Below are 288,358 nucleotides of genomic sequence, written 5' to 3' on the forward strand. Positions count from 1 at the left end.
ATGTATCTGGGGGTGTTTCCTTTTTGTTCCTGAGTATTTGGTGTTCTGTAAGCTTCCTGCACCTGGTTGACTCTCTCTTTCACAAGATTGGGGAAGTTTTCAGCTATTATTTTATTGAATAAGTTATCTATGCCTTTAGTTTGTATCACTTCTCCTTCTTCTACACCCATGATTCATATGTTTGGTCTTTTCATAGTGTCCCAGATGTCTTGCATATAACCATTCATATTTTCTTAGCATTTTTTACAATCTTTTACTGTTTTATCTAATTCCTCTACTTTGTCTTCTGTTGCTGATACTCTATTTTCAACTTGCTCCACATGTTCACCAAGCTTTCAATTGAAATTTTTCGTTGGGATATTGAGCTGTTTATTTCAGATTGATTATTTTTCAGGATTTCTATATCTTTATTGATTTCCCCTTTCACATTCTGCATTGTCTTCTTAATTTCATTCATCTGCTTGTTTCTATTCTCTTTGAGCTTAATTGTTTAATCACATCCTCTTTCAGATCTGACACTAGCTTTGTTCTTCTTCTTTGAACTCATTAATCATTCTTACTATTATTTTTTGGAATTAATTATTTTATATTTCTTCCTTTTCACAGTTGTTTAGCTCCTTAGTGGTGGAGTTGGCTTTTGAGGGGGAGCTGTTGCCTTGCTGCTTCATGTTTCTGTGTTGAGATTTATGCATCCAGGTTGTTTTTGGGATAGAGTTCCAATCACTTGTGCCCATGTAGTTGGGGTTTGATGAAGTGTTGTACAAGGACTGGACAGTGGTTGACCTCTGATGTGTTTTCTTATCTCTAGATGGTGGATAGAGGATTGATAGTATTCTCTTCTGCTTCTTATTCTCAGATTGCTGGATTGTACCCCCTGTTCCACTTAGCATAGGGAAACAATCTCTACTGTTGTTAAACTGCAGCCTTGAAATTATAGCAATCCCACATGTAGATCAGTTATTGATACTGTTCCAGTGTCTTGATTGTCTATTAGAGAAAGAATGTCTCTTCCTGGTCCCAAAAGGCTAAAGGTAGTGGGGTTATGATGGGAGAGAGACAGAGTAAGAGGTCTTGTGAGTTATTTGAGCTGAGAAGTTTATGTAGCAGGAAGGGATGGCAGCTTGGGTATTAGAAGCTGATGATTAAGAAGACTGGGATGTGATGAAGGGAATCAGTGAATGTTAAAGTGGGTGAGAATGGGGGGAGGAGTAACAATAGAGAAAGTTAGACAGATAGACAGATTATAGACAAAAAAATTGCAAAATTTTTCTGGAATTCAGTTTAACCACTAATACTATAAATAGTGAAGGAGGATTATGGGTAGGTGAACAGTGTAAGGGGAAATGAAGAGTAAGGGAGAGGTTGTGGTTGCTGTTACTTGGAAAGTGTTAATTGGTGAATGTAATAGAAAGGGGGATAGGAAGAAGTGGTTTATGGATAAAGACTTAAATGCTCTCCTGTAGTGATGGCTCCAAGTGGGAATGGTGGAGTGCAGGGCTTGAGAGAAAATAGGGGCCGAGAATGCATAGAATCCTTCAAGGCAAAAATCAACAGAAAAACTCTTAGAAGTTTTTAAGGTCTTGTTAATCTAACTATTGAATCCTTTCATATAAAAAGTGACAGTTTGGAGATGGGCCAAGATGGCAGATTGCTGACATCCCCAAATGCTTGTGGTAACTAAGTACCCCAAAGAAGGAAGACACTGTGGACCCCAAAGGACACCCACAGGTCCCATTACCAGTGAGAAGTAGAGCATTCTTTGAGCCCACAAAGAGAAAAGCAACTAATTACGTGGGGGGAAAAATCAAACAAAAAATATCCAGCTAACATGTTAGCACTCCTAATTTCCAGACTCTGAAGGCTCAAGGTTCTACTCCTTGCTGCTCTGTGCTAAGTCTGACTTCCCAGCACATAGAGAGGCTCTGACCACCCTCCTCCCTGCTCTGAGACCCACCACCCCATACCCAGAAATGATGGGGGAAACCAGTGACCTTGCCCAAGCAGGTTCCAGGGCATTGCTCTTCCACTGGTGCCAAAAGGCACACACTCAGGGCCATTATTTCTCTTATCTCACAGTGCCCTGCCCTGCAACTGTGCTCTGCTCCACACCAGGAAGCCCGCTCCCCTGCACAAACAGGCAGCCCACAAGCTTTGATACCAGAAGGACACACACCAATGCTTCTCAGCACCAGGAAACCCACTGCCACAAGCAGGTATACCCCGTGCTCCACATATCACTACTCTATGGGCACCAGAAAGCCTGCTTCCCACTGAACACAGAGGCCCAGTGTGCTCCACCATGCCCACTCCCTCCTCACAGAGTGGGAGCCACAGCTCCTGCACCCAGAGTAAGGAAGCAGTGATCTGACCAGAAGAACCTTGGATAGTGCATTGTGTAAGGTTTCTGGCTTGCCTAAATCTGAGAAAAGTTGCTGGAACCCCAGGAAAAAGCTAAGGTGTTCCACGTGGCTGTCTTTGAACAAGGACCAACCTGGGTGGTGTGAACACAGGACCCTCAGCAGTGAAGCCCTCTAAGGAACCGCTGGCACCAAAGTCTTCTGTCACTGAGGACATGCACTAAAAGCAAGCCTCTGAGCATAGCTATACACTGTAAATACTGGGGAGCCAGAAGAGGTGAAAGCTGCAACAGGTGGTGGCAGGAGACTGGCAAATTGACAAAAGACCAACCCTAGATCTCCAAACACCCCTTTTCCCCAACATCAGTCCCCACTCCAGAGTAAGGTATTCAATTCGATTGCCACCTAATGGACTGAAAGACTAAGTCAGGAAGGGGTGGAGGGGTGGGATCTAAGTGGTTCTCAAGAAAACTGAAAAATCTGTAATCTTTTATGATAAACTTGGATTTTTCACTGTTAAGACTGTGATGTAGATTTTATATTTGTCTACCTATATCTTCAACAGATGAAATAAGAAGATCTTGAAGATTACTAAGAATTTTTCTGTTGCCTTTTGCCTTGGAGGATGCCGTGAGGAAAAAACCCCTGTCTTTTTGTAACTATTTTCTTAGAATCAATTCCTACATATGAAATTGATGATGTGCACTTATTTTGACATTTTTGATTACCACTCCCTAGTTCATTTTCTCCAAGGCTCCCCTAACCGACTTGGGCTCAGGTGTGTGTAAGAGGCAGGACAGTCTCCTAAGACCTTGTCCAGTAATTCCCACAAAAGTCTGTGCTTCCTCTGAAGGCTGAAGCTTGCTCTGGGGCCAGGGCTGCTCTGTAGGGTCTCCTCAGGGGTGCACCTGTCTAAGACTCTTGGAGGAAGAAATAATCAGCTAAGAGTCGACACACGATTGGTTTGCTATATTTTCCTCTCTAAACTTCCCTTACTCTTCCCCTTTCTTTCTCTCACCAGACAGAGTTCTCTAGTTGTAGCTCTGAAGGTCAGGGCACTGGGGTGCCAGATTCCTTCCAAACTCCCAACCTGAGTCTGACTTCCGTAGGCAACTAAGGGGGTCTGGCTGAAAATCCCTGGTTGGTGATAATCAGGAGCTGCTACCAGAACACCTTCCCCACGTGCATTCCTGCAGGGGCTCCTACAGGTCAGACTGTGCAGGGCTGAGCTCTCCTGCTAATTAGGAGTATTAAGCATTCTGGGAAGAATTATGGGAGCCCACTCAGGATGACTATGTCCAGCCAGAGAGACATAAGGACAAAGAAACTTTCTTGAAAAGATAAACCATGTGAACAGAGTGGTAGTTGAATACAGGACTGAGGAAGAAAGAATTGTCTGGGGTCATGCAGATTCCAAGACACTTCTCATGGTGCCCAGAAGTTGTAGGAGATCTCCTTTGAGTCTCGAAACAGTTCTGAGGCCTGGAGAATTAAAGAAGCCCACCAAGATCACATTGCAGTCACAGGACAGCAGAGAAGACAGACGGACTGAGCACTGCAGCCCCCAGAGCTCCTATTCCCTTGGCCTGTTCTTTGTTCTACCCTGTGTCCCTTCCTGTGGAACTAGTTCCTCTCCTGTGTTTGGGAACCTGCCACCTAAAGCAGGTTTTAAAAAAGCCAGCGAACCTTTCTTTTCTTTTGAGAACAAGCTGCTGGTTGAACTTTTGGTTTATTGTCTCATTCCTTAGATCTTCACTAGGATTTGGTCGGAGTAGCAAAAGGGTTGCTTCCCTTGTAAAACTGAAGGGACTGAGAGCAGGTTAGGAATTCAACTCGTGATACCAGTTCTGATTTGGCGGCTTACCGCTGATATCACAAAGACTATACAGCACAAGGAGTTACCTGTCTGCCCTGCCTTAGGGCACTTTGGGAATGGAGTCCAGACCCAGCAGGAAGAGTCTGCCTAGCAAGAAGCCCTCCGCCATTCACTCTGCACAAACCCAAACCCCTCTGCTTATCAAGGCCAAAGGTGCTGAGTGCAAAAAGCAGGTCTTTATAAACATTTTTAAATAAACAATTCTATTAAATTGACAAGTAGTAATCATAAACTTAGGGATACAATGTGATGTTATATGTACACACTGTAGAATGATTAAATCAAGCTAAGTTACATGTCATATCTGCATGTAGTTATGTCTTTGTGGTGTTGAGAAAATTTAAAATTACTCTTAGCAGTTTGGAAGCATGTATTTTATTACTATCATCACCATGCTATACAACAATCTCGGGAACTTATTCTTCTGAGACTCTCTGCTTCTTGACCATCATCTTCCCCACTTTCCTCCACTCCGTCCTGCCTCCTCCACCAGCCTCAGGTAACCGCCATTCTACTCTATTGTATAGATCCCATTTCTTTTAGATCTCACATCATTATGCTTAGTGGAATAATGTAGTTTTTTATTCCTTAAAACCTGTGCTGTTTCCATTCATGTTTTCTGGTTGCATGCTGTGAGACATATGGAGCCTTTGGACCAAGGAGAGATTATTTAGAGTTGCTCACAAGTCACTGCCTCAGCTCACTAATGCCAAAAGTGCCCTGACTGGCTGTGTGCCTTCCCTCACTTTACAATTCTGGGGCCTGTCATGAAGTTATTAACTCTCCACTCCACACTCCCATTTGCCTTCCAGGAGTTTTGCCTTTTGGAAGCTTTGGAACTCCTTCCAGCACTTCTCCCTAGAATACCAGGGGTCCCCATAGTCAGCACAGAATTCTCCAGGCAGGCACTTGGAGCGAGTTTTTTTCTTGCTCCCTCCGGAGGTTATTACCAAACTTAACTAGGGCTAATGGAAGGAGGAGGGGGACTGGAGATGCAGAAAAGTCAGGGTAGATAGACAGACAAAGAGTGGGATCAGGTGTGTTGGGCGCTGTGTTGGTGCTGCACAACCCTCATTGCTTCTTTTCTCTATTATTCTCTTCATTTACTCTGCTTTTTTTCTCTATTCTTTAAGGCCTTAGTCCTTTACAATTCTTTAAAACCTTGCTTCACTATTCTTTAAACCCTCTTTCCTTAGACTCACTCTGCTCCATGTTTTCTCTTAGCTTTTCTTTTGCATATTCTCTGTTAAAGTCTTAGCCCTCAGACTTGCACTGTCCCATGTTCTCTTTAGCTTAGCTTTTCTAAAGCCTATATATAAAGTTCTCAGTGCAGACTTTCACTGTCCCAAATTCTCTCTTCAGCTTTCTTAAAGCCTCAGTGCTCAGACTTGCAAAAAGCACAGCCAAGCCTAAAAACTGCATTTGCATAACTCTTAAGTCCTGTCCTGAGACTTGCACTGTCCCATGTTCTCTTTAGCTTAGCTTTTCTAAAGCCTATATATAAAGTTCTCAGTGCAGACTTTCACTGTCCCAAATTCTCTCTTTAGCTTTCTTAAAGTCTCGGCCCTCAGACTTGCTAGCAATTCCCCTTTAGCAATTCTCCTTCAGCAATTCTTTTTCCCTGTTCAGCAATCTCCTTCCAGCACTTTCCCTTTAGCAATTCATTTTCCCTTCAGCATTCCTTTCCCCTTCAGCAATCGTTTTTCCTTCCAGAAGCCTCCCACTTCAAACAGCCAAAAGCCCAAAATAAAAGCCTCAAAGCAAAATCCCCAAAACAGAAGCCCAAGGCAAAAAGCCTCCCATCCTCCTTCAGTGAGTCTCTTATATCCAGCAGTAAACATGGTGGAGCAGCAATTCTTGGGGAGGAGTGTGACATTGTAACAGAAGAAACCTGCGTTCCTGCTTCTCTGAACTTAAAAGACTTAGCAGCTGTTCTGCATTTTCCTCTTTTGTGGCCAGCAGCTGTGCGATCCACGCATGCAGATAAACATCTTCGAAAAACAGTTGAGCTACATCTCGCCTTGCTTATGTCTAGTGCTCATAATCTGCTCAGCACAGGCACTGACTGCTTCAGGCTCCTACTGCAAAACATGGGGGTTTGTGGCTGCAATTGGTAATTCTGGTGCTGGTGGAGTTGGGGGTGTCACCTTGGGTGAGCTCCGTAAGCAGGCTGAGAAGATTCTCCATGTCTCCAGCTGCTTTGTAAAATTACCCTCAACTCTTGCCTCATGGACCCTGTCAGCTTATTCCTCCAGGAGAGGAAACCTGTTTTGCCACCCAGGAGCTCATTTTCTCTGAGTGCTGCTCACATTATTCCTTACTGATATAGGACTTGCTTCTTCAGGAGTTCAGGTCAACAGCACAGTTGCTATGTTCCTGTCTGTCTCTTGATTCAGACATGATGGCAGTGGAGGTGATCATTCTTAGAGGGCTCCACATCTGTTAAAATGTTGCTGAGACAACATTGGACTGCAGGGAAAGTACAGTGGCTTCATTGTGCGTTAAGATTCCATTTCTGAACCTCCTTATTGAGTGTGGAAACAGATAATCCTTATATCCTACTAAAACTCAGGGTAAGGGGATGAAGAGTGACCTTCCAAAATCCATTCCACCTGGACTGAGAATTTGAACTTACTTGGAAATAAGGTCTTTACAGATGTAATTAATTAGGTTAAGATGAGGTAAAAGTGGTGGGCCCTAAACCTAATGGCTGGTGTCCTTAGAAGGAGAGGGAAAAGAAACACAGATGGCCACATGAAGATGGAGGCAGAGCTAGGAGTGGTGTGTCCAAAGGTAATGGATTGCCAAGAGTCACTGAAACTAGGAAGAGGCAAAGAAGGATTCTTCCCTGGAGTTTTCCTAGAGAGCTGACTTGCTGACACCTTAATGTTGGGCTTCTAGCTCAGGAATTTTGAAAGAAAAAACTTTTGAGGTAACTTGTTACAGCAGCAAAATAGGGATAATACCACCTGAGAAAGGGTTTAGCTTTTTGACAGACACATCATAACCCCTTGAAAATGGTACCTGATCATTTCATTATTTGTGCTGATTCCTTGCTTTTGAGAGTCCTCATGGCATCAGCCTCCAGATTCTTGAGAAGCCCTATCCCACTTCATCTCAGCCTTCCCTGGACCATTTTCATTCTTTACCGAGGGAACAAGATGTCAGGCCAGCATCCGCAGTGGCAGTGCTGGTGTGCCTTGGTGAGCCTTTTGTGCATTTCCCAAGCCCCCTGCTGTCCTGAGGAAGGTATCCTCCCGTCAGTCTATCATAGCTGATGCCACGCCTGTCACTTCCCCTGGACCTCCTGTCACCTGTTCTGCCTTCCTGTCTTCCTGAATGTCACCGACTCACTTACCTCTAGTCTGGTGAGGCTCATGGAGATCCATTACCGAATTTTGATGCTGAATGGCCCTAGGCATGGCACCCTGTACCATGGTGCCATGTCACTGGGTGACATCCCATCACAGAGCCACACCACAGCAACTTCAGGGTTCCTTTTCCCCCACATCCTTGCTAACATTTGCTGTTGTTTGTGTTCTTGAAAATAGCCACTCAAATAGGAGTGAAGTGAAATCTTAATGTGGTTTTGATTTGCCTTTCCTTTATGGCCAGGGATATTGAACATTTCCTCTTGTGTTTTTTGGCTGTTTGGACTTCTTCCTTAGCAAAAAAAAACTTTTCAGTTCATTTGCCCATTTCTTCATTGGGTCACTGATTTTGAGGGTGTTTAGTATTTTGAGTTCCCTGTGTATATGGTTCTTAATCCTTTGTCAGATGTGTAGCTGGCAAAGATTTCTTCCATTCTGTGAGCAGCCCATTTAATGTGGTGACCATTTCTTTTGTTGTTTAGAAGCTTTTTAGTTTCCCATAGTTTATAGAACTGCCATATGATCTAACAATGCCACGTCTAGGGATATACCCTAAGGAATGGAAGTAGGATTACACCTGCACATCATGTTTATTGCAGCATTTTTCACAACAGCTAAGCCATAGAAATGGCCAAGATGTGCCACAACTGGTGAATGGATTAAAAAAATGTGGTATTTATATACAGTGGAATTTTATTCTCCCACAAAGAATGAAGGTTTGTCATTTTAAGGTAAATGGATGAATTGGAAAACATCATCCCAAATGAAGTTAGCCAGGTTCAGAAAGCCAAAGGCCACATGTTTTCTCTCAAATTTGAAATACAGATCTAATAAAAATACAAGTAATTTTGTGAAAAATCGGTCACACTAAGGGGAGTTCACTAACAGGAGAGGCAGGATAAAAGAAGGAAGTTAAGAAGGTGAATATGGTTGATGTGCTTTTTATTAAGAATGAATACAGAATTTTTAAGCCTGTTAAAACCACCATAAGAGCCAGAGTACAGTAGAAAGTAGAAAAATAGAGTGGATGAGTCAATTCAGCGTATAATCCCTATATACATGGAAATGTCACAAGGAAACTTCCTCTATGGCTTTCTTAAGCCAACAAAGATGTCATATTTCAAAAAACAGAGAACGAAGGTATAAAACAGGTCCTGTGTGGGGGATTAGTACCAGTGGGAGGAGGGAGGGTATAAGGTAAGGATGTAGACGGGTGAATATGGTGGAAATATTACGTACTCATGTATGAAAATGGAAAAATGAGACCTGATGAAACTATTCCAGGATGGAGAGAGGGAGAATAAAGGAGAGTGATGGAAGGCCTGAATTCAACTACAATATATTGTAAGCACTTCTGTAAATGTCACAATGTACGTTCAGTAAAACAACAATAAAAAATAAATTAAAAAATAAGTGAGATTTCTTTCTGTTGCATTGCTAGTAAAACTGACAAGTTGATCTCTACTTTTCTGTTTCTGCATGAAAAGGCCTGGGAACTACAATTACAAACGAAATCTACCAGTTCATCCATAAAATGCCTGAAATAATTCTTAGCTTCAGTTCTACTCGCATGAGTGTTATTGTCTTCAGGAGTCTGAAGAGGTTTTTAAACTTATCTGTAAGTTCTTTGACACTCCTATCAAGAGGCAAAGTCTGCATCTTCTCACCTGTTCTTAGTCAGCTTGGGCTTCCATATTGAAGTGTCAGAGACTGGGCAGAGTATGCAGGAGATATTTGTTTATCAGGTTCTGGAGTGTGAAAGTGAGAGGTTTGCATGATCAGGTTCTGATGAGGGCTTTCTTCCTGGCTTTCAGATAGCCTCTTCCTGCTGTGTCCTCATACAGTGGCGACGGTAACTGCACAATGAGCACTAGACACTTATGACCTCATTTAAACCTAACTACCCAAATCCCAAAGTCTTCCTCTCCAAATACCATCCTACTGAGGTTACGCCTTCAGCATGTGACTTTGAGGAGTTGTAATGAGTCCGTAACACCTCAAGCCTGGGCCTTTGTGAATGCATGATGAACCAAATGATGATGCTGTGTGACTTCCAAGGCTGGCCTAGAAATGGACCCACTAATCCTGGTGGTTTCTCTGAGAAACTTACTTTTAGAACCCAGCCTCCATGCTTTGAGGAAGCCCAGGCCACAGGGAAAGTCTGCAGGTAGATGTTCCACAAGGAGTCGCAGCAAAAGAGCCAGCTGACAGCCAGCGTCATCCACCAGAGATGCTTTGAAGAAGACTTAGAGAGGACTCCAGCCCAAACCCCCTCATTAAGAACCAGAAGGCTGCGTTCATTCAGCAACCAGAACCAAGAGTAGTTATTACAATAATTATTTGTTATTGTGGCTACGCAATTACAGATGACCAAACAGCAATATTCATTGGTTATTTGTTAAATTATTGCCTAGATAAGATTTAATGACTGCATGGTCAGAGTCTCTGTACAGCTGGAATATATTAAAACAAAGGGCCACAGCTTTCTGTACCTCACGACATGTACACAGTCAGATACTAAAGTTATTTATTGATAGCAGTGGTTAGCCTCATAGTAATATCTCATGGAGCAATTTTTTAAAATGGCTTCAACTCATATACGTCATAATCTTTGTGGGTGTTCAGTGAGATTTGTAATGGCAAAATGTCCTGTTCAAGCTGCTTCCTGGGACAGTACCTTCAGAAGCAGGAGCTGTGCTTCAGTATGTGACCTCATCAACATGTCTGTGAGGTGTTCAAAGCTGCTGGGACTTGCATGAGAGCATCAGTATTTTGTAAAGCTCCTCAGTTGAACATAATGTGCTTTCCATCTTGAAAGCAATGGACAGAGTGAGTGAGAATCAAGTCTACCTTGCGGCAGGAGTTCCAGCCTTCCTTTCACTGGGCATATTGATGCCAGTCTTGTCATCCCTAGAGGAACACTATTACTCTCATGGGAAAAGAGGAAAATTTGAGCTCTGATAAACTTGCCCTCCTTCATTTCACTTGCAGTGAAATATACACTTTCTGATCTGGATTAGTCTTTTGCCTAGTACCCCTTCACTTATCTCTAATTATCAGGGCCCAGATGCCAATATCCTTCATGTGGGCCTTCTGATAACTATAAGTATATTAGTTATCTCTTGCTGCATAACAAATTGTTCCCAAACTTGTCAGGTTTGAAAAATAAACATTATTTCATCCCATTTAATAGGTCAAGAATTCAGGAATAGCTTAGCTGGGCAGTTCTGGTTTGGAATCTCACGCAGTAGCATGCAATGTACAGGGGGAGGAGTGCTGCCCTGACTGTGGTGCATCAAAGCATGTAATGCAGAGAGAGGAGAAAGCTGTGATGGCCCTTTGTGACAGGGCCTCATCAATCACTCATCAGCATTTTTTCAGGATATGGCAGGTTATGTGAGTCAGGCCTACTTTTATGAAATAATTGCTGGTGGTAGGAATTATGGAGGTCATCCTGGAGGTTGGCTCTCACACTGCTTCAATTACCTGTTCCTCCTTCATGCACCCTAAGATCCACTCTGCACAACAATAGTTCCCAAATACAGATAATCTACAGAATGTCCTGACAAGTTTCTAAAAGTCAAGATGCCACCTCAGATATTCTCATTCAATCATTCAGGCCTCAACATTTGTATTTTTAGTCTCCCAACTATCTTGAATCCAGACATTTAATTTAGAATCCCATGTCTGCAGGACAGTTCTTTTTGTACAATGTGTGACCTTCGTCACATGGGGATGTGTGGGTGTGGATGTGGAGAGGATTTTAAGTACTCATATCTTTTCATCATGTGACTCCAGGTTTTCGGGTTAGCTGATGAACTCATTAGGTGTTCTGGATGAAGTCCTTGTCCAGCCTCTGAGCACCAGCAGAGAGCACAGACTGCACAGACTTCTTGGATTCAAGTTCCGCCTTTTGTGCTTACCCTCGTGTGATTAGGATAAGTTGTCTGTTAATTGTGGCCCCACATACTGAGCAGAGCTGTTGTGTGGGTCTGATTTTTCTTCCTGCTTAGCCTTCACTATCTGTCTGCTTTGGGATTTACGGTGTTCTCAGGTCATCCAGCAAGCAGTCCATGCAAGAGCAGTCCGTGCAAGCCTGTGCCTGTTGGGCTGTCAGGACAGGGTAAGAAGGAGTTGCATTCAGGATTTATGAATGCAAAGGGATCATGATTTGCTGATAGGTTCTATCAAGAAGTGTAGGGTATATGTTAAAGAGAGAATTTAATAAGGATTCTTAAGGTTCTGGAATGAGAAAACCATTCACTGACATAGGGATAATTGGGTGATTAACACGATCAAGAAGTTTTGGTTTTGTTAAATTTGAAACACCCACTACTAGACATCTAGTAGGCAATGAGATGTCTGACTTCGCATCTCCCGGGCAAAGTTGGGACTGGAAAGAGACATGTAGAAATCATGAGCATGTTGAACCCAATAAAGTCATGGGACTGGCCAAAATGCCAAAGGGACAACTATAAATAGAAGAGAGAAGAGGGCTGAGAACTGTGCCCTGTAGCTCTGTGCAGACAGTGAGGAGCCAAGAAAGAGCTCCCACAGAGGAGCTGCCATTGAGGATGGAACACCATGAGAGGAATCATGAGATCAAATAACATACTTTTTAAAGGTGATGGTTTGGATCTTGACTATTCCCCAAAGCCCATGTGTTGAATGCTTGGTCACCAATGGAGGTCATCTGCTTGGGAGCTGCTGTAACCTTTAAAAGCTGGGACCTAATAGGAAATCTTAGGTCATTCAGCCTGTTCCTGAAAGGTGATTGTGGGACCTCATCACTTTCTGATGATGAGGAGAGCAGTTTTGTTCTGCCATGTGCTCCCAACAAGTTGCCTTGCCACAGGCCCAGAGCACCAAATCATGGACTTGAATCTCCAAAAGGGAGTCAAATTAAACATGTTTTCTTTATAAATTGATCATCTTGGGTATTTTGTTATATTGCTCAAATCAGAGACTACCCAGCAAAAAATATTAGAACATGTGCATTTATGGCAATAATTCAGATGAGATGATGCCAGAGGGAGTGGAAATAATTATAGGAGTAAAGTCCTTTACTTGACAAGAAGTGGTGAGGGCCAGGGCATTAAGGGAGGAATTGATTGAGGAAGAAGCAAGGGCAGTTCACCAACTGCCATGAAGAGAGCAGGCAGCTGAGAGTTCCAGGTGCAGGAAGTTCAGCACATGTAGTGAAAAATTATTGCTTCTGTATATTCAGTGAAGAAGGAGGTGATGGAGACTAAGGAGAAGAGTGGATTCATAGGAAGTTTGGGCAGTGAGAAGTTGCGAAATAATCTTCAGGGGAAGTAAGAGTGAAAATTGATTGTAGAAATGGAAAGGATCACTGGGGACAGGTAGCAGTGTCCTTGGGAGTTATGGTTATAAAGCTAGAGAGAGGGCAGTCAGTACTAACAACATGTTCAAATAACATACCTGGCAAAAGGATGAATTCCACTTGGTGCTCAGCACCTCTTCCTGTGGCATGGCTCTACTGTAAAGCAATGTTTGAGATGAGGCAGAGAATTTGCTCCACTGTATGACCCTAAGAAGGAAACTACAGGACTGGAGAATCATGTTGAGGACAGATGACCTCATAGTTTATGAATAAATGGGACACTCTGTCACTGTTGCTTGGAACCTGGAAGCAGTGTTTATGATGTATTAGTTCCTTTTCAATGCTAATATACTTTATAAAGAGGTTGTTTTGGCTAACCATTTTGAAGACTAAGAATCCAAGATCGGACAGCTCCGAAGACAGGGCCTCCGGTGAGGGCCCTCTTGGTTGTGTCACATTGGGCATATGGCATCATAAGGGGAGTATGTTTGAGAAAGATCACATGGTGAAACTGGAAGCCAGAGATAAGGGAATGGCCGGTGTTGCTCTTCTATAAACACCTGTCTCTCAGGAACTAAGTGAGATTCTATGAGAGCTACACTAATCCTTTCCAAGGACAATAACCCAAATGACCTAATTGCCTTGCAGTAAGTCCCATCTCTTAAAGGTTCCACCACCTCCCAACATTGCCACACTGGGGACCAAGCTTCCAACACATGTTCCCTTAGGAACGCACCAAATCCTGTCCCAACTACAGCAAGTAACAATAAGAATACAGCCAAGAATTGCTCAAGGCCCAGCATTTCCTCTCATCAGCCCAGGTAGCTTTTTTGCAAGTGCCATGCCCACTTTCAGCAGTAGGAAGAAAATAGGGAACAAAGATAGATACAGTCCCTACCCTCCTGAAGCTCAGAGGCCAATGAGACCACTTTCCATGTTCTTCTCCAGTGTGGCTAGTGTGCAGACTGATCACCTGAAGAAAATTCTGGACTGTAACCCAGTCTCTGACACTACTGACACATTTGGAACGGCAAGGCCCTCTTCCCAAAGTGTTCATGAAATCATGACATAAATTGACAAGGTGGGGTCTGAGCCAAACCTTGCCTGACATAATGATCTTCAAGACCTATGCCAACAGATCTGAATTCCTCAGAGAGGTACCATGTACTCTCCACATTGCCAGCCTGCAGACATCACAGAGCAGGGACCAAACCCCTCATGCCAATGCAGCAGTGGTAGTAGGCCCTATTCTTTTTCATGTGGAGTTTAGTTTACTGATTATCTCAGATCCTGTCCAGAACTCCCAGAGTCACTGGAGGGTGTCACTGTAGGACATATCTACCTGGAGATCTTCACACTCCTTGCCTTAGCCTTCTCGAGCCGTCATAACAAAATACTATAGACTATGTGGCTTAAAGAACAGGAAGCTGTAGGCTTCTTTGAGACTTTTTCATTTTCCACTCTTTTTGTTGCCCTGTCTAGGCAAACTCAGTGATGCTTCTGCTTGATGTAGTCTGCTGTTGAAGCTTTCCATGGCATTTTTAACATTCAGATCATTATGTCTTTAGCTCCAGAAATTCTGTTTTGATTTTAAAATTTTTTTTCTGTCACCTTCTTAAAAATATTATTGTTCATGTATGATTGTTCTTATTTCATTTAATTGTCAATATGTCCTTTCTTCAGCTCACTCAGTTTTTCTTTGACCAATATTTTGGGGTCAGTAAATACATGAAGAAGCGATCAACAACCATAGCCATAAAGGAAATGCAAATCAAAAGGACACTGACATGCCATCTTACCCTAGCAGAATGGCTATCGTCCAGAAAACAAACATCAACTATTGGTGAGACATGGGGAGTGACATGAGGGGCTGCAAACACTTATACATTCTTGGTGGGGTTGTAAATTAGTGCAGTGACTATGGAAATCAGTATGCAGTGCCTCAAAAAAATCAAACTACAACTACCATACAATCCTGCTATACCATTCCTCACACATATCCAAAGGAATGTAAGTCAACATGCAATAGAGATACAAGCACACCCATGTTTACCACAATGCTAGTCACAATATTCAAACTATGGAATCAGCCTAGGTGTCCATTAACTGATTTTTGGATAAAGAAAATGTGATATGTATACACAATGACGTATTATTCAGCCATAAAGAAGAGTAGAATTATGTTGCTTGAGGAGAATGGATGGATCTGGAGTTCACCATGTTAAGTGAACTAATTCAGACTATGAAAGACAAACATTGCATACTCTCTCTCATTGTGGAATCTAGAGCTACAAAAAGCATGACAAGAGTGTAAAATAGGGGACTGGTTGTGGATGGGAAGAGGAGGAGGGGAAAGAATGTAAATGCAGGATGAAAGGGGTGAGTATGATCAATGTACGCATGTGTGAATATTGAATAACAAATCTCATTTAATTACCTAAAAAAGGGAGTGAGGATGGAGAAGAAAGAGTAATAGAGGGGGAGTACTTGATCAAAGTACATTATATGTGTGTATAGAAATATTACAATGAAAGGACTTTGCACCATTAATATACGCTAATAAAAAGAAGAAAAGTAAATAAAAAAATACATATTAGGAATTGAAAAAAAGGTAACCATTTTGAATTCCTTGTCTAGTGTTCACAATTTCCCCTTTCTATGGGTCAGATTCTGGTCCCTTCTGGTCCTTTGGTGATACAGAGTTTCTATGATTATTTGTGGTAGTCATGTCCTTGAACTTGTGTCTTCACATTTGAGAAGTAGGCACCTCATCCATTCTTTACAGACTAGCTTTAACAGCAACACCTTTCATCATGCAGCCCATCCAGATTCAGGGTAGACCAGCAGGCAGGGTCTGTAGGTAGCCTTGGTGTGCGAGTCCTCGGGCAGACTGGTCTGCTTCCTACGTTAGCAAGAGGGAAAGCTTAGCACATGGGCCCAGGGAATTACCTGTCTTCAGCATGCACTGGGGTGAGTCTGTTTACTGGGTCAGCATGAGCAGGCCTAGAGGTTGTGTCTGCAGGGGCAAACCTGAAGCCTGGGGTCATGGGGGATGACCTGGTGCTGAGGAGTGTGAGTAGAGGCTGGCCTTGCCCTGGGAGGCCAGGTATCTGGGTCCATAAGGGCTATCCTGGGATCCACTCTGCCACTCCTGGCATTTGGGCCCATGGTAGGTCCCTGATGGGACCGTGGGGTTGGATCTGCAGCTTGAGAACGTGGGGCCACCCCAGTGATGAGGCAGATTTGAGCCTAGTTCATGGTGGCGGGCTTGGGTCTTTGGTCCATAGGGCCTTCATAATAGGATTCACCTTCCTTGTGTTATTATTCTCATTCTTGTTGGCAACATAAACATAAAGTTTTACCATATTAAAGAGGCAGCTTAAATTTTCTTTTCCTTCATTTCTCCGGGCTTAACAGATTATACAGACACTTAACATTTGTGAGTACGGCTTGACTTGATTCAAGGTCTTTATAATCATGACTCATCATTGTTTACACAGAAGAAGTCTAAGGAGTGCATAAAGCAACTACTAAATATTGCAGGCTTTATAGTTAATATGTAAAATCGATAATATTGCTAGCAGCATCAATTGGAAAATGCAACTTAGAAATTCCATTTACTCTAGCAATAGAAAGACACAACATTGTGCAAAAAATGAACACAAATGCAAAAAACTTGTGCACAGAAAAGTCCAAAATAGTGCTAAGGGTAATTAGAGAGACTTAAGTGGAAAGATTTACTCTGTTTATGGATTGGAAGTATCAGAATTATTAAAATATCAATTATTCCTAAGTAGGCATAGACGTTCAATGTGACATTCCAGCTGTAATCCCAGCAAGAGTTTGTGTATAAACTGACAGAATGATTCTAAAAAAATTTACGTGGAAATGCAAAGAACCTAAAATATTCAAAGCTATTTTGAAAAAAAAAAAAGAACTTTCTAAACTTTGCTGAAATTAATACATCTACAGTGATCAAGATAGTGTGGTATAGGTATGAGAATCAAAAACAGACCAATGGAATAAAACAGAAAGCCCAGAATTAGTTGCACTCTTACATGCTTTTGAATTCACTTGGGAACAGTGGTCTTTTGATACTATATTCAGTGGATGCTATATAATGGAAGTGACTTCCATAAAAACCAAGGAATTCCTTTTGCCATTTCATTTTAAAAGTTGTTTTGAGAAGTCTTCATTATCCTTGCTAGGTACTCTGCACTTAGAACAAGGAGGTGTGCACTGGTTGAGAGGACCCATCAACAGGTGAGGGTCTTTGTTAGTTTGGCTGGAGTGGAGACAAGGTCCAGTGCCTCCCGCACACAGCCTAGGGGATATTCCAGGAGTCATCTGATCCTTGTCTTGAGTAAGGGTGAAGGCAGAGACAGTCGCCATGAATACCAGCCAACTGCATGAGCTCAGTGGTCAGAGACCTGCCTCACCCTACCCCAGGTTGTACATGGACTTGGGCATAGCACATGTCTGATTCTCCAGGACAGATGGAGAGGAATTTAAATAGTGAGCACATTCTCGTCACATCTGGAACTGGAAGAGCTGAGCCGGCTGGTTTCCTCACCAACCAAACCCAGGTGTCCTGATGACAAGTGATATATTAGGAATTATCTAACGAGGCACCTGCCCCAGTGTGGGGTCTCCTAAAAATTAAGTTCCTTCCTTTCTTTCTTCCATCCCCTAACTTCCACCTTTCTGCTCATCCTTTTCTTTCTCCTTCTCTTCCCCTGTTCTCTTCCCTTCCAATTCCTTTCATTCCTCCATGGGTCAGAAAGATAACATGTCAATAGAGAGAGAAGTGAAGTAACAAAGATAGAATGAACTAGACTTTGTAGGTAGATATGAATAAAGAATGGCATTTAAAGGATGCAAGGTGATCATGGCAATTGCAGATTTGGTGAGGTACAGGGCCGTGTCTTGCATTCTTCTGTTTCGGCAGGAAGCCAGGGTAGAAGGGAGTCATGTTCAGTTTATATATTCAGTAGATATGTATTAGAAAGTTAGGAGGATGAACAGGACTTGAGATGCAGATTAGGCTGGTTTCCACATGAAAATTATAAACAAAGTCATAAGATGGATAAAGTCTCTGAGGTATGAAGGGATAAGTAGAAAGGAGCATGAATTGAAAATGGAGAAAAGATCACCTCTAGGATCCAACCGTGGAGAGGACAGCAAAGGGACTATGAGAAGACATAGAAATCAGGGAGATGCAGTGAGGTGAAGAAGGAAGAAGGATGAGGACCTGAAGAAAAGATGTGCACAGACCTGCTGGATGGCCTGTTTGTAGACTTTGGGCACCGTGAGCTGATTGGTTTCATTATTGGCAGTAACAGAGGTTTTTAGTTGAAACCACCTGACACTGTGGACACCTGAGGCAGAAGGCAGGCTCGCCTCTGGGAAAATTAGCAGTAAAAGTCAAGACAGGATGGATGGCATTGTGAATAAGTGAGATAAGATATAACATCAGGCAGCTGTAATTGAAGGAACAAGACTCCAGGTTGTGAGGTAAAGCCCCTCTCCGTGATCCTGGAACAATGCTGAAAGTCCTCTCATGCTCGCCTGCATGTCCCCTAGTCTCTTCCTGCGCCAGCCCCCTGCTTGGTATGGCTGTTCCTCTGGCAAAGGCAATCTTGGTTATTTCTCCCCCACCACTTACTTCTCTGTACAGGGAAAGTCCAGAGGAGGGTCAGAGCACAGGAGAGTCTCTGTTTCATTTTGAGACAAGCAGCCTGGCCGAGAATCACTAAGTGCTTTAAAGGAGTTCCCTTTACACCTACTCATACTTCTGCTGAGAGCCAAGGTTCCCCACTTGTGTCCACGGTGCCCATGAACTCCAGTTCATCCTCCAAACAGACCCAACTCCATAGCACAGTAAACAGGCACAGTGTTTTGTAGGTAGTCAGTATAGAGAGTTTGCACTGCAAGCCCTGTGATGAATCTTTATTAAAAACTCTCTAATTTTTTTTTCACCTGAATTGTCTCCCAGAGTCAGCCCTCTCATCTCTCTCCCTGACAGTCTGTGTGTCTGGGCCTCTCCAGTGAGGTTGCTTCAGCCCTTGGCTTTCCCACACGCTTTCTTCTCCCCAGGCACACTTGATTGACTACCAAAGTTTCCTTTTCTCCAGTCTGAGACTCACTCTAGGCGCTAGTCCCAAACCACAGCTGTTACCTGAGATGACATGTGCTCATCAGCTGAGCCATAGATCTTTCCAACTTTGCCTCTGACCATCCTTATCCTTGCAGATCATCTACTCTTGAATCCTGATTTTGGCCTTCCACCCTAATTCTGTACCTTTGCTTATGTTTTATTTCTGCCTAAAATGCTCTCTCCATCCCCAACAATTAATTCCTCAAGTCAAGACTCCAAGTTCTCAAACCTCAGCTTGCTGTGATGCAAAGGAGCCTCTAAAACTCATGCTTCACTTAGTTCCAATAGAAAACCGTGGAGGATCCATAAGAGCCAGAAATGGACTTTAGCATTGTAGGGTGACAACAAAGGAAGTCCACGACAAACTGTAATGGCAATCAATTGCAAAGTGCCCTTTGGAATTGTGGGTCCTTCCTTTTAATCAGTACAGGAGAACCATTAACAATGCGGCAACCTGGGTAGTCACACTGCCCCCTGCCTGTAGCTCTGGGAACTCCATTTCCACCATCAAACCTGTGTGTAGTGTGTGCTGGAAATAATTTACATACATTCTGACCAGGACTAGAGCCTGTGTCCATCAGAGGATGACTGAATCCTTCTCTGCAAATGTCCATGACGCCCTGCAATAAAACATGCTCTCTGAAATGTTTGGACACATGTGTCTCAGTACCTTCCACGTGCCCTCAGAAAAGCAGGAGACAGCAACTCCAGTTCATCCTCCAAACAGACCCTACTCCATAGCACAGTAACTAGGCACAGCATTTTGTAGGTGTTCTCTGTCAGTAGGAGCTGGCTGTGCACTGGGAGGCCAGGTCTCTGTGTCCATGAGGGCGATCCTGGTGCTGGGTTCCATTATGGCACTCCTAGCATGTGGACTCATGGTAGTTGTCCTGATGGGAACTTGGGGTTGGATCTGGAGCCTGAGAACATGGGGGCCAGTTATTTATAATCATGACTTGTGATTGTTTATATAGAAGAAGCCTAAGGAATACATAAACAACTAATAAAACTAATAAAATAGTACAGGCTTCATAGTTAATATGTAAAATAGATGTGGAGTTAATATTAGCAGCACACAACTGGAAAATGCAATTTAAAAATTCTATTTCCTCTAGCAATGCAAACATACAATATTTTGCAAAATTGTGTAAGACTTCTATTCAGAAAACTCCAAAATAGTGTTGAGGGAAAATAAAGAAGACTTAAGTGGAAAGATATGCTATGTTTATGGATTAGAAGTATCAGAATTATCAAATCATTTTTTGTTTCTAAATAGGTACATACATTCAATGTGAAGTTTCAGTAGTAATCCAGCAGGAGTTTTTGTAGAAACTGACAGAATGATTCTAAAATTTACATGAAATGCAGAGACCCTAGAATGCTCAAAGTCATTTTGAGGAAAAAAGACTTGCTGAAATTTGCTAAAATTCATACAGCTGCAATGATCAAGATAATGTGGTATAGAAATCAATTCAGACATTAAAAAATCAATAAATCAACCAAAGGAATAAAATGAAGGCTGGATACACTCCTACATGATTATGACTTCGCTTGTGCACAGTGGTTCTTTCAATATTGTATTCAGTGCTCTTAGAACAAGAACGTGTGCACTGGTTGAGAAAAGATTCTCACAAATGTTGATATTTTAAGGAGTTAAAACTTAGGGTCATCAACTATATTCACTGGACAGAATAATTCCTTCTTCAACCTATATAGTAAGTAATAATTATATGATAAATAAAAATCTGACATCCAGGGATAGATCAATTGTTAACATTGCCTTTCTACATGCTTCACATCATCCAGCACCCTATATACTCTAGCTCAGTTCTGAGTTCAAGTAACCAGTCCTATGATTTGCATTGTTACTTACACTTTTCATATCACCAGTTAGAATTTAGGGTTTAGAATATTGGTGTGTGCTGGTGGCAAAGGGTTACTTTCTTAGGCAATTCTGGTAAGGGATCTTTCCTGGTAACCTGGACCCACAAGTAACCCTTCCATCACAGGGGATAATGTAGTCACATTTAACAAACCCTAATGCACCTAGTTAGTCACATGATAAGCACTTTCTGCACATTAGACATTTCAACCTTGAATTAACCTTAAGTTCATAAGGCAGGATTATTTTGTCTTCGTCTACTAAATTTCCAACAGCTATGTAAACCAAAATTGAATTAAAAGATCAATTCTTCTGACGAGACCAAAGACATAGGAGGAACAGAGACTGGAAATTTTTTAATATTTTAAAAATTGGGTACATAATTTCTTACCTGTAATTCTGAAATTCAAAACAGTTTTGAAAATTGAACATTTATGAAAACAAAATCGTGGCAAAGTCTGAACTCTTTGTGGCCATATCTGTAGACAGGCATTGTGAAACTCCTAAAGGGGAACAAAGTATTTTCCCATGCAACCCCTTTCTTCTTGGGAGCATCTCAACAGAGCTGTATTTTTGGAAATGATGCCTGAGCTAAAATTGCTATTGGTATTTAAGGCTTAATTTCTTTTTGCATAAACTTGTATTTTCCTCTTTTGTTGACTGTGATACACTCTTATTCCCTGTGCATGCCAGGTGGTAATTTGATGGCTTCATAACCTTAATAATCAACTCTAGGTGTAAATTCTTTCAGGTTTATAGAATTCTGCATTCATTTGATCCTCAGGAAAACTCCTCTTTTTTCAGCAATAAAGACTCAGGCTGAGGACATGGCTCAAGTGGCAAGCTTAAGACCCTAAATTCAAACCCCAATACCAGCAAGAGGGGTTGGGGGAGAGAGGAGAGAGAGATAGAGAGAGAGAGAGAAAGAGAAAGAGAGACAGAGAGAGAGAGAGAGAGAGAGAAGGAGGGAGGGTTGTGGAAGGGAGGAGGAAGGAAGGAAGAAAGGAAGGAAGCAAGGAAGGATGGATGACCCAAGGCCCAGCTGGTATGTGACAGAACCTCAATGGAACCTAATGCCCATCATTGACACCAGCAGTTAAGAACCTAACATTTTATATATTGCACAACCTGTATATACCAATAAATGAAAATATTAAAAACAGCAGCAAATGGAATGCCCACAGCACAAGGGGACAGGAGGGAAGAAGAGTGAGAACTGCTATGTGTGAGGCTACAAAGTCCAACAAAAGAGGAAAAGAAGGTAAGCATATTGTCCATACTTGTATGTGGAAATTTCAGTCAGCTGTCTCCTTCATACTAGGTTTCTCATATGAGTTTGAAAATTCAAGATTAAGTACTGGTATTTTGTTGATCTGAAGGACGTGGTGGCTCCAGGATTTTTATTGTTTCCACACCAAGTTTTCAAAGGATCCGCTTTCCAAACTTTGCCTGGAGCTTGGGACTGAACACCATGTGATGAAGTTATGTTATGTAGAAACCTGGAAGCACACTGTGGACCTAATTCAAACTCTTCATTCCAGAGCCAACCACTAAGGCCCAACTGGGAAAAATCCCTTTTATGTTGTGAGAAAGCCAGTCAGCAGTGTTAGGACTGGAATTTCTTTCTTTGTGAATTGATGCTCCTCTAATAAATCATTCTGCTGTTTTTAAAATCTTGACCTTGATTAAACATTGTGTTGTACATGCCACATTATTTCAGCAGAGGGCACCATTAATCTGTTGATGTTTTTAAAGAACTTTGGTTTCTAGTTCAGACAGTATTAGGAGTGCGTAAAAATTTGATACTATTTAATGTGGGGTTATTGCATTCTCAGTTTGTAAGACTGAACACTGAGTACTTGAGGGCACCAACTTTAAAAAGCATATGAAAACATCATGGGATACTCTTGATTTATCTGTGACATGTAGAAGATCATTTAAAAACTGAATCTAGAGAAACATCAGCATTGGTTGGGCCTTAGAAGCCTCTGAACATTCCTGTCCCTATGTTTTTAGCATGGAAACGCATTGCCATCCATACTGAGATTAAGCATGTGAAATTGGACATATTCCCTCTCTTAGAGCTCTCCCATATCAACCCACTAGAACAAATGTCCCCTTTCCCTGTGCATCTGTCTCTCGGCAGCACAGGCAGTCTGAATGCAGTGACCTCGCTGGTCACTTCTCAGGACTACTGTGAGGATGAGGTGTGAATGAAAGTCATCTGGCACACCGCTGGATATGCAACAAACAGAAGCTGAGAGTACCTGTCCAGAGGTGAGGGTCTTTGATAGTTAGGCTGGGCTAGAGGCAGGGTCCAGTCCCTCCACCCACACCCCAGAATGTATCAGGGGTCATCTGAACCTTGGCTTCTAGTGGAGGTGAAAACAGAGACTGGTACCATAAACATGGGCCAGCTACAGGAGGTCAGTGGTCAGAGACCTGCTCCACAGCCCGTGATGTCCTGCCCTACTCAACCCCGGGTTGTGCCCCGGCATGGGCACTGTGTGTGTGTGTCTGATTCTCCAGGACAGATGGAGGGAAATTTAAATAGTGAGCACATTCTAGTCACATTTGGAACTGGAAGAGCTGAGCTGGTTGGTAGCCTCACCAACCAAACCCAGGTGTTCTGATGACAAATGATATATTAGGAACTATCTAATGAGGCACCTGCCCCAGTGTGGGGTCTCCTAAAAATTAGGTTCCTTTCTTTCTTTTCTCCATCCCCTAACTTCCACCCTTTTGCTCATCTTCTTCATTCCCCTTCTCTTCCCCTGTTCATTTCCCTATCTTCCATTTTTCCATAGGCTAGTAAAATTATATCTAAACAGAGAGAGAAGTGGAAGCAACAAAGAGAGAATGAAATGATGCAAGGTCATCATAGCATTTGCAGATTTGCTGAGGTACAGAGCCATGTCTTGCATTCTTCTGTTTAGACAGGAAGTAGGGTATAAGGGAGTCATGTTCAGTTTATATATTCAGTAGGTATGTATTAGAATTTCAGGAAGAGCAACAGGACTTGAGATGGAGATTTGGCTAGTTTCCACATGAAAGTTTTAAACAAAGCCAGGAGCTGGATAAAGTCTCTGAGGTATGAAGGGGTAAACTGAGAGGGGCATGACTGAGAATGAAGACAAGATCACCATTAAGGGCCAACAGTGGCAAGGACAGCAAAGGGACCATGAGGGGATGAGAGACATAGAAATCTGGGAGATGCGGTGAGGTGAAGTAGGAAGAAGGATGAGGACTTGAAGATAAGATATGCACAGACCTGCTGGATGGCCTGTTTGTAGACCTTGGGCACTGAGAGCTGATTGGTTTCATTATTGGCAATGACAGAGGTTTGTAGTTGAAACCACCTGACACTGTGGACACCTGAGGCAGAAGGCAGGCTCGCCTCTGGGAAAATTAGCAGTAAAAGTCACCACAGGATGGATGGCACTGTGAATAAGTGAGATAAGACATAACATCAGGCAGCTGTAATTGAAGGAACAAGATGGATAAGAGCAGACCCAACACTGAGTGCCATTTTATTCCATTCTCACAATTACCGAGCAAGGAAGCAGAAGTGTCTGTTTTATAGATGAGGACACTGAGGTTTGGAGAAGTTTTTATTTGTCCAAGACCTCAGAGTTAATAAATGGAAGAACCAGCTTCTATCATGCTTGAGTTATTCTAATTCTCAGCTTTGTTCACTATGTGCTATTGTGCTCTGGAAGCTACCTGCCTGCTAATATGATCCATTTTTCCATTGAGCCAGTTCCCCTGTGGTTGTGCCCAGCTACGTTTCTTAATAAAAATTACTCAGCAGGCATTTTTCAGTTCTATCTTCCACAACATCCCTAAGTTACTTGATCCAGACCATGCTTCTTGAAACTCTCTCCCCTGATTCTGCAAACCTCTTGTTTGCTTCTCTCACCATTAGAAACAGTATTTTCCTAGGGACTTTCAAAGGGGGTTGCTGGCGGAGGAGAAGTGACTTCCACTAAAAAGCAAGGAATTTGTTTTGTCATTTAATTAATAAACTTTAGTTTTGAGAAGTCTTCATTATCCTTGCTAGGTACTCTGCCAGTATTTCTGATTGGATTAAAATTTGATTCTGAGCGGCTAAACTTTTAAGCTACTGTTTAAGTTACTGTTAAGTCAAGACAATTTTAATATTGTCTTGACTGGATGAGGGAAATCAAAACACAAAAGCTTAAAACTGTTACATTTCTAAAGTCAAGATTAGGGGTCTCTTTTGAATATGTATTTCAGGAACTTGAAGATGACAGAGAGACCCTGGGGAAAGCCCTTTTCTTGAGCTCTTGAGTGCTTTGAGAAATAACCCAGAGGGTTGGAGGACCAATAGTCAGGGGCTCTCAGGCACTGGGAATAAGATTCAGATGCCAAGGTGGAGAAATCAAGCTTGCTCTACTTGGTGATATGTAAGGAGCAGGGGAATCTTCAAGAATTTGAAGATAACATGGGAGATGAGACCTGACAGTGACATTCGAATGACATCAGCCCAGCACTGGTGGAACTAAAATTCTTTTTAAAACATTATCATATGATTGTTGTACTTGGAATACATGGTGACATTTACAAAAGTTCTTACAATGTATCATAGATGAATTCACCCTCTCCATCATTCTCCTTTACCCTCCCTCAATTCATGGAATAGTTTCAACAGGTCTATTTTTCCACTGTCATAGATGTGTACATAGTATTTCTACTACATTCACCCTTCTACATCCTTTCCTTATGTCTTCCTCTGTCCCACAGGTACCAATCCCCAGACAGGACCTGTTAAACCTTCCTGTTCTCCATTTTTGGAAAAAAAGACATTTTTGTTTGTTTAACATAGCTATACAGGGTGTCTCATGTGACATTTCCATGTATATATGTATTATAATCTGAGTTGGTTCATCCATGTATATTTCTCCCTTTGAACTAAAATACTTTAATGGAAAAGACAATTACAAAGAGCCAAGCTTCCTTTAGCTGTCTGAGGTCACTTGGAAATTTGAAGCTGAGTTGGGATAAGCCCAGAGGTCCAGTGGAGACTGGAGGGGCAGAGGTGAGTACTAGATCCTCATTCCTTGTCTGCATGATCTTCCCCATCTACCCCCTGCCAGGTTCTGAGGGCAAGCACCTCTCTATTATCCATTAAAGAGGCCAAAAGACCTCTCATGCTAGCCTGCATGTCCCCTAGTCTCTTCCTGTTCCAGCCCTGGCTTGCACTGCTGTTCCCCTGGCAGAGGCAATCTTGGTTATTTCTCCCCCATCACCGGGGAGGGTCAGAGCACAGGAGAGTCTCTGTTTTATTTGAGACAAGCAGCCTGGCCCGGAATTATTAAGTGCTTTAAAGGAGTTCCCTTTACACCTGCTCATACTTCTACTTAGGGCCAAGGTGTCCCCACCTGTGTCCACGGTGCCCATGACTCTCCAGGTCTTCCTCCAAACAGACCCAACTCCATAGCACAGTAACCAGGTGCAGGGGTTTGGAGGTAGTCAGTATAGAGCTGTTGTGAATCTTTATTAAAAACGCTCTAAATTTTTTTGCACTTGAATTGTCTCCTGGAGTCAGCCCTCTCATCTCTCTTCCTGACAGCCTGTGTGTCTGGGCCTCTCCAGTGAGGTTGCTTCAGCCCTTGGCTTTCCCACACACTTTCTCTTCGTTTTTCCCATTTGTATCTTCATACTCATGCTCTGCTGAGCAGACAAGGATTCTGTATGGAATTCACTTCTGCAGAGGATTTGGCTGCTGGTCATATCCAATGTCTGCTCTCCATTTTTCCATAATAAACACATTGGGAATTTTAGTTGGGCACTCAGCCACCCAGAATAGGCTCCATGTTCTATAAAGGTGAGGCTATGTACGTTGGACAGATGGGCAAACATGACACCTGGGCACAGCTCTGCCATCTGTGCTTAAGAGCAGGAGACACACCCCTTTCTAACCTTTATGCTTTGTTCCTGTAACATTATGGCTGAAGACAGTTAAGAGTCTTGGATGCTGTGTACTGGCTATGTGCTCTAAGAAGAGCAACCAAAGAGAAAGAATGCAGACCCTTAGTGGATGATTCATATACTTCCAAGTTATACTTTTCCATGCACCATTATATAATCAGAAAAGAACCTGAAATCTTACCAGTTGAGGCTTATTTTGAATTCTACCTTCATAAGACTTCCATGGTTTTTCTAATATCAAAGAAAAGAAGTAAATGTAATTGATATTTTGATTTTTAACTGTTTTTACTTTTTTGGTACAAAAGAATATTGGCATGCTGGTGGCAAGGGTTCCATCTAGGTCCCTAATTTCTCTCTCGGATCTCTAATTGGGCTCACATTTAGGTAGCTCGGCTTGCCCATAAAATATTTGAATTTTGGTATTGCTCTTGACTGACACATATGAGGAGTCAAGAAGACAAAGATTCAGAGGGAGAAGGAAAATATGTGGTTTTTTTAGTAAAAGGAAAAGAAATAGTCAATTCTTTTCTGTATTCCTGATTTGGGGAAAGCTGATAAAATGCTTTTGTTTAGGGAAAAGATAATTTCTGGGCCTTCTACTCATTCCTGATAAACTTAGACAAAAACAATGAAAAGCTTAGACAAAATCATAAATTGCTCTCTCTCCTTCTTAGCCAAGGCTGTGGCCCTTGGACATGGTTCTGAGTCCAAGTCAAGGATCCTTGGTTCTAGGGGGTAAATACAAAGGATATGCCAGTCTCCAAGTTGTAAGTCCTGAACCATTTGAATACATCTAGAGGGAAATGATAGCCATGGTTCTCAGATGGCCCAGGCAGAGGCCTCTGCTTTTTCAAGGATCTACACAAACCTTTTACTTAGGGAATGTTGAGAGACCTCCTCACTTAACCTTAAACTTGTCTCATGGTATAAAAAGAGGTGGCTCTGTAATCACTCTTAATGATAAAGAGTAAAGAGGCTCTTACTGTTTCAGTTTCTCCTCTTTCAGGATTCTGAAATTCAAAGATGCAAAGTCTCAGCAAAGACCAAATGTAATTAAATATCCATCATAAAAAAATTACAAGACTCTGCTTTTCCTGCTTCTCACAAACCATTTACCCAAGGAGGTCCTATTCACAGAATATATCTCATACCACTCTCTCAAATTAAATGAAAAATGTGATTAGATATGGAAACCATTTGTCATACAAAACTGCAAACTAGAAGGAGCTACTCTCCAGAGGACTTTGAATACCACAGACAATACTCTATATGCAAAGAAATTTCTGCACAATTTTGAAAAATAAAAATGTTATGTAGGCATGTGTGTGTCAAAAGAAAGAGTCAAATGTAAACACCATTTAGGAGTGAAAACATCACATTAGTGACATGAAAGGAGAGCATAAATGAAAAAGCCATACAAAGGTATCTGCAGGGTTAAATAAGGCCTGTGGCTATTTGAGTGTGGAAGACTACAGATCTGTACTGCCTGTCCCCACCCTGCTCCACCCAACCAAGGAAACAAATGATAATATTGTAGATGGCAGCACAAAGTGCTTGAGAACTTGGTGCACTTGCTGCCTTTGTGTATGCAGAAAGAACTGCAACCTAAGACACTTTACTCAGCTGTGTTATCTATCAAATATAAGCTATTTTCAGACTTGAAAGGCCTCAGAATATGTACTTCCAATGCAGTGATGAGCAGGTTGGATACAATTTGGGAGCCCTTTCAAAGGAAATCATTAAAAATGGTTCCTACCAGATTAAGTACAAAAGTGCTATTTATTTAGAATAATAAAAGACATCATAACCAATTACAGATATTAAATGGCTAGAAAGTACTACAGAAGTCCCTCCTTCATCCAGGTTTTTTGCTTTCTGGGGTTTCTTGAAATCTTGTTCAGGACATGATTCCTCACTTGGTATACTCTACCCATGCACTAAGTAGCCCGTCAGTTATGATGGATTGTCTTAGTAACACAGTGCTTGTGTTCAAGTCACCCTTATCTCCCTTAATTATGGCCCTGAAGGGCAAAAGTAAGGATGCAAATGAGGCACCAGGGCATGAAACACAGAAGCACAGATTAACTCTGGTGCTCTGTGGCACAGTTCAGGGCACAGAGGAGAAAGTGTGGTGTGTTTAGGGTTGGGTACCATCTGCTATTACAGGCATCTATGGAACGAGCACATCCCCCATGGATGGGGGCAACTGCACAAGCATTACAAGATCTAGAAAAACTTTGATTCCCTGCTTGACTCATCACTATATTTGTTTTCCTGAATTTTCCTTCACACATTCTCTGATTACTTCTTCACAGGAATACAATTTTATATTGTTTTTGTAGGGAGAATAAAATATCCAGTCCATTCTTTTGGCTGGCCAAAATCTTGTTATACCTTATGGACAGCATAGCCAACAAGTGTGTTCATATGGGGAGAAGACCTCGGGCCCTGAACTGGGAAATCCTGACAGGGAGTGAGGAGGCACAGTGAGTGGGCGGTGGAAGCCTGTTCTTCTTTCTGGGAGGCCATTTCTCCTCTGGTCTGTCCAGCTGGAAGCCACCTCTACACAGAGATGGCAGCAGCTCATACCCAAACTCAGAGTCCCCAGCACAACCTTCCCTAGGCCACGTCCAAGGTGCCTGTGCACTACCCCACCACCACCACACAGGGTGAGAGCCATGGCAGAGGAGAGGGAGGAGAGATATTTCCTGACCAATTGCTGCTAAACTATATTGTTTTTGAAGATTTTACAAAAACACACAATCACATAAACTTAAGGCAAGGGCCTTGGAAACTGCACATGGTCTTGAAGTTTCCATCTTTACTCCTTTGTGTATTTTGAGGGGAATACTGCTGTCAAGCTGTACTCTAGCAAAAACAAGAAAAAAAGAAAAACAAAGAGGCTGTGGATGCAGGGAAATTAACAGAGCTCCAAAGAGAAGTTTCTGGAAGACAGTAACTCACCTGTCTGAAAGCAGGAAGTTTTCTTTGATGTAGAAGAGAAGGGTGAGTGGCTGGCCCCAATAAATATCACCAAACACAAATCCAAGATATTTTGAAGATACCTGAAGGATATAGTAAAGGAGTTCAGCCGTAGATGGCCAGTCTACACTTTGGACACACAGAAATGATTTACAAATGCCAAGATGGAAAGCAAACCTGGTATCTGGCCTATGACCTCTCTCAGGTAGGAGTCTTGAATTTTAAATCAGAGTAGAAAAGGAACTAGTACAGTAATTTGGTGAATATTTAATTCCCCATTTGCACTTTGACTAAAAATAAAATTCAGCGAGTGCATTTATATATGTATGTAATTTTTTAGTGTATATTAATTATACAAAGGGGGTCTGCTATGGTGTTTCACACATGCAGATATTGCATACAGATCAGATTAACCCCCCATTGCTCTCTCTTTTCCTCCTCCCCTCTACCTCCCTATTTTTCATCAGCTTTCAATGAGTTGCCTTGTGCCATCTTCTTTCATAGATGCTGTGTATTTTGGCATTGTCCTCTTCCATCTTTCTCTTTCCCTCTCCCCCTTTCCATCCCCCTCCAGACAGTCTTTCCATTACAGTTACATTTTTGTATATATGCATGTTTGTGTATATATGTGTGTGTGTATTTCTGTATATACTTTATGTCTAGATTCCACATTTAAGAGAGAACATGTGACCTTTGTCCTTCTGAACCTGGCTTACTTCATGTAACATGATCTTCAGTTTCTATTATTTTCCTGCAAGCACCATAATTTCATTCTTCTCTATGGCTGGATGATAATCCATTGGGTATATATACCACATTTTCTTTATCCATTCATCTGTTGAAGGGCATCTTGGCTGTTTCCATAGCTTGGCTATTGTGAACAGTGCTATAACAAACATGGGGTGTACAGGTGTTTTTATTGTATCCTGACTTATGCTCCTTTGGATATATGCTCAAGAGTGGTATCAGCAGTTCACACAGTAGTTCTACTTTTAGTTTTTTGAGGAACATCCGTACTTCATTCCATAGTGGCTGTAATAATTTTCATTCCCACCAACAGCTCATGAGGGTTTCTCCCCTCCCACAACATCCCCACAAGCATTTGTTGTTGATGGATTCTGGATGATCGCCATTTTGACTCGAGTGAGAGGAAATCTCCATGTCATTTGACTTGCATTACTTTGATGGCCAGGGATGTTGAAGATTTCTTCATGTGTTTTTTGGCCATTTGTACTTCTGAAAATTGTTTAAAAAAATAAATTATCTATAGCTAATGGAAAAAAGAAAAAAAAGACCTATAAGAATATAATTTAAAATTACAGAGGAAACCAAAAGGAACTTTGACAAGCTCTTATGAAGACATACTACCATGCACAGATATGTGCATTATTAGCTCATGAGTGTGTTATGAAGAGATATTGGGTGTGAGCAAATCTTCCTTCAGCAGAGTAGAAAGTTAATGAATAATATGTAATACCAATAAATCCAGAAATAGTTCTTTGATTTTGTTAATGAGAACTTCAGAGGAAGCTACCAGAAAGATTAAATCAGCAATGATTACACGTGGTTTCCTCTGGAGAGCAGAGCTAAGGGAAGTAGGTGCGAGGTAATCAAGCTGCCCTATGTGTCTCCATGTACTATAGTTTGGATCTGGAATGTCTTATAAAGACCCAAGCTGGCTTGATCCCAACCTGCTGCCATTGTGAGGGGATGGAACCTTTATGAAGTAGGAACTAGTAGGAGACCTTGGGTAATTAGAGGTGCGCCTTCAGGCATGGGTGGGCCCTCAGTTTCTTACTCTCCTTTTTCGCTTTCTGGCCATGAGGTAAGCAGACTTTCTTCACCATATGTTGTCTTGACACCCAAAAGCAACAGGGTCAATTGATCATTGCCTGGAATCTCTGAAACCATGAGTCAAAATAAATCATTTTTCTTTATAAGTTGATTATCTCAGGTATTTGTTATAGTAATGGAAGCCTGCCTAGCACACTGTATTATGTGATCTTTAAAGTCACATATGTGTTACATTGATCAAAAGAAATTTCACAACACTTCAAAAAACAGTTTAGGTCACATGTTTTATTCAGATTTGGAATCATGGGACGTGGATATCATAACTCATCATGGCTAGGTTTCGTTAGATGATTTTTGCTACCTTGTGATTGGCATGCATGCAAGTGACCACAACGCTGTACTACTCTCACCAGATGTTAGATTTAGGAAGCACTGAGACTTGACTGAGGTCATATGACAAACACATGGCAGAGCCAAGGTTCTTGCTTCCAAGGCTCTCTTGTGTGTGGAGTGATACACATTCTGTACCACTCGGTGTTGTCCATGTGGTCAGACAAGTCTGAGCAATGCCAGATACCACATAGCTCCCTCCAAACCCTCCACAGGATCCCAGTTCATTAGCTAATTACTGCTTTTGAGCAATCCTTAGGATAGAAAAAAATCCTTCTTTCTCATCTAATGCAGGAATTCTTAAGTGTGTCAAGACTCCTGCACATGAGGTTTTTCAAAATAAAAATTCTTGTGGTGCTGGGATTTGAACTCAGGACTTTGCATTTGTTTGGCAAGTGCACATTAGTAACACCTCCAGCCCTCCTTTTCATTCTTAAAAATCATTAAGGACTCCTAAGAACTTTTATGGGTTTATATCTGTCAACATTTAATGAAGTAGAAATTAATTAAAATTAAGAAAAATTTCAACTATTACTGAATTAAAAATAACAATAAGAACCAATTACATTAAAAATCATGACAAATATTGCACTTTCAAAAGGAATTTAGTTTTATATTTTTACAAATCTTTTAAATATGGTACAGTATGCTATCATGGCTGAAATATTTGCAGAAAATCCAGGAACAGGAGGAATTCTTGAATATCTCTTTTGAATAATTGTGGGTATTCTTTTTCAATACTATATCAAGAGCCAGCAATAGTAGTTTGTTGAAGGTTAGTTGCATTGTGGAATTTGAAGTCACGTCTATTAAATTTTCACACTCTGTGAAATTGTTATGAATTGTTCTGTCTTGCGGTTTAAATAGGTCTTTTACCCATACGTGACTTTGTAATGAAATGTACTGCTCATTTGGAAAACACTGGATTATTGAGTTACAATTTTCAAATGTTGACTATGTCACATCAAAAAGTCACGTATCACTGCTGACCTCATTAGAGAAGTTATTAGCTATTGGGAAACTATGAGCTCACAATGGAAGATACAAGTTCTCAGAAACTTTTGTTTTTACTCAAAAGCTTGAATTTTCAAATTGACACCTAGAACTATTGTTAATGACAATGAGGCAGTCTCTGATCAGAAGATTCCCAAATTCTTTGTGTCCCACATGGAAGAATCCATGGCAGTACATGTGGGTATAATGGAGTTCATTAAAAATTAAGGAGGGGAATATCAAAAGGGGCGTGGTGGGACCAGGTGGAAGCTAGTAGCAGAGAAAGTGTCTTTCTCTTTTCCAGATGCTTTTAAAACTAACCTATGGGAAGAGAAGAACCTGGTTGGTTCCTGACCACCAATAATCGATGAGTAGGGAGGGTTATGGGTAGTCCCTGGGCTGAGGTGGAGGTGGTTTGAGTCCTGAGCCAGGGTGTGAATAATATACACAGATTTGCAATGGAAAAGAAGGCAGAGAGAAAGAGAAGAACAAGTCATACATGTTCTAAGAGTCCTGAACTTTCCCTAATTCTAGCCTGCCTCAACTATCAGTTCTTTCCCTTAAAGTGTCAGGTTCAGTTTGCTCATTTTTGAGAGGATGTCTGTCGAATGCTCAAGTATGAATAACACATTTGTCTGTAAGTTAGTAATTTTCAAGTAAAATCAAAGCTCCATAGCTCAGCTTGTAAACCAAATTTAGCAGAAGCACTTTTTCTTGAGATGACCAGCAGTTTAGCATGCAGAAGTTCTTTATGCACACTTCAAGTTTCATCAAATGGAATGTTAAAAGGACATATATTAATGAGTCAAGATTTAGTGAAGCAAAAAAGCAAATGACCAGATTTTTTAAATGGGCAAAGGATCTGAACAGACATTTCTCCAAAGACACAAATGGCTACCTGGTATATGAAAATGTACTCAACATAATATTCACTAGGAAATGCAAATTAAAACCACAATGAGCTATCACCTTACACCTGTTAGATTTAAAAAATCAAAAGTAGCAAGTATTGTCTAGGATGTGGAGAAAAGAGAATTCTTGTATACTGTAGGTGGAATGTAAATTGGTACAGCCACTATGGAAAACATTATGGGTCTTTCTAAAAATTTAAAAGTGAAACTACCATATAATCCAGAAAATTTATATATATTTATAAATATAAAATATATATAAATATATAAATATTATATATATATACACAGAAGTATAACATTGAATACATACAGGAAGTAGTATATTGAATACATATATTCATAAAATGAAGTCAAGATCTCAAGGAGACACCTTGAGACACCTGCATTCCAATGTTTGTTGTAACATTATTCATAATAGCCAAGCTATGGAAAAAAAAACTCTAAGTCTCCATCCATGGATAAATGAATAAAGGAAATTATTCATTTCTTAAAAAAGGAAGGAAGTCCTATTATTTGTGATAGCATGAATGGAACTGGAGATTATCATGCTAAGTGAATCTGACTTACATATGGAGTCAAAAATAGTCAAATTCATAGAAGCAGAGAATAAAATTGTGGATGTCAGGGGTTGAGTGAAGAGGGAAATAATATTGATTGAGACCTGTTTTCTTGGAGTCTAAGTTATAAAGTGGACACCGCAGGTACAGAAAAATAAAGAAAAAATTTGGTTAATATATTTTATTCTTATTTTGACTTGTTTTGTTATTTTCATCACTGACTTTTCATTGACATCTGTATGGACAAAGATGAAAAAGTCAAAACAGAATAGGAAAAGGAAAGTAACCTTTACCTACAGTTATTAGAACTAGGTCTTGGGCTGGGCTCTTCACGTGTACTATTTCATTTAACGTTCACTACAAAGCTGAGAGGCAGGTACCAGTGACCACTTCCTTACAATAGGTTGGAGTCTAACCTCTGGTTTTACAATTTTCCTCATCACAAATAAGAGCCCACACAGTAATGACTAAAATTTGTATTTACTACTGCTACCTGGCCTAACAGTAGCTATTGGTGTGATGCCTTGTGCAGTGTTGGCTTGAGGATAGTTCTGTCTACAATGACAGAAAACATGATTGGGTGGGCCATGAAATGGAAAACACATGTGTCCATAGGTGCATGTACCAAGTATGATGAGACCTAGGAGCTTCATATGCTTATAAACAATGCAGCATTTCAGCCAAGGGCTTTGTCTCTTAACTATGTGCTTAAGAGCAGGTGTGAGGGGCATCAAGGGATGATCAGAACAGAGAAGAGCGAGGTGCTTCAGGAAGGGGATCTGGGGAAGGTATAAGTTGCATACCTGTGACAACAAAGCCTGAATATTTCTTGTAGAATTTTTCTACACTCCTGTCATGTTGTCATCAGTGCATTAGTATCTTTGCTTTATATACGAGAGAATTGGTGAATTAATTGTCCTAGTCACAAGACTACCAGGGTGTCAAACTTGGATTCCGACCTCTATGTGTTCAAGGGCAGTGTTCTTCTCATTGTACCACACCAATGAAGGCATTTTTTAAATGACAGAAAAACTGAAAAGAGTGATAGAAGGACAGAGCCATGCTCAGATGTGACAGGAAGAACTAAGAGAAGAAAATGGGGAAAGATTAAAACCAAGGTATCCAGTGAAGTGCAGTAATATGGCAAGAATATGTATCTCTTCTGCATGCAGCAGATTTTCTCTACCCCAATGCAGGTGTACTGCTGCAAAGCACTTTGGTGTGAGTGTCTAGCATGACATTTTGTTATGTGCATGTTGCAGGCTCGCAGCTGGAGAACAGAGCAGATTGATATGTTGACTGTGGGCTTCTCAGTTCTTAACAGCACAGCAAGCTCATCCTTGGCATCAGTTCAGCGACTCAAGCATCTGCTGCCCTGGCATTTCTGGCTCCCTTGTCTCTATGGACAGAGCCTCCTGTCTCTCTGTCACCTTGCCGAGACACTTCTGACCATAGAGATCTGCTAATAATGAAGCTCAGTGTTGTTCCAGAATCCCAGCTGGGATCCAGAGAGCTGGTCTAGCACCACCCAGGCACCTGATGGCTTAGCATTGTTCTGGCAGGTATTTGGCCCAGCGATGCCTTCTGGGTCCACCTCATTCCCCCTCTGCTCCACCTTGACTTGTCTACTAAGAGCCAAAGTGGAATGGGGTAGAAGGAAGAGAAGGAGGAGGCAGCCAAGGCATTTGATTTTTCTCAGTCTGACTCATTGTTCTGCTGTCACAAACTTGGTTGTCACTTTCTACAGGATTTCAATTGTCTTATGAGACTGGCTCTTTTACTTTCCTAAACTAAAATTCAAATAGCTGTGTGTCTTGTCAACGACTTCGTCTCACTTATAAGATGAGAATCTTGTTTTGCATAATACTGTATATGACGTTAGAGCCCTTATGGTTTAAGTTTTCTAATGTTTGGTTGATAGACCAGAGTGTAGTAAGCATTCTACAAAATATTTACCTGGAATTAATGAGAAAACAGCCATGTCTATAAACTACAAGTCCAGTGTTGGAGGTATGGCTCAGTGGTTGATGTGTGAGTTCCTGGCACCAAAAAAAGGAAAGAAGGAGTGGGAAGAGGGATGAAGACCCAATATTCCCCAAAATCAGTTCTTGAAAAATGATAAAGCTCATTTCCATAGACTCATTGCATATTTTTAGATAAGACTAGAAGAAACACAAACTGTCTGTTATTTATTTCATAGAGTCTTGTAAAAATCACTCCACTGGATAACTGGAAACTCTCAAAGCAAAGGACTGCTTCAAGTTCAATCGAGCTGACTTCCTTCTGTTTTTAGAGAACACGAAAAAGTAAGCAAAACAGCTCTTCCCACCCTCTGTGTGAAGCTCATCCCAGAAGCATAGCACATAACTGAGTCACTCTCTTCAGTCTCCTCTTCTTCCCATTTATGTGTTTTACATGGGGATAATGGGAGAAAGTTGGCCTGCTGTGAAATGCAGTCTGTAAGTCCTGTTCTTAGACAAGCAGACCCCCCACCCCCATGAGCACTGTGCTTAAATAGCTTTCCCATGATAAGCACAGTAGTTTCTTCACCTTGTTTCCCACCAAGCAAAGTCCTCAGGTGCTATTGTTTAAGTAGTATACACTTTGGACCAGGTCTCAGTTTAAACCTTAGCACTGGCATTTCATGTATGTGAAAAATATGTTTTATCAAGAAAGTAACGTACTGTCTTTGAGTTGCGTTTCCTTTTCTGTGAAATGGGACATTACTGACATTTTGACTTGGCATGGTGTTGTAAGGATACAATGCTTGTGTCCAGCACACAGCAGATGCTTGATAAATACCCTAGACAAGGATGAAGTAATAGCTGGGTCCAGATGTCTCTTTTAATACATTTAAATTGTTCCAAATAGGTATCTGCATATGTCTGTCCTATTATAGGCAGATGGTCTTATCTTGGTAATCAGTCCCTTTAGAGGTGGGTTGGTTATCTCATGGACCTCACAGGACAGGAGGAAGTAGGATTTGCCCAAGGTCCTACTCAGTAGTGAATGGTAGAATCCATGTAAGTTCCTTGGATGAGGAAGAAAAGTGTGTTTCTTCTCCATCAGTGAGATGAAACTATGGGTAGTTATGCAATCGGTGCAGCATATTTCTTATACTTTCTCATTGAGTCAGCAGAAGCTTGTGCTTCTGAAGCTGCCTCGAAGTGTCTTTGTTACTGGAAAATGCTATGGGCTGGGCACAGGCAGTGAATTTTGGTGTTTTGTTGGGAAGAAAGGAAAACCAAAGTTCCCATCACCTGCCAATTAGTCTTGGTCTACCTCCAATCTAAACTTGGGCTCAGTGAAGCAGACTAACACAACCATGGGGCATCTCTGGCTGCTGAGCACACCATGAATATGTATACAGAACAGGCAGTGTGGATTAAACCCTTTCTTGGCCTGGAGTTTGACGGTGATGTTTATACTTTCTTGACTTTTTTCTAAGTGAAAGGATGCTAGAATTGTGGAGCTGGGAGGGACTTCAGTGAAGACCATTTGGTTCCATCTCCTTATTTTACAGATGGGTAAACTGAGGTCAAAGGGGTGATGTCCTCTCAAGGGCACACAGTGAGTGGTTCACAAATCTGGGACCAGACCAGATTATGTAGTCTCCAGAGGATGCCTAGTACGTTGAGCACCAACATTTTCTTGTTGGATTTTGTTTATTGAGGCCAGATGGAAAGCAATTTGAGGTTGAAGTTATATGCATTCCAGAGTAAGGGAAATGGGATTGATCACAAGATCAGCCTATGCTGAGGCCACTGAGCAAATCTTAGGGTGACACTCTCTCTTAGTAGCACAGACTATCATGCTATCTTCTTAAAACTAATCTAAATGCATTCTTGAGAAATAACACAATCCATTTCTGTTTTCCACAGAGCTCTTCCAAGCCAGAGAAGAAATAATATTTTTATGACCTATTAAATTTGCTCCCCTCTCACATAGCAACCCTCATACATATAGTCCCTATTTCCCGGACAAAGGGAATACCATGATGTGAGAGGACCTTCCTCCAGGGAGGGCTGATACCTTGCATGGAAAAGGTGAGCTCCTGTAAAGTCCTGCAAAATTCACCATGAAGAAAAGAAGGCTGCTTGGGCTAAAATCAGGCTCATCATCTCTTGCCTGACTGTAAAACAAACTACAGAGTTCAAAAGGAATTCATTAGCGCTCAACAAAACACTTGAAATCTTACATTTGTAACATGGATGGGCAAAGAAATCCCAGGAGACTGACTGTGTAAACTAATACTTCATTTTTTAGAACAATAAAAATCAAGTAAAATAGAATAATATGCTGTTTAAAGTGCATTCATTTGAGACAAAACTATATTTTTAAAAAGCATGAGAATGATAAACACACATATTTAGGATCGTGGGCATCAGCAAGGTATTTATTTCATCCCAATAATTTCATATAACTTTCTAACAAAAGGATACATTAATTCCATAATGTTTAGGCAGAAAAATCCCTGAATGAATGAGGCTATGTACTATTGTGCCTCATTTTTTCTCATGTGTAGTAAATGATCATTATACTATTTATCTTTATATTGTATTAGGTGGAGTAAGTTGGGGGAGACTAAAAGGTAGAGAGTGAAAGCTGAGCTGCAATATGTAATGGATAGAAAATCATAAAATAAAGTCTTAACAAGATAAACACATTAAGGTGCTTGACAAACCTCCTCGTGGCAAGATGACTGCTGTGCCTCCAGGAAAAGATTTAGAATTCTAAGTGGAAAGAAAGGAGTGCAAGACGTCAAGAGGTTTAGACCCTAGTGGTTATGTGGGTCTTGAAGCCTGAACAACATTCAGGACTCTAACATCTATCCACTTCCTAGGTTATCCCAGCAGTTGAAGTACTCCTATTTGGAATGGAGGCAGTGATACAAAAATAAACCAGAGTGTCCACATCTGGCACCACTGAGGAGGATCAAAGCCTAAATCAAGAGGATGGGAAGGAGGTTATGGTGAGAAAAAGAAAGAAATGTTCTTCTTTACCTTTCCTTACAGCTACCAGCTCAGATGAAGCCCCTGGAGCAGAGAGGTGGCAGGCATGGGATTGTCTGCCCTGCTGCAGTGATAGATAGAAAAAGGCTGACAACCCAAACAGAGCTGAGTAGGAATTCTAAGGACTATGTGAACTTGGGTTCCCTAAGCCTTCCTCTTCTAGTCATTGTTGCCATGGCACACAGTCAGCTTCAACAGGAGCCTGGTCATTTCCAGGAAGGTCAGAGGTAGGAAGACTATGAGGATCCCTAATCCTACCAGTGAGTGGAGTCTAGCCTTACCCTTCCTGCTCCGAACCTTGTTCCCAAGACTCCTGAGATATACCAAGGGGTAATTCTGCTCCAGTGTATGACTACAAAGTCCCAGCTTTCCTCTACTGCTGCAGATAGGTGGGCTATCTAAAGAGCTATACCTTGATTTCCCAGGGGACTTCTTGTTTGCCCCACGAACTACTGTCTAGTCCGGCACCTCAACCCATTCAGCTAGGCCCAGACACCCCTGATCAGGTTTCCAAGTCCCTTTCACTTGTGTTAGACTCTACTTTTTTGTGTTCCACTAATTCTCTAAGGTTCTATTCTACACTGGGTAAAGAATTAGTAAAATTAGAATTCCAATGTCCCTGGCACTCCCAACAGTTCAGAGACATACTCTAGTCCACCTGGGTGCTCCCTTATGTCAAGACTCCATTTGCCATCCTGCTTGACAGGTGCTGTGATGGGACCATTGGTCACTACCTTGGTGAGTTTCTCCCCTTAGATTCTCCCTGTCTGTGCACTGACTATTATTTACCTAGTAGCATTTTTCTCTTTTATGTTATGCTAACATTTAATTCCAGTTGCTTGGCTGGCAGAGGTCCCTTGAGCCTGGGACAGTGAGTGACTACCCAAGCCCAGGTGGATGAAACACAACTGCCCTACAAGGATGCTGTCAATGCCTGAGGCCAGCATTATGGCAGGATATAACACAGTCAATCTTCTTGGTAATCTGATATGAAGGAACTTGACTGATTTGCCATTCTTCTTTACCTCTTTATCCTTCCCTCATCTTCTTTCTGGAGTTACAAGTTGTTACCTGGAGAGGTGCAACAGCCATCTTACAAACCGGTTTGATGGTAGAAGATAGCATACAGATTGTTCTGTAGAAAGTCTGGTGCCTCCAGGCAATCTGAGCAGCCGCAGATCATCACTGGGCTGCCCATCTCTGGGCTTATGGTAAGCAGGAAAATGAACTCCTTTTTGTTTAAGGCTTAGAAGTCTTTGAAACCAAACTGTTGTCTGTTATTTACATCTGGAGTCGTTCCTATGTGATCTACCCCCTTCCTTGTTGAGCTGGCACTGAGCTTGCAGTATTCCTCCAAGTAGAGCCTAGATCAGATTGTACAGCAGAGGGTGAGATAAGGATAGTGGAAAATGTTTCTCCCCCACTGAAAAAAGTGCAATAGGAAAAGCCTGAAAGAGAATCCAGAGAAGTGGGGAGTCATATTGGATTTCCAGGCATCCAAGGGAATGAAGAAGTCATTTTTGGACTTGGGAGAATCTGGGGCATAGCCATGTGGTTTGATTCTCCATTGTGGAGTGGCTGAGTCTCATTCTGGCAGCCAATGGATCATGAGAATTCTTTTTGTTTGTTTTTTTGGTGGTCCTGGTGTTTGAACACAGGACCTCACACTTGCTAGGCAACTGTTCTGCTACTTGAGCAATGCCTCCAGCCCTTTTTGCTTTAGTTATTTTGTAGCTAGTTATGGTGCCTTTCTCCCAAATGGGCCTCAAATCCCAATGCTCCTAGCTCTCAACTAGCTAGGATTACAGGTGTGAGCCACTGTACCCAGCCCAAGAATTCTTCTTAAAAAGTTTGTTCAAGACAGGTGTGGTAACCCATGCCTGTAATCTCAGTTATTCAGGTGATGGAGGTAGGATGGTGAGTTCCAGGCCAGCCTGAACAAAGAGAGTGAGACCCTATCTCAAAAACAAAATAATTAAAAAAAAAAAAACAAAGGCCTCAGTGGCACGACTCAAGTAGTAGAGCACTTGCATCTGGTTCTGGGTTCAATAGCCAGTACCACAAAAAATAAAAATTGTCTAGACTGAAACAGAGCCTGCCAAGATTTTTGAGACCCTCCCCTTGCCCCCTCCCACTCACAACTACTAATTTATGTTAGGACACCCTATTCTGCCAGGAAACACCAGAGAAGCATCTTCAAGGCTGTCCAGGAATCACATGGACCTCCAGCTAATTAGGTCCCAGGCAACCATCTCAGATTTCAGCCTCTGTGGGTGGTGTGGGAGAGGTTCTTTGCCAGAGCTCTGAAGTCAGCACAGGAAAACTGAACTCACTCAGAATGCGGAATGCTTCCTTGGACTTTCTCACTGAGAGCTGGGACTTTGGGAGCCAAAGGAGATTGTGAAGGAGGATGTGAACAGATGGCAGTGAGGACAGCTGCCCGGGTGGGCTGGGACTTAGGCTGGGAAGTGTTGCCCAAGGATTGTGCCTGGGGTTTGAGAATCAGCCTCATCCGGAGGATGTGTGAGCTAGCACAGAGGGGCATGTTTTGTTGAAAGCCATAAAAGCTGAAAATGAAAACACCCTGGAGAGAGCCACAAATACAGGAGAACAGTTTTACATCTTTAGGGGGAAAGGAGGACTTTCTAAAACAAGATGCACACAGCAAATACCTCAAAAAATTAATTTGATGTGAAAATTTTGAAACTATTTTTCACCATAGACTCCAGAGATATTTACAATGTACATAATGCATGTGATTATAAAATTTAAAATGGAAACCTTGGCTACATTGTGAACTTTTGTAAGTCAATGAAAAGGAGACAGACATCCCAGCAGAAAAAAGAAAAGCCACAGAATAAACTTGACTGGACAATAAAAGTATATGTTTTTTTATTTTTACATTATGTTTTATATAAAAAAGCATATTTTTATAGAAATAGGGAAGGTGCTCATTTCACTAGGCAATTGTAAAACCCAAAACAAAGAAAATAGAAACCTTTATTGAATCAACACTGATTTAAAAATTTGGCAATATTAAGACTTGACAAGTGTGGGAAGAAATAGATCTCCTCCTACTCTGGCAATTTGACAGTACTTATGTAAATTACAACATCCCATACTGTTTGTCAAAGCAAGCCCTCATTGTTGTACCCCTGAGGAAGCCTTAGAGAGGTACACAGGAGACATATAAAACAATATTCATTGCAAAGTTATTTCTAATAGTGAAAGAATGGAAACAAGCTCTCAACGGTCTATCAACAGGGAAATAGCTGTATTAAGATGAGCTATGTTCACACTATGGAATATTATGCGATAGTTAGAATAAGCTAGAGATTTATGTCATAATAGAGGTTTCCAAGACATACTGAGGGAATATATAATTATAGAATTATAAGAAGAATAACTCTCTCTCATCACCAAAAAAAAAAAAAAAAGAGTGTAATACCTTCTGTAACACTTTGTTTTTTAGAAAGGATACATGGATATAAACATTAAGACTTATATTAAGCAATGTAAGTATTGTAGCATTTATAAAAAGCTAGAATTAGAGAGAAACAGGAGTCATCCCGCTGTGGAAAGGTGCAGGGGATGAATGAGTGAGGTATTCTGGTACAGATTACAGAACAAAGAAGTGATGCAGGACCTCTCCTGGTGACTGGTTCCAAGCAGGGTGTTGTCAGTCATGCTTTTCTGTTGAAAGTCCTCCCTTTGGTCACTGAGAAATTAGTGGCACAGTGAAAGAGAAAGTCACTGTGGGTGCTACCTCATTCTGGAGCTAGGGGAAGCATTGGTTTTAAGTGAAAAAGAGGGGTACTGTATAAGCAGGGATGTCCTCCAAGTCTTTATTGACACTTACCTGTGCCAGTTACTGGTGTAGGCACTAGGGAAGTAATGCCCAATATGGTGCAAGCTGTGATTTCAAGGAGCCTTTTTCTAGTATGGGAAAAATCTGTACAATGAAATGTTCAATATTAACTTCATGTGGGAGGAGGTTCAGAGTGTGTTTTGAGAGCTCTGGAGAGGGACAATTTAGCTCTAAATTGTGGGTTCAGAAGTGGCTTCCTGGAGGAGATGATGCTAGGTCTAAGTGGACAAGAGAGTTGGATCAGCTAGGACGATGGTAAGAGTGGTACAGACAGAGGACAAAGCCTTGTGAAGCCTCTCAGCAGTGAATGAAGAGAAGCCATGCTGAGGAATGTGGGCAGTGTCTCCACGGGTGATGAAGAGGCTAAAGGAGGTGACAGCTATTGTCAGGTCTGGATTTCAGGAAATTCATTTGGCTGGAGTGATGTAGAGGATGCATCGGCGGACACACTTTGGAGTTAGGAACTAATTCAAGCATGGTGGGTTAATTCAGTGGTCCACGTGAGAGATGGCCTACAGTCTGTATATCTGTAGAGTCTCTGATAAAGGGCAGTAAGAAGGCTGGACTTAGATAACACCACACCAGGTGAGGTGGAGAGGCATGAGCTTCTAAAAAAAAAGTTCACTGAAGAGGTTATGAAAGTCCTTAAAAATGAATAAATTCATCCCTGAGAAACAGGGAACCACCTAAAGCAACCCAATATGGCTTTCCTGGGATCACCTTGATGACTTCAGAGTCATATTTTGTGAAGCCATATATGTCATCAAAGGAAAGAGAGCATAAAAGATAAACTGGCTCCTGGAGGTGGGTAGGCTTTTTAGCTTTGTTCCAGTGAAACTCAGAGCCTAGCAACAGTTCCCAGCACTTGACAGGTATTCAGAAATGTTTGTTGAGAGAATGAATGGATGGATGGGTGGATGAACAAAATCCTTCCCAGTGGCAATATAGTAATCTGGCTAACATCTTGAGTATTGTAGAAAATGCAAAATTTTTTTAAAAAGGAACACAGTGGATATTTAAAGTTATTTTTGGAAAACGAATTTCCATTTGTGGATGGGTACTGCTAGATAACCAGGTACTACAAGATAACCTCTTGATTCAACAGCTCCCGTTGGTTTTGGACTGGATTGTGCAGAAGTAAGATGGAATACAGTGGTCAGAGTGAAAGGACTGAAAACAATTGTGTCATGGGTGTTAGAAGTGCAACCTTCAAGGTGCGTGCTTAAAATCATATCTCTGAGTCAGGGCAGAGGCGTGGAAAGGGCCTCTCTGAGCCCATCCATTCCCCCAAGTTGAGTAGAATTCTATACTCCAATTGATTGTTATGTCCTGGGAGTCTCATAAGTCATGTCTCCAACTGCCCATTGGCAAATCATGGCCCTACTCAACACAAAAATTAGGAAGTAAAATCTTCTCATGTGGCAAGAAGGAAGGGGTGCCAAGGTAATGTTCTAGAAATCTCTAATAGAAGGACAAAAGAGGTTTGTTTAAAATGTACTTTTCCTTTAAGGTTTTTAAATGGTATTTTTAAAGGGCAGACTTAGAGTCACTCAAAATTTAAAGTAAAGGGATTTCCCACATACTCTTCCCCACTAACATACAACTTTCCGTTATGAGCATCCCCCACCAGATGGTACATTTGTTACAATTGATGGAGCACTGTTGACAATCGCCATCACTCAGAGTGCACAGTTTGTACTAGTACTCACTCTTGGTGCTTTGCATTCTATAGGTTTGGGCAGATGTATGTTCGTCAGTCAGCATTACAGTGTGATACAGAACCGCCTCACTGCTCTTAAAATCCTCTGTGCTCTATCTCCCCTCCTTCCTGCTAACCCCAGGCCACAACTCATCTTTTCATTGTCTCTATTGTTTTGCTTTTTCCAGAATGTCATCAAGGAGATTTTTTCAAATTTTCCAAGTATGCTTTGTTTCTATACTTTTTTTTTTTTTTTTTTTAACGACAAGCCTTGGACTTGCTAGACAGGCACTCTACCACTAGAGTCATACCCTCTACCCTTTTTTGCTTTAGTTATTTTTCAGGTAGGGTCTCCCGTTTTTACCTGGGCTGACATCAGACTACAGTCTTCCTAAGTACAGCCTCACATGTAGCTGGGACCACAGGTTTGACCCAACACTGACAGCTTATTTATTGAGATGGAATCTTGCTAACTTTTTGCCCACCCTGACCTCGAACCGTGATCCTCCCAATCTTTGCCTCCTGAGTAACCGAGAGTACAGGTATGAGCCACTTGCACGTGCCCTTGTTCTATGCTTTTTATACTGGAGCATAATGTCTTAGATGTCATGTAGATTTTAAAAGTTTATTTTTGAATGTGGTAAAAGCCACTCTTTCTGCTTGCCCATTACCAGGTTGTATGAGTTCAGCCTGGCTCTCCTCAGTTATCAGAATCATCCTCTGGCAACTGAGGTGACAGTTCCATGCACAGGGTTCCCTGCTAGCTTTCTGGTTCTGGGGTGTGTGCGTGTGTGTGTGTGAAGATTTGCTTATTTGGAACACTGACCTTAGTACTTTCAGTGCTAAACACCTGGCTTAGTACTTTCAGAGTGGTCAATAAACGCCTGTTGTAGTGAGCTGAGATTCTTTACTGCATGCTGGTTTAATACTTCATGGGTCTGGACGGGTATGGTGGTATATGCCTCTAATCCCAGGACTTGGGAGGTTGAGGCTGCAGGCTTTTGAGGAGTTCAAGGCCAGCCTGGGCTACATAGTAAGACCCTGTCTCAAAAAAAGTACCTTGTGGGTCTGTATACACTTATGGAGGCCAGGAAACTATCCTATCCCAGGGTTTCCTGGCTTTAATTTTGGAGCCCAGGCAACATGGGAGGTTATCTCCAGGGAATATCCCAGTGCTGGAGCAAGGTTGACATGACTTTTCCTCAGTGTCATACTTAGGAAGATAAAATATCATTGCAGTAGATCTGTAACACTGTGTGTAAAACAGCAGTGCGGTATGGCACTTTAACTGATTCTACATCTGTCAAATAGGACTAATCATTTCTCTTAGATGTGCACTCATTACATTGTTCTAAAGGAAAAAAATCAATGACTTAACAATTATTGTTATTTCTTTGCTTTATTCTTTCATTGTTCCAAGTATCAATTAGAGCTTTACTGAATGATTGGTGCATTCCTTTTGGCAAATGTAATGGATGAGGTTGCATTCTTCTTGGATGCCAGGTAGACTGTCTCAGCTAGGGGACCTGGAGAGAATTAAGCCCTGTAGAAAATAATGAAGTGATGATTTGTCTTTATCTTCCAGGGAATGGAACATAACTAACACAATTCTAGAAGCTGGTAGAGAAATTATAACTATATACTACATTTCTGCATGGCACTAATGCTGGGTTCCCTGATAAACCTGGATTGAGAATGATTTGGGGATGCACTGCTTGAAGTGGATGCACTTAAGGAGACCCTACCGGAACACTCTCCTGCTCCAACTCACTTAGAAAATATTCCAAATATCAGCAGCTGGTGCCTGTAGCTAATACACTTAATTTTTTTTGGTTTTGTTTCTTAGGCTTTAAAATATGATATACTGAATCTTTGACTCATAATGGCTAAGATTTGGATGGGTATTTTATTTAAGGAAACATGATCCAACAGAAATTCCATGGCATACTTAGATCTCATTTAAAGGATAGAGTACATACAATCTTATTAAAGTTCTCTACTTCTCCCTGTCATAAAGACAAGACACCTCCATGTTATGGAATGAATATCTTTGTCTTCCCCATATTCATATGAATATGAAATGGTATTTGGTTATGAGACCAAGGTAAGGCAGATGAGGTCAGGAGGATGGGGCCCTCAAGATAGGATTAGTGTCTTTATAAGAAGAGATAAACTTGCACACAAAGAAAAGGTCATATGGGAAACAATAAGAAGGTAGCCATCTACAAGCCAGGTTGTGAACTCTCACCAGTAAGTAAATCAGATGCCACCTGATGACTTTCAGCCCTCAGAACTGTGAGAAAAAATGTCTGCTGTGTAAACTACCCAGCTTATGGCATTTTGTTATGGCAGCCTAAGCTAACCATTGCACTCTCACTGTAGAGGGACTGTGTCATTCTATGCATATTTGTGCCATCTATGGGCATCACAAGAACTTTTGCACTTGTCCCAAAGTGCTCCCAGTTTCCTATATCTTGCCTGCCCTCCCGGTCCCCTGAGACTGTGTTCTCTTTCCACATTTGGCCACCCCAAGAGACACTACCTAAGGATTTTGTTCTGTGAAGAGAGAGAAGGAAAGGAAAGTTAAACACAAAATTGTTGAGTGTTTGGTTGTGAGGAAAGAAAGAAAAATGTCTATTAATTGGCATGTTCTAAAAATTTTGTTCCATCACAATTGCAAAAGCAGTTAATAAAATAAAATTCGTTCCTTGACACGTTTATTCATATTTCATTCCCTTTTCACCAGATGTCTCAACTATTAATGGGTTGATAATATTTCCTGATGGTTTATATGCACACATATACACACACGGGTATATTCATAGTATAAGCTTTTATAAATGTCAAAAATGTTGTCTCAACAAAGGATATGCGCATTTAAAATTTAGTGGTCTTCCAAACACTTACAACTTAGATTCTCACCAAAATGTGTGGCAAAGGGATTACCATTTTGATTTGAGTGGCTTGTTCTTGATTGCTTGCAAAGTTCACCATGTATCCGTAAATGCTATTTAGTTTTTTGTAATTTTTCCATGAATTGCCAATTTATACACTTTGAAAAGTTTTAATGAAGATGTTAAACTTTTATTAGAGAATCATTGGAATTCTTCACCTTTAAGATAATAATTGTTGATATATCTGAAAGCTTTTCTCCCCATACATATTTTGACTTTTCTACTGTGTTCAGTTTTTTTCTTTGAAAACTTAGATAACCTTTTGCCACCAATCTTTTTCTTCATGCCCTTGGGATTCTTGTTATCCATTTGGATTACCTTCCCATCCAAAGATTTAAAAAAATTTCACATGCCTTCTGCCTGTTTGTTTTTGTTTTCATGTTCAGATCTTCAGTCCATCTGAATTTGAATGAGGCATGAAATAGACTTCTAATTTTCAAATGCATGGAGGTTTTCTCCAAAATCATTTATTGGGTAGTTTTTCATTCCACCACTATCTGGAAATAATATTTTTGTCATGTGCTACATTTCCATGCACACATTATCTGTTTTCAAATTTCTATTTTTTCTGATAATTATTTCCTTTGACTACACTAGCATTACACAGCTTTAGTTATTATAGTTTTATGGTGTATTTTTATATCATTGTTATTACTACTGAATTGTTTTCCAAATGTTTCTGGATACTGTGGTACATTTTCTGTTCTACATTCCAAGTTCTAAAATTTACACTCCCCAAAATAACCATTGAAATTTTCACTGAATAGCATTGAATTTGGGCAATATTTAGGGAAAATTGGCATCTTTATGATATCCTCCTCCTCATGAACATAATATATCTTTTAAATCTTTTTTATACCCTAGCAAAGTTTTAGTTTTTGTTTCCATATTGCTATTGCATATTTAAATTTATTCCTGCCAATGTGTTAATTTTAGCCACTTGAATTCCATTTGAAATGGAATTCTCTTCCATTACATTGTCTAATTTATGACCGGTGGCTATATTTATACACAGCTGCCCTACTGATTTTCTTATTTCTTTTAATATTTTTTTTCAGCCCATTGTTTTGGGGTTTGTAAACTTTTTCTCTAAAAGGCCAGATAGGAAACATTTTTGGCTTTGTAGGTTATAGAATCTCTATTGCAATTACTCAGCTCTGCCTTGTGCAAAATCAGTCATAGATAATATATCATTTTGTGACAGTGTTCCAATAAAATTTTATTTACAAAACCAGCTGAGGCTAGGTTTACTCTTGGGTATGGGCCATGGATTATACTAACTATATTCTAATGATGCAACTATAATACATTTAAATAATATGTCTTCCTTATTTTTATAGTTTAGAACTAAAGTGTCCTCCAAAGCGCTATAGATTGAAGGCTTTGTCCCTAGGATGGTGCTCCTGGGAGGTGGTGGAACCTGTAAAAGGCAGGGACTTCAGGTCACTGGGTCATGCCCTTAAAGGTGATTGTGGGACCCTGGATGTCTCCTCATTGTCTGTTTTGCTTTCTGGCCATGAGGTGAGTGGTTTTGCTCTGTCATATACTTCCTCCATAATGTGCTATTTCATAACTGGCTCAAACAATAGGGCTAATTGGTGTTGGCCTGGAACGTTCCAAAACTGTGAATTAAAACAAGCTTTCTCTTTATGAGGTGATTTATTTCTGATAATTTTTGTTTGTTTGTTTGTTTGTTTCTTTGTTTGTTTGCATTAGTAGGGATTGAATTCAGGGCCTTGCACTTGCTAGGCAAGCACTTTATCTACCACATGAGCCATGGCCTCTGTCCCTTTGCTTTTTAATTTGTTTTTCAGATAGGGTTTTGTGCTTTCACCCAGGTCAGCCTTGGACTGTGATCCTCTTATCTTCCTTTACCTCTTGAATAGCTGGGATTATGGGTGTGAACTATCATGCCTGGCCCCCTGTGGAATTTTTAATAGTGGCAGAAAGCTAGGTAACAAACTTGTCTCCAAAACACCAGATGTCAGAAAACTGTTAAATACTAGCAGTGATAATAATATCCCTTGTTTTGTTCTTATTTAAGGTATTGGTATTGGTTTCTCACCATTATATTTCATGTTTCTTATTAATTTTTTGGTAGATACATTTATTGCATAACAGGTGTTGTCATCTGTTCCCAAGTTTCTAAGAGATTTTAACAGCAGTGTGATTGCATTTTATCAAATGTTTTGTAAACATCTGACAACACTAACATTTCCCCTATAATTTTCCTCAAATACATAAAACAAAATGCCTTATATTAAACTACCCTAAAATTTCTGTGGTAAGTGATTCTCTTTCCTGTATTTCACTTAGGGTCTCTACATCTATACTTATAAGTGAAGCTTTAAGGATTTTTTTTGGAGTTATTTCTTTATTTTTTGTACTATTCTAAATTTATAGACTGAACTGGGAAGTCTCCCTTGTTTATTTTCTGAAATACTTTAAATAATGTAAAATTGAGGTATTCTTTGAAGGTTTGTCAGAACACTAAAAACCACTTGGATCTAGTGAAGATTTTCAATGATGAACCTTTGACCTTTACATTTCTTCTGTTATGGATCTATATGAAAAACACTTTTCCACATGTCACATCGCTTTGTCTTTGATGACTATAGCCTGTGTTAGGTCACATTCTACTTAGGCTTGCCATGATAGAGAATGGGTCAGTCAAGCGAGAGTGTTAAGAGGAGAGGAAGCTCTGTCACAGTTTAAAATATCATTATTGGTCTCTCAGTCCACTTCTGCTTGGGTTCAGGAAAGATTATACAATGGAGAAAGATTAAAGGAGTGGGTCCTGGAGAAGTGGAAAACTGGGAGAAACAACCTCTGTAGAAATAAAAACAGCAGGTAAGGAGAGGCCTCAAACTCTACTCTGAGCAGAGAGGAGGGCAGCTGTCCCTTCTCCAGCCTCCACTTCTACTTGGGTAGAGCATCACTACATTTCTTTAATGGAGCAGCTACTTCAACAAAAGAAGGGATTATGCAATATTCTAATCCTGACTGAGCCTTTAGCCTCCTACTTTCTATTGAGTAGCCAGGCCCCTTTTGCCAGGGCAGTACCACCTTTGGTCTTAAAAGTTGGGGATCCTGGGTTGTAGAGCCGTCTTCTCTCCTTAGGGCTGCCCCCATCCATGGACTTTACTCTTCCCTGGAGGAAGGGCATCTGGAACACAGAGCCAGCCATGTGGGCATTGCCCCTCCCTCTGAGAACCATGCTCAGGTTCTGGGAACCTGGGAACTGCTTGCCTGAATGGCCCAGGGCTCTGAGCATGCTTTCAGGTTGCAGACTTCTATGACCAGGAATAGACCCATGGTGGCCTATCATGGCACAGGACTGAAGATAGCCAAGAGCAGAGGAGTGAGAACTACAGGCCCCATTTGCACTTCCTCTGCAGATCAACACAGAATGCTCCTCACACAGGCTCAGAAAGGGCAACTTTCAGGAATGAGATCTGAGGGAAGCTTCTATTTCCTTTAGAACCTAGCATTTGGATTTTCCAGCCAATGAACAGGTGTGAAGAAAGGGAACCAAGGTAGAAGCTGCAGCAGGATCTCACATTGGCTATGTACTCCAGGACTTTTGGTTTTGGGATGCTTGATGTCACTGATGGGGAGCAGAAGAGTGGAAATTCCTCAGAATACACACTTAAAAATTACGGTTGTCTGCTCACAGTCCCCTTATGACGTTAAGTTCTCTTTGTTACTTTATCTTTCCTTTCCTCCTTCTCCTTCCTTCCTTGCCTCCTCCCTTCCTTCCCTCCTTCCCTCTCTCTTCCCCTCTCTCTTCCCCCTTTTCCTCCTTCCTCCCCTCCTTCCTTCCTTCCATTTTTGACAGGATCTTCCTACCTGGCTCAGGCTAACCTTGAACTCCAGATCATCCTTCATTTACCTCCCAAGTACTGGGATTACAGGCAGGTGTGTACCACCATGTCTTGCTACCATCCAAGTATTTTTTGGGGGGGTACTAGGGTTTGAACTCAGGGCCTTACACTTGTTAAGAAGGCACTTCACCACTTGAGCCACTCCACCAGCCCTTTTTGTGTGTGTATGTTGCGTATTTTCAAGATAGGGTCTTGTGAACTATTTGCGTAGACTGGCTTTGAACAGTGAACCTCCTGATCTCTGCCTCCTAAATAGCTAGGATTATAGACATGAGCCACTGGTGCCTGGCTTCATCCAAGTTTTTATATGTCCTTTTTGGAAGGAATGGAAGGGCGTTCATGGCTAGAAGTGGAGCGAGGACATCACAAAGCTAGAGAACATGCCTACAAGGAAGAAGGTGGAGGAGCAGGAAGAGTAATTCAGTTCTCTTTCCTAGACTCCTATTCGTGCAAATTTTTTTCTCATCCCAGATAGATACAATAACTATTGTAGAATTATTGGTCCAAAAGCAAAATCTTCCTGCAGGTCAAATCAGCTAGAATTATTGGGGGAGAGACAGTGGTGTCAGTGAGTTTACTCTGAGGCTAAGGTGTTCAACTGGGATTGTAAACCATGACCTTCACACATGGTTAGGGTCACATTTAGGCTCAAGAAGACCAGGGCTCCAGAATACTTCCCATTGGGTGCAACTTGCCTTCCTATGGAGCTAAGCTCCCTAATTGAAGGCTTCCATTCTAGTAAACCCAAATGTGCTTGAGAGGCTTCCAGAGCCTTCCCAGCAGCCAGGGTGGAGAGGCTCAGGAGGCAGAAGAGCAGTGAACAGAAAGGAAACAGGGAGGCCTGTGGGCTCTGTGCTTGGTGCTAGCCCCAGAAGAAAGGCCAGGGAGTTCCTGGTTTGCTTATTGTTTATGGACCTTGTTAACCTGAAGTCCTCCCTCCACATGGAGTCACAGCTTACACTCAGCCCTACATTTGTACGTAGGCGACTAGTGTCCAGAATGAATCCCAAAGAAACACAGCTGCAATATTCCTGGAAACAATTAGAGTCCATACTGTAGGCATAGGGTGGTTGGAGCCAGCAAAGCCCAGCTTCCTGCTCTGGTTTTCCTGTGTAAAAGAAACAAGGTAGAGCATTGTATGAGGACCAGCTGGTGAATGGAAAGCTATAGCCCAGAGGCCTTGCTTTATTCTCTGGAGTCAGAACCTACTGGAAAGTCAGAGCAGCTGAAAGCCCTGAGGATAGCCCATTGGGCCAGGGAGTCTGCTGCAGGTGCTGGCTGTGTTCTGGTGCCCACTGAGCTCTCTCCAGATAGCTGGCGAGTATGCAGCCCCTTCCTGTCTTGTGCATTCCCACATTGACCGACCCTCAGCACTGCTCAATCCTCCAATCTGGATTTCTGGAAGTAGTTCTTTCTACTTTAGAGATGTCATTTGCTTCATCAGTAGGTTTTCTTTTACTCAATTTTTAGGATCACATTCTGTAACTAACTCTGTGGCCAAAACGACTGAGAAAACTTTTCTTATTCACTTATGATTTAAGTTGTTCTATAAAGAACCTGGGCTTTTGTAATGTGTCTACCTCTACGTCAAGAGTGTCAAAGTCTAGGAAAGACCAAGGTATCTGAAGAGCCATGTGACCATGATCACATGGGATATGAGGAGAATCTGAGGAATGGAGCCCAGTCACACAAAGGTGGTTTCCAAATTGTCTTGTAAGTTTTTCCATTAAAAAGTTACCTGGCCATTACGAGGTTCTTGATAGTGGGAGACTGGAGCTCTCTGTAATTTCTGCTCAGTTTTGCTGTGACCCTAAAGCTGCTCTAAAAATAAAGTTTATTAATTTTTTAATGTAGGGGGTATGATTCAGTGGTAGAGCATTTACCTAGCATGTGGAAACCCCTAAGTTTGATTCCCAGCACTGCAAAAATAAATATATTAAAATTAAATAAAAAATAAAGAGAAGGCCTGGCATAGTGATTCACGCCTGTAATCCCAGCTATTTGGGAGGTAGAGATAGGATCGTAGTCTGAGACTGTCCCAGGCAAAAGTGTGGAACCTCACCTGAAAAATAATTATAGCAAAAGGACTGGAAGAGTGGCTCAAGTGGTAGGGCACTTGCCTAGCATGAGGCCCTGAGTTAAAATCCCAAAATAACAAGTAAATAAATGGTAGGAAAATGCTTTAGGGAAAAACATTTACAGGTAGCCAGATGGGAAAAGCCACTAAAATCAACACTGCATTGTTAACAAAGGATACAATGTTATTATAAGGTACTGAGCAGTAAAGAACAATGAACAATGTATATACATGTAATTTTTTAATACTCAATATATAATCAACATGTTTTGATCAACAGTAGAAACCATATAAAAGAACTTGCTTTCCATTTTGTACATATACTGCTTATATCACTGCAAAATTTTACAGGTTAAAATGTACCACATAAAGAAGCTAGAAAGCTATTGTTTTAGTGATACTAACATGAAGTTACTTCTGTCTGACATTAGTGAATTAGATCATCACTTCCAATATCAGTCATAGAACTTGTGGGATCCTTTAATTTCCAAGTGGTTATACTGTACAGATTATTTTATAGACAAACCAAATCAGTAGGTTTGTTTTTAATAAGCAAAAGCATCTTATATGCATGTGCTTACTGTTTTCGCTGTTAGGTGATGGGATATAGAGTTCTAGTATTTCTGCTGGTAATTCAGGCAGGATAGACTTAGCCCTTACAGGACACACTGTGGTTGTGCAGATGTACATGAGAGAAACAAAACTAGTTGTGTCAGTTTTTGTCACATGTATACTTTAGGAAAAGAAGTATAAAAATGTTTCGTAATGCAAGATTCTTCTCCTTAGATTCTTCTTTCTATAAAAGCCATCCAGGTATTTATCAGTCCTCTTGCAGTCTGCCCTTTGTAGTGAAACTGATAGGTCAAGAGTTTCTTCTTAGGTAATAAAGGCTACTTGGCAATGATGTTGCCTGTGTAACTAGCAGGAATACTCACTACCTTTATTTTATTAACCGTCCACCTTTAGAGCTTAGGAAGTACAAAAAAAGATACTTCCTTTGTTTTCATCCATTAGCTAGACATTGTCCACTTGAGAGTTTGGGCCACTCTCCTGGGACTCTATCCAGTTTCTGACTCCCAGTGACAGATGCTGGCATCTTCGTGGCTTAGAGTTCTCACATCTGCAGAATTGATTTCAAGTCCAAGCCCCTACAGCTAATCCCTGAGTTGATGGTTCTGAACCTTCACTGTACATTGGAAGGACCTTAGGGCCTGCCTGGGTTTCACCTTAGAGATTTGTATGTAATTGCAAGCCCACACATAGCTGGTCTTCAAGAGTCTTTAAAGCTTTTCAGGCAATTTTATGGTGCAACCAGGGCTGAGAAACACTTCTCTAGGGTAGTCATCCTTATTATATTTGTTAAGATTATTGGTACAGCTCATGAATATATGAAGTAACCCAAGCATGCTGAACATTACTGTGGCTCTCCAGACATGTCTAGTCCGTATCATAATTGTAATACAAAAATGAGAGAATTTGTATTAATGTCAGATTAGCATATGTAAACCAACAAAGTGCTTTATTACTGCTTTTCTCACATTTACAAGGCAGATGATCAGTGTATGACTGGTATGCCTTTAATTCTTTAGGAGTGGTAACAGACAGTATTCCCTTTCCATTGACATTGCCCCTCACAGACACAGCAGAGCCTGCTTCAGACTAGTACTAACCTAATGTGCTCCTGTCTATTTTTATATATCTCCCCTACTCACTGTGGCAATGACCTAGCTTAGCTCTGCAATGCAGCTGCACCTGAACCTGAGAGAAGACGATTCTCTAGCTTCAACATAAGCTTTATGAACAAAGATTTCAATTTCAACTTTTGATTCGTTGCAGTCTTTCTAAACTTCCCTTCAGTAGAAAAATGAGTTTCCCTAAAAATATACTATACAAGTTCAGTGCTACATAAAGAGGATATCCTACAAAGTTACAAAAATAGATTTACACTTAAAAATTCTATCTGAATGTATCCTCAATAGAACTAAGATGTTTGTCTCTAATATGGCAGGTGTGGCCAGGAAGAGGCAGGGATTTCTGTTCAGTTAAGGTTTTAGAGCCCCAAGGCAAGGAATTATAAACAGATCATTGTGTTGTAATAAAAATGGGTGCTTATCAAAAGAAAAGAAATGCAAAGTGGAGATTAAGGACAATTTCAATAGCTGCCTCTGAAGAGGGAGCAGCTCATTCAGTGGGGAAGGGAGGGAAGAGGAGATTGAGATTTCCAATTAGTTCTTAGAAATTTCAGTGTCCCAGGGCTTTACCATTTCAGGATAAACTGCTGCTGAGGAAGATTTTAGAAAGCCAGTAGTGGCCAAGTCTCAGGCACATGGGTGACTACAAATTGTTCCTTCCATGGCATATGGGAATCTCCGCCATACTCGGCTCTTTAATTCAACCCTGACTTTGGACATGTATAGACTCACGACAGGCTTGTAAAAGGTCTTCAACTAGACCTTGGAGATGATGGATTCAATTCAGGTTGTCTATTAGAATCACATGGGGGACTCATTGGAATTCTGATTCAATTTGAACCTTTTTAAACCCTCCAGGTAATTGTCATTTGCAGTGAGAGTGAGAATTAGCACATGTCACCATCACAGGGCGGGCCTCATCCTACATATGTGCAACCAGAGGCCTAACGTGAGTGACCATGGGTAGAAAGCCACCAGTAAGTGTCAAGGTTCCCCTTCTTAGGCCTTTCCACCAGTGGTTATTGAAACTTTGGAACACATCAGAATGTACTGGGTGTGCCCTGAAAAGTCCTGGGCTGTACCTGAAAAAAATCAAATCAGAATCCTTTGGGTCGGGCCCCAGGAGATTCCCACAGGCAGCCCAACCTGAGAATCAGTGCCTCTTGTGCTTATGCAATCCATGGTTCTTTTATGTCTTGCAGTTTGGGGGTTGAAGTAGGATTGTAAAGCACATTAAGAACTTTGAAGGAATACCTAGGCTTTGTTATCATAAGCTAGAATATAATATGGTGACTCCATGGGACTCCTACTTAAAAAATCAGTGGTAACCTGGACTCATGGCATACTTAGAGTTTAAAAGATTCATCTTTTTCTATCATGAGGTAATAAGTAATTTCATAGGGTATAACAATAAGACTGTCTTATAGATTATGTGAGAGGATGTAGTAAGGATTGCGGCCCATTGTAAATGTTAGCTCCTGACTCATACTTTCCCCTGAATTATTTCCAGAGCCAGATCTGAAGCTGGGTTCATGGAGAAAGGTCTTCTAGAAAGTGACTGAGGAAGAACCAGCAGATAGATGCTCCAGAAGGTATTAGGTACTGGTTATCAATGAGGAACAGTAAAAGGGACAGAGTGCAGGCTTTGAGAGTGGACCCTAAATGGTGATATGGGAATACTAGGCCCTACCCAGCTCTTCTCCTGTTCTGCCCAATGTGGCTGCTGGGAACCCTGGCAAGGGCTCTGGCTTTGCAGCTCCCACATCCCCCATGACTCTCTGTATACGCACAGTGAGAACATTTCAGGGAACACAATCTTAAAATTAATAACAACTAAATTCTATGCGGGAAAACTGAATACAAAGGAGAAGAAAAGCAAGCTTGAATACTTTTTTCTATTTTATTATGTTACATGAAAGCATTTCAAAGTACAAAAATACCAGGATTTCATTGCTACAGTTTGGCTTACAACTGCTCTTCCTCATCAATTATCTACTTCTTGACAAATAAGTGATAGCAGAATGTGAGTCATTCTGTTTCTTAGTTCTGAATATGTATCTGGCTAATAGTTTTCTGTGTATTATGAGGTGAACAGATAATGAAAGTGGTTTTCTGACAATGGCAGGAAACCTCAAGTTCTAGAAATGTTGCTCAATCTTGTCATTTTCGTGGATGACAACCCAAAATTCCCAGGAGGGAGGAAACATTTAGAGAGCATGGGGGATGATGCAAGCCTAGGTCCCAGACCTAAAGGGAAAGTTAAGATGATGGAACTCATCCTGATACCCATAGTACTAATGGTAGCTGCTCTTCTGGTCATGGGTCCCTCTGTTGGGATCACACTTTTCACTTTCCTATGGCTAAAAGGCTGGCCATTTTAGAGGCCCAATAGTAATAGCATCTCCTTGATGACCTTCCAGGTCTCCCTAAGCAGAATCCAACCATTCCTGCTCTGTGCTCTGGGTGCCTGGCTGACATTTGCTATCTGATATTTGTCATATTGTTTTATGTTTAGTATTTATGAACTTATCTCCTTTTGCTAAATTGTGAGTTTCTCAAAACCAGGGATTTCTTCCTTGATAAACTAGAAGCTGTGGATGTTGCCTAAGAGTGTTTAAACCATTGTTTACTGAAGATTGCCATTTACCAAATGGGTTGCAAGGATGAACAAATTAGAGACAAAACTGAGATTCCCAACTAGCTGGGTCCTCCAATTATAGAGAAGGGGATTATTTTACGATAAATTTTGCCCCTTAGAACATCCATAGATATTGCAAAAGTATTGTCATCAATTGCAAACTCTAATTTCATTTTTGCCACTTGAATTCCATTCATAATGTTATCTGTCTGGCATCTGGACAACAGACCTCCTGTGGGCTGCCAGTTATTGCCAAGTGGATTCAGGGCCTACAAAAGTTTTCACAAAGGACAAGGAGGGGCTTGGGGGCAGCTTACTAAGGAGGAAACACACCCTTTCAGTAAAAAACTTTAAAAGTAAAATAAAAAGATTATCTTCCATGGGTGGTCTAAATTAATTTGGGGCATAGAGGGACAAAGGCATCATTTTTGTAGTCTCATGATGTATGCCCCGAAAAGAAATGATGTATTTCATCCAAGAGGCTAGGTTCTTGTGTCAATCCTTGCATTGTCATTCTGGCTTAAAGACTATTGTTCTGAACATTAATGGATCAAATATGGCATTTCAGTTACTCTTTTCTTCTTTTGCTGGTTTTATGACATCAAGACAGAGAAAGCATATTAAGTGTCAAAACAATGGAATGGAAAATAAACAAGTAAGTCTACTACCCATAATTAGAAAATACTGGTGCTCTTGTGGAAAGTAAGTACCATGGAGAGTCATACAAAAGTAACTCTGAGGGAGAGTTCTACCTCCTATTTCTTCTTCGCCCAGAAAGGAACAAAGTGGCTTACCCTATTGTACCAGCCATGATTGAATACAGTACCAATGAGGCCTGCTTACGACATGCAGGACATTTTATATAATTGGATGTCTAACAATGGAAGAATCTTGAAGCAGAGCGCCAGTGGAATCAAGCATTGGTTGGAAGACTTGTGGCCCTTGGTCATAATTGGGCTTGGAGCAAGTGCTACAAGAAAGCTTCTTCCACCTTGGAAGAGCCCAGTAAATCAAAATTGGCAGTGACAATTAAAAATCCCAAAACCTCAAGCAGTAAATCTCCCATATATATGTATACACATATACACACACATATATATACATATATACGTATATATGGTGTTTAAAAACATATCTCACCAAAAGGTAAACTTCTGCTCATTGACAACATTCTTGCTGGATGCCTTTTTGTGGAAGCTTCACAGTTTGAAGACCAAGGAATGTACCTGTAACTTCCCAAAGTGCATCCCAGGAGGTGGCACTTCCTGGCTGAAAGAGGGGTGATCAGAGCTAACTCAGTAACACCAGCCCATGGTGTCTGAGAGTTAGCACAAGCACAGCTGTTGGGAGTAGAGTAGCTGCCAAGCATTGTCCTGGGTTGCTGAAGTCTGTATTGTTATGACTGATGCTACTACTCTCCACAGTCATGCTCCAGTAAACTCACTGCTTGGTGGTGCTACCCGTAGGTATTCTACATTTTCAGCTGTGGGACCCTTAAACATGCCATTTGGCTTGGTGTCTTTAGGAAAGAAGTCCTGCTGGTAGTCAGGGTTGTCCAGGCTAATTTGGTGATTTCCCTGCTGGGTCCAGTGGGCAGGACTGTCAAATACGCTGTCAACACAGGTAGGCTGGGTAGTGTTGAGATACTCAGGGTTGCCCACTGCTTTGCTGTGGGGATTTTGGTAGTGCGGGTCTCTGCCAGGTGCTGGATGCAGGGGCTGGTTGTGATAGACAGGGTTCTGCACCGAGCCTGCCGGTCTTCTGGGAACAGCCTGATTTATGTATTCTGAAATTGAAAAGAAAGTGGAGGTGAAGTAGTCAGCAAAGCATCATCCTGTTCTCTCTCCACTCCTTCCTTGCACTTTTCTTTCCTTCCCCCTTTCATTTTGGCGCACTGGAGAGTAAACTCACTCTACCACTTGAGCCACCCACACCAGTCCTTTTCGCTTTAGTTGTTTTTCATATAGGGTTTCATTCTTCTACCCTGGCTAGACTCAGACCATAATCCTTTTACCTCTGCCTCCTGAGTAGCTGGGATTACAGATGTGTATCACCACACCTGCTTGTTCTTTGAGATGGAGTTTCTCTAACTGTTCCTGGGATGATCCTGAAATGTAATCCTCCTATCTCTGCTTCCCATGTAGCTGTGATTATAGGCACGAACCACTACACCAGTCCAAATCATGTTATTTCTGTACTTCTTGAAGCAATGGGCACACATATCTTTCGCAAATTTAAAGGTCATGAATGTGTGTGTGTGTATTGTGTACACATACATGTACCTGAACGCAGGTTGGAAATGTCTAGAGCTAAAACCTGGATTAGGAAAATACAGGTTTCATAGCATAAGAATGGAGTCAGGAGAGAGAACACATATGTATCTCTCATATACATATAGTACACACACCATTCACACGCACACACATACATATATGGATATCCTTGCTGTTTGCTTTAAACTCCAAAAATATCTATAGATTCATTTCTAAAACAGTCCTGCAGCAGAAAACCCAGATGTAATTTCAACTCAACACAAAGGCCTTCACTGAAAATTTGCCGTAGTCTCCACCTCTGGATCAGATGGAAGGAAACAGCTGGGTAGGGGGCCAGGGGATGAGAACTGGAGGCTGCTATTGGGCCAGGCAGGCTGAGGGCTGTGACTATTTCCTGAGCAAGTACTCACCAGGCACAGGGAGGAACATGTCATCCATGTTGTCCTCAGTCAAGGCACCTGTTGGGTCTGAGCTGTACCGCTGCAGGAAGCTGTCTTCCTTGATGGGACAGCTCTGCTGGAGAGGAAATTAGGCAACATTACTCTAGTCAATGTCATTTAGACTTCACTCTAGATAAACACCACTTGCAGTCTCATTAAAATTCAGATTCTAGATGGGTGTGATGGTACTCTCCTGTGATCCCAGTACTTGGGAGACTAAGATTCTATCTCCTCTTCCCTGCCTCCCAAAAAATGATCAGATTTAATGGGTCTGGGCCCAAGACTGTGGATTTCTGATAAGCCTCCATGCCATTGGGCTACAGATGGCAGAGCAAGTAGCAGTGTCTGGTCAGCAGTTCTGTGCAACGGAACTTCCTGCAGGAATGGAATGCTCTGTAACCCGCATTCTTCAGTATGGTTAACCACATGCCACTGTGGCTCCCAAACATTAATGAACTGAATTTTATATTTTATTTCATCTAATTGGTTAAAATGTGTCATGACTTCTGTGCTGCCTGGTGCAGGTCTATGCCAAGGTTTCTCCCTTAACCATGTACCATTATCACCTGGAAGGCTGGTTTCAGCACAGGTTTCTGGACTCCACCCCCAGAGATCCTCATTCAGTGGTTGGGGTGGTGGCCTTAGGCATGACTCTGATGTTACTTCTCTATGGACCACACTTTGAGTGACACTGTGATATGTGATAACCAATTTCTAGCCTTAGGGTACAGGTCAAGGAAATCATGCTGGGGAAGAACTGCAGGAAAAAAATAAAACTTCTTTGGTTTCTGTTTGGCATTTCCCATGTATAATTAAGTTGTGATACAGAACTATTACTTAATCTTGATTTATAAAGCATTCATATACATACCCCATTTCTGTTAATGCAAGCTACAGTGGAATTGTTGCTGGTTGCACTCTGAAAAATAAACAGACAAGGTGCTCACGTACACTTGTAGATTCTCACCCGTCTCCACTGAATGCAGGAGATGGGTCTCACAGAGTGAAAATATTTCAAGGTGCTTAAATTTTTCTTGAATCATTTGCTTTTGAAAACTATACTTGGTTAGACGACAAAAGGATTACAACCATGTCATTGCAATGCAATAAAAAATTAGAACACTTACTTAGTTGACTGAGTCTGATCTGGGTTTCACCGTTTGGTTAAAATTTAATTCCCTGTCTCTATGAGATCCACTAGATGAGATTTTCTCTAAAACTCCATGTGTTCAAATTAGTAGACCCAGCTTGAGAGAGAGAGAGAGAGAGAGAGAGAGAGAGAGAGAGAGAGAGAGGGAAAAGCTTTGTACCAGAGAACTTAAGAGGGGAGTCCGAGACGTGGAAGGGCTGTTGAAGAAGCCCTGCTGTGGGATGAGGTATTCGTCAGCATCTACGACATCTTCCATATCTTCTTCATCCATCAGGGCACGATAAAAGTTAGAGTCTGTAGGGCTTGGCAAATGCATTCTTTCATCCCCCTAGTGCAGAGATGTTGAGACCATTAGAAAGAATCATGGAGATACTATTCCACTTCCTAACTGTAGATAGAAGTCAGGGTCTATTGTCAGGCACTTGCATGTTTGCCAACTTGGTTTTAATACAATCCCTGAGGTTCTCTGAAGTATGGATGACCCCCAACTACTGATAGGTACCATGGAATGAAACACTAAAAATTCTCCCATGTCTGAAAGCCTCCATAGAAAATGCAAACAGCTGGGGAAGGATGGACGACAGGGAAGTGACTGCAGCATTTACTGAAGGTATACACTACTGTTAAGGTCTATGTGATACATTTTGCATTTATAGTTTTACTGAATTTTTAAAACAGCTCTGTTTGCTTGCTTTCGCTATTCCCAAGTTAGGTAAGGACAGAGATGATCAGCTGCATAAAGTTTCATGGGGCAGATGGTTCAGAGTCAGGAATTTGAAGCCAGGTTTCCTGACACCAAACTCCTGCTTCTCTATTGTATCAAGCCCTGGTGATGACACATGAGCCTGAGGGGGGGTATGTATGGGTGGATAGGAGAGTTCAGATGGAATGAGAGTACAGGATTGGGTAGGACCCACCACTGGACCTCACTTAGTTCATAAGTTGGTTTGCGTCTTTGCTGAGGATGCCCTAGTGCATAGAGAATTTCGTAACATACTGAAACAGAAGCCATGTTGCCACATGACAGAGCACAGTGACATTTGGTGCTCATGAAGGGACTCTGTCAATGAGTACAGACTGGGTCTAGTACCTGAATGACAAGGTAGCGCTGGGGGTCTCGGGCCATTTTGGAGAATTCAACGATCAACTCACGGAACTTGGGGCGACTATCTGCATCTATCATCCAGCCTGAGAAAGGAATGAGGAAAAACAGAGCAATTTGAACCATGAGAGAAATGCTAAAGATAGCATTGCTCAAAGAAAGAATTTATGACGCAATCCTACTAGACAAATAATAAAATGACGAAGAAACCTAATTTTTGTGATAGGCTTTTCAGTCTTGGCACACTGGCACTGATTACTGTTTAAGGATCTTAACACAGTATTTTTTTAAACAAAGTAACAACAATATCCTTTACTTTTTCTACGTCTGCATTGGGTTAGCATTCTTGCGTATCACCTTCCATGATGGAGCAGCGGTGTGGTGTACAGTTGCTCCTTGCGGACTACTCTGACCACAGGGTGCTTTTGTGTCCAGCTTCTCAAAGTCCCCGCCCTTGGCACTCTTTCAAGTTTGAAATGTGATTTGATTTAGAGAAATATCAAGGTTTTAAACAACTTGAAGTTGGAGCCTCCCCACCCTGGTGCCTTTATTGTAGTCCACACTCAGTCATCAATCATGCAAGTAGCAGGGCTGTCTGCCTCTGTCTTCCTATTTATTTATTTACTTATCTCCCAGTGCTAGGCATGGAACCCAGGGCCTTGCAATGCTAGTGTCTTCCTTAGGAGGATACTTTTGTCAACCATGCTGATGCTTTTGATTACACCATGATCTAAATCTAGATTCAGCAAACTAGAGGAAAACTGTCAACTGGAAACCCTTGGGTCTCTTGAGGGTTCACATTTATTTTCCATCAGCAGGATGTCAAGCTATTTTAGGCCAGACTGCTATGTGACCTTTGACAAATCATGTGACCTCTCTGGGCCCTAGCTTCCTCAGTCTAAACCAAGGCAGTGAAAATAAATTAACTCTGTGGTCTGAAGTTCAGAAAGGCATTAATATTTACATCAACTTGGCTCTGTCACAGTCTCTGTGCTGTCTTCTTATGCAAATGCTTATCACACATGTAATGTTACCTTCAGAGCCCAGTGCACTTATGATTCTGGTAGAATAACAGCACCAGCCAAATTACTCAAATGCTATAGTACAGAAGACTTCACGTGAATCTGCTGTTTGAAAGGTTTAATCCAAAGCAGAAATGTTGATTCTATCAGCCTCATGTGGTTACTCATTGTTAGGCATTTCAAAACATTCAGTCTTTCTGGTAACAGGCTTCAAAATGCAGGGCAGCTCTGTATTTCATTGAGCAACTCAGAGTATAGAATATTTTGAGGTAATGGCTTACAGAAGACTTCAATTTTATTTATTTGCTTGTAAACATGGGCAAATGTCAGGTCACACTGCTCAATGAGTCAAGCAAGTGCTTTGTAAAGAATGCTTGCAAGGGGTATTTATGGATGTGATGACATTTCTTCAGGGAACAGAAGGCCTCTGCTGTTTGGCTAAGAACAGCAATGCCCTCTAGGCACAGTAAAGCATTCTGAGTACTCAGGACCAACTAGCTACACAAGTGTGGATGGCCCCCCAGGCACTCACACTTGACCATGATCATGTAGACATCGATGGTGCAGATGGGTGGCTGTGGGAGGCGCTCTCCTTTCTCCAGGATTGATGATATCTCACTTGCAGGGATTCCATCATAAGGCTTGGACCCAAAGGTCATCAGCTCCCAAACAGTGACTCCTGAGCAGATGAAGCAAGCAAAGAAAACAGTTGCTTCTTGAGTTTATGATAACCACAACACCTGGTCTTCAGCCATCATTGTTTCTTATTGTTGCTCAGTATTTAAAATCCTGTTTCTACAGCTTTGCTTGACTGTGAGACACCTCAGTTTACCTGTCTATCCAGTGGGGTAATGGCATCTGTCTCACAGGATGACTATGAGGATTGAATAAGATAAAACAATCAAAATATTTAGCATAATGCTTGGAAAATAGCACCTGGCCAATAAATGGTAAACTTCAGTAATAACCGTAAAGATAGCAACAATAATTCTAGTAGCAAAAGAACTGAACACTCACACATCTGCCCTAAGTGTCTTGTGTCTACAGCAGTGGAAGGATGTAGATTTTGAACAAAGTTATAAGCTGCATATTCTTAAGTGCTAAAATAGGAATTAAAAAGTCTCTGTACCTTTTGACAAGCAGAAAAAAACTTGTATATTTTTGTTTCAAAGTCAATCAAATATTATGATTAAAAACAAATGGAAGTGGTGGTAATTTTGGAATCGGTGTTTTTTTTCAAAGAAGCTGTGAGTCTGATGGCCCTCTGATGAGGTTCTCTGCTCTAGAAACGCACAAATGTTTCGGGGACCTTGTGCCTTTCGTGGACCCTGCTGTCCCCAAGTTTTAGAGTTTGGAGTATCTCAGATTTTGGAGTTTTGGGGTAAGAAATGTTTAACTGATAAAGTCTTATGTAAATATTCCAATATTTGAAAAACTCCAAAATCTGGAATGCTTTTGGCTCTAAGCATTTTGGATAAAGGATACTCAAGCTGTACCACAGACCTGTTTGGATTTTCCAGAGGCCATTTTAACACTGAATTACCTGAATTAATACATATAATGTAAGACTGAAAAATGAAAGAAAGCAATGGTTCAAGGACAAGGAAACACATCCACTTCTCTACCCCCCACATAGTCAACACAGACACAGTTAAAGGATGTCTCATCCAGATGGATAAATCAACTCCTACTTAGTTAGGTTTTTTAACATGCACAATGGGTTCTTGTAGGGAGGCAGAAGTTTAGATTTTGGAACAAATGGTGAGAAAGAGGAGTAAGTGTAATGGGTGGTAGATTATAGAGGTACTAGAGGTGGAAAGAATTTCCACTAGAGGTGGAATTCTCTCTTCAAATCCTTAGTGAAACACATTATGTCCAAAATTTTTTAAATGAATTATTTTGCCCTGAATAGAAGCTAAAGAACAGAATAACAGGATGTGACTTTAGAGGTGGACTAGTCAGAGCCTGGAGGATGAGGACTGGGGTCATGTGGTATTGGAAAGGTGGAGGGCCAGTTGGTTCATTATCTTGTTGGCCATGGTTAGGAGATCACATATTATTTGGAACATATTAAAAAGCAAAGAAGGATGGTAATCAGAGATGAGAAAGTCTGGTATAGTTTAAGAGAATATAAAAGAGATGCAGAATGGAGCTACTATCATTTTATCCACAAGGAAAGCAGTGGCCAGGCTTGCATGGGAATAATGGAAATGAATTGTGACAGGAGGCAGGGGTCCTTTCTTGGAGATCAGAAGCATTTTAAAAATGACTGGAAGGAAGAAGGCATCAGCATATCTTTATTTGCTTTCTATACCATTAATGGAGGAATATCAGTTTACAGGCACACATCACAATTTACTTATTCATTTGCAGACAATGATCTCTGCCTTTATAAAGCTATATTCTAACAGAGAAGATAGATGCATGAAATTAACACACTTATGCAATCCATGTGCATATATATATACAAGAATATATATATATATTCTTGGATTATTAGAAAGTTAACACTCTAGGGAAAAGAAAAATACTAAGTGGACTATCTGAATAATTTTGCTTTTGTGATAACGAATAAATTCCTTTTGGAAATTAGTTTCAATATTGCTATACTCAAATTCATACTTCTGTGCAGGAGGTGGGCTAACTACTCCTCTTATGCTTGTTGCTGGAAATGGCTGAGGATAACTGAAAATTTACAAACAAAGGTGGAAGGTAAGGTCCACCCTTTCTGTGGGCTGCTAGGTAAAACTTGAGGACTTAACGTGGTAACACAGGTTACTATGCTTGGCACAGCAGTCAGTGACAGTTTCTTCAGATATGAAGCCCTGGTAGGATCAGAGCAAGGAAAGAATGATGAAAGGCAAGTTTGGGAGGAGGGAGAGCCTCATGGGGATGGAGCATGGGTCTGTGCATGGTTACACTAGAATTTAGGGGGAAAAAAGAGTCAGGTCCTGACACGGTGGTCCTTTTTAGAGCAAGAAGCAATAATTATTTCCCTTTTCTTATTTTTTTCCCTGCAGCCATCCTCACAGTGGATCCTTGGAAAGCCATACTCTCTGACATGCAGAGACCATCATGCACCACATGAAAAAGCAACCATGGAGTCAGTTCATCAGAAAACATGGTTTATGGGGAAATGGTTCCCAATGCAATCTGCTTTGTTGTCTCCTTTTGGTTCACTTTCACAGTAAGAGTTCACAGGCAGAGACATGTCTGAAGTTCCAGTCCTCTCTCCCTCCCATGACCTTCTCTCTCTATCACACCAAGTTCATGGATGTCTCTAGTGGCATTTATTATGGTAGTTAGGCTCAATTTTCTTTTTTTGACTTTTCTCAGTATAACAGATAGATGGCAGCTATTACCTTTTTGTCATTGTCTTGCAAGAAAATCCTTGGAACAGCAGAGCATGTAATGTAAATTAACAGATTAAATAAACGCCAGATTAGCTTCAGTACAAATTCATTAGCATCAAGATTTTGACTCACCATAGCTCCAGACATCACTTTGGTGGGTATAAATTCGGTGTAAAATTGACTCCAAAGCCATCCACTTGATAGGCACCTTGGGATCATTAGAGATAAAGCAAAAAGACAACTATTAACTTCCCTCTGTTGAAAAAAGTTAAATCCCTCTTAGGAGTAATTTCAAGTGACTACAAGTGGGGAGCATGAGACTCTTCCTGCCCTGGCTTCAGGCCTACAGCTCCCTTCCACCAGAGGACAGACTTGTGCTGGGAGTCCTCAGAGTCAGCTTCATGAATGCCTCAGCTGAGGCTTTTGGGTCATGGACTGTTCTGGTGAGCTGGGGGCCTTGGTCCTTCTCAGTGGTCCCAGCTTCCCAGTATTTAGGTGTGTTTTCAGAGGTCAAAATCATGGGGTTGACAGTTGTTTGGAACCATGTAGGCCAGTGTGAAACTTAACAGGGGTGCATCTGAGGCAGCTGAGCAGAGCCATTGGAGGCCTGATGAGGCCATGTGCCCCTCACTGCTCTGAGAGTGCCCCAAAGAAAGTCCAAGCCAGACAGAGAGAAGGCCCCATACTGCCAGTCCCAGACAGGAGTCACAGAGACTAATGGGAGCTACCAGATCAACATGCAGAGCTTTTGGTATATCTGAGCAGTGTGTCACCAGATTAGCTGTGATATTTCCAAGCTATTCTTTTGAAGGGTGCTTAAGTCCTAAGGGGGAGGTTGAGATCTAGCCTTTGTTAAAGACCACCTGGAGATAGAATTGACTCTCTTTGGCCTCTGAATGTCTCTTTATCTTTACTCCCTTCTCCCAGCAAATCCCATTCTCAAAGCAGAAGACGATCCTGGCTAGATCCAGGTGGCAGTAGGAGCTGCTACGACCTCATCCTGAATGTTTGGCAAATGCCCTCTTCATTAGTTAGAAAATATACCCAACAGGTAGGGAGCCCGGTCTCTGCTCCCTGATCTATGAGTCAGTTCCTTACTTTGCCTCCTTCTGCATGATATTCCTTCTCTTCGGCACCTAGCAGTTTGGCCAGCCCAAAATCTGTGATCTTGACATGCTGTGGTGTCTTCACCAAGACGTTCCTGGCTGCCAGGTCACGGTGTACCAAGCGCCGGTCTTCCAGGTAATTCATACCCTGAAATACAAAGGGCTCTGAAGTGAGGGAGAGAATGGCTCAGGAGACTCCCAGTGTCGTGAGATGGTGCTTACATACTTGAGTTTAATATCAAATCCATACAAGAAACTCAACATGAGTTTCTCAATGCCAGGGACCATGCTGAGTTCATCTTTGTACTTCACTTGATGGACACAATAACTTGCAGCTGGTAAATGTTAATAATGATCTACTGAATGGAAAAAGCAAGAAAAGGGAGCTGGTTGCATCTAGATACTCACTGTGCAAGTAGAAGAGGTCAGTGATAGATGTCATGCAGAGACTTGGGTTTGACACTTGTTCTGGAACTTACCACCCATGCCACCTGCCAGGCTGTAACTCCCCTGTAGTTTATTTTTACAGCAAGGAGGAGAATGCCAACCTCATCAGGCTGTGGCATGGCAGTGTTTCTTGATGGACTTAAGCCATGCTCTCATGCTTTCCTTTACTACCTATGAAGAACATTTTGCCCAGTTTTACTTTCCAGTGTTTGTTATTTTTTAGTTGAAATCACCTGCATATTGAACATGGTTTTGCAAGATGCCTTCTCCTCCACCTCCCTTGCTGCCTGTACCATCTATGGCAATCAGAATCACTGGTGTAACAATAAGGGAGAAGGGATAGTTACAGCTAGCATAGTGTCCAAACCACAGTGAATTCCTAAAAGATATTTACTCCTGAATTGCTATCCTTGCCTACAGCCTTCTGTTGTCCTTGTCACAGGCACCTTGGTTCCTGCTGGCCAACAGCGGTCACTTCTGACCTCTATTTCTTATTGCTTTATGCCTGCACAGCTGAGCCAAGTTCCCTTGGGCCTTACCCAGCTGCAGTTTGGCAGCCCCACCTTCTCCGTGCTGGGCAAGGCTGGCAAAGGCAGTAGTGAAGGGGTCACGTCCTCAGTCTTGTGTTGTTTGTTCCACATTCTCTCCAGCTTATTCAGAAATACACCTCTCCTCTTTAGGCAGGTGAGCAGGCCATATTTCTAATTTCCTTTCAGGCTGACACTCACAACCTCCCCAGCATAGAGATGGCCCCACAGAAGAACCTGCTAAAGTATACCAAGTGGAAATGAAGGGTCTAACCAACTCTGTTTTGCTCTGGTGTTTTTTGTACTTATAGAGGCATCTCCACTTTAAGGAACCTGCAGGGAATATCTATGAATACCTACCTGTAAAGGATGATTTTCCAAATGTTCTGACAAATTCTTTTCTTCTTTTTTGCATACAAAGTAAGTGAAAATTATTTGTGGCTTGCCATAGTAGAGTGAAATTTTTAAAAAGTTTTCTTTCCTAAGGCAAAACCAGGCATCCTATGAAAACAGAATCTCACAAGGATGCTATCAGAAAATTAGTCTATGTCATTTTTAAGACCTTTAATGCTTTCTTCTTCTTGGACAAAAAGTAAGTTGCTTGCCATGTCTCAAGTAAACAAGGACTATGCTTCTCTCCTTATTACCTAGGAAGGTCCTAAATGTTGAGATGAGCTGCTCAATTTAAATGTTTCTCTTCCTAAGGTTTTCCTATGTGCCAGGAAATAAAGACTAATAAGACTCATGTCTACTCAGGAGGAAATTAGCAGGTTCTTTGGAAATGTCTTTCAAGTTAAGAATTATTTTTTAGGGACGTGTGTGTGTAATAACAGGAAGGAGCATTGTTGAGAAAATGCTTCTGAACATGGGACTCATTTTTTTCCTCCCAATCTCTCTTGTTATGATTTCTCTTCAAAAGGCTGGCTCCTTCCTCAGCTTCAGTCTCCCCTTTGATTTAAGAGATGGTGAATGTGTTCTGTGATTTGGTGCCCCTGTCTCTTATAAAAGAGTACAGCCTCTATTCATTAAATGTGATGAACTCCTCCTCGATTGAAAAGGTTGATTATGCTTGGCCTTTTGCCTGGGTAGACCTAACCTCTGCATTCCAGGGTGTATTAGCTCACTGGTTCTCTCTCCCACTTCTCTCTTCATCTGTTTCCTTCTCTCTCTTGCCCTTCCTGTCTCCTTTTCTTCTCCCCTGAATTTCTTTCATTCATTCTTCTCTGCAAGAGCTATTGTGTAGGTGTTGCATGGACAAGTCACACATCAGTCCTTTAATAGAGGACCAGTCATCACTCACTTTCTTTAAAATTTCTGGGTTTTGTCCATTCAATAAACCCATAAGAAGACTTTCAGTCTCATTTAGTCACCTGTACCAACTTTCATTCGGCCTCTATAAATGATTAACAGGGGATTCTGCACTTAGGACACATTTTAACCATTTGTTGACTAATGATTGATTGATTGAATAATAGCAGTTAACAGTTTCAATCACTGATGATGTGCCAGCCATCTCAATACATCCATGCAGAAGTCTTTCTCCTTCAGTCCAGGTACCCACATGAACTCCTTGATAGAGACCCAGTGGTCAAGAGGTAGAGTGTGGTTATTTTTTCATTCAAGCCCTCAGACCCCAGACCACCAAGGTGACAACAGCCTTACATCCCCAGCTTGGCCTCTGAGTGAAACTTGCCTGCAGGGCCAAGGCTGCTAAAAAAACAAAACAAAACAAAAAACACTCTAGCACCTTGGCTCTGTGCCTGCTGAGGGAGCCTTGTCTTTGTATAAATCTAGTAAATCCAAGGGAGCTCTGCCCACCCTCCCCCTCCTTAGGCTGAGGGATTTAAAGGAGCAGCAACTTCATCACAGGGGAAGGTGTCTTAGAAGAGTGATCTTTAGAGAAGGCTTGGGAAAGACAGGGAAGAGCTGCCCACATATTCTGGAGTACACAGCTTACCAGCCAGAGGGTCTTAGGTAAGAAGTAATTTGGGACAAAGAGATTAGACACATTTGAACTCAGATAAACCTCCATTCACTTGTCTCTGTTCCACACTCGCAAGGCAGTTTGAAAGGCCATCTCAGTGCCCCACGGAGTTATATTTTAACTAGTCACCAAAGATAAGAGTTGTGAGATTACTTATTGGACTCTCAGAATCTAAACAGAGAGGCACAGGAAGTAGTATTAGCGTTCACCCAGTGGGGTCTCTTGGGAAGTTCATTTCCTGATTCTTCTCACTTTATTTTAATTTAATGTATTTATTTTTTAAATTACTACATGACAGCTAGAATGAACTTTGAAATACTGAGATTAAAGGGAAATTTGAAGCCACACTAGAACTTTAACTTACAAAAGATGGGCCTAGGTTTGTGCTTCACACGGCTATCAAAGATTTTTCTGGCACAATACGTCATGGAACAAGAAAGGTCTAGGGGTGGGGAGGACGTGACCTTTAAAGACTCTGCTTTCCCAAGGGCTGTAGCATCCTACAAGTCTTGGGTGGAGTTCAGAGACAGAGGCTGGGACAGGATCCATTTCTGTTCTGTTTTATAAACCACCATGTGGAAAATCCCGGGTAAGCATGGACTTAGGGAACCTGGAAATGGCAGGAAGTAGGATGTGGGGAGCTGGCAGAAGTTCTGGTGGAGTAAAGTCAACAGCATGCTGACCACTGAGTCCTTGCCCTCTGAAGAGGTAGGGAAGTGTCAGAATTTCTTATTCACAGAGATGGGATGGCCTGGCATAGACTACGTGAGATGGGAGGAGAGCTGGCCACAAACTGTCCCCTGAGTGGTGGCATCAAACACAGGCTAAGAATGTGGACTTGTGAGCAAGGTTCCTGGTATCAAATCCTGAATCTGCTGGTTTGAGACCCTGGCATGTTTACTTAAAGGCCTCATGCTGGTAACCCCATCTACAGAATGGGCTAATAAGCTCATCCCCGCAGGCCACCAGCAGAGTCCTCCCCAGGTGCTAGTGATTACCACCATTCCCTTCAATGCTAAATCCACCTTTTCTCCTCGATCCCTTGTACTATGACTTTGAAGAAGGCTACCAACTCATTTCACCTACTCTTGTTATACTTCCTTAAAAAGTCTGATGATGAATAAATTCTTGTGTGTGTCTGCATTTGTGATGACCTCCATCTTCTTTGTCCTATAAGGTCTTACCACCTCTACCCCAATCTCTCTCACAGCTGTCCATCACTCTCAGTAGCACCCCTCAGTTACCGAGGCTGGCTCTTTTTCTGCTCCCCTAACACCCTCACCCTCACTTGCTGTACTGGCCAACTCTCTGTCCTCACACTTGACTGACTCACCAGGATATGGTAAAGATCTCTCACTCACATCACAGTGCTATTTGGTTTGCAGGGTCCCGAACTTTTGAGGGGAGGGGACAGTCTGGCTTCTTCACCACTCTTTCCAAGGCCTAACCCAGCTCCTGACACTTGGCTAACAGGTGGAGTCCATTTGGTCACTAAGCTAGTCCTTACTTCTACTTGCACAGGGACCTTCAAGATGCTAGTTCTCCTTGCCCTCAATGCTCTTGATCTGATCTGCTTTACTCCCTGCTGTACCCTTGGCTCTGTAAGGATCTATTTCCCTCACTCCTTTCAAATTTGGATAGATAAGAAATTCTGTCTTACTTTTGTATATGTCATATGATGCTTAACACTGGAAGATAATTGCCCAAAAAATAACTCGGTAAAATATCAAAAGTCAATGAATATGTTAAGTTGTTTTATTCAACTTTTGTCTTTTTTAGTGATAAACTATAGAGTAATTTTTAGATTGACTATTTAAGTTTGGCTGTAATACTTTATGGAATAATGCAAGAATAAACTTAAAGAATAATTAAACTAACAAATGTCTGGCCTTTGGATCAACAGTCTTCCTATTTAGCCTGCATACTGTCAAGACCAGAGCCTAACTGAGACCTAAATACCAACGTGTGTATTTAATGGTAAGTAGAACAAATTAGGGTCTTTTCTTCACTATACCTATCTAAACATATGGTTGCTCCTTTTAAATTCTTCTTGCAGCATTTTCATTCTCTTATACCCCTGCTCCTCTATTGTGGAGAGTGGATTATGAGAAGCCTCTGAGAACTTGACATAAGCACAGTTGTGCTCAATGATCTACAGGCTGAGTTTGGCACGGCTCCAGCCACAGAAGAGATCAAGAAGGCAAAATGCAGCACAGCTGCTTTTTCTTAAGCTGTTTATATTCAGAGAAAGAAGTAGGAATGCAGGTTTCTCTTGTTACAATGTCACACCCCTCCCTAGAACTGTTGCTCCACCTCCTTGTTTACCACTGGATATAAAAGACTCACTGAAGGAGGACTGGGGGTTTTTTGATGGAAGGTTTTTTGATGGGGAGTTTTGATTGGCTGCCACTGCTGCTGACATTGTGGGCTGTTGTGTGTCTCCATCAGAGCAGCTTTCTGCACTGAGAAATTTATACACAGGCTTTAGAAAAACTATGCTAAAGAAAAGCTAAAGAGAACATGGGACAGTCCAAGTCTAAGGACCGAGATTTTTAAGAGTTACGCTAATGCAGTTTTTAGATGTGTTTTTTTGCAAGTTGTTTGTTTGTCTGCAAGTCTGAGCACCGAGGCTTTAAAAAAGCTAAAGAGAGAACATGGGACAGTGCAAGTCTGAGGGCCAAGACTTCAAGAGCGATTAAAGAAAACTTGGGACAGTGCAAGTTTAAGGAAAGAGACTTTAAAGAACAGAAAAGAAGTCTTTAGAAGTAAGGTTTTAAAGATAGAGAAAAGAAGCAGAGTAAAGAGAAGAGAAGTAAAAAAGCAATGAGGCTGTTGTGTGTCTCCATCCAAGTACCTAACACACCTGACCCCAACTTTCTGCATGTCTGTCTTCTATCGTTTGTCCTTTCTCCATCTCCAGTAGCCCCCAGTTAGGTCAGTAGAACAGGAGCATGAGAAAGCTCTCTACACTCTGTTATGATATGGACACATTATAGTAGCTCTATTTTTCCACAGTTTCACTTCCCATGAATTTAGTTATCCACAGTCAACTGCAGTCCAAAAATACTAATTGAAGTTCTAGAAATAAACAATTCAGAAGTTTTAAACTGTGGAGATCTGAAACTACAGAAAGCAAACTTTCATATAACAGGAGAATATATTTTGAAAGAAAGAGAACATATTCATATAACTTATAGTATATTGTTATAATTGTTGTTTTATTAATAGCTATTGTTATTAATCTCTTACTGTGCCTAATTTATAAGTTAAACTTTATCATAGGTTTGTATGTATAAGAAAAAATACATATAGGGTTTGGCATTATCTGTGGTTTCAGGCATCCTCGGGGGGGTCTTTGAATGCATCACCACAGATAAAGGAGCACTACCATGTACGTTTCCTAAAAGTAAACACAAGTAGTCTGGAATGTTCTGCCTACATTGGAGGGCAATCATCTTCCTTCTACTTGTCTGGACCTGGTAACCCAGGACTGATTTAGCTCATCCTCATGTTTTCCTCTTATCAACTCACCTGCACTGATACTTCTAATCAAAGTGTGATCAATGAAAACACATGGGAACTTTTTCAAATGAACTTGGACCATGTATTTGAAAGATGGATCCTTTGAATTGAATATTAAAATTTTATACTGTTAAAATTTATCTCATAGATTGAGCTAAGTACAGTTCGGTGCTTATATAGTTGTGGTCAGACATTGACCCCCATAAATCAGTCTTTCTGGAGCTGCTACTTCCACCAGCTGTCTCTCATGCTTCATTAGGGCCTGGTTTTAGGATCTGACTTGGTTATCATTTGCTGTACTGTAGAGTCAACAGTGTTTGTCTGCAAACTCAGTTCTATGAGATCTTAATCTGGGTCACAAGAAAAGCTCTGTTGTCCCAAAAGTTTAGGAAAATAGTTTTCAATCTAAGCCACTTTATTTATTGTAGGGCTTTGCAATATACACACTGTAAGGCTTAGGGGCAGTACATACAACAGCAGTGTGTACCAAGCTGAATGGATGATATTTCATGACCTTCTTTTGCCAAGGATGCATTCTGGGGTTTACTAGCTATCTTATGCAACTAGACAGAGTAGATGCATTTTCTTAAGCAACTCCCTCCCTCCCAGTGAGTTAAAGCTGCCTGTGAGTTCAGGAGCTTGGGAGACTCACTCCTGATTGATTGATAAGCAGGTGATTTTTCCACCAACTCCTGAGGCTGACTTTTTATGTGGAGAACAGAATCCACTTTTACCACATATGAAAAGAGGGTGTGACTCTCTGTGGTCTACCAATTCCATCCTGGCTTCTTTCCTGTTGTTGTTTTTCTTCTTTTGATATAACTTTTAAAAAAAAGATCTTCCTAGAAGTTTAGTCAGGTCAATGAACTTGCAAAACCAGTGGCCAGCTCTCTCTCCCCCCCTCCATCTAGAAAACTTTCCAAGCCTTTGTGAATCAACACAGGACATTTAAAAGTCAATAAAATTGACTCTTCGAAAATGCCAGGAGTTGTTTCTGGTCAGCCACTAAGTGTTTCTTGATAGTTTCATTTCAAACTCGTAAAAGAAAATTGTTTAATACTTAGATAAATTGTCACTAACCCAAGGGCAAATTTCTCTCTTTATAATTTGGGAAATAATTATTTTCCTTTCCTTTCAGGGACAGATACTCCATCATCTGGCCATCACTCGCCTATGGCAGGCGAGTCGTAGAGGCTAACTGTTCTCATACTAACCACCCAGAACGACAAGCGGCAGAATACCACTCCACAACCCAAGAGACCAGGTGCAAGAAAATACAATTTGTGGTACAAGTTGCCCAGCTTACCCTGACTCATGGATGCCAGAAACATGGTCTGAATTTATGATCCACTGAAATGGTAAGCCAATTTTGTAATAGGCAAAACCTATCTGACTGTCTGCCCTTCAAGGCAAAAAGATAACATCAACATTTCAAATGTGATTGAGGACATTTCTCCATCACATGAAGGGTTTTCTTTAAGTGCTATTGATAGAACCTAGGGCCTTGGACATGTTAGGTGAGTGCTCTACCACTGAGCTATACCCGCAGCCCAAAGAAGAGTCACTTTTATGGAGTTTGGAATTTGCCAGACAATTAAAGAAGAGATGCTAATTCTCTGGGCACCCTCTGATAAAGTGGGCATCAGGAATCATGCAGAACAAGTTCTGATAGCCCTACCTGGGCTAGGGGACTCAGCCAGGGCTCATGAGCAGTTGGTCACAGACTCAAAAACAAACCGGATCTTTTGGAAAGCAACATGTGCTAAAAATAAAATAAAACAAGGTAACAGAGATTGCCTGGATAGAAGGCACAACAGTTTCAATGTCTTGCCTTAGGTAATCAGGAAGGAATTCTAAGGAAAAAATCCTGAGTTGTAGGAGAGAGCCAGCCTCAGTCTGTACCCTGTACCCTGACTCCCAGCAACAGCTGGTCTTGTGGTGTCATGGGATGCTGCCAGCAAAGGAGGGCTCAGACTTTGTTCTGTAAGTCACTGTCTACATCTGCCTGGAGCTGGGTGGTACAAGTTTAGTGCACCTCATACATCAGTGTCAAGAATGACTACCACCATGATTGGGGGTATGTGAACAATGAGAACTGCAACAGAGCTGGGAGCCCACTGGTCCCTGGCAAGTCCCTCAACACCTTGCCCACTGTCTGAGGGGAATAGAGGCAATGATGTATATTCAGAGTCTGCCCACAAATTCTTTAAATTCAACAGCATGGAATACATACTCATTATCAAAAAAAAAAAAAATCAAGTTTAGCAAGTTGGGTGCCAAAAACTGATGTAGGGCTGAAATTGAGATGGGGCAGTTTAAGATGAAAACAGAAGTCCTTTGGGGGCATATGAGCAGCTGAATACCAGACTCACTATTCTGTGCTTATCCCCAGCACACAGATTGGAGCCACTGTCTACTCTCTCGCCTTCCACTCTGGAGCAAGCTTGCTGACAGGGGGACACTGAAGGAGTCCCTGACACAGAGCATAAGCATGTGTTCATCTCATTTGCCTCCTCAAGCCTGCATACTATGTGTTGTGTCACAGCACCTGCCCTGTACACATGACCACACAGTTTCCTGAGTCCTCCTTTTGGCCTCAGCTTGGTTTTCTTGCCTTGATATCAAGTCTTAACTCAGAAAAAGCACCTCTTCTCCACCACAAATCACCATAGTATCACTAGAAAGAAGTCCAGAGAAACAAGGACAAAAACATCCAACTATACTGAGCACCTAATAAGGAGAAAACTGTCTACAGGTAGTGGACTGGATTTCCAACATGCAGGTAGATAAGCATTGATACAGTGCACAGCCTATCAATTCAATTTAATCCAAAATAAAGAAAAGCATATGTCCTGCACATGCACATATATACAATATCCTCTTGGCAAAATCAGTTACCTCAGTTAGGATGGAGGACCTAATGGCTCATTTTCCAGCCCTCCTCATTTGCCACCTAGCTGCTTTCCTCCCTGCTCTTACTAATGGTAGCATCACTCCTGGAAGATGAGGGCAGGGCACAGCAAGTGGAGGTGGCTGTACTTCCTGCTGTATGGAAACATTTGTCTGGCTTTTCAAAGCCAGCTGCCTGCTCCCTGTGCGTTTACCTTTGCGATCTGCACACACCAGTTGAGTAGGTACTGGGAGCCAATATTGTCCTTGTGCTCTCGGACATAGTCCAGGAGGCAGCCGAAGGGCATGAGCTGTGTGATGAGCTGGACTGTGGATGTCAGGCAGATGCCCAGGAGGCGGCACACATGAGGATTGTCCACACTGGCCATCACATAGGCTTCCTGTGAGGGAAGGAGAGCATATACATCAGAGGCTACCCATAGTGGCTGAAGGGAGAGGTGCATGGACCCCTTTCCAGATAAGGAAGCATGAGCAATGGTTTTGAGTTTTAAAGTATGTACTCATGTCAGACAGTTGGACTGCAAAACACCTAATGTCAGGGAGATAGATTTATGCAGAGCTGTGCAATGACAGGAAACTTTGTGGGACTTGGACCCACCTAGGTGAATCCACTTGATGGAGAGACCCAGGCAGCATTTGCCATTGGCAAAAATGTTGGATGAAAGAGGGACCTCAGTTACCTTGATGTCTCTGCATTTGAGACCATCTTAAGGCTAAAAGTGCTGGCAAGGCCTGTGGAAATTTGAGTCTGAGGCCCAAAACACCCTGGACAATTATTTGCTCATGTCACCAGAAGCCCTCGAGATGGGCACTGTAGAGGTGAGATGGTGAGAGCTTCCAGGTGAGGTCATTGAGCCAGCAGGCATTTAGTTAGCCCTGACTGAGTGGTGGGCAATGGGAAGGGATTTGGGGTAAAGACCTTTTCCCCGGAACCTCTGCAAAGAAGAACTGGAGAAGTGTTTTCAGTGTACCAGTTTCAGCCTCTGAAATGGACAGAGAACTGAATCTACAGTGACTCAGGACTCCACTGGCTGCCCAGGACCCATCTCAGAGAGAAGTGAGTAGTCTGTATTGCCTCTGTCTCAGTCTCCTGATGGTAAACCCTGGTGCTCTGCATATTGCACCCAGCCTCATTTGGGCTGGCTGCTAGCAAAGTCTTCCCTTGACAGATCCATAATATAGACTATAAAACTCTTGTGCCATTCTGAGGCCAAGGAAACAGAATTTATTTACAATCAAAGTACACAAAGCAGCCCTCCTTCCATCTGAGAATTAGGGAATCCTCCATTTCCAACCTTAAATTCTCTTTCCCTTTAAAATACAAGTGGTGGTGACCTTTTATTTGGATGTGAAAGAAACCACAGGGACTGCAAGAAAATAAATTCAGAGGCTCCTTTCACATCCTAGTGTTTTCTGGGCTCGGAGTGTAGACATGAGAAGGTTACTTTTTCTTTGCAGAAGGGAATGTATCCTGTGCTAGGAGAAGGTTCTAGAAACAGGGTGAGACTGGGGATACTCAGGCACGTGGCATGAGCTTGGGCAGGGAGGCTGGGACGCAGGGCTGAAGATGGAAGACAGATATGGGTGTGGGGTAAGGTGGGGAGGGCATGTATATGCATGTATAAATATCTCTGTCTATACATACATATATGTAGATACAAACATATACATATAGAAACATTATAGAGATATTTAGATTAGATATATTTTAAGGGTGCTGTACACATGCTAGGCATGCACTCCACCGCTAAGCTCCACTCAAGCCCCAACATATATACTTAAATTCAAATATGACCACACTACTTTTCTTGCCTTGTACCCTTCCCCATGCTCTCTGCTGTCCCCTCAGGTCTCTGTTCCCAAAGCCCTCCCACCTCCTCTTTCCCTGACTGATGACTCTTCAGAGAAACCTCCCTGCCTTCCCTGGCATCCTGCATCTTAACTCTTGAGGGGCAGACTCAGCATTGCTTGAGAACTTGTTAGAGGCAAATTCTTACTCCCTCTAAGTCTAGGGGTGAGATATGGGTGGACTTTGATGGCCCAGCCAGTTATCTGGATAAACCCTAGGGGGATTTTTGGTGACACTGCCGAGCCAATGCCTTGGAGCACTATCTTCATCTGTATGTATATATTTGTGTAATTTCAAAAATACTCTTCTACACAAAGCTGAGGGATGGGCTGGGTTCTCAGTCCTTACACCCTCCAGAGCAGAGCTGGAGCTTCCCAGTGCTAGATCACACTGCAACCTGGGCTTACAAGTCTCCAATTCCACCCACAATGTGTAGAGAACACTTTCCTGAGTTCTCAGGGTCTCTGTGTTCTAGTAGAATGTGTGTGGGCGACTTTCTTTTATGTTATAATCACAGTATCACAACATTAAAGAGCAGGGTAGATGTTTTAATCCTGTGGACATACTGAAACTTTCCTTCATCTTGGAAAGATGCTTGTTCATAAAATGTTACAGCAAGTGCATTTTGTCATTACTGTTAGAAGAAGAAACTGAGGCCCAGTGAAGTGAAGGGCCAACCTGAGGCTACACTTCCCAGTGTCAGGACCAGGCCCATATCTGGGGGTCCTAACCCCTGTGCTCTTGACCCTCTTTCCATGGGCCTACCCCATGTGCAGCACCATATGCTCCCAGGGCCTCTGTGTGAAAAAAAAAAAATCATGGTGTTCACTGTGCCCTCTGGTTAATGAGCTACCTGAAAGCTTTAGCTGTGACACATGCAGAGACACATACACACACACACACAAGCTGCACATATATAAGTCTGTTTTGCATTCCCTTTCCATTGCCTGACCTAAATTTAAACTGGAAAGTGTCTGGAAAAATTAATAGGCCATGGGATTGCCAGAAAAGCATAAATCACATCTCTCCCCAAGCCTGGGAGCTGTACAACCATAACACCAAAGAATTTCTCTGGCTGTTCCTATTTTCTCAAGGTCTGCTTGAGATTTGGGTACATACTGTATTCATTTTAGAGGGGAGAAAAGTCTGCAGAGGGGAGCAGTTCCAGTAGGCCATCCTCTATGACCCAGAGAGAAGCTGATCTGGAACCAGGACTGGGGAACAGAGACACAAAACCTGGAGCCCTGCCAGGTCCCTGGTCCTACTAAAATACGACAGACCAACAGAACTGGGTCATCATTCTCTCCCCCTCCCTCACCCCAGGCACAATGGGAGCACTGTGTCGTGGTGTGTCAGTTCCACTCAGAAGTTAAAGTGAGCTTTGTTCTTCGTTGTTTATTTTGGAAGTTGTGAAGGTGCACCGTGACCTCCAGCAAGTATGCTTGGTATTCCACAACAATCTGAACCAGCGTGCAGACAGAGCTCACTTGGAGGTTCTGATGGCTGAGTTCCATCACAGGGCTGTCCCTGAGGCTTTGGTGACCTTGTACATCTATGATTGTCCTAATTGTTGACATAAGTTTTGGGTCCCTCTTTGTTACTTGTCTTCCTCATTTGTGTGTTATTTTATGTTGTGGATGGGGAAAAGGGTTCCACTAGATGTTAAACTCTTTAAGGAAAGACCTATGTCTAGCCTTGGGAATGAAGGGTAGGTACGCCAGACATTTTTAACTAAGTCACTGAAATAGGGGATATAGCATGTGGGTGGAACACAGAGAATCAGGTTATTGTAACCATTTACAAATGCATGCCAGCATTTTTTAAAAATAAAGATAATGGGCAGGGGGCTGTCCTGTGTTAGGATTAATGTGCTGTTTAGCACCATCCTGAAATTGGCATTAGGTGGCTTTTCCTTACCTTAGCAGAAACCACCTTCTTCAGTGTCCCCTGTCTGCAGGGGGCTCCCAAGCACCTGCCTGTGCCCTGTGCTAACGGGATGATTTGTAAGAGCCTGGAAGATAAGAGTCTCTGGACAAGCAAATGAGATAGCCTCAAGTTCATTATCCACTGTCTGTCACAATCATAATAGACATTTAGGAATCTGATGACAATAAGAAACACCAAGGGAGAGAAGGCGACCAGGAAGAAGCTGAGAAAGAGGCAAAATTGGGGCCTTTAGATAATAGGTGCACTTAAGTGCACTTTTTTTATTTAACCTTCAAACCTTTACTTTATCAATCTTCTACTCTATCTCCACCCACAGAAGAGCAGATTTCCTCCAATTAAAAGGTCCTGGGAGAGGGGAGAGACTTTTCAGTGAAAACTTCCTTCCTAAAGCATAGCTATTGTTTAGAATATTTCCAAACTGTTCTTACTCTACATTATAAATATTGTTGAAATTCACATATCAACATTATTTTGTGTAGCTTAGTAACATGTCTTGAATGAGTAAAAAAATGAATCAATGAAGCAATTTGGCAAAAATGATTTTCTATTTAACAAGTATGAGGGGCTGTGAGTGAAAAGACTTTACAAACTATGTCTACTTGTATTCCTTGTAGTTGTTAATAGGACTAAATATTATGCTAACAGGAGTTGACAAGGATTTGTAAACGATTAAAATGAAAGCTATTTTTGTTTGATAAGTGTATCATCAACATGCAAGATTTTCTGCCACACTGTATTAATCCATTATCTTTCGTTAGGAGTGGGCAAATGTGGGGTTTCCCTACCATAATAAAAGGGGAGAAAGCTGCCCGGAGAAAATTAAAGTGTAGAGAATTTTGCCATTGGGAAATTCATCATGTCAAATCACATTCATGTTTGCTTTGCTTACCATATACTCTGTGGGTTAGGAGGAGGGTTAGGGGATATTAGCCTCTAGCTTTTGTCCTTGGCTGTAAGATTAACTAAATTATCTAGATTTATGAGGCAGTAGGCATTAATTTTTTTTTTTTGACTCCATTTCCCTAACTCACAGCCTAAGACCCCTCTATCTGTCTTTCACTTGTTCTGTCTCAGGTTAAGAACATGAGATGTAGATAGCTCACAGCAAGGCCTGGCCAATACTGAAGTGGGTTCTGTTCAATTCCAGGATGCCCCCTTTGAGCCAGTCTCTTCCTTATAGGGTGCAGCCCTATCACTGGCTAGGGGGCGTCCAGAGAAGATGGAGAAAGCTCAACAGAATGGAAAGAAAAGGTATAGCAATAGTCCCATGGAACAATCCAAAGACTCTAGAAGTAACAATCAGTCAACATTGTATAACAACATTTAAATTATATTGGGAGAAAGTGGACAAGAGTTTATAGAGTGGGCTTCACATTGTTAATCATAGGCACCTTTTTAAAAAGCCATTTCAAAGACAAGAAAATTCAGCAGAGCAAATTGAATGCAAGTTTCAGAATCAGAAATAATGATATGCTTCACTCCTACCTCAGTCATACAAAACTGAGTAAGTTTCTTTATGTCACCGTTTCCTCTTCCAAAAACTACTTAACGTAATACTTGTGCTACAAGCTTGTCCTGAACACTCACTGTAATGGTGTGTGCAAAGGAACTGGGGTCAAGTACAGCCTCAGGAGATGCTCAGTAACTGAAAGCTTCCATCCTTGGGGAGAGATAATAGAATGGAAGAGGTGAATCTTCTCCATAAAAAGGAGACAGTTGTACATTCTATAGCTAGAAGTAAGAAAGATACAGAACAGAGAACACTTAGAATGTGATGATGAAAAAAGTCTGAAATAGAGCAACATGAAGCCAGATGCCAGAGAAGGTGTCTTCTCCAGCACAGGGCCTGTGGATAGCTATAGAACACACAAATACTCACATCCAGGATTTCCTTGTTGGCTTTTGGAGACGTTGCTTCTCTAAGTTCCTTGATAGCCACAGGAATTTTAACTTTCTCACCTTCTGGAATCCAGAGTCCCTGGGGTGAAGAGAGAGGGCAGACGTTAGCTCTGAAGGGTGAAGGACATCAGAGCAGGGCTCTGCACTGTAAGGTCAATGGTATTAGGAGTCAACATCTCAGCAGCAATTTGGAGAGCAGGCTCCATTGATGAGAGTAATTATTCAGATTTTTAAAACGCTATCTTTGTGCCAGGTGTAAAGTCAGTGTGGATCATTTAGTCCTGGGTGTAGGTTTAACTGAAATCAGACTTTAAGCAAAGAGGCTCTTTAAAAACAGATTAATGCAAAGAATGCTTAATGCAATGAAAGTCAGCCTCACTTCTGTCTTCCTCACTTCTGTCTACACCCTGGCCTATCCCCTCTCACCCAAGGTCAACAACATCTTCCATAGCTGTGAGTCTTTTCGCCTAACAGGACTACTTATTTTTTCTCAGTAATGTGGGAAAAATGTTGGAATTTCCCAAGCCCTCAGCAAAATAAAGAGTAGACAGATGATGGTGAAAATCTGTGACACACTGAGGACTCTGGTTCACCCATGCAGAACATGAGGGACATGGCAAGCCCTGGTTCCCGGAAGTCCTGGTGCTGACCTGTCTTCAGGGACACTACCTTATACACGGTGCCAAATGCTCCAGAGCCCAGCACTTTGGTTTTTCTGAACTCTGTTTCCTTTAAGATCCTCAGGAGTGCTTGGTTGGGAGCTTCTCCGCTGGGTGTAAGAGGCTCCACGAGCTGTGAAAGAGGAGGAGGTGGGTGTTAGTAGCTAACAGTTTGTGGCTCTGTTTTATTACAAAGCACTCCCCATGTTTGTTCAAAAGGCACAATGGACAACGTCTCTCAAGAATTTGATAAAACACAGTAGAAACAGAGACTCTTTGAGGCAAGTGTTGTTTCACAGAACAGCCACAGTCAATAAAGGCAATTTCCATTTCTGTTTCCATGCCAAATAACCAGATTGAAAAACCATGGTGAGAGAAATTTTATGCCATGGTCATTTTGGTCATCTGTGGGGTTACACTGTGTTTCTGAGGGACAACCATCTACCACAGTGCTGGACACACTGATAATGGCCACAGCACTGAAGAACACCACCGATCACAGGGATAGCTCAGAAAGGAATGGCCAGTTACATGGACAGTGGCATTTTCCAAAGTAACATTTAATTTCAACCACAGGGTCCTCACAGGATCTCAGCAGCTACCTCTTCAAAAGTGTTCTCCTATGCATACACACAACAACTGTCCTTGTCCCTTACACTTCCATTCAGTTTTGTAAGGTTTTGGGTGAGTGAGCCTAGAAACATGTTCATTTCATTGCATGAAGATACCAAAATGTAACTAACTGTGTATTACTGGACATTCAGAGATTTTTTTCTGGTTCTTCTGTAATAACAAATAATTCATAATAATGTAATTATATATCTACTATAATTTGAATAAGTGTCTTCCAAAGATCCATGTTTTGAGGGCTTAGTCCCTAGTTGATGGTGCCACTGGAGGATGGTGGAACCTTTATGAGGTGGGGCCTAGTGGGGTGTCTTTAGGTCATTTGGGATCATGCCATTGAAGGGGAGAATAAGACCCTCCCCCTGCCTTTTTTTTCTCTCTTTTTACATCCTGGCATGAGGTAAGTGATTTTGCTCTACCACATACTCCTGCCATGATGTTTTGGGCACAGCCCCAAAACAATGGGGCCAACTGCTCTGGACTGAAATCTCTATAACTATGAGCCAAAACAAACTTTATTTCTTTTTAAGTCAATTATCATAGGTATTTGTTATAGTGATGAAAATGACTAAAACTATCGAAAATGCAAAATGGGAGGTTCCAAGTTTTCAAAGGAAGGTCCTTTTTCCTCTTGGGAGAAGTGGGGGCTCCTGAGGATGCTGCTCGCCCCAAGGCAGTCAGGGTCCTGCCACTCACCTCTCTCTCCTGCAGCAGACGGCGCAGTGTGCGTTTCCTGACAATGTGACGTCTTCTCATGAAAAGGCCGATTCCAAGAGCCACAACCACCAGCAAGAAGAGGCCACTCACAATCCCAATGGCAATAGATGGGATCTTGGGCCTGGAATGAGGTAGAGAGCCAAGGGAGGGTAAGGTTTGCTGGTAGACCTCACTGGTATTTCATACATTTCTTGAATCTTGTTGACACATTGACATCATTTAAAATTGTATCAGAATGTGGGATACTGTGTAGCTTCTAACAAAAAGACAACTAATGGTTCTAGTGTAATGTTTCTAACATTTTAATCTTTCCTCAACACAGACCTCCTTTTTGAATTTTAAAAATTGATGTCTTAACTGGGTCTCTCTACATGATAATTACTTTTTAAGATATTGACTCAGAAAATATATTCAAAAAATGATTCAGACCTCCATACTGCTTTCTTTATGAATTTGCATCTTGTTTTGAAGAGCATGCCTTACCAATGTAGAACAGTAGTCAGGTATTTGTCTTTTGGCCAGGCTAGGTGAAGGAATCCTCCAATAATACCTTGACCCTTCAAGGGGTCCTTGGCTTTCAAAATGGGACACATGGCAGTGTGAAATGCCCTATGAAAGACCTTGATCGAGGTTATAAAGTGACAGCAATTAGACAGAAAGAGCATCATTGTTAGAGTGAATGTTATCATCATGCAGCCTCAAAATATAGGAGTGTATTCACTCCTCCATCTCACCAAGGTCGTGTCTAATTTCAGAGAGAGGGGAAAAAAATCAGAAGTCAGGCTTTCAAGCCCACAAGAGAAAGAACTATCCAAAGTAATAATATTAGTAATCTTAAATTTGAAATCATGTCATAAGCACTTTTATAAATGTCACAAGGTACTCTCAGTACAACAATACTATGATAATAAAAATTAAATTTAAAAAAAGAAAGTTCTTTTTCCTTTTTTGTTGGTGCTGGGGTGAAAGTTATTTTATTTTTTTGTTATTTTGGTGGTAATGTGAATTTGAACTCAGGGCTTTGTGCTTGCTAGGCAGGCACTCTCCCACTTAAAGTCACTCTGATAGCCCTTTTTGTGTTGGTTAGTTTTGAGATAGGGTCTTGCTTTATGCCCAGGAGGGCCTGGACTACCATCCTACTTGTGCTCCCTACATTGCTGGGGATGACAGGTGCACACCTGTGCAGCCATTGGTTGAGATTGGAAGGGGGGGGAGTCTCATAAACTTTTTGCCTGGGCTGGCCTCAAACCTTGATTATCTCAATCTCCGCTTCCCAAGTAGCTAGGATTACAGACTTGAGGCAAAATGCCTGGCTTATTATTCTTAAGTATCTTTCCCATTAGAGTTCCTGGTAAATTGAAAATAAAGTTCCTTATTTTCAGGGACAATGTTAATGAATAGCAAAAATTAATTAGCAGAATCATTTGCACATAATAAGGTGCCAAAATACTTGCATATCCCCTTAAAGTGAGCCAAATGTACTTCATGAAAACTGTTGTTTGAAACTCTTTTCTTTTTAGGGAGTACAAAAGTCATCTCCTGAGTTATATACTAAATGCCTAATGAATACAGCTTGAATTAATGAATTTTCACCATTTTAAAAGGAATACTGGAAGATAGAAGAACAATTTGTTACAGAGAATGATTCACAGTAGTAAAAGAGAGAGACTGAGAAGAGGAGGAAAAAATTAATGAGTATCTATTATAAAACTGTCTACCAAACGTGAAAGTGATGGAAAACCTTAGGTCACAGAGGCTGTAGAATGAAGATGGAAGTTCTGCTGAGCATCTGTGTAGGCTCAGTGAAGAGATAGGGTTGGAAGGAGATACTATGAATGAGAAATTGCCTTATTGTTATCTGGTGGCAGGGGGATATCCCTGGGAGTTCAGATGGTGTTTGGGGACAACAGAAATGGCAAATAGGTGGGTTTTTTTTTTTGCTGTACTGGAGCTTGAACTCAGGGCCTTCACCTTGAGCCACTCTACCAGTCCTGGTTTTTTTGTGAAGGGTTTTTCAAGTTAGGGTCTCACAAACTATTTGCCTGGGCTGGCTTCGAACCTTGATCCTCCTGATCTCTGCCTCCTGAGTACCTAGAACTACAGGCGTGAACCACTGGTGCCTGGCTGGTATTTTGTACATAATCTCCCCAATTACTTACTAGATGCTACTCTTCCCATTCATCTATTCAGATGAATCTGAATAGGAACTTACAATTTTGCTCTTCTCGGTGCAGGATTTCAGGCAATGATGGAAACTGGTCAGAATTAAAATACCAAAGGAAGCCCATTTACCTTTGCTGAGCAATGTGTTTCAAAAAGGAAGAAAAGAGAGAAAATTCTCCTAAGCTGGAGCTTTGTCATCCAACAGAAAGGACTTTTGAACACAGGTTTGTGATAGGACCAATCAAGCTAGTGGGGAAAGAGGAAGGGAAGTTAAGAGAAGCTAAGACTAAGCAAAAGTGGTATAACTAAAGAAGTGAGAGACAGGTGTGTATACAGAGACAACGTGGTACATCCTCCAACATCACCTGGGACAGAAGGGTAGAACCAGCAGGCTAGTTTCTACAGGGACCCCAGGCTGGCCCAAAATAGACTAAAAAACCAGATAAGGGTGGAGGACAATCAGAAATGCAGGCTTTTGATTGTATTAGACTAGCCTCATTAGCCGCAAAGCTATGACACTTACCCACTTGTTGCACAGCCTTCAAGACCTGGCCCAGCACACCTGTAGGAAATGGAAGAGAAACACATTTTTCTCATTCCATTCCTTTTGCATTGTTTTCCCATTTTTAAATTAACTCATAAGGCAATGTGTGGTAAGTTACTTTCAGATCATTAAAATCACACTGAATCTCAATGTTGGGAGTGGTGGTTACTAATTTATTTACTACACATTAATTCGTTTGTTAATTCGTACAGCAAATACTTTTGAGTACCTGCCTGTGACCCCATGACAGGGATTGTTTTAGCCTTGAGTTATGCAATCAGATCATCACTGAAATTTAACACAGGTATATTTGTCTCATAGCTGGCTCTACATGTCAGGATAAACAGGAGAGCCAAGGGAGCCAAGGGAAGCAACACATATGGGGGCCACACGATGAAGGAGTGGAAGTCCGTGCTTTGAACAGATATCTGGTGGTGAGGGAATGCAGCAGAGGCTGCTCCTGAGATGGGAATTGTTATGGACATGATGAAAGAGAAGAGACAAGCCCTGATAAACTAAGGAATAAACTGGACAGGGGACACAGTGGGAGTGGCTGAAAGGAAAAGGCAGGGGACAGCTGAATGAAGACATGAGTCTAGGAGGCAGCGAGATGGCCATGGTCTGTAGTCATATAGACCCAGAGAATCAGAAGCAAGCTCTAGACTCGTCCAGCACAGTCACTGGAATTTTTATCCCTATTTCTTGGGTCTCAGTAATTGGTGCTGATGTCTATATTTTACTCTTCTTGATTTTGAGAATCTGGCTCTACCACATCTCCATGGTGTTAGATAATTCAGTTTTGCTTCTGCAATGCTCTTGGGCCTTCATTCAGAAACCACACAGGCATCTGCAGGCAGTAGAATCCACATGGAAAGCCTCTTTGTTTTAGACTATTATCTCCCAAGCACACTAAGACAGTCAAAGACAGAGAGGAAACATTCTCTGTTCCTCAAAATAGTCTTCCTCATCACGTTGTACTTCAATGCCTGACGCTTTGACTGTGCCTACACTCACACTGCTGAGTGAAACACACTAGGAACACAGTGGCTAACGATGATGGATGGGAATTGCAGCTTGGACTAGATGCAGTTTCATGAAGTCCCTGAAAGGAACTTCGGGAAACTGCAGGGATTAATATGAAGCCGTGATGAGTGAGCTCAGAGGGAAAGTCAGACCAGTTCACAGTTGACGAGATGACCAACAAGGACAGTGACAGTGACAGACAGATGCTGCAGGAGGGAAGGATTTAAGTGTCACAAGATTAAGAGGATAAAAGGAAAACTGAGAGTGCCTTTTGGTTCAAAGTCAAAGAGGCCATATTAAGTTATCATTTAATTCTATCAGAAAAAAGTATTCTCTGCCCTCATTTTATTCTTTTCTTGTAAGGAATTTACACATAATTACAATTATATAGCAGCTACATTTTATTACACATGACCAAAATAGGCAAATTCTCACATTAGTTTAGCAGGATAAAAATTTCAGAGACAATTTCGCCCTTAAAATGTGGTGCCATTTAAAATGTGTTTCATCACATGCACAGGAAATTAATGTGAGTCAACTCCCTGTATAGCTATCCTTACCTCAACTAGCAAAAACCCTTGGTCCTTCCTATTATTGCTTATACTCTCTCTACAACAAAATTAGAAATAAGGGCAAAATAGTTTCTGCCCGGTATCGAGGGGGTGGGGGGGAGAGGGAGGGGGCGGAGTGGGTGGTAAGGGAGGGGGTGGGGGCAGGGGGGAGAAATGACCCAAGCATTCACATATGAATAATAAAACAATAAAAATTAAAAAACAAATTTAAAAATAAATAAATAAAATGTGTTTCAAGTGTCCCTACCCATGCCCTTGAATGGCCAAACCTGTGACTCTTGGAACTAGGCATGTTCCTAAGCTATAGTCTGGACTGGGGCACAACTGGTTCATGAGCTGTGATGATTAATGAGCCCTATTAAGTACTTCTTTCCCCACAAAAATGGGGACAGAAATACTTCTTTTCTGAGAAATCTGAGAGACAATGTATTAGATAAAGTCATATACATCATAAATGCACAATACCAGGTTTTCTTATCCTCATCAACATTTCTTCATATGTTAAAGTCAAATCTATTTTTATCATATAATTACAAGGTAGTTAATGACTTTGAGAGAAAATATAGGTAGTAATAGCAAGATTATATAAAACTATTTGGTCTTTTCCCAACATAAAGGCTCAGAATTAGGAAGAAAACAGAAAAATATTAGAACAAATGACCATTAACATGTATTATTTAAATTTTTAGTAAATTCCCTTCTGTAGTTGGAAAATTGTTTCTTATTCAAGATAAATATACTGATAATTCCCACTGCCCAAAGACTTTCTAGATCCCTTCTAAGGTCAGCAATATACATTCATAAACACAGAGACATACATATGCAGTTATTTCCAAAAGATAGAACAGGGAAAAGAGACACATTTATATAGTTCATATAATTCTGTTGTAGAAAATCTGCTCCAGAATTGCTCATAAATGTAGAATATATGAAAATGAGCACACCATAGGATATAACATGCTCTGTGGAGTTTACAAATTGGCCAATGTAACCAGCATGGGGAAAGTATGAAAATATTAAATCACTATCAAAGAGGTATTTGGTAAAAATAAAAATCCATCCCAGATTTTTAAAAATAGTTAAAAACTAGATGTAGATGACTATTAACAAGATAATTAGTATCTCCTCCAACTTGTAGCAAATACTGTTTTTAATATTTAACCATTACAACCATTACCATCACCATCAGATCTGAAAATGTGACTTCCATTATCATTGTGTCTGATATTAATTATCCTGGAAATTCTGGCCCTTACGATACAAGTTGAAACTTTTGGAAAAGAGATCCAGATACCATTTTTGGAGATGATATAGTTGTCCTCTTAGAAAATTGACTAATCATCACAACTGTCACAATTATTGCCATTGCTACCATCACCATCATCACCACCAATATTGCTATCACCACTACCATCACCAACACCATTGTAAATCTTCACCATTGTAAACAGCACCTCACCACCATTGTAATTGCCACATCATCACAACCATCACCATTGTTACTACCACCTCATTACCACCACCACCATCAGTGTTATCATTCACTGCTCAAGTGCTCACTATGTTCCCAGCACTGTTTTAAGTGCAATACACATATTAACTCATGACCACGAGTTAATCCTGTGAGCTGTGCACCGTTACTGCCCCAAACACAGATGAGCTCAGTTAGGCACAGACACACTTGTCCAAGGCCAAGACCCAGAGAAAGAAAGAGTAATTAGTTCTAAGGGTGAGGACTTAAAGGAATACAGGGAAACGTGAAATAGTATTTATGACAACTCAACTCCTTTTCTCATTGCTGGGTGTGATGCAGTTTGATTGATAAATTTATTATTCCAATAAGTAAGATAGGCATAATCAGTGTGCTTCTGCTAATTTAAGTCAAAATAACTCACAAAGTAATAGTTTAATGATCAACTAGCTAAAAAAGAGCATTGTTAATATCCCAGGCAATGTTACCTTTTACTAATTACAACACACACACACACACACACACACACACACACAGAGTCAATCTTCATCCTAACCTAGTAACCTAGAAAGAAGCCAAGATGGCAGCTTGGTGGGACCTGTGCCCTCTTTCTACCTATCACTTGCTGTCTCCTGTCTGGACAGGCAGCACTGAGGAACAGAGTCATGCTATGATAAATCACCTGAGAGGCAGAGGGCTATTCCTACCTACACTGAGACCTGCCCACAAGCATTTTTCTGTTTCCACTTGGCCATGGGGACAAAACACCTTAGAATGTAATCTGCTGTCTGGAAATTTGGGAGACATTTGCATCATATGAACATGCAAGTTAGGAATCAGTTTGTGCTTTTGTATTTTCCGTTGCAAGCACTGGAGCCTCCACTCACCCGTAGGTGCAGTTTGGATGGCAGAGGTGGCAGACATGGTTGGTGTCTGCATACTTCCAGACCAGGGTATTGTTCTCCCCCATGATTCCAGCTGGACAGGTCTTGACACAGTGAGGGCCATCAATGTAGTGGGCACACTTTATACAGTTGTCTGGTCCCTGTACCAAAGAACATAAAAATATTTATGAATGCCTCTTCCTTTTTCAAAATAGAAGCAACTTTTTATTTCATATATTTTGTGTAAGAAAAATGGCAAATAATACAAAAGTTCCTAAAGTATAAGACAAGTTCTGTGATTATTATTGCTTGATATGACCAGTGCAAATAGCTTAATATGCAGTCTTCCCGATTCAGATGCAATTTCTGTTAACTCTGTAATCAGATATAAAAAGTAAACTGATTTAAATGATATAATTCATTAATAAAGAAATGATGTGGTCATTTTCAATCTCTCTTTAAAGGTGAAGCTTTCAGTCTATTGAAAGTGAATTCCTTTCCTAATAAACTTTACAATCACTTTCACTAAAAAAAAATAGAAATGATGCATGGTTGTTATCATTTTGTTATTCTTTAGATTCTCAGAGACTCCTTTCCTCCAATTTAATTACTAAAGTTTTATAAAGGAAATGAAAATGTTAAAAGAAGGAAAATAAATGCACATAATTTACACAGACATAAAAGAAACTCTATACTTAATGCATTTTACATAATATATTAAGGGCATCTTTCCTTGTCAAAGCCATCTTGATTGGTCTATATGTATATTTATAATCTTATTTTAAAAATTCTTCAACTAACTTAAATTGAGTATTAAACACAAATTTGAGAAGGCAATGATGGAGGTGTCAGAAATGGTGGAAACCGGCTGATGGCGTCAGAAGTCCAGCACAGGTTGCTCTGTAGTGTGATGAGGGAACAGTCCCAGTGAAACGTGTTGGCAGTGCTCCACAAGAATGGCAAGGGCATAGCACAGGACCACAGGTGGTTTAAGGTAATGTCACTCAAACACAATCTGTCACAGCTGACAGAGCTTGCCCGCCCCTCTGCTGCGAGGTGGGCTGGGGGGCTGTCCTCCCCAGCTAGGGATGACTTGGGTCATTGCTGTGGCCCTGCCTCTGTGAAGGGTTTTCCCCAGGAAGTGGGGGCAGAATAACAGGCCTTACCCGGCCTGTGCAGGTGATGTTCGTGGCCTGGGGCAGACATTCTGGATCGCACTGGATGCATTCAGAGTTCTCCACAAACTCCCTTGGCTCCCTGGGAAAAGGAAGAAGGGAACTAGTCATGCCATCCCCCAAGAAGCAGTGACTGGCTCAGATAACACAAATCAAAAAATTCAAAATCATTTTAGTTGAAGGTCAAAAGGTTGGGACATTTTGTACTACTCTGTAATATTATACTGTTTTCACTAATGGAAGCCTGGCCACCTTCTCCCTGGATAGCAAACACATAAGCTCCATTCACAATCAGAACATCTTCTCTACATTTTTCTGTAGGAATAGTTTCTGTGTATTAGGTAAACAATCCAGGGAAGTAAAACATCTTTATGAGGTGTCCCATCTCTCTAACACCAGATTCGTGGTTACTTAAATTAAGCTGGAAAGAGATAAGTTACTGAGACTAAGGGATAGGAAAAGGAAGGGGGGATACTCAAACTTGCTCAATGGCTAGTACTCCAAACAGTAAGTACTGAACACAGTTATGAAAAATTTTGCTCGTAATATTTTTAAACTTCCACAAGATTTTAGATCAATATTGAGCAAGAATATGTTTTTTGATTGAAAAAACAAAATGGTTATGAAGATTGATTATCTGCCAGGTAATTAACTATAGGTCTTCACTACAAGAAGTGTTTACATTCCAAAATGAGTTCCATGTGTCCTTCCATTAGGCACGTAGTGTCATTTAAACCAAATCTGACTCAATGGTATTTTTCTGGGCTTTGTCTCTGGATCACCCTCTGCTTTAAGGGTCAGTATTGCAAAGTGTGCTGCTGGACATCAGGTTTCTCTGCAAAGACATGGGCCTCTTGATACTGTTATTCTAATTACCATGTCTCTTAAGGGACTAAAAAGTGAAAATGTGAGATGAAAGTTTATTTGCAGCAGAAAGGGTTATATCAACACTCCTTACTTGAAATAGCACTATCAACTAGCAAATTGTTCTGATCCCATCAGCTAAAGGATTCATTCCTACAGAATTGAACTTGGTCTGCTGATAGGAGGATATTTCTCCTGAATATTTCTGGATTCAAGATGGTCCATACCCTGCTATTTAAAAAGGAAGTAAGATTTCCCAGTGTCCCCTGAAATTTCTATAGCACTTCTCCATCACAAACTTTGTCTTTTTCTTTAAATTAGAAAAATACTTTGTCTCTCTCTGTCCTTCAATTTGACCTTGCAATTAACTTTTTAAATTATTATTGGTACTCAAAGCCTTACTTCAATGATGAGATTCTCAGATTATCCACAGACTGTGTTTTTTACTGAATGTAATTAAATTCAACAAACATTATATGACTTATTTCTTTCTTTGTCCCTGACTATATTTAAAGTTATTTATAGTGTTCAATGTTTGGTGCATGGTGGGAGTATATACAACAAAAATTAATCCAGAAATATATTTTCTATTAATACATTTTAAGCACCAGGAACAGTGGACTACAAAGTAAAAGCTAAATGCCCATGCTCTTGGTTTTCTCAACCATTTATGACTGTTCTGCCTTGGGAACTTTGTGTAGGTTGAAAATCTTAAGGTATTTTCAGGAAAAGAGATTTGATAAATTACTGGGCTGGATTAAGTAAAGAAAATTTTTTTCTTTACTTCCTATTGTGATATTGCCAAAAAAGAAAAACAAAATAACCCAAATTGAGGACAAATTTGAACAACCACAAAGGAAATGAAAGAAATAACTGAATAACTGAAAAGCTATAAAAACAGCCCTCTGACTTAATTTTGATCTGGACAAGGAGCTCAAAGAACAGCATCTCACCCCTCCAGGATGTTGCACTTCTCTACACACTCTCTGCCCCGGCTGACGTTTCGACAAGAGACACAATCCCTGGGCTCAGGACCCCAGCAGCCCTCCGGCGAGCATAAGGGATTACAGACGTGACCTGTGGCCTCTGAGAAAACACAGCAAGTCACAAGGTAAGTTATGGAGCAAGAACTGGAGGAAGCAGAAGAGGAAGAACCCTTCAAAGGGCTGTGTGCTCTGTACAGACTGCGCCAGGGATGTCTGAAGGGAGGAGGACACCAAGGTTCTTCTTCCCTGTGGGGTGTCCAGAGTAACCTAATCTGATCCGCGGGGCGGGGGCATTTTGATGACAAATGCCACAGCTGATAGAAACCACAGTGAAGGCTATAGTCACTAGGCACCAAGCGCAGAGCTACACATATGGAATTTTATTTGGTTTTTTAGTGGTATGAGGATCAGCATTATAGTTTTATGGATGAGAAAGGCAAAGTCTAAGAAGATTAAGTAAATTAGCCAAGTTCTCAAATCCTGCAAGGGAAACACCAGCATTTTGGAACTCAGCTCTATTCTTTCAATGAACAGGGACTCACCAGAGGGATGAGTGTGCGAGCCAGCTTCAAAAGTCTGCTTATGGCTCTAATCAGAGCAGGAATGTTAATGTGAACTGTTACCCATTCTTCTAAGCATGTGTGTGCATGTGTACCTAGCTATAGTCACAGAGGCTGCAGTGAGCAGGGAGCAATTTATAGCTAAAATGAAATATAATTCATGCTAAATTTAGGTCTCCAATTACAAATAACTGGTAGCCTAAACCTCAGGGAATATTCATTCTATCAAATGGAAATGATCTGGAAGCAATTCTGATGAGTTTCACATGCTAACTTCACAATTAAGAATATATACATTTTAATTTGCTTAAGGATTGTAAAAAAAGAAATTAAAATGCTTGGGTATGGTCTCTTCAATATTCTACCTAAAAAGTAAATGACTCCAGGAGCTATTTACACAAACAAAACGCAAATTGACTACTTACTGCAGTCTTTTTCACCACTGTTGTTTATAATCTTGGTTTTCTGACTGGAAGTCCCAAATAGTTTTTTCCAGTTTATTGTATTTGCATAGCACAAATTTCGGTTTGCTGAAACGATCACATCTCCGTCACTAATTTCCTTGAGGGAGCGCAATCCCAAGGATGTTATGTTCAGGCCAACAACCGCAAGAGAAAACTGACCACTAAATTGGGGAGAAGAAAAATAACAACATGAACAAGGATGAGAATGACATATCTCAAAAACTTTATTTTGTTTTTCTGTGCCACTTAGATTTTCTACAAGCTAGGCTCCAATGATCTCAAATAATAAGGTAAGATGTATGTATTACAACTTTTGGAATCGCAAGTGTTTTCTAACTCTTATCCAAGGAAAAGCCATCTATTATCTTTAACCTCAGGGCTGAATCAATGTCTTCATGTCATTGTTTTATTTACTTTCTTTTTCTGTACTAGGGATTGAATTCAGGCCTCGCTCCTGCTAGGCAAGCACTTTACCACTTGATCCACATGCTTAATCCTTTTGATTTTAGTTTGTTTTTCGGATAGAATCCTGTGCTATCTTTGCCCAGGATGGCTTCGAGCTGCAACCCTCCTACCTCTGTCTCCCAAGGAGCTAGGACCACAGGCATGCAGTGCCATGCCTGGACCTATTTACTACATTTTTATTTGGCCTGGAAGTGAACATGTGCTAGCATCTGAAACATCCAAATGCACTTCAAAGGCTGAAGGTTTTCTGGTCTACTTACCCACCCATCCACCCAGTCATGTAAACTGTTGTATTATGTGCCAAATTCTATGCAGGTGAAATACGTGTCTCCTACTCTCAAGAAACTTTTGTTTGGATTCTTTGAACCCAGAGACAAATGCAACCAGAGCAAGCACCACAGCAGCCAATGGCAGGGACACCTAAGCAGCTCTGTGGAAGGATGGCCAGGAAAGGCAGCTTCCTTTCAGTGATGATGCCTAAGGTGGTGAGACCTAGAGAGCAAGGCCAGCAACACTGTGCTTCTACCCAACACTGAGGTTAAGACTCTGCAAGGTGATCAATATGTGTTCGTCTGGTGACTGTGACTGGATAACAGTTATTCAAAGGAAAGAGAAGGACGTCCTGAACCACCTGGAAGAGCAGGAAGTAATGAGCTGAGGGGTGCTGACAGCCACAGCTGCTGCTGGACCATAAATGTGCAGATGAGGAGAGCTAAGGGATGGGTCTGTGGAGGATGGATGAAGCCAGAGTACAGAAGGCCTTGTGCCCCTTATGGGAGCACTTTGGATGTTGGTTGTGATTGATGAGAAACCACAGGAAAGAGATCTGCATTTGTAGGAGACGCATTTGACACCAGGATGGAGAATGAATCAGTTGAGACAGGGCTGAGTGAAGAGACAGTTAATAATTAAGGTGCTAAATGGTAAAGGTTTAAAGTATAATCCGATGGCTTCTTTTCTCCTGGCTGCTCTTCTCCTTCTGTCCTGGCTGCTCTTCCAGTCTTCCCCATACCCTGGTTCAGGAGAAGTGAGGATCTCTGTTCAGGAGACCTGCAACCACCACTGATGGGGAGTCTGCCCCCATCATATGCCCAGGTGCCAGGCTGGTGTCTTATCTTCCTTGCAGGGCAAACCTGCTGTTTTGGGGAATCACATCCTGGAACCAAGGTCTCGAGCACTTTCTCCTGCTCTTGTTTCTCACCCACACTTAGGGTGACTGGAGATGCAGAAAGGACAAAGGATAGAAGACATACATGCAGAAAGTTGGGGTCAGGTGTGTTGGGTGCTTGGATGGAGATGCACAACAGCTTCATTACTTCTTTTCTCTATTATTCTCTTCTTTTACTTTGTTTCTTTTCTCTATTCTTTAGGGCTTTACTTCTTTACTATTGTTTAAAACCTTGCTTCTTTTCTATTCTTTAAAGTCTCTTTCCTTACACTCACACTGTCCCATGTTTTCCTTACTCTCTCTTAAAGTCTTGGCCCTCAGACTTGCACTGTCCCATGTTCTCTCTTAAAGCATCAATGCTCAGACTTACAGACAAACAACAGCAGCTGCATCTAAAACCTGCATTAAAGTCTTAAAGTCTCAGTCCTTAGAATTGCACTTAGACTTAGCTTTTCTAACACCTATATATAAAGTTCTGGATGCAGAAATCTGCTTTGGTGGAGACACACAACAGCCCGCAGCAGCAGCAGCAGTGTCAGCCTCACAAGCAGCCCGCAGCCAGCCAATCAAAATTCCCCCAATCCATCAATCAATACCTCCTTCAGTGAGTGTTTTATACTCAGTGGTAAACAAGGAGGTGGAGCAACAGTTCTCCAGGAGGGGTGTGACATTGTAACAGGAGAAACCTGTGACCCTACTTCTCTGAACATAAACAACTTAGGAGAGCAGCTGTGCTGCATTTTGCCTTTGCCCCCTTCTGCAGCTGGGGCTGTGCCAAACTCAGTCTGTAGATCATAGAGCACAACTGTGCTTATGTCAAGTTCTCATAGGCTTCTCATAATCACTCCCTATACCAAGGGTCACTGTGCAACACTGGGGACTGGTATTATTGCACTTAAATGTGAAAAAATAAGTGGTCCTTATCTGTTTCAGTAACTACAGTTAGACCAAGTGCTACATACCCATCATCCAAAAACCACTGCTATAAATCTCATCTCTGTCTCAACCTTGGGCATCTTAAGACAGTATTCCTGAAACCCTCAGAGCGAAGGGACCTTTCAGGAAAGCAAGAGTAGCTGTTTGTTTAGTGTTAGATGTGTTCGGCCAACACAGTTTGTGTAAGGTACTCATATGTATGGTACACCAATTCTGAATTTTTACAGTACTATATATAGTCCTTTTAGGGATTAGTTTTGGGAAACAGTATTTTTTTTTCTTTTCTCCTTTTATTTTATTGTTTTTACATTTACTAACGTGCATACATGTTTGGGTCATGTAAGATGGGAATTTAGGGGAGGTTGGCTGAAGGATGTATGGGAACTCCGTACCATTTTGACAACTCTCCTTTAAGTCTAATTTCCAAGTAAAAAGACAAAAAACTATTCAGGCTTCAGCTGCCATCAACTTACTGTTGCTTTGTCCTGCCACGGATGATTTCTAGGTTCTCAAAAGCATGGAGGTCAGTCCTGTTTTCAGGCCAAGCCTGGATCAGCAAAAACCCTGGAAGGCAGAAGGAAAGCTCAGACACACAGCACCTAGGAACTTCTTTTTTTTGTATGAAACATTATTTAAGATTCTTATGAGATTGCCATATGGACAGGAATTGTGGATTGGATTCTTTTTATCGTCTTTTGAGGATGTATGAGTATGTGAATATTCAAGTCAAGGCAAATGGTTGAAATTGGCATCTTGCCCTTCCTGTGGTACTTCACATCATTGGCTGCACTTCCCACACAGCTCAGCTCCCATCCAAGGGCTGCCTATATGTGGTGCCCTGATAGCCTCGTGGGGCTCCAAGTCTGATCACCCTTCTGTTCTTCTGTTCTGATTAGATCTGCCAATTATTGAGCCCTTATTATAGACAAAGACTTTTAAATATTTTCCTTATTTAATTCCAATCCTAAAATAAACCTTGTTATTCAGTTTTCATTATTCCTTTCTGGAAATGAAGAAAGTGGAGCTCAGGTAATAGTCATGGACTCAAAGCCTGTCAACAGCCAAAAGATAGTTTGAAGTCTAGTTTATGAGGCCTGAGCTCTCTGCCCTCACACCCCTCATCTTCTTACCCTTCCACTCCCTCTATCCACTGGAGTTGCCAGGGCCCCAGCCTTGGCTTAAAGTGCTCACCCCTTGCACACAAGGGAAATCGCATTTTTGAAAAGTATAAAAGAATTAATCATTAATAGTGGAATTTCAAAAGTAATATTTTTATGCCAAGGGAGAAGGAAATATGTCCAAGATTCTCATTATAAAACTGATTTCCCATTTATGCTACTGGAGACCTCAGTACAAACCTGTTATTTCCTTTACGGTTTTTAGAATATCCAGTTCCTTTGGATCTAGAGGAGGAGTATGTGTGAAGGAGTCACTGAAACAAACAGCAGAATAATTATTGATCACTAGTCTCTTCTATTAAAAAAGCAGACTTCACTGCTCTCTGCACAAGCAACTGTCACTTACCCCCTAAACGCTACCGGCAGGATATGAAGGTCTCCACTGATGGCAGTGCAATTTTTGAAGTGTTTGATATTTGTAGCATTTATGGAGAGTGTATCTTTAAATTCACCAATTCCTATTCCGTTACAAACTGTTAAGAGAGATGTTTGTTCCATTCATATTTGTTGACTTAAGAATGCTGTGGCTCCAAAGGCAGAAGGAGGACCCTACCCCATGCCATCATTCATTCACCCCACAAACACCAAAGGAGAGCCCCTAGGTACCAGAACCTATGGCCTTGGTTTTTCTCATTTCCCACTCAGGCTGCTCCCAACATGCTTGCCTGTCCCCTCTCTGTCCAGGGCTGTCTGTCTACCTGTGCTACAGGTGCTACCTCTGTGCCTGGCTCTAAACAGAGAACTCCCCCAGCCAAACCTGCCCTGCCCTTCTATAGCCCAAACCTGGCTTTTCAGCTTTATCTTCAATTTTAAAGAAGCAACAAACATGTCTTTTTATTAGAAGAGTAAGATGTGTTTACTTGGAGGTGAGCATAGAGCACAGCTTCAGGGTTGGGGAAGAAGCCTGCACACACCTGCAGGTTCCCTACCTTTGCGACAGGGCCCATCACACTTTTTGCACTTGCGGACGCCATCTTCCTCCACCTCGTAGTTGTCAGGACCACAGGCCCGGACACAGGAGCCATGATCTGTCACCACATAGTTCCCTGAGGATGAGGCAATGAAAAGAAGGTGAGGAAGCTGTGGCAGGTGCTCCTGGCCTCCCACAAACATCCTCATGACCTGGTCTAAAAGACTGATGAAAAGGGTCCCTAATCCTTTGGTTGCATGAAAGGTTACAAATGGAAAATAATCAAGTTGAAGAGTTTAATGGCTTTCAAGATGGTAACATAGGGAAACAGACATATTTCATCCCAGACAGACAATAGCTGCGGGGGGCAGAAAACACCTCTCATGCCCCTAAGCTTATAGCACCTCTTTGAAGCTCAGTTTTCTCTACAGGATTTGTCTTCAGGGTTTACAGTTAAAGTTTAGTATTAATTAACCAGGTGAGAACCACTCTCCCTCTGAAGTAGCTACATTTGAGGCTCCATTTCATTCTGCAGTTGATGTCTGGCTCTGCCCCTCCATGGTCCTTTCTGATGAGGACATATGTCTATGCGCAGAACAGTTGCAGGACCAGCTGGTTCTGCAGCCCAGCCAGGCACCTCGGTCCCATCCTCAGCCTCCCCTCACACTTGGGTAATCTACTTGGGTTAATGTTTATGTCTGTCTACATTATGTTTCTGAAACTCCTTATGTTCCTCTTTCCAGTTCCCCAATGGGTCTTCCTAAGTATTCACTGGATGTTAGCAGTTCTCCTGCTGTGAATTGTATGCTTCTGTCATCTTAGGTTCTGAGTGTTTTGTGTGGAGCTGAAAGGTCTACCTATTGAGCTCTGTCACAAAGATACAGTCTGTGTCATAATTGTGGCATGTTTTTATTGTAGTTTGCCATTTACCTTACAATGGTTTATTCCATTTGTGTGTTATTTTTCTGTACAGAGTTTTAAATTTTTTATCCATACCAAATACACAGGGCAAAATCTGTCCCTCATAATTGTTCTTTTATAATTTTTTTCTTAATCTCCCTTCTGAAGTCAAGATTGGTTTCTAAGACTCTTTAGTTAGACATCACTTCACTTTCTCTGTTCAGAAACAATCCACATCGCAACTTCCCTTTACCTACCAGGAGGATTCAAATATAAATAAGTGAAACTCAACCCCAAATAATTAAAATAAAACAAAAACAAAATTTCCTCATATAAGGCACAACTTTCACCAGAATTTTCACCCATCAAGAAGGCAGATCTGAGGGCTGGTAGAGTGACTCAAGTGGTAGAGTGCTTGTCTGGCAGGTGTGAGGCCCTGAGTTCAAACCCCAGCACAGCCAAAAAAAAAAAAAAATCAAATAAAGAAGGCAGATCTGCTATCCTCTCTCATTTAAGTCTGTTAAATGCCTGCTTGGTATAAGAGTCAAACAGCAAAGAGTTGTGGTTGTGTGCCAATCAGACAATAGAACACTCTGGCCTACTGCAGTTGTTCCTGAGTTTTGTGGGTGGAGCAACAGGTGTCTTTCACGTTATGCAGCCAGTTCATGAGTGACTCTGAGGACCAAAAATGATGCTGTCCCATGAACAGAGGAGGCTGCCATGGTGGAGGTAGCAATGGCCTTACTGCCCCATGGCAGTAAACTGGCCTGTCACCTCCATGTCTGGACAGGCAACACCTGCTTGACAGCAAGGTAAGCACATTGATCTAAATACTTCCCAAGACAGGGGACTCCAGAACTTTAGAAAAGCACCAAAGAAGACATGGACATCTGACAAGTCGAAGGGTTTCCATGTGGAGAACTCACGTGGGCATTTTTTCACACAAGTGGCACCAAAGCTGTACTTCCCCTCAGGGTTGACATCCATCTGGTACGTGGTAGGGTTGTACAGCATGAGTGGTGGGCAGGTGTCCTTGCACGTGGCTTCATCTCGGAACTTGTGGCAGACCTGTTGCAGAAGAGACAACATGACTAGTCAAGGTGCAAGGACTGAAGCTTGGCAACCAAAGGAATGAAGCCATGTTGATTTCAGGATAGAAAGGCTCAGAAGCTCAGCATGCAGTTCTTAACACTCAGGTGTTCAATCAGAGTTGGACGATCTAGCAAAGTGTTTTCAGTACAGTCAGAAAGATCTGTCTCTGAAAGTGTTTGTTCTTCTGGTTTATGGTTAGAGAAAAATACATGCCTACTGATTTGCAAAAAATGAAGGGGGTCCCACCTATGGAGTGCCATTATTTTAAGACTCAATGGATATTGGGTTTCCTTTATAAAGAACACTTGAGAATAAATTTCAGAATTTATTATAAAATTGCAGGAAAACTTGACTAGGAAGGGTGTCATGCAGAAATAGTCAGGCCAAATACAGAGGTGGCTCTTCCTAAGAACCATACATACAGTCTTCCCTCGAGCTGCTCATGAGAATCAGCCCAGACCAACCAAGTCAAAATCCCTGCTGCTGGGTTCAGCCCCTGGACTTTAGAAATGTCCCTTTCTTGAAACCACAGAATGTTCCAGAGCCAGAGAGGGCCTTGGCACATTTTGTGCTGACACTAGCTGTCTATCCACCAGCTCTGGTGTCTGCAGGCTTCTGAGATGCCCCCACCTGCAACCATCATGTGGTACCCACTGCCCTTGGGGGCAACAAAGCTTCTATTAGAGTTTTCTGCAGTGACAGGGACAAAAGGGCAAGGGGTAAAGACCTTTTGGGGATAGGGAGCAGCCCAAGGCATTAGAGCTGTAGTGCAAAGAAGAGAGGGATTAGGGTCAGAGACCCAAGTGTCATACCATCAAAGATCTGTGCAGCTGTGGATGGGTTTCTTAGGGGATCTTACAGCATCAACTGTAGATATGCAACAGAATTAAGTGAAAAAAATGAACAGCGTGATGCTACTGTTGTTGGCAACAATATTCTGTGCCCAGGTCCTGGTGATGATGCCATTTGCATTAAGCCATTCAGACCACATAAGAGATAAGGAATTGGAGGCATACACAGGTCATATAATTTGTTCAAAGTATAGGCAGGATAATAACAGACACTTTGTCAGCAAGTAAAGTGGAGTATCTCCTGCCACTAATGTGAATCAACAAATGTGTCCCACAGAAAATCCCTGTATGATTGGGGGAGGCAAGTGCATGGTGGCTGCACTGTGACTCCAAATCTGGGTCTCACCAGGCAGTCGCTCTCCCGTGGCCCCGTGCAGCCAGCAGCACACTGGTTGTGGCAGCAGTCACTGGGGGACTTGCCACGGCAGCGCCGTGAACACTGCTGGGCACAGATGATTTTGGTGACTGAAAAAGAAGAAAGATCATCAGTATGGTGAATGGAGGGGAGAATGGCAGATCCTTCCAGGGATATGGAACACTTGCAAACAGTAGAGGAAAAAGTGGGAGAAATGATGGATTTTTACTGATTCTGTGGCTTAAGTTCCTAGACACTCCCATTCAGCCAAACTGAAAAGATACCTGATGGTATCTTTTTTTCCATTATTTAACTACTTAGGAGTACCAATTATGCCACGTCCAAACATCCACGTATTCTTCGTAATCAGACATTATTAGTTTTGGTGGTACAGAAAGCACACACAAATACCAAGAGCACCTGAGAGGAGGTAGTGTTTATTTAAAGAGATGCAACAGCCACATCACAATTAAACTAAGTATATTTGGTCAGTTTTGAAGCTGACATGTCTGCAGATTCCTTGACTACTGAGCATGGGAGTCAGCAACCATGCTTAGATAAATTAAACTCTGTTTCTTAAAGAAGGAGTAATACAAAAGCCCTCTGAGAGACACTGTGCAAACTTTTGTGTAAGTAGGTACCCAGACAAAAGGTGATGAAAAAGTCAACAAGGGTGAGTCTTATATTCCTGGGATAAGGTGATACACAAATTATCCTGAAGAAGTGTCTGGGTGCAGGTGGCTACCTTTTTCTTATTTATGGCAGGCTAATGTGGCCCAAACAGCCCACACTAGATTAATTGCCATTTAAAAAATAACTGATAGCTGGCACCATACTCAAGACAGCATTTGCAGTTTTCTAGGGGAGAAAATCCAACCACTAGCTGGCAGAGTGGCTCAAGTGGTAAGGCACCTACCTAGCAAGCATGAGGCCCTGAGTTCAAATCCCAGTACTATTGAAAATCCAACCACCTGTACCCAGTTCAGGAATAGTCACAGTGACCTGCATTCTGCTCACAGAAGGAGGTAGACACACATAGACTTCAACGACTTACGTGTCTGGCAGTTTTCTTCTCCTGCACCCCAGCAGCTTCCATTGGGACAGCTTGGATCACACTTCTGGCCTGAAATATAAATCTGGTAGTTAAATTCACATCTCAGCAAACTGAATGAATGACAAAAAACTGATGATACCTTTTCCCAGGTCCTGATTAATGTTCTAGTTATGGGAAAAAAAAAAAAAAACCCTAAAATTTCTTATTTTCAGTTGATTTGTAGGATGACTTAAAACATTTCTATAGCAATAATGATAACAATAATAATAATAATAAAGATGAGCCATGCATTGCTTTCATTTATATTTCAAATGTGGAAACTGAGGCAGATAGGAATTATTGACTTATCACAGGCAAGTAAATGGAGATTTAAATGAACTCGAGGTCCCAGAGTTCTAATATTCTTAAGCTTGGAGAATTTTCTGGCATCTTCCATAACAGTTTTGAGGTATCTAATCTGGTTAGGCCCTCAGGTGAAGGTACTACCTCCCAGTCTGAAGCTAAATCAAGACCTATAAATAAAAAGGCAAGGAGAAGCACAGAATGATGCACAGAGAGTGAACACGTTAATAGTGTATATCACTTTATCAATTACTTAGAACCTTATCTAAAGCCAGGAGTGGTAACACACACCTGCACTCAAGAGGCTGAAGGAGGGTGAGGCATGAGGCAGCACTCAAGGTCTGCCTGGGCTATATAGTGAGTTTTCAGACCAGCTAAGGCTACATAGTAAGCCCCTGTCTCAAATAAATAAATGAATACATACATACATACATACATGCATACATAAAATCTTAACATATAATCTGTAAGCTACAGTCTGGAAATCTGTGCAATTGGTAATTTTTGCAATTTTTATATTTGGTCAATTACAAGTTACACCTACAAAGATTTTTAATCTCCATAGTCATGTTTTGCTTTTATGTACACTGAGAGATCTGAAGATCTATAGAGAGAGAATAGGCTGACCACTAAATTTGCTAAAAGGAAATCAGATGTGCAGTTTTTTGGTTTGTTTGTTTGCTTTGGTTTTTGCAGTGCTGAGGATCTAACCTGGGGCTTCACCAGTGCTAGACCAGTGTTCACATCTGAGGTATGTCCTCAGCCCCATGCAGATATTTTACTATGAGTGTATCATACCCTAACACAGTTAGAAAGTGCCTCAAAGTCTGTGGTAGTCAGAAAAATTTTAGTCACTGAGAAATTTAGGTATCAAATGAAGAGCTGACAATTTGTCCAGTGAGTTGTGAGCCAGGACTCCCTTCTAAAATGAGTGACAATTTTTACAATAGTCACCAGAGATGAAGGGCATTAATATAATGCTGGTGCTTGCTCAACAGAGTCCTTAAAGTTGGTGAGGCCAAACGCCTGCTACTGGATGTTGTAGACTGTGTGCTGTGAAAAGGAAGGAAGAAAGGGCGGGAGGGAGGGAGGCAGAGACTGTATGTGTCCATGAGAGTGAGACTGCTCACGTCCTTGACCCATCTTTGGGAAGTGGGGAGAGATCTTTACGTGAGGATTTTAAAGATTATTTTATACAGTTATACAGCAAGGACTGAAATCTTTAAAACTGTATGCCAAAATAAACCTTTCCTTTCCTAAATTTGATTTTCTCAGCTATTTTATTACAGTAATAGAAAAGTGACTAACATAACTATTCTTAGATCAACACCATATTGATTTACAGTTGAAAGTGTTGAAATATTTTAATCTTATTAGTACATGAATATTTCTGGGTGGATTTTTCCTACAGTCATGGTGGTAGTGAGTGTAGGTGGGCCATTGTGGGCTACCTGATCTTATCCATAGCAAATATAATTAGCCCCATAAGCAGCCTTTTCACGTTAGTTTTCGTTATAAAAAATATTCACAATATAACCTAGTATTGTATGTCAGATAACTGATGAAGTGTTAAGCTCAATCTCATGAGTAATAAAAAACTTTGCATTATAAAAAAAAGCTTTCAGTTTCTTCAAAACACATTGGGTGTCACACTGGGTATCTAGTGGAATAACATTTATAAAACAGAAGAGCTCAACAGCCATGTTTATAGTAAGTATTTAGATAGTGCATCAATAGATAAATAGACAAACCGTAGCATAAGCATATGATGGAGTATCATTCAACCACACAGAGGAAAAATTTCTGACACAGGCTATGAGATGGATGAACCTTGAGAATATTATACTAAGTGAAATAAGTCAGACACAGAAGTACAAATAGTGTATGACTTCACCCATCTGAGTTACCCAGAGTACTTAAACTATTGTCAAATTCATAGAGACAGAAAGTAGAATGGGGGTTGCCAGGGTCAGGGCCTGGGAGGAATGGGGGGGTAACTGTTGTTTAATGAGTACAGAATTTCAATTTTGCAAGATGAAGAGTTCTGCCAATGGATGGCGATGACGGCTATACCACAATGTCAGTGAATTGTACACTTAAAAATGGTTAAGATGATGGATTTTATGTTATGAGTATTTCATCACATCCATTCAATGACTCAATGAGTCATTAATAATAAAAATGTAGCAAATAAACAAAACCCAAAGAGGTTCTAGTTGATGATTTTGAAAACCCATGTCAGCTCCAACGTGAGGCCAGATAGCAAAATATGCATCCAGTGCACAGATGCAGGGAAACCAAAGAAGCAGGAAATAGTGATTACTTCTTATTTTAAAGAGCTGAAAAATCAGGCAATCAGGAAGGGGAGCAAGCTTGTGGAAACTTGATAAGGGTAAGCACGTGCCTTCCAGAGTTTCTCACATAGTATTGGCAATGGACACAGAGTGCAGCCCTGACCTTAGGCCTTATCCCCTGCTATGTCTTCCTCACAGAGCTGCCTTGCTGATGAAAGAAAAATGAGGTGAAAGCATTTAGGGAAATATGGACAAACTTCCTCCTTGTGAACTGTGCCCCATTTTGCCTGTGGTTCTGTGGGAGTTTCTCCATCCATGAGCTGGAGGGCAGAGGCTAAGGGGTCAGGAGGGCCTGGGCTCCACTTTGGGACTCAGTAGCTAGTCAGAAGCACTCAAGAGTTTGGTCAATCTTCATGAGGCAGAATGGCAAAGGTCCCCAGGTCAGAACTTACAGTTAGTAGTGCAGCTATCCCACAATGGGCAGTTCTGCTCAATGGCCACACAAGGGCTCTGCTGCCTAAAGGGCAGTGAGGTGGGGCTATGTGATCTATGCTGCCTTGAGCAGTGAAAGATTGACTTTGACCTGTCTTATGCAAAGGCTCTCCTAGTGGACAGAACACTTATTACTTATTTTTATTTTAGGTTAATTAATGTAACGTAAGAATAAAGTTCTTCTCTCTTACCCACCCCAACATTGTATATAGCTCTACCCATCTCAGGAGCTGGAGGCTAAGAGAAGATTCATGCAACACTTACAGCTGCTCAGGTGGTTCTGGAAGTCCATTGACATGTTGCTCAAAAACTCATTGTTGACAATGTCCCGCCACTGGATGGTCTCCACATTGCAGAGGACTGGATTGTTGCTGAATCGAACAGCACCAAGAAGGATTTCTGCATGAACAGAACTACAGTAAGCAAACTGTCTGCCTCTTTTAAATTCACACAAAGCATATATGAATTTTTTTACAGTTTATACTCTGCTAGAAAGATGCCAGTGTGAAAAGAAGAGTCTCCATGGTCAGTCCTATAGAGTTTGCTAGGGCAGATGAAAACTCAGTTAATGATAATGCCATGGGAAGAGTTAGGATTTCTCCTGAACAATGGGCTTTGAACAATGACTAGAAATTTAGAAATACAAGAAGGAGGAAGAAAATGGATTATCAGGGGCACAGCATGAATGACAAGTGTATGTGGCTCTGGGCTGATTGGTTAGACTGGAATGACTGGATCATGGGAAGGGTCAGACAGACCTGGAATGTCAGGACAAGAAGACATTTACCAGCCTTCACCAAGCATGCCCCTAGGTACCTCTGGGAGGAATTTCATTGGAGAAAATTTTGTGAGTGTGATAAGGAGCAAGACAAATTTGTATGTATGACAAAGACACAAAGGACTCTTAGATGCAAAGGATGTACAAACTGTATAACTGCTTCAAGGAAGAACTGAGAGGACATGATAAAGTAAGGGGAAAAAAAAGTTCAAACAAGTAATATTTTATATACATAGAAATACATGCAGAGCATGTATCCAAAAAGATAGCGCATAATAATGAAGTACATCACATCTGTGTGACACAAGGAAACATGCTGAAAACTGTTAAACAACACAGAACAAGGGGAGAAGGACAAGGAAGTGCAGTGGAGGGAGGCTATAATGACTTAAGTATTGTACATGTACAACACCAAAGCAAAAATCCCAGTGAACAACAGAAAAACACCTAAAACAATGAAGGACAAGAACGAAAAACGGGTCAGAATAAGGGGAGGGCCGTAATGGGAACAAGGAGAATAAAAGAAGGTGAACGTGGGTGATGTACTTTCTATACAAGAATGAATGTAGAATGTTGAAACCTGCTGAAATTGCCATAAGGAGACTAAGGCAGAACGGCTGGTTGATGCATAGGCATTGTTTTCATTAATCCTCACAATGGTCCAATGACTAGCACTTAAACATGGGAAAAAAAACAACCTTAGATATATTAAATGACATTCAGTATCCCACAGGTAAGGAACTGATGTACCATGTGCACAGAGTATTGACATGATAAAGGAAGGACTCTCCCAGGAAGTCCTTGAGGGCCAATAGAAGAAATGAGATTTCCCACATGTTCAGGCACATATTTTAGAATAATAAAGAGATGAGAGTGCTGAAGGCATCTTGTAGACAAGACCCAGAGCAAAGGCACAGAGTGGGGAAAGGTGGACAGTTTCCTCAGTGGCTGGTGGAGAATAAAAGGATTGCAGGAAGAAGGCCCAAACTGATGTGGAAAGCCAGAGGTGACAGCAGGGCATCTGAGTGAAAACACTCATGAGTAGACAAAACTAATGAGCATTCAGGTATAGAAACACAGGATAAGGCCACCAAGGCTACAGTGACGATGAGGACAAGAGACAGAGGAACAATAAAGGAAGTAGAGATGGCAGAGTCAAAGATGGGTCATTATAGAACACTAATGGTCAGCATTTGTGAGAAGCAGAGTACAGCAAGATGAAGGGGATACCAAGAGTCACCTCCTTATAACTTAGAAAGGAAAGGCAGGCAAAAGCAGTCAATCTTTTATATTTACTTTCAACATTTAATGAGTGCTCACTTTAGGGCAGGCATCAGGTTCATTATTAATATTAAATTATCTGGATCAGTAGAACCTCAACCTTGGTTGAATAAAAATTGATCTGGGGAGTGGCCCAGTGGTAGAGTGCCTTCTCAACGTAGGTGAGGCCCTGTGTTCTATCCTAGCACTGTACACACACACACACACACACACACACACACACACACACACACACACACACACCAAGGACCACTGAAAGAGCTGCTACCTATAGTAATTCACTTAATTTTCTCAACAACATGAGTATGTGACTCACAGTTTTGAAGCAAGAATACTGAGACCCAGAGAGTCATCTAGTGCTCCAGAGTCATCTGGTTGGTGAGTGAGGGAGCAGGGCTGGAACTCAGACAGTCTGGCTCCTGGAGCCCAACTCACACCTGCTGCTGCTTGGTGTCATGACACACGTGAGGCAAGTCAGGTAGAGTGAGGCATACAGAAACTTCGTAACAGGCCATTTCACAAAATGTGTGTATAAATGAGAGGAGTGTAGCATAAACACAGCAACATGTGCGTGAGTGCTCTGACCTGTCAAAATGGTAGGTGGGAATTCTTAAGGGATAATAGAGTGGTTAACCAGAGAGCCAGAGAGGTGAGCACCAGGATGGTTCCATTCTTTGGCTTTGGAAATGTGGCTTACTCTGCATACTTGAGAAGCTTCTGGCATTCTGACCAGGCTCCCTCTATCCCGAACCCCTTCTTTTCACCTCATCCTTTTTCCTTTTCCTGTTCAGCCTAGTCTTCTCATTAGAACCACAGGGAGGAGGGGATAGCATGGTTTGTGGGGCAGATTTGGGGGCCATCCTGGCTCTCTTTTCACTAGGATAGAGCCTTGAGAAAGGAACTTTACTGCCATTTCTTTATTTGTAAAACAATAGGTTACAACATCTGCTTTAAAGGAAAGCTGTTGGCATTAAGAGAAGTTACTAATTTAACAGGCCTGCCACATCATGGGGGAACAATTGTTACCTTCAGGGTTTTTTTAAACTGATTTAACCTTTCCTTTTCTACCATCTCCCACAGTTTCCTCTCATGGGAGCTCCCAAGTATCCTACACACAAGAATTCTACAAAATCTTCCCTCTTTGTGTTTAACTCACACTGCTGTGTAAAAGCACTACTTTTCAAACCATCTCAAACGTGGACAGGATTTAAAGGGACAATAGGCCAGCCCTGATTGGTGGCTTCTACATATTTGGCTATCATAGTCAAGCATAGACCAAATTATCAGAGTGCAGTAAGATATTGTGAGAGAGGTAACATGTGACTTTTATTATAGTACACTGATATAATTATTCTACATTATTATTCCTTATTGTTGTTCATGTCTTATGTGCCCGGTTGATAAACTAAACTATCATAGGCATATATGTATAGGACAAAAACATAGTATATATGGGTTTTGGTACTACTGAGGTTTCAGATATCAGCTGGGGTTAGCACGCGTTTACAGAGGACCAGGGGATGACTGGATGCTCTTTCTGCATGAGGTCCACTCATAAGGCTGGCAGTATACTCACTCTCTACATAAATTCTCCATTCCAGTCCAGGTCAACTGATGATATTCTTTTATCCAGAGTCTATGTCATTTCTTACTACCTTTCTGGAATTTTTTTCCTCACCCATGGTAAAACCAGTGCCTGGCTGGAATCTTCCCTTTTTGTTGCACTTCTGCCATCTTCTTTCTTACTTCTACCTGCTGGATTTGCACACAGCTGGCACTCAATACATGAGTGTTTGATGAATAAAAGTCTTCTCTGAGGTGGAACCACCAAAAGTGACGGATTTGCCAAGTGCCATCAGAATTACTATCTGCATTGTTACCCTCCCTTGACATCCGCCTCTCACCCTGTAAGTTCCTCATGGGTAATTCCCTCAGCCCGGTTTTATTTGCCCCGTAGTTGGACAGGACGGCTAGGGCATAGGTGTTTTCATAGAGTGCATTTCCTCTGATGATCTGCAGGTTTTCCAGAGGAATCCTCTCCACTGTGTTGAGGGCAATGAGGACATAGCCAGCAACCTCCTGGATGGTCTAGGGAGACAAAACAAGATCATGTTATTTGTCTTTTGAGCAATTTGAGAAACCAAGGTCCAGAGGATGCAGGACACCTAACTGCACGATAACGTGAAAGGAGTGGTTCACAAATGTGAAGCATGTAGACAACTACACCAAGGGAAAGGGAGGGACAGGAGTCGGAATGATTCCTCCACTCTGCATTTGGAATATGTATTTGCAGTAAAGACCAATGTGCATCAGTTACACATTGTAACTCCTCTACTTGTGCAACACACACAATGGAAATGGAGATAGAACAACTACTTTACACAATTTCTTACAAAAAGGAAGGAAGACAAGAAGGGAGGGAGGGAAGGAAGGAGTGAGGGAGGAAGGAAGGAAGGAAAGGAGGAAATAAAAAAGAAAGATTGCCAGAAGAAGGCCACATAAAACAAATCAAAGCTCAACTACCTCCAGACCAAACTCTGAGGCCTTCAAAGCTGCTCCTACTGACTTGCTAGAGTCTCCTGTTAAATACTGAGAAATTTTGTGAATTGGTTGTAAACTCTTGATTGCTTAAAATCTGCTATGGTGTGAAAATTTGTAACAACATAGGTAATGCTACAGAGGAAGACTTATATTTTTATTATGATTATTTTTTAAAAACCTGGCATACCAATACACTCTGGCTGCAACAATAGCTAGGTTTAATGCCTGTGACATGTGATAGCGGAATGCCAGGGCACCCTGCTTCTGCTTTTTTTTTTTTAACAGCTATAACCTGACTGGAGCTGGTACAGTGGCCATCTCATAAAACTCTCACCTGTAGTTCTTTAGAACTGCTGTAAGAAAAGTAAACACTTAAGTCAAATTTTACAAAGGCCTTTATCTACTCATATTCAATTCTATTATATTTGGGTAGGACAACCACATTCATTGAACTAACCTTTAAGAAGGAAAGGTCATAGTTTCTTTGCACGTAGGTAATTTCCAAATTCCCAAGGACTACTTCACAGTTATTAAACATCCTCTGCAGGCTCAGAAAGTGGTCTTCAAAAGTGCCCAGTTGGGTGAGCCTGTTACTTGTGCCTTGGCAAACTGGAACAAAGAGGAAAAGAGGTTTCTCAGGAAACACAGAGGAAAGGAGCAAAACTACAACAAAACAGTGTTCACCAGCTTTGTGAGCGTCAGTGACTTACAACACCAACTCTGATCAAAGGACATGCAAGGCACACATGATAAGATATGTTAAAGTTTATAGGAGGTGTAATCCATAATAACAGAGGGCTCATCCCTATGATTCATGCAATCACATTATATTAAAATATACAATGAAAAGACATTAAATATTCAAGGGGAAGAGATCAAAATTCTAAGTAAGTCTTTATGGTAAGATTGTGTTAAGGGCTCCAGTATACAAAGATAAATATCAAAGTCACCTAGATGATACAGTTGTAAGGTGAGTGAATAACTATACAATGAACATTTTACTCTACATAAAACCAGCCTGTTACATTATTGTGTGTGCAAAGAATGTTTACAAACATAGCATACCCTAGGCAATATTTTCTTACTACAACATTGTATATCTAAAGTCAACGAACAAGTGTGTAATTTAAAAACCCAACTGACCAGAGATTAAAAATATTCCTCTAATGGAATGCATCAAACAGTGAATCAAAGTTCTAATTATAAAACAGTTAGAAAAATAACAAAACACTTTAAAACACTCAGTTAGTGAGAAACCAACACACCCTCTTCTCTGGCTCACTAAATGTTAATCCACTTAGCACAGGTTCAGGTATAGGGACAATGGCCTTGTATACCCAGGTGTGGGTACAACCTTGCTACTCTTCACTCTTCATGTACCAGTATACCAAACTCAATCTGAGCAAACATTTAAATCTGAGGCCAAAGTTGACTATAGAAATGCAGTTGGTAGTCTATATTTAAAAGTAAAGGAGAGCAGTATAAAAAGTGATATTTACAAACCTTGCTCTTTCAAAGACATGTTTAGGCAAGCATAACAAAACAAAGAGGCTTGGGGCTTTTGAAGCAGGAAGCCTGTTAAAGTATTACACTTTGAACCAAAATTATCCTAAGAGTGAAGAAATATGGCCTCTGGCTTTGGATGTCAAATTCAGACCTGGCCAAGTCCTTCCTTGTCTGTAAAGGTGCTACCTGAACAGTATCAGTAAACAGGTGGGAGTGCACAAAAAGTGGCCAAAGTCAATACACTGGTACTTTCTCCAGGGTCTCTTTTTCAAATATGCATTTCTGTTTTATAGGCTTCTTTGTTCTCTCCCCATGGGAATTATTCTAAGAGCATCATCTGTCTGCCCTTGCTTGATGGAACCACAGCAATGAGCACATGTTCAGACACCACATAATCAAACCCCAGGCATTTATACAAACATTAACTATGAAGCAATCCTCACAACCTCTTTAACTCTATGGGGATTTCCCTTTTCTCCCCTCTGATATTCTCATTCAAATTCAGTGGTAGACAGGATTCTTATATGGGAATTGTTAAAGTTGACAAGATAGAATCCATACCTCCAATCTGCAGAGACAGGATAATTCTATAATTCGTCCATCCATTTGGCTTGATCCAATGTCTCTGATCTGTTTTCACCCAGGAACAAATGCTCCTAGGTAATCATGTCAACTTGGAACTGTTGTTCAACTGTTCTACACAGGCAGATAGAGCCAAACTGACGTAGCAATTCTAGGTCCTTACAGATACCACAACAGATGTAGGTGCAAGGACAATAACGTGACCCTTTTAGTCAACACATCATGGAACGACAGCTGCTTTCTGATGTAATGAATAAGGGCCTCTACTTGAATTCTACTGATTAGCCATGCTCTAGGTCCCCATAAGTGTCAGCCATGCTGTTCAAGTCAGCTAGGTGAGTGGAGTCCACTGGAGCCTAGGGCTGGAGCAGGTTTAGGAAGGGTTTCTTCAGTATACAGAGGGAAGACAACAAAAGACATTGCTTTCAGCTGAACCCTAAGAGTTGTTTTCATCATTAAACCTAGAGGTAGGTAAATTTTGTCAGGAAAATATGCCATTTAAGACTAGTGCATTATAGAAAAAAATACAAAAGTCTATACTTTTCATTCATTTATTCAAAAAATGCTAAATGAACACCTGAAGTACTTATTTATGAATACTTAGCCCTTTGTTACCTACAATTAAGATGAATTGCTTTTATATTCAGAAAGATTCTGTATTGGGAGATATTAGCAACATTGCATATTATTGACGTACACTCTACAGAAGTAACTGGACAACTTGTATAAATATATAAATAAGCTTAAATTCTTTATCATGATTCCACTTTGGAAACCCTATTGTAAGGAAATAGACTAAACTATTGAAAAAGCTTCATGTAGACAGTTGTTCTTTATTTTTTAATGTGACAAAAAAAAAAAACTGCACAGAAACCTAAATTCCCAACTGCCCAATAGGTCTAATGCTTTAGAATAAGGTAAAGCAGTTGATAAACTAATTGATTGAATATTATCCTAGAGCTGATGACTCAAGTTCCAAAGAAATCATTAAGGGTGTTTCTTCTCAGGTTTTCTCCTCCTGTATATGCAACGGAGATCACAGCATATAAATAAAATCTAAGATAAAGCTCAAAGTAAACTACTGAGAAACAAGGGTGTAGCTTAACGCCCTGAGTTCAAACCCTCACACCACAACACATACACATGCACCCTTGCACACATGAAGAATTGCTCTAGGTATCCTAATTGAAACAAAGTGTAATCTTGGCTCTATCTTTATACCAAATATCTCACATTACCCATGGGAAAACTTCAATGTGAGATCACTGATGCAAATAAAATTATTTAAAAAATAATAATCATACCTTAGTTAGGCAGATTTAAGATAAAACTGTAAGGAGGGGACCAAGCACAGGGCCTTGAGCTTGTTAGGCAAACACTACCACTGAGCTAAATCCCCAACCTGTAGCAAGAGCTTTTCAATTAAGCCAGGAGAACGTTCGCTTTTGTTTAGCTGCTTCCTTATTGTGTGACCTTGAATACTTCCCTGACCTCTCTGAGCTATGCATTCTTCAAACACAAAAATGATAAAAAATAATATTGATCTCCCAGAATCATTTTGAAAGTTGAATGAGCAGATAGATCTTTCAACTCTCTTTTAGTAAAGTTAACTGGTGAGAACGTGACAATAATATAACATGTATCTGGACAGATATTAGGATAACTCAGTCAGTATACACTACCCTGTTATTCTCTAAACTGGAGATATTTGTATCTGTGGATCACTGTACTCAAATGTTATTCTACTTTGTGGAATGTTTATCAGATCAGAAAATAAAAAATGAAAGCAAAAGGAACACATTGTACTTTAAGAGTCTCTTAAAAATACGCATTTAAGATTGGATATTTAAGCGATTTATTCAAAGAGAATATTTGTATCACTTTAGGTCTATTCATTTGAAAACCCAACAATTAAAAGTGTATCAAGCTCCATAAAATGCTAGTGGTTTGCAATACCTCCTGCAAACCTGAGCACAAATGCTACTGAATCTAGAACAACAGGTCCTGTGATTCAGGGCTTCAAAGCACTTAGCTTTTTTTCCTCAAACTGTATTATAAAGATTTATAAATACATATAAAAGCTAAAAGAATTAAACCATGAACATCCTTATCTTAGCATTTTTCTATATTCACTTTATTATGTATCTATTTGAGGTATCCATTTGATTCTCTGGATGCATTTACAAATAAGATACAAATATTATTGATCTTCACATTGGCATATCCCTCACTATAATTCAACATACATAGTTGATTTTTTGTTATGAGGAATCATTCACAAACTGTGAGAAGGTAAGTTTGAAGTGCAGCATCTGATGCATTTCACCAAATGCATACACTTGTGTATCATCACCCTACACACCCCCTCCCAGGGAGCCCACTTGGAACTTCATATGAATGGAATCACACAGTACTGCATTTTTGTGTAAGATTGTTTCATTGCATGATATTTTTGAGATAAATCCTTGTTTGGTTGTACTTGGTGTTTGTGACAGATCTGGGCAAGTGTGCATTATCCTGCTAAACCTTAGGGCCAACCAGGATCTCCTTATTCCTTTTCTTAAGAAAAACTCTACTTTATCTGCTTTCTTTAAGTGTTCAGTGTCCCTGGTTTAATGGAGTAGGCTCTTGCCTTCCTATGCCATTATGGGGTATTTAGTTTCCTTGCCCATAAGCCCAGGCAAATCTGTATTACTGATTAAGATACAACCTTAAAAACAAGTTTCTCTTGAGTTGCCCAAATTCACTCAGACATTTTTGGAATTCCTAAGTAAATTTATAATTGTTTTAATTTGTTGTTTTCCTAACCACACACCAATGGCTGCCAAAGTAGTTGGGCTCTTGCAAACTTCTCATCAGGGCCTTCTAAATTGTCTTTCTTTTATTCTTGTCCAGTTTTCCATAGAGCACTCTGTTTGAGAGCAGAAATCGCATCACACAGGAACTCAGTTTGAACCATCTGAAGATTTCCTGGTATAATCAGAATCAGGACAAGATGCTCTGTGATCTACAGGCCTCGTAGGTTCAGCCTCCTCTCAGCTACTTGCTCCTGGCTTGCTAGACAAGCCACATGCCTCTATTTCTCTCAAACCAGGCCCAGCTCTTGCCCATGTCAGGCTCCCCTATATGCTTGGTGTGCTCTCCTTTCCTTGCCCCAGATCTCGGTGTCTTTGGCCTCTTTGTGTCACTGAGGCTCCAACTCAACAATCATCTTTCAGAAAGGCCTGTCCTAGAACTGTCACTAAGTTAAGTTGTGTCACATTATTCCCCTGTCTCTTCTTCCTAGCATTTATTACTATAGTCATTGTATGTTATAATAAATACATCGGAATTGATTATCCATTTCTCCCCATCATCTATATGCATAAAATGCAGATTGAAAATATTTGAAAAAAATAAAATTCTCTGCACTGAACATGTACACTTTTATCTGGGACATTATTCCTTAAGCAATAGTTTAACAACTATTAACATAGTACTTACATTGCATTGGCTATAAGCGATGGGGTGTGTGCACAGGTTATATGTAAATACTATTCTATTTTATACAGACAATTGAGCAGCCATGGATTTTGATATCTACAGAGGTCGTGGAACTAATCTCCCAAGATACTGAAGGACAAAATACATATATCTGTGCGCACGCATCAGTTGAACTGACTGTTTTGATGTGTACACGCACTATGGCACTGCACTCCTATTTTTGATGTGAAAGTAACAAGTGACCATGTGATCAAAGTGGATAACTGGCATGGATTTCTTTACATTTCTCATTTCCATTTGTGTAACAGAAGACAGGGTGGAGGGTGCACGATATATTAGAACAGTGATAAACTTCATGACTTTCCGGTTAGTCATTATAAAATATTTCTAGCCTAGGCAATATACTTAATTAAACTTCAAAAGCCAGAGAAGGATTTGTTATGCTAAGAAGCTTACAGACTTCTCAAGTAAAATGATATTTACATAATAGCTTTAAAATATACATGGAAAAGAGACTTATAATTCATCGTATCAGGAGTTATCAATTCTTTGGCTTTACTAAACTTCAAAATGCAAATGTATATACATTTCAACCATACTAACATGTAAAGAAATACGTTAGGAATAAAATATAACAAGTCATTAACAATGGTCTTTTCAGAAGAGTGGATTTTAGAAAAAATGTATTTTATTGAGGTATCTTTCTTTGGTTTTATTCAGCACCAGTTTTAGTAAATTTTCTCGTTTCTTTTTTATAGTTTTTGCATTTTTCAAATTTTCTATAGTGACTGCCTATTACTTCACCATCAAAAAATTACTAAAAAAGAAAATTTGCTAAAACTGGTGCTGAATAAAGCCAAAGAAAGATACCTCAATAAAACACATTTTTTCTAAAAAAGTAGAAAAAAGATCATGTATATCTACTAACAACCACAAAATCTTGCGTTATGAGTATTTATTGGATTTGTGAAAGTGTTTTCCACCAGAGACAATGGATGGACCACGAAGTACAGAAAAACATGATGGCTGCACACGGCAGCTGTTGGGAAACACCTGGCTTATGTGGCAATAATGTTTCTTCAAATGGTGATGGAGTTAAAGAGGGACCAAACTATATTTTTTCTGATCCATAAGTCATTTCTTAAATGTTGGCTTTGAGGAACATACAAGGAACTTATTCCATTAAAACAATGTTATAAGGGCCAGGTATAGTGGTACATATCTGTAATCCCACCTACTTGGGAGGCAGAGCTAGGAGGATCATAGTTCAAGTTCAGCTCAGCAAAACCAAGACACCCTATCTGAATAATAAATGAAAAGTAAAAGGACTGGTGGCATTGCTCAAGAGATAGAGTGCTTGACTAACAAGTACAAGGCCCTAAACTCAACTCCCAATACCAAAAAGAAAAACAAAACAAAAAACCAATGTTTTTAAGTTGGGCTTGTGACACACAGCCCAGCCTGCCATCCTAGCACTTGGAAAGCAGAGGTAGGAGGTTTGTGAGTTTGAGGCCAGCCTGGACCACATAGCAATACCCTGTGTCAAAATACTAAAACAAAAGAGCAACAGCAACAACAAAATTACAAATTGTCATTATAGTACCAGAATAGCTTATGAAATTTATTTAACTCATACAATAGTTTATAATAATATGAAAGTAAAAAATCTTTGGTTGTGAATCATAATAAAATAATTTTTAAAAAAACAAAGGTAATTACAAAGTAGCATTTAAGTACTGTTGTGGGTTGAACCAAAGATTTTGTGGGATGGGAAAAGTCTCATAATTCTGAAGAAGACTTCATTTTACAAAACTTTTCTCAATGGTTTTTTATCTTCCTGTATTTTATTTTACAACTAGTAAATAGTTCTCAGCTGCTAGTATGTGAAGATTCTTGTGAAAGTGAATTTGGATCCACACTGCAGCTTGGAAATAAATGCAAGTATAACACTCAAAACATTCTCTTAAATTTTTGATAATTTGCCACGCATGTTATGATATGCCTACTGGATTAAACATGCCAAGCTTTGGCATGCCTAACACAGCCTCGAACTAAAATAACTAATTAAATTAACAAGCCAAAGACTTTAAAATAACAACTCTTTTGGGTTGGGAAACAGAACATCGAAACTGGTTGACTTTTATCCCAAGAATTGTCCTTCTAGCTGTTAGATAATCCTAAACCTGGTTTATGATTATTAAAAAATATGCTAGTTGGTTTAGGCTATCTTAGAATATTGTGGCCCACTCCCTTGGGAATTAGCTGACGTTTCTGAATCACAGTTTCATGAGGGACTGTGTGATATGTTTCCAATGACACCTTCAAACACCTGCCTGTCAACGAGCAGTCCGTGACAGTATCATCATGCATGATCTCCAGCCACCTGCACTCTCTAGGTCTCAGTGTACTCACTGATTAAAATGGGACAGGGGTAGTTGTAAGCAGTAATGAGATGGCAGAGGTGGAAGTGCTTCCTAAATCACAAACCTCTCTAACTATAACTGTGCATGACACCTGGGTTTTCCCATAGCAGCAATCATTGCAATCACTTCTGCCTACATGGCACTAGCAGCAATCACTTTCCCTTACTGTTTTTTAAATTAGTAATCTTAGAGCACAGGACAATCCATTCCACTTTGCACAGGAAGTTGAGTAGCTAACAATTCAGAAATGAATCTGTTCTGTTATTTAACTATTAAAAATAAAATTAGACTAAAAAAGATTTCAGAAAGCAAAACTCATTGTGATTTGTTATTTATTTTATCAAGTAAATCCTTTTGTTGAGACCTACTATGTGGCTGACAACACACTGCCCTAGCAGCAGTTTCCCCAACCATCTTATATAGATGGACTTAAATATGAACAAAAAATCATGGAGGAAGGAGAGCAGATTACTTATATAGAGATAGACCAGAATGTGGCTGATATATTACTTGACTGAATATTGAACACTAATCAGGGCACCCTGCAGAAAGAACAGAATACTGGATTGAGTTTAGAATCTCTGTACATGCTTCCTAGACATATCATTAGTAAAGTGCCTTCTCTTGACCAGTGTTGTTTTTCTAATCTCTAAGCTGGGGACTACTGCTTACTCATTTTGGGGGGTTATCTCTTTACACAGAGGCATACTTTTGCAGTGACTAATACCACTTCCCTTTCAAAGGTCTGTCAGCCAAACCAACATTTATAACCACCACTTTACCTCCACTGCATTTCAGTGCATCTGGCCTACTTCTTCCTTGCCTTCTGTTCTCAGAGGAGTACTCTAGCCTGTCGGTGAAGACCAGCACAGAGTCAAGAACAACAGTACTATCTACATTGGAGCTGTAATTCACACTTTTCAAAGCTCCCCCTTTGGGTTCAGGAACAGATTTCAAAAAGCAGAGGTGCAAATGCTTGGAGCTGGCTATAGACAAGAGGTCGCAGAGCTGGTTGTACACTAGCACCACAGAAGAAATCTCAAAACAGTGCAGGTTTGCACACTGGTTCTGCAGCCTGCCACCACTGGCAGCTAGGAGATATGAATAAATGGGACAGTATGGTGCATAGGATCAAGGGGACATGAATGAGTATCACAGAGCACAAAGCCCACAAAGGGCCTGTGGGAGGGAATGGGAAATACAAAATTCTAGTGGGTACCAAAAACAACTAGCTTTGAAACCTGATGGGATTGATTTCAGGGAAGCTAGCTCTTTGTTGAAACTCATTACTGCCCTTTGTACCACCGCCTGTGACCTGTGACCTGACTTCACTCTTTGTGCAGTAGAGGACTGGTCAGCAGAAAACTATACGGAAGCATGAAAGTCTGGTGGTGGGTGTGAGTGTGATCCTCTGATTCAACACTACCATGGTCTTGCCATGCTCATTTGACAACTGGCTATTTCTTCACAGCTTCTGATAGAAGGATTGAATGCTGCCAATCAGGGTGTGGCTTTTCCCTTCCTAGAGACACCCTCACAATCCATGTCATTCCCAGCAAGGCAATGCAGAGGTAAAGTGAGGCAGCAACGACAAGATTTCATTACTCTGGGCACGGTCCCCACCCAACTCACATACCTTCTCAGGCCCATATGACTCACTACCTAATGACAAAGGCTGAGTCATATTTCCCACATCGGGCTGGTTGAGTTGTCTTTCTAGAATTCTTGTGAATGCCACACATGACTGGAAGCATCATGGCAAGGTAGGATCAGGAACCTAGGAAGATCCTATAGCCAGCCAGCAAGGGCTCAACCACTCTGTTCTGTGAGGTTCTCGGGAGGCATGAAAGGTTGCTCATTCTTATGTTCATTCATTCATTCAACTAAAACACATTTAATAAAATAGTACAAAGGTAGCTGCCAAGGATGAATCAGAGCTACTCAAAACCTTGAAAGAATATATTAATCCTTTGGCAAGATGATTTTAAACCCACAACAGTCAGAGGAAATCCCAAGCCATAACAATGTAGAGACGTGCCAAATGAACACAAGGCAAAAAGAGAAGAAATCACCATATTCAAGTTATCTGGGAAGGAGATGCCAGTATTTCTTATTAAGCAAATAAGAACACAATATCTCACTTTGAAATTAAAAGAAGTTGCCTAGAAATGCCATGTGCTGGGCACAGTGATTTTACTACACATAATCTCACAATTTACCACCCTAAAAAATTAAGTCTTACATTTCTCCTTTTTCTGCATTCACTTTCTCTGGTCATTGCCCAAATTCTAATTTAGGAGTACAAGTTATCCTTTCTGGGTTTTTAATAGTTATCTATAAGAATTACTTCATCTTATGGAGAAAAATCTCTAGGGAAAGATGTAAAATTTGCAAGGTATTTCTGATCCAAAAACTGGGATTGGAAGTTCCTATTTTGCAAATGTTCTTCTGCAGAGACTCTGAAATCCATATGGCAGTGCACAACACTGTCACTTAAGATGCTTTAAAGATTCTTTAAACGTTTCTCTTCTGGTTTTACCAGGCTTTTCAAAAATCAGACACTAATAAACACTTGTGTTTTAAGGCCATCCCTAGAAACACACACACATTTATGTTGGTTTATATACAAGCATTAAGAAAAAAAAACAAGCATACAAGTGTCCCTCATACTTCTAAAAAAGAAAAAGAAAAAGAAAAGCAAATGACAACTGAAAAATCTAAACAGAAGAACAATCACTGAGATACCAGAGAAAGACCACTATACAAGTGTGGGTTTTTTGTTTTTGTTTTAAACAAAGATGCAACTCCTTCGTCTTTACCTATGTAGCTTTCGACCATAGCAAGGCCGTGTCCACTGGTGGTTATTATCCATCCTGGGTTTTGGTGAACACTCCAGAATACCGCTCTTGCAGAACCATGAAAAGATCCAAGAAGGAATCAGTAGGAAAGCTCACAGCGGCCTTGTGAACCCATTCTATGGGGCCGCCTGTTGAAGGAAGGGCAGATCGGGCATCTCCCTCTAAGGATCAAACATGGAACTATTGATACCTAAAGGAGTGGATAATAGATGCAAAGATGTTGGGAGACAGAAGGAAGTGGAACTTTTTTGGCTGTACTTAGAGAAGAAATGGATTTGGGAAACTGGAATGGGGTACGAATAGGGGAGACAGGGTGACATGGCTGAGATTTCCAAGGGGGAGGCGTGGCCTCAAGTTTGAGCTGGCATTCTGCTTCTTCAGACTAGATTGTTCTTTGTGTGGTAGTCAAATGAGAAGCAATGAAACAAAGAAAAATAATCATGAAGGAAATTACTGGCTTAATTTCATCAAAAAGCAGAGCCTATGACTTATTTTTAATCAAGTTATAGAAATAAGTCAGGTCATTCACAGAGCTGTTTGAACCAGTGTTTCATGTCTATGACAAGGTGTAGCTTTTCCCTTTCTACAGATGCCCTTATAACCCATGTCATTCCCAGCATGGCAACGTGGAAATAAAGTGAAGCAGGAGTGCTTAGATTTCATTTAAAAAGCAAAGAGAAGATTGGGTGTGGTGGAGCATGTCTGTAATCCCACTTACTTGAGAGACAGAGGTAAGAGTATCTTGGTCCAAGGATGACCCCAGCAAAAGTGCAAGACCCTATCTGAAAAAATCAGTTTAAAAAGCAAAAGGGCTGGGGAGTGGCTCATATGGTATATTAAGGCTTGCCTAGCAAGTATGAGATCCTGAGTTCAAACCCTTGTACTACTGAAAGAGGAGAGAGAGAGAGAGAGAGAGAGAGAGAGAGAGAGAGAGAGAGAGAGAGACTAACCCCCTAGCTGTTGTGACTATAGAACAATAGCAATCAAATTTTCACTGGCATAGGTCAATGACCACTACACTTAGAACCTTAAGTCTGATTTCACCTTTAACAAAACAACTTCTTAATCCCTCTGACCCTTTTCCTTTTCATCTATAAAACCAGGACAAATGTGCCTTATGGTGCCTGGGAGGACTTACAGAGACGGGAGAGTCCCTCATCAAAGCACCTAACACTTGGAAGACCCTTGAAAATCTCTACTATGACTCAAATCTAAATTAAATCTGGATCTGGTCCCATAAAGATGAATTACTTCCTTCCTTCCATGTTCTCTCATAGACTGACCTTCCTGCTCTCTGCTCGCATGGCTGGTGTGCAGCCTGGCTAGCAGCCATCAGGACTCATCACTGATGGAGGGATAACTGACACTGACCACAGTTTACTGCCAGCGTTGGTCACTGGGTTGAGACCACAGTTCAGAAGGAAGGCATCTGGCCCGAGTCTGACCTGGAAGTCAGTGTTGGTCACTGACAGCTAAGGAAGCCACATGTACTGTGAACCTTGCAGAATCTCTCATGAGTACTCCAACTTCTGCTCAGAAAGTATTCTCCTGTTGTTATTTTTTTATTCAGAGAAGGCCTCACCTGATTTCTCTGTGGTGTATTTTGAGTGTTATTGGATTTGTGTGCTATGTGTGGAAATGCCTTTATTTAATGCTCCCTTGAAAATGAACAATCTTCTCACTCACTCCCACTTAATTCAAACATTCATTTTAAGTTTCACTTTATTTCTTTTTCTTTTTATTCTTTTGGCATACTAGGGTTTGAACACAGGACCTTGCACTTGCTGGATAGGTGCTCTGCCACTTGAGCCATGCCCTCAGCCCTTTTTGCTTAAAATTTTTCAGAAAGAGTCTTACATTTTGTCCAGCGTCAGCTTTGGACCATGTGCCTCCTACCTATTTCTCCCAATAGTTGGGATCACAGATACATACCACCTTGCCCAGCTTGTTGGTTGAGATGGGGTCTAGTTAATTTTTTTTCGCTCTCGCTGCTCTTGAACCATGATTCTCCCTATGTCTGCCTCCTCCTGCGATTATAGGCAGAAACTACTGAGCGCAGTTTAAGTTTCATTTTTAAATGGGCAAGAGGCCTCTAGCAGCCCACAGAAGACAGATCTCATCCCAGAAGCCTGAAAATTCTTTTACCGGTTAGCTCTGAAATCCAAAGTCCATCTCTTGGGCTTATGGACCAGGAAGGACTGGCTCAAAAATCACTAATAATTATTGAATTCACTCATCAGAAGCCCACACCAAATTTCTGTCATAAAACAGTCTTAATTTTGGTTCAGGAAATTCTTCTAGTAGGACTATTCTACTGCTTCTGGAACATATTCACCCCTCCAGTAGTAGTTCTTATGCATAGCCATTTGATATTAAATGGCTCATGTATCTGAAAAGATAAGCCAGGAGCCACCTTTTTATTGCTACAGGTCTAAGTCTACAAGAGGGCGTCTGAAGCATCATTTATGACGTTCCAGAGCAGAAGTCAGCAAACTTTCTGAAGAGTCAGAGAGTAACATTTTCAGCTTTGCAGATATGTGGTCTCTCTCCCACTCTTCATCTCTGCTGGGCAGTGTGAAAACAGCCTAGACAATAAGCAAACAAATGCACAATAGTCACGCTCCAATAAAACTTCATTTACAAAAGCAAGTGGTAAGCCCTATTTGATCTATGGCTATACTCTGCTAACCTCTATTTTACAGGAAGGCCAAATGGGATGTCAGAAAGAACGCAATTAGAAGTCTCTGTATCCTGTACTTTCTAGAGATAAACCAGGCTGAAATGATTCACTTTCCAAGGTCAAAGTCCCAAAAGACTTTCTTGGGACTAAGCTCTTCAATTTCATCACCACCTAAATACAGGGACTGAAAACTGGTACCATGGTAGGAAAAAGCCAGGACTGGGGATTGTTATTTCTATACGTTTGCCAACATGGGGTGCTGCAAGTCTGTGCTGGGGTCATTTCTTTTACACTTGAATACCCCACACCCTTCCACCCACCCTGGAATCCTGCCTTTCTATACTTGAACAAATGGTTGTGGACTCCTGCTGGGCCCTTCTAATTAACTAATAGTTTTAATCTTGAAAAAAAAAAGTCTGCCCAGCAGTCCCTCTTATCTTGACAATTCTCTGTCCCATACACTGATCTTAACACTAGTTTCGTGTTAAGTTCCTTTGACTTAGTACAGATACAGTTTATGTCTCTTCCACCTTCTGGTCCTGTGGGTATTTTAAGAGGATTGTTTCTCACCACTGTTCTCACCCCAGTGTCTTCCTGCAGATTCTCCCCCTGGCCAGCCCTCCCAGAATCCCACGTGTGTGGCCTCCCTGCAGGATGACCTTCCCAAGGCCTGACCCCAGAAACTCTGCAAGCCTCTGCAGTCCTGTGGCTGCCTCTCCTCTGTGAACAATTAGCTGCTCACTCTTATGAAGAAGCATTCTGTTGTTTTACAGTACAGTCTTCCTCTTCAAAGATAATGTGTCAACTGAGAACGACAGTCAACTTGTTTCTTTTGCCTTTGGTCGATTATTTTGAGAAATTCAATTAGCAATAAAAGATGAATAAATATTGTTGAATTATTGGGGTTTTTGCATTAACATCACATGTAGGTTTTCAACAGGTTTTATTCACTTTTTCCTAAGATTAATAAAAAATATGGCAGTTGAGTAACGAAAATGGGATCTATAGCCTATCAATAGTAATGCTTTGGCTGGTGTGTTGCTCAATGGCAGAGTACTTACCATGCATGCACAAGGTTCTGGGTTCCATTCCCAGCACTTAGGAAAAAAAAAAAAGTAAGGCTGATGGCAAATTCCTCTGAAGGTTGGATGAGGAAGTATTTTTCCTTGCCTTGGGTCTCTCCTAGGTTTTAGATTCATATCATATCTTAGGAGTATGTGAGAAGTAGTAGATAAGAAAACGTATCATCACTTCATTATTACTGTGTGAGAGAATACATACACACCTGAGTCATGTAGTATATATTTCAAATCCTCTCTTAAAAATTCTGTCATCAACTTTCCTGTTAAGATTTTATTTTGCATATGTAAAGTATTTATAATTTTCTTCTTCATTAAAATGTAAGTGCAATGATAGAGATAAAGCTGCTCTGTCATGATAATAATTCTAGGCTAACATCTGAGTGGATTTCCTTATCATTCAGTAGAAACTATTTGAATTTTTCCTTTTTCATGGACAATTAGAGACTAAATTGCAAGGAGACACCCAAGGTACTTTTGATCATCAGAAAAGTCTTTCAAAATGCAGGCACTGTTAAGGGAAGTTACAAGGCACTCGCTGGGAAGCAACACTAAGAAAGAAACTTCAGGCAGTTGTTGTGATGGTAAGTCCAGGAGACTCCTGGTAATTAAAGAAGTGGGAGGAAGATTGGAGCAAGGCGGCTGGAGCCAAGCCCCTGAGTCTAGAAAACCACTACTAATGAAAGCTGCTCAGAATTACCCCATGGTAATTCTGAGCACCCAATCCAGGCTCAACAATTCACTACAGAAGATGGGAAACCATTTTATTTGTTCTTGTGCCAACCCTGGCTTCTTGAGCTGTCCTACTCAATCTGACAGAACATGTTTTTGAAGATAAAGTCATTGCTGGCAACCTGGGGCTCTGCATGTTTCTGCAAGGCCAGTGCTGCGTTAGGGTGGTTTCCAGTGGCCGTTTAAGTGGTTGAGAGGCTGAGGCCTGGTAGAATGGACATATTTCAATAATCTGTAAGCAAGTTTTTGTTTTTGTTTTTAAGATGACTGCCTGGGAATTGAGACCAGTAACTGGAGAAATGAAAAATCGTAAGTGTGTACTTTATGTCTTAACTCAATCCACCCTTAAATTGTTTATTCTGGCACACTGTCAAGTCTTTACAAGCAGGAGGGTCTAGTGGTGGAAGGAGTTACTCCCAAGGGGCTCCATGAGTCCTGTCCACTGAACTAATTTCTATGCCATTGAATAACCACTCAAAGCAGATTTTTTTTCCCTTGAAGCCAAGAAAGTTTTCTACACAAGCATTTCTTTGTAAGCTCAATTAACTTTACAATAATTTGTGCTTTTAGTTTAAGATCTACAGATGTCATGTGGGTGGAGGCAAGGGGGAAGGTAGGAATGAGAGGATGAAGAAGTAAGGTTATAGGTGCTTCCCCCTTGGAAAATGTGGTAACACTCCCTTCCATGGAAAAACAGCACATTGATTTTTAGATTGCTAAAAAATTTAGATGGTTTGTGAAACCACTATGAAAGTCATGGCTGTTTGGTTTGGGGGAGGATAGACTGGATCACTTCCCAGCTTCCTCTCCCTCCTAATGAGACCCAGATCATTGTGACAGGACTATCTGTAATTGTAATTTCATATTTAGAAACAATCCAAAAGGTAGGTAGCAGAACCCAAGCTACTCATTGAATTCTAGCTCAAATGAGTTTGCAAATAAGGAATAAAGCCACATGTATTACAGAAGCATTAGGACACAAGTACTGATGTGGCAAGGAACAGAGGGGCTCTTTTAACTAGATAATAAATTAAATTTCACTGGACAACGGTTTTCACTCTTAGAAACACACTTGCACTTTCCCCCTACGTCTGAGGCAGACTAGAATTTGGGAATTTTTAAAACTAAACAGCTTGATTTACAGCAGTCTGCTTCCTTTCTCTGACTGGTCTCCTCTGAGCCCAGAGAGGTTTTTGAATGGAAATGGTTCAATTGCAAATCCTTTGTTAAAATAGAGAGGAAATTTCCTCCCTCATGAATTTGGGGCCCTAAGAATTTAGCAGGGGCACATGTATAAATCTGCCTACTTCCTCCCCCTGGCCAGAAGGCCATTAGAGACAAGAGTGGCACAGATTTTTTTCCCACCTTCAAGTAAAAGATGATATAAAAATGACTTAAGATAAATGCTTTCCTTTTTTCTCCTGCACATGGTGCCTCCATTCCACCTGGCAGAGACCCCACCTGTAATCGCTTTCCTCACTATACCCACATGTTCTGCTTCGATTCTTCCACACCACAGTGCCAGGACCAAGACCGAGATCTTCTGGTTGGTGGCACCATTGCCATCAACAAGTCCATTCACTTGTTATTTAGGGCTGATTTGAGGTTACATGGGGGTAACTGGGTTTCACTGATGCTTGTGGCTCTTTCATTGTGTGGCTCCTAAGAAAATTTTACAACTTAATTCCCATAATTTTTTTTTGTAAAATGAATGTCTCATTTCTTCTCTTACAAAAAAAAAATAACATTTGTAAAGTGCCTTATTTTCTGTATTTGCAAATAATCTAGATTTTCAAATTCGTGTCTACCTAATAGCTAAGCTATTTTTACAAATCAGCCTAATAAGGAAATTACTGAGGATTAGTTCCACCAGAATTAAAGCCCCTGGTATCTTTCTTTGCACGGTGACTTCTCTGGCAGTAACTGATCAGAGACAGCTTGAGAAGTTTTGCTCTTACTAGCCTTGGGGAGGAACCAGCAGCCCAGGGCTAGAACCTTAGGGCTACTGGTAATCAATATGGCTTCTGACATTACCCTGTTGACGGGTGGCTCCTCCTCTCTAACTAGGAGGAATAAAGTTTGACGTAATAGCTTGTTTCAAATACTGTGATTATTTTTCTTATAAAGATAGAAGTCATTTTTTTAAACCATATGATTTCAATGGTGACACATGATACATAATTAAGAATTATTTTATCCATGCCATGTTGCACCCTCAAAAAATTAATTTCCTTAATCTAACTCAACAAACAAACAAAACAAAAGACAAAAACAGTAACAAAATAGCCGCTGCCTTGCCTTGTGGAGAAGGCCCAGAATGCCCCAGAGGGAGTGTGAAAAGACCATTGTGGGTCTGCAGTAGCAGCAGCAGTCTCAAGATTCCAGTTGTCTGCAGAAGAGCAACATCAGCATCACCTGGGAACCTGTTAGAAATGAGATGCCCTGGGCTCCTCCCAGACTCCCTGAATCAAACTCACCATTTTGACAAGATCCTTAGGTGAGGCCCACGCATGACAACTTTGTGGAGCCCTACACCAGACAGAGAGATGGCAGGGAGGAAGGCAGAATTGCACAACCCCAACAGGTATGAAAAAAGGGTAAATTGGTAGCATTATGGCTGGGTTAGTTTAATAGCATAGAAGAGAAAGGTGTCAAGGATCAACGGATATTCACGGGCAAAAAAGCTGGAATGTTCAAGCTAGGCATGACAGTGGAGAACATCAGAGACCCTACAGTGTAGAGGAAGAAGCTGAGTTTAGTCTGTCACAGGGCACAGATAGTGTTTGGTCTCTGTGTGAGGGAACCCATGGAAAATCAAAAGGAACAAACCCTGGCCTTTCTCGTCTTGGCTTGAATCAGACTATTAGTATAGGGACCCCTACAATTTTCCAACTATAGGTTGCAATCAAAAGATATCATGAACACTACCTTGACCTTAGAGTATAAAATTGCAATTCTGAAAACTTAAGAACTGAGTTAAGCAAGTCTCCAGCCTTGACTCAGGCTTTGTATTCAGCTTCCACTTCAAATAATTTAGTCAATTGCTTAGAATTTATCTAATTTTATAGCTAAGCTACCATTACAAAAACCTGGTAGAGATTTGAAACATCTCATTAAAATATGCTGAAAAAAGCTTTTAACTTTGATTTAAATAGCATGAAATGATACAGAGACATTTTATGCCAGTAGCACAGAGGAAAACAATGTCAACAAATTTGAATATTTTAGAAGCATGACTGATCCATAGCAAAGTTTTTCCTTGTTATTTAAGCTACACGTTTGTTATTCATATCCTTATTTCTTTCTTCCATTTTTTCCCCATTTTTTAACACTGGGTATTAAAACTGGGTCCTTGTGCACACTAAACACATGCTCTACCACTGAGCTAATATCATCAGACCCCATTTCTTTATGTACTCTCTTTAACTAGATTCTAGAACTGCATGCATACATGCACACATGCATATATTCACACACATATGTAGGCATGTATGTATAAATGAACATGTACACACACACAGGGTTAATTCTAGGTGTGAGTTGGAAAAAAATCACTGGCTCCAGTGTTTTATTAATATTTCCCCATGTTTTGCTCCTTTTTAGTTCCTCCTTTAGGCTCTCCCTCTGAGGATCTACATCTGAAATTTTGACATTTGTATTACTGAACTATTACAGCTCCACATTACCCCTTATGAAGCTGCATGAAATGAGGCAAGTGATAGAAATCTCAGACAGCTGACCATAATTGTGGCATAATCACATTTCACCAGGAGATGCACTTAATATGAACAGACATATTTTCCTACAGATCATATACCAAAAAGGAAGTAAAGCCCAAGAAGCATATGAGAAGAACATATCATTTCCAGGACATACAGTCTGTAGCAGATGTATACAGTTATTTTTAGTTAAGTTTCTTTTATACTTGCTTACAAAAGAAATAATTCTGTCAATTCATATAAGTAAATGTTGAAAATTAATTTCTTAACTTTATTTTTAACATTTTATATTTTAATATTTATGCCTCAAAAGATGGCTTTGATCACAATGTAACCACAATTCCATGATTTAATCTGAAAATTCCTAGGTCACACAAGATAGGGCCCATAACTATATAAGCCATTTCCCCCCCAGAAATGACACTTAAGACATAGCTTGATCAAATAAAGGGAAATAGGTAGATTATTTCCAATATCTTCTATAGCAATCCTGTAGCCAAAAAAAAGAACCCATAACCTAGTCTTATTGGTTCTTGCTGATCATAGATTAGCCTGGCCATCATTTTAAAAATCCATTGTGTAGATTACTTTAATGGAAATTTGCATTGAAAGTTGTAGTACTGTAAAGTATTAATCAATCCATACACGATGAGCCATTTATTGGTTGCAAGACACTATGCACAGCCCCCTGCACTGAAGGAGTTCAAGTAAATGGCAGAGACAGAAAAATAAGCCAGCAATGTGATAGATGTCATATAGCAACATTCATGACATGCTGGAATAGCAGTTAAAGCAAAGGCTCCCACTCCTAACTTTCAGCTACAAGAGGACAGGGGGTACCAAAATCAGACTGGGGAACAGAAGGAAGCTTCAGAGAATTGGACACTAGAGATGTGCTGTAGTGCTGGGAGGAAAGCAGAGAAAGGGCAATGGGGGCAGAAAGTGAGAAAGCAGAGATGGAGAATGGGAGGGAGACCCAAGTGCATTTGCCAAGGGAAGGAAGATCCAGGTCCAGTTGGAATGGCTCCTGTCCAACTGTGCCAGCACCAGCCAGAAGGAAGGGGCTGGGTGGCTGCCTCAAGGGCCCCCATGCCAGGGCAGGAGGCTCTGCATTTGTCTGGCAGCAGATGGCTTGCTTATGTGACTCTCTGTGACTGCTGTCAGTAGCATCATGTGTGTATATTCTACATCAGGTGTGGACTTTGTGGGGCTGGGGCAGGGAGAGAGGAGCAAAAGGCACTCGTGATGTGAGATGGTGCCATGTAGGCTTGTTTAAAAAAGGAGTGAGATGAGACGGGAACTGCCAGATAACAGCTCATGTTATCCATAGAAAAGGACGGCTGAGAACCAGTGTGCCCAGAGGTGGAGCTTTCTGGGTCAGTGGGCTCTAAGGAGATTTCCTCATAAAGACTACCTACATAAAGTGCTATCATTTCCTTCCAGAAAATGGACTCTATTTGTTCAAGTCATTTCCCAAATCATTTTTGGATCGGTAAAGAACCGATAACAGACCTCTAACGTGGGTTAGAGACACTAGATTTTATTAGTATGAATTGACTCTTACCACATACAAAGTTGGAATCCTCAGTCTTGAAGAGACTCCAAGTGGATGCCCCTAGTTTTCCATCATGGTCACCATCACACAAAGATGCCAAATATATTTGTTCAGCAGAATTTATGAAGGGGCAAGGTTAAATGCATCACTTCAATACTTTTCTATTCTAGGATAAGGGACGTTCTAATATTAACCTCAATTTAGTTAAAGCTATCCAGGAAAGCTTGGTAACCCAAAACAAAAGACAAAAAACAAAGGAAAACAAAACAGAAAAATCCTGCTGTGCTGTAGCATGTTTTATTTCTAGACTGTGTTCAATGGTAATTCTCTAAACCAGGAGTGCCAGTGGAGAGAAAGAAAGCAACTGGTGCCCATGGTTGGAAAAGGAATGGAGGACAAGGCAGGGAGACGGAGATCAAGGAATCACTTACAGGGCAGGACTCCTCCTGCCATGGACAAGGTGAAGATGCCTAAGATATTCTTCTAAAGGCCAAACAGTCATCTACAAAGAATGGGAACAATGTATGATACCCATCAGAAGTATAGGAATGTCCCTTTCAGTCCTCTGTGGCCTCTCAAAGCACAGAGGCAATGGGAGAAAAAGGGAGTTGCCTTTTCTGTGAATGTCTGCTGAAAAATAGTTTACTTCCTCTTTGGTATCAGAGTTTTAACCTCAATTCTATCCATGGCTGTAAACATCAAAGCGCTCAGAGGTTTGGATTATTTGGAATTTCCAAAGAGGACGGCAGGAAGAATTTTTGTTTTTATGTTAAATTAGAGACTTCATTATTCTGCACGATCTGAGCTATTTCCCTATGTTGTAACACTTGGATTTAGTTCATGGAATCTTCCAGGCTTTCAAAACAGATGACCTCTCACTAGAAGATCCACTTATCTCTTTCCCCCTGGCCCTATAAACCAGTCCAGCAGTCTTAACTTGCAACAAACAGGCAATTCACTCTACCAGAAAACAGCGTTATCTAATCTCCTAAAAATGACACCTGGCGAGTTTCTAACCATAATACCATTTGACTCGTTCCCTCAATGAAGGCATGATAGGCAGTGAAAAAGAATTAGCAATAATAATAATATATAGCTATATGAACAAACTCTCCTACAAATGTTTTAAGACATATCAACAATGTTCTAAAGACAACCATGCCTGGAATGTTTGTATCCCCACATGCCTACAGCCCTGTGCTTACTGCTAGGGGTGAGAACACTCTTTGCCCTCAAGTGGTTGACAGTTCAGGAAGGAAGACAAGTCTGAGATACTGCAGTGAATATTTCTCACACCACCACCCATCAGCAGATTTAAAAGGAAAATGTGCAGATACCTTTGTGATGGGTCATTCCCTCATGAAGGTCCTCATTGTTGTAGTACATTCTTTTTCCCTGCCAAAGTGAATAACTTTCGAATAAAACAATGGAAGAAAGTACTTCCTTTGTCATTAATACTGTTGCCCAATATCCATGTAGTAAGCTGAGTTATTTGTACAGAATACCAGGAAGTAGAGACTAGTCACAAATAAGCCAAGTTTGGCCATCCTTGCAAGGTGGCGGCATCCTCTGAGCCTTAGAGCACAGGCATTTGTAGCTGCTATCAGAGACTGGAGGAGGTCATCCCGCCCATGTTCCTCTGCCAAGGAGGACAGCAACTGAACTCACAGAGACACAGTAAGGTGGCAGAACAACTGAGAAAGTCAACTCTTCCAGCCCAGATGAGCGGCCTTGTGTTCATCCAGCCTTACAAAAAGCAGAAACATTCTCCATTTGGTTATGGCTGCCCAAGTAGAACACTTAACTCAGTGAGGAGTCCACTAGATCTGCATCTCAAAATGTAACCAGTATCTGAATCCCTGGGGTTTGTTAAAGTGCAGATTCTGAGGTTCTGAGTAGAACTGAGTTCTGCATTCCTAACATGCTTCAGGTGATGGTTATATACAAAGCTGGAAAGGTGAGATAGAGTCAGAGTTGGCACCTTTGTCAACAGAATCCTGTGGCTGGAGGTGCACAGGGTCTTTGCCCTCAAGGAGCTGATGGTTCAGGAAGAAAACCAGGTTGTGAATATTTCTCGCATTACTACCTATTGGCTGATGAAAGGGAAACTGTGGAGGTGCTTTTGCAGGTGGGTCATCCCTCACAAACGACCTCACTGCTGTCCAAACAGGAGAGGCCTTTCAATGAAACTGGCATGGAAAGATCAAGGAGATAGGAGAACCAGGACAGAGCGGGGTTAGGAGGCCCAGGAAGACTGAAGCAGGCAATTACATCACATGCCATGAAAGGGTCAATCAAGACAGGGGTCTTGACCCCTGTTTAAATTAAGTTCTGACCAGAAAGGTGAGAGTGGTAAGTTTCCTGAAAGTTTCAGCAACTGTTAGAACATGTAACACTCTGAACAAATGCAGATATTAAGCAGCAGGATAATATTTCTGCACAAATACTGAAATTCTACTTCCTAAATAGTGAGCAGTTGTTGGTGATGGACATCTTCAGAGCCAACATTCCTTTCCACATATTTTTTAAATATCCCAAAGGTTATATTGGAACAAAACACTTATGTCATATCCTGTTGTCTCAAAAAGGGAGAGTCTGAGGTTCAATTCCACGTCTCTTTATAATCTCATCATGTCACATTTCATGGGAGAAGGATATCACCATTATACATACTGTGTATGGAAAAAAGTACTCAATATGTTATTAGGAAGACTATGTTAATTCATTACTAATTAAACATGAAATTAGGACTGGGGGTGTAACTTCCACTGGAAACAAAACAATAACAAAAACCCCCTGAGTTTATAGCATTTATATTTGTTCAGAACAGACATCAAATTAAGGTATTAGTAATGATACCTTTGTTTCCTTGTAATTATAAATATACTTGAATTCTAAAGTGAACACAAAGGAAAGGAAGCAGCAGGCTTATTTGATCCCCTTACCGACCTCAATTCTTTTCTTCTAAACTTTGAAGGAAAAAAAGGATGTGTTCAAAATAAAAATAAAAGCAAATTCTAAATTTACTTTTACAATTAGACTCTGCCTTTCTTGTCTGACTCTTAAGTACAACAACCAATCTTTTCCTTATTTGGTACTGAGAAAACATTGATGGGGATCATTTCAGGCAGTTTGTCCACCATAGAAGCCTACAGTGCACTTCGAATAAGTTCACTCCCTCTATTATATTTCTACATCCTCTTTCCATCCCCCACTTTCAGACAGTATTTGGTGGGTTTCATTACGCTGTATTCATACATATGTGTAACGAACTTCCATCCTCTTCACCCTCTCCTTTCCCCCTCCTGCTGATTACCCCCACAGTTCCCCTTTCACACTCATGTCCTATCATCATTACCATCATCATTTTAGGCCTATATTCTACATAAAAGAAAGAACATGTGACAACTGGCTTTTTGAGCTTGCACCACTATGGAGGGCTGCCCGTTTCTAGTACCCCACAGCCTCAGCATTCAGCCTATAGTCACCTGGCTTGGGAGCCTTCCCTAAGAAGGCTGTCACTGAACTCTAGAGTCACCCTGAAGCTCTGAAGGACTGATATACTTGTCATATGATGGTGACATTTCTGGAGGACATGGATTGAGTCTACTCAAGTAGCCAGCACCAGTGCCTTATCAGATGCACATGGTGGCAGCAGATGTGGGTCTCCGAATGACTCATCCAAAAGTGACAAGGTTACCATGCAGCCATGAGGGAGCACATTCAGAGACAAGCTCCCTGCTTTCCTCATTGGCCTTCATGATGGTATTTCCAGTTACTTACTGAGCCTACCTTGTTCTAGTACTGCAGCTTAAACAAGAAGGGGCAATTTCCCTTTAAGCATTTCATGAAGGCAAAGAAAGGATCAATTAACAAAACATTAATATGTGCTGAAAACTTTAAAAACCACCAATCATGTGGAAGTCTAGTAATTCCAGTAGACTCTTACTACCTGGGATTTATAGACACATAGAATCTGGTGATTTTAGTCATATCCTGGTCCAGATTCTCTTCTTTGTCCTTGTTCAAGACCTAGTTTTGCACAGGTCAACAGCTCAAACTAACCTCAGTCTTCCTGGCATCAGCACTGAGGTTCCAGTCGCACTGAGGTTTCAGTTCCACTCTTTGGAAACTTCTGCAGCCTCCAATTTCACTTGACAGTGGTTTGCCACAGCCCTGTCTGTCCTTCAGTCCCAACTGCACAGAAACCCACTTCATATAGGCTTCCTTGATGCTCTGGCAGGGGCTCTCCTCAAAGTGCCTGCAAGAGCACGAGAACTCGGTTCAGCTCTGTCACAGCTTGCCATGCTCTCTGCAAGATGCCTGCTGTGGCTGCCTCTGGGTTATTTTATAGAGTTCTGTGGATTACGGAAGAGCCACACTCCTTGGGGGAGTTCATCTATCATTCAGAGCAGTTTCCTCCAGGGTGACTGTCACTTTGTATCAAATTTCCCATAGCGACAGCAGCCAAGGCCAGGAGACATTCATTTTGACAATTTGCCTTGTTTGCTTCTTACAGCTGCATGTCATGTGCCCACTGGATGTGGGGTTACATAATGGAGGTCTTCCTAGAGGAAATGTAGCTCCCTCCTAGACTCTTCATCTTTTATGGGGTACTTCAGATCTTACCTTTCACAAATTCATTCAACAAATGTTCATACTTCACAAAGATAACAAGACAACTTTTAGCCAACTCCGTACCCAGGTTGATAAACCATGTGAAAATTAGTCTGTAAGTGGCTGGATAGTTAAGTCATTCACTTGAAATCTTTTGGGATATATTGTGAGCAATTTGTAAATTTTCTCATCACTTTATGATAACTGTATAGGCCAGAAATTATTTTCACTTTTCGTTATTGCTTTAAAAAATAGATTTATGCCTTAGTTATCGGAGGCAACAAATGCTACACAAAGACCCACAGGATTAGAAGAGAGTATGAATCTAGTCACCTATTAGCCATAAGCTACCTGTGGGCTTTTGGAAGAGTCAGCCTCTCTGGGTCTCCTTTATGGTTTCAGTGAAGTGACATGTTGGGCTGTATGACTTCCAAGCTCTCTTTAAGTGTCACTCTATGTTTTTATAAATGGTCAGGAAAACTGAAAATTCATATCATCTAGGGAAGAAGACCAATCTAAAACTGAAAAAGTCAGGCAATAACAAATGCTGGGAAAGACAGAGAGCAACTGAAACAATCAAACACTGATGGTAAAGTGTAATTTACCATAACAGCTTTGAAAGCCTTTTGGCAATATCTACTAAAACTATTCAAGTGACAAGCCCCCTGACCCAGAAATTCTATTCCTTGGTACCCAGAAGAATGTATCCAAAGTGCACCAGAGACATGTGTGACAATCTGAAGAGACTGATAACCACAAGAGAAAGGAAACGACCCAAATGTCTGTCAGTGGGGGAATGGATAAACACATTTACGAGAATGACATACAATGACATGGAACAATATGGGAAACATCTCAACATCATGTTGAATGAAAGAAACAGAGGTGCACTGGACAGTTCCATTTATACAAGATTCAAGAGCAGACAAACCTGATCATGGTGTGAACATCAGGGAAAGGGTTATGCTGTCTCAGAAGAAAGCATAAGGAACTACTGGGGCTCTGGTATCTCCTGATCTGGGGGCTGGTTCCAAAGGGCTGATTGGTTTATAGTATTTATCAAATTGCATATCTTTGGCTTGTCTACTTTCTAAATTTTGGTTATACTTGACTTGAGAGTTTACTTGAAAAAATTCTGAAAAGCTTCTCCCTATGAAAAAAGCTGCCTGGGTGGAATGGAATCCACCGCAGGAACTCAGGTTTTCAGATGGGAGATGTGCAGGGTGTGTGCATGGAAGTCCACAGAGAGGCCAGATAAGATTTAGTTCAGAATACCTCCCAGTCTCTTGAGTCAAAAGGTAAGGTACTCAGTATGACTAGATTTCTTGTAGAAAGTTGCTAGGAGTAGAGCCTGGAGATCCCAATAACCCTCCCCAGAACAGAAGCAGAGAAAGTTAGGGAGCCTGGGATCTGCCATGGCTTCAGATCAGAGGATCTAGAATCCCACAGTTATTTAAATAAAGGAAATGCAAGTCTTTCTTGAAACGATGTTGACTGTCCTTTTTTTTTCCTAGGAGAGTATTTCTTATCTTAGCACTATTAGTCTGTTTTCAGGTTTCAAATGGTTAGGGTTATAACAATAACCATGAGCCACATGTTCTACCCCTAGTCCAAATTGAGTATGCTAGTGTTTGTTACCACTGGGAACCCTTGCTCAGGAATACTTCTGTTCCAAGCTTAGGATAGTTATCAAGTGTGGTTGTGCATCTTCTTACACATAACCTGCTGCCGCTAAAAACTTAAACATTTAGCAATCCATGATTGCCTGGAGGATTATAAAGTATACCGATATATTCTCCCTTTTACTTATAAAATCAAAGGATCAGTCAGTGGAACTACCAAGCAAAGACATAGGCATGTTGCCATGGGAATGGCATTGGATGAGAGAGAGAAGCGTACATGGGAAACAGCTATGTCAAGCACAGGCTCCCTGTAAAAAAGTCACTGTGACCTAACAGCAGCTAGCTGAGCATGTGTTGGGAACCTGTGAGGGGGAATGCGAGGCCCGATCTTCCAGGTGGCCCTATACCCTCAAGAAGATTTCCGGGAAACACTTGTATTTTACACTATGAGTCACTTTTCCATTCTGTAATTGATTACAGAATCTATTTTTAAAACATAGAATAGCTCAAATATTAGGTGATGACAAATACAAGTTCTTAAATGCAATATGGGACAATAAATATTTGTTCAATGGAATCATAAAAATAGCAATCATTGATAAAATATTTATTTTGTGTTTTCACAATATTCTTGGCAGGGTCAATGAAATTTAAATGATCCCTATTCAGAAAACCAATATGAAGCTGAAAGAGATCATGCCTATAAAGTGTTTGACACATTTTTATTATTCTTTTGTTAAGTAGAGTCATTACAATATTTTAATTTCTGATTTTTAAATAAATCAAATGTTCATGTGAGCTTAAAGAACAATAATACAAATAAAAGGACTCAATGCTTTATTATTTCTATGCAACTTCCTTCTCTCAAAAGCCGATGCAAGTTAGAACAATATATTTAGGTTTTTTGTAATGGTAGAAAAATAACAAAACAGAAAACATTGATTAATACTTTCTCTATGGTTAGAATAATTTTTAAAAATTATTCTAAATATCTAATACCAATGAATTATTAAATTATTGCATGTAGATATAAAATTAATTAAGTATCTTTAAAAATATTAAATGGCACATAGGAAGTTCAGAATATATTGTCTTCTTTCATTTGTTTGTTGGAGGCAGAGTCTCACCATGTAGCCCAGGCTGGACTCCAACTGAGGATCCTCCTACCTGTGCCTCCAGAGAGATAGTGTTACTGGTGTGTGCCACCACACCTGGGGAAACACTGTTAATGGACATAAAACGTATACCAATTACCCACTAACATACTAAGAGTGACTGTGAATGACAAGATTACATGAGATTTTTATTTACTACCCATAGTTTTCTCTATTTCTCTAGTATTCCAGAATGGCTGTGTCTTACTTTGTAAATACAGGAGGGAAAGTTAAATATAGAGATAAACAGAAAGAACTCTCCATTAGTATCATTTTGGAAAGTATTTCTGGGCTGTTTACACATTAGAGTCACCTAGGGAAACTTTTAAAACAGAATGGTGGGTGGGGTGGGGAGGGCATCAGTATGTGTAAATCTCCTGAAAACCCTAATACCCAATGACCATGGCAGTAGGGAATGCAGGCTGCTCCCTAGAGGTCTGTGGCATTTGGATGGAACTTGAAGGCACACTAAAAAAATTTCCAGAAGTCCTGCTTCTTATTAAATCACCTTGAAGTCTTTGTCAAAACTAAATATCCAGGGATATTTATATTCGAGTTGAAGTTTCATGAATTTACTGAATAAGGGCATGGAATAAAAGCTGAGTTGCTGAGCTATGGTCCTGGACCAAATAGGAAACATAACTGAAAGTGCCATGAATCTTTCCTTATTGATACCGTATTAGAGGAGGTACACTGGAAAAATATTGGGAATTTGAAGAAAAGGTGATTTACTGGTTTACATGGCTAAGACATCAAGTTCATCCATATCAAAGACTGCACTTTTGGAGAAAACATTGAAACTAAAACCACCCTATTGTCAACACATGGGACTGTTTTCAACTATAGTTTTTTTTTGGGGAAAGAAGAGAAATTTGCAGGGTTTCTAGGTGATTTGACTAGGTGATTGATTTCTTATCGATCCTGGGTATTTTCATTATTTCATTTAGTCACCACCACCATGACACAACCTTGGTGCATTATCAGCATTGTATCATTATTAGTTAGAATGCTAAAGGAATCATTTTAATACATTGGATTTTCTATTTAACTGAAGGTTAACTCACAAAATCTCCTTCCATTTAACTTGACTTCTGAAAATCTTTCTAAATTTCATGAATCACTATTAGGTAACTGCCCAGGCAGTCCTCTCCACGCTTGCTGTTGCAGAGTTTGGTTCAGATACTGCTCCCTTTTCATTCTCTATAGTGTGCTACTATGGAGGGAAAATTACATGGTCACTGAGTCTATGGAGCCTAATTTTATCTTCCTTGATGACTGTCTGGAACATCCTGATAAAACTGATTCTTATTTAGAAGATAAGGGCTGTGGAATCCAAGAATTTGGGCTGTGGTTACAGTTCGACGTTAAGGCTGCATTCTATGAGAAATGCATGGCGGACAGGGATTCAATTCCAACTCTGCCATTCACTACCTGGGTGACCTTAGTCCCTTTAAAAAAGTTCTCTGGATTTCATAGTATACAAAAGGATTGGTCAAAACATCACATTTTTAATGGCATCCACATCCATTGTTTCTTCCTTTTCAGTCCCAATACCAACCCTCACAAGCAGGTAGGAAAAGCCCTCCTCACTTTCCTGGGAGGGACTCATGCAGAGCCAGCCTTGTTTACGCACAGACAGGTTTCTGATTTGCACCAGCTGCAGCCCTTATGACAGCTTCCCCGACTGCCACGAAAGCAGCCACAGAGCCCCCATGGGTCTGATTCTAAGGCCATGTCTAGACAATGGTGTAGCCCCTACTGAAAGTGACAACCTCTATCTAATCCTGTTTGTTTTGACTCCAAATTGCAGGTTGGGACCACAGACACATCCCCCAGCTCCCTCAGTCTCCTGACTGTCCTGCTTTCAGCAGTGGCTGAGACTTCTGTCTCCCCCCATGCAGGGCACTGACATCTGTCTTTGATTACTCATTCGGCCCATTGGGGACAGCCTGAAATTTGAAAAGCCTGGATGAGTAAAGAACATTGACTTGCAGCTGTTATAATATCATGACTAAACCATTCTTAAAATAGTGTTGATATCAAGGTGAATCACCAAGAGTCCTAGATGGTTTCAGAAGCTGACTGTCAAGCACTGTAATTGTTTAACCTGAGAAATGGTTTGTAAAGGAAGCTTCTAGCATTCAACTGGATGGTCACTGCTGCCCTACTGCCTGTGAATATTGTGTGTACATCAGCTGGGAGCCCAGGTGTCTGTATCCATCTCACCTTGAATTCCAGTTCTGGCTGTGTCAAGCCTTAGTCGGAGATCCTAAACCCATCATTCAACCTCTCCCAGCTCTGGTGTGCCTACCCTAACATCAGCCCTCAGGTGACACTCCATAAAATGAGGTAATGTGGACAATGCCTGGCACAGAGTAACATGTCGTCAACAACATGTGTCTTACCTCCTTCTTATTTCAAAAATGTCTCCTTTTCTTGGTATCACCTCAAGTCCTCTTAAATATGATATTTACATGTTTTTTCTTTTAATCTGGTTGGCTGCTGACATAAAAAGAGAAGTCTTTTACCAAAGAGTTCCAAAGTGTTTCTCAAGTTAACACTTGCTTGTGTTTGATCTGCTCTTATTTTAAGTCACTTACCTAAAATCACTCCTAAGGTAAAGCCAGCTCACATTTCTGAAGGAATTTGTTTCTATAGGATTTTATTCAATCTAGATAATAGTGACATTTTTATTGTCTTTAGATCATATTTTAGGTGATTTTAAACTAATATATTCATTACTACACTTTATTCAGGGAGATTGCTGGAAGCCTGTGTGAATGAAGGGCAAAAACAGGCTCAGGAAGCTGGAATTCAAGTCTAATTCAAAAAAACAGAACAAAAAAAAAAGGTGTGAGGTTACAAAAAGAAGAAAAAAGAAAGCAAGCGAGATGAAACCTGCCCACTTGGGCAGCTGCTCCGAAACCAGTTACTGTGGATTGCAAATCATGCCCTGGTTGATTGAGCCCCAAACCACAAAATGTCTAAAGAATGAAGCAAAACACTTTAGTTCTAGTGCACTTTGCTGTGAGATGTGAGTCTATTGGTGTTAGAGGACACAGCCGGACCATCGGAGAGAGCAGGCATCACTGACACCCTAACCCAGCTGGCAGGATTTCTTGGGAAGAGTGCAGTCAGCTGTCTGCTAGCATTCAGCGATTCCAAATCCAATTTCTATGGTTTCTGAATCAGTTCCTGGGATATAAATGGAAGGGGGGGAAGCAACAATGATGCTTCCAAGAATAAAAGCATTTGCGGGTCTGGAAACCCCCCAAAACCCACTCAGTGGAGGAAGCTGTTCTGAAGGCACTTGGATCTCCTTCACTTCTGCATATCACTCCCATTTTGGCTTTGAAATGCTTCTCCAGCTACTTCACACCTGGACCCAAGATCTGCCAGGGGCCAGCTGGTCTTTGTGCAGAGTCTGGTGGCTGATGGCCAGCTCTAGCAGGAGAAAGGAAAGAGGGGCTGAAATTGGTCCCAAATAAAGCATGAAAAGCAATATTTGAAATTCTACTTCCGGATAGGAACAGGAAACAGCATGGAACAGGAAACCCAGTAATTACAGATCAGAAAGCTACTTCGGTCCTTGATTTTTGGTGACAGAGGCATAGTCCCCTGTGCATTTTTTGGTTTTAGATACAAGTTAACTGAACTATAAATAATTTAGTAATCACAAGACATTTAAGATTTAAAACAAAGGCTTGTAAATCATTGAGGTTGATGCCAAGGAGAATCTTGGGCTGTACCCAACCTCCACCTGCCATTCCAGTGTGTAGGGCAGGGGAAGGCAGACCACGCTGAACAGCAGTCTTTGTAAGTCCTTGCAGTCTTGGCTGCAGGGACCCAGATGAATGCTTCTGGTTTACTGTCTGATCAGATTAGCAGTGATCAAGTCACTGAAACAGCTATATCCACAGAGATGTAATTTTGTTTTGTTTTTTCTCTTTTGGGTTATATTTTATTTGCATAAAAATATAAATAGGGAAAATGGATATTGTCTTTTCTATTATGCTGTTTTTAAATCTACTATGTCTAGAATCTTATGGGTACATTATACATAGTTATAAAATAAAATAATACATTTTCTAAATAAATGTTAAAAGTTTCTCTCTCCCTCCTTGGAAATTCCCATAAGACTTGTAAGAATCTTTCTCCTCTGCCCAACAGTATCTTATAGTATATCTCAACAATATATATTTATATTTTCCAGCTTTTTTGCATCCCTCCTCCCACAGTGAACTTTCAAATTTGGTTATGTGGATAACTCTGCTCAGTGGGAGAGGTCTTTCAGCCCATAGCAAATGCACAGCCACCCATCAGGGAAGGAGTCCCCACTTCCTTGGAAGAAAGTTCAGCTGAGAATTATTTCAGTACTCATTGCAAAGGAGAATGATTTTTATATGTTTGCTTTTTATTTGTTAAAATACCTGACATGCTTCTTTGCCATGCATATAAACACAATCCTACCAGCCCCAAAGAACACAGATTTTGTGCTATCAGATGAAAGTATTCACACCTAAGCTCTGAGGGAGTATCACTTTAAGGGTTGCAACGGAATCAAGTTTCCCTGCAAAGGTAATATTCTGACTAACAATGACTCACATGGGAAAGAGTGGAAGGCTTTGATTACTGCCTCAGAACCTGTCCTGTCTTGCATTTTTGGTCCCTGGCAGAACAACTCTCCAACCAGTCAGCAGTCAGCACTCTAACCAGCTTCTCGCTTGCAGCAGGCCCTTACTTTTTTTGAAGAGGACCATGAGGCCACACCTCCAAGGCAAAACCAGCCTGAAGTCAGTTACCTGGGATCCTAAGACTGATTGATCTTTCATTCTTCTGGATAAATTTTTCCAGTAAGAATGCATCTTAGTTTAGCTGCAGTAAGACTGGGTTCTTGGGGAAAATATGAGTACATGCAGATATGTTTCATTTGGATTACATCAATACATTTAGTGGAAAAATATTTCAAGCAAATTTGCAGATCACATAATTTAATCATGTATGCACATTAATATATTCCATTTCTAACTTCCAAGGCTCCAGAATTCATGACCTAATAAGGCAGGCTCTTCTCCTCTTGGGCCCTTGCTATTTATCTCATAAATGCTCTTTCTGTTGCCTCCTTTCCAGTCACCTCTATCACATTTTCATGTTTTATTGTCATTGAGCATTGGCCACCATCACAAATTATCTTGCTATTTATATGTTTGCATCTGCATTTCTCTTTTCTCCACCAAAATACAAGCTCCGTGTCACAGGCATCTCATCAGCTTACCTTTCTGCTGCCTTGTACATCTGAGATGCTCTGAGGAGTTCAGGTAATCCTGACCTTGAGGAAAGTGTACTGTTAATCACACATAGCTACCATCATACTTCTACATATTGACTGTCTCTTATTCTGCCACCAGATTAAGTCTGATCCTGGTTTAAAATGATAGCTCCATGAAAATCTGAAGATGGCCATCATATCTGTAACTTCCTTATTGTCATGTCAGTCATGTGTCAGTAACCTCAGTTCTTTCCACTACTATTCATAAATCTAACCATATAGGACTAAATAGACAAATTAGGGCTCAACCACACAATGATAGCTGGGGGCGTGGAACAAGTGGTAGAATACCTACCTTACAAGCTCAAGGACTTAAGTTCAAACCTCAGTACCACCCAAAACAAACAAAACAAAAAACACATGCTAAAATAATAGGGCAGTTATTCAAAGAATGAGATAGGCCTCAGATAATCAATAAAAAAATATAAGAAAAAGTTATAGTATGAAGTTAAAAAGAAAACCTGAGTTATAAGCTGTAAACTCACATTCTATGGTTTAGAATGTGAGTGTGAGTCTATTTTTGTTAAAAATTCATTATACATTTAGATACATAGGCAAAAAATATAGAAGTTATAAACTTAATTTGAGTCTTTGATATGCACATTTATGGGATTTTTACATTGTGTCATTTTTCTAAAATGTTTAAGCTTTTTAAAAAATAAGCAAAATGTTACTTTGTGTATCAAGAAGCAAAGAAAATGTTATTATAACATATTCTAACAGTGGACTGGCTAGTAGAAAGAAAATCAGGAGTATTCCCTCCTTTGTTCTGAAAATTGGCCATCCTTCTATTAATTAATACATAAGAGACATTCAAGGAGTATTCTGGAAGGCAGTGTGAGCTTGCATTAATTTTTGGGGTGTGGAAGAAAGCAGCCATGTATGGCCTTCCATGAAGCTTGCAGTCAACCACAACTGCTGACCTATGCCCCAGCTCTCCCAACCCACAAGCTACAGAATGTCTACTATGGCCATTTCTTAATGTTGGTGGCATTTCTAGGCTCCTATATGAAAAATAAGACTAGCTTAGGGTCAGAGATATGTGCATTTAGAATAAGTCACAGTGCAACTAAGATTCACTTTTCAGAAGTTCTGTTAACCTTGAAAGAACAGAACTTCTGTTTTTATTTCATCTTTTAAGGATAATCACTCAAGAATAAATACAGATTTTCCTATGGGACCCAGTGGGATTCAATAAATAGATACTTCTCTTTTAAAGCAGTGGAATTGTTTATGAGATGGTCTTCATTTACTGGCACCTTTATGCATAGTATAGCATAGGTTTTAGGCATTTTTCTAACTTGCAAACTATTTAGTTTATAAGTAGGCCTGGTTTTTGAGTAGTTCATGCTAGATAATGAGAGAAAACAGATTATGTGGAGTGAATGGATAAGTTCTATATAATGCATCGACAATTATGCAAAAGTATTCTTCCAATTTCAAGTGCAAATATTGTCCTGTCTCTAAATCGGTGGCCTCACTAGTTTGGAAGTCAAATGTGCTCAGAACCAAAGGGATTCACTCCAGTGCTCCAAGATGTATTTTGCCTGGAATGACATTGCTTAGGACATAACGAGTTCCTGGAAGGCATGAACTCTACTGATTTCTCAAACCATACTATCTACTATTTATACACTTACTTAGAGCTTTATGGCAATTTTTCACATGAAATGCATGAAGTGTGAATATACGAAATAATAGGCTTTTAACATATAACTTAATTGCATAGATACTATGGAAAACAAAAACAAATCTGAAAAAAATAGGTATATGTCATTAAATAGAAAAACCTTGTGGATATTATTCTTCATTGAGGGCAGAATATTCTTTTTTGTGATCATATTGCTTGCCATATGGTTTGCAAAGGAAATGGGACAAAAAAAATGTATTACTAGTATCAGAAAAAAAAAAATCAGGGAGGAAGATGAATCAATGAACAGGGAAGAAAAACATTATTTGTTATAATGTTCCACTATAATGAAACTGTTTTGTTATAACATCCTGTTATAACATAACCGTTATTTTAAAAAATTCTGTTTTGTGTAAACAGTGAGAATGTGTGAATTTTAACAAACCAAAAGTATGAAATTATGTATCTTATTTTTCCTGAGCATATATTTTTATAGGCAAAATAAGCTGACTTCCCTATACTGTTCTTTTGCTTAGAAAGTCACAAAGCTGGAAATATATATGCTTTTACTTATACATACTTATTTGATGTATTTATTATGAAAATCCATCAGGAACATTTGAGTCATGAGTTGAAGACAGTTCCTACACAGATTTTAAACAAGATTTCTAAGTACCATTTTATAAACTGACTTTAGGGCCAGGGGTACAGCTCAGTGGTAAGAGCACTGGCCTAGCATGCATGAGGCCCTGGTTTTGATCTTAAGCACTGAAAAAAGAATTGATTTTAAAGTGCACATTTTAGAGCCAGGTGTGGTGATGTACACCTGTGGTCCCAGCTACTCTTGAGGCTGAAGGAGGAGAATCACTTAAGGCCAGAAGTTTGAGCCCAGCCTGGGCAACATAGTAAGACAACTTCTCTTAAAAATAAAATAAAATACTTATTTTATAAGACAGCTTTTAGGAAGTAAATGATAAGCCCCTACAATACGGATTTAAATTGATGATGGAATGAAATAGGATTCTAGAATATAGGGAAGAATTCTTAAATTTAGAGTGTGGGAAGTCATATTCATCAGGTCTAACCTCTTGAAAGAAATAACTATTTTCAATAGTTTTAATAACTTTAAGACCTGACATCAAGATGAAATCTCTTCACCCCTGTAAATGGCAAAGCACAGACAGTGTCTTCCTGGATTTAGGGAGTGATGTATAAAGGAAATGACTGAAGTTTGATGAATAACCATTAGCCATATAGGTACCCAAAGAAACAGGTCAATTTCAAATTAAAGGAGTACAGAAAAGCTCTTTATGAAGTAAAGAGATACTCCTCTACAGATGGAGAGAAAAGACGGTATGGCCCACTGAAGAGACTCACTGGGACGCTCAGAAAAGGGAGCAAGGAAACAATATGGTCAATTCTGACCCAGAATTACTTCATGATTTAAGGTGATGGCCCTACATTTCATTCCTGAGCTTAGAGTGGGTATGAGGGGTGAGACACTTGGTTGCATGCTGTCCCAAATATTATTGCTTCTGTCACATTCTGCTACTTATAGTCATGTACCACATAACAATGTTTCTGTCAACACTGGAACACTTCTATAACATTGACCACGTAAGAATATATGGCCTAGTACCTTTGCAACTGTGATGGTCACACAATGACAAAATTGTTCATGCCTTATTTCTCGTAACTTTTCCCTGTCCCTGAGTTTCTACATCTCTTGGGGACTTCAGAGGGAGCAAACCCACGTGACTGAAGGATTAAGAATGCTTCCTGAAGTATCCTTTGAGGTTAAGCTTGAGGGACAGGTGGGTCACAGGTGGATGTAGGTCTTGAAGATCTTGGCAAAGAAAGATGACGCTCAGAGTCTCAAACAGAGGTCAGGGAAATGGGTTCCTTGGGAGCACAATGGACCCACAGAGAAACAATGAATAAAGTCAGAGAGGTTTTTCAAGCCCAAATAGTAAGGCCATAATGTCAGGGTGACAGGTTGGAAAGGTTTTTGATCAAAATGATGTCACCTGTGCAGTGCTTTGGGAAAGCACAGAGTAGAGGTGCTACCCTCACTGGATGGTTCCAAGGCTTTTAACCTGCAGGGAAAGGGTTGGGAAGAAAATGAATCAGAACTGCTGGAGTGCCATTGTTCAACCTTAGGAAACCCTAGAACATGCAGAATGTTGGGGAACACTGCCGAAAGGCAGACTTGTTCTAATTTTCAAAAAGAGAAAGCATATGTGTATAAATACCTGCTTTGGGAAAAAATATACAAATATAGAATGCCATTCAAATTTGATATAGCTGCATTTAAAGACAGATAATTTACTCATATATCAAGGGTATCCAGTAAATATAGATCATACTAGATGGGTCGCTCCTTTCATTCTGGGGTGGTATTACAAAGTGACAGGTCAGGTCAGTAACTGAAGTGAACAGGGTAAGTGGATATGAGACTTCAGGCAAGTCTCCATGGATTCAACTGCACTTTGAAAGGAAAAATGGGTTCTAGGGGTTGTAGCTCTGTGATAGGATACTTGCCTAGCATTTATGAAGCCTGGGGTTCAATCCTCAGCAAACACACACACACACACACACACACACACACAAGGTGAAATGCAGGTTAGTTGATAACATGTCATAGATTGGCCACAGGTTAAAACAAAGCACAGTGATAAGAGGATTGATTTCTAAGTAGATGAAGAGTGCTGATGTTATAATAACGAACTCTGCCTTGTTCAGTATTTTACCATGATTCAGTAAGTAAAGCTATAAGCTACAGAAACAATGTCAAGCAGAACTGTGTAGATGCTGAGTGACAAATGGAGTCTAAGGTGACCTCAGAAGCTAGAATGAAGAAGTGTTGGTCTCCGTATTGATTTTAAAAGGGGCAAATTACAGTACTTTACTCAGGTCCCAAACCCCACTGTGCACATGTAGGGTGTGGCCCACGGGAGCTGACAGGCCTGCTGGGTTATGCATCCTCCTCCATGCCCAGGCGCATTTCCAGGCAGCCCTTGTGGACCTTCTCCCACGACTAACAGTGTTGTAAGAGTGCCAGAATAAAGGTGAGGCAGGGACAAAGATACTTGTGCTAATAACAATGATTTTGTTATTCTGTTGGGTATTGAGAAGGGGGAGAGGGAGAGGGCGGAGTGGGTGGTAAGGGAGGGGGTGGGGGCAGGGGGGAGAAATGACCCAAGCATTGTATACACATATGAATAATAAAAGAAAAAAAAAAACAATGATTTTGTTAAAACTGTCAGAGCTATGAAAGAATTGGACACATTGTCTCTGGTTCTGGCAAGTTCCCTATCATCAAAAGTGTTCAAGTGGACGTAAGGGCTCCCCAAGTCCTCTGAGACTAATAATGATGTGAGTGTTGTGTAAGGCTCGTCCTCCAGTGACTGCAGGACAAAGCAGTGTCAGGAGTGGGTTCAGGTGGCCGGCCTCCCATCCATGTCTCCCGGGGAACACTGTAACCCTAAGGAGAGCAAGCGGAGCTGACAATGAGGGCTTGGCAGGCAAGGATCTCCATGCAGAGCACTCCTGGGAGAGCGGAAGCAAGCGGAGATCCCCTTTCAAAGCCGCGTGTAACCACAGCTATGAGCAGGGTCACTCTGCAGTAAACAGCTGTGGTGGCTCTAAGACAATTTAGAAAACAGACAGCGAAAGGAGGGAGAGAATTTCCTGCCGGCACTACTCTCTTGAGGGCTGTCCCGCCCACCTCAAAGACTGCACCCAAACCCCGAGGACCTGGCGTGAAAGATGTTTTCAAGATGCAATTAATGCAACTGTTTACAGAGAACATCTGCTGGGTCGTAGAAGGCTGTTGTGTGCACGATACAGCTGTGACTGAAGCAACCTTATGACAGTGAGGTCATGGTGTCCCTAAGGAAGCTACCGCCTTTGTAAAGTACTTGACATAATTAAAATTGGAAAACTAGGTCAGGTGGCCCAGGCCAGTTTATTCTTTGTGAGTTCTTAGCACTGCCCTCCCTCTCTAAGTTGTCCTGAAGAGGTACATGGCTGAGATGGGAGGCCACTGGTGGTCTCTGCTGAAAGGGCAGGTGCTCTGGGGAGGTCCCAGAGGTGCTGAGGGATGCTAGTCTCCATTCTAATTGGCCACCAAACTTACCTCCCGTAACAAAGCAGCAAGCAGCCTGCTGGACTGTGTGCAGTGCTCCTAGTCCAGACTATCTTAGTAAATTAAAACATAAAGAAAACATTAAAAGCTGGGTGCAGTGATGAACACTTCTAGTCTAGCCACTGAGGAGGCTAAAGCGGGAAGATAAATTGAGTTCAAGACCAGCCTGGGGCAACATTCCAAGATCCCATCTCAAAGGGAAGGAAGCAAGAGAGGGAAGCAGCAACATAGAAAGAGAGATGAGGGAATTGAAATCATCCCCTGTAATATTTATAAATACATACATCCATACACACATACATACAAATACACATACATATATGTATATTAAATATGTAAGTATATATAAAACACATCAGTTCTATTCTGAGATTTTAAATTCAGTTCATTAGCTTGTCCTTTTCTATCAAAAAGTTTTCAGTTATAACATTAACTTGAGAGTTAAAGTCCTTTTGTTTTTAAATTTTACAAATTCCACATCTGTTCATAGAAGTTGGCAGAAGACAGAGGGTGTGATTGTGAAATCCACATATCATGGTTTCTCACAGATCAGATAATGGGAGGGGACACACAGAGCTGTCAACGGGAGGATGTGCCCCCTCCACACACACACTGTTTGAAGACTTGTGAGTTCACGGCCTGGTAAGACCAGCCTGTCCTCAGAGGGGAGGCACAGCTGTTAATAGGCGGCAGCGGCCTTGACAAAGGCAGTTTTGGCCACCCTGGTGTCCTGATTGTAGCTCTCAAAGCAAGGAAGAACCCACAACTCTTTTTCAATCAGCTGTTGAACTCCTCCTGGCACCTGGCACCAAGCATCCTCCTTAGCTACTTTAAGTGACTATGGTTGAGATCTGGAGAATCACAGTTTTTTGAGGTGAGTGGGGTGCAAGACCTACATCTCAACCAGTAGATGGGTATGGTGGCACACACCTGTCATCATAGATACAATGGGAAGCCTAAATATGAGGGTCACAGTCCAAGCTGACCTGGACAAAAAGGGAAACCCTATCTACAAAATAACCAGAGCAAAAAAGGGCTGGATGTATGGCTCAAACAGTAAAACATCTGTCTAGCAAGCATGGGATGCTGAGTTCAAAAACCGGTACCAACCCCCTAGAGGGAGACAGAGAGAGAGAGAGATTGTCTTCACAGTCATGACTCTCACTGACACTCTTAATCCCAACTCTGACAGCAAAGTGGTGGCTTTTAATTTTTTTAATTAACCGTGCCATGCTGCTGAAACAAAACAAGTCAGATGATGCTTCTTACCCCAGCTCAGGCACCTGCTGAGTAACCTGAAATTTCTGTGGAATCCATTGTGAGTATGGAGTTTCTGTTTGCCTGTTTCCAGTGAGCACATCAACAGAGGAACACAGACAGAACCACACACCATGCTGTGTGAGAACAGGTAGGACAGAGAATCCAGAGTGATATTTTAAAAATCGATTTTCATTTCCTCTTTGAGGAAAAGAAGGAGGTAAGAAAACACAACCATTCATTAAGAGCCACAATGTCCAAATTCTTTCCTCTCTGATGAGCGTCTCTGCAACAGCTATGACCGAAAAATCAAACCACTTAATAAAGTGACTAACAGAAAACACTTGAGCACCTTGTATGGTTTACTTATATACGTATTATCTCAACAACTTCATTGATTCCTTTTCATAAATGAGAAATCTGAAGTCTCAAATCCCAAAAGGCTGACAGTGTGGAGGGACTAGTTTATCTTTCTTTTTGATAACAAGGTAACTTATTTTATTTTTATATTGCTGAAAGAACATATACTTTGAAACAAAATTAGAATTGTAGATGAGCAAATAGAAAGATAGTTAAAATAATCCACAATATTCGTATGGTATTTATATTTTTGGAATTCTTTCTGTACTCGTTAGATAGGTATACTTCTTCATAAAAATGGAATTTTACTACACATAATTTTTGATACGTGCCTTTTTTCATTGAATAATATGTTATAGAAGTTTTCTTATTTTAATAAGTATTTGTCTATAAGGTGATTTTTACTGGCTGAAGAATATTTCATCTTATGGAGTTACCATTTATATACTAAATCAGTTCCTCCTTTTTGGACATTTCTTGTCTAGGCAGCCCTCTCAGCAGGAGGGTAAAGTACAGCCCCACAATTGGTGACCTTTGAAAGCCACCAATCAGCTATTCAGAGAAACATGGGCTATGTTAGTGTTGAAAAATCAATGGGTTTTCCATTTCTAGTAAGGCTACCAACACATTCATGGCTTCCTGTCTTATATTTGCAACCAAATGGAGCCTTAGGAAGAAAGACTCTTTATTTCAGCAACTAGACAGCCAGATAAAGAGCAATCCTGGGGTCTGCATTTAAATAATACTAAATATAACACACATATATGTACAAAGCCATTAGCATGTACTAATGTACATATGTATGTACTAATGTACTAGTATGACCTTATAGCTAATAAGAACTTTTCCATTTTTTAAGACTGTCTATGAGGAAAACAGCTACAGGGTTTTTTTTAAGTAGGAAAAATTGTAGAATGAATACCAGTTTTGAAAAGTTTCAGGAAAGATCAAGAGTACAGAAGAGCATGAGGAAGAAAATTAGGATACATTTAGGTGCACATAAAATAAATCCCACTTCCTCCACCACTAGTATCATCCTGTAGATACTGTTAGGTAGTAATCCATCCTGGCCACAGTGTGCTGGGCATATCAAGCTTCAAGGCAATGCTTCACTGTTGTTCAATATTTCCCTGGGGACTGAGGAGGCACACACACACACACACACACACAGGGTTTGTGGGTTCTGGGCTCAGGCACACAAAATCAGATACTAGGTACATGTGGCTATTTAAAATGAGAAATCAAGAAGACTCCTAAATTGTTTTCCTTATGCAAATCTCGTAAGATTCTGCCAGCACACTATGAGAACCACTCTGTGCCTTGGAGGGGCTTTAATTTCTTCAGTTACAATAAATATCCACTTGGTGGTGATTTACTAATCTGTTTTTTTTTTTTTTTGATATTTATTTTGGGTTTGTTATAGTTTTATTCTGTTTTACCATTTCCTCTTAATATTGGGGAAAAGTTATGGTGGAGAAGGCTTTGTAGCTAAAGGTTATTCCTGCAAACACTGATGTCTTCCCTTCCCGTCTGCTCCTAGGTCATGGGACAGAAAGCAGGAGATTGGAATTCCACATTCTGGGAGACTGACCTTAGGAAAGTGGTTGTCTAAGTGGGGCCTCACCTTTCACTACAGCTTCCTGGGCCTGTAAAGCTGGGGTGGGGCATAGAAACATATGTTTTGACAAATTTTAGCATTATGTTTGCTAAAATTCTAGAACCAGTGGCTTAATAGCCAAGATTATGGAATCCACTGCATCGTAAATTAAAACAGACAGACAAAGAAAATATGCACAATGGAATATTATTAGGCCGTAAGAAAAAATGAAATCATTTGCAACAACAGCAACAACCTAGAGCAGCACATTATTTTAAATGAAATAAGACAGATGGGACTAGGGAGTAGCTCGTCAACAAATACTAAGTTACAGTTAGGCAGGAGGAATAAATTGCTATTGCACAGTTAACAAAAAGTACACTATATATTAGAAAAGAAGAAAACATTTTGAACATTTCGCCATAGGAAAATAATAAATGTTTGAAGCCATAGATGCTTTATGTACCCTGATTCGATCACTACAGAATGCAGGCAGGTATCAAAACAACACATTGTACCCAATATGTTTTTTACAATTATTGTACCAATTAAGGAGAAAAGGGAGGGGGTAGGAAGGAAGGAAAAGCTACAGAGCGTAAGTCACACTGGCCAGTCACAATTTCCCAGGCTTGGGTTTCCTCTCAAGTAAAAAGAGGCCCATAATGTGCATTTAGAGGCTTGCTGAGGAGGTGAAGCAAAACATTTACATCACATTACACTAGCTCAGTAGATGGCAGGTTTTTTTTATTATCCAATCTAGGAAGAATTTGCATTAACTTCTGGAAGGGAGCAGTCAAGAAATACTGCCACCCCAGTGCTCTGCCCTGCCTCCAGCAAGGACACAATCCACTCCAGTGTCCTCACCAACCAGCCTGGAGATGACAGATGATAAGGCAACACTGTTACCAGTATAAAGGAGAGGAGAAATTTCTATTTCTAGTGGAGCCAATTTTTTTTTTTTAAAGTGAAAGTGGAAGTTTAATGAGGAGCAGCTTGACCTGGCTGCTCCTGATCCACCAACATAAAAAAACTTTAATATTTTGGTTTCCCTAGTCCTTGAGACTGGATCTGGAGCTTCTTCCTTTTTTTTTTTTTTTTTTTTTTTTTTTTTGGTATTATGGGGTTTGAACTTAGGTTCTTACATTTACTAGGAAGATACTCTACCAGTTAAGCTACTGCACCAGCCCCCTGAAATCTTCCTGGAAATAAAACAGACATAAATAGAGTGTATTAGCTTTAAACAATCTAATGGCCATCAGTTGATATTAGTTTTATAAAGGAGAAATAAGCATAAATCCCAAAGAGGGCTCTGTCCCAGTATACGCAATAGGTTCCAATCCACAGGCTACAGCAGCATCAACTCTGAAACACATTTAAATACACAGGGGTAACAACCTATTCAATAGAATAATAGCTGAAAACTTCCCTAACTTGAGAAAGAGAGAGTCACCCGGCTGCAGGAAGTTACAGATCACCAAACTGTCCGGTCTAAAAAAGAAACACCCCCAGACACACCATAATCAAAACACTCAGCACACAGAACAAAGAAAGAATGCTGAAAGCTGCAAAAGAAAAGACAAGTCACATATAAAGGCAAACTCATTAGAATAACAGCAGTTTTCTCAACTCAAACTCTAAACACAAAAAGGTCATGGAAAGACATAATTCGGCCCTGAAAGAAAATAACTGTCAACCTAGACAAGTCTATCCAGGAAAAAAATCCTCCCAAATTGAAGGAGACATTAAAACCTTCCACAATAAAGAAAAAACAGGAATTTGGAACCACCAAGCTAGCACTACAAAAGATACTTAGGGGACTTTTACATATAAAAGAAGAAACTAGAATGAGACAGGTAGACTCAAGAAAGAATAAACTCATTTGAGCAAGCAGACAAGTATAAACAAGGAATAGCTAAATAACAGGGGAATAAAAATGGCTAGAAAAATAAATAAATAAAAATGGCTGGAAACAACAGGCATCTCTCAATATTAACACTGAATGTAAATGGCCTCAATGCTCCAATCAAAAGACATAGAATAGCAAGCAAACTGGGTTAAAAAAACAAGACCCAATCATATGCTGCTTACAAGTGACTCATCTCACTGAAAAAAATAAACACTGGCTTAGAATCAAGGATGGAAAAAAGTTTTCCAAGCAAATAGACCCCATAAACAGGCAGGAGTAACTATACTCATATCTGACAAGGTAGACATCAGACTAAAATCAATCAGAAGAAACAATGAAGGTCACTTCATATTAATTAAAGAAACAATTCATTAAGAGGAAATATCAGTCCTTAACATACATGCACCACACAGAGGGGCACCCATCTACATTAAAAACAAAACAACAACAACCACAAAAAACACACCTCTCATGGCCCTAAAAGCACAGACAGACCCTAACACAGTGATGATGGGAGACCTGAATACCCCATGTTGCCAATATTTAGGTCTTCCAAGCAAAAGATCAACAAAAAATCTTCAGAGTTACTCCACACATTAGATCAATTAGACATGGTTAATATCTACAGAATATTTCACCCAACATCCATGCAATACATATTCTTTTTTGCAGCTCATGGAACTTTCTCCAAAATAGATCATATTTTAGTACACAAAGCAAGTCTGAACAAATTCAAGAAAATTGAAATAACCCCTGTACCATATCAGAGCACAACAGAATAAAACTAGACTGCAACAACAAAAGAAACTATAGAAAGTATTCAAACACTTAGAGACTAAACAACAGACTGCTGAAAAACCAATGGGTAACCAAAGTAATAAGGAAAGAAATCAAAAAGTTCCTATAATCCAATAAAAATGAAAATACAACCTACCAGAATCTGTAGGATATAGTAAAGGCCATACTAAAGGGAATGTTTATACTTGTAAGTGCCTGCATTATAAAAACAGAGACCTCTCACATGATCAACCTTGTGATGCACCTTAAGCTCCTACAAAACCAAGAACAAACCAAACCCAACACCAGCAGACAGTGAGAAATAATAAAGATCAGGCCTGAGATTAATGAGAATGAGACAAAAAAATGTATATGAAAGAGACAAAAAAAGAATCAATGAAACAAAAAGTTGGTTCCTTGAAAAGATTAAGAAGATCGAGAAACCCTTAGCCAACATGACAAAATGGAGGAGGGAAAAGAGCCAAATTAATAAAATCAGAGATGAAAACTAGAAATACTAACAAAATTTAGAGAATCATTAGAGAGTACTTTGAAAACTTATATTCAAGTAAACTGGAAAATCTAGATGAAATGAATCAATTCCTAGATGCATATAACTGACCAAAAATGAAACAAGAAGATATTAAACACCTAAATAGTCCTATTACATGTGATAAAATTGAAGCAGTAATAACAATTCTCCCTACAAAAAGAGCCCAGGACCTTATGGATTCACAGCTGAATTTTACCAAACCTTTAAAGAGGAAATAACACCAATACTCCTCAAACTTTTCCAGGAAATAGAAAGGGAAAGGACACTATGAAGCCAGCATTACATTCATTCTGAAACCCAATAAAGATGTAACCAGAAAAGAGAATTACAAATTAATATCTTTAATGAATATAGATGCAAGGATTCCCAATAAAATACTAGCAAACAGAATTCAATAACATGTCAAAAAGATCATAAACCATGACCAAGTCAGTTTTATTCCAGGGATGCAAAGATGGTTCAACATACGTAAATCCATAAATGTAAGGCAGGATATAAACAGAAGCAAGGACAAAAACCACATCATCCTCTCAATAGATGCAGAAAAAGCCTTTGACAAAATCCAACACTATATCATGATAAAAGATCTGAAGAAACAAGGAATAGAAGGAATGTTCCTCAACATAATAAGGGCTATATATGACAAACCTAGAGCCAATATCACAGTAAATAGAGAACAACTAAAACCATTCCCATTAAAGTCAGGAATAAGAGAGGGATGCCTGCTTTCACCACTCCTATTCAGAATTGTTTTGCAATTCCTAGCCAGAGCAATAAGACAAGAACAAGAAATAAAAAGGAATCAAACGGGGAAGGAAGAAGTCAAACTATCTGTATTTGCAGGTAACATGATCCTAAGAGACCCCCAAAACTGCCAAAAAGCTATAAGAAATCATAAACTCTTTTGGAAAAAAAGCAGGATATAAAAAATAACATACAGAAATCAGTAGCTTTTCTATATTCCAACAATGAACATACTGAGAAAGGAATCAGGGAAACAATCCCATTTACAATAGCCTCAAAAACAATAAAGTACCTTGGAATAAACTTAATGAAAGCAACCAAAGACCTTTTTAGTGAAAACTATAAACCACTGAAAAGAGAAATTGAATAAGACATTAGAAGATGGAAAGACCTTCCATGCGTTGGTAGAACCAATATTGTGAAAATGGCCATATACCAAAAGCCATCTACACGTTCAATGCAATCCCTATCAAAATTCCAATGACATTCTGCACAGAGACAGAAAAAGCAATTGTGAAATACATGTGGAAACACAAAAGACTCTGAGTAGCCAAAGCAATTCTGAGCAAAAAGTCCAATGCTGGAGGTATCACAATACCTGACTTCAAACTATATTATAGAGCCATAATAATAAAAACAGCATGGTATTGGCACAAAAACAGACAAGAAGACTAATGGATTAGAGTAGAAGATCTAGATATAAAGCCATGCATCTAAAGCCAACTGATCTTTGACAAAGGGGCCCAAAACACATGATGAGAAAAGACAGCCTCTTCAACAAATGCTGCTGGGAAAACTGGATATCAACATGTAGAAGACTGAACTAAATCCCCGTCTTTTACCCTATACCAAAATCAACTCAAAGTGGATGAAAGACCTTAATATAAGGCTTGAAACTTTGGAAAAAACTACAAGAAGCAGGTGGAAATACACTGGAACAGATAGGTAGGGAATGATTTCCTAAACAGAACTCAAAAGGCTCAGCAGCTAAGAAAAACAATGAACAAATGGGACTGCATCAAACTAAAGAGCTTCTGCACAGTAAAGGAAACAGTCACCAGACTCAAGAGACAAGCCACAGAAGGGGAGAAAATCTTTGCTAGCTATTCATCCAACAAGGAACTAATATCCAGAATCTACAGGGAACTCAAAAAATTCAGCCCCCAAAGACTGAACAACCCAGTGAAGAAATGGACACATGAATTAAACAGGGAATTCTCAAAGGAGGAGGTACAAAAAGAAATGGTCTCTAAACTGAAGAGAACACCCACAGAGTGGGAGAAAATATTTGCCAACTATACATCAGACAAAGGACTGATAACCAGAATATACAGGGAACTTAAAAACTAAATTCTCCCAAAACTAATGAACCAATAAAGAAATGGGCACGTGAACTAAACACAACTTTCTCAAAAGAAGAAATACAAATGGCCAGAAAACACATGAAAAAATGCTCACCATCTCTAGCAATAAAGGAAATGCAAATTAAAACCACGCTAAGATTCCACCTCACCCCTGTTAGAATAGCCATCATCAGCAACACCACCACCAACAGGTGTTGGCGAGGATGCGGGGAAAAAGGAACCCTCTTACACTGTTGGTGGGAATGTAGACTAGTACAACCACTCTGGAAAAAAATTTGGAGGCTACTTAAAAAGCTGGACATCGATCTACCATTTGATCCAGCAATACCACTCTTGGGGATATACCCAAAAGACTGTTACTCCAGAGGCACCTGCACATCCATGTTTATTGCGGCACTATTCACAATAGCCAAGTTATGGAAACAGCCAAGATGCCCCACCACTGACAAATGGATTAAGAAAATGTGGTATCTATACACAATGGAATTTTATGCAGTCATGAAGAAGAACGAAATGTAAATGGATGGAATTGGAGAACATCATTCTGAGTGAGGTTAGCCTGGCTCAAAACACCAAAAATCGTATGTTCTCCCTCATATGTGGACATTAGATCAAGGGCAAACACAACAAGGGGATTGGACTATGAGCACATGATAAAAGCGAGAGCACACAAGGGAGGGGTGAGGATAGGTAAGACACCTAAAAAACTAGCTAGCATTTGTTGCCCTTAACGCAGAGAAACTAAAGCAGATACCTTAAAGCAACTGAGGCCAATAGGAAAAGGGGAACAGGTACTAGAGAAAAGGTGAGATCAAAAAGAATTAACCTAGAAGGTAACACCCACGCACAGGAAATCAATGTGAGTCAATGCCCTGTATAGCTATCCTTATCTCAACCAGCAAAAACCCTTGTTCCTTCCTATTGTTGCTTATACTCTCTCTACAACAAAATTAGAAATAAGGGCAAAATAGTTTCTGCTGGGTATTGAGTGGGGGGGAGCGGGACGGGGCGGAGTGGGTGGTAAGGGAGGGGGTGGGGGCAGGGGGGAGAAATGACCCAAGCCTTGTATGCACATATGAATAATAAAAGAAAAATGAAAAAAAAAAAAGGAGGAGGTACAAATGGCCAGTGAATACATGAAGAACTGCTCAACTTCCCTGGTTATAAAAGAGATGCAAATCAAAATAACACTTAGATTTCATCTCACCCCAGTTAGAATGGCCATATTCAAGGGCAAGAACAACAAATGCTGGCAAGGATGCAGTGAAACAGGAACACTTATACACTGCTGGTAGGAATGCAAATTAGTACAACCACTATGGAAAGCAGTATGGAGATTCCTCAAAAAGCTAAAGATAGAATTGCCATATGATCCAGTGATACTGCTTCTGGGCATCTACCCAACATAAGACAGGATACAGTATAGATACCTGTATACTAATGTTCATCACAGCACTTTTCACAACAGCCAAGCTCTGGAAATAACCCAGATGCCCTACAACTGATGAATGGATCATGAAATTGTGGTACATATACACAATGGAGTATTACTCGGCCATAAGGAATGACATGTGGTTTGAAGGTAAATGGTTGCAATTGGAGGACATCATGTTAAGTGAAGTTAGCCAGGATCAGAAACATAAAAGACACATGTTTTCTCTCATATATGGAAGACAGATTCAAAGATAAATATATCACAAAAACAAGCATGATCATATACAAACTCAGATGTAGAACATGTTTGTAACAGTGGAAGTACTCTATGGAACTCAGGGAAAGAGGGAAAGGAAAAAGGAATGATAAAGCATCAGTAATATTGCATATCATAAGATGTGAAGGTAGAGAATATAAGGATGTGTATTGAAAGCTGTTGAAAAATAGGGAGGTGGGAGGTGGGAGGTAAAGTGGTAAGGAAAAGTAATGGAAGGGGCTAAATGAGACAAAGTAAAGTATACCCACAGGAGGCATATATTGAGACACCCCTTTGAATATCAACTTAAATATTAATAACGAAAAGTAGGGCTGCAAAATAGGTACAATGTGTGTGGGGGGTAGTACAGTGGGAGGGGCAGAGGATGAAGGAAGGAGATGAAGGAAGGTGATAGTATATAGCAGATGGACATCATATACCTATATGATACAGAACTAAGAAACCTCTTGTAATTGCTTTAAGTGGGGTGAGGAGGGGGTCAAGGGAGAGAGAAGATGGGGGCAATGTAAACAATGTACAATATAAGTCTAATCAGAACTGTCACTACAAATCCCTCCCTGTATAATGAATATATCCTAATAAGAAATTAATTAAAATAAATAAATAAATACACATGGGTATGCTTTACAGGATTCTCAATCATTACCAAGTTCCCTACCCAATAACCAGAAAATTAAGCTTGAGTTATGTAGGGCAGTGTGAGTGAGAGAAAGTTTCATGAAGAACAGGCTTGGGCAAGGGCTGGGAATAAGGTGATTGGGGCTGGAGTTAGAAGTGGAGGACCCAGAGCCATGGCTATGGTTTAGGCACCTTGAATTGAGTTTATGTTTCCTCTTTGGTGAAGGCAGAGAAAAATGAGGCTTCACTTTCTCCTCTTTCACTTGTAAATATTATTTTACTTTGGTGTGTGTTTGCAGTTCTTTCTGATATGTGTGTCTGTGTGTGTCTCTCTGCATGTCTGTGTGTGTCTCTACATGTGATCCTTTGTGCAGGTATTCTCTCAGTGCATAAATTGGGAAGCAGAGACTCCAGATGCTATACTGGGCAGGCTAGAACCAGGACTGTCTTTCCCAGAAGAGATGAGACTAATTTAGCACCCACTAAACCACTTCTGTGGCATGCCTATATGTACAAGAGGAAATAACTAGTAGTGATCGTCGGTATCATTACTGGGCACTTGCCATATAGCCAACTGAGGTTTAGAGAGGTTAAGTGACTTGACCTTTTGAATCTGTAATTGAACAAACATATGAAGAGAGATAATATATCCAGTAGGGCTGGATCCATATTTTGTGGGGCCCAAAACTTTTGCAGTGAGAGAGTTAAACAAGTTTAGAAATCTGCATGTGTCATTAAAAGCCCAGGCTTTGACAGAGTCCCTGCCTGAGAGCCTGGGGGCTGGCAGCCTCCTTAGGTGAAGGGAAAATCCAACTCTGTGTCACTGCTTGCCATGTAAGACAAACTTTTCTCTCTCTCTCTCTCTCTCTCTCTCTCTCTCTCTCTCTCTCTATCTGTCTCTCTCTCTCTCTCTCCTTCATTCCCTCTCCCTGTCATTAAAAACCAATGAAATAAAAAACAGTGATAAGAAAACCCTAAGATAAGCCTGCTGGCGCTGGGGAACAGTCTTAGTACTTGGGAAAAGGCTTTGAGCAGGAGATGGCTGGGACTGGCCACCACCTCACTGCATTTCTCTGCCTCTTGCACTTAACAACAAACCATCCACCTCTCCTGGTGCCCAACACAGGGCTTGCAGGACATCTTTCTCAGGACCTCAGGAAGGACTCTGAGGGGGATTTGTAGGTTAACAGGCTCCCCTGCCAGGAAATGGGCCTGTATTTGTAGAGCCAATCAGAACGTCAGTCATTTGAGGGACAGAAAGAGAAGGCAAGCCCCAGAAGCTAGGAAGAGATGGAAACACAGCAGCCTACAAGTGGTTTTGGTTCTGTAAGTGCTACCAGAAATCAAAATTAACAATTAAATTCTTACAAGATGACATCTAAGAAGGTCATCCTATACTTTTTAATAAATCTTTTTTTTTTCATTTTTATTAGCATATATTCATTGTAAGGGGGATTCACTGTGCTAATTTCAAATAGCCTTGCATCGTATATCGGTTAGATCACCCCCCATCATCTCCCCTTCAACCCTCTCCTCTGCCTCAACTTAAAGCAGTTGCAAGAGGTTTCATTGTTCTATTTCATGTAAGTATGTGGAGCCATCCACCATCCCTCACCTCATCTCCTTCATTTAACCCGCTCCCAAAAGGACACCACCCTCACTGTACCTAACAGAGGGGGTGAACTGACTAAAGTGAAGTGTATTCACAGCTGGAATACATTGAGAAACCCCTTTGAACATTGACTTTGGAATTAAAAATGAAAGACAGGGATTTACTGAATCTTAACTACATGAAAACATATACACAGTATTAAAAAGTTTGCTTCATTCTCTGTTACATTGTGTCTACCAAAACTGCCTGAAATTCTTTCCTCATCAGCTATTAAGAAAGCATCTGGAATGCTTTTGGGAGGGGGTTTCATCAGTCTACTCAACAAAGCACCAGAGGCACCTATGTTCACCCATCTTCCTCTCCAGAGGAAGATGGTTCTTTCATCTTTCCTTTATTTTATCATTTTTACATTTACTTACATGTGTTTCCATTGCTTGCCCCCCACCCACTGCCCCAGTCTCAGGGCAGAACCTGTTCCGCCCTCTTCTTCTCCAATCCGGAGGAAGATGGTTCTAAGCTACAAGGGCACTAATGCATTCCCCAGCATTCCCCAATTCTGTGCACTCCTGAGCTGTGGAGAGCACACAAGGGCTCAGAGATGGACTGGGGAAACAATGCCATCATACCAGTGACTTCATTTTTGAGTCAAAGACCTTCTTTCACCCATGATAGGGTTAAAAGAACAACAAAAAGATAGTATCCTTTAGGCAATTACTGTCTAATGGAAAACAAAAAACTAACAGAGCTCCCTCTCAGAGTCTCCCAAAGTCTTCAAAGCAGTTTTCCAAGTCTGATAAATTTGCACTATTATGAATCATGGACTTGAATGGCCCAAATGGTTCTAGATTCTTATGATCCTTCTATTTTTCAAAACTGTTTTGCCTGCCCAAGAGTAGGATATTATCTACGGCCTGTGAAATAAACACGTGTGAAAATGTAATCAGCAATTAGGATGTACAGGAATATACCTGAAGTGCTAGGAATTTCTTTTTATCTTACTTTTCTCCAAAATGGATCTGATATGACCACATAAATACAAAGTGTGGGGACAGCTAGCATACATGGAAGATGAAATTAGAAAGGAAATTATTAGAATGCTTTGTAATAAATTCTTCTTATATTCATGGACTCTGAGTAGAAAACTAGGACCAACATGTACTCACTACTTCCAACTTAAGAATTCTTCCAAAACTGCTGTTTTGACAACCCAACTAACTTGGCCCTTGGAAACTTGTTGATGATTGCATCTCCTAATGGGATGGGCTACTCTCCCAGATGACCACCTCCACAGCTGGAGGCCAAACCTACACGGCTCCATTGCCTGCAACCCACTGCTCAGGAAGAGCCAACGCAAACCACATGAACTTGGCATTTGCAGGAGGCAGCTGCCTCTCATGACGGACCAAGGGCTCTCTTTCTCTTGAGAATAAGAAGCTGGATCCTGGGTTAAGACAATTCATTTTTTCCTCCTCAGTCAGTGGAAACCTGCTTCCACAGATTCATTTCCAAATGAATGTTATCACCAGATGTCAGCCTCTCAAGCAGCCTTTTGGGACAAACTTTTCCTGCATTATGGTGGAAACTTGACTTAATGGAGCCAATCCACAGCTCTGTAGAATAGGTTTTACTTTTTATATAACAGACATGCCTCACATGGGCTGTATTGTAAATTCTTAGTGATTGTACTTCCTGTACTGCATATGGTTTTACCATTATTTGCAACAGAACTGATGTTTTATGAAGCCAACTGCTTCTTGTCCATCCACAGCTTCACATCCCCAGGCCTCCTGCACAACTCCCCGAGCTACCAGAGCAGTTTTAACAGGACAGGAGCAAGTAGCCACTGGCCAAGCACAGACTAGACCCAAGCATAGAGCAGTGAACTACACTACTTGGGAGAAATGTGGTAGAGTTGCAAGAACACATGTTAATTTCTTCTTCTTTCTAAACCTCTAATAGGTAAAAAATAAAAATTAAAAAAATTTAAAATGTCAGTTCCTGGTCAAGAATTTTCATCAAAGCTAGAATGGGTAAAAATGTAGTTTTAACCTCAAAAATTACTTCTTCATTTATGGTCCATAGACATGAATAGAAATGACTATTTCCAAAATAGGAAATTTTATGTCATAAAAGGACAAGGAAAAGAAGCACAGGCAGGGGAGAAATGGTGTGGTTCCCAACAACTAGGACTCAAACTTGCAGAGAAGCAGCAGATTCATTACTAATTATCAATTTTGGGGTGTAAGTTGGTCATGTTAGTTATTCCAAATCCAACTGGAGTTAAAATGATCAAAATAACTCTCAACACAAAAACAATTTCATCTTCAAAAGCACAGACAGATACTTTCTGTAATTTCAAACATAGAAAGCAGCACCAAAAACAGTGAAGGCACAATCTTAGAAGGACACTGCTGACAAAATACAGAAAAAGCCTCATGAGCCATGAGGCTTTGTTTACAGGCCTCACTGAAGCATTTGCCTCCTCTCCTGTTCTCTAGATTAGACAGGTACTGGCTAGAGGATTCAAAATATCCTTAGTTGGAAACTCATGTGTGGTGTGGTGTGGTGTGGTGTGGTGTGGTGTGGTGTGTGTGTGTATGTGTGTGGTAGGAATGGAACGCTATCCTCACATGCTAGGCAAGTGCTCTATCACCGAGTCACACCCTGGCCCCAAGTTTGGACTCTTTGGTTTAAAAATAGAAAGTTTCATTTGAAAATATTGGGCAGGTTTAGAATAGGGCACATAAAGTTAGTCGATTAAGTGAACATTGTCCATACAGATTTTCAGATTTTGGAACTCAATATTCTATTTGGTTATTCTTTTAAAAGTTGACACCAGAAACCCTCCAAATCCCTAATCTCTAACCCAATCTTCAAAGCTTGATCTTCAGCAACATCATCAAAACCACCTTTATTATCTGCTCTTGTGCTGTGACCTGCCCACAGCAGCTGACGCCACAGCAGCACAGCTGTAATTAGCCCCACAAAGGAATGACGCTCACCTGCTTGCCATTGTGCTCACTGACATTTGATATTACAAGTTTGTTTTGATACGTCAGAAAAAAACAAACTGGATTCTATACATGTATGTTGTGTGAGATCAAATTAGAATACCTTCTTCAAAATCTATCATGACAATAACGTAATGAATATAGAAAAGATAGTTGTAAGGAATGAAAAATAGACCACTTTGTGGGGTGAGTTAAATTTAAGAGGGCTGGGCTCTCAGCCTAGATTTGATTTACAAGTGCCCTACACCATGAAATGACAAGGAAATTGGAGCCTGAATGAGGCACAGTAACTTCAGGGCTCAAAGTGATGCTGGCACTAATACCAGTGTAAATTTTGTTGCCAAAAAAAGGTGAAAGTTCTTCCTCACAGGGAGCCACCTAATCTCACCCCTAAGGTATTTCCTGAGCTCCTCAATACACTTGTAAGCCTCAGCATTAGTAGAATTATCATACCAGATGCAAAACGAAGAGAGAGCCGGTGCACAAAATTTTACGCCCTAATATTGAGCAACAGGTCCTGACCTCCACCCCCATTCTGTTCTTTGCACTGCAGGAATCAGAGGTGGCACAGGAGAACTCGAGACACCTTGCATTGTGCATTCTCTGCATATTCATTAAAGGAATGTAAAATCAATTTAGTGAGTTGCAACCAGAATTTGTTTTTAAGGAGATACAGTGGGCTAGGAAATGTTAGAGTGGATTAGTTATTAGGAAGGCTTCCTTAGGGTATGTATTGCTCTGCAAAACTGTGTGTGTGGTGTGTACAGCAGGTGAGAGTTTGGATAAGATGCTCTACAAGGTCCCTTCTGCCTTGAAATCCTCTGAATGTGAATCTACTAGTTTGTGTACTGCTGTGGGTTAAGTAGCTCAGGAGCTCCTGCTTACTAGGGCTCTGTACTAATTCAGTCTCTGGTTCAAAGACCTTCAGGGAACCCCAGGGAGACATTTTGTTAATCCCATTGCAACTTCCCTGTTGTCCATGATGCTCCTGCATAATTTCCAGCTATTATAAAAGACCAAACTTCTCTCAGCAGTTGCTTTAGTCCAATCTCCTTACACCACGAACTACAAAGTATCCCTGGCAGGGGAGAAGGGGAGTAAAATGCTGGAATCAAGTCTTGAGTTTCCTTACTTTCAAGAGTCACAATTTTGTACTGATTGATTATCAATGCCTAAAAATAGTTGCCTCATAGGACTTTAAAATATAGTGTAAGCGTTTATTACCCAATGAATGAAACTTTGACCAACAGCTTTGGCATTTCTTGAATCACTCAACTCTTCTTGGCTCTGCTCTCTCACAGGTGGCAAGAAAAGGGTGCACATGCCAGAGGGAGGCAGGAGGACGTGCAGATACTATGTGTCTCCCCAGCCATTCCTTCACTTCTCCTTCCCTGGCTGGAACCAATTTCCTGGCCCACAAATCTTTCTGCATTAGGAACTACTAACTACTATCATTGGGACCTGGCGCTTGAACTCAGGGCCTAAACACCTTGAGCCACTCCACCAGCCCTTTTTTGTGAAGGGTTTTCTCGAGATAGGATCTTGTGACCTATGTGCCAGGGCTGGCTTCAAACCGTGATCCTCTTGACCTCTGTCTCCTGAGTAGCTAGGATTATAGATGTGAGCCACTGGTGCCCTGCCCAAAGTCTCTTTTAAAAAGAGAAAAAAGACATGACTATTGGAGCTGAAATGCACATACAACCCCTGACGAAATATGAAGTAGGAGCATCACCCATGAGGCAGCCATGTTCAGAGCTGAGTCTGAATGGAATGAGTCCTTTCAGCAGCTGTGGATGAGAGGAAACAGGAAGGCCTGCACACCAGTCAGAACACAGTGAGGCCACCCTGCAACCCAGAAATGCTGGCTCCAAAATACTGATGCTGGTGGATCATGATTCAAGTCAATCACCAGTAAAAAAACATCTTCAAAGTAACTGGGTGAGTTTCAACAGAACTGGTTGATACATTACACAGGAGGTATGTGGTTAAATTCTTAAGTGTGATGATGGCATTGCAATTATGTAAGGAAAATATGCATTTTTAGAGATGCAGAGTATGGAATATGGAGAGTGAAATGACATGCTTTCTTCCATATGAGGTGATTAGCTTTAAGTAGGTTAGAAAAGGAAAGGAAAGGAAGTATGGAAGGAAAAACCATGACTGTGGGTTCTGACTAGAACTGATTTCAACTTCTGTGAGTAGTTGAAAATTGTAACAAAATGTATTAAAAATTTCATTTATTCAGTGCCTCGCTTTCCAGGTATATCCTTCAAGCCCCACCCATGTGCACAAAGAGAGGTGTGTATAAACAGCGCCCCTTACGGTACACAGTGAATGCCCTCGCTAAAATTCCAGAATGATTTCAATGACCACTGAGGATAGGTGCATGGAAGATGAGGCAGCAGTTATACCAACGAGGCCAATTTACAAATACTGAATTTGAAAACTCTCAAGTAAAGTGAAATTAAGTTTAAAAGATAAAAATAAGAGGACAAACTGTTAATGGCAGCCAGCACAGTTTGTGAACAGAAGACTTCCAAATTCTTTGTGTCCCACTTGGAAGAATCCATAGCAGGACATTTGGGTGTAAATGGAGTTTATGAAAAGTTAGGGAAGGGAAATACAAAAGGGGGCATGGTGGGACCAGGTGGAACCTGGAGGCAGAGAGAGCATGCTTCTCTTCTCCAGGTTTAAAATCCATGTTAACCTGTGGGAAGGGAGGAACCAGGTAATTCCCATCCAATTGAGTGGGAAGGGGCATGGGTACTTGGGCCAGGTGAGGGCAGTCTAGGTCATCCCTGAGTCAGTGAGTGGTTAATCTGAAATGTAACATTACGTCATACATTTTCTGAGTCCTGAACTTTCCCTAACTTGAGTCTGCCTCAAAACTATGCATCATAGAAACTTATTTGTATAAAAGTATAAATAAACAGAAGCAATTTTCTTTTGGCAGTCCTGAGGTTTGAACTCAGAGCAAATGGTACTGGGGTTTTGAACTCATGGCCTCACACTTGCTAGGCTTGAGTCACACCCCAAGCCCTTTTTGCTTTAGTGTGGGACTGGTCTTGGACTGTGATCCTCCTACTTTTGCTCCTGTGTAGCTGGGATAACAGATGTACACCACCATGCCTGGCTTGTTTGTCGAAATAAGGTCTAACTTTTTTCCTGGGCTTGCCTTGAACAACAGCCCTCCTATTTCTGCCTCCCAAGTAGCTGGGATTACAGGTGGAAGCCACCATGGCTGTCTTAAATAATCTATTTTTATTTGTACGTATAGTTTACGTAAAGTACACAGAGCAATTCTAGAAGGGTAACTCCCCCACTGCTGAGAGCACAAGGGTGCTCAAGGGAGCTGAAAGCGGAGCTCTTATTTTTATTCTTTAGTTTTCTGCATGTTAAACTTGTTGCAAAGGGGAGGTATTTTTGTATCATATCATTAAAATATAGCCGAATAAATAATGAAGACAGGAAAAAAAGTTGGTGGAAGTGGGGGAAGAAGGAGAGAAGAATGGAAGAACTAGGCAGGCAAGGTGGCCAGCTTCAGAGCTGGATGTTTTCACAGTCAAAGGGACTAGATGATAACATTTTAGTTTCATCGCAAAGGCCTTTCATTCTGCAAAGAAAACACTGTCAGCATTACAAAAGTGGGTTGATAAGCAGGCTAAGGCTAACGTCCTATTAGCAGAATGAAGGAGGCTCCCCTGCTAATCACAGGGAAAGTGGAGATGACGGTAAAGGTCGCATTCCCGCAGGACCGCCCCTGTAATTTGCATTGTAATGAACAATTACCTTAGCACAATCATGTACCAGGCATCTAACTGGCAAGTGCAGATGCCTGGCAGTTGACTTTAAAATTACTCTGAAATTATCCCTGTGTAATCTGAACAACCAGAAGTGTGACCAGTGTGTGTGGGCGATGGGGACTGTCACATCAAGGTTCTATTGTTGCCCTGGATGCACCTGTGTTCTGAAGCCATGGGGGCGAATCCTCCCAACACGCCCATCTGTTTCACAAACCGGGATGCACACTACTCCCTGGAGTCCTGTGTGCAAAGGGGGACTCCCCCAAGACCAACCTGTCTTCAGTTTAGAAGGAAACGGAAGTGGAATGTGGATGTAAAAGCACAATTTCTTCTCATACCCCTGTGAGCTGGGCCTCTCCAGGTTCCCAGGTTTGTGGGTGCTGTTGGTGTAGACGGGAGAAAAATGGGCACTGTGGAAGATACAGTGGTACCAAGGAAGGGAGAAATGGTGAGTGATTGTGTTTAATAACATGCATTAGATCAGGATTTGAGGAAAGAAACACCATGCCCACCCATTACTCTCTGTGGGTGCTTCTGAATCAGCTGCCAACACAAGCATCTTTTTCCTTTGTGTAAAGGATTAGGAAGGCTCAACTTTACTCCTATCAATTCTTTTCTGTTGACCTTCAACAGGAGAGGAGGGAAAGGAGACATTGCTCACCAGGCTCTGTTTGGCACAGCCTCCTTAAGCCTTGACTCAAGATGCCCTTGCCACATCCCGGGGGAGAATGTGCCAGAGAGACTGGGTTTACCTGGGAACATGTGTTTGTGTCTGGATAAACCCCTATCAGGTTTCGTGCCTGTCACAACCTCACAGAGGGCATGTGAGAAAATGCTTGCTCTCCTATTTCTCCTTCAAAGTTTGATCTTCTTAATGATTTAAGACTCCTGAGTCTTCAGTGCCTATATGACACACTTCATTATACCTTTTGAAATCTGCATGCAAGCCAGCTTTGGAAAAAGCATGGTTCCTACTCATTTGGGTACACAGAGGAAGATTGTTGGCATGCCATTTCTGAATCCCCTTCCAACATTCCAGTGTGGGAGGGAGGTACCACGTGGGCACCAGAACCACATTTTTTGTGGTGTTGATACTGGCGTTGTTGATCAATCCTCTCAGAAATGCTGGTGCACCACATGTGCTCAGACCACAGGTCTGAAACAATAAGTGAGAAACTTCTCAAAAGAAACAGAAGGCAGTTTACCCATGAAGGCCATGAAGGAAGAGGCATTGCATACTGAACAGGATAGAGGCCTGAGCCTGGCAGTGTACACAAGGCCACTGTGGTCAGCTCTGGACCGAGCAGTTGGGCAGTGGGAAGTGTTTTTCCTTGTCTCAAGTGGGCAGTGGAAGTAGTGACAGCCTAAGTAAACTCTGACTATTAGATAATAGGCCATTATTACTCTGGATGACTTCCTGAATGGCCCTAAACATGGCTTTCTCATTTCCTGCCTGCAGAGAAGAGAAATATTAGGATAGCACTGTGTACAAAGAGTGTAGGCTGGGCTAGGAATAGAGAGAGCCAGGCAGGGAGTATGAGGGAGGAGCGGGCTTTGAAGGGAAACAAAAGGAGGAGAAAAGTCTGTAGGCAGTTGTTGCACCCTGCTGCTTGATGCCCCTTCAGTGGCCTACCAGCCTGGGGACCCACCCTGCCTGCAGGTCACTCCAGAGCCTGGGGACCCAGAAGCACAGAAGCTCTTGTGGACATGGCAAAAAATTAGCAAGGCAAAGAAAGCCAGAGAGAGGCATGAAAGCATGAAAGAAAAAGGAAAAGTCACCCCACCGCTCACATTAAAACAGAAAACTCTGCTATAGTTGGTCTGATTCCAAGACACTGCCGGGAAAGAATTGCTCACAGAAAAGCCACAGCTTCATATTTTCCCATACTCAAGTGATATGTCCTTCTGGTACTCCTTTTTTCCTCAAAGTGAGCAAAATAATCTCACTTTTTTTTTTTTTGGATTACCACAGACTTTCTTTTAACTCTATAACCTCTAATTAGTAAACTGTAATAAAATCCTCCGAGTGTCTGGAAGTATAGCTGTTCTGGATTGGAAGTCCCAGCCTCTACCACCGACCAGCTCTTGAGCTGCAGCATAAAACTCAATCTCTGAGCTTCACTTTCCTCAACAGTAAAATGGAGATATCCCGTGGGAAAACTGTGGGGCAATGTAGATAATTCATTAAAAAATCACATACACAAGGCCTGGTATATGATAAGCATCCAACAAATCGTAGCTTTCATAATGCTATTAATAGTAATTTTAAACTATGGTCAAGACATTAGGCATGAGAAGGGGTGTCTGCTGGCAAATGGGGGTGGGGAGGAAGGTTCTAGTACAAATCATGTTAATGACAAACCCGGGTAGCTTGTCTCCTGGCTGGAACAATATATACATGAGCTCAATTTCTACTTCTGCTACTGTCACATTGGGGGTCATTAATGACGTCCTGCTTCCTTATTGTCTAAAATGGTTGGTGTGAGAATTAGCTGGCACAATGTATAAAATACTTAGTACTGTGCCGGCAGACAGGAGGCACACACTAAAGTCAGGTTCTTCTCTGCCTTGATTCTTAGCTAATTGTGTTTAGCTGAAACTCATCACACACTACTAATTAAAGCCAAAACCCTTTTAATTCTAAGTGTTCAAGGACTCTTACCCAGTTACTTCAGGAATAATTTTCAGAAAGTACAAGGAATATTATTTTTGAAGCACTGATCATGTGCAATACTCTTTCTATATAATTAAGTTTTCTTAATAACCCTTTAGAGTTAAAAAAAAATCCTTATTTAATAGACAAAGAAACTGTCCTATTGATGAAACCTTGATGACACAAATGTTCAGGGTCAGGAAGCTTATGGTACACCTGGCATTCGAAGCCAGTCAATGCCAATCTAAGCATTGACTGGAAGAGTCCATGACCCTTCCATTCCCCTAGGCTGACTCCCTGCAAAATGAGATGCAAACAAAGGAATGGCATAGAGTTCTTTGTAAAACTAAAAGGATTTACATGAATACAATGGAAAAAGGACAGCTGATTGTCAACTCTGATACCTCAGGCACCATATAACAGATGATGTGAGTGTTAGCATTTTTTTTCTGTCTGATTTATAAGCCTTTTCATTCTTAAATATAAAATACCTGTGGGGATGGCTGTACTCTAAGCAGGATGCTTGTTGTCCACTTGAGTACTGTAAATTCCTGAAGGCTTCTGGTGCCCTGACTTCTGCTGCTCAATGATAATTTGAGAATTAGAGATGCAGGCAGGGAAGGTGATACCTTCCTTGGATTTAAGCCTCCCTTCATGAATCATCCCAATGAAATTGTGCCTTCTTTATGGTTAATTCTCTGTTTATTGAGTGTCCACATTGTGGTGTCTCATTGCTGCAGGGAATGAAGCTGCATTCTCTGGTGTCAGACATGCAACTCAACTGGAGAACCTAAACAGAAGGCAACAGGAGGACACCAGAGGCCAGGAAGAGTACCTAAGGATGGATCACCACTGCTCTCCCTAAAAGGTCAAAAGTCAATACATCAAATTTCACTTCCCAAAAGCAGCCTCTCAGATATATGAGGGAAGCTTTTCTAACCTTTATGGTTCGAATCTTAAGTGTACCCCCAAAGGCCCATATGTTAAAGGCTTAGTGGTGGTATTGCGAAATGTTGGAAACTTTTGGAGATGGGACATAGTGGATGTGTTAGGTTATTAGACATGCACTCTTGAAGAGGATCTTGGGACCCTCAGTCCACTCAGTTTTCTCTCTTTCCTCACTACCATTAGGGGAACAGCTGTGCTACTCTACATGCTCCCGCCATGAGGTAGTTTCTTGCCACATCCCCCAAAGCAACAGGACCAAATGACCACAGACTAAAAACTATGAAGCCGTGCACCAAACTAAGCTTTTCCTCCTTTATGCTGATTTCCAGATATTACGCTAAAGAGATGAAAGCTGACACATATCCCTTAGTAAATATTCCCAGCCCATCTTCACCTGTCACTGTGACTTTGTCTAAGTGCATTCCCCATCCTTTGGCCATTTTCAGATGCTCTTGCTCAGTGTAGTCTCAGAACTAAACACTCCTAATCCACAGAAGCTTGTGCAGCTTCATATCTCTCATCTCCTAATGCAATCTGACCCAAATGCATGATAGATATTACTCCCATGATTAGGTGGTAAGAAAAAGTTAAAGATTTGCAAATATAATTAAGGTTCTAAATAAGTTGATTTTGAGTTAATAAAAACAGAAATCACCCTGGGTGGGCCTGACTGGATCAGGTGAAACCCCACCAACAGTGGACTGACCCCTCCTGGAGAGAAATACTTCCCTGCTGACTGCAAAGAAGCAACTGGACATGCTGTGAACTGCCAAAGGTTAGAATGGCTTCTCAGAGCTGGACCTCAGTCTGACAACTTCAAGAGACTGGATTCTGCCAAAAACTTGAATGAGCTTGGAGGAGAACAAAAAGCTCCAAGTGACAACACACCTTCATTATAGTTTTGTGAACCCCTAACAACCCTGAGAAGCCAAGTGCCCCCACTGGTTATACTTCAGGCAGGTTTTCATGCCCTTAAGAGTGGTCCACTGTGTGTTTTTCTTATAATGCATTCACTCAAGACAGTATTCATCAGAGGGGTCCAGAATGTTGACATAAGGCATTTGCTACAGGCTCTCGGGACTGTGGGAGGCTACAGTGGAATGAGTCATGAAGAATATCCAAAGGAAACCTTTCCCTGGAGGTCAAGGCAGATCTGTTGTCTGGAGATACCTAAGGAAGAAAGCCCAGTGTTTTTAATGCCTTTTAGAGATCAGTTTCAGGCTGTCTGTTAACAATGTTAGTGATGTTGCCTTGGTTACTACCAATAAAATCAAAGTCTCTAAGAAGGAGTGCATAAAGTTTTATGTGAGCTGAATTTTCAGTAAGATATACCAAATCCTAACTTCATGTATCTTATTTGGAAACAGGGTCTTTGAAGATACAATCAAGTTATAATGAGGTCATACTGGATTAGGGTGGCCCTAATATCTGCAGTCCTCATGAGAAGAGAGAAATCTGGAGAAAGACACCATATGAGGACAGAGGCAGGCAGACACACAGTAGAACGCGATGTACAATGGTGACAGAGGTAGGAGTGATGCATCTGCAAGGAAAGGACACCATCAGCTACAAAAAGCATGAGAGAATCCAGCCTTCCTGTTCCCAGGGTACATTGTAGGTTTCAGGGAGAACATTGTTCTGCTGGTGCCTCGAGTTTGGACTTTGGCCTCCAGACTGTGAGAGAATAAATTTCTGTTGTTTTAAGCCACCAGGTTTGTGGTGACTGGTTGCAGCAGTCCTAAAGAATGAGCACTACAATATCCCCGAACTCCTTGGTTCATATAAGACAGCTAAAGAGGGCTTGGGAAGAAGTGCTATCTCAATGTCCAGAGTACTGGGTGACTAGTCTTTTACACATGCAGGCTGAGGGACTGGCAGTCACAAGGGTGACAAAAATGAATACCCAGGATAATAATATTTTGTGAAACAGGAAGGAACAGTCCTTGTTTGAGGTCTTAGTAAATACTCATATTGGGATTCTGTACTGCTCTGTTGTGAGTGGTTCTGCATCTAAGCAATCTCTTAGATGTCACCAACCAGGTTTATTTTTAAATAAACTGGCATAGGAAGGAGACAAAGGAAACAAAAAAGAGAACAAAATTGCTTATGAAAGAAATGTGAGGTGGGGTGGGGTGTAGAGAGAGAAAAAGAAACTCCTAATATAAGATTATGCATTTTCTATAGGTGTTTTGAGTTTAGAAAACTACCTTTCTACTCACTAAGGCAGCAAGAAAGATCTGAGTTCATCCACACATCTTGTATGTAAGTTTTCTAATCCTGACTCTGCCACTTTGTCACTTCATATGACTTTGGGTTAATCATGTATCCATTAGTTGCCTCAGTGTTCTGTTCTGGACAGAGGCAGGGATGCACTAAACTGAGATATCAATGTGTGGGTCTCAACCATGCAGTATGTTGTGAAATCATTACAGTGTGTTGAAACCAACATCACAAAGAAAAAGAAAAAATGGAATAGAAGAAAAGGAAACGTGGTATCAGCGCACCTTTATGAAGGGCATATTATATCATGAAATCTGTGTGTAGCTATATGGTATGTCAGGATATAATGCATTTCTTACTTTGGTAAGGTCAAAAATGTTTGCAAGTAGTGTTATCCCAGAACATTTCAATGCCATCTCTGCAACGCCAACTTTGTGAACCTATGACTGGCTTGAGAATCCCTTAAAGGATACATTAGAACACATCAATAGCATGTTCTGAAGACAGCAAGAAAAGCTTGCAAATTAAAAAAAATCACTACTTTAAAGTGATCTCTTGGCCCACAGACCAGTGGTCTCTTTCCACAGAGAGACCAGTGGACACTCATACTCCAAGGCAAGTGTGCAACTGAGTAGCAGCCTCTTTAGCAGGAGAAGACGGAAGGCGAGTCTTACTTTAGCAGTGGCAACACAATGTGTAGAATTCAGTAGCTGCTCCATCTCTGCATAATCACAGGTGGCAGAGGACATGTCAGCTCCAGAGTCTTGAGTTCCTGGCCTTTGTCACAAGTCGGCAACATTCCATGGGAACAGGAAAGCTAGATTCAGGCTAGACAAGATTCCTTCATAGCATCAGTATGAGTAACTCAGAAGAATCACATCGCTTTGCTCATCAACGCATTCTCCTGCTGCTAGCAGTGGATGAAGAATGAGACCGTCCATATCTAACATCTATGGGACAGGATCCAGTGCAGACTACACCAAGAGATAACGTCACTTTGCTGCCAAAAGTCCATAATCAAAAGCTGCCTGTTAATCATTTCCCTTCCCTATCGCACACGGCCCTGCCAAAAGTACACTTCAAAATGCCTTCTCTTCAGATTAAAGTGCTATTGCTCTACAGAAGGAAGCGTTCGACCTGTGGAAATGTCTGGTATCAGTGTGGCGACCCAGTGTACTTCTTAAACTCATAATCCAGGACTGAATGGTCTGGCTTTAGCTGCATGTTTTGCAGGGAGTGTCCTAATGTGCAGCGGCTCAGGAAGCTTTGTCTTTATGAGGGCACCCATGCCTCCTGATAAGCAATTGATGTCACTAGATTACTTGAGAGTCCTTGTTCAGCAGGGGAGATTGTTTCACATTTCACGCCCATGTTTCAGTGACTGACATTTACTTTATCTGATTTTATTTTGCTTTTTAAATGACAAAATCATATATATTTATGGTGCACAGCATGTTATTTTTGATGTATGCATTGTGGAATGGGAAAATCAAGCTGGTTAACCTGCATTGCTTCACATACCATTATTCTAAAAGAATGAAAATGCTCATTACTCAATTAGCAATTTTCAAGTGCAGAACCCACTGCTATTAACCACAGTCACCAATGATATATTGTATGTCTGGAAGACGTTTCTCCTCTTGAGCTGACACTGTGTGTCCTTTGACCAGCATCTTTACAGTCCCACTTCCTTCCCTCAACTCTCCACCTCTGGGAGGGCTACATTTTTTAGAGTCCACATAAAAGTGAGATCATTCAGTACTTGTCTCTCTGTGCGTAGCTTATTTCACTTAACATAATGTCCCCAGGTTCATTCATGTTGTCACAAATGACAGGATTTCCTTCTTTTTAAACACTGAACAGTATTCCATCCTGTACATATAACACAAGCAATGACTTGCCTATAAAAACAAAACATAAAGAAACAAAAGCTCCTTATTAGTATAACTACTTAATGTCTCAACATTAGGTAATGTCTTTTCAATAAGTGGTGCTGAACACCACAGGCAAGCAAACAAAAAAACAAAACAAACAAAATCCTATGACCTAAACTTCACATCTTATACAAAAATTAACTGAAGATGGACTACAAGTTTAAATCTAAAACACCAAACTATAAAATTTCAGAAGATAGTAAGAGAATACCTTCAGGATCTAAAATTTAGAGCAGAATTGTCAAGCATGACACCAAAAAATATGTTCCATAAAAAAAATTTTTTTGATATAAATGTTTTTCTTTTGTTTGGCAAAAGACTATCAAGATGTTGAAAAGACAAGCTACAGACAGGAAGGAGTAAGAATTTGCAAACTATAGCTCTGACCAAGGAGTCATCTACAGAGCATACAGAGAATTCTTTTTTCTTTCTTTTTTTTTTTTTGCAGTACTGAGGTTTGAACTCAGGGCCTTCACCTTGAACCACTCCATCAGCCCTTTTTTGTGAAAGGTTTTTTTGAGATAGGGTCTCAAGGAATTATTTTCCTGGGCTAGCTTTGAACCTCAATCCTCCTGACCTCTGTCTCCTGAGTAGCTAGGATTACAGGCATGAGCCACCAAGCTGGTGCCCATCAAGAATTCTTAAAATATACAGATGTTCCTTTCTGGCACAGCTTAACTGTTTCAGCTTTGCCAGAGATCCCTGGGGTGCAGGGCACTGCTTTCTCACAACCTGCTGGGCTTATTTCCTTCCTTTCTCTCTTCAGGTTTTTAAAGTGCTATGAAAATGATGAAAGGTAATAAAAAGCAGGGCTGACACTATGTAACACATGTTTCTTGCACATGAAACTTAAGGGAAACAAAGACTCTGTAACCAGAATAAATGATACTCGGTGTACGCTATGTCTCCATCAAACTCATTTGAAACTTAATATTCACTGTGAATTAGTAAAAGGTGGGACCAGGTGGGACATTTAAGAGGTGATTAGCTATAAGGACTCCGCCTTCATGAATCTATTCATGTATTAATAGGTTATCTTGAGAATGGGTCTGTTATAAAAGCCAGTTTGCCTTTCTTGGATAGTCCCTCTCTTTTCTATGTGCTGCCCTGGGGTGCCACAGAATTCTAGAGTCCTACCAGCAAAGTACCCTTTCTGCTTGACCTTGGGCCTTCCAGCCTCCAGAAGCCTGAGCTGAATAAACCTCTATTCACTATAAATTAACCAGTCTGTGGTGTTCAGCTGTAGCAACAAAAATGGACTATGACAGTGTAGTAATTTTTAAAATCATAACTAATGTGATAAAAACCACGTTGAACAAAATATCAAGAAGTAAATGGTAGACAAGATCCAATGCCTCGCTCAGCTGTCCCTTAAATCCCTTAAATCCTGGCCCTGAAGGTGAGACAATGAGAAACAAGCAGATTCGAGAGGAACAAAATAAAATGTGCAATCCTAATATCTTCACTTGCTTTTCCTACATAATTTTCCCCACACATTGTTTTCATACCACTATTCCATTGCCCTACAGAGAAGGAGTAGGTGTTGGGGTCATATCCATGGCCCAGAGACCTCATATTGCGTAGGGGACCCAAACTCACTGTAAGGAAGTCTCCTGTCCCTCTGAGCACAGCCCCAGGTTGTGGACCTACCGCAAAACTTTCTGGCCCTGATGTGTGCTTTGAGGAAGGTAGGGGGAAAAGTGTGTAGTAGGGAATAATCAAGGCGAGGGGTCCATCACACAGGAGGGAGTGGTCCTCATCCCCACAGCTGTCATTCTGTTCTTCCTTCCCTCCCATTTAGTATCACCTCACAAAGGGGACCAGGGTGATTCTAGAGAGCCATAATTCTAAACTGTTCTTGGCCCACCGTGTACTTTACCCTAAGAGCCCTGACCCCTCTCCTCCCCTTCCACACCCACAGTGTCATTGGCTCACTGCAGACAGAGCTTAACCAGAGAAACATCACAAATTGTGCAAAGCTCTACTAGTGAAACCAAACAGAGCCAGATGGCATCACACCTGCTCTTCAATACCAACTCAGGGTACAATGTCCAGCTCTTCCCAGCTGCTGTAGTATGAAATAAAAGACAAGCCTGCACCAGAAAAGCCACCTCTGGTGGAGGGGTATATGTGGGGGGAAGGTTCTTGTCTAGGAACATTTAGCCATCTCTAGCACCACAGTTCCTGCAGCCTTGCAGGTGCCTTCTGGCCTTCCCTGAGGGATCAGTGCTCTAGTGCTAGCCTATTTTCCAATTCTTTCTCTAGCAGGCCTGGATTTTCCAGTGTGAACAGCCCTTCCCTGAGTTGTTCCAGTCAGAAGTAAACATTTCTGCCATTTAATCACATCCCAATCATTCAAGAAGAAATTAGATGAAAAAGTGTGAGGCAGGATGGTAAACAGACACACAATATACACATATTCTTCCCAAGTAGAGAAACAAATAGAAGACAGATTTTCAGTTTCCATGCAAATGATGAAGCCAAGATTGAATGTTCAGTGAGAAAATTGTACTATGACTTATGGTGTGCTAACTATTCATGCAGGAAAATAATTCACACCATCGTATGATATTTTTCCATGAAATGTTATTCAGTGATCATCAAGGAAGTTCTACGTGCTTGAGGCTCTATGCATGTCGCATTCATGTTTCTGCTTAAGTTTTCCACATATGGCACAGAATATTAGTCACTCAAGGCTACCACCTTTTACTTGGATTCACCAAGGATGAAAAGCAAACCCCAATATCATCTTTGTAATCTTTTGAGTCTAAATAATAATCTGTAATTGATCTCACCAGGACCTTGAATGATTTATCAAGTCATTCATTACTACATGTATGTTCAACAATAGTGTTCACATATTGTGATCTGTGTGGATTTCTGTACAATTTTCTAGTGGGGGAAGGACACTTTATGTACAAATAGTTCTTGTTCATGCTCTGCTAATCACATTCAAATGGAAAGAACTATTTTCTTTGGAGAGGGACTGCCATTAGGAGAAGCCAGGATCATGTGTTAAGCAGGTTTTATTGTTATGGGCATTGAAAGACTCATATAAGTGAAAGAGATGAAGGGTGTGTGATATGTTTTGTTTGTTTGGCTGCTTTTTGCTGGGGTGTGTGTGTGTGTGTGTGTGTGTGTGTGAAAATAAGTGTACCAGATAAAAGAAACACAAAGAGAAATCTTTCTCTTGACTTCAGTCATGTTCCTAAGTTGAGGCCACAGAGTCTCCTAAAAATTTTAATCACAAAAGTGAGTAAACACAGTGTTTATTAGGGTTCACTCTACCAGGGAAAACATCTTTCATTAGTATTCCTGAACTCTGATAATAAAACTATCTTGTATTGTCCCATAGATTGGAGAAATTTACAAGGCCTCCTTGGGTTTGAAGGATATTTGACATGTTACCATTTCTTTTAATTCATTCAATTATGATAAGAATCCTATTTCAGTTCATAACTTTAGCAAGTTAAGTCACACGAAAACCTCATAAAGCTCCCACATAGTATGTATTTTAATGCATTTTAAGCTGATAAAACAATGCTTACAGAATATTATAATAAACCATAACAGTACCTTAAATGAGATGTTTCCCATACCAAAATGTCCCATTCGTAACTAATTACAATGGACAACTGCTAGGCAGGACAAGTAGACAAGGACAATTAATTGAGGTAAACCAGCTTGTACATTTTCAGTTGAATGGAAATTACCACACAGTGTGCTTGATTGTCTTTTTGTAAAGAAGTGTTAGTGTTATGCAGAATTATATTATTGCACTCCCACCAATTGAAAGCCAGCACATCTAATTTAATGCTCTTTTTAGCTCAGCAAATTCTGATTTGGAGAGTTGATGTGCACGGATTTTTGTGCAATCCTATTTACAAACCAACTGAAAAAAAAATAAAGAGTTCCAATCCCAGAGTACATGATGTAGCTTGGAGCTTGCCAGAGACAGCAGCTGTGATTGCCTGGGACAAGGAGGCCACTGCGCGCTCTGTCCTCACTACTGTGGCTGGTTCTGCGTCGTAGGCATACCCATGACAGGAAACTAGGCTTCAAGAAGCTCCTTATAATAAAGTTTCAGATGATGTATTCCCAAGATTCAAGAAAAACAGAGCTATGTATCAGCTATGATGTAAGTGTGACCTAATCTGGGAAAAATCAGAATACATTATTTTGCTATTGTTATTGATGTTAAATTTATTCCCCAGTGAATATATTCTGAAATTAAATATAAACTTCTTTACATTACAAAAGTCCTAACCAAGAATTTCTGTTGTGGTGTTTACATGTCAGTTGATAAAATGACTCCCACAAAAGGAAGGCTCTGAGCAAAAGGACAATTACTGTAAGGAAAAAGTGAGAAGTACGCTGACTAGTGAAGCCCAGATTGTCACAGATAGTGTCCTCTAGCTGGTAGAGGTGTTGAAAATATGTTTCCTCTAGCTCCCACTTCTACTGTGTTAATTTGCTCTTCCCATTGGAATAATGCAGACAGAATGCCTGACCTGCTCCTGCAGCTGGCTAACTGTGCTACCTACATACTTCTTGATCTTCATTCAGTACCTTAAAAATGTCCTTAAAACTTTTAAAGGTTGACAAAGTGTGTTTCCTAGTGTAGAGAGAAGTTTTCTTGAATTGTTCTTATGAATTTTCTGCTAATGTGACTGTTGTAGCAGGGACCTTGGCCAAAGATTTTTTAAATTGATTGCTAAAATACCATACTATCTCAAGTTTCAAATTCTGCATGAAAAGAATGCTTTGTTGAAATGACATTCCCAAGAGAACTCTTTACTTAGTAATATGAATGATAGGTTAGGCATTATTCCTTAGCCAGAAAAAATAAGAAAAAATAAAAGAATCTTGATATTGCCAGCTATGTGACTAAAAATTTCCTTTGATATTAATAAGTAGATCAAATTGTAACAGTTGTTTATAATATCAACATATGCATTCCCAAATATTAAATGTTCTTAAATAATAGTATACATCCAAATTAAAAGCAGTAGGTGTTTGGGGATTAAGCAAGAAGACATTTAAAACAATTAGATATTTTTTAAAAATCCGTATTATATTCAAAAATAATTCTAGAAGACTTCAGCAGACTTTCATAGTGGGTGAGAGAATATGATGTCACTACTTATACTTTCTGTTTCTATGTTATGCTCAGTTCTAATTCAGTGTTCATTTTGATGACTTCCTCATAACTTTTAGTTCTAACCTGAAACAGAGTTTAAATGGTGCAGGGATATTAAACCATAAAATAAATGATCAACCACAAGGGAAATCAAAATAGGGTCTCAGAGTGAAACTGGTCCTGCAGCATTTCCTCTTGGATTGGGATGGGGATCCATTGCCAAAACAGAGATTCTGAAACATTTTCAACATGACTCAGAACCTGAAGGAAGGGTGGGGAGCAAGCTACTTTGTTTTCTCACAGGGTTAATAGTGTATACCTTAGAGTGAACTAAAGTGCAGTAGGAATGACAGAACATAGCCTCACACTTTCAAAGAACCAGAGTCTGAGGGAGCATTACAAAAGCACTAACCCAGGTTGGGGGTCTGGAGAGCCCATGTGCATGCTCTGTCCAACCCAGGAAAGGGCATGTCTTAGCTCAGTCTAACAAATGATTGCTATTCAAATTCCCTAGGTGAAGAGATGTAAAATGTATTTTGATTATAATTTGCCTAAGATTTATTCATTGTGGAACAATATACATCCTTATAGCATCCCCTCAAGTTCACAAAGTCTTGAAAGAAAAAAATATGCTATATTGTTTGACAGCACACTGCCCTTATAAAATGCCGATGACATCTTCAGAGGTATGAATGTCTATGTCATTAACAGAGTGGCAAAAGAATAGGAATGAGGTTCAGGTGGCTCTAGGAAGTACCTTTCCTCATAGGAAACACAAGAAGATATTAATACTCACAATAGCTAAGATCAATACTGTTACACAAATTTAAAGTTGCATTCACATCTGATCTTTGTCAAATAATACCACATTTCACCATAGATAGCATCCAAAGTTTGATTACATTCAAACTTCCCTTGTTGGAGAGTTTGGGGAAGGTGCATACATTTTGGTGGTGTATACACTGGAGAGAGCACGGACCACAGTAATAGAAGTATTCCCAGGATGTGCAAGGGTCATATACTGTGCTGAAGTCTTCAGGAAGTACTAATTTCATTCTCATAAAAATTCTCTAAGCTACCACTCTGTGCCTCCTCCAATATCAAACAACCCCTTTCTTGATCCTGGACATTACCTGCGTTGGAGGAAGACCCATATACTCAGAAAAATCAAAGATGAATAAATGGTTAAACAGCAAGAAAAAAGACTGTAAAATCAAATGTTTGCATCATTTTAAGGGAGGAAAAATGATGACAGGCTGGTCAGGTGGTCAGCCAAGGGCTTGATCTTCATGAGAGATCAGATACAGCTGGGCCTGTGGATTTCTTTTTTTTTTTCTTTTGTTTTTTTTTTTCCCCAGACAGTGAAATGAACTGAACTATAACTACATTCCTAAAAATAGTGAAATTCCTTTTGTGCATGGAATTTTGGGAACTGGCACATTCACAAGGAAAGAAAACAGGTTCACTAGGAGACATCAGATGACTCCTGACATGTTTTCACCTCCACTGTCATCTTTTTGGGATCATTTTAAGGACCCCAAAAAGAGACAAGGCAATGAACTGTTAAAAACGTTTGTTGCCACTGATCTAAACACAACAACATAACTGACTGGGGTATGAAAAGTAGCCATGAGATGACTGGACAACTATTTCTGGCCCTATCAGTGGAAACAATTAATGGGTAAATGAGGTGGCATGAAGCTGTCTTTACGAAGTTCATTCCTTTTCAAGGAAAAATCGTCTCCTTAGAGAAGGGAAAGCCATTACCACAATCACTCACGCCAGCAGCCAACAAACCATACACTCAACACTTCACATGTACTAGTAAACCTCATCCAGGCCTGAGTTTCTGAAGTAAGAACTATTATTAGATCCACAATGCCCTCAAGAAAACGCAGGCACAGATGGCTCAAGGAACTCAGTAAAAAAGCCCTCAGCTGGCAAGTGGAAGAGCAGCTGGGATTTTTACCTCATATGTGTGACTACAATGTATGTGCTTTTATCTGTGACATTATGCCATCCATAAAACTCTAAGATTCAACTAGAATATGTCAATGTGCCACAGTCTACGCAAAGTTTCTTGAAAAAGAAAGTTCCAAATTACTCTGCTCTGAATAGCTGTGACACTTAAGTTGATGTTATGTAAATTTAAAAATGTTTGATGTGAACTTAATATAATATGCACATTTTGCTTACTTCTGTGTAGGTTACACGTAAACTGAGAGCTGCATTCAAGGTCCTGGCTGGGGATCTGGGTGGCTAGAGAGTGTCCTTAGCATGCCCAAGACCACTCTCCCCAGCACCAAAAAACCAAAAACCAAAAACCAACAACCATCATAAAACAACTGAAAAGATATTAGGCCCAGAGTTTTGGGTAATATGCACACGTTATTGCAGTGTACATGCACTCTGCATGGAACAGTGACTACAGAAGCATTTCAGGTTTGATCATGTGTTTTCTCTCTAGCACTCTCTGACCCAGTCCAAGAGAAAAAATGTGCTGCAACATTGGCTCTACTCTGTTTATGTTGCCAAGTTACTGAATATTTTGCCCTGCCTTGTCCAGAAAACTGTGTTGTCTTTAAAGAGATAAGCTACATTCTGGAACATTGTATATATTCCCTAAATGTGCTGAGAGTGTTTTTGCAATTTTTTTTCTTTCTCTTCCAAATACAGTTTGGAATCATGCAATTCTGCACTGATTTGAGATGAAAATCTCAATCATTTGTATTTAAGTGGAAACCCGTATATCTAGTCCTTGTGAACTAACAGGAGTACACATACACACTCACACACAGGGATACTGGAAAGACTGTTTAGAGAGGGATGATGAGATTGAGTGGAACAGATAAATTATGATGACTTTGCCAGTAAACACTGGATGGGCTGTGAGGAGGAGAAGAAACAGTACCCTGTATTTAAATATACTCAACCTATCTGTCTAAAACCTCTTTCCAAAAATTTATGAGAAACTTTTCATTTATTTTTGAATATTCTTGATTAAAAAAAGAACTGATAAAACACAATTATAAATAACAGAAAGCAAATCAGAATACACATTCAAAACGATTGCTTCTTTTGTCTTGTTCATAAAGGCTTAACATAAAAATATATAGTCAATTTTGGAAATAAGCATATACATTTATATCTTTTATGAGTTTTTCAGTCCAACACACAACTATTGGGACAAGAATCATGGGTCTTTTCTTCCCCCACATAGTTCTTCCTGCTTTCAAACAATAACATTAATCCTCCAAATTTCTTCCAACTTCTTCCTCAGAGTGTTGGGACCTGGCTGAACAGTATTTTGCTCTGCATCAGGGTTTGCTTTAAGGAGATCTCAAGGCATTGACAGCATGACAGAGGATCAGTGTGTGAACTCCAGTGCTTCTCTCCAGAGCCCTGCTAGAAGCACTTGGCACAAACCTTACCTGCTCCAAGCCACTGACACATCCAGCATGATGTGTATACCCACGTTGCCATGGATTGAAGCAAAACTTTATAAAGCTGGGATTAAATAAGATTCCTAGAGCCTGTCAGCTGGGTTCATCGCTTGTTCTTTGCCCTGTCTCTTTTTCTTTTCTCCAGGACTGATGTGGGGGAGGAGACAAATGCAACAGCGTCCTAAAGATCCTGTCTGTCTTTCCTGGACAGAGGAACATCCGAACACTCATATATACGATTTCTTCTCGCACGTGTGCAGATTTGCTTCTAAAATCAGTATGAGCTGGGAAATGGTGTTAGCTAATAGACTAGAAGATCATCTGTTTGTTGCAAACTGAGCATGTGTCTCAGTTTCCCCATCTGTAAAAGAACTAGAGAACTCAAGTTTCCTTCTGACTCAAGCATCTTATCATCTTTTAAGAGCTGCTTCTTTCTACCTTTATTTACATACCAGAACTATCTGTATTTATATCCCAGAACTCTGAGGGAAATATAACTTTGGCTCTTTGCCTACTCGAGTTGAGGCAATGTAAAAAACTAGTAACCCTGTGGTATTCGAGGCAATGGAGGTTTTGCTGAGAGAGGAGAGTCAGGTTTTTTTGAATAGACAAATAGAAATAAGTAAATTGATATAAGGGGACTCAAAGAGTGCAACTGTAGTTATCAAAACCAATGTCTGTTTAACAAGAAATAAAGGAAAGTACTGTGAGGAAAATCAGAGCTTTCACTACACAAAAACATAAAAAGACAGCATTCTCCTTTTGGTTTTCTTAGATACAGCTTGAGACAGGGGAGAAATGTAACACTCAGACAAAGGTGGGCTGAGGCATGAGGCCTCTCCAGTTTCAATAAACTGAAACCTGTTTTTCTAGATATGTTTGTGTTCATGTGCTTTTCAAGGGTGATGTTTGAAAAAACAACACAAACTGCATTGCTCTCTATCACATTTAAGGAGACTCCAGGTAATTTCTCAGTTTGGTACATAATGTATTTCTGAAATCTTCTCTGACAGTGAACCATCTGAAAATTATGCAACAGGATGGGGGCACAGGAGAACTCATGATTAGTGTGTTAGCAAACTTACATGATTAGTAGAGGCAGCAGATAGATAACTTTTGGGTGCCCTGTAAGGACTTTGTCTCTGAAAACTAGTGGAGTCTCTTCAGGTGCCCTCCTGGGATCACTGTGTCTACCCAGCTCCACTGTAGATAGTCTATTTTAATTCCTGTAGACAATGGCAGTGGGGAGGGACAAGTGGTATATCCTGCCATCATGGCGTCTTCACCTAGGAGGTTTGCCATCCTTCAGAGGAGGCCAAGTTCGAGTAGGGAGACTGAGCAAAACCCAGGTCTGCTGTATCTGGTCACTGGGGCCTGTGGGATTCCATGTTGGGGAGTTTGCAAGGGATGGAATAAGAGGTCCTATCAGGATGACCACAGGCCAGACACCAGCACAAACTGTCATGAGCAACCAATTTGTGTCTTTTTGAGGCTGTTCATGGTCCTTTCAACAAATACTTAGACATATACTACTGTGTACAGCAGAGTCACCATACAAGCTAAATATCATCCGCTGGGTGATCCTCAAGGAATTCTTTTTTCAGCTGAGCACAGGCTGTCCAGAACTCCAGGCCCACCTGTATATACCATGTTTCCCTCCACACATAGCAGTGCCAGCAGGGTGAATTATCAGCAGCCAAATTTTAGAAGAAAATAAACCACAGAACATTCACTAGGTTTATTTGCATTTCCTGAAATAAGAATTTCATTAAAAAAATCACAATAAAAATAAAGGTTGCTACTCATCTTTGTAATCAACCTGGTACTAAAAGTCTCAAACAGCTTCATATAAAGACTTGAGTCTCATGATTTATCTATGAAGAAGAAGTGGACTCTTCCCAAAGGGTCCAGCAGTTTAAACACAAGTTACCTCTACCCCACCCTTGATACTTCTTTTTACACATCTAACATAACAGTTCCTCTTCCCTCTCTCTCCCTCTCCCTCCCTCTTCATAGCTTTATCCATGCTTCTTGTACTTAGATGTTAACAGACTACTGCCTCCTGATCAATTGGGCTATTTCAGTATTCCAGCCATCCGTGGATGATGGGGACATTATGACTCACTTGCACTAGTTGAGTGATTGTTTCAGGAAAGACAGATGGGAGAAAATAAGGACAGTAAATACCAAGGCCTGGTGGAGTACCCAGCTAGTCGATTATTGCTATATCCTAGACACAAGTAATCTTCACTTTGACCTTGATCTGGGTCTCATCCTATGCTGTATCTGCAGAAAACAACCATTGATTGCTTAATCAGGAACTGCCACAAAATAACCAGTCAAGGAAAACACTATCCCCAAGAAAACCTGACCAAGCAGGAAACAGACTCAAATAAAAGACAATAGGGTTGCTATTGCCATTTTATAATCTTATCTTTGTAACCTCAGTTTTCAGGGGAAAAAAGTCAGTATCACGTATGAAGGCTAAAGGGAATATAGAAATAGAAGGGTGTTTATTGATGACTTTTCCGTATGGGACATTATTGTTCTGGTATTTCAAAACAGAAAAGTCAACACCAAAATGACCACCATTCTTTTCATAGAGGAGATGATAAGAGCATATTTTTAGTGTCCTCAACACACAAAGGTAACTACATGTAATGACAGATAGGTGGGTTGATTAATTTGAATGTGATAATTAATATAAAATGGATATATTAAATCTATGTACAATTTTTTATCAATTATGATTTTAAATAAAAATAATTTTCCCATAGGAAAAAAATTAACAAATTTATTGCATAACAATGTGAATACAGTTAGCACTATTGAACTGTATGCTTAAAAATGGTTAAGAAAATACATTTTATGCTATATGTACTTTACCACAATTTAGAAATTTTAAGTTAAAAAAAGAAGTATTTATGGGTGGTTCTCACTTTAACATTTAATATCATGTACTAGTAATTATGATACTTTTAGAAGTTTTGATAATTATTTTGCTTGTCTGTTCAGGCATCTGTTTGCTTGGGTATACCAAAATGATGTTCCAAACTGATGACTGAATACTTTCAAACATTTATCCATGGGTTGTAATTCCCTGTTCACACTCTGTTCCTAATCAGTCTTGAAATACATAGTACCTTCCTGAACTTATGCCCACCATGAGGCTCTTTCTCTAACTTTTGTCATTTAACTCGAGGTCACAGAATTGTCTCAAGTTAAGGTAGACTGCCCATGCCACACACTGTATCATCTGATACAGCAGTGCTGTTGTAAGAGACAGAGCATTGTCCCCACCCAAAGGCGAGGGAACCAAAAATGCAGAGGTAGCACCAGGTCACCCAAGACTGCTAGTATGCATGTGGGCCGATCTGAGGACAGGATGTCACCTGCACTGTCCTGTCTCTAGGAGTGACTAGCTTCAATATTAAGCGCTGTAATTTCCTCTCTATGTGAAGATGTTACTATTCTTTTTAAGTTTTGGAATGGTTGTATGAATGAGAATCGTGTTTTCTTGCTGCATCATTTTATAAGTATCAGAATACACATCACTAGTCTTTTTTGCAGTCTATTTGAGAGGAAGAGGAACTGACTCTGGGAGCAACCCCAATACACTGACATTTACACAGTGAGGGCCATCCTGAAGCAGCTCTTATTTGTCTATTCACAACATCCTGTGTTGTAAGAGAATCTGCATGTGAGCTCCACCCCAGCACAGGGGGAGAAAGAACTTCGATTATCTTCCCAGTATCAATCTAAGACCAAAGTTTTTGAACAGTCCTTTTGTAACTCAGCAAACCAAACTCGAGTAAAAAGAGATGTCTTCATTAAATGTGAAAGATAATGGGAGCCATAAACATTTGCTTGTAGCAATCCTGGTTTTGCAATTTATTTACTTGGAACCAAATTTGTGTGATGCAGGCTGATGACATTCACTGCTAGAAAAAAAGTCAATAAAAGCAATCACTAGAGTTGGGGGTGTAGCTCAGTTGTAGAATGTTTGCCTAGGCCTTGTATTCAACCCCCATTAATGAGGGGGGAACAAAAGCCATCAGTCACTTTTTGGAAGAGTTAATCTTTTCTTTTTTTTCCAGTACTGGGATTGAACTCAGAGCCTCAAGTGTTCTACCACTTAAGCCACGCTCACAGCCCTGAGTTTACCTTTTTCATAACACATAATAGGGCCAGGCTTCAGAAGGCCCTCCCAGAGTTGTAAAACAAAGTGAAGAGCAAAAGGAAGTGTAGCAGGGAGAATAGTTCTGGAATGACTGAAGCTGTATGACTCAGCTTCATTTCGTTAGAAAAATTGTCACTTTCTATGCTGTCTCCATGCATAGCAAGGGCATTGCGTGGAACAGGGGAAGGGGAAAGACAAAATGCTCATTCTTCCCTGGGGAAGGACTGTACAGGTCCCTCATTCTTCCAACACCTCTGGGATGCTCCATTTCCCTTCTGCTGTATTGTCCCCCAGAGTTAACCTGTTTACAATGCAATTCACCCTGCCATGACCTCAAGCTATTTCTTGTTCCTTTTGTGACCAGAACCTTTTAATAAATGCTCTCAAAAATGGGAAGCACTTTCCGTTTTTAATGACTTTCCCACTCTTGCTTTGTACTCTTAATCTTAAAATATAACTGATCTTGCAAGGATACAAATGTGTTTGTAGGCACCTAGATACATCAAGTGAGTAAATTACTCTTCCAGATTAATAAATTAAAGGCTTTGGAAAGCCATTAACTCTTCAGAAACACCCTGTGCAACTCACCGATGCAGGGAATTTCCATGTGGCACATGAGTCACAAGCAAATCTTTCCCTCTTCCACCTCCCTTTTAGGCAGGGAGTAATTTACATCTAAATGTTTATACATTTAAAACCCAGAATGCAGCAAGAATCTTCAGTAAGATTAACATTTCTGAGGCAGGAGATGGGAAATCTCTATCTGGTTCTTCCATTTATTGGGGATCATGCAATCATCAAAAAATGTCACCTCCCAGATAACTTGAGAGGACATCTGGAAGCCTGGAGAAGGTTCACTGAGATGTTTTCGGTAATTACCTCTATAACATTCACTATATGCCTTCCTTTTTCATGAGATTTAGCTGTGGTGTGGTGTAGATAGCCCCTTCCCATGAGAAGGCAGGAGTCACCTCTACTAGGCAAGGATGAGGCCTGTCCATATCATGGGCGATGGTATATGTGAGTTATATGCTACGACACAGATGATGAAGTCTACTAAGTTTGTGTCTTCTTTCTACACGCTTTATCCCGACATTTCCTTTTGCTTTAGACTTTAATCTGAAAATTTCTAATATTCAGAAGTCTAAGACCAATGTGAAAATCTATCTGGGCTGTTAAGTAGCCTTTGCCTTGCTATGTAATTACTTCACTATCTCTTCTTATAGCTTTCAGTCTTTTGAAATCCTCTGTGGAAAATATAAGAGTTTCTGGTTTTATAAAATTATATCTAAATTAAGAGAAAATGAGCAATGAATGAGAGAATCCAAAGGACTCAATGAGAGAAAAAGTACAAATATGTTGGCAGAATCATCTTGAGATCACTGTTTGGTGGTATCCTTGTGTGTTTTTTTCCTGTACTTCTAAACTGGGAAAACAGACTCTGAAAAGATAAAAGGCCCTTTCTGGATGTCTGGATATTGATATATCCTCCTTAACAAAACAACATGGAATGCCCTGCAGAAAATATCCAATTCTGGACCTGTGGAATTGTAATGAGTGCTCCATGAAATTATTTTCCATGTGTGGACAGCAAACCTTGCAAATTGGTGGGAAAGAGTATACATATTGTGAACTAAAGTTATATCTATTTGACATTCTAACATGACCTGTGAATCGTACATATTATTAACTATTCATCTATATTCGTGGATTTGCTTAAAGTTATAAACATTTTTAAATTCAAATATTGAGGGGATAAAAAATACTTGCTGTTATACATTAAAATTTGATATTCACATGGGCTTAAAAGCTTTCTTTTGGTCCATGGAAGAGTCAGTGTTCCTTTTTTAAAGAACAAAAGCCACCTTCTATTATTTTCAGGCTAATAAACTTCCAAGACTTGATACCATTTTTCCTATTAGATTTTACTACCTGAGGACTGCATGTGGGGGTGAACAGCCAAGAAAAACATGCAAGCATTGAGCAACTAATCCCATGAGTTACACAGTAGCTCAATTAGCACACTAATTTAGCTTTATTTTTTCAGTTTATGCAAAGAGCATTAGAATTTACAATCTAGAACAATCCTACAATCAAGATGCCTTTGGTCTTCCTCCTTCTTTTGTCTCCTTTATGAGCAACCTATATCTGTAAATAACTGTATCCCCTTGCTCTCCTCTCACTGCACATGTCTGGTACTGAAATCAGCATTTTTTCCCGTGCTCCTAATGTCCTTTTCATTAGACTGGCTAAACTGGGCAGAGTATGGCTGATTTCAAGATGGGCCCATCTCAGAAGGCTGAGTAACTTTTGTGTGTGCTGATGGTAAAACATTCAAGTAGGATCTCATGGGAAAGGGCAGATTACATAAGTGCAGGTTTAGTATTCACCTAAAAATCTAGTTTCTGTTCATTACTTTTCCTCCCCGGCAAACGGTCTTTTCACCGTAAGCACACACTTGCCCCTCCATGATGCTACCTCCGTCCAGAGAATTCCATATCATTTCCGTCACAGCAGCACATGTGGTTCCACCAAATTAGGAGCCAAAGTGAAATAAAATCTGGGACCTAAATGACTTCACCGGGGAAGAGGATTCAAACAAGATCAAGGAGAGAATGGGCCAAAAGGCACAAAAAGATGGAAATGAGAGGAGGTGAATGGAGCCAATTTAACAAAGCCTGTCTTTCTTGTTTCAGGGAGAAATTTCTTGATTTCGCTCATTTTTAAAAACTTGGCCCTCATCTGATTTTTCCATTTGACCCTAAATCAGGAGAATGGAGATGCAACATGGTGTAGTGATACAGACATTCTTTGGGAGCTTACAGACTTGAATTTGGGAGTCTGTGAATTTGTTGAGAAATCACTTCACATCTCTGATCATCCATTGCTTTCTCACTGGTAAAAGGGGAACCATGATTGCTCTCTCAAAGCTAATTTTAAGCTTAAAATGAAGAAATAATGGGTTTATGGTACTGTGCCTGGCATGAGACAGGCATTCACAATATGATAAGTTCATCTGGTCTGGGCAGCAAGGGCCCCACAAATATATTAAAAGCACATTTCTGAGTTCAGATCACAGCATTACATTTTAAGTAGCTTTTCAAAGAAGCTACAAGTCAGTTTCTGATAGTTCAAAGAATTGGGGAAGGAAAGGAGGCACCTGGGAATCCAGAACAACCCCTCCCACGTAAAACAGTAATGTGTTTAATCCTTGTTTATCAAAGATGATCCAAAGGACACAAAACAATGGAAGCCAGCACCACGAAATTATATTTGGAAACACAGGCACACTTTTTCCATACAACTAAGCAGCGATGAAAGGGAAAACAACTGCTCACACAGTAATGAGGTATAAATGAACAGCAGTTAATTATTTGCATATTGTTTCTAGAGCTATGATCTTAATTAAAGGGTTAACAGAAGGATACACAGGGTGTGGAGTTGTCCATTTCTCTACTGTTTAACCCTTTTATGCCTGAGTACTCTCCAATTATACTTCATACAAATCCAAGAGAATGTGCTCCCTAGCCCCCTGCCATGTCTTGCAGCCTAATCTTAATTCAGAAAGGAGGTCTCCTCTAAGAAGCTCTGGGAGCTGTTGGGCTGGGATTGAGACCTGGTTCTAAAGCAGTTTCTCCTCCCTCCCCATCTTCCCAGCCCCTGGGCTCTCTAGTTTAAAGAGATAATTTCTACCTTTCACTTCTCTACCCAGGTTCAAGTTTGTCTTCTGATCCCTGGAGTCTTTCAGTTCCTCCTCCAGAGTCCCAGATTCCCCTGAAACTGGAATTTGGGAACTTGGACACTTAGATGCCCCTCCCCATTTCTAACCCACAGTAAGTAAGCACTACTTCATGCACTGATGAACACAGCCCAACAAGTCCACCCACTAGTGATTCCGGCCTTTGAAATGCTTATGTGGGTTCATTTCTTGGGTGCTGTATAAATTATGTCAATCAAGTTATAAGCTGCCTAGTAGGTTAAGAACATTAGATCATAGTTGGTCTACCTTAGTCCATCTTTTGGCTAAGTTTCATTTGTCTTGGTTCCAAAAATCCACATATGGAAAACGAATTTCTACACAGAGGTATGTTTATATTTATATTGTGATTTAGATATATAACATCCTCTGAGACCCTCATTTCTAGGAGGGAAAAGCTTGCCTCACACACAGCAAATCTGGCTTATGAAATGCTTGCTTAATCAGAGAAAAGAGATACATGCTGTGTGAGAGGTGAAACAAAGAAGAGAGCTGGGTTAAAACATCAGACCCACTGTTGTTGCTTTCCCCTCGGTGGCTTAAAATTTACATCAACATGGGAGAATTGTACCGATAAAAACTCAATCCGGGTTATGTCCAGTGGAGCTAATTGGAAACAGCTGAGAACAGTGGGAAGAAAAGCTATCCACTTCTGGACAATTGGTTTCCTTATCGTGGGTGGGCCAGTTTAAGGCCCTGTAGCTTCCCCAGGGCTGGGGCCTAAAAACTGAATTGCAATACACATCTTACATTAAAAGCAGAATCCACATCCACACAAGAGACCTACACATCCACTGCTAAGGGGCCTATTAAATAAAAGAAATAAAATCTATTTGATTGCCCTTAAGTCATTCACTGATGACTTGTGTTGTTTTCCAACACAAGTACTGCTGATAGAAATAAGGTCATCAGAGCAGCATGCATGGCTGTGGTCGGCACCATGTTAAGAACCACAAGGAGCATCTTCAAACATGGAGCTCAGCTTCTTTAGGATCACTTTAACACTAGTATGTGACACAAGAGAAGTGTTGGAGTTTTAGCCATGTCTGAGTTACAGAACTGAAAATCCCAATGACATGATGAGCTCCTACTCTCTGCTAACCAGAATACATAAAAGATTTTTGACATTCACATGGTTGGTAATGAACAGAGTTAGCACTGACCCCCAGTCTCTCCTACCATGCATCCAAAGCCTAAAAGCCATACTTGTGGAAGGTATTTATTAAGGCTTCCGTTCTTGAAATAGTTGGTATTCTACAAACAAAGATGGGAAGAAAAGATACCAAGAAAAGGTCAATTGAAATGTTTCTTGCCTCATTACATTTTCCTAGCAAAATGTGTGCCTTTTAAAATAAAAACTTATACTGTGAAATTCAAAATTTTACCATGAGAATCCAGTAATTGCACTTCTTGAACTAGTCCCTAAAGAAATAATCCAAAAGAGAAAAATAATGTCATGAAAACTAAAAGCACTGATGAAAACAGAAATGTCCAGAAACCATCCAAATTGGCCCATGGGAAAAAAATGATTGAACTAGAATCTTTAATGAAATACCATCCTGTGACCTTCCATGACAATTCAGTGGTTAAAAGTGTACAAGGTGATATACTTGGGAAACGTAAGAAAATACAGAATGACAGAAATAAGTTGAATTAAATTGCTATTCTGGGGCTGAGGGGTGGTCCCTGCGGTCCTTCTCAGGATCACATGCAGGCTTTCCTCAGGTGGTATGGCACACATCAGCACCCAGCAGACACCCAGCACACCTCTGCTCTTTGTCTGGAGGCTGCTCAGTTTCTTCCTCCACCCAACTTTTTCCAAAGATTCATCTGGGTCAGATGTGTCCCAAGTCCACTCAACACATCTCTGTGAAAATGACTGTTTTCTCTAAATCATGATGATATGAAATCTTACGGAACTCTGATTATTCATGCACTCCTGCAAATATTCTTCAACAAGTATTTATGGAGACATACTAAGTGCTAATGGTTTTATAGTGTCATACAGTATGCATTACAGTAAGACAAAGAGTAAGAGACTGCCAGCAGTTTGGAATAGGGGCTGGGGTAGTTAGGTGGAGTTCAGGGAATTTTTAGGGCAATGAAAAAACACTGTCTGATATTATAATGATGCATACATGCCACATACATTTATCCAGACTCACATAGTGTACAACACCAAGAATGCAACTATAAACTTCAGTTAATAATGTATCAACATTGGCTCAAGCACTGAGTGACTGGGCCACATAAGGCAAAATGTTAGCCACAGAGAAAATGTGCAGGATTCAGGCAAGAAGGGAGAAGGTATACGTGGGAACTCTGCATTTTCCACTCAATTTTTCTATAAACCTAAAAGTGCACAAAAAGTTGTCTTTAATTTATTAATAATCAATTAATAATTAATTAGTGAAGAAAAGGAAAAGGGTTTTTGCTCTTCACTTTCATGTTCTCGTGGGACTGAATCCTGGGTTCCAGTCTGCCTTTGTGTTAGGGTACACAGTTCCCAGGGTCACCCACAAGTCTAAAACTCAATGAGGCAGCGTAACGCCCAGCAGAAAAGAGCAAGATGAAGATTCTGATTTCTCCTGACTTATTTACCATGACCATACCTCATTATCTATTTTTTTCTAGAGCCCTTCTGATACATTTTTTAGGTTACTAAATCAACTTTTGTCAAGATAAATTCTTAATTGAGATGTGATTTTTAAATATAGTACATTTAAGCAAATACTTGCTCTTAAGTAACTTTGATCAATTTTTCCAAAAAGAACACAACACTCTAGCGAAATGGACTTGGTGTTTCTGTGTCATGAATCGCTACATGTTCCTTCCTCACCATGTGGCATTTCCCTCAAAGTAAGGCACTTTACAGCACTAGAAGGCTAGGGTCTCTCCGCTGGCTCCCCTGGAGCACGAGGACAACACGATACAGCTGACAAACTGACAGAAGCTAGAGACACAGAACAGGAACGTCAAAGTTCCCAGGTCCATCCTGTTTCATACTAGAAAACCAAGTGCCCAGACTATTAAGCTAAATAACTTAACAATCATAAGGAAATGTTGCTTGAAAACAGATACGCTTACCCTGATTCGAATATTACACTGTCTACATGTATCAAAACATCTCCTGGTACTCCAGAAATATGTACAGTTTTTAAAAGAAGCGTTTAAAAATTAAAAAATAAAAATAAATGACTTGGCCAAAACAAGGAGAGTGGCTGATGAAACTGCATTGTGCAGTGAAGTCAAATGGAGCACGATAATGAAACGTACACGCCCTTTGCTCAAACTCCAGTCCTATTCTCATCAAAAATTTTAGCATTTTTGTAGATCTGTGGAGGACTGGGTGGGGTTTTGTTTAACAGTGCTGCCAAGAAACACAAGCTGCAGACCTGAAGTGTCAATTTAAGTGGCTGTTTCCAAACCCCCAGCCTTGTTACCTTTCCACATGCTCCCTAATGCTGGTACCCAGGAAGTCACAGTCCCAGGGAATGCAGGTCCTCTATGGACAGATTACTACCTGCCCACCCCGACTTTGTTTGAACACTTCCAAAGTACACATTCACAACTCTTGGACAGTGAATTCCATTTCAGGATCATTCCAGCTGTTTACACATCACAATACCTGCAATACTTAAGGGCAGCTGTCATATCACCCATATATCTGTTCTCTGTGCTGGACAACCCTTGTGCCTTTGGCTATTGTTTACACGGATTATTCTCTCCACTCCCATGGCTACCCTCCCCAAACTCCTGCTCACCAGTGATTCCTTCAAAATGTGCCTTGAGTTACAGACTATATTCCACACACACTCTGAGCAGCACAGGGCCTGGTCAGAATATTAATTCGTGAATTTAGGACACTGTATTTTTATTAATAGACTCTATCATCTACACCCCTCTGTTGTTGGCTCATAGTGAACTTGCATCCAACCAAAACAGCCAGATCTCTTTGACACTTATGTAATTGGTGTTTTTCATTCCGCCAGTCACTCAACAAATATTGCCTTCAAGAAAATTATTTCCACACCAAAAGCTGACAAGTTTTCGTAAGATGTTTCTGAGACAAACAAACTAAGGAAATACAGGGACCTTTGACCTTTAGTTGAACTTGAATTTTATTTCTCTGCGAATTTAAAAACTAACTATATTATTTACCAGTGAGTTCTTAAAGGGAAAAGCACACAGAATTCCAAAGGCAGGTGAACTGAGAACCACATAGCAGATGAACAAAGTAGCATTCCATCACACTCCAGTTACATGTGCAAATGGGTTTGTTTAGAGGGCCACAAAGTAGATTTCTGAGCAAAAAACTGGATCATGATATGGTATATTACCAGGTTAAAACTCGGTGGAAACAAGGAAACAAAATCTTTAGGTCAGAACTGTAAGTCAAAATGTTATTTTATTTATTTTTTTTGCAGATCTTTGTTAAGAACCAAGGATCTAATCGTCTTTTGTTTTTTTTTTAACTGGTAAAGTGTTACAGAATCAATTAACTACAGAACAGATGTAAACTCAGAACTGGAAGGAACCCAGGAGATCCCGTAATGCCAGGCTTTATTGCACAGAGGAGGATACAGAGGTTCCTAGGAGTCCGAGCTTGTTCACTCGGCCCCATGCTTGTGCTGAGCACTGTGGTAAGCATAGTGAGTGAATGAAGTTCAAAACTGGCCTAAAGTAGCTGGAAATCAAACAGAAGAGAAAGCACAAGTGAGCAGAACAGCAAGTGACTCAAACTTGAAGGATTTCAAGATGAAGTTCAATGTAGATGACACTGATCCTGGTGTCTGTGGAAGGGATTGTTGAGTGAAAAAGAAGAGGGAAAGGTGAGAGAGGAAGTTGGATGACAGACGCAGTCAGTGCAAGGAAAGTACCCTATGTCATATATTTATGAGGAAAATGCTACTCATTGGTACCATTATGCATAGTTACATACAGCTACAGTAAACAGTTGGTGCCTGTGTATTGAATGCGTTAATGAACAATAGTAAATGTGTACACTGAATCCAGATATGTCCAATTTTAAACTTTTGAAAGGTCCATCAAAAACGCTAGTAACATGCGAGACTGACATTTTAGATCAGTGATACTTAACTCTAGTCACTTTACCACCTGGATAGCTTTTAAAAGATAACTGTAAGGTCCCATTGCAAACTAATTTTAATAGAATCTCATAGTTTGACGCTGTCTTAGGAATTTTTTAAGGCTCTCAGGCAACTCCAAAGTACAGTCAAGGCTGAACTACTGTTTTGGAGATTGCTGTGGCAGTCCTGTAGAGAGGTCCTCAGAGGGAACAAGGGAGAGGGGGAGGAGACAGTTACAGCACTTCCCCTGGGAACCAGTAAGGGCTGATCCAAGTCAGCCATCATGGGGACCCACATAATGGGATAAAAGAAGTGGGACAAATCAGAAACTAGAGGGTGGCACTAAGCATGTGACTGAGGTGCATATGTGAATAAGAGTCATCTCCAGAGCACAGCATGAGAGATGCACCCACACAAGTGGAACTTGAAGGAGTACAAGTACAAGTCCAATGAGCTTTACAAATGTGAGGCACAAAAGATGCCTGAGCATCTACCTCTAAGTCAGAGGTAGAGAGAAGGCAGTTATTTGGGGGAGTCCCAAGGCAAGACTGAAAGCAGGATGGAAATACCAGGCTGAAACAGCAGGGATGTGCAATCATGTCAGGAGTGTGAACACAGAGGAGGTGTGCTATCCACTTCCCTGAGCACCAGGACCACCCATTCCCAAGCAGGTTTTTCCCATTTGCACATGCTGCAGGCAGTGGCTCCCTTGAACGATCCCACTTTTAGGATCAAGAGATGTGGTCAACATCTAATGGCCTGGAGTTCCATGCTCATTGACCCATCCTAGATGGAGCATTCATTGAGATTGCTTCCCTCTTCCTGAGTCCCAGTCCCTGCAGGTGACCCAGGAAAAAGTGGACAATTAGGAACTGCTGGCATGGCTAAATTAAAGCCACGCTCTGCCCAAACTCATGCCACTTCTATCTGAACAAACATGGCTTTTCCTGCTGTCTTAAAATTGGTTTCCAATCCTCAAGTGGTGCTCTCTGCACAAACTTAACTCAGTGCTGCACATTCCAAAGAGAGGAAAAATTGGGGGTTGAAATTCTGAGAAACTAGCTCAAGGTCAAGTTAGGGGTACTGGTTTCTACCTAAAGAGAACCTCAGAGGCACAGGTTAGGTGGACTGGGGAAGTGAGGCCACAGTACCAGGTGTAATTAGGAATGTCTATACCTTCCAAAAGACGGTAGGTGGGTAGCCCAGGGCAGGCAATGAACAAGAATGGGCAGCCCATTAGGTAAGACTTTCCTCTTTAGGGCTGACAGAAACAGCTGGTATTTCCCACACTCCACAACTGTTAATAAGCATGGAAAACACTGAGAGACAGAGAAGGAACCTGTTTTTATTTTTCAAGTTAGGGAAAATAAAAACTCTTCTTTAGGGATTGAAGAAATCATTACTGTATCTTGAGAATCAGGTTTGTCTGCTTCAAACAAAACTAGTTCATTGTAAAGCAGATCAGTTAAAGGCTAAGAAAGGGATGAGAAAAGAGAGGAAGGAAGGGAGAGAGGTAGGAAGGAAAGAAGGGAGAGAGGAAGGAAGAGGAGGAAAGGGAGGAAGAGAGAAGAAAGGAAAGGAGGGAGAGAAGTCAGAAGGAGGGGAGGAAGGGAGTGAGGGAGAGAGAGAAGGAGGGAAGGAGAGTTCATGTGAATTACCTGAACATAAAGACTGGGAATCAAATGTCCTTCATGGAAATGCCCCACCCCATGGGACACAGTGGACTCTGGTTTGGGGAGAGAAGCAGGCCTGGCCTTGCAGGAGCAATGGAATTCTCAGATTCACCAACCTTCACATTTTAGTTGCAATGTTTGTTTATTGGCCCTGAATAGCTCTCAGACAATTATACATAATCTGCATTTCTTCCAGGTCTACCAGAAGGGGGACAAGAATAGGTAAGTGTATATCCTCCGGGTTCCCAGTATACAGGGCCATCAAGCAGGGAATTGTTGCCTTGCTTACCTAGGCTCCTGCCCCAGCTCAACAACTTTGTTGAGCTTATCAGTTAAGCTGTGTAATGAAACCAGTGTTGTTCTGTAATCGCTTTGTGAAACTCCTGGGAATGGAAAGCATGCAGAAAGGAGGGTAGCGCCAATGACTGTCAAAACTGCAAAAGTAAGCGGAGGTCAAAAACACCCAGGTTGCAAAGTGGTCTGGACATGTTGCCACAGGCAAATGAAATTCCAAGGCATCCACTTTTAGGCCAGGCACCATCTTTTGGACTTGTGCTCACACATGGGTTATGCAGAGAAACACTTCAGCTGCTTCCTTAGCCTTACTTCCTGAAACTGGGAGGTCTCCCAGTCCCCCAAATGGATGGGTAAGTTTGTGCAGAAATCGAGCTATGAAGTCTTATTTATTCAAAAAGTGAAGTTATAGCACTGAAGCATGTCAAGGAACCACAGGATTTTCCTTAAATAAGCAAAACACATATTAAATTGGTAATAATTAAAATAGTCTGCCCTGAAGAATGTGCAATGGGTGGCATTTTCTCCTCAACCTAAGAAAGCAAATACCCTGAGAATCAGCAAGCTCAAATAACAGCATTTTCTCCAAAATCATATCCCTAATATGTCTGAAGGGCACTATTCTCAGAGATTGGGAGGTGGGGGGAACACAATGACACACAATTCCTGGTGGTGGCAAACAGATTTCTTCCTCTCCTCTCCTCTCTTTTTTTCTTTTTTTCTTTTTCTTTTTCTTTTCTCCTCTTCACTCTTTTCTCAACTTCATTCTGTTGTTCAGATTATGGAGAGTTGACCTGCTTGGGTGAAGCAGGAACAAGAACAAGAAGAGTCTAGCCCTCGCCCTCTGATTGCAATAACAGGCATACTCCACTCCTCTTCCAAAGGGCCCTGGCTCCACCTTCATAGAACCCTGGTTTCTCTTCCACACAGCCCATGCTCCTCCCTCACAGAGCCAGAGCCTTGGCTCCTCCTCCACAGGGCCTTTGCTCCTCAACTATTCAATCACTGTGTGCAAGCCTCACCAGCAGTTCACTGCTGCAAAGGCAGGTGAAACCAGGAGTATTTCTCTACCTAGCTGCCTTTCTTTCCTTCTTTCACCAGGGATTCATATACCTAAACTTGACACAAGCAGAATTGTAATAATAACATTCATTACTATTATTGAGTGATTGATTAACAAAACTATTGCAAGAATTCTGGTTCTGAAGAACAAAAAGGGTTCAATAGTGAAGGGGACAGGGACAATGATGTCAAAAATCAGGGCACACAATCAGGACTGTGGCCATACTGCCTCTTAGAGAGCCCACCTATCAGTATGTATTTAGTGACTAAATCATGCAGAAAGAAGGTTTGTGTAAGTCTTGCAAAGAGCTGACTATTCCTTGTCAAATGTATGCACACAGTGCTTCCATACTTTTTGAGTGAGTCTTCCAAGATGCCCCTGAGAAAGGAACAAATCACATTTCATAGAAGAGAAAACTAAGGTCCAAGGAAAATATAGGATTTGACCAAAGTCACCTAGCTGAAATAAGGGGCTCTGGAGCTGGAACCCAGGTTCTATCCTTAACCCAGTGTACTTTGAGTCAATCAAGCTGCCATCCAGTGTTGGGTTCTGTAGGCACATAGCCAAAAAGCTCAGCTCTTGTGACATTGGTATCTTGTTGGAAAGACATTCCCAAAACAAACTGTTCTTCAGTTGTAGGCTCCTTCTTGCCTTGCAGATCAAAATAACAAGCTTTCCAGGCAGAGGGAACATCTTGTTAAAAGGCCCTAAGTGCAGAAAGATCTCCAGGTTGAAAAACTAATCAGAGGCAATGTGGCTAGTTCCAAGGGAACTAGACAATGATGGGGTAACATGACATTAGAGACAGGCAGAGGACCACTCCCATGGGGTCTGTTCTTCAAAAGCCCGAAAATAGAGAACACCTAATTTCCAACTGTCAAAAACAAATTATGGAAGAAATATCACATTTCCTTCTTTAGAGATGTTTAAAGGCTGACAGAGGCAAGCTGAGGCATAACTCTTCCAGGACATAGTGGTAGGCAAGGGCAACTAAGTCCCCTAGATATGCTCTTCAAGAGAAAATAATGGCCTGGAAGCGAGGGGAGTGGAGGGGAGAGAAGGAGGGGGTGGGGGGCAGGGGAGAGAGATGGCCCAAACGATGTATGTACATATGAATAAATGAATAAATAAACAAAAAACAAAAGGAGAAAATAATGAAGAGGGTGGTAGTTTTGCAAAGAGATACACTGGGCCAGGAGGTTATAGTCCTTTCAAGTTATACTCAGATTCTATTTTTCTTATGCTTCCTGTAGGAGCTTAAAACTGAACTTTCTATGGTGATATCAAGATAGATATGTAGATATCCTAACCCAGTCTATAAGTATAAATTATCATTTACATTGTGGATGGAATTCATTCTTTTACTAATTTGAATGTGAGAAGTCTTATAATATTGTACTGCATTAGCAAAATGGAGCGCTTCAAATTGTAAAGCATGTGCAATGAAGATAAATAGCACTTCTATTAGATTGTGCAATTTATTACATATTTTTTATCTAATATATTATTAGATATATTCGGGATCATCATACCTAATAGCAAATAAATAAATAAATAAATGATAATATCCTCCTAAAATGATTATTTCATTGCAATAGACATATATGAGTGTACTAAATATGTTGTAATTATAAAATATTCACAAAGTAGTAGAAAATAATGAGATAAAATCTGACATATCATTAGATAGCATGTGGACTTCTAGTTCCATCTGTAATGGAACTGCAAGGCATTTATGTTTCCAGTTACTGAAGTGTGTCCTCTCCATGAAACAATAAGGATGTCCTCTTAGTGAAAACTGAACCATCAGCATCCTAAGGGTGTGTAAATTCTTAGAGTTATTCAAAAGAAACAAAGTTACTCTAAAATGTATTTAAAGGATTTAGTATATTTAAATCCTTGTTTGAATTTTGCATTCATTATCTACCCAGCCACTGTACTGGGCTGCATGTCCACCCCATTTAATGCTCCCCATAGCCCAATAAGGTACAGGCCCTCACTCCAAAGTTGAGGAATCTGACACTTGGAACCCAGCCAAGGTCACACAGCCAGTGAGACACAGCCTTGATCTGCTATAGAGATGCCTTTGAACACTGTACTCTACTGGCATGAAGTACGTTAATCACAAACAAACAGACAAAACCACTTTAGAAAGCATCAAGGAAGGTCTGGCTGTAATAAAATGGACATGTGTGTGCATCTCCAAAGTAAAGTTTGGTAATGTTTGAGGTCACCCAAAAGGGCATGGGGACAGTCCCAGCTGTGCTTACCTAACCTTCTCAGACCCTACAGTGCCTGTAAGGTGGTAAGTGTCACACAGCCCACACTCCATGCATGGCCACAGCACCGGCTGGCGCCATTACACACAACAAACGCATCTCACCCCACCACACCTTGTTCTAGAGGAAGGCATTTAAAAAATTCGTTAAAATAATCGAAAACCAGGGGCTTACCTAGTGCAAGGGGGTCTATTTTTGATCATCATCCCTAATAGCAAAAAAAAAAAAAGATAATATCCTCCTAAAATGATTATTTCATTGTAATAGACATACATGAGTGTACTAAACATGTTGTAATTATAAAAATCCACAAAGTAGTAGAAAATAATGAGATAAAATTAAACAGAACTTATGGTATTACCTTTCTGCTCCCCAGTGAAGTACTTTCCTAGTTTATGAATATGTTGGGAATTTTTATTTGATTATTTTCTAGCCATGGTGTAAAGTATATTGAGATGATGATATGACACACAGATTTCTTGGCCTCAATTTCAATCTGTTACAAGAAGAAGCCCATATAAAGTATGTACGATATATTTTCCACTTTAAAAATATTTTATTCAGGCCAGGCAAGGTGGCTTACCCCTAAAATCCCAGCTACTAAGGAGGCGGAGATTGTAAATCTGGTAATTCAAGGCCAATTCAGATGAAGAGTTAGCAAGACCCCCCACCTCAGTCAATAAATCAGGTGTGGGGATGCAAGCTTGTGATCCAAGCTATGCAGTACACAGGTAGAATGACTGCAGTCAGAGGCAAGCCCCATGCAAAAATGAAAAGACCCAATCTGAAAAATAATTAAAGCAAAAATAGGCTAAAGGCAAGTAGTAGGGTGCTATGGATAGTATCCTGCCAAGCTACATCCCCAGCTGCTTTCAGAATCTTTAATAAGAAATGTGGGCATGAGGTGGTCAAATCAACCCTATACTTTCCAAGCTGACTTTACTACAGGCTACTTTTTTTTAACAAAAGCATCTATTAACACCTACACGTGGCTCAGGAACAGAGCTGGCAAACATTGATTCAGGAAGCACCAAGTCAAATTCTGCCCTCTGTTATGACTCCCCATGCCATAAAGCATAACCCATGAGTAAAGTTTGGGATGCTTTCTCAGTGGGCTCTTTAGAGAGCAAATGGTTGAATGTCACTTCATTTGTTGGAAGTAAGTTTGTGCTTAGATAATACTTTCCTTGGCCACAGTAGAATTTCAGAAGGCAAAATATTTGCCTGGATGCAAATATAATTAATGCCAGATCTTCAGAGAAATAAGCTCAAAAAGCAAAAGACTTAGGCCCAAGAGATGGAAAAAAGAGGAGATGGGAAAATAGGTGAAGGAATTCACACAATATGCAGTGCATTTCTGGGACCCTCACCACAAATATTACCATAGTATGTAGTTTTGCTGTCCAAGAGAAACAAAATGTGAGCCCCCGGCATAACTTAAAATTTTCTAGTAGCTACACAAGTAAGAAAGTAAAAAAGAAGCAGATGGAATTAGTAAGTTTATATTTTATTTAACTCAATATATCTGAAATATTTTCATTGCAATATGTGATTATTTTAAAAAATACTGATTCTTTTCTCACAGTGGTGGGGAAGGAACACAGGGCCTTGTACATGTGCATTCTAGGCGAGAGCTCTACTGCTGAGTTATGGGTCTTTTAACATTTTTTTTCTTATGCTAAGTCCTCAAAATCCAGTATGCACTTCAGATTTATAGCACATCTTAGTTTGGATTACCCACATTTCAAGTAACCAACCCATGTGGCTCATGGCCACCTTGTTAAATGACAATTATCTGCAAACCACATATAGTTACTATTTATAAGTATTTTCTATACATTACATCCCTGAATCCTTTCTGAAGCTCTAAGTCTTAAGTCCCATTATGTTACTATTTGACAAGTGAAACTGAGGCACAGAGAGGTTAAGGTGTTTCTACCTTCCAGATCATGCAGCTGCTAAATGATGTTACTGACTACTGACAAGGGGGTCCTAGGAACTCACCATGAGCATGGCCTGGAAACCCTCCCTGTGGACCAGTTTCATAAGAGGCAGAAGGTACTTAGCTATCATGAAGTCTAAGCACCTCTTTTTACAGATGAGAAAACTTGGATCTTCTATTGGAAAAAACCTATCACATACAAAGTCAAGTAAAGTTCAGTCAGTTATTTAGCAGGATGGAGTCACATCACATTTGATTTAAATCTGTCTAATTTGTTAAAAATATTCTACTTGCCCAAAATTTATTAACTTGTACAGAAAGGAACAATTGTATTTTATTTATTATACTCATTGTCAGAACAACAGATAATATATTATAAAGAAAACGTTTTACTAAGCCTTAGTTAATTATGTCAAAGACTTAAAAATATTTATTTCATTATTTTAAAACAGGCAGTTTATGTTGAGGTCTCCAACCCCTAGTTTATGGATTCTCTTGATTTTCCAAACTGGGACTGATGTAGATTTTGTGGAGCTTAAAACTTACGCAACTTCGGGGTTTTTTAAGCAAGCTAACACAGAGAGCCCCAATGAGGGTGTGCTGCCGGCTGCCTGGCTCGGCTGCACGTTGTTCTGTCTAGATGGCCAGAATGTCTGTACATCACAGGGACACACAAAGACCAAGGCCGTGAGAGCAAACGTTTCCCTTTATCTGTCATGGAGCCTCCGTGGCCCTTTGTGAAACGAGGGTTGGAAGAAGTTCCCATCTAGTTCTGAACTTGTGCATTCGCCTCAGAAAATATTTATGAGCACCTGTTGCAGGCCGTGCACTGGAATAGGCACAAATGACACAAAAGTCAAGAAGTTACTGTGCTTTCTGATATCTGATATGAATTATGGTGGTAGAGAAGAGAAAAACAAGTGTTACTGGACTCAAGCTCACAATTAGATTTGTTTTTCAAATTGGCCTCTAATAGCATCAGGACCCTTGGTCACCCGTTCTGCTCTAACGCCAAAAGAACACCCCACAGGTGTGAAGATGTTCTACGCAACACCTCAAAGCATGACCAAAAGCAGGGTGACTGCCCAGCAGGCGGCTGGGTCAGCCTGCTCCAGTCCATGCCCAGAGTGACCTTTGCCAGGCAGAAGACTGTCTTTTCTTTTTCTAGGCCATTAGGTGTGCAATCTAAAACTTTAGCACAAATAACATTGTTTTAAAGCAGAAACAGGTTCACAAGTACTGTTCCCTTGTGTAATTCTAAGTATTAAATACACTTTTACCCTTGGGCAAACTGCTAGCAACAGAAAGACTGTTTCAGAATGGAGCAGCTGCCCTCTCTCCATGACAAAGCCGAGCTAGAACAAGCTGGTTTTTCTTCTGGCTCTGAGGGAGTGGTGTGCTGAAAGATTTCTTTACCTAATGACCCTCTTCTATTGCCAGGAAGAAGAAGAAAGAAGGAAAAAGCACATGTTTTATGCTAAATTTATGTTGTTCTATAGCAGCCAAGGTGCCAATTTCTAACTCCAGGGCCTTACTGATTCCCTTTGAGCACGTTTATGGGTGGGTATAATTAAGGCGTCTTCACATGGCTCTTGCTTTCACTTGGTAAGTTTTCAGGTTGAACAAGCTGATGCAGGTGGAGGTGGAATGTTGGCCCAAGTGCAACACAGGCAGGAATGCCAAACTCCATGCTGGCTGTTGTACTTCTGGGCACACACAAAACGCTAGCAAGGGAATAATAAACTGCAAAGCAATAGGGATGAAGTTTAAGAGCATACTCTATCATAACATTGAAGAAGGTAGATAAAAGTGAGCTGAGTATGGTTGGCCTGGCTTAGCATAGCCTCTGTAATATTAACTCTTAGGGCTCGGGTTGGTGGGTCAGTCCTGTGCATTCAAGAATGTTTACCAACATCACTGGCCTCTACACATGGCCTGTAACATGCCCCAGTGTGACAACAAAAGATTTCTTCAGACATTGCCAAATGTCTTCTGGTGGGGTAGGAAAAGGAATGTACCCAGTTGAGAACCACTGGCCTACACCTCCACATTCTTGGAATCTACTAACCTGATTCACAACTGAAGTCCTAGGTTACATTTTTCAGTCCTAACTCTGAGGTAATGCCTTGGATACAGATGGCCATTAAATGGCAATGTAAGGACAAGTAACATTCAGTTTGAAAGCGGTAAAATATATGCTAGTGGTGGACTGTGCTTATATTTGTAAAGGACCCTGCTACAGTTGGGATCTTAAATGTCCCCAGAGTCCCATGTGTTAAAGCTATAGTCCCTAGCCTGGTACTATTGAGAAAAGGAGAAGCCTTTCTGAAGAGGGGCCTAACAGGAGGTATGCAAGGTCACTGGAGGCATACCGCAGTGGTACTCTTAACCTTTCCATTTCCTTCCTTTCTTTTACTTCCCAGCCATGAGGAGAATGGTTTTGCTCTGCTATGTACCCCTGCCATCGTGTGCTGCCACAGGTTCAAAGCAGCAGGGATCATGGACTGAACCTCTAAAACCGTGGCCAAAGATAACCCTTTTCTCTTTATAAGTTGATTATCTTTGGTATTTGTTACAGTAATAGAAATCTGACTATCACAATGCCAGTTTACCACAATATTTGGAATATCACCACCTATTTGAATGTGATGTTCCATTTTAAAAACAACAAATGGAACTTTGAAAATAACGTTTACTTCCCCATAAAGTTAGTTGCATGCTAATCTGCATTTCCAGGGGTAAAATGAGAAATAGCCAAGTTTTAAACTTGTCTGTGCAATGTCAAGACAATATTTGTCTCCAGCTTCATATACCACAGCAACTCTGACTTGTTAACATTATTTTATTGAAAAATTTCATTTGGTTCCCTTTTTTAAGTCTTCTGGCTTGATAACTCAAAAAAAAAAAAGCATTTGATTAGTGACTTCAATTTTTCTGACTTCAAAGCCTACTTGTGCATATACATAGAATGACTTGCACTCATTCTTTTGTAAGAGGGCCTGCCACCCACATGGAAAAATAAAGGGAAAATGGAAAAGCTTGCAGTCACATACTGAATGTAAATAAAAAGCACGTGACACATAGGATGTGAGTCACAAAATTAAATGGACTTTGCTTTCCCTGACCTTGGGATTCAATTTTGCTTCATCAGGTAGCTCCTTGGGATACCTGTGGGCTTCTTGTCACTGTCCAGCTCTGCACAGATCCAAGGATCAGACAGAAAGGAAATGAACCTGCTGGTGTCACCTGCTGCTGTAGCCACCAGGCATGTGACTTTCACAACACACATGTGGAGTAAACTTGCTCTTCCTACTGTGTCTTGAGGTATCAGTTCAGAGTTATTTCCAAGGTAAATCACAGTCAAACTTACTTTTCTTTGACCTTGAGGATAATATATTACATGGACCTGCATCGTAATTTTTACTAATTTGAACTAAAAACTAAAAAAGAAAAACAGAAGGATCTCTGTCCCTGAATTGATGGTGAAAACTCCAGAAAGCTCTTCAGTAGGCTTTTCTATTTGAAGAGATCTAATCGTGACTACGTGAAGTTAAGTTTAGTTTTTCCTTGACAATAATTCAATTGTAATCCAACTTACTACTTCCTTAAAAATGGCTGTAAACAAATGTAGTTTAAAGATGAATTCTCTGAAAAATAAGAAAGTGCTTGTCATACCCATCTGTTTTCAGAGAAGACCCATATACTCCTTCACACAGAATTGTTTGCTAATCACTGAAATTTAAGTGTAAAGAAAGTAAATGAGAGCATTTATGAATTGAGATCATTGCAGTGTAAGCATTTAATGCTTTAAACTATATATATTTCTTTTTATTACCTTGATGCTAGTCAGTGAACAAAGATGTATTAGAATTTCAGAAGTTTATTTGGAATATAATTATACTTACACAAGTATGATACACACAGTCAGTATATCCAGCTGGTGTCCACTCTTGCATCGCACGGTGCTGGGAATTTTGAGTGGAATGTATCTCAGGCTCACCCCATGTTGTTATATGTAACGCCTGCCATTGTCAATGATACTGTGCATGTATTGTCAAACACTAACCCACGACAGAGACACACTGGGTTTATTTAAGCTCCTCCACGGTTGTGAACAGAGCACAACGATCTTTTTTTCCTGGGCAAAGACCACCAAGTTGACAGAGTTCCTATCAGTGAACGTAGAGATTTCCGAGTAGGACTTGTTATTTCTCACATGGTTGACTTTATTCCTAGATGAGTAAGAACATCTTTGAGGTAGATGCAGTAGACTTCACCTGATAATTTTTGAAGTTTAGAGTGGAATTCTAAATGTTCCTATGACCTCTCACCTAGTTAGTAGGGTAAAGTATATACAAAGGTTAAAAATTTCTCAAGCTCCTATAAACAAGATCAGATAAACATCCAGTGCCTATTTAATGTTAACCTGAGATTTTCTGGGAAAAGGCATGTTGTCACAAAAACAGCAGTTCGAAAAACTAAGCAGACATTGAAAAACAAGTACAAAGAAATTCTCTCTGCAGTTATTTAGTAAGCCACTAATGAAATACAGAGTAAGAAAAGAGGTAAGAAAAGCACTCTTTAAAGATCATATTGTAATATTTCAAACCAGTACTGAAATAAAAGTACTAATGGGTAAAATGAATTACAAAGGTCCAATTCACCAATTTCATGCTTACTAAAATTTCTCTTTAATGGAAAAAAACCCTTCAGTTATATCAGAGGACTTACAGAACTATGTAGATCTTCTGACTCCACATTTTCTTATCAAGTAGCTCTGAATTCTCAGGATTAGTGTAGCTTTGAAGAAATGCAGCCTCTGCATACTGTGCAAGTGTATAAAAGTATGGTTACACAGACGTAAACCACTATTTACAACACCTGGGGACTGGGAGGATAAAGAATCACTCTTCTGACCTCCACAAGGCCAGATTCCAAGCCTGATGCAAGAAACTCAGGCAACCCTGCAACACGATGCCCCTGTAAGAAAGATGCCTTGCTGGAAGAAGATACAATGGGTATAGCACTGATTTTAACATATAGTTAAACATATTTAAAAACAGTTGCTTACAAACTGACACATTCAGGGGACTCTGAATTTCTGCTTCACCATTAATGTATAAGTGAATGTGTCATTAATTACTTGTTTTAACAGAGGAAGGGGATCAGCCAAAAGCATACTGCAAGAGAACCCCCATCTCTCTCTTCAGTGCTCCTTCTTTTTCAATAGTTCCTCATTTGCTTGCCTGTTTGGAATCACTATAAATGTATGTATTAGTCAGCTTCCCATTACTAATGGGGATTTTATGCAGCCATGAAGAAGAACAATGGAATTTTATGCAGCCATGAAGAAGAATGAAATGTTATCATTCGCAGGTAAATGGATGGAATTGGAGAACATCATTCTGAGTGAGGTTAACCTGGCCCAAAAGACCAAAAATTGTATGCTCTCCCTCATATGTGGACATTAGATCAAGGGCAAACACAACAAGGGGGTTGGACTTTGATCACATGATAAAGCAAGAGCACACAAGGGAGGTATGAGGATAGGCAAGACACCCAAAAAACTAGATAGCGTTTGTTGCCCTCAACGCAGAGAAACTAAAGCAGATACTTTAAAGCAACTGAGGCCAATAGGAGAAGGGGACCAGGAACTAGAGGAAAGGTTAGTTCTAGAAGAATTAACTTAGAAGACAACACACAGGTACAGGAAATCAAGGCGGGTCAACTCCCTGTATAGCTATCCTTATCTCAACTAGTAAAAACCCTTGGTCCTTCCTATTATTGCTTATACTCTCTCTACAACAAAATTAGAGATAAGGGCAAAATAGTTTCTGCCAGGTAGCGAGGGGGTAAGGGAGGGTAAGGAAGGGGGCAGGGGGAAGGGGGGAGAAATGACCCAAACACTGTATGCACATATGAATAAAATAAAAATAAAAATTGAAAAAAGAAATGACTACGACAACATAAAAAGAGAAAAGAGTTTTTGGCTCATAGTTTTACAAGTTTCTGTCCATGATCAGGTAAAACCATTGCTTTTAGGCTTCTGGTAAGAGTTCTGGGTGGCAATGGTGGGAAGCACAAAGCAGAGAAAATGCACTCACTTTGTGGCCATCCCTACCCCCCCAAAAAAGTGAGGAGGGGCAGATAATCTCATAATCCCTCCTAAAGTACTGCTAATGACATAAAGACCTCCCCCTAGGCCTACCTCTTAAGAGGTTTCACTACCCCCCAACAGCACCCCAGGCTGAGGAACCAAGCCCCTAACACGTGGCCCTGTGGCAACATTGCAGACCAAACTTTTGTAAGAGAAAGCTTCCTTGCAACTACCAAGGCAGTGTAAGAGAAGAGGAGACAAGAATGGAGTGCATGGAATTTATATCTTAAATATCTACATTTTTCAAGTCTTTATAGACCTTCTGTTTTCCAAGTTTTTGTAAAAGAACCCTACCCCAAAAATGACACAGTGAATGACTGTTCGATCTCTGGGAACTGTGGTGACAGAGTTCCCAGAGCAACTCCTTCTTTGTGTTCACAATCTAAAGTGTCTCCTTGAGCCTTTCTACCTTTTCTCATTGCTAAAGTCTTTTCTTCACATGGACCTACAAAAAGCAGACATGGTCCCTGAAAGTTTCTCTTCTCCCCACTACATGTCCCCAGTTGCACTGGTGACTCTTCCAGTTTCTGTTCTATCTCTGCTGTTCCTCATGCCCGACTTTTCTAAGTCCTCTGAAAGTGCCATGCAGCAGAACTTTGAATCCTTAACTTATTTTTGCTATCCAAATGTCAACTATGTATTTAACAAGGAGGCATGTAAATCTTTACTGACATCCCAAGTAAAATACTTTGAACAAGACACCCTAGCTATTTCTTCCTCTGAGCTCCGTTATATAAAGGGCATAGGTCCACTTACAGTGCTGTGTCTCAAATATAATAGTGGATGGACTCCTTTTACAGAAAACAAATTGCTATGGGCCTCAGTTTGAGAAGCACTAATTAAAGAACAAAAGTCTTAAGTTATAAAAATTTTATCCACCAACGTCCATTTATAACTAACTGACGCCAGGCTTGTTATCCCACTGTAAATGGCCAGAAAAGTGAGTACCATGTTGGAGGCAACAGTTTCCAAGCAATAATTAGTAAGCAGTGCAGAAATGAACCCCTACAAGAAGAAAAACACATGGAAAATATGTGAGCAATATCTTTAAAATAACTTTTCTTTTCTCCTCTTAATTTCCTTAACATACAAGTAACTATTCAAAATAGTAAAGTGAGATTTATCACAAACCCATAGACACTGTCAAAGAGGGTATCTACAATGATTGTGACATACTGCTACAAAACAGTGGATATATACATACATTCAAAAGAATTAAAATTATGCTCAAAATGGACTTAAAGAAAAAACCCTAAATCTTAGAAAATTCTCAGACCCTTCTCCAAGGGTACATTTGTAGCTCCCAGTTTGAGAAAAATATATATAGCAATTTCCTAATTCTACTACTTCCTAACAAGCTCCTTGGGCAAGGGATGACAGACATATTTGCCTCCCAGCAGCCAGTACAGGGCATGGCACATGGTAGGGGTTCAATAGAAAGTAGTATTAGACACAAGAGAGCCTCCAGCATGGTCGGCCACATCTGGTAGTGTTCGCTGCTTGTGGTCTTCGCCCGTCCAGGTTTCCCCTCATTGGCAGCTACTCTGCTGCTGGGAGGACTAAGCATTCCAGGCAGGATGTGAGTCCTCCAAAGCTCCCTTACCATCATTTCACACTACTGCCTTGCCAAGGTGCTTAGACAGCAAACTGGGTTAATGTCTTCTTGTGTGTCCACAGGGACTTTGCAGGGACTATGGACAGGAAATCAATTTCCAGGTTTTCATCTCCTTACAAAGACTTCACCTGAATGAGCCATTGGTTCTAGGTTCTCCTTCCCTTCCATGATCTCTCTTGTCTTGCTTTCGAAATCAAGACATACCTCTTCCCTATCCTTATTCCTAAATGTTCTACAGCTGGAGGTACACAGCAATTAACTATGTACTGGAAATCCTGAAGTGGAAGGTATTTTACTTCCTCTAGGCTGTGATTCCTGCTGTGTCCATCAGTATATCCAAATAGCCACCTTAAAAGCAGCCTTCAGAATTGAGATAGAGCTCTTGAGGAAAGAATTAACAAGTTTGTTTTTCTCTATTTTGTTTTTGTAGTGCTAAGAGTTGAACTTGGGGACTTGCACATTCTAGGCAAGTGATCTACCACTGAACTACAGCCCCAGTGTGAGCATGTTATTATTATTATTATTATTATTATTATCTTTTAATCAGAAAAAAGAAATCAGAGTCTTTCTTATGGAAAATAACTGAGTAGAGTAGCTGGTTTGACAAAGAACATCTGTCCCCAACCTAAAAATCTGAAACTGGGAACTTTTTGAGCTCCAACATGACTTCAGATTTTTGTATTAAGGATACTCAACTGTAAAGTCGAAGCAAATACCCAAAATCCAGAAAACCCACAAATCTGAAACACTTCGGGTCCTAAGCACTTCAGAGAAGGGCTACTCTGCCTGTAATTAGTATTAATGTGACTTGCAACTATTAAGCTCATGGTAAACAATTTTTATGTCAATTTAGAAATGTAAAGAGGGTACACAGATTTCAAGATTGATTCAGTACTGTCTGAGCAAAAACGCTTGAAGCCTGCCTATTGCATTGCCCTGATTAAAAGATGACAAAGAGAAATGAGGCTGTACTCCCATAATTATTCAAACGTGATAAAGTATGTCATGGGCCCTGAGAAAGATGTACAGACATTTTAGTGAATACACTCAGGCCTTCTGTGACTACTCTATGCTCTGCTTACACTCACAAACCATATAGCAATTCTCACTGTGTGGTTCTACATTATAGACAACTCTTTAAGGCAGAGATTTTTTTTTACTGTCTCTGTAATCCAGCAGTGTTTTGGTATACAGTATGCAATAAGTATATAATGACCTGAAACATGAAAATGAAATAATGCATGTAAGTTTCTGCTAAATTATACCAACCTAGTAAAATAACCCACCCCTGTTAATGTAGCAAATATGGTGTATGTTATTCAACAAAAGAAGTGTAAGAACCCAGGCTCAGAATGGAGGCCAGGAGGCTGCCACAAGATGATCTGTCTGTGCCTTTGCTTTGGGAATTGGGAGCTGTCCTGCATCACAGAGCTCATAATCTCTCTCCTTTCCTTATGTTGTTCTGAACATGGCTCCTTCAGAGCCTGAAACTGGGAGGAACAGGCCAGGGGAGGATCTGCGATCACCCCAAGTAGCACAGTTTTTCTACAAAGTTTCTGCTGTTGCCCAATACTTGTGGAAGAGTAGGCTTTCCTTAGAGGGATTTACATGCAGGATAAACTACTTTGCTGATAGCTTATTTCAAGCCCCACCTGTAAAAAATCTGAAATTAGCTAAGTGTACTGTTGCAGTAACAATAAAGAGCAAGGTCACTTTGAGTTCAAAAGAACTTTTAGCTACCTATATCAAAAGAAAAACAGGTATGTGGCCTGTACTGACTCTAAGTCCAGTACTTTCTTTGAAATTCTGAATTTTCTAATAAAATCATGGTTTTCCCTGTAGTTTTTCTAACTCCAGCAGGTGTATGTGAGAACAGGGGTGCCATATATTTTCCTAAAACATTTATTACAGTGTAGCATACATCTTAAAAAGTTTGCACACCAAAAGTGTACTGTTTCAGAAATTTTTTGATCAATAAATACATCTGGGTAAATAGTACTGAAATCAAGAAACATGACATCTCCAGCTTTTCAAAGAACCTCATCTAGGGTGCCTAGACTCAAAACATGGAGGGCAAGTAGAGCCAAACAGCAAGTGCAGGAGGAACAGACTAGAACATACACACACAGACACGTAACCTAGTATATGCAAACCAATCCAAAAACAACCCTGAGAAGGTGTAATTGTCCAGTTACTCAGACACTATGTCTCTGTCTATCCTATGCTTTTCCTCTATCCCCATTCCCTTTCCATCCTTAGGACTCCATGGCCTCCAAACATTAAGGACTGAAAATATGCACTTAAAAATACACAACTTCCAAATGAAAGTCCATGATATTTATACTATCATATTACTAGCTAATCAAAATAGCTTTTGGCCTAGGTTAACAAATAGTTGAACATGTCAAAACTAAATATACAAAACTTTGCTACTAAGATAATGCCATTGGTGGAGGTTGAGAGAAGTGTACATGGAATCTCCCTGCAAACTTTTTGCAACTTCCTGGGAATCTGTAATTCTTTAAAAATAAAAAGCTAGTAATTTTCCAGGACAGCACACCTGAAATCCCAGCACTCGGGAGGCAGAGGCAGGAGGATCTCAAGTTAGAAGCCAGCCTAGCGAGGCCCTGTGTCAAAACAAAATAAAATAAAATGTCAGCAATCAAATGTGTTGCAATTCCAACAAACTACTATTCATATCTAAGACCTACAGCAACAACGATTGTGTTCTTCTCTATTAAATAAAAAAAATTGGGAAAAATAAAATCAAAATATTAATTTGAAACAAATGAACTGTGGCTCGAAAGTGAATAACTGAATGCTTACAAACACTACAGAGAGAACATATAACAGTTAACTCCTAATCCTTCCTTCCTAATCATACATTTTTCTTGTCCTCTGTAATTCTTTAAAAAAAAATGCTGACCATAAAATTAACATTCAAGGGAAATAAAAATGTTTTGCTGCTCAAAATTTATATGTGGGACTCAGTGGTCACTTCACTTTGGACATCCAGGTTTTCAAATGGAATGAATGCTGCCAAGTATGCTATACCCCCAGCTGTGCCGCTAGAACTCCAAAAATCTCACAGATGCAAGGACCAGTACAAAGGTTAGATCGCCCTTCCTCCATTTGCACATCACATATCCAATAATTTCTCTTACTGTTTAAAGAACTATTCAATAAGCAGTGTCTACAAGATAAATTTTATCGGCTTTGAACTGCTAGCTTTTCCATTTTTGGTATTTCTTGCATTCAAAGCAATTTATTTTTACTCACAGATTTAAAACAACTTTAAAAATAACTTTTATTTGCTGCTGGTAGGAAATAGCAGGTCTCTACCATACATTAATTCATCACCAGTCTTTTACCTTGCAAGTTAGAAAGCAACAAAAAGGCAGAAAACTGGTACATTTTTATGGCTTCATATAACACCTGCAGCCCTTCTTATTATGAGCTAAGTGAAGAGACAGGAAACCTAAGTAAGTTCTTTCAATGGCCCCAGATGAAAGCTGCACTCCCCATGTAGGAGAGTGCAGCTATAGTTTGGATGTTGGGTGTCCATCAGAGGTTCGTGCATTAAAAATGAGGTCCCCAGGGTAGAAAGTGGTGGATCCTTTAAGAAGGTCTTTAGGGATGTGCCCTCAAAAGAGAATGTGGGGCCCCAGTCTCTTCCTCTCTTACATGTATGTATGTATTTTCATTCTGGTCATGAGGTGAACCATTTTACTCTGCCACATGCTCCCCACCATAATGTGCTGCCTCACCACAGGTCCAAAGTAAGAAGGCCAAGCAACACATGCACTGGAACACCCAAAACTTTGAGCAAAAACATATCTTTTTTCTTTATAAGCTGATTACCTTAGGTAAGTGTCATAGTGATGGACAACTGGCTAATACAAAACTAGTCACGAGTATAAGCATGACCTGAACCAGCTTAGTTCATTTCAGATCAAATAATAATGCAGAAGAGAATATAAATTTATTCCTTTCTCTCTAGAGGAAGCTGAATCGTTGCCAAAAGTGCCGAGTGCTCCAGGTGAGGTGCGTCTGCCTCCCTCCTTGTGAGATGTCCAGGCATCCAGGGGACTGCAGAGATCCAAAGGCTGGATTCCTGGGAAATGGCATGGACACCATTGCCACATCTGCTTTAGTGATGGTGCCAGTGAAAAGATGAACAAGCAAAAACATCCATAAATGGTGTTTAATAAAGTCCTAACATGAGAATGGCACAAGAACAAATCACCAGCGTTATACTGTGGAATGAAGGGTATTTTAAAAACTGGCCCAGCACTAGATTGGAACCAGCAAATAAATAACACTCTTTTGAGGGAAAGTAAGACCCCCATGGAAGGAAAGAAAGGGTTAGCTGGATGTGTTCTGAGAGTCTTGCCATGGAGTCAAGGGCAGGTCACCAAAAGAAATGTTGGAGCCTTGGAGGCTGAGGCTGCCTCCTGCCCAGATCTTAGTGACTCCCTGAGGATCCTGACTGCAGGGCAGCCATCTGGAGCAGTGTGGAACCACTCCCAGTCAGAGTCCAGGGCTACTTCTTCTAGTCGATGACCTTGGGTCAGTAAGGTGACCCTGCAAAGTCCCAAGTTCCTGAGCCACAGCAGGGATCATAAAGGCAGCGGTGAGCACTGAAGGTTCCAGGACAAGTCCAGCCCTTCCCACGGGAACAGCATGGTGCACATGGTTAGACCTCATCTGTCCCCTCACAGTCATGGGAGATAAGTACCATAACACCCTTATTCCTTAATAAGGAAGTAGAGACTTGCAATTTTCCAACTTGGTAAACATCACCCTACAACCAACGGGAGCTGGCATTAAACCCAGGCAGTGAGGGCCCAAAATCTGCCCCCCAGTCACATCACTATACTTCTCTAAACACCTGGAGGAGGGTGAAGGCTAATATATAATTTTTATTAAGAAAACCCAAAATGCACTACATACGAGGGCCTCAAGATTTTTTGGTCCAAGCGTTGTTTTGTGTATATATCTAGTTTAGTCCCAGGTACACATTTTTTCCTACATATAAAAAATTTAACATCAAATAGATGCTTGACATACGAAAGTTATATCCGCTTTTTTTCTAGAATAAAAAAGTTATTGCTCGAGTGTTAACGATGATTAGCCCTAGAATCACTGATCCAATGCATTCCTTAGCCTATTAGAATAATTTTCAGATTGAAGGAATCATTCCTAGATTTGATCATTTTGGACAAACTTAGAACCAGAGGAAGTTTTCAAACATCTGACCAGAAGCAGAGACGTTTGTTTTAAGAGCCACATGATTCCAGGAGCTCTGAACTCTTTGTGCAGGTGGCTTCTTCTGACCTCTGACTTGGTGAGTTTCCTTGACCCACAAATGTAGTAAATTCCTGGCTGAGGCACTCTCCCAGGTATCCCTCTCCCTCTCAAAAATCAAGAAGCCCCTGGACAGTTTATCCATTTTCAATCAATGATAAATACATTCTACGTAGCAGTCAGAAAATATACAATGGATACAGATTCTTTAAGAGAATCAGTTCTATACCAACCAGCAGGCATAAGTAATTGATAAATGACCAGAAGCAGCTGCTGTAGAATAATACTCATAATGACAAAGTGCACAAGACAGTCAGAGAACCAGGCAAAAATGCAAACCCTAGGTTTTACAGCCAAGAAGGCAAACACCTCTGTGGATGAGATATGTATCCTGCTTATTTATGTCATGGTTTATGTTCCCCTCAGAGAGTGAGAACCATTCCAGATCACGGAAGAGCTATTCGCTATACTTGTGAAGTCTCAGCAGATGTCTGCATATGACACTCTGCTCAGAGAATGGAGCAAACCCTTGTTGAAAGGAAATTCACCTTAAGACACACTTACACCTGTAGCCAGCTAGGCTAAGCTGCTTCCTCAAGGAGAGGCAGACTTGATCTAATTGTTCTCTATCTCCAAGGATGACACTTCTAAGTTGGCATGTTTGAAGTCTCATTTCCAAGTCACTGGGTATTAATTAACTATTATCTGGTACTTTTAGAGGTGCTCTTAAACTTAACTGGACCTTCTCTGGCTTGGCAGAACATCCTGTGAGCATGACATGTGACTACCGAGGTACCAGCACTCCTGCCACCACCTTATGTGATACCTAGGGGATCTCTTTCAATTAAAACTCAACCTTGTAAACACTGTTCAGAAGTCACCAAGCTTGTATAACTTCCATTAGGCTACATTTGGCAATGTACACAACCCACCACTGCACTTCACCTGTGGTTCCACCTCATTCTACCTCTTCATTAATCACCTAGATGAAAGAACACAGCCTGGGTGAAAAAAGTGTACAAACTCTTCTCTAAGTGAGATCCAAGGAATTCTAATCTTTCTTTTCTCCAAAGAGGGAAGGGAAACCACACACACACAACCCCAAAACCTGCATGAGAAAGACTATACTATTGGCAAGTCTCCCATTGTGGCACCCCATTTTCATGGCACTCTGGCATGGTCAGGCCTTGAATTCATGACTACTTATCACCCTGACTATAGTTTGAAAGTCTTGTTTTTGCAACTGAGTCAGATTATGTATATTTAGTATTCATTGCCAAACAAACCGAAAGCCTTGCTTTTCCAGCCCAGACTTAAAGAGCAATGTCATGCCATGAAGAAAGATACGGTCTCAGATAACCACCCAGGTCTTCCACTCATCTGGGACTTTTCTCACTCAACTGCCTCTCCCCCAAACCAGGCACTTTACTAGGTTTGAATTCCATCAGGAGAGTCTCTCTAAAGGCAGAAAGTAAAGTGAAAACCTGAATAACTCTTCTAACTGACTACTTACACCCTCCCACTTCAACTTTCTGCTCTGTGTTGGCTGGGTAAACTTTTGTTGACTGAAGGTGAAATAGCACAGCTTTTGTCCGAGTAACTCCTGGAAGACTTAGAGGTTCAACTACTAAAGCCATCCTGAAATCAGGATGCCTGGTCGTTGGAAGTATTTGCACAAGAAAAATCAATATGTTCTCCTAGTGTTATCGTCTAATCCTACAATACACAAACAACACAGAAGATCAACTACTCAGCTGACATGTGGAACTTTTTTGCTATTTCCTACTTCATGAAAGGTGAAAATGTTTTCGGGGAATTTCTGCTAGAGTACTGAAAAGTTTCCCCTCCGTTAGGAACAAGCAATAACAGAACAAGTTCCTTCCTTCCTAGTGAAGGAATCTAACATTGTATTTTGAAATGCCTTTTGAGAAGGGGACATCACAATAGATGAAGGATCTGGTCACATCACAGTCCTCATTTCCTTCATTCAACCAAGGAAGCTTTCCAGGTGAACAGCATGGTGTTTGTAACCACTTCTCCTTAAAGGTCAAAGCTCAGAAGTCTTACCCAAGCCGAAATGACTTCTGATAAAGTGTATGATGTAGGGAAGGAATGATCCGGGAGGAGCCCACTCTTGGTTACTTATGTATCTATGTATAACAATAGCTCGTTCACACCTTGATGAGTCTAAGTGTGTGTCTTTATATAATCGTGGAAATGACTCTAGCAGACCAGTGCAGCTGATTACCACAGTATACCCCACAGGCATCGCTAAGGCCCAACTGCTGAATCAAGTTGCTTTCTCCCCTCACTTTTCTTGCAAGTATTTTTAGGTCTGGCAAATTTGCAGCAGCTTACGACACAATGTGTGAATAGTCATACTTCTTATTTCTAAAGTGAATGTTTTCAAGGGTCACGAATGCATTGCCCCATAACTTATAAAGTGAGCAGTTAAAGCACATACATAGGAAACTCAATTCAAAAAAAAAATGCTTGCTAACAATAGGAAAAGTAGGAAAGGAATTAAAGGAGAACAGACACAGAAAACACATAGTTTGGGAGGGGTTGTGAACCATAAATAATAGAAATAGGACAGAAATTTTAAGGACTACTTTGTGCTAACCTTTAATTCGCAAATAGGACTGGAAGTGATAGGAGAAACCAATTGCTAAAACACCCGTGAGGTCTCCTCGGAGAGGCATATGGGGAATTCTTAACAGACACAGCTGCATGGCAGGAAAAGCATACAGCACGGAATGCTGACCACAGAATTGCTCTGCCTGGGTCCCCACCTTCAAACGTGGGTAATTACCCCGATCCTGGGGCTGCTCGGAGACTCAGAGAGATGGATGTTAAGACAAAACTGTACAGTGCTGTACAAATGCAAGGTATTATTATTATTATGACATCAATGTTTTAGCATCTAAATTACAGGGACAGCACACTTATTAGTGACATGTTTAAATACATATCTTGCATACATTTAGATTTGCTTTTAATTTCGTAGATATTTTCAGTTGCAATGAGTCTTGGAATCATCTAGCTTTTGTTTTATGGAAACTGAAACCAAGAGTATAGATTCTTTTTCTTTCTTTCTTTGTTTTATTTATTTATTTTTTTTTTTGGTGATTCTGGGGTTTGAACTCAGGGCCTTGCACTTGCTAGACAGGCTCTTGAGCCACACACCAGCATGTTAGTTTCCAAGTAAGGTACTACCTTTTTTGCCTGACCCCAACTCAGACTGTGATCCCTCTACCTATGCCCTCTTGCCACGGCTGGGACCACAGGTATGCAGCCCCCCACAGACCCAATTTGTTGGTTGAATGGGACCTTGCTAATTTTTTGCCCAGGCTGCCTCCTGAGTAGCTAGGATTAGCTTTCCACCCACTGAGCAGCTGGGGTCTGGAGGTGTGTCTCAAATGGTGGAATAATTTCCTAACAAGCACAAAGCCCTGAATTCAAACCTTAGCACCATAAAAAAAAAATTAAAGCACTTATGTGTTTCATGCATAGAGCCTATTAAATCAGAAACTCATCAGGAAATATCAACAAACTTAAGAGATAACTACAAGGATAAGGTTTCTGATTCTCTATTAATATTATAAGCTAATCAACCCCCCCCAAAGAAGAAGCCCTGCCCAGTAGCTCTCATCTCTAATTCCAGCTACTGGGGAGGCAGAAATCAGGAAGATCATGGCTCCAGGCCAGCCTGCCCAAAAACTTTTCAAGACCCCATCTCAACCAATGGCTGGAAGCAGTGGTGCACACCCATCACCCCACCTACATAAGGAAACACAAATAGGAAGACCACTATCCAGAATGGTTCTCCTGGCATAAAGGGAGACCCTCCTTCAAAAATAACCAATGCAAAAAGGACTGAAGGCACAGCTCAAGTGGTAGAGCACCTGCCTAGCAAGTGTAAGGCCCTGAGTTCAAACCCCAGTACCTCAAAACAAAATAAAATCAAAACTTTCTGACACACATCATATTTAAAACCTTTCTAAAATACAAGTAGTCACCTTTAAAACCAAAAGGTGACACATTCTCCAATGACTGCCTTTTGTTTTTCTGTCATTCATTTGGACTTAATCAAGAGTGATTTAAATTAGGAGCCAGGGGAGTCTTGTTTCCTATACAAAAAAAATCATTGTTTAATTCTCCAATACTCTGTTAAAATATTGTTTGGTACAGAAGTCAGGTGGAATCATTAGATTTTTGCAAGTTAAGGCTAAAACAAACAAAGTGGTTCATCTAATTTATCTCGCTCAGCATAACTACAATGGCTAGTGGTACATGAGTATGAGCTAGATAGCTATGTAAATGAAGAACAACCTTTGCAATCAAATCTCCTATCGCTTTTAAGTACTCTGTGTTTGAAAAACTATGTCACGATAAGAAATTCTCAGAACATACTCATCTGTCCTTCAGAACTTGCACAAATTCAACAAATGATTTCTTTTTATTCAAAATAATGAAAAAATATGAGTATAGCAAAGAAACCAAAACATGCACAGTTTTCCATATGTACGCTGACATACCAGAGAAAGCACATGCAATGCATCAATTCTATCCCAAACTTGAGTCCAGGAAAGGGACTTTAGCAATCGGTCTTAATGATATTATAGAAAGGCAAAACCACTGCTAAAACAAGCTTGATGTCACCCACTACTGTGTGCAGCCTGCAGGACTCTAGCAAGAAAACCACCAGGTATTGCATTTCTGGTTTTAAAACAAAACACTTCCTGAAGGCTCTTAAAACACAAGCAAACTGAGCAATGGGCCTTCCTGATGTTGCCTCTTTCAGACAGGCGTAGGTAGTTTTCACCCTTCATTTGTTGGGGATTTGCCAATTTCTAAATGATCTTTGAAAATCAACAGGTTAAATGTGCTCAACTTTCAGCAGTGACTAGGGAAGCATGCTTTCGAATTCACAGATAGCAGTAGCCCAGTTAATGTGGGAGACGTCTGCTGAGCTCGGTGTTATTCAATGTGGATTTCTTGTGTCTGGAATCAGGCAGACTTTTGACTCCTCTCTGCTTTCTGTAGCCGGAGTTGCACAAAGCATGTGAAATAGTCATTTTGCTTATTCATAACAAGTTTTAGGGAGAAATCTAGCTATTGGGGAGAAAGTTAAAAGAAAAACTGCTGGGCCAGGGGCAAGTGGCTCATGCCTATAATCCTAGCTGCTTAGGAGGATGAGATCAGGAGGATCACAGTTCAAGGCCAGCCCAGCCATTCTCAAATAGCTCTTAAGACCCCATCTCCAAATAATCAGAGCAAAACGGGCTGGAGGTGTGGCTTAAGTGGCAAGGTACCTGCTTTGCGAGTGCAAAGCCCTGAGTTCAAATCCCAGTCACACACGTGCACACACACACAGACACACACACACACACACACACACAAACTCCTATAATCTAGATTATAGTTCATTTGGTTGTTACTTTTTTACAAATGGCTGTTTTAATTTCAAATGTAAATTGTGACACCTCTCAGGCACTTTATTTTTGACGTTGTAATTTTCCTGACAGTCATTTAGAAAAATACAGCAGGAAAATTCTAAAGCTTTAGCAGTTGCTACAACCAGACAGCGGCATGCAGAGATCAGAGGGGATGGAGGCTTGGAAGGAGTTTGGTCTACCAGTACTCCCACATTCTTTTTATTTTGCCTGGAAGCCAGGCAGAAATCTCTTTGAGACACAGCTAAATGTTCTCTTTTTGAAAAACGGGCCCTCTCACACAGGTAGAACTAGTCAGTCTCTTCTGTGAGCACTCGCTGAAGTCACCAGTCACATGTTATAAAATGCTGGAACACTAGAAATGGCTCACATCTCAGTCATTCTAAAGTGGAACTTGTTTGAGGCCAAATGTTCTCCCCTTCCTCTTGAGTCTCCAGAACTCAAGAGAGCTGGCATGAGATAAGCATATAGTGTTGGTTTCCAAACCCTGGCCTACCTGGGAATCTCCCAGTGGACTTTCATTCAGATTGCAGTGCCCTCCCTGCAGGATCTTATTTAAGGTGGGATCCCAGGTGGCTCCCACAATGTGCATTTCCACCAGGTTCCCAGGGATGGCTACTGCTGCCTTGTGCCTACACTTGATGCCACAGAGGCAGGCTTTTAATGGGCTAATTCATGAAATAAAATGCAAACCTGATCTTCTTTATTAATGAGGTATGAAACTGTTCCTGGACCTTGTAGATGCTCATGACATTAGTAAGAAATAGGAGTCTAAGAACAAAAACAAAGTTTCATCGGTTACAAGCTATGGGCAGTACTTCATCATTCCCCAGAATTGTCCTGGAAGTCTTGGAGTGATTATAAGAAATAGTCATGAGTCAAATGCCACTGCTTTAAAGAAGAAGAAGAAGAAGAAGAAGAAGAAGAAGAAGAAGAAGAAGAAGAAGAAGAAGAAGAAGAAGAAGAAGAAGAAGAAGGCTGAGAGTGGTGGCTCACAGCTATAATCCCAGCTAGCTGGGAGGTGTACAAAGGAGGATCATGGTTTCAGGCCAGATTGGGCAAAAATGTTAGTGAGCCTGACTCAAAGAACAATCTCAGTGCGGTGGTACATGCCTAGAATCCTCTAGGTGGGAGGCATAGGTAGGAGGATTGTGGGCCAAGGCCAGACTGAGCAAAAAGTATAGTAAGATTCCACCTGAAAAATACAGTACAAAGGACCGGAAGCAAGAGGTAGAATGCTTGCCTAGCAAGCTGACCAAAATGCACCCCCGCCACACACACACATACAAAAAAGTCATCTCCTCTTTTTGGTTCACATATATGTGCAAAATTGAGTAATCTAGAACTCACTATTGGGGATCCTTATCTGAGGATTCGCAACAATTTACAAACATGATTTCCATGTACCTTTACTTATCAGTTTCTTATAACTGAAACTAATTAGATTGCTACCTAGACAGGAGCCTAGATTAGTACAGAAGGAAGTTGGTAATCCAGAACCTTGACAGGCTCAATACTGATACTAACAGTAAGCATCTCATAGGTAGAGACAAAGGCTTTCTCAAGGTTGGGTGGTTCTATGACCAAAGACAAGAACTGCAATGAAAACATCTAACAAAATGACAACTCAAAGTTATACTGGGACTGGAGGTGTGGCTCAAGTGGTAGTGCACCTGCCTTGTAGGCAAGAAGTCCTGAGTTCAAATTCCAGTACTGGAAGTACTGCTCTGTTGGCCTCAATGCACTTAAAGACCAAATACTTATCAGACTCTTATGCCCTGTAATCTCCCAAATTTTCTAGCCTCTATGAATGGATTCCGTATCTACCCAGGCTTCCAAGTCAGTAGTTGGTATCTCCCTGGGCTTTTCTGTTTCTCATACTTCCCACACATAATCACCAGGCAGTTCTGCCTCCAGACCATCCTGATCACATGTTCTCTATCCTCCTTGATCCTGTTCCATCTCTTGCCTGCAATAATCACCCATCTCCCTATTTGCATAGTTGCCCTTAAATCCACTACCCATATTGCTGTCACGCCATCTTTCCAAAACACCACAGAATGACTCCTCTTTCATACAGAAGACCCAAGCTACAGTGGAGTTAAGAAACTCTTGACTTGCCAGAAGTCTTGCCATTTATTCTCTCTCTTCCTGCCACACTGAATTACTAGTGCATCCTAGAACTGGCACTTCTCTTGCAATACCCCTACATCCTACTCTCCCACAAAGTGACCATATAACCAAATGTGGCCTCCTCTCCAGGTAGAATTAAAAGCAAAGCTTACTCTCAAAAGACATCCTTTATCCTGTGCCAAGTTCTACCACTGCTTCTGTCACAGTGTGGCACACTCACTCTCTCTTCTGAAAACTGAACTGCAGACACTCAAGGGCGAGTGCCAACTCTGACTCATTCTTACACATCAAACTATGGATAGAATAGTGCAAACTGCTCGTCATGACTCAAATACAGAAAAAAAAACTGCAAAAAAAAGTCTAACAACTAATAGGTAGCAATACTTGTCCAAATAATCAAAGGACAAACAATAGTGGCTAACTTACATAATTATTTATACTCAATCAGCCTGTGTGTGCTGCTGCACCAGAAACAATGTAAGTATGAGCATATTTAAGGCTATGTATACAATATATAACTATTATTCTCCTAACTTATAAATCCAGCAGATAAAGTCAAAAAGGACAATTAGACTCTGGGTCTGTTCCTGTGAACCCACCAGAATGGGGAAGAATTTGGAACAAAGAGGGACATTCTAGCCCCATGACAGAGTTCACATACTACTTTCTAAAGCAAGCTGCTAAAATTGCTAGGAATAAAATTTATTTGAAGCATATGCAATTCACATATGGCCGGTCAACAGGGCCTGATATCTGATACTGTGTTTCAGTGTCGTCAGAGATTAAAATGTCAAATCCAGCACAGAGTTTCTATCAGGGTTCAGTAAACATGCCCCAAACTACTCCCTGGCCCCAATTACCCTTCCCAGCTGGTTTAGCGAACTTTCTAGACACCTAGATTGAGTGTGTGTGTGTGTGTGTGTAGGAAGGAAGCTTTACCAAATGACTCTGAAAAGGTGAAAATTATAGTCAAACCAATTATTTGAAGATGCCTCAAAGCTTAGAGCCTTGTCCAACTGGCTTGTGTCCATGGACCTGGTGGTGGACAATATGGAAACACTGTCCAAAGAGTCAATGGCTGAAATATTCTTAGAAAAGACAATTTTTAGAAAGAAAATAAAAAGAAGGCATCAGAAAACACTGTGATGTCACATGGGAACAACCCAGAAGAACAAGCTAAGATTTGCACTCTATTCTGTAGGTGTTGACAGCTCAAGAATAAACCAGTGATAATTAACAGAGATGAAAGATGTTTCTTGCCATAATTTCAAATGTCCATAAATGAAAGAAGCAAACAAAATGGAATTAGCTCACTGTGGATCTGAGGAACAGAATCTAATTCTTAAAACTTTGTTTATAAGGACACAATACATCAGTGGGCCATGTTCTAAAACTTTTCTAGTATCTTGTTAGTAAGATCTAACTTTTAATAAAGCCATTACTACAGTACTTACTAAGTCATACACACACACACACACACACACACACCCCACTCTCACAGCAAGTGAGACATCATTTCACAGGTGGATCCTTTGACAGGCTGAATGTCTTCAACATCTTGATCCCATACCCATTTCAGGACCCAGGCACCAGATAAATTCTCACCTTTAACAGCTGCCCTTACTATTACACTTGGTTTGTCATTCCTATCAAAAAAAGTTTCGGATACTAGCTGCCAGTCCTGGTGCTTAGATCAAAGAAAAAGCAAAGAGTATTTTGTTTTTAAACAGGGTGGAATCCTTCATCTTCACTCATCTCAAAACATGCTAGTGGTGTCACATGCACCAAGTGTAATTACACAGCACAATAGATTTTGATAGTTGATTTCTTTAAACTTCACCACAAGTTTTTTGAAAAATTATGTGTTATGAAACTGAATATATGAAGCCAACAGTGACTGTTCAGAGACTACAGGAGCTATCATTCCGTTTCTACTGGTCTATGCTACATTGCTATGGATATACACAGACAAGAAGACCACTGGTCTCCTCTTCACATTTGAAAAACAACTTACAAATATTTAATTAGTGGCTTAATGAAGCACGTGTCTTTGAAAGCAATAGCAGAAACCAATATCACTATCCCTACCCCACTAAACTCTTAATGTCTGGCAGTCTATTCACTAAACAGTCACTTAATTCTGAAATAGGGACTCAGAAGCTTGGAGCCTTGAGTGACTTGTCCACCCTCATCTAGGGCTGGAACGAGAAAATAGGTCTCCAGTTTGCCCAGGTAGACCTGGGTCTTCCTGAGATCTGATCACCTTAGAGAAAGGAGGGTGGTGGTCCTTCACTTTGCCCATTAGATTTTCCACTCTTTATATAAACCAGACCTTCTGAATCAGAATATCTTCAGAGGTGGAGTCAGGACAAGCTCACTTCTGTAAAGCTCCCTTGGTTGAAGATCCTTGCTCTCCTTACTCAGGGTCTCCGTGAGCGCACCTTTACCTCTTCACTGTGCAAAAGCGAGGGGGGTGGCTTAATATGATAGAGCCATTTCCCTGTACACAGTTGACTTGGTGACTGTGCTGCCCCCATAAAAGGAAGCCAGTGTGACTACTGAGAACCCCAAGCAGGTGCATAGACCACTGAATAAACAAGCATTTGCAAGCTTCAGACAAAGGATTCATCCTAACAGGCCTGTTCCTCCTGACCTGGCTTTCCTAAAACAAGTCAGCAGTTTGAAGGTTGAGGGAATTTGCATCTTGATTTTGCTTCTTACTAGCCATAGGAAAACTAGTTCCTTCTCTGTACCTCAGTTTCCCCCTATATAACAAGAGTACCCACTTCATACACTTGATGTAAGGATTAATTAAGAAGACTTAAAGAGTTGTCTGCTTGTCCTTAGCTATCGGTGCAACAGGTACAAATGATGTCATAGCTTAGAACAACAACAACAAAAAAGCCTCAGCAAAATGAAGAAATCTTGAACAAAATTGACTGGTTTAAATCAACAGAGTTCTTTAACAACCTTTTCAGGAAGATTTCATCTCCTATCTGTAATAATTTGCCCCTATATTTTAGTCTTTAAGAAAATGTCCTTTGTTTGCTACTCTCACTATTGTATTTGGGAGCATTTGATTTTAAGAGATTATAGGACAAACAGACAAATTAAGTGGTATTCATATTTACCCAGAAACAAATTTCTAACCACTAATAGCAGTGTTCAGAAGAGGAACATCAAAGAGTGGCGCACACTTCAGGAGTGAAGCAAGGCTCCATGGGGTGGCTCTAAGAGGTTAACTTAAAAGGAGAAGGGTGGGAACCCTTGGACAGGGACAGATGCCACCTGAAGACAAGGACCAACCGCCTGCAAGATGGTTAAAACTCCAGAAGTTCCAAAAGAACCCTATCTGTGGCATGGAACCTTCCTGGAGACTTTACCAATCCTTCTTCTACGCCAGCCAGTCTCAACCTGGCTGACCAACAGAAACACCTGAAGAACTTTCGAAGACCTCATTGCCCACTTTTCACCCCAGACCACTGAGCTCCGGGTGGCAGGTAGTCATTAGGTTTATTCTTGGTGTTGCCAGTTGCCTGTTTGTTTTTAATCTCAGGAGAGCTCAGTGTGCGGCAATGTTTGGGCCACAGCTCGGCTCTTGGCTTTACTCCTGCAGCATCAACCCCCTACTCCAATGCCAATGACATCAACAGCAAGTGCGGACCTGACTCTTGGAACCCGAGCCGCTGGATTTGGAAATTGTGCAATTAAACCTTCTGAGGCATGTTTCTCGTGTCAAGTAGGTTTATGGTCGGCAGTCAGGAAGCCAGACTTGCTCATGTTCCGTCTGGACAGTTGGCACGCGTGAACTATGGACATCCATTGGTTTTTTTTTTTAATTAGGTTTAATATTTTGGTTGGCCCAATGTCAAACTCTTAAAAAAAAAAAGAAAAAGAAAAGAAACATCCAAAAAGAGAAAATCTCTTAATAAGAAAGTTTACTGTGAGCCCAGTTTTGAAACACCTTGGGGATGGGTGGCTGGAGTGCGTGCGACGCCTGGGGAGCTCGGCACAAGGACCCAGTTGTGGCATCGCAGGCAGTCATACAGCTGGGTCCAGGTCCACTGCAAAGAGCAGAGATGCTAAGGAAGCTCTGCGGTGGGGGGCCAAGCCTCGGAGGTCGGGGAAGCAGTCATCCAGCGGGACTCCGGGAAGGAGCTACGAACTGGCAGGGAGTCCTGGTCTTCCGGACCGGAGCACCTGGCCCACCAAGACCTGGACCTCAACACGCAGAGCGAGTGGCAGGGTTCGGCGCCGGAGGGGCGGTACGGACCCCACCTCACTCCCCTTTTTGCAGACGAGGAAACTAATCACCACCAGCACTACCCCTCCCTGGTTGCCGCAGGTGGTTAGTGACAGAGACAAGTTTTCCCAGCCTCCCAGGTCACTACTACAGCTCCACACCCGGCAAGGCTTGCAGGGACCTGCGAGCGGGGCCGGGACTCCGGCTGGCAGGGCCAGGCCAACATGCGGGCTTAAAAGTGAGACCCCGGTGACGGAACGGGGTGCGGAGGGACCTCACGAAGCCGCCTGTCCTACAAGATTCGAGGGATAGCCAGAGTCCTTCCTCACTCCCTAAGGCCGTGGGCTCCGCGCGTGGGGCGCGCCCACCTCTTGCGTGGCCCTCTAACCCGCCCGGCAGGTCGAGGTGACAGCGTAGGGCGCACGTGCAGGACCCCAGTCGCCTGGCGCAGCCCGACACCATGGTTTTGCCCACGGACGCCGACCGAGGGCAGGAAAGCAGAAAAGTGAGGAAAGAAAGTTGGGAGCGGTCGGGGTCGCGGGAGCTCCCTGCGGCGGTTCCCACGGCGCGCTCGCAGCGCGGTGCCCCGAACCCCGCGTCTCCCTTTCCTGGCCGCCGCAGTTTCTCCCAGTCCTCAAACGAAACGTCCAGTTCCTCCCACGGTCCCAGCCAGAAGCGCAGCCGATCCTCAAGGAAACAGGAAAGGCGGGGCGGGCGGCGCGGGACGCCTAGCCGGTGCGCCGGAGCGCGGGCGGGGCGGCTGCGGGGTCGGGGCGCTCCGGAGGGGACGCGGGAACCGGCGGGACGCGTCCTTACCTTTCTTTTCCTCCAGCGCCAGACTCCCCTGGAAAAGCGCTACCAGCAGCACCAGCAGCGCGGCTCCGGCCGTCCCAGAGGGTCGCATCGCTGCTGGGGAGGAGCCGCCTCCGCTGTCCCCAATTAATCCGGGACGCGGTCTGGCGGCCGTGCGCGCCGGCGACGACGGTGGCGAGGCGGGGACTCGGGAGATCGCCGAGGTGGCCTGTGGACTGGTTAGGGAGGCGGCGGCCGCCGGACTCGCTGGGGCCGCCCTGGCCGCGGGCGCGCACACCGTGCGGGAGGCGGAGGCTGCTGCTGAGCCTCGCGGGGAGCTGGTCAGACGTCTCGCTGGCTCGGGCCGGGGCGTGGGGAGGCTGGGCGGGAGGAGGAGGGACCAGGCGGAGGAGGAGGGATCGGGAGGAGCAGAGGAGGAGCGGAAAGCGAGCAGGGAGGAAAAACTCAGCAGCAAGGATCGGGAGCCGGCCGCTAGCGACAGGGAGGTGGTGGCCAGGCGGCCGGCGGGCAGCTGGTGTACTTGGGAGTTACATTCGAAGTGGGAAGTCCTCTGCGCGGCTCCAGGGTATCGGTGGGCCAGCCTACATGGAGCCAAATCCGTGTTAGCGTTCCCTTCTCCCTTTTCCCTTCTTTCAGTTTACTAAGGAAATTTGTACCCGCTCCTCAACAAACTGACTGAGCCTTAGAGCCAAGGTTGGATAATGACACAGATGCGGAAGCTGCTCTTTTCATTCTTGTCCCCTGCTGCCCTCAGCACCTGGATCCTGGCAGGGGTCAGAAGCTCGCCTTGCAGCTGAGGCATTCCCAACCGCGCTGGCACGGCAAGGGTGCAAGGTGTCTGAAGTGGCACTCAGAAGTCCCAGGGTCCTTCAGATTCTACCTAGCACCCTCTAAATCGTCTGAAATGAGGGCGACCAACTCCTGGCACAGAGAAAGTTCTCAGTAAACGTTTGTTGAATGAATGCATGAGTACCGAGTGGAGTGCCCACACAACATTTCATGTACCAGAAAGGAGTACTCGAAAAGCAAATACGTGAGTTGAATTACCTTGCAAAAGTGAAGTGGTTAGAATAAGGCTTGACACAAATAACAACTGAAATACTTTTACAAAGTTTAGGTGCCTACTGACCTGAGCAGCCATACAACACTCAAGTAGGAGAAATGCCAGAGAAACTCACTAAGAATTTCTTATGCCAGAATTTAGTTAAATTCCTTTTGCAAAGACCAACCTGACCCCCCATCCCCCTTTGCCCCTGGTGCTCCTTCACCTATAGGAGGAGAAATGTCCTCTGGACACATTCTACAGCCAGGTTCCTCCATTCCTTCATTCCTGAGAAGGCTGATTGGTAACCTTCAGGCTTAGCTGGATTCTGGGTCTCTCAGCTTTAGCAGTCATCTCAAACCTATGGTCAATGAAGCTAAGGCCAGCCCTTTCGCGTTGCTGGAGGAGAGGGACCCCCATCTTTTCAGCAGAGCATTTGTGCCCGAGTCTTACACCTGGAGTGGTGAATGGTGAGGTTTACCCAGGGAATATGCAGGACACAGTGCTCGGCACCATCCAGGGAACCTGGAACTTTACTGAGAATGAAGTAAGCAATTTGTTCCTTTGTTTTAACAAATAGGGCATCCACTGACATCCTGATCACGTCTTTGGCTCCCTCCACATATTCCAAAGCTTAAAGCAATTTGTAAAGAAATAAAATACAAGGAAAAAATTAGAGAAAAACAAACAGGAAACATAACAGTACAACATAAAATGAAGACAGGAGGGCCTTATAAAAGATCTGCATACAATGAAGTGCTAAACAAGGGCCACAAACATGGCTCTAGACCATATTTTCTGTCAAGGAGAATAGTCAGTGGCACAAGTCACAGTGAACACATATTAAAAGACAAAATTAATTTTTAGTACAGCATTGGAATTTCTCTTTTGAGCTCCTTCCCCTACCTCCATGACAATCTGCAGAAACTTCAAGGGGCTGTATGCTAGCTATGAAGCCACAGTCGTCACGGAAATGTTGGTTGTAACATCCCTTGATCTAATCTGATTGCCATGCTATCTCACAACGCAGAGCTTCATGAAACAGTGGATATTTCAGGTACTCAATACAATGCTAAGGCTGGATTCCAAGGAATGGGTTTCCTGAACATTCTTCTGGGACTCCTACGTAAAGCTGAGTTTCTCCTTTGAGTCTTTAATATAAAGACTAACATGCAGGTTGATTTTGTACTCCTTGGCAGTATCTGGAGTTTATTGATAACCATGTTTCTCAGAAAAAAAAAAAAAAAAACCTGCGTGACTGGGCTGACAGAAATGATTTCTTCTTGAAAGAATAGAGGAGCCTTGCCTAGCCAGGGCCTTTGGAGGAGGTTGCTCAGCACACAGAGTGTGTGGAGAGTGATGCTAGGCCCCAGCCTGGGCAGAGTTTGGATGCTCTGTGCCACTGAGGAAACAGCAACAGTGGCCTGAGCTCTGTGTTAAGTACTGGTCAGACACAGCATATCTGACAACCCATGAGCTAGTGACACTTTCCTTTGCCTTTTATTATGGCTTGGAGAGGATAAATAACTAGCCAAGTCCCAAGGCATACTTGCTATTATTATGGGATGCTGACCAAAACAACGTTCTTCATCCCTCTCTTCTCAACCTCCTCTAAACCTGAGCCAAATACTGACTTTAGGACCCCAAATTCTATTTCATTGTGTCTTGGAAAACTTGTTAGATCAAATGTAACCTAACTTTCTGCTTGACCAAAACAATTTTTTGGATAAAGTCCCTATTCTTGCCAAAGTTACACACATACAAAAAACTCTGGTATTTCTCATAACAGATGTTATAAGTGTATATTCACTTCCATAACAGACTGTTCATTCTCTGCCAGCTATGCAGAAGAAATTCTTTCTCTATGAGTAGCTATCTTCTTAGAGGAAGTTTTTGAGTATATCGAGTAGTAGTTTAGTCTTTCCTAGAGGAAACATGGCACTGATTTCCCTAAATCCATGCAGTCTGTAGAAAGGGAGGAGAAACAGGTTCTTTGACTGGATGAAGATACACAGGCTTCAAATATTTTAAGTTCCATCTTAGAAGAGAAGCATGTGGCCACCTGTTTTTTTTTTTTTTTTTTTTCCTGGCCTTAGAAGTCAAAGCAAAGATTGATGAGGGGGAAAAAAAAAAAAAACCGAAGTGACATATTTCAAATTAGCTTCCCTCAGAGTGAAAAGGATTTCTCCATTTTTAAAACATATTTTACATAGGAGTATTAAGTACTAAAGGATACTGTGAATGAATGACTGAAACAGGTACCCTCCAATTCTAAAACTCTGTAAGAACATGTACTTCTAAAATAGGTTTCCGTTTAAAGGTATGTGTACTCAACCACTCTTCTAAGGATGTATTTTAAAGAGACAGAAGAATCTGGTAACATGTTGCCTCTACAAAGGAGAACTAGGGGTTGAAAGAGGCTTATTTCAATTGCCTTTTCATACTCTTGGAATTTTGTCCCATGAAAATGCAGACGTTTTTCTGTAAAGCAAACAACACTGCCCTCAGATGATCTCCTGCTGAGGTTCAGGGATGCTCTGGTAGCTGGCTCTCTGGTGTTCTAAGCCATTTATTCTTTCCTTTTGAGTCAAGTCATTTGCATTTGACTCTGAGTTTTGACCCATCCCATGGCTTGCAGCATGTGGGAAAACAGCTTGTTTCTCAGGAACAATATGCTGACACAAAATTGCTGTAGCATTTTTCCCTTTGTCATTAGGATGCTTCATCATCTCTAGAGTTGAAGTTTGCATGATATTTAAAAAGGCAGGGTTGACACTCGATGCTAACAAGGAGCAGAACACTGACCAAACCAAAAAGTCAACAAGTATTCTTAGATCCAACAGTGAAGTAAAGTCACAAATCAGAGACATAGACAGGTAGATGTAGGGAAACACAGCTCACAAGAGCAAAAGCCTGTGGGGAAAACCCCTGAAGGAAACTGTTCCTGGGTAGGAAACCTTAATGGGATTGACACATAGCTGCAGTCTCACTGTGGACAAATCTAAAAGTTACAAACTCCAGAGAGGGCCAGCCATGGAAGGCTGGCTGGGATGACACACTTCTGTGTTTCTCCTCCAGGAGCCTTCCCAGATCCTCACTGGGATCATTTAGGAAAATAGCATCATGCTTCTGGCCAAGGAAGGGTAACCTAACTTACTGGAGTTTTATCAGCATCTAATCTCCTTGGAGAAAAGAAATACATAACTTCATCATCCCCCACCTACCCTGTACCTGAGAAGCATGTACGAAGTTTGCAGTCCAGGAACACGGGCTCTCTAAAAAACTGAGACATATCTCCTCACTCCCCACACCTAACTACTATGGGACTAAAAGCCTCTTTCTGTAGTTCCTTACACAGTACACCATGTTTTTTGCCCTTCGGCAAAAAATTACAAGGCATCCTAAAAGGCAAAAGACGTAAATTTGAAGATCTTGAACAAACACCCAAACTAGAATGAAGAATGGCAGAAAAAAGCCATGTGTGATGTTTCATGCCTATAGTTCCACTATGTGGGAGGCTGAGAGAAGAACAGCATGAGTCCAGGAGGTTCCCCACCAGCCTGGGCAACATTGGGAACCACCCCCTCCTCTTAAAAATGGCAGGAATGCTGCAATTATCAGACCATGGTTTTTTTGTTTGTTCGTTTGTTTTTATTTTTTAAAGCTATGATTAACATGTCAAGATTTGAAAAGGAAAATGTAAATACCATACAAGATTAGAATGATCATGAAATTATGAAACTTTCTTAGAAAAAGGGAAAAATCTAAGAAAGATGGAAAAATAAATGCTGGAGAGGAGAACAAATCTGTAAGAGAAATGAAGAATGCCTTTGATGGGTTCATTAGTACACTGTACATGGATGAAGAAGAGATCTACGAACTTGAGGATATATCAAAAGAAACTACGAAAACTGCCTGGAATGGTGGCTCCAGTGTGTAACCTAGCTACTCAGGAGGCAGAGACTGGGAGGATCCTGGTCCAGTTTGGACTGAGCACAAAACAAGATCCTATGTCAAAAAAACGCCAATGACAAAAGAGCTAGGGGTATGGCTTAAGTGATAGAGCACCTGCTTAGCAAACACAAGGCCCTAAGTTTAAACTGTATTGTCAGAAAAAAAAAAAAAACACAAGTATTCAAACTTCAGAAAATCAAAGACAAAAGAAAAGCCTTGAATGAAGCCATATTGCGGGGTGAGGGGAAACTTTACCTAAGGAGGAGTTGTAAGATATCTACAGAATTACATTCAGCTTATCCTTAGAAACTATGCAAGCAAGTTGGGAATGGGGTGAAATATTTAAAGTGTTGGGAGATAAATAACATATAAACCTAGAATTCAGTACCTTACAAAATTATTTTTCAAAAGTAAAGAAGAAATAATTTCTCAGACAAAATTTGAAAATTTGTTGCTAGTAGACCTGCTTTGTAAGAAATTTTTTTTTTTTTTTTGTGGTACTGGGGATTGAACTCAGGGCCTCATGCATGCAAGGCAAACACTAAACCACTAAGCTATATCCCCAGCCCTGCAAGAAATCTTAAAAAGAAGTTGTTCAGAAAGAAGGAGAAAGATAGATCAGAAATTCAAGCCTACAAGAAAGTACAAGATCAAAGAATGAAGGATTGAGAGTAAAACAGAAACTTCTATTTTTCTTATTATTAATCCATCTAACAGATAAGAGTTTGTTAAAAAAGTAATAGGAGCATAATTTTATTTCATTAAATATATAAACATATTTACATGCTTGTGTGTAAGTGAAATGGGTGACAACAGTGATACAAGGGACACAGAGAAGAATAGGAATGCTTTGCTCTTGTAAATGTGATGCCACCCATGAGGCAGTGGCATGATGATCTAAAGCAGATATGGATGCATGGTAAATTCATGTTGCAAACTCTAGGGCAACTAATTTTTTTTTTAATTTTAAAAATTTAAAAAAACAGAAAAGTATTAATATGCTAAAGAATGAGAGAAAATAGAATCAACAAAATGCTCAACTAAACCCACAAAAGGCAAAAACAAAAGTATGAAAGAAAAAAATAAAAACCAGTGCAAAACCTGAGTTCAAACTCCAGTACCACAAAAGTAACCTTGACAAAAATAGGAACAAAAACAAGGTGACAAATAGGAAACAGTAGCAAATCTGGGAGACACTAATCCAGCTATGTCACTAGTTTTCTTAAACATCAGTTGTCTAACTACTCTGAAGTAAACTGAATGCTTATATCCTCCACTGCAGATTCATATGTTGGAATTCTACACCCCAAGGTGATGTTGTTAGAAGACAGGGCCTTTTGTAGGGTCATTAAATTATGGTGGTATAGCCCCAATGAATGAGATTAGTGCCTTGACAAAAGAGACCAGAAAGAGCTGCCTTGCCCCTTCCACCACATGAGGTTACAGTGAGAAACACAGCCACCATTAGGAAGCAAACCCTCACCAGACACTAAATCTGTCAATGATCTTGAATTTCTTAGCCTCCAGAACCATAAGAAAGAAATTTCTGTTGTTTATAAGTCACCCACTTCATGGTATTTTATTATAGCAGCCAAAAAGAGTTAAAACATATGATAGATAGAAGACATTGTTAGAGTAGATAAAAGGAACTAAATAACACTCAACTATAGGTTGTCTATAAGAAGTTCACATTTAATATAAAGACACATATAGATGAAAAGTAATAGAGTGGAGAAAGAAGTATCACACAGGAGTTGCTATACTCATTTCAGACAGAGCAGACTTCAGAGCAAGGAAAGTTATCACAGATGAAGAAAGGCATTACCTACTGAAAAGAGGAACCATATCCTAAGAACACAGTAATCCTTAAGATGTATGTATATAACAATGCAGGGTCCAAGTACATAAGACAAAAACTTATATAACTGTGAGGCAAAATGTATAAACCTATTATTATTATACATAAAACTATTATATTTATACATAAAACTATTATTATAGTTGGAGATGTCAACACTTATCTATTACAAATAGGCAGATTCAGCAGGCAGAAAATCAGTAAGGAGTTCTCTATAGCACCCACTGCCAATCAACTGTATATAAATAACATCTATCGTTTGATTCATTCAGCAATAGCAGAATACACATTTTTCTCAAGCTCATATGGAATACTCACCAAGATGGACTGTATGCTATGCCATAAAACCTACCTTAACAAACATGAAAGAATAAAATAAAATTAAACAATGCAGTCAGACAATAATGGTATTAAACTTGAAATCAACAGTGTAAAGATTGTGGGAAAATCTCAAAATGTTTAGAGATTAAACAACACACTTCTAAACAACACATGTGTCAATGAAGAAATCTCAAGAGAAATTTCAAAATATTTTCAGCTAAATGAAAATGAAAACAAAATATCTCAAAATTTGTGAAATGCAGCGAAAGCAGAGATTTTAGGGAAATTTATAGCATTGAATGCATGTATTATAAAAGGAGAAAAGACTAGTGCTGGCAGAATGGCTCATAGCACCTGCCTAGCAAGCATGAGGCTGTGAATTCAAACCCCACTGCAGCCAAAAAATATAAGAAGAAAAGACTAAAATCAATCATCTAAGCTTCTACTTTAAGAAACTAGAGAAAGAAAAGCACATTAAATACAAATTAGGCACATGAAATAATACTAAAAAAGCAGACATCGATGAAACATAAAATAAGAAATAAATAAACGTAAAAGCTGCTTCTTTGAGAAATCAGTAAGATTGATATGCCTCTAACACAGGTTAACTGAGAAAAAAAGAGAGAATATCCAAGTTACACGTCAGAAGTTAAAGGAGCAACATCACTATTGATATTAGACACATATAAAGAAATATTGTAAGCAACCCTGTACATACAAATTTGATAATCTAAATGAAATGAGCCTATCCTTTGAAACATACAATCTGTCAAAACTCACACAAGAAAAAATAGAGTCGAGCATGATGGCATGTGCTTGCAATCTCAGCTGCTTGGGAGGTAGAGGCAGGAGGATACTGAGTTCCACATTAGCTAGATCAAAAACATACCAAGACCCTATCTCAAAAACAGCAACAACAAAATGGAAACAAAGGGGCTAGGGGCATGGCTTAAGTGGTAGAGCACTTGCCCACCGTGCACAAGGCTCTGAATGTAACCCCAGTACCACAATAAGTAGTCGAAACTGCAAGAAGACATAGAGCATCTGAATAGACCTAGATCCATTGAAAAAACTGAATCAGTAACAACCTCCCAAAATACTAGGCTCAGGTAGGCTTATTAGTAAATTCTACTAAACATTTAAGGGAAAAATGATATCAATTATCTGAACTCCCTTCTGGAAAATATAAATAGAAGAGTTCCTGATTTATTCTGTGAAGTCAGCATTACCTGAAAACCAAAATCAAAGACATTCTGATAAAACTACTCTATTTCTCATGAACATAGATCCTCAACAAAATGATAGAAAATTGGAAACAATAATACCATGCAAATACATGGATTATAACTGACTAGAATTTAGTACAGATATGCAAGGCTTTCAAAAGTTCAACATTCAAAAATCAAATAATATAGGTCGTCACATCAACAGGCTAAAGGAATAAAACCACATGGTCATATCAACAGATGAAGATAAAGCATTTGACAGGATCCGATTTCTGCTAAAAATTCTCAGAAAACTAAGAATAGAGAGGAGTTTCCCCAACTTTGATAAAAAAATTTATATATTTTTTTAAACAGTCCTATGGTTAGCATTATACTTAATGGGAGAAACTGCAAACATTCCTGCCTGGATTGAGCAGAAGGCAAGCATGCTCCATTTCACCACTGCTTTTTAACAATGCATCAGAAGTCCTAGCTAATGCAATAATTCAAGAAAATTAAGTAAAATGTATACTGATTTGGAAGAAAGATATAAAGTTGTCTTTGTACACAGATGCCATGATTATTTATGTAAAAATCCACCCCTTACCCCCTAAAAAACTGGTCAAAGATTTACTGGAATGAATAGGCAATTACAGCAAAGCTGCAGGATACAAGGTTAACATAGAAAAGTTAATCACTTTTCTATATTCAGCAAGGATGAAGTGAAATTTTACACGAAAACCACATTACTATTTATATGAGTACCTCCTAAATGAAACACTTAGGTATAGAGCCAGCAAAATATTTGCAAGAAAAATACATAAGAAAAACGATAACCTCTGATGAAAGATACTGAAGAACAGTCCAGGAGAGACAGTCCAGGTTTGATTGAAAGAATGAAAATTGTCAAAGTGTCAGTCCTTCCTAACTTGACCTCCAGATTAAATTGTAATCCCAGTCAAAATCCCAGCAAGTTACTTTTTGGATAGCAATAGTGATTCTAAAATTTATACGTAGAGGCAAAAGACCCAGAAAAGTCAGCACAATATTGAAGAAGAACAAAGCTAGAGAAGTGAGACTGTCCTACTTCAAGATTAATATAAAACTATAATAATCAAGGCACTGTACATGTGTGTAAATGGAAAAATGAGAATTGTTGAAAGTATTCCAGCAATGGGGGAGGGGATAGAGGATAATGATGGAGGGGGTGAATTCAATAGTGATATAGTGTAAGAACTTTTGTAAATGTCACAATGTACCTCCAGCACAACAATAATAAAAAAAGGAAAAAAGACAATGTGATATCGGCAAAATAATAGACAAAAATACTAATAAGCAATAGAATACAATAGAAAGCCTCAAAAGCAATCTACATAAATATAGTCAACTGGTCTTTGACAAAGGAGCAAAATCAATATAGTTGTAGTTAACATATAGATTTTTCAACAAATGTTGGAACAATCAGATATTTACATGGAAAAAGGGAAACAAGAATGTAGATAGATCTCACACCCTTTGCAAAAATTAGTTCAAAGTAGATCATAGATTTAAATGTAAAATACAATACTGCAAAACTCTTGATTGTTAATGTAGGAAGAAACTTAGATATGGGGATGATATTTTAGACATTATACCAAAGCCATGATTCATGGAAAAAAAATTGAAAAGTTGAACTTCGTTAAAGTTAAAATTTTTTCTTTGAAAAGGACAATGTCAAGCATGAGAGAAGAGAAGTCACAGACTGAGAAAAATATTTGCAATAACTGATAAAGAATTATTACCTAAACTCATAAAAGTTAACAATAAGAGAACAACCTGATTAAAAAAATAGACAAAGGAACTCAGTAGGCCACTCATCAAAGAAGACATACAGATGACAAATAACCATATGCAAAATGTTACATCAGATGTCATAGCAGATTTCAAATCCGAACAATAGAGAGATACTATTACACACTTGGTAAAACGGCCAAAGTCTGAAACTGACAACACCAAATGCTGATGAGGATACGGAACAATAGAATTCTAGTTCACTGTTTGTGGAAATGTAAATGGTATTGCCAGTACAAAAGACAGATTGTTAATTGCTTTTAAAACGATACATACTCTTACCATATGACCCCCAAATTGCCCTCCTTTTAAAGTATTCACTCAAATGAATTAAAAACTTACATCCATACAAATTTGTACATGAATGTTTCTAGAAGTCTCATTCATGATAGCTCAAACTGGGACGCAACCATGATATCCTTCTGTAAATTAGTGGATAAATAAAAAATCAGAGTTCATGGAGAAAATGAAATATTATGAGATATCAAGCCATGAAAAGACACGGAGGAAACTTCAGTGTATGTTACTAAGTTAAAGAACCCAATTTGGAAGGCTGTGTATTTCATAATACATCTATATGACATTCTGGAAAATGCAGAAGCATGGAGACAGTATAAATATCAGTGTGGATGTTAAGGGTTAGGGAGAGGGGAGTAATGAGTAGGTGGAACACAGAGGACTTCTAAGACAGTGAAATTATTCTGTATTTTATTGCAATGGTAGGTACGTGTCATTTCATGTTTGTCTAAATCCATAGAATGTAGGAGGCCAAGAGTGAATCTTAATGTGAACTATGGACTTTGGGAATAACAGAGGTCAATGCAAGCCTATTCCTATAGCCAATGTACCACTCTGGTAGAGGGTGTCAAGAATCGGGCAGGGTGTACGCATATAGCCCAGAGGATGTATAGGAACTCTGCTCTTTCTGCACAGTTTTTTTATGACTGTAAAACTGCTCTAAAAAAACATTTAGCTGGGTACAAAGACTTACTCCTGTAATCTTAGCTACTCATGAGGCAGAGATAGGGAGGATCATGGTTTCAAGCCAGCCAAGTCAAAAGTCTTTCAAGACCCCATCTCAACTAGTAAGCTATATGTGGTGGGACACATCTGTGGGTCCTAATTGCAGGAGGCAGTACGTAGGAGGATCATGGTCTGAGGCCAGCCCTGGGTATAAACATAAGACCTTATCCCAAAAATAGCCAGAGCAAAAAGGGCTAGAGGCATGGCTCAAGTAGTAGAGTACCTACCTAGCAAGTGCAAGGCCCTGTGTTCAAACTCCAGTAAGGTTAAAAAAAGAAAGGTTTATTAATCTGGACATGGTACTGTATGCCTATAGTCCCAGAACTAGGGAGGTTGAGGCAGAAAGACTGTAAGTTTGAGGCAGTTTGGGCCACACAGAAAGACCCCATCTCAAGATAGGTGGATAGATAGATAGAGAATTGATTGATAGATAAAGTTATTAATTAACAACCAAAATGCATGGTTACATTACATTTCTTTAGCAGTGCTTGTTAGGCAGTGGTTCTACCACTGGAGCCTCTCTGCCAGCGCTGATATTCATAGCATTGTTGAGATGTTAATTTCTTAGGAAGTTTCTCAATCTTGCACCATGCTTACTCCATATCAAAGACTTTACAATTGAGTTTACATAATTTTGTGCAAGGAGTTAATACTTACTTGTTTCTGGGGTAGCATTTCTCAAAATATTATCCTGGAGGTTTCCACTGGTAGTCTGCTGACCATGCTCAGGATACAGATGTGGTTTTGTGTGCCTCTTTCAGTATTTCTTTTTATTGAAATAATAGCATCATTTAAAAATTTCACATTTGAAATGTGGATTTTCTGTTTTTCCCAAAAAGTGGGAATTGTTGGTCAATGCCATCTGCTTTCATGTAACATGGCAGTCAGCTGGGAGCCACGGAGCCTAACTTCTTTGCTCATGGGACCAGGGCCTGCACGTCCTCTGGAGGCATGAGGGTTTGCTGCTTTGTTCCACTGGTTAAATAATGCTACTGCCACTTACAGGCATGTGTCTTATCTCTGTTTCTCCAGCCCTTAACTTACTTTCTCCAGATCGTTCTCTATCATCTCATTTGTAAATACATATGCATTTCTTGATAGATTCTGGTTCCTAGGCCTTAATGTGTGATGTATCATGTTAGATGTTTCCTCAAATTAGCATATTTAAACTATGGAGTAAAATAAAAGCACAAATATTTGTCATAGTGCATGACTTTGCCTAATCATTATTATGGCTGTCATTCATAAGAATGTATGCCCGGAAAGAAATACTTATTTTTTAACCAACTAGTAATTACTGGGAGCAAATTCAGTCTTACAGTCTGGAGAAAGGACCTGTATATCAATTTATGGTACATTGGAATGAGCACATACAATAAGCTGACCATGAGTTGGCTTTGGAGGAAATTAGGGATAGGAGATAGATGTTGGGGAAAGAAGTAGACTAAATATCATCACTTATCTAGAGAATAAGCAAGTTTTCTTCTGGCTCAATTGCCTATGAACTTTAATAAATAATAGAATTAATGTGTGTTAGTCAACTACATGTTAATGTGATAAAATACCTGAAAATCAAATTAATTTCAGTCCATGATCACTTGGCCATGTTACTTTGGGCCTGTAGTGGTAGAGTACCTTATAGCAGGGGCATTGGTGGGGGAGGCTGCTCACAGCATGGCACCTGGAAGGCCAAGTGAGAGAAGATGATGGGCTGTGTCCCAATATCCTCCTCAGGGTACACCTGTAACCTAACTTCCTCTCTGTAAGTTGCACCTGCTCAAAGTTCCACAACCTCTCAATAGCTTCACAGGCTTGGGAGCAAACTTTCAGCACATGGGCCTTTGGGAGACACTTATCCAAACCATTGTAGAGTGCTTATTAGGATATAGCTAAAGGGACATTTTGGAACATTCTGTAAGTGTGATTTAATTATTTTAATTATTATAATTCTTGTCTCACCTCATGTAATAAAGGTCATGTCCCAAAGACCTCTTTCTCAAGCATATTTTTCTAAGCAGGAACTCAAGGCACTTTCCACTGAGACAGCTGTGTCACTTCAGTATTTTCCACAAGGAAAATAAGTGCAGAGAATGGAAGTTTCACCTGTACTATGAAAGGAAAGAAATCACTTTCGAGAGAAAGTCTCTAGAAATTAGGCTCAGGGTGGCATTTTTTAGATTGTGAAAAGTCTGCAAGGTTTGCAAAGGTGAGAATATTGCAGATTAAAAATAGTCAACAAGCCTGGAGAAATCCAAAGCAAATAAGTTTTCTATTTCTTAAGTTGAATGGAAAATTAGAGTTTCTTTCTAGGGTCCAAAATAAAAATCAGCATAAATTCTTATAGTTGTTACCTTTTGTAGAACTGAGCCAAAAGAGAGTCACTAAAATGTCAGGAGGGATCTCACAGAGAGGGTCTTGCCATTTTACAGGGGATGAAGTAAGCCAACTGTCAAATGAATTATTTCAGGAAGAGAGAAAGGATTAATACCCAATACCTCAATAATAAAATAGGGGAGTTTTCAGGATTGTTGATTATTTTACTAAAATTCAGAGTTGGAATAAATGGTCTTGCTTAATGCTAATTTATTGAGGTCATAGAATGGCTGGTCAGTTTCCAGATCTTGCCCTTATGGAACTTGTAGTCAATCTGTGAAAGGTCACCTACACTGACCATGTGTGTGCACATGGTGGGCATGTGTATATAAGATTAGAAATGGTTATTCTTCCTCAATCATCAATTTCACTGATTTCTCACCATCAAAAAGGGATTTTTGTTATTTTACTGTTAACATCTAACATAATTATGTGCTGATGATACAAGTGATGGAATTCTCAGTGCCTGCATTTAGGGAAATCACTGTGTCATTAAATTGGTGAGTTGTTCTGGTATTTAGTTCTGCCACTGAAGAAATCATCTAGCAAGTGTTCACTGTTGTTCCTCCTTCCTACTCCATGTGAAACAAGTTAATTACAGCCCCAAGGATAAGTGCAGATCATCTTCCTGTTCACCAGCATGTCTTCCTCCCCATAGGAGGACAGTACTTCCTGGTCTCCTGGAAATCAGACTTGGACTTATATGACCTATTAGTGGAAGGACACCTGGCACTTTTGGGTAAAGTCTTCCAGACCAGTCCACTCTTCCCCAGGTCACTCTGCTTTCATTGTGTTGCCTAGTGAACTCTTCCTCCACTTTATCTCATGGTGAGATGACAGGGAACAGACCCTTCTACTGGACATACAGTGTGCAAAGTCACAGAGAAATACACCTTTGTTGGACCAATTGGAAGTTCAAGTTGTTACTCCATTATATCCCAGCATATATCCCTTAATTTATACCAGTTTCCAGAGCCTTATTAAATATTTAAATTATACATGTTATATATACCTTAATGTTAAATGATTTTTTAAATGTTTAATATGTAAGCACTCAAACTTAAATATATACATAATTGTATTACACATAAACAAATACATATTTGAATTTCTAATGCATGCATTTTTATGTTATGTATATGTGATAAACGCATACACCTACTCATTTTAGTTATTTGGAGAGAAAGAGAAAAACAACTGACATGGAATCATCAAATGAATGGAGCCATGTGCCATTAACTAAATATGCCGTTGAACACATTTATTTTTATTCTTCAATCTCTTCAACCAAAATCCTTAGTTTTCTCCTCTGCAAACTGCCGCTAATGGCTGTCCCTAGGATTGTCATGGCTTAATATAAAGCAAAGAAAGCACCTAGCACATAGTAGGCACGTGACCTAAATGACGGTACGCATGTGTGTCGCCTCTATCCCTGTCGCATTGGAGATTTTCGAAGCAGTTTTGTATGTGCAGATAGAGCAAAAACAACCCCGCTGTGGAGTCTAGCCCATTAGATTTATCCTTCAATTAGTCTTCATGGTCATATGAACAATGAACACATAGAATTAGTCATTAATTTTTTTTTTAAAGAAGAACCCTTCAGACTTCCAATGGCACAACTTAGCAACAATGAATTTTCTCTGAGATTTCTAATTATGAACTTTGAGGACCACACTGTTCCTTGCCTTGAAAAGAACTGCTATTTGTTGTAGCAGCTGCAAGGGGAAAAAAGGGCAATGAACCTCCAAATGTGAGCTGGCATCCACAGTGCGCATTCACGCCTGCTGCAGATGGACACTCTTAATAGGGACCTCGCTCGGGAAGGATTTGAAGAACTGGCACATTTGGTGCCGGGCTGGAGGGTGCTTACACAGCCAGCGCCTCAGCACAATAGCTCCTCGATTGCTTTTCTTTAAAGATGGCTTTGAATCCTGTTTTCCTTCACATGGGGTGGGGGTGGGAAGTCGTCTCTGATTCCACTTTGGGATCTGACATTGGGATTTCAGAGCAGGTGTGGAGGTGAGTGTTGGCTGGGTTCATGCAGGAAGGTTTCTGAGACCAAAGGTAAGGATGTACTAGCTGAGATTGCTAAGTGCTCTGGGACTCTAACAAAGAGTAGGGGCAGATGCCCCAGGGAAACCCTAAGGCCTCCCGCGCTCCAGCACTCTGCTCTGATCAGTGTGGGTTTTTATTTTAGAGAATCTTATCTGAGACTCTTGGCAGGAAGGCGGGTCCAGTATTTTAAGTCTCTCTTCCTTGGGATGTGGGGCTGGATGAATCAGATATTTCTGATAAGGCCAAAGCGGATGTGTGACCCTTTACCATGATTTTGTTGGTGTAGATTTGTTTGTAACTGCACTGTTCTAATGGCTTAACCTCCTTTTTTTTCCCTGAAACTTTTTTGTTACTTTTAAATTTTTCGCTTTTAAATGAAGAGTGTGAATCAGGATTAGCCAGAGAAGGTTGAGTTTTTTCTGGTTTCAGTGGATGAAGATGGCAATACTGAATTTTCTCCCATTTCCTTTTCTGAGATTTGGGGATGTTTCTCAAAGTTGTTTTTATCAGTAGTTAGATTTCTCACAGTGTCTTTTTCCCAGCCACCTGCTAGAGAAAAGAAAGATCGTGAAAACTTCCTGGAAACTGGCTGGGAATGGAGCTTCTCCTTCAGCTAGTTGGCAGCAAGGGGTGGACCTGTGGCGACAGCAGCAGGTTAAGCCCTCAGCCTCCTGGTCAAGGTCATGTCCTGCAATGTGAATCAGCCAAATACTGATTGTCTTTCTCTCCTCTCAGAAAGGTCATTTTGCTCTAAGTTTTCAGACTGAGCAAGGTGTGTACCTGGCCAGCCTATTCTAGACATAGCCTTCCTCATTCTGTCTACCTCCTTCAGCTGCAGCCAGGGCCCCCTGTTCTGCAGGCCCTTCCTGAGCTTACTGAGGAAATGCTATTCCGGAGATCTCATTTTGGAGACATCACTGTTCCTTCTGGCTACCAAATAGAGCTCATTCTCTGAAGCATGAAGGGAAGGCCCTGGCTTTTTGGGTATGTTCCCAGAAAGTCTCCAGAGCAAGGTAACTTGGACACCCAACTCCACAGGCCACCTGAACTAATGGTTCTTTTACCTGGGCTGGAGATAACCACATCTTCCTGAGGAGAAGAGTTCCCCAAGCCACAACTGGTGGGAAGGGAAGCCTTCTTGTGCTGTCTGTCACTGATCTCTGCCCTTCCCACACCATGAATGCTCAGATAGGGAAGCTGGGCACGTTTTTTCACTGGTATGGGACCTCTGCTTAGTCTTGGAGACCTGAAGACCCCCAACTTCCAGACAATATTAAGATAAATGCTGTGATGTTAGATAGTTTCAAGGACAAATGCCATTCGGCACTCTATTCCATTGAACGAAGGCTGCCCTGGGGGTGGGGGATAGTTGCTCAATCTTGGAAAATGCAGATCTTGGGCATCACAGCAAATTCCAGCTGCTCGTATTGTATCTCCTGCCAGGGCCTCTTCCATAATCCTGGGACCTAGGATTCTGGTTTGGAAATGTTGTCTGACCCCAAGATGGAGGAGTTATGAATTAATCATACTGGTGTACCCAGAGCAGCTCCAGCAGTCTTTGTGGCCCCATGGCAGTTGATACACAGAAACCACCAACTCTTTCTCCTGCAGCAACTTGGATGATCCTGTTACCACCCAAGCCAGCTGAGAACACCCATTGGCTCTCACGTCTGTGGGACATGGAATTCTGGAGAACAGACCTTTGCCTTGTTCCACATTTTGTTGAGGGCTAGAGAAAAGAGTGAGTGTGATACCAGACTAAATTGTTGTTCCCTGGTTTCATGTCCTGGTGCAGTCAATGATTGAAGGCACTGGACAAGGAATTGAGAATTAAAGCAAATTCATGCCAGACCAGGAGTTAAGAATAAAGTAAGCACAAAGTTTACTGAAAGAATAGCAAAGCACCTTAATGGATAGGACTTAGTGAGAGCTAAGCCAAAGTTCAGAGATTATATAAAGGCTAATTTAGGCACCCCTCCCCACTCTACTTTTGACACTGTGGCTATAATTGGCTGTCAAATTAACTTCTGGTCAAGTTGGATCATCTAGTTGCCCCCATTCTTATCAGGCTGGACATTCCAAGAGGAACTCGTTAGTCCATCCTGTCTCTGAAACCTGTCATGTACATTTTATGACTACCACTCATCATTTTGGTGAGACTCCCTTTTGTTTATCTTGGGAAAGTTTGCCATGTTACTCTCCTTTAGGGGTCTATATTTTATCCCTTTAGACATCTGCTTTTAGGAATGCTTCATCTTATTTTCCTTAACTAGGAAGAAAAACTGCTGTCCCTTTGCACCTACGTGCAAAGCTGGTCTCTCACAGTCTCCTTAAATGTTTTGCTTTTAAGTATGCCTTTCTGTCTCCTTTATCTAAAACAAAGTTACTTCTACCATCCATTCCTTTACATACCCAGGGTTATTTCTGTCATTTGTTCCCACGGACATTTCTGTCATTTTATTTCATCTCACATTTGTCCCCTTACAAATGGGAAGTGTCCAGCTCCTTCTGATTGGTGTGACGTGCCAGGTTTGTGTGGCAGCAGACACCTCAGTAGCCAGGCCTGCCTGTGTATACTGTGTTGGGAGATTTCTATATGCTGGGCATGGCTTTCTTTCCAATCTCCAAATCATCGTAACAGGGCCCAAGGCCTATTCTAATGGGCAGAAGATTGCTAATGACCACCAGTCAACATACGTAGCTTGGAATAAGAGGGAAGGAGCCCAAGGAAGAATGCACTTAAAATAAGAGGACCAAGAGGGCTTCACTGAGAAGACGGCAGTTGAGAGAGGCAGTGAGTCAGGAAGGCATATGGGAGCAGTTGCCATTCCCGGAGTGAGCTCTGCATGTCCAAGGGGCAGTCGGGAGGCCAGTGTGATGGAGTGAAGTGAGGACGATAGGAGGAACAGGGGATAAGCTTAGCGTCCAGTGGCGGTAGTGGTGGTTGGGTCCACCATTGCCACTGCAATGTTTACAGTTGTTATTTTTAAAAGATGGAAAAAACTGGAATGTTGAACAGACATCTTGTGCATGGGTCACTTAAGCTATAGGGGATCCTTCTCACAGTTGTTTGGAAGGAAAGGAAAACAGGGAGTTGGCCATTGCAATCCAGGTGGAGTTGGAGCTAGTCTGCAGCTCTGGAGGTAGTAAGTAGATCTGACACAAATTATTGATGAATTGAAACAGACATATGAGAGAAAGACAAACCAAAAGTAACCCCAAGGTTGTTCTGATCAGCAGCTGGGTGATGTTATTCTTCACTAAGCTGCAAAACAGAAGAAAGAGATGTTGGAAAAGGGAAAGTCTAAGAGTCTCAATTTGGACTTGCCAAGTTTGAGGCAGATTTAAACTTTCATGTGGAGATACTAAGCAGTTAGGTAGATAAGTAAACCTGGGCTTTAGGGGAGAGGTCCTAAAGAGAAAAAAAAATGAGATTATCAGCAAGCAGTTTCTGTTTAGGGTCTTGAGACCGAATGAGATTTTAAAGGAATTAGAATAGGATAGAAGGGCAAAGAGAAGAGATTAGTTTTAGGCCCTGGAGCCCTCTGATGTGAAGAGACCGGAGATGAGGAGGAAGAAGCCAGCAGAAATCAGGCTCCTCCTGCCTTGAGGGCAAGGGGGAGAACAGGTTTCCTGAAAGAGGCTTTAACTCAAAACTGCAGATAAATCTGGGTACTCTGAAAAAGGAATGTCACTGTCATCCTTATCAGCAGTTTCCTGGAGTGGTGGGGTAAAGTCTAACTGGAATGGGATTTAGTTGGAATTTTGTTAAATTTAAAAGAATATTTAGGAAGTATTGATGGCTTTCACATATTTTTCTCTACCTCTCACATTGATCTACCATTTGATCCAGCAATACCACTCTTGGGGATATACCCAAAAGACTGTGACACAAGTTACTCTAGAGGCACCTGCACACCCATGTTTATTGCAGCACTATTCACAATAGCCAAGTTATGGAAACAGCCAAGATGCCCCACTACTGACTAATGGATTAAGAAAATGTGGTATCTATACACAATGGAATTTAATGCAGCCATGAAGAAGAATGAAATGTTATCATTCGCAGGTAAAAATGGATGGAATTGGAGAACATTCTGAGTGAGGTTAGCCTGGCCCAAAAGACCAAAAATCATATGTTCTCCCTTATATGTGGACATTAGATGAAAGGCAAACACAACAAGGGGATTGAACTTTGATCACAAGATAAAAGCGAGAGCACACAAGGGATGTGTGAGGATAGGTAAGACACCTAAAAAATTAGCTAGCATTTGTTGCCCTTAACTCAGAGAAACTAAAGCAGATACCTTAAAAGCAACTGAGGCCAATAGGAAAAGGGGACCAGGAACTAGAGAAAAGGTGAGATCAAAAAGAATTAACCTAGAAGGTAACACACACACACAGGAAATCAATGTGAGTCAACTCCCTGTATAGCTATCCTTATCTCAACTAGCAAAAACCCTTGTTCCTTCCTATTATTGCTTATATTCTCTCTTCAACAAAATTAGAGATAAGGGCAAAATAGTTTCTGCCAGGTATCGAGGGGGTGAGGGAAAGAGGGAGGGGGCGGAGTGGGTGGTAAGGGAGGGGGTTGGGGGCAGGGGGGAAAAATGACCCAAGCATTGTATGCATATATGAATAATAAAAAAAATGAAAAAATAAAAAAGAAATAAATCTTCGCATTCAGGAAAATGTCTTCCTGTTTATGCCTTCTTGTTTCCATCTGAAAGGCGTCTCTGGAAGCAGGATAGAGGGGCAGTACTTCTGTGCGCAGCTACAGAAAAGGATGAAAGTGCTGACCCTCAGGTAGAAACCTCTGGTCACCAATGGAACACAAAGGAGCCAGGAAGAAGGAAAGGAAGAGGCCGGCCTGCTGAGGCTGAGACTGGAATGAAGTGAGAGTTAAGTGGACCCCAGAGAAAAGGCTTTCATTCATTAGTGCTCACTTCTTTTACTGATTTAACTGAACTTACAATTTGAATACCTAATACATTCATTTGGTTTGAGTTAAGTACTTTTAAAGATGTATGCAGTGAAAAGCCTCCATCTCATCCCAGCCAAATGGTTTTCTTTAGAGGCTATCAGTCTCAAGAGTGACTCAGTGTCTTTCCAGAGATCCAAAGATAGCCCTCTCTTCCACTGGGTCCTTCTGAACTTAGAACATGCATGTAATGCATCCTGGGGCTCATCCACACCAGGACTTCAGGGTGACTCATTCTTTCTTGCCTTGGATTATATACACACATACACATATACATATATAATTATATATACACATACAATTATTTACCTAATGCCTATTGAAGGATGTCTAAAGCATTTACAAATGCTGAATGAATAATCTTTAGTACCAGTTTCACATATTTGCAAATAGCATTTGAGTGGATTGTTTCGATTTTAAAATAAATTTTATTTATATACTCTTTAAGATCTGCACTCTAAGATTAAAGCACAGGGATGTAGCTTAGTGGTAGAGCTTATCTTAGCATTTACCAGGCTCCACTCCCTAGGTTTGCTCCCCAGCACACACACACACACATGCACACACACACACACACACACAATTAAAAAATTAAGGCATAATTACATGCAGTAAAATTGAGGTATTAAATGGGTTTATATTATTTAAATTTACTTTTCCCTATAGTCTGATGTTGATTTTTGTTCATGTACTTTTTACTTATTTGAGAAGTATGTGTTTTAAGTCTTTTTTTCTAATTAAATGTTATTATTAACTTAAGGTAGATATTTATTTATTTATTGGTGCTGGGGATCCACCCCAGGGCCTTATACATGCTAGGCACTGTACTACTGGGCTACACCTAGTCTCCAGGTGTAGTTTACACACAACAGGACACATGTATTTATGGTGCACAATTCAGTGCACTTGACATTATGAGGACCTGTGAGATCGGCACCAGGCAAGTATGGGACACCACTGTCGCTCCTTTGCAGACTCTCCCCCAGCTTCTGCCACACACTACTGATCTACTTTATGTCACTCTTAATTACTTTTCGTTTTTTAGAACTTAGAAAGGAATCTGGATTTCAAAAGAATCGCATAGTATGAGAGGTTTTGTGTCTGGCTTTTCTCACTTAGCTGAGATTCATCCATGTTTTTGCATTTATCAGTAGTTTGTTCCTTTTATTGTTACATAGTACTCCATTAGATGGCTATATCGCCTTTAAGTGTTCACAAGTATTGGACACTGGATTGTTTTCAAGCTTTTGTCATCATTATCAGTAAAGTGACTATGGACATGCTAATATAAGTCTCTGTGTGGACATATATTTGTATTTTTCTGGGTAAGTACTCAGAATTGCTGAGTGCCAGGGCAAATGCAGGTCATACTACCTCATGTTCTTCTGCCTCTATTTTGTCTGCCAAAGCTTCTGTGATTCTGTAGGATGGTCAGAACACTTCTGCCATGATTGCTGAATGGATAGGTACTGATTTCTAGGTAAGTTGGGTGTTATTTAGACAGTGGACTGGACAGCTAAAGTGATTAGAAGCATTCCAGAATTGGGATTATATTTACATTTCTTTTGTACAACACAGTCTAACAAACATGGGGCTAGGAATGAGAAAAATTGGTGATATGCTTCTCTAAACAACATTTTATATTTCTGAACTCTAAAAAGTTAGCATAGCAGTAATTCCAAGCCATGAATAGTTTTTCTTTGCGTAGGATTACATCTAGCAACAGCAGTTGACATCAGAGTAAGATGCAGTGTCGGGATGCAGTGTCCCAACAGCTGCACTTGCTTTTCAGGAAACAGTAAGTTTGTTCCTGGTGGATATCACTTTGTTACCAAGTAAATCAGATTCATAAAGAACATAGGCCACCTAGAATTTACTGGAAGAGTGTATCTCTTGCCTGCATCTCATTTAACATGGAAAATTTGATGTTAACTAGTAAATTAAAATTGGAGATTAATTTCTGTTCCTGGTGAAAGCACTTTCTCAGACTTCCTGGAAATCAGTGAGACTAAATATTAAAGAAATGGCTGCTGTGGTCTGAAAGCTTGTGTACTGTGCCACATTCCTATGTTGAAGTCCTGCTCCAACGGTGATGGCATTAGGAAGGGGGACCTTTGGGAGGCAATTAGGTCATCAATGGGATTAGTGCCCCATAACAAAGACCCAAGACAGCCCTCTCACCCCTCCCACCGTTTGAAACTTCAGCTAGATGAGCAGATTGCTCTGTGAATCAGAAAGTGAACCCTCACCAAATATTGTATCTGTCAGTTCCTCAACTGATCATGGACTTCTCAGACTCCAGAACTGTGAGCAGAACATTTCTGAAATTTCTGCTGTCAGCCACCCAGTCTATGGCATTTTGTTATAGCATCCCCACTGGCTTAAGACTCTGGATCCAGAAGTCAACTGACAAAACTGCTTTTGCTGGTTGCGCTCCAGACTGGAGGTCTGCTCATTCTCCAGCACAAGGAAGAAAAGAGAAAAAACACTTGCACAAGTTTTGAAAACCTTTCAGGGCTTCACAACTAGAAGCAGTTCTTACTGATGTCCATAGTCTTCTGAGCTGTACCAGATGTCTTTCACTCACAAGTAATTAAATGTTTATCTAAAGGACTTGGAGAATAAGACAATTACCAAATCCAAGATAGATGTCTTAATCCCAGGAAGGAAATAATAAAGGAAATCGTCAATGGTCCTCAGAGACTGAAGGTTGAGAAACCCTGAGGAATACACACTTGTGTATACCCAGCAATAGTAACTACATCAAGGAACTACAAACCGCCTTCCTACCCAGCATATACAGAATGAGTTAATACTTAAAGGAACTGCAATATTCTGTAATATAGCAATGGAATGGTTATTATGCAGACTCTAAAATAAAGCAATGCAAATTTTCTATGTCAAATTCAAATGAAAACATGTTAGACGTCAGGATTCTATGACTGCAACAAGTTATAAGTGTAAAACTTATGTTACTGGAAGATAACAGTCAAACCTTTGAGTAGTGATTTTCTCAGGGCAGAGAGAGGGAATATCATTATTAGATACTTGTTAAAAAGTAGATAGATGCATGGTGAGTTTTTCAGTACATGATTTAGATCCCTTTTCAGCATTAGTTTGGATACATGTGGGTGATATATCTACTTTGGAATGTGAATGGTGGCTGCAAAAATCAATTTTCTTTTCTCAAAAGTAATTTTAAACCATGCGTCAGTGGCTCACACCTGTAAACCTAGCTACTCAGAAGACAGAGATTAGGAGGATAGAGGTTTGAAGCTAGCCCAGGCAAATAGTTCCTTGAGACCCTACCTCAAAAAAATCCTTTACAAAAAAGGGCTGGTGGAGTGGCTCAAGGTGTAGGTCCTGAGTTCAAGCCTCAGTACCACAAAAAAAAAGAAAAAGAGGAAATTTTTCATGTGTGTATTTCAAATTTGTAGAGTATTTTGGGTTGATTTTTGGCATAGTATCAACTTATTAAAATTATTTGTTCATCTCCCTTTGTTGCTACTTTGTTTTAAATTAAAAGATCATTTTTTAAACACCAAAACCAACTTAATGACTAATAGTGATGGGCAGGAAGAAAAATAAATGGAGAATTCACACAGAACACTTGAATTCAAAGTAAATGAATGAGAGAATTATTTAAGACATACAACTGATAATAAATTCCACCTAAGGCAATGACAAAACTATTGCTATTAAAGTCAAATATATCTTCTAATCATTTATGATCAATTTGGAATTGTCACAAATATGACATTTTCAAATAAGTTCTTTTTATCAAGCCTGAGGCTTTTAAGCTGGAAAATTTGTATCTAACTGTTTTGATATTTTTATTAATGAATGATTCATATAGGTATTGAAAGAAGTCATCAGTCCTGCCTCACTAGGTATTATCAAATGTTTTTTCCTACCTTAGTAAATGTAAAAATAGCTGCTCAAATATTCATCAATTAGATCTTTTAGACTGGTATTTTAGGCTAAGAAAAGAGAAAATTAACCCCAGGTACTAAACATGTGGGATACAGATCAGAACTCTCTCACTTGCAAATTACAGTAAGAAAACAAAACAAGACAAATCCCAGAGGTCCAATTGGCTTAAGCTAACAAAGGAAAATATACAAGCTGAGTTCCTGAAAAGTCCTGAGCTAGAGAGCTGCCAAACACAGCCTGTGGACTAGATATGGTATGGTCCTGCTGATTCATGGCCAACAAGCCAGGAATGGATTTTATAGTTTTTAAATGGTTGGGAGAAAAATCATATTTCAAGGCATATAAAATTATAACAAATTCAAATTTCAGTGTTCACAAATAAAGTTTTATTGGAATGTAACTATGTTCATCAATTTACATAGTCTGTGGCTGCTTTTGTGCTATTAGGGCACAGTTGAGTAGTCAGAGTAGAGACCAAAGGGCCCACAAAGTCTAAGTATTTTCCAGTTGGACTTTTATAGAAAGTCTGTGGCCCTGCACTAGATGGCCATTGGCCCACCAGTCTGATTATATCCCCTGTAGTCATCTCACTGTCCCCCCAACTATCACTTCTCTCTCTGTGTTGGCTCCATTTTCATCTAGTGAGGGCAAGAGAACAGCAAGCCTTCACACACATGCTTCCTGTCTGCTCAGCCAAAGAAAGAGGAAGGAAACTTTTTCCCCACTTAGTGCAAAGCCAGAATTACATTCCAATGCCTACTTCAAGACTGTTGAGTTATGTGGTAGTCACTCTGACCACGCTGATTAGTCAGGGTTGTGATAGATGTCAACAGAAGATAGATAGATAGACAGACAGACAGAGAGATAGATGAGAGGGGATTTTTTTTGAGATGGGGGTGGCTTATCTGATTTAGAGGTTGAGAAGTTCCACAACAAATTGGAAACCCTGGGCATAGCATAGTCTAAGACCAAAGACCTCAGAACCAGGAAACACAATGGTGTAACTCTACCTGAGTGGCAGACCTGAGAATATGGGAGGCACCTGGTGTGACTCCTGGAGTCCAGAGGTCAAAGAAAAGAAGAGAACTAGCATCTCAGCTCAGATGTAGTAAGGCCCGCTCAGCTTTTCCATGGTTTTCTTCTTTCTGGGGTGCCCATCCATGTTAAATACACTTAGTCCAGTGATAACTCATATGCTAATCTCCTTTGGAAATGCCCTTATTAACATACCCCAAAATAATTCAGTCAACTTAATACCTAAAATTAACCACCTCACCAGGGGATACTATGCTTTAACTATCCAGGCTTGGGTCACTGCCTTGGAGCTTGGGATGGGTCAGTCTCACCCCAACTGCATAGGATGAGTAGAATAGCTATTCTGAGCTGATGTTAGCAGGAGTGTTGGATATAGACTAATCCAAGAAATTTGAATTTACTGAGGATGGTGTTCAGGCCTAGCAGAAATCTCTATTATTGGGGAGGAAAAGCTAAGAGGTAGGAATAGGAAGTCAGTTCTGTAATTGACCAAGTTACATTAGATCTATGCAATGTTATTTTCAACTCTATAAGATCTGGTACATATTTGGATATTGCCCAATCTTTTACAAAAAAAGTTTATTGCAAATTTCTGTCATGGAAATACGTCTTAAATTCTGAATGAAAGCTCATACAGCAACAATCACAACAATAAAAATTTGTTGGCAATAACTCATCTTTGCAAATTCAAAGAAATCTAAGAATGAAGTCAGACATTTATTGGCTCATAAATAAATGACACATACTCTCCATGGATAATATCTAAATCTCCCTTACTTTAAACTTCAGCCCTGCTTACTACTTCTGGGTATGTATTAGTTATGGATACTCCCAAGCCCCCTTGCTTCTTCAGGAGTCTTTCCTTCTTCCCCACCCTCTTTTCTCTTCCCTCCCTCTTTCCTTTCTTTCTTCTTTCCTTCCTGCCCTCCCTTCTTTCTTTGGTCAATACTCATGAATCATCTATGTGCAAAACTCTGTGCTGGCTTCTGGGACTCAAAGATGAGCAATCTATCTCAATAGCCCTTGCCCTATGAGAGCTTAGAGTTCACTGAGAAAGAGAAAATTAAACCAAACTATACAGTATGGGATCTATAAACAAAAATTTTGTGGGAATTTGATAGTGCATATGTGTGTGTGTGTGTGTGTTTAAAAAGTATAGGAATCCATGAGTTGAATCCATTTGAGTTGAGATCTAAGGATTAAACAAGTGAAGGATTGTGGCAGAGGTGAGATCATGAAGGCAAAAGACAAAATATGTTAAAGCCCTGAGCTAGAGAAAGCTTGATGTGTTCTGCAAACTGAATGAAGGCCATTAGTGACTAGAATACAGACATACAGAACTGGTTTAGATTGAGATGAGCCTGGAAATCAATGTAGCAGTCAAGTTATGCAGGAAAAAGTAGGCCATGTTAAAAACTTGGAGTTTTATTTTATAGTTAGCAAGATAATGAAATCAGATTGTGTTTAAAAAAGATGTCTCTAGTGGCAACAAGGAAAATGAATTAGAGGTGCTTTTTGATTCTGGAGAAATGAAAAAGATTTTTTTTAAAACCAGGATGGTGACTGGAGAGAAACAGACATGGACAGAGCCCAGATGTATTCAGGAGTTTAACATGATAAGTTATATATGAGGGTTCAGAGAGAGAGAGAGAATGATAGAGAGAGCGAGAAAGAGAGAGATTGTTTCCACCTTGCTCGAGTAGGTAGATGGGTTCATCCTTCTGGGTTGGGACAACTGAAAAAAATTTAGATTGTGATGATGAGTTGGTATTTGAAATAGTCAAATTTGAACCTCGTTTGACATATTCAACTAGGTAGACAATTGAAAAATCAAGTCTGAATCTCAGAGGCTTAGTGTAAAATGGGAAATAGAAGAAACTTTTTGATGGTACTGGGGATTGGACTCAGGGCCTCATACTTGCTAGGCAAGCTCTCTAACACTTGAGCCACACTCCCAGTCCTTTTGCTTTTAGTTTGTTTTTCAAATAGGGTCTTGTGCTTTTGCCCAGGCTAGCCTCTAACTATAATCCTCCTACCTTTGCTTCCTTAGTTGCTGAAATTGCAGCATGCACAACCACACCCAGTCCAGGAAATAAAATTTTAGAAAGTCATCAACCTGTCAGTAATATTCAAAGCCATGAAAATAGATGAGTTTGAGAAAAAGGAAAAGAGGAGAAGAGAGAGAAAAGATTGAAAAACACAAGATAAGGAAGTCTCACCTTGATTAGAAAACTCCCACATTTATTATTGAGGTGGAGGAGGATGAGGTGGCAAATGAGACTGAGATGGAGCAGACAGATAGGTAAGAGAAAGTGTGGTAAGGGAAGCCAAGAATAAACAATGATTCACAAAGGAGGAAATGGTCAGAAAGCCAAATGCTACTGGGAAGCCATGCAGGACAAAGACTAAATGTCACCCATTGGATTAAGAAGTGTCAAAGTCATTGGGGCTTTAGTAAGAATTGTTTGGGTAAAGTCTGAGGGGAAGCTAGATTTCAGTGGGCTGAAGAGTGACTCAGTTCATGTTTTCACAGGACTCTTGTCTTTTGATTCTTTTTATGATTCTATGTCTGCCCTTTGAACTTGGTCTCCTTGTCTTGAGTTTCAAAGACTTGACTCAACTCCAATCTACAAGGCCTTCCTCCCATTCTAATTAGTCCCTTTGGAATCCAATTCTTGTTTCTGGCCCATCCAGTATCCCAGACAACACATGAACTATTCTTCAAATGCAGATAATTGAAGCTTTACCCATCCAAGTACTGAAGTATGGACCTCAAGCTTGCATCAGGCTGTACCACTAATTATATAAAATTGAGAAGTTGCTTAACTTCAGCTTCTTCATCAGTGAAGTGAGCACTAATCACTTATCTTGGTTGTGTTATTGTGAATATTAATGTTCCTGACACTTAATGGCTACTCCACAAATATCAGTTACCTTCCTCTACCTTTCCTGTCCTTCCCACACACAAACCTCCTTTTAACCATTATCTATGGAGCATTCATAAGTTTTTTGTTTTTGTCTTTTCTTTTTTGGTGCTGGAATCGAACCCAGGGCCTCGTGCATGCTAGGCAAGCACTGTACCACCGAGCTACATCCCAGCCCTCATAAGTTTAGAGAAATGTTTCTAAGTGTTCTTTTGTAATCAAAGGATGTCAGTATAATGCAATGTTTCCTTATTCACTCAACATTCATTTATCAAATACCTTCCACATGATAATAGCAGAGCTAGGATTTGGGTACTGAGTGATGAACTCTGCCACATGGAGCTCATAATCTAGTTCAGGAAGCAGGCACACATAAGAAAAGGAAAGCCACAAGTAACATGTTTATTAATTGTGATAAGTGCTATGAAGGAAATGCATGAGGTGCTGAAAAACAGAACATGTTCAAGGGAAACCAGAAAGGTAGGAGTTGATGAGAAACTGATACATAAAAGTTGCCATGTGAAAAGCAGGAAGGAACCAATGACATTTATCCTTCTTATATTTACACTTAGAAGCTGCTCAGACATGATGGTGTGTTAACCCCTAGCCTGACTCTACATCTAGGTTGCTATGCATTTATTAACAATTAGTGTTTTTCTTTCTTTCACCATCTGCTGGTGATCAAGTCAATCACTTTTTAAACACTTCCTATTTCTAAACTATTTGTGGGCTGACAAAACTTTTAGTCATGCTGGTTAGAATTACATAAAGATGAAAATGAAATTGGCTTTGGACAAGGCCTCTCCCATTAGTGATGTAGCCAGGGCTTGAACTTTGCACCAGCTCATTACATTTCTCAGGGACCAGTTTGGCTCTTGGGTTCTTAGCCAAGTTCTGGACAAGTTTCTAGGCAGGTGACCTCTGGGCAAGTGAGGTGTTGCTGTGAAAGCCTAAGCAATTATGACACACTTTACCTTTGCAAATTAGTGGCTAGTTGAATCTGTGTAGAATCCTTGTGTACATAGAATTAACTGTAAACCTGGGAGGGCCCTGGGCAAACAGACAGAATAGTTCCCTATCTGATTTGGCGGTTTTTGTTTCTCCACTAATGGCTGTCACCTCTCCCACGTGACAGGGAGTACTACCCCGAGCCCCCTCCCCACGCCACCCCCCATTGGAAGCTCTGTATTTGCATTCTTCTGTACCAACAGAGTAGTGCAGGTAAATTGTTTGGAGTCAGAGGAAATGGGGTTGGACTAATGCCTCACCTCACGAGTCAGGTTCATGGCTGCTTAGTAAAAGTCATTGTAGAAACTCAGAGATTTTTCACTTTAATATTGACTAGGCATGTACGAGAAAGAAAAGAAGAGTGTTTTTATGGCAATTTCTCTTCCAAGATTGGCACAATTGCAACTGAATTAACCTTTCCCATCTGCCAGGAAAGCTTGATGGTGAGAAAGGTGAGGATAAAAAGAGACAAGAGTGCGAAAATGATTTTCTGTCCTTAAAGAGAATTGAGAATCATTGTATTCCTGGACTCTCTGTTGAAATACCCTCCACACAAGAGAATTGTTTCTTTCTTTCCCTTTTTGTCAAAAAAACAAAAAACCCCATATATTTATTTATTTATTTTTCATGGTACTGGGCAGTGAACTCTGGATCTTGCAAGTGCTTATCAAGTGCTTGCCATCCAAGCCAGACCCCCAGCCCCTTTGTATTTTGTTTTTGAGATGAGGGCTCACTAACTTCGCCTGGGCTGCCCTGAAAGTCAAGATCCTGCTGTCTCCATCTCCCCAGAAGCTAGGATTACAGTTGTGCCTCATCATGTTTGACTTTAGGAGGATTCTTTCTTATCTTTATGGCCTGTGTCCTCTACTCCAAGCATACCACTCCTCTTTCAGATTGCTCCAAGCTAAAGCCTATTGGAGAGGCAGAGGAACAAACAATTGAGTAGATTTTGAGATGATTTTGTTCTAGCTATGAAAATGTTCTTGTCGGTGTACAAATGACCAATAAATATGTGAAAAAATGTTTGACATCCTTAGTCATAATGGAAATGCAAATCAAAACTACACTGAGATTCAGTCTCACCCCAATCAGAATGATGATCATCAAGAAAACAAACAACAACAAATGCTGGTGAGGATGTATATGGGGGTGGTGAACACTTATACACTATTGGTAGAAATATAAATTAGCCCAGCCACTATGGGAAGTTCCTCAAGAAACTAAAAGTAAATTACCATATGATCCTGCTGTACCAGGATGTAAGTCAACCTACCATGGAGATACCTGTATATCCGTGTTTATAGCAGCACTATTCACAGTACCAAACTACAGAATCAGGCTAGATGTCCATGAACCAATGAATACATAAAGAAAATTTGGTATATATACACAATGGAGTTTTATTCAGCCACAAAGAAGAATGAAATTATGCTGTTTAAAGAAAATGGATGTAACTGGAGATTATCACAGTAAGTGAAATAAGACAGACTAAGAAAGACAAATACATGTATGTTCTCTCTTATATGCAAAATGTAGACCTAAGTCAGGGAGGGGGCAAGGGCAAAAGGAAAGGGTGAAGGGGGAGTGAATATGATTAAAGTATTTTAAATGCATCTATGAAAATCCATGCATTTAATGAAACCCAATAAAATTATTTTTAAATGGAAGATAAGAAAAAGTAATCAAATAAGTATATTATATTCATCTATAGAAATATCACAATGAAACCCCTTTGTACAATTAATATATGCTAATAAAAGTGCTCTTTTCCATTATGCAGTAAATTTATAGAATATGTCTGTCTTCAGAAATAACTCAGCTCCAAAGAGGGCTCAAGGGAACTGTAGTACAAGTTTTTATGCATCTGACAGGAACTGTGTGTGAATTCAAGACAGACAGAAATAAAATATTTACATAGTGCATACTACATTTCTGTTGCTTTCCAAAAAGTTACCTCATCCAAAAAATCAGGTGAGGTGTGAGGGGCTGGGAGAGGTTCAGAAAGCCCCCCTCAATGGCAGCAAAACTTTGTGATAAATGAAGCACGGCAGTAGGTATTGTGGGAACCTGTCACAGAACAATGAGCCGGTTCAGTGGCAGTGACTGATCCTGACACTCTTGCACTGCGTGACTTTGAGCCAATCACATAATCCACTTTGTTCTTCATTGTCTCATTTCAAAAGTGAGGTTGCACTCTAATATTTATTATGGAATCCTTCAGCTTGAGAATGCTGCTGGTGTGGATAGATAAGGCATTTCTAGGGTTATTCAAAATCTACAGTGAACCTATGGAAGTCCTAAAAATACAGTTGGATGCTTTACATGGGAATACTATAGTTGATACAATGAGAAATAATTTCACTTCCTGCATACAATAAGGAGGATTAGAAGCGGGTAACAGCATGAAAAGATCCCCAAAAAGGTCACCATTGTTTCCACTGTTGTTAAACCTATCATTGCAATGGCAATGCTTAATATAAAACCAGAACATGAATTCATGGAGAATTGATGATACCTACAAAAACAAGATCCCATTACATGTACAGAAATGACTAGAGAGAAATGTCCTCTGAAAAATATGGTTGTATTTAGATGATGGAGCTAAAAGAAGACTTTTTTTTTCTAAATTGTGCATTTTTCTATTTTTCTTTACAGAGTGTTTCACTACAATTTATTTTCAAATACTTTGTACTTCAGCACAGGTGAATTTCTCTTTAGGTCCAAACAATAGTAGCAAGATTAACTGCGTTACTGAATGTTAGGAATATTAGGAAGAGCTTCACTTTTATTTGTAAAAATTTGCATTAGCTATTTAATTTTCATGCCCAAACTTATTTTTATTTTCCTTTTGGTGGCACTGGGATTTGAATTCAGGGCCTCACACTTGCTAGGCAGGCATTCTACCACTTGAGTCACTCTACCAGTGTGAACTTATTTTTAACAGAAAAATCAGAGGCGAGCACAGCGCTTAGTCTTGCAATCTTTTCAGAAGTATTTTAATTTAGGTGGTTGATTTCATAGGCCCTTGGGGAGAGAATAGGATAACTTTTATTTAATAGAATTTGGTAAACATCAGCCTTTTGAAAGAAATATTCTATACTTAAGGAACCTCAGCAGTTGAAAAGATTGCTAGAATTTTGGCATCTGGCATTTCACATTTTAGTTTCTTTATTAGGAGGACGAATTGGAAAAAGGAATCTTTCTTTCTAGCAATGAATGGCTCATTAAACCCTCATTTGGTTTCAAATTCCTCATTTTTAGTCATTTACATTGGTTCCTATTCAACACTTTTCTTATTCAAAATTTCAAATATATCCAGTTCTTTTTCTATCTTTAGCTCTCACCCCTTTACCTGGCTCTGCCTTCTGCCAAAAGCTGAAGATGAGATTTCATTTCACGTTTTCCAGAAATGCTCCGCACAGGGATCATCTTGCTCCCTGGTTTTCCGATGGGAAGACACTTTATTCTTTTCAAGGAGGAATATTAAAAACAGCCCCTACCTTCCACAGGATATCAGAGATGATTCCTTTTTGGAGGGAGACGACCTTTGTTTTCCAGCAGAGGCAGCGGCCCAGCTGCAGTCCGTCAGATGCTTCATGGTGAAGTTCCTTGTTGTGCACTGGCAGTGGGACGCCTGTCAGCAGCTTCCGCCAAGGCCTCTCAGCACATCCCCCTGTAGTCACATCTGTTCACATATAGTGATACTTATTCTGCCATCAGTAGTTCCCCTTTGCTCCAAATGTGTTTCTTATCTCAAATGCTCCAATGAGAGCATTTTTCATTATTTGGAACTTGACATTCTGTATGTCTCCAGGTACTCTGATTTCTTGTACTACCTGTTCCATCCTTGATGCCAAAGAGAAGGTCCTTCCCTGAAGGGCAACTCTCAGCTCAATCCTAAAGAACCATATGGTAAACACCTCCACACCTAGCTCTTTCAGACTGTGATTTGTTCACTCACTCACTCACTCACTCTTTCGTTCATTCAACGATTGTTCATTGAATGTCACTGTGTGCCAGACACTGCTAGGTGGTAGGGATTTCCAAAGAAATTTTAAAATTGGCTGAACCTCTGAGGAACAGGTTACTACGGAAGATCCAAATTAAAAACAGAGCAAAGCAAAACAGTAGGATTGAATAAGTAAAAGCAGAGATTGTTTAGACAAACTATGGAGTACAGAATAAGCAAAGCTCAGTTCTGTCTCCAAGATCCTCTCCATCTTCAAGGAGGAGGCAATGGTCAACAATACTTTTGGAAAGGGGTTGGAGAGAGGGCAAGAAAAGTACACACACAGGCAAAAGTTGTAGGATGGCCCATGAGACTGTCTGTATTGCTAGGAGATAAGTTTTTAAGAGCAAAGGCATTTTGTGTGCACACAGGAGGTTTCCATGAGCATCACTCAGCCACACGGCATGTATTCTGATCTAAGTAAGTACACCACAAATGTCATCACTGCTGGTCTTCAAAAATGACATTTCTTTTATGCAGTATGTGGACAATTTTGCAATTATATATTGCTTGTGGATTATTAACTTACGAAAGTGGTTCAGACCATATTTTCATTATTATAAAAGATGGAATTAAGTGCCCACATGTGTAATGTGTTGTTCCAGATTCTTGAGTACTGCAAATCTAACACAGGCATTGGCAGTGAGCAGCTTTGAATCACGATCGTGTCTAGCTAACACACCACTGGTGATTTGGGAAAAAAAGGAAATCAATGAAATTTGCAAAATTAATGGTATCTCAGTGATAATCTAGGAGAAATTTTTTGATGTATTCTTCCTGCCTCTTCTCCCTCAGAGCTCATGTAACTCATTGGGTATTCACTATGGAACTACCAGCTCCCTAGAGGCTGGTGAATTCTTTAAATCTTCCTGTTTCTTTGGAACTAAAATATGGACACAGGTTTGTCCTCAACTGTTGATAGTCATGGTGCAAAAGACCCACAAGTTCTTAAGGTGGAGGTCCTTTGAGAAGCAAAACAACCCCAAAGGGTTGTTTTCTGTTGGTCGCTGGAGACATTTCCTGAACTCTACTATTTATTCAGCAGCCTTCCACAGGACCATCCCCACATCTTTCTGTTCCTTACACAAAGTGGAGAAGGATTGCAAATGGCATAAGTTATTTTGGACCCAAAGAGCTTTCTTGAACACAAGTAGGGATTAGCATAAAACATGTAAGATTTGCCTATAAAGATAAGCGATGAATTCTACAAACATATTTCTGTTTAGATTGTGAAGAACTAGTTTCCTGAAACTGGAGGTGCTTATGCCAGAGCCGAGTGACATATGTCAAGAAAGCTAGGGTTGTGTACAGGTTGGACGGATGAATGTCCAGGTCCATGATTTTATGGTAGCCAATTGTGCTCTCAGGTAATAAAACCTTGTAAATTGATGGTGACATACATAGTCAACTGTACAAACATTGGACATAGATTCAATGGAAGATTTAGGTTGTGTACTCTTGCAAGTACAAGAGTTTTTGGTGCAGCACCAAGTCCAAAGTAAAACTGTATGAATTTTATACTCAGGGATTAAGATAAAGAGACAAGTTAATACCTGCTCCTTCAGGATTAGGAAAATTTGTAACTATGAAAATTAAACATCTGTAAACTCCTTCAAATTTTATGTGAAAGTACAGAATGCATGTTATCAGCACTCTGCAATGTTTGGCTCTGGCAACATCTTAGAATATACAAAGAAAATGGCTGAAATGGTGAAAATGGAAGTATCTTATTTAAGGTTCTACTTACTGAAAATATTTGTTATTAAAATAAGTAATCACCACCTTGACCTCCAAGTCAACACTCTTTTACCCACAATGTCACACCTTTTACAAAGCCATGTCAATAAGTTATCAAAACTAACTGAAGTTGGGTTTTATAGTGGGAATTCTGACTTAAAACAGCTTTCACCACTGTGTGCTTTTTCCACCAGAACTTGTAAAATTACAGAGAAATGAATGTTCTAAAAAACAATTTTATAAATGCTTCATCACCACTGGGCAACCCTCATTTATTCTGGACCTCTGGCAGCATTTGTTTCTTCTGGAGACTTTGACCCTCCTTTTAAATCTTGTTTACCTGCCTGTCCTGTACTGGATAATGACCTCCTCAAGGTCAAAGGCAGGTCTTTTACTGGCCGTTGGTTTGTTTGTTTTTTTGCTCATTGTTTGTTTAGGAATTAAAATAGTACATATCCACAATAAAAATCAGACAATATAAAAAATATAAAAAGGAAAAATCTTAAAACTACCTAAAATCATTCTATAAGAAGTAATCATCTTTGGCATTAAGCATTAAGTGTGTATTTTTCTAAGTATCTGTTAGTGTGTAGTTGCTGATAAAAGAAAAAAATGGACAGAAATAATTTTAGAAATATAGAATCTTACTACACATGTTATTTCAAAGTAAATTAAAATAATTTTGCTTGAATTTAAAAAAATCAGAGAGCCAGGATCTGTAGCTCATGTCTATAATCCCAGCTACTTGAGAGGCAGAGATTGGGAGGATCCCAGTTTGAAAACAGCCTGGGCAAAAAGTTGGCAAGAGCCCATCTTGAACAATAAAAAGTTGAGTGTGGTGGCCCCTGGGATCCCAGCTACGGGGTACCATAAATAGGAGGATAACAGTCCAGGCCTGGGCATAAATGTGAGACCATATCTTAAAAATAACCAAAGTAAAAGGGGTAACATGGTAGAGTGCCTGCCTAGCAAAGTCCTGAGTTCAACCTGAAGTTGACCTTGCAAAAAAAAAATCAAAGAGAAATTAAAAGAACTGAAATTTATTTTTCTCAAAACTCTAACTTACCTCTTTAAATTTAAAGAGAAGTTGCAAAGCACTTTGAAAAACAAAAATGACTATTTTGGCTAAGTAAATGTTTCAACATTAGGCTTTAGTTATTTCTTGTCCTCAAGTCTAAGCTTTTCTTGTTTATATTATTATTGAATTTTTGTTTAAATTGTTTAATTTTGACATAATTGCAGATTCACATCTACGAAAAAATGTGGTAAATAATACAGAGAGATAATGTCCACACTCCACCCAGTTTCCTTTAAAGGTAACATCTTGAGTGTGTACATTATATACTGTAGAACAAAATTAGAACCAGAAAATCAACATTGGTACAACCCATGGGCCTTATTTGGATTTCACTAGTCTACGTGCCTGTATGTGTGTGTTCTATGCAGTTTCATCACATGTACAATTGTGTGAACACCATGACTGGCAATGGAGATACAGAATAATTCCACCACAAGGATCTCTCAAACCCTGGCATCAAGAATCTGCCCTCCATCTCTGTCATTTAAAGAATATTACATAGATAAATTTACATACATTATATAACTTTTTGATGCCACCTTTTTTTTCACTGAGCATAATCCTGTGGGATCCGTGATCATTGTTGCAGAAATCGAGAGCATGTTTCTTTTCATTGTTGATGAGTATTCTACAGTGTGGGTGTGCAGTTGTCTCTGTAACCAGAGGATGATGGGCATCGGGTTATTTCCAGCTTCGAGCATCATGAATGCTCCATGCCCATTAAAAGGCAGGTTTTTCAGTGAACATATGCTTTCATTTTTCTAGGACAAACACCTGAGAGTGCAATTGCTGGGTGGAGTGACAATTACATGTTAAATCTTAAATTCTTGTTTAAGTGCCAGTATTCAAGTGAATCTTCATTAAACTCAAGCATAAATAAATAAATAAAGCACAAAAGATCCAGGGAATGTTTGTACACTGCTCTGGTGAGAATCAAAGAGGTATGACCATTAGAAATGAGAACTATCTGTTAAAATTAGAAACATTCCTATGAACAGGTAATTTCTAGATACAGACATGGCCCAAGTTCACACCCATATGCACCAATAGCCATGTACAAAGCATTGTTTGTATTGGATCCCAATTAGAAACAATCCAAATGTTTATCACAAAGAGACTGGGTAAATAAACTGTGGAAAGCTGGGAGCCTCCTAGCTACTCAGGAGGCAGAGATCAGGAGGATTGAGGTTCAAAGCCAGCCCAGGCAAATAGTTCCGTGAGACCCTATCTCAAAAACCCTTCACAAAAATAGGGCTGGTGGAGTGGCCCTGAGTTCAAGTCACAGTACCTAAAAAAAAAAAAAAAACAAAAAAAACCTGTGGTAAACCATGTGAGAAAACACAGTCTACAAATTAAAATGAATAATTAGAACTATGTGGATCAATCTCACAAACAATTCCAGCCTCAGAAGAGTGAAATGCTGCACTATCCCTAAAATATAAAATTCAAAGCCAAGCTAAGTCAACCTCTGTGTTAAGAATTAGCAAGCTGGACGCTTTAGGGTGGAAAAGTGGTATACTAGGGGACATGGCATTGCCAATATCTTATTTCCCAGTGGGTGTGGATTACAGGACTGTATTCGATTTGTGATCATTCATCGAGTTGTTTACTTTTGATTTGTGCACCATGCTGTATTTATTAAACCTCAGTAAAAAAGTGGAAAAATTTTAAAGCAAGCCAATATGACCAAAGCTTTAAGATGAGAAATATGAGTCTGGCAATTGATGTGTGTGTGTGTGTGTGTGTGTGTGTGTGTGTAAATAGAAAAGACTAAGCATTTTTCTTGGCAGTACTGAGATTTGAACTCAAGCCTTGTAAGCACAGTACTATTTCAGCCGCACCATTAGCTCAAGACTAAACATCTCAGGAGTAGGAAATTTACTGCAAATGAGTACTCTTTGAAACAAAGAGACAAACTAAGGAAATCCCAAAAGGTTACTAATATATTAGCAAAACGTTGGAGTTGCCTAGGGTAGGGTAAAGAGAGGGATGGAGACTTAGGGGTAGGAAAATGAATTGATTTTAAAGGAATTCTCTTGTAAGATGACACTCTGACAATAATAATGAAATGGAGTTTCGTGGAGGGAAAATAGCTGGCCTATTTCTTTTTAAATAGTTCTAAAAATAATAGTATCATGTGCGTCTATCACTGACAGCAGATTAGTGAAATGGTAAACTTACATGGAAATCCAAATTAATCATGTGGAAAATGATGTTAAGACATTAAAAATGATAAAAACAAAAAAGAAACATTATGAAATAATGAGTATAATATTTACTGGGTAATATCAAGTATATAAGTCAGTACTCTAAAAGTGACTGATGGCAGTGGTCCCCACCGCTTACCTAATCCTGTCTTCTGAGTATGAGCTGGAACAAGTGTACTGTTCCTAAGAATAGAACACAAGCATGGTGCAATGTCACTGCTGTGATTAGGCTATACAAAACTGTAGTTTCTGTCTTAGACTATTCTCTTTCTTCCTTAGTCACTTACTCTATGACTGCCTTGTGCAGAGAAACACATGAGCGAAGGAATAACATCACCCATTATGGAAATTAATGAAGATCAAGCAAACATGAACCAGCAAAAGCTGTTTATTCAAAGATTGCAATAGTAAGAGAGTTGATACACCATTTACATTTTGACAAACTCAAAGTTCAGCAGAGGAGTGGGAACCCTTCCTAGTGGAAGAAGCATGAGTTCAGCTGTGCTCTGATTGGAGGCTCATGGCCCAGGAAAGTTGTAGGTGGCTTACCAGAAGTAGAAAATACTTCAGTATATTCAGCATGAATATTGACTTTCTTTTATTAATTCTGAGTTACAACTGGGGACAAAAACTAAGGAACCCATCAGTTATTAGTCAACTCCTGGTCATTTAGAATAGATTGTTCTAAGTGGCTATTGATTGATATCCTGGGTAGTTACTAGACATACCAGTCTGACTTCCAATGAGTCTGACTTAGAGCAGGCTGGCTTTTAGAGTTAGAATATGTAGGTAATTGGTTAGTTTCTCAGGCAGGTCATGGTAGCTTGTGGTTAAGAGCTTTATTTTCAATCATGGTCTGACCATTGTTATTTGTATATGATCCAGATTTTCATGGAATAGAGATTATCTGGTCATCAATATATTGCAAGATCTTCTTGGCCTTTTGGTGATTGTCTTCATGAGGATCATCTGATGAGCAAATGGCTGCATACACTTCAGTCTCTGGAGAAAATTCAGTGGACTAGATCATGATGACTGATCAAAATAAGAGCCATTACTACTAAGGTGTTTTCAAACCAAAAACTACACTTGCCCAAACGAGGCCAAAAGAACAAATCTCAGAGGGCATGAGGATTAATTTTAGCGAGTTTCTTCTTAAGGCAATGTATCACCCTGTCAACTTTGCCTATTTTGATGACCCAAAACAACAATACAGCAATTGTGCAGATGCTTCCATGACTAGCCAACAGCAAAAACAAAAAAACCTAGAGCAATCAAGAACAATGTGATTGTCTATTACATTATGGCAAAAAGGACAAGGCATCCAGGCCACAAAGGAAGCAGGGGCACAACTTACAAAAAAGAAGTTATGCACAGCATGAAGTTGGAATTGAAGCCTTTCATTTAGGTATTTGTCTCCCTATTAGTTTCTGCAAGGTGGTGTGTATTTGGCCCATTGTTGTTGAATTCACATTCAGAATTCCCTGCGTTCTAAGAGATGAAGTGTAGCAGTTGGTTCTCTTCCTGGGAGAGGGGAGCAGCAGCAAAGCCGAGTTCATTGCTCAGCGTCAGTTGTCCGTGCAGGTGGAAGTGGAAGCCCCCTTTGCCCATGGCTTGTTTGGTCACCCTGGAATTGCCCAGCGGTTTCTATCATGGCGATGGATGGAACATAGAGGTCAGTGGGACTGAGAACCTTGACTACTCATGGAGATTATCTAAGAGAGGTAATGCAATGAGTATGGTGTGATACTTATCATATTGAAAGAAGAAAAGGTTTAATTGGCAATTATGGGTAGATGACAAGGAGTCAATAACAAGCAAAAAAAGAAAGGGAAGAATGTTAAAATACAACAACTAGATAGGCTCTAGGTTCAATGTCCTACTCAGAAGCTTTCCACACTCCATCCTTATGTGCTTGTTCTGAAGGTCTTGGTCAGCTTTCTGCTGTGAAGATAGATCTTCCATTTCTGGAAGATCTCTGGCAGTCCTGAGTTAGAGCCTCCTATTAAAAGTGACATGTTATTTATGTAAGAGTCTGAATTTCTTGGTTATTTGTAAACTATGAACCTAACAATTGACTCTTGGATGGTCACTGTTGTATTTGTTGATGATAGTACCTAATAGGGTCCTTTTGAACCAAGTTCAAGAGTAGTCTTTTTCTGATAGCTTCTTTAATAGGTGAAATCCCATGGTTGAAGCTCATGAAGATGGAAGATGTTGTGAGAAGGTAGCCTTATCCTGTTGATGACAGCACAGGGGTAGCACATGAAACCTTTGCAATATCCTGCCATGTCAACATGCAGTAAAATGGAATCTAATACTGTTGTGAAACTTCTAACATCATGAGCCTTTCAGTCTTAAGTTGATGGGAGCTATAGCTAATATGTACCCAAGAGAGTGGACTGTATGCTATAATTGCAAATGGGAATGTTTTTGGCCAAGGGACCTCTTGGGCTTCTGAAAGTTTTGACAATTTTAATTTATGGATGCTACTGGTGCTTCACACTTTTCCAGAATACTGTGGGTCATAAGACAGTCTCGTTTTTTTGAGTAAGGGGTAGTACGTTACAGAGTTCAAAATAGTGGCTTCTATAAAGTGTGTGCTTCGGCCATTTCTGTAAATGTCAGAAGAGATACTCTGCAAACAAAGCATCAAACTGGAGGCCTGAGTGGAAAAGGGTAAGCTTACTGATGACAAGCTGAAGCAGCCACTGGATTCCCTATGAAGGACAAGATGTAGGTTGTGAGGGTGAGTGCACTTGGGAGAGTGCTCCATGACCCACCACTTGTGCCTGGATTCTACTGCACGGGACTGGAATCACCCCATCCTCACCAGAATCCATGCAGTGGAACACAGCTGCCCCACTCTCATAACAGTCTAGTACAAAGGAATTGTTGCTACCCACAGGACCTGTCCTGCTTCATTCATACACCAAGTTGGTTTTCCATTTCAATAATGCAAGGATGGTTCAACATATGGAAATCAACAAACATAATTCAGCACGTAAACAGAGTAAAGGACAAAAAAGCACAAGATCATCTCAACAGATGCAGGAAGTCTTTGAAAAATTCAACATGTCTTCATGGTGAGCTCCCTAAAGAAATTAGGAATATAATAAATGTACTTCCATATAATGAAGGCTATTATGATAAACCTATAACCAATATCATAATAAACAGTGAAAAACTAAAACCATTTCCTCTAAAGTCAGAAACAAGACAATACTGTCTACTCTCTCCACTCCTACTCAATATAGTGATTGAATTCTTAGCTAGAGCAATAAAGTAAGGTAAAGAACTAAAAGTGATACAAATAGAAAAGAAGTCAAAACATACATATTTGCAGATGATATGATCCCATACTTAAAAGTCCCTAAAAACTCTACCAATAAACTGAGATCTGATAAATACTTTTAGCAAAGTAGCAAGATACAAAATCAACACACAAAAGACAGTAGGTTTTCAACATGTCAGTAATGAAGAGGCTGAGAAGGAAATGTGGAAAACAATCACAGTCACAACAACCTCAAATAATTAAATACGTAGGAATAACCTAACCAAGTAAGTGACCATCTTCTACAGTGAAAACTATAAAACTCTGAAGAAAAAAATTGAAGAAGACACTGGAAGATGAAAAGAATTCTTATCTTCACAAATTGACAGAATTAATTTTGTGAAAATGACTACTGCCTAAATCAATCTACAGATGCAATGCAATAGCCACCAAAATTCCAATGTAATTTTTCACAGAAATAGAAATATGTATCATAAAATGAATTTGAAAGGACCAAACCCCTGAATCACCAAAGCAATCCTAAGCAAAATGAGCAGTGTTGGAGGTATCACTATAGAGCCATGGTAACAAAAAATATGATGGTACAGACACAAAAACAAATATGCAGATGAATGGAGTAGAAAAAAAGATCCAGAAATAACCCCACATAGCTACAGCTATATCTTTAAAAAAAAAGTGGCTAAAAATACATTGGAGAAAAGACAGACTCTTCAACAAATGGGTGTTGGCAAGACTATATATCCACATGCGGAAGACTCAAGCTAGACACCTATCTTTCACCCTGTACAAAAGTTAATTTAAAATGGATCAAAGATCTTACTGTAAGACCTGAAACTGTGAAACTGCTAGAGGAAAACCATTGAAGATATAGGCATAAGTAATGCCTTTCTGAATAGGATTCCAGTTGCTCAGGAAATAAGAACAATAACTGACAAATGAGATTATATCAAACTAAAAAGTTACTGAACAGAAAGGAAACCATTACCAGAATCAAAAAGCTGGGTGCTGGTGGCTCACGCCTGTAATCCTAGCTACCAAGGAGGCAGAGATCAGGAAGACTGAAGTTCGAAGCCAGACCTGGCAAACAGTTCATGAGACCCTATCTTAAAAAAAAAAACATCACAAAAAAAGGGCTAATGGAGTGTCTCAAGGTTATAGGTCTTGCGTTCAATCCCCAGTACTTCAAAAAAAGAAAGAAGGAAAGAAAGAAAGAAAGAAGGAAGGAAGAAAGAAAGAAAGAAAGAAAGAAGGAAAACCCAGAGAATTGGAGAAATCCAGTTATTCATGAGAGGATTAATATCCAGCATACATAAAGAGGTCCAAATACTAAACACCAGTAGAGCAAACAATACAATTAATAGGTGGGCAAATGAATTGAACAGACAGTCCTCAAAGAAGAGGTAAAAATGGCAAATAAATACACGAAGAAATGTTCAATGTCATCAGTCATAAAGGAAATGAAAATGACACTGAGATTCCATTTTACTCAGTCAGAATGGTCATCATCAAGAAAAACAACAACAAATGCTAGGAAAGAGGTGCGGGTAAAAAGAGTTCTCATACACTGTTAGTGGGAATAAAACCTAGTGCTGCCAGTAGAGAAATCACTATGGAGGTTCCTCAAAACCTAAAAATGTAACTACTCTCTGAGCTGCTGTACCACTCCTGGGCACTATATCTGCAGGAATGTAAGTCAGCGTATAATTGAGATACCTTCATAACCATGTTTAAGGCAGCACTGTTCACAGTAACCAAAATATTTAATCAGCTTAGGTGCCCACCAACCAATGAATGGATAAAGAAAGTATTATATATATATATATATATATATATATATATATATATATATATATCTACAATTTGTTATTCGGCTATAACAAAGAATGAAATTACCTCATTTTCAGGAAAATGGATGAAACTAGAGGTAATCATGTTAAGTTAAATAAACCAGGATGTTAAAGACAAATTATCACAAGTTTTCTCTCATATGAGGAATCTAAATTTTAAAAATAAATATCAGTAGTGTAAAATGGTGCTGTTTGGGGGTGGAAATCTGTAGGAGAGGGAGGGCAAAAGGAGAAGGTGAAGTGAATATGATTGAAGTAAGTACTTTAGACATGTGTATGAAAATAGAGTAACAAAGCCTGATAAATTGTTTTAAAGGGGGGAAAGGGAGATAAGAAAGAATAATAGAGGTGTGAATTTGATCAAAGCACATTATATGCATGTATGAAAATATTACAACGAAGCCACTTCGTACAATTAATATGCACTAATAAAAAAGTCAGAAGGCCCTAGGTTGTAGTCACAAAATCAAATAGCTTTTTAGTGACTATATGGGCTACAGCTTTTCAGCGAGGAAATGTTTCAACACACCCTGAAAATAAGAATTGAATAACAAAAGCATATTCGTACTTTGTGGAGTATGGAAGCTGGATAAAATCCTTCTGAAGGTATTCCAAGCCCTCGAGGTCTGTGGACATGCCCATTTTCACAGTTTTCTTAATATGCTATTGACATGATCTGAAAATGACCTCAGCTGTTTTTTTGAAGTTTACCCACTATTGTCGATTTAAGACACTAACCAATTTGTCTATTTCATGATGAGTAGCTTCATGGGGAAACTTAGTTAATATCACTTGAAATTATCTGGTACCACCAAGAACTGTCTTGAAAATACCAGAGGTTATCAAGTGGAGACAGAACAGAGTTTTTCCATTTATCCCTTTCAAACAAGAGCTAAATATTGATATTTTATAATTACCTCTTAGAATCCTTCCAGACATTTATTCTTGAGGGTTTAGACAGAACTATATTCCTTTAGTTAAGGAGGCGCCATGGTATAATGATCTGCCAGAGCTCTTTGTTTAGCTTCCATTTCATTATTTTTTAAAAACATGGATCTTGGCCTTCATAATAGCCACCTCTCTATAAGGTAAGAATTCATCTGAAAGTTCATGAGCATGCTATCCATGTTAGAGTGGGCTTCCAGCATAGATGAGAAACTGCCTTCAGCTTTAGAGGATCTCCAAGCAATGGACCACCCCACAGCATGTCTCTCCCTGTGTATGTTTTTATCATTTGCTCTTTGGCTGGCTAATAACCCCTGGTCAGTGCAAGAAGTGCTGCTTGCCCCTCAAGTGGAGGACAGTATTCTAAAGGAGAGCTTTAATTCCTGATGACATATTCTACTTGACAGCCTCCAGCTTCAACTTTGAGATGTAACCCATCAACAAAGAATATTAGGTCAAATTTCTCAACATGGGTCTCTAATACACCTGAGAGAGGAACAGAGTGTTCTCTGAGTGAGGCATAATAACACCCTTTTCTTGGCAGGGGCAAGAGAGGGTTGGGATGCAAGGTGTTAGAGCAATGAGCAGTAACATGAGAGGAAAAGAGCAATATAATTGCATGAAAGTCTGATCGCTGGCTGAAAAGTGCTATGTTCCAGTTAGTTGTAATATCTGTACTACACAAGGAATTGTGAAGTACTGGGTGGCCTAGAACTAGTTAGCAATAGTATTAAAAGGTTTTACAGTGGCAGTTTTTGCCCTAAGAGGAAGGGAATAAGCTTTTGCCACTGGGTCAGAGATAAAATTATAGTTAACAATGGGGTTTGGATGTTTTCCATGAAGTTGAGTTAAGACTCCAAGCACTTGTCAGATCTCTCATGCTCAACGGTTGGTGTGGTGGCACATGCCTGACATTCCAACACTTGGAAGGCTGAGGCAGCAAAGTTCCAGGGCAGTTGGGCTGCAATGCAAGATCTTGTCTCAAAAAAAGTAGCTTTTTGCAGTTAAGGGAACCTGGGGCAGAAGGCCGTTGAAGACCTTCTTTGGGTTCCAGAAGGTCTGTCCATATTTGGGTTCCTTAAGTAGAGGATTTTTTCCTGAAGTCTTGGTCGATTTAAGAGGTGGCAAAATTGCAGGAAAATTTGGCACTCAATGTCTATAATATCCTGGTAAACCTAGAAAACTTCTCAATTGTCATTTTGTGAGGAGTCTAAGATAAGTTTAGGTAGCCTTAAGTCTAACAAGAGAAAGTGTTTTTTCTACTATAGATAGGTCACATCCTAAATAACGGACTGTGTTGTGGCAAAATTGTAATTTTTCTTTTGCATACTTGCAATCCTTTCCTGCTAAGGCTGAAGACAAGTAAATGGAATCAGTTTTACATATTTCTTTGCTTTCTGAACAAAGTAAGAGTCACCTACAGATGGTATCAGAGGTGAAGTGCAAGAGAAATTAAGTCTTGATTGAGTATTGCTCTCCCCAGGTGAAGGGGAGAAGGTGAGGCACACTGGAACAGACAGAATGGACATTAACCTTGGTGAAACAAGTAGCTTCATGAGGAACTGATGAGAGGATGTTATTTGGGGTAAATGCACGCAGAAAGAGAGGGAGAATTTTGTTCAGTTCATGAAGTCTTGAACAAATTCATATCTCAGTCTATTTATTCACCTGACTGCCAGTGTAGGAGCATTGCAAGGACTAGTGCAGGGTGAAAGCAGAAATCAGCTTGCCTTTCACCTACAGTGTTGGTTCCTTCCTTTGCTGGTGGCTTTAAGGAATATTGGGAAAGTCTAGATGATGGTTTCATAGATCTAGCTCAACTTTTATAATCTCTGCTTCAATTATTTTCCCTGTGTTTCCCTGTGTTAGTGGAATTTCTAGCTCACAGTATCAGGATCTTTGAGCAATGCATTAAATGTGATATGATACAGGAAGCAAGTTATACTCAGAGCAGACACAACTTGACTATGAATAGAGGACTCTCCCAGAACCTCAAAAAGTAGTCCCTCTGGTGTGCACTTGATATTAAAATTCTATTTGAAAGGAAAATACTCCCTATTAAATTTGAAGAATGGTATCACACAGCAGGGAGGAACATTTTAAAAGTCAGAGGACTAAAGGTTATGGTTAAGGGCTGGGAGACAGGGAATTCTTTGGGTTACTTGAAATACCTTCCAAGTGTGTATATATTTACTTCAAGAAATAGGTTGAATAAAGATGGCAGAGTTTAATATGGAAAGTATATTCCCCTTATCTCTCAGGAATTGATGAAGATGACAGCCCTGTATAAATGTAAAGACATCACCCCAAGAGATATTAATGACATTAATTCTCCTTAAGTATTTAAGTGTGTGGACACATTTTCCTTCCTTGGATATCCCATTGATCAGAACTGAGGGATTTTTCTTTGTCTTGGTTTTTCTTCTGTAAGATAGGGAAATTTTTTTCCTATGCTTCTTCTGTTTACAATATCTATAAGTGTCCCAAGCTGGTTGGTTGGGAAAGAGCCACCCAGCAGTTTGATTTATAGGACCACATATTTACTTGAGATAGTAATTTCTTTTTCTTATGAAGTTCTTTCAAAATGTTCTGCTAGGTATTGTTATTTACTTAGGGTCTATTTATTGTATTAATTTCTGTTTTTGAGTGAATTCTCTAATTCAAGTTTTTACTCAAAGATGAGATAAAAGGTCTGCTGTGACATTCCCACATTTAAAAAACTCCCTAATTAACAGGCTGAGAAGGAAATCAGGAAAACAACCCCATTCCCAATAGTCTCAAAAAATTAAACACCTAGGAATAAACCTAACTAAGGAAGTTAAAGATTGCTACAATGAAAATTATAAAACTTTGAGGAAAGAAATTGAAGTAGACACTAGAAGATGGAAACACCTCCCATGTTCATGGGTTGGCAGAATTCATATTGTGAAAATTGCTATACTACCAAAAGCAATCTAAGGATTCATTGCAATCTCCATCAAAATCTCAAAGGCATGCATCATGGAAATAGGGAAAACAATCCTAAAATTCATATGGAAGTACAAAAGACCTCAAATAGCCAAAGCAATCCTGAACAACAATGACAAAAAATCATTGATCAGGTAGCACAATCATCGATCCCAAATTACACTACAGTGTTAAAGTAAAAATAGCATAATAGTGGCAGGAAAACAGACATATAGTCCAGTGGAATAGAATAGAAGATCCAGAAATAAACCCATGCAGTTATAGTCACCTGATTCTTTGCAAAGATGCCAAAAACAAATGTTAGAGAAGAGACAGTCTTCAACAAATGGTGTCAGGAAAGTTGAATATCCAAATGTAGAAGACTGAAACTGAGCTTCTGTTTACCCTCGAAATGGACCAAAGAACTTATTGTAAGACTCTAAACTTTGAAACTACTAGAGGAAAAAAACGGAAATCACTTCAAGATCTGGCCACTGGAACTATTTCCCAAAAAGGATTCCAATTGCTCAGAATGTAAGAGCAAAAATCAGCAAGCAGAATTGTATCAAATTAAAATGCCTCTACACATCAAAGAAGACAATTGTCAGACTGATGAGATAGCCTAAAAATTGGATAAAATATTTACAAGCTATTCATCTGACAAGGGTTTAATATCCAGACTATATAAAGAGCTCTGAAAATTAAACTCCCAAAGAATAAATAACCCAATTAATTAATGGCCAAATGAATTAAACAAATAATTTTCAAAAGGAGTACAAACAACTCATAAATACATGGAGAAATGTTCAACATCCTTAGCCTTAAAGGAAATGCAAATGAAAACAACAGTGAGATTTCATTCCCACTCAGAATGGCTATCACCAAGAAAATAATAACAAATGCTGGGAAAGATGAGGGGGAAAAAGAGCTCTCATACACTGTTGTTTGAACAGGGCTACTACCATTTAATGGTCAGCTAAGTGAGGAGGCTCATTTTGCAAAAACGAAACCAGTGAAGAGATAGGAAGAAGAGGATAGTGTAGCACTGTGGCAGCTCAAAAAAATGTTTTAAGAAGAAAGAGGGCTGAGGTGTACCTCAGTGGTGGAGGTCTTACTTATCATGGGGCAAGGTCTTGGGTTTGATCACCAGCACCATTAATGAATGGATGAATAAATAATTAATAAATTTAAAGAAGGAGAAAGACGATTGAAAAACAATTGTTTGAATTAAAAACACAGTAGCCCTTGTTGATTCCAGAACATTTGCTGTGAAGACATCAGGATGGAAGCAGTTTGGAGTGGGTGGAGACATGAATGGGAGATGGAAAACTGGAGACAGTAAATGTAGACAGCACTGAGTCAGTTTTTAAGAGGAGAAAAGAGTCTTTATATAGTAGGACAGGAATAGGATTGAGAGAGGTGGTGATACTGTTGTGTTTAAATGTATCCTATCTGCATGTGTACAGAAGTTGATGGGAAAGATCCAGTCACGAGATGTACTTACTTAGAAGGACCCTGCCCTTGCTTTGATATTCTGCTGTCTCCATCTTGAAATTCTTTATGGGTTTTGATCCAGGGGTCTTACATTTTAATTTTTCACTGCCACCTGCAAATTGCATTGCTGATCCTGAATTGTTGGGAGGAAGAAGTTTAATATACAAACATCACAAAGGTTTCTAATCAAGTGAGTGGAGAAGCTCCAAAGCCTGGTTGGACTGGTTAAAGAAGAGGTGATTCTGTTTTACAACAAGAAGGAAGGAAGTACACAGGTTAGTATGATAAGTTTCTTGTGTGGACCATAAGGGGTAACATCTCACATTTTCTAGCACACAGTTAGACGTTTGGTAAGAATGAAGAAGATTTGAAGTAGCAGAGAGTGACATTTGAGTAGCCAGAGTGACTGCTGAGGACCCAGTTAAGACACTCATTGTGAGTTTATACTGGAACTTCTCTGAATTCTGGGGAGGACTTTCTCTCTGCTCATAGCCTGAGAAATGGTTCATTTTGAAGCAGTAGTTGGGAGCATCCAGTGTCAGATTTTTCCAGTTGTATATAGCCTAATGAAAAGAGTTTAAGGTGCTAATAAGTGTGCCAATGATATACTAGATCAAAGAATCTGAGTAAAGAGTAAAGCTAAGAAGGGGTCATCTGGATGGCTGCTAGAAAGTCAAAGACTGGATAAGCCAATGATGTAAAAATAGACCCTTGTGGGAGTACCTGAACAAGCTGGCTGGAATGAGAGGAGGTTAGTGGTAAAGTATTGGCTGCCTGGTCACAGATTGTAAAGGGTTCACATTTAAGGGTGATAATAAACTCCCTGCTTTGCTAGATGGGATATTTAGTGTGCTTTGGAGTGCTTTCTCCACTTACCAGGTTTTGTGATGCGATTTGTAATTAGTTTTGTCATTTCTGTAACGGTAAATTGTTAATTCTTTACATAATGCATAACCCCCTTAAGGGGTTACTTTTTACATGTAATTAACATAGTTTAAGAAATGTATTACACTTAACTATTTAATTTTTAATGGTCTATATTATTTCTATTTATCAAGACAGTCTCTTTCTGTCTTTTAAAGCATTTTTTAAAATCTCTAAGCTGATCTGTGGACAAACTTGAGTAGTCTTAACAAATTTTGAAGGTGTTATACTTCCTGATTTCATGAACATCTGAAAGCTTATTCTTGTTGCTCTCTTAGATCTTCACTGGCATTGAGTCACATTTCACAAACTTTTCACATAAAAAACCTACTGACACAGTTCCATTGTTGTGCTGTTAGAAATTATGCCAGATCTCCTGAGTCCAATAGTCTTTCACTTAGACCCTTGTTCAGTTTATCAGTTTCCTACTGCTATTATTAAAAAATTAGCACAAACTTAGTAGTTTAAAAGATGAAATTTCTTGATCTTAGAGTTATGGTGTTCAAAAATGCAAAATAGGTCTTAACGAGTCAAGGTGTTGGCAGTGCCATATCACTTTCTGGAAATTCTAGGGAAGAATGTTCTTCACCTTTTCCAACTTCTAGAGTCTGCCTGGATTCCTTAGCTCATGCCAGTGTTCTTCCGTTTTCAAAGCCGCAGAGTTGAGTCAAGGTCCTTTCATGCTGCCATCTCTCTAGTTCTATATCATCTTTCTGTACATCTGGTTCTCACTCTTCTAATTATAAGGATACTTGTGATTACACTGAACCCCCAGGGTGACCCAGGATAATCTCTCCCTCTTAAGATTGACTGATTAGTAGTCTTCATTCCATCCAGAACCTTAATTCTCTGTCATGCAAGGTAATAGTCATGGGTTGCAGAAATGGGGATGATAACAATTTAGGGGACATTATCCTGTCTGCCTCATTCAACTTCTCCAGAAAACTAATTTTATGGTTTATATGACTATTTCTTCTCACTCATATGGTTTGTTCTCTATTCCTGGTATTTTTTGCTGTGCTAGGAATGGAACTCAGGGCCTCCCATATGCTAGGTATGTACTTTACCACTCAACTACATCCTGAGCCTGTCATGTGGTATGTAGAATGTATATCATAATTTTGATGCTATGGTAACTTATAATTTTCAGACCATAACTTTTTATGCTTTCCTCTAAGTGTTCTAAGATTCTTACTGTTTTCTATTTCATTGATCCATTTTTCTCAGTATCACGTCCTTCTATTATTTTGTTTGCCTTTTAAAATTTAATAGTCATTTTTCATTTCCATTTAGTTTTCTATTGGTCTCACTATTTCATCTTATTTAAATTTATACTTATAATCTTTTAAAATATAAATGTGACTTGGGGAACAGACTTGTCTAATACTTTTCAAATATCTTTATGATTCCTTCCCTAACTGTGTTGTGGACTTGCTTATCCCATCCTCTCTCAGATAAAGACTATTTCGCATTATTTTGTGTTATTGTTCTTGTGCCTTTATATACATACATACACATATATGTATATATTATACATAATATATTTACAGTTCTGTTTAGTAATTATATATATTTATGATATATAGAAAGATAACCTATTTCTATGTATTTCTATGTATCTATGTGTGTACATTTATGAATAGGTATTAGGCAAATGTATATGTTTTGGGCAAAAACACACACATTCTATATATATGTCTTCCATGTGTATATATCTCCTGTGACTATATCTATATGTGTGTATACAGTCATGCGTGCTTAATGAAAGATTTACTCTAAGAAATGTTAGATGATTTTGTTGTTGTGTGAACTTCACGGAGTGTACTTACACAAGTTTAGATGATAAAGTTCAAAATCCTGGCTCGGTCTTTGGATGCAATAAAGAGATGTCATAGGGCAGGTGTGGTGAGTGATTCAAGATACTCTGGAGGCAAAAGTGGGTACGGGGTTCTAAGTCAGCCCTGGGAAAAATTTTGTAAGATCCCAGTTTAACTAAGGGCTGGTTATGGTGGCCATGTACCTGTCATCCCAACTATGTGGGGAGCACAAATAGGAGAATCAAGGTCCAGACCGTTCGGAGCACAGAGCAAGGCTCTATCTCAAAAGCAAAGCAAAACGGATGGGTAGAATGGCTCAAGTGGTGGAGTGCCTGCTTGGCAAGTTCAAACTCCAGTAATTCTCACACACCTTCTGGAAAAAGAGATGTGGTAAATAGCAAATATATGAACTGTTGCTGTATAACATCACTGTTTTTTACAGTAAATTTGTTAATAAATAGGAGTATAAAAGAACAGAATAGGAAAAAATGTAAATCATTAAGTCATTTATTGTCCAGTATTATGTACTATACATTATTACAAGTTCTGTACTTTCCTATGATTAGCAGTACAGTAAGCTTATTTGCACTATCATTATCACAAACACGTGAGCAATGTATTGTGCCATTAAATTACAATGGTTATGAGTCCCTAGGTAACTATGGCTATGATGTCACTAGTTCCACTCCATTATAAACTTAGGCAGTCTTTTGTTGAACAATATGTTTTGTGTTACATGACTGCATTTGCGTGTGTGAATAAAAATACATGTATATGTTCAAATATATATTACATACATATTATACACCTACAGTAAATATATTGTTTTCCTCATTTTGTGAGCTTTACATAAATGTTATACTATGTATGGATTCCAAATTGTTTTGGAAATTGGTTTTCCTCTTGAACATTATGTTTCTAAGATTCAACAATGTGTATACACAAGGTACCAGTGTAAGTTATACTTACAGCTCATTCATTTTCATTGATGCTTACTGTACAAGTAGGCTTAAAATGTCTTCTGGGAAACAGAAGAGCTTCTTCAGATGTGTAGCTAAAGATTGGATGGTTGAAATATGGGTACATAAATGTTCAAGTTTATTATATAATACCAACCATTTTCCCCCCAAAATGCATGTACCTGTTTACATGCCTATTATGAAAAATATAAGCTTGTTGCTTGACATTATGTCCAAGAGATGATGTATTGGATTTTTAAATTTTTACCAACTTTGAGTAGGCATAAAATAGTATCATTGTTTTCTTTTTTTGACAACAACCACTTAATATGTGCTTATTTATTATTTTAAATTTATTTTTATTTTTCACTTTGATTGTATTTTTATTTTTCACTTCATACGTGCTAGGCAGGTTTTCTACCACCTGAGCCACTCCCCCAGCCCTTTTTTGTGTTGGGTATTTTAAGAGATAGGATCTTACAAACTAATTGCCTGGGCTGGCTTCGAACTGCCATCCTCCTGATCTCTGCCTCCCAAGTAGCTAGGATTACAGATGTGACCCACCAGTGCCTAGCTTATAGTATGGCTGTTTTGAGCATAAAATAAAACTTTCTTAATTGTTAATGAGTCATAAGATATTTTTCTTTTTTTATTTTTCCTTGATTGTTGTACTAGATGGAGGTGCATTGTGGCTTTGACATTTACAAAGATTCTTGCAATGTATCAAATGTATCATATTTGAATTCACCCCCTCCACTCTCTTTAATCCCCACTCCCCTGATTCCTGGAACAGTTTCAATAGGTATCACTTTTGCATTTACAAACATGTGTACAGGTTATTTGCACTGTATTCATTCTACCCCCTCTTTCCTCCCACTGGTGCCCCATCCCCAGAACCTGTACCACCCTCCTGTTCTCAGATTTTGTAGAAGAAAAAAGATAAAAGATTAAAAAAAAAAAAACTATGGCTTTTTGCTAGTTTTGAGATAAAGCTAGCTACACAGGGAGTTTCCTTGTGATATTTCCATGCATATATGTATTATAACTCCAAATGGTTCATCTCCTCTAGTCCTCTTCACTCCTCCCTAGTCCCTTTTCCATGGTAACCCCAGCTAGTTTAAGATTTCTATATTCATTCCTATACAGAGAGCATACCAACTACATTAAAGTTTTAAATTTCTTTCCTTGCCCTATCCCTCCTGTGCTCAGCCTCCCCTTAGTGTGACCTGCATCCCATAATACTGCTTTATTTGTTTTAGGTTTATAATCTGCATATGAGGGAGAATATGTGGCTTTTGGCTCTCTGAGCCTGGCTAACTTTGCTTAAGATGATGTTCTCCATTTCCAGCCATTTACCTGAGAATGACAAAATTTCATTTTCTTTGTGGCTGAGTAAAATTCAGTTGTGTATAAATACCACATTTTCTTAATCCATTCTCCATTAGTGGGATCTCTTGGCTGTTTCCATAGCTTAGCTATTGTGAATAATGCTGCAACAAACATGGTGTGCAGGTGCCTAT

General features: G+C 40.4%; 1 protein-coding gene across 6 annotated transcripts; it reads right to left on the reverse strand.

The window, feature by feature from the left end:
- Positions 1-57,640: 57,640 nt before the first annotated feature.
- Positions 57,641-234,361, reverse strand: Egfr (epidermal growth factor receptor). 6 transcript variants are annotated; one of them, XM_074065529.1, is made up of 29 exons: positions 234,042-234,361; positions 137,952-138,147; positions 113,727-113,878; positions 112,633-112,816; positions 108,934-109,068; positions 105,542-105,610; positions 104,479-104,597; positions 103,116-103,257; positions 101,309-101,425; positions 100,726-100,852; positions 100,560-100,633; positions 99,675-99,765; positions 96,594-96,793; positions 95,576-95,708; positions 93,750-93,840; positions 92,587-92,744; positions 88,613-88,651; positions 85,906-86,047; positions 84,593-84,715; positions 83,904-84,002; positions 78,423-78,608; positions 68,831-68,986; positions 67,865-67,940; positions 64,912-65,058; positions 63,346-63,443; positions 62,416-62,583; positions 61,977-62,024; positions 61,076-61,181; positions 57,641-60,178 (listed from the first exon to the last, which is right to left on the reverse strand). In XM_074065529.1, exons 3-29 carry the CDS (start codon positions 113,805-113,807, stop codon positions 59,817-59,819), a joined length of 3,471 nt encoding a protein of 1,156 aa, XP_073921630.1. In that variant the 5' UTR covers positions 113,808-113,878; positions 137,952-138,147; positions 234,042-234,361; the 3' UTR covers positions 57,641-59,816. The 6 variants fall into 6 exon arrangements, with proteins under 6 accessions (XP_073921630.1, XP_020030884.1, XP_020030883.1 ...); XM_020175295.2 differs by lacking the exon at positions 137,952-138,147 and having other exon boundaries at positions 61,076-61,178; positions 234,042-234,360; XM_020175294.2 differs by lacking the exon at positions 137,952-138,147 and having other exon boundaries at positions 234,042-234,360.
- Between the last annotated feature and the right edge of the window lie 53,997 nt (positions 234,362-288,358).

The sequence above is a fragment of the Castor canadensis genome, chromosome 2 (assembly GCF_047511655.1).
Source record: "Castor canadensis chromosome 2, mCasCan1.hap1v2, whole genome shotgun sequence".
In the NCBI taxonomy this organism is placed as follows: domain Eukaryota; kingdom Metazoa; phylum Chordata; class Mammalia; order Rodentia; family Castoridae; genus Castor; species Castor canadensis.

Bases quoted from the DNA above. Each gene is read 5' to 3' on its own strand.
- Egfr (XM_020175294.2), bottom strand. From the start codon at position 234,129: ATGCGACCCTCTGGGACGGCCGGAGCCGCGCTGCTGGTGCTGCTGGTA. The intron at 112,817-113,726 runs GTTAGTTCAATG...TTGTCTCCCTAG, and splicing joins ATGACCTTTCCTTCTTAAAG to ACCATCCAGGAGGTTGCTGG. The intron at 62,584-63,345 runs GTACTAGACCCA...TCTCTGCACTAG, and splicing joins AGCGCTACCTTGTCATTCAG to GGGGATGAAAGAATGCATTT.